Source organism: Anguilla anguilla, chromosome 13 (assembly GCF_013347855.1).
Source record: "Anguilla anguilla isolate fAngAng1 chromosome 13, fAngAng1.pri, whole genome shotgun sequence".
Taxonomy (NCBI): Eukaryota; Metazoa; Chordata; class Actinopteri; order Anguilliformes; family Anguillidae; genus Anguilla; species Anguilla anguilla.
Window position 1 is genome coordinate 28657167 of NC_049213.1, and position 288358 is coordinate 28945524.

A 288358-nucleotide genomic window follows, 5' to 3' on the forward strand; every position below is an offset into this window, starting at 1 on the left:
AAACAAATACACTGATTATGACTAAAATAAAATGTCATGCATCTTTTAGAAGTGTATTCTTTCTCGAATGTCATGTTCTGAAATTAAAATACAATAATTATGGACAGATATTTTTCTTCCCAAAGTTGACCATATATCTGATGATATTCAGCAAATTTCTTCTTTTTCATACATTGATAAAGAAGGCTAGTTGGGTCTATTTATTGCATATAGAGACATAAAAAAACATGTTTTAAAGCAATTCCCAACACAGTGAATGGTGTGTTTATAATCAAGTGTCAGAAGCACCTTTGCACCTGCAAACTGCTGCTCACCTTTCCCCTCACTGACTCCCTCTTATTGTCAAGGCAACAACCCTCTTGGAGCTCATGGTTTGCCTTGTGTATGTCTAGTACTTTTCTTAGTTAATAGCTTTTAGTTTCTCTGCATGACTAAACCTACGGTTTGCAATGTTACACTGATGCGTCTTCCGACTATTTGATTGCTCCAAAAAGATCAGAGGTTAATGACTCTGATGTCAATATTGTATTGCTTTCCACTTTTAGTTACACTACATTTCCAAAAGTATGTGGACACCCATTCTAGTTAGTGGTTTTGGCTATTTTAGCCACATCCATCGCTAACAGGTACATAAAATCAATCATACAGCCATGCAGTTCTCCATCTCCATTGACATTGTCAGGAGAATGGGTCATACTGAAGAGCTCAGTGAATTCAAACATGACACTGTCATAAGATGCTGCATTTCCAACAAGTGTGTTAATTTCTGCCCTGCTAGAGCTGCCCCTAGCAACTGTGCTGTTATTGTGAAGTTGAAACGTATAAGAGCAACAACAGCTCAGCCGTGAAGCGGTAGGCCACACGAGCTCACAGAATGGGACCGCCGTGTGCTGAAGCATGTAGCATGTAAAAATCATCTGTCCTCGGTTGCCGGACTCACTACAGAGTTCCAAACTACCTCTGGAAACAATGTTGGCACAAGAACTGTTCATCAAGAGCTTCATGAAATGGGTTTCCATGGCCTAGCATCCATACACAAGATCACCATGGCACAATGCAAAATGTCGGCTGGAGTGGTGTCAGCATCGCCACTGGACTCTAGAGTAGTGTAAATGTAAGCACCAGCTTGCGAGCACCACCTCAGTATTGTTTTTTCTGACTGTTCGTAATGGGTTCAGGACATTAAATAGTTTATTGAGATTTGACACAGATACCTGCTCCCACAGCACCTGTGTCTGGTGTGGCTACAGCTTGTGCTTATTGCTAAGATGGTTTTAAAATGTAGCAGCACAGTAAATAATAGTGAGTCATTTACTTGGATCTATATCTATATATATACTTTCTGGATATAGATGCAAATACCGGCCATTTTGTTGGTTGAACGGATACAGATAGTGCTGAAATGTAATTATTACATTATAATATATTGCATCAGAATTAGAATGTAATTTCAATGCAACAGGTAAATTGGAGCGTAAAAATCATGAACATAGCAAGCATTAGTCCACGGTTTTTATCTGAACATAATTTTTTTTTAAAACAACAATATATAGAAGATATTTACTATTTTCAATAAGAGACTCGCTAAAATGCATACAGATATTTAATAATATGTAATGTAAGACAATGTCATGGACTGGGGATTAAGAAGACCAGAATTAATGTTTTTAATTGAAGGTAGTAGCCATCAATATTTTTTGGTTGGCAGCAAGTAAATTTTATACTGGAATTGTGTAAACAGTGTCTGCAGTAAGTGCTTTACAGAGACCTGGGGAGATGTTCATGTCATGACTAATTAAACAGCAGTAAATGGAGTTGCTGCACTTCCTGTGTCCAAGCACATTGCACAGAATATTTACTGGATAGGAGCAGAAGACATTTGTTCCATTTCTCACATAGCAAATGTGGCTACCTAATCATAACTTATTTTATCATTTTCATTGTATATTTTCATACTTTCCACTCTATAATGGTCTGTTTATCATTTTTGAATGAAAGAAGCCACCAACATTTAAACCAGCTAGGCCGTATTACATAATTTTCTGTACAATGTGACAATATTTACAGGATTACACGATTTTTGTTACAATGTGACAATTTTTATTATTTATTTAATATGCTCATCAATATAAGACAACAGTAAATGGATCATAAAAGTGAGAAAATGTCTGTATTTGGCTGACTTTTACATATTTTGTTGTTGTGTGTTTTATCTTCACAAACACAGTTTGGCAGTTCGATACTCAGCAAACACAAAACAACCTCACCAAACTTAGTGCTATTCTCTTAGAGAGTTACTTTGTGTATGCACTTCAATGTGGGAATTGGTTTTTTTAGTTCTTCATTACAATTATGGCAGTATACCATTTTGAAGAAAAAAAAAGAAACATATTACATAAAAATAAAACAAAGTTGCCTTGTGAAACAGGAGGTGACATATATGGGGAATGACAAAGCAATTTAATTCTGTCACAGAGCACATCACAGACTAAGTTTTAGAATAAAATGTAGTAATTTAAGTTCTGGCTATATCAAATTATTCATTCAAATGTGATGTGAATTCATAGAGAGCCAAAAAAGAAACTACTTTTGACCCCTGATAGTTGCATATGTAATGGACATTTGTGTCACTATGAATTTAAGACAGGTGTGAACATTTGTGTACTAAGGACTATTGTAAGTCAGTGGAATTTAAGTTGGTAGGATTCTGTTAGTAGCTTTACTAACAGAAGATTCTTGAAAAAAAAAAAAAAAAAAACAAGTTTAATTTGAAATTAATGTATAGTTTACCCAGCAGATGTTCCGAGGATCAATTAAGATTTATCTATGGAACATTTTTTTTAAACAGCTGTTACTTTTTTTAAAGTTCTTATCTTCCTGCAGCACAAGGACTGTTGACATTTGCTATGTTACACCCAGTGCTCTGTGAATCATACAGCTTATTTCTAAAGTGAAGTGAGGTCTTCCTGTGTATTACTCACTGTGTGTTTGTTCTGGTTTCTTTATGGACAGAAAATACCATATGCTGTGTGTTTGTGGGCAGAATGTTGCATCAGGTAAGCACAATGAAAGAACATTCTATATCTGTTTTTTTTTCACATTTCTATTTTATATCTTATCCAGCTTTTCAAACATTGTTTGAAGTTTAAAATCTACATGACTTTAATTCCAATGCATGCAATGGCCTTAGCAGTGACATTCTGTAATGAAAACCAGATGGATATCAACACCTAATCTCATGGCATACTTATAGTGTTGACAGTGTGTCTGCATCTGCTCATTTCTTTTGAATTGATCCACAAGAAATGCAACTAATAAACCATCAGCATATGAGCTATTCACATTTTGTCTCTGCCTCAGTGAGATGCTGCTGACTACTCAGTATTGGAGGTCATTGCCTTATTGAAACAAAGGGCACTGCATTATATAACTGGCTCTATGATTCATTAGGCCACTCAAAATAGGCAGATATTGTATCATATGATATCTCTAATGCTGTCATGAAATATGTGAAATTGTCTCATAGAATTCATCCATCCTGAAAATATTCATGTGTTTTTTACCTTAATTATCCAAATGCTTTTTTCTCTAGATACTGAGTGTATGGCATTAACTGAACACTTGTGGTATGTGTATTATTAATATATATTTCAGAATTTTTAAAAATATATTCTATCATGTGCAGATTGCAGAAAGTATCATTTAAGACAATGATTTGATTATTTGGACGCATCACCTCTTTTGAAGCGAATGCGTAGACCAAGCTTGAATTCTTTAAATCAGAACAAGTTGTATTTTTCTACCATGAGATCTATTGAGATTATTTTTTATACTACAATAAGCAGCCTTGCAATTGCAGGGCTTCTCTATTCATTATTTATTTCTCATCAAACACTGGTGGAAGCTGTGGGAGACTGCCAAGGCTAGAGTGTGAAATGATGAAGTCCACTCACGATACAAGATACAAGGGATATTCCAGTGACTGAGTACAGCATCTAGGAGCTGACAGATGACCAAGGTGGCACCAGCCTAATTTGACTAATATATCCAAGCCGTCACTTTTATTAAGAGACAACTGGGGATCTTAGAGATCACAAAAAGAAAGGGGGGTGGGGGCATGGGACAAATCCTGGCTCAGATGAACAATTTTTTTGGAAAAAGCCTGTCCAGCATGATAACATCATTGATTATATTAAGCGTGAAGGCAGTTATGATAGTTGTGAAATGTCACATGATGCCTTACCCCAGCCTTCTTTAAATGGCTGTGTTGTGTTTTGGATGTTATAAAGCATGTTACCATCAACACAATAAGCATAAATGTACTTTATTATTCACTTATTTAATCAATTCTAGTCAGTCCCCCTGGAAAATACACACAGTCCCAGGACGTTGTGTGTCTTTGTTTTTGGAGAATGAGACACTCTCCAAGAACAGGGAATAAATCAAGTGCAGAGGTAAAATTTTATTTTCAATTCCCTCAACACTATGATCATTTAAAAAAATTATGAATGATTCAAAGGTGTCTGCTCATCTTGAAAAAAACGTTGGCTGACAGTTTATCAAGAGCAGGTTTGAAATTAGTCAGAGGTTTTTGAAGACTGTACAGTTTTGAAGATTGTACAGTTACTTTTCTTCTCTGGTTTTTCACTTTTTCATGATAAGAATGACTTTACTGTGCCTTGGTGATCTTGTCTCCTGGCAACCTACATTATCAGTACATTTTCAAAATTTATGGGATTTTTAATGAGAAATAAACACTGTCATGTCCATAAAATGTAGCTTTCCAATTTGGTTTAAACCATTCAGTAGTGTATGCGACAAGTTTTCAGGTTTTTTTGGTGTCCTTGACATTAAGGGGGAAAAGTGTTTAAGAAGCAACTTAATTGTTTATGACTAGAATTTTATGGTTTCAATTTTCAGTCCCTACCGGACACAATTCAGCCCCACATACAGAGTGTACAGAAATCAATACTCCAAAAGTGGCAAGAAGGGCTTTATCTTGGATGCTGATGATTTTGTGGGATGAATTATTCATTGACAAACAGCCATGGACACTGACGGTGAGGAGTGAGAGGAAGAATAACAGCTTTACCTTATCATTCTTAATCTTAGAAGCTGCAGTAATGCAATTCCTAACATTTAGCACTTAATGGTGTGTCAGAGAGGGAACATGATCTAAGACCATTAAAACCAGCTGAAACAAGAGTACAAAAGGAACACTGTGCCTCCCTCTGTTCTTCAGTGAGCAATGTGTTGGATAAAACAGCAAGTGAGGTGACAAGAGCACAGCAGCATAGGAACTGTGGTAAGTTCAGGAGGTCTTTTGAATCAGTCAAATGTAATATGGCAGGTTACATAATATTTATTTATTTTGTATTTCATTAGTTTAATAGTCATATGTGTATATTATGCAAGATTTCAGATGTATCAATATTCTCACAAAAAAATAAGTTATTTGTGATTAATTCTACAATTCTTTTGTGGAATACCAAATGTCAGACACAGGAGAATGCAGTCTTTTCAGGGCTGGTTTCATTAAAGGAAATAAGTGTTTTCTGCATTGAGGCTTTTCAGTAACCTCTATTCAGTAATAACTTGGGTAATTTTCCAACTGGTAAAATTACTGGTGCAATACTGTTTGCACTGTGAACTCTGTAGGTAGTACAGAAATTCTCTATTCAGAATGGAATAGTGAATGGAGACATGCAAAAAAGGGTCAGCTGGACGGAGGAGCAGCAACAAAATAATCAGAACGCTCTTGCAAGGTTGCAGTCTTGTCTTTCGCCTTGTGTTAGCAAGAAGCCAACCGATACCGCCAGTGGTTTTCCACTGATGATCAAGCACTTCTCAAACAACAGATGGCTCCACTTTGAAGGTCTGACCTCAGCAATCATGAGGTCTTCATGAATCCAGTCAGCCTGTGGACACAGCGTAACAGCCTGTGTCAGAGGGGTTGACTTATGTATGATAATTCATATCCTGTTAGGCGGCTATAATTTTCACATTAGCAAATAAAGTAGAATGTGCATGCCTTTTGATAGAACCAGCACAGCCAGACAGGAAAAAAGTCATTGATGGCAGCACCATAGATCAAGTGAAGCTGATCCAATGGCTTTGGACAGGTCAAAGAAAAGACCATAGCTTGCAAAAAAAAACAAGTTAAAACAAAGGAAAAAACTGGTTTGCTTTGAACTCTACCCAAGAGAAGTTTTCTTTTTTTTCCATTTAAAAAGAGATCCTGGTGACAAGGTTATACTTTTATTTCTAATTTTCATGAGCTTCCAGCTAATGTTCTCTATCTTTTTGTTCATTATTTATTAATATACTCAAGTGAAGGCATTAATTCACTTTCAAAGTAACATAAAGTGTAAAGAAATGATTCATGCAAGAGGATTGTACAATCAGATATATGGACAAGGGGGCAATAAGGAATTAAATTATGACTGTCACTGAAATTAGCCAGCCTGTAGATCAGCGTAGTTCCCACTGACACATTCAAGATCACGGTTCATTTCTGCCAGAGAGAGGAGCTCTGATTCAGTTATGTCACTGGTAAACCAAAGCAATGCGTTACAATAAAATACACAGGAAATATGTATGTATGTATGTATGTATGTGTGCTTATATATATATATATATATATATATATATATATATATATATATGCATACATACATTTTAGCAACATGAATGATTAATGTGCAAGGACATCATATGGTCCACAGTGCAGCTATTTTGTGTGTTTCTTCATTCATTATTAATCTATTCTGGACATTTTGTTAGAACTAGGATGTAAACATGGAATTGTGCGTGGAATAAGTAACATTAGCAGGCCATAGGTACATTATTGCTAGCTAATACACTTGTAAAGTGAAAGACTTTTTCACGTGGTTATCCATATCCTATTCAAATATTAGCCTTTTTATTTTCTCAAAGACACTGAGGACGGCTTAGGCCGAAACATGTCTGTCTCTTTGTCCAAATAGGAATAAAATACAATGAAAATGATTTTGTTGCGTAGACAGTTATAATTTATATTTCATTCATTAAGAGTGCGGGCTCCCATTTTTCCTTTCTATTTTCTCAAAGACAACATAATATGTATATGTTCATGGGTATGGATAACTGGTACCTTGTGCAAAATGACTACCTTACCTGACCTATGTTCTGTAATTGTCCCAATGTCCTTCAGTATGCAGTTATTGTGCGTCGCTTCAGGTAAAGCCGCTGCCAAATAAAATGTAATGTTCCTGAGGTATAGAGTTAAATAAAATTGCAATATTTCAAGTTATGCTCTTTTATAATCAGTGAACCCTGATGAGAATGAGAGTCTTTGTTTGTAACTTTATTCACTTTGTTAGTGAAGTTGGCTACACGTAGCTAGATAGCATGCATGCTGTATCAAATTCAGTTCCCCTGATTGAAATAAATGCAAGTAAACTACCGATGCCAAGGCAGTTATGCTGCATTTTATCACCAGTGAACCAAAGTGTATTGAGATACCCTTAAAAGCCAGGAATGTGCTCTTTAACCACATGTGGAAATTAATAATTTGTTACAAATCTAAAATTGTGGAGTACAGAGCCAGATCAAGAAAAAAGCATGTCCCAAACCTTAAGCTCACTGTATATATCCTTAAAGTCTCTTCACACTGATAACTCAATACGCTTAAACAAAATCATTTAAAAAATGTAATGGCTGTTGGTATGAATGAGTGCCTGCATCTTTGGAGCACTTGGGTACAATAAAACAGTTAGTCTAAATATCCTCTGCTGCTTTTGCCCTAGTGTGCTGTGTGAGGGATGCGGTCTGCTCTGCAGGACAGAATGTCCTCTCTTCGCCAACTGCCTTTCAGCAGTAAAAGCAAGCAAATCCACTGTTATACCCCAGAGCTTGCCTTCCTGATTAATTCTTTTGGTTTGTTGGCATTGTCTTTCTTGACATTCGTGCTCCAACACACCGAGTCATAGAACATCACACTAGACATTAAGCTCTGGTAGACCATATATAACGTCTTAGTGCAGACATTAAAACACTCTCAGGGGAGGCACAGACTCATTTGCCCTTTCTTATTCAATGCCTTGTGGTTTCCAGTCCAGTCAAATGTTTTATTTAAACACACTATATGCCCAAAATATGTGTTACTCTGCAATGACACGTGCTTGTTAATTAATGCAGCAGAGGTAAGTGATTATTTCTTTGATTTGGTTGACATTCAGCTGATTGGATTCAATCAAGATTTTGTTCTTAGCTTTGAATTGCAAGCAAATTCAAGTGCTATGTGTAAATTGCACTGTAACAACTGCATTACTAAGACTGCATGTAATTATGAGCCAACATAAAGGATTGATATGTGCTTGTTTATATCACAACCTGGAGAGTAGAATTTGAGGCCAGCACTGTTTTAAAGACTTTAAAGGCTTCTGGCACATGGCATTAATCTTTTGTGCAGATTTACAAATTGAGGCATTTGTAATCCTATAAATATATCACTGTTCTAGCTCAGTACTGTGCTGGTATACTACTTCATGAGATATATTTTGACTTTATGAATCATGCAGATCTGTAATGCCAAAGATGCTGACATAAAGATGGTAAGCTGACTGAGAGGGATCCAGGTATTAAACGAACTGCCTCAAATCAAACACCTCTTGTACAAACATTTAACATATTGTCGGATGTCTCTAGTAATCGCATTTAATAACACACTGAAAATATTCTCCATTAAGGCCTCAGCAACAAGCAGCACATACAGTGGCCAGTAAGTCTCAAGCAGCACAAAACATACAAATAAACAAACTCTCTCTCTCTCTCACTCTCTTTCACACACACACACACACAAGCACACATACATGCATGCACACACGCATGGACGTAAGCACATGCGTACAGACTTATAGGCGCAACTTCGACAAGTACCATACCAATAGCTGTTCATATTTAGTCTAGAAGAAGCTAAAACAAGTATTCTTTCCTGAGGATGACACTGCAGTTAAGATCCTGTTGCATTACCACATTTCATATGCAACACAAGCTTCCAAATTTCAAGGCCTTGCTCAGTTCAGTATCCTTACATTACAAGTTACTGCCTAAATAAGGACATTATTCACTCAAGACACTACTTTATACATCATTACATTGGGACTTGTATCTACTGTGGTACCATTGTGAGTGATTTATAATGGCAGGGTAAAATTAATTAGATAACCTCTGAATACTTAATTGTTGTGCTGTGTATGATGTGGATGATAAGACTTAATAAAGACCAGTCGAACATGGGGCAATCTTTACGGAAGGCAGTAAAGCTGAGTTTCATGTTCGCTGGTGCCATTCATTTTAGTGGCAGTGGGATTTCAGCTCTGATGACCTCAATGAGGAATTTCCCTGAGGACCAATTACTAAGGTGCACAAGGTGGTTCCGCATATGCCCGATGACTTTTTAATGAAGCTTTGCAGTAAACAGCTGCAATAATGCTCTCTTGTTTTGCTGTCGTATGCCTGTTAGATAGTGTATAGCTGTCTCAACGGGGAAATGACTTACAAATTACTATTTTTCAGCTGTCATACACCTACTATATCGTATTAGTATTATCTTAATTTCCATTAATCATCAGAAGTGATGTTTCACACCAACTGGCAGAGCAGGAGTTGTGTACATTCATCATATTTTTTTTTGCACAGGTAACAGCAAAGGCTGCTCAGGGGTACATGGCTGAGTGCCAAGTTTTATTTTTTATAAACAAAAGCATGTCTTTCTTTTCCCCACATGTCTCTGTAGACCTGGTAAGATCCTGTTTTGCAGCACCAGGACTGAAGTGGCTCCTGTGTCTTTGCCTGGTCTCAAATAAAAGTACCCCTGTGTTTTCTGTGAGGGTTACTGCACCCTTGTTAGCACGTCTGCCCTGGTAGTGCCATCCCGACGCTGCCTGTGCTGTACCTAGTCTTGGTGATGTGAGCCGGAAAATGAGGATCAGGGCATCAGTCCAGGTGACATGGGTGTCACACTGTTCCACGGCCACCTGGCCTGCCTGCCTGCTTTCCTCCTCACCTGTAATGGATCCATGTATCCTTTCCTACGGCTCCTATGCATGAAGCTGCGTTGCTCATGCTTTGTCTTTTTTAATAGCTGTTAACCATTAATAGATATTATTTAATGGTAACTATTTAATAGTTAACTAGTCAGATTGGTAAAGACTGTTCATTACACTGACACATCAACTCTTCTATTTTTTGTGACATGACACATGCTATTAGTCAGTTCCAGCCTAGCCTAGCCCCCCAACACACCCAACATCCCTCAAACCCCCCTACATTTGGCTCATATGCTTATACTTAGGGGTGCACCGATCGATCAGCCATGGATTGGAACCGGCTGGTTTTTGGTCCGTAATACCCGATCGGTGACCAGCAGGTTTATTTTTATTTTGGCCAATCTGTATTCCGGTTTCATGTAATGGGAAACAATTACATCAATTTACCTGGCAATGTGTCTGAATTGTTCTGAAGAAGGGATTGATACCAATCTTATATATAGTAATTAAATTGTCTTAAAGGGTCAACTCGTTCTTGCATGGTGGTGTAAGCCAGCCGATGCGTCGTCCGCGTATCCCAAGGCAGAAAATAAGAGGACGCTACATTAAGTTCCCCACCATTTAACATTTAACTTCCCTGCTGATGTTTTTTAAATTTTTTATTTTTAATGTAGTTGAGTAAAATAGCCATCTATAACAGACATGTTCTGCACTAGCTTCTTCCTCGGTGAGCTAACATTAGCTAACTTGTTACCATATTCTACTTTTCTCATTGCTTGTTATTTAGCAAATCACGTGAAACTTTGTCCTGTAACTTCTTCTCTTCTTTGAGTCTCTTCCTCTTTCTCTTTTCAACCCCAGATATACAAGTTCTTTTTTGAGATGCAGTATAATTGAGCCAGTAACTTCATCTAATCACTACAAATGCTTGCTGTCGCAGCTGATCTCTAATGTCAGTACCACTGAGTGCCTGATCTCTGTCCATAGCATTAGCTTTTGACACTATCATGGTCTCCCATGCCAATCTTTAGAACTAGATGAGCAAGTCAATTTAAAAAAATCTATTTTTATCACATTATGTAATGTTATTGTTTTGATATACATTGCACTACAATAATTAGGGGACCCCCTGGTGGTTGTGGGGTCCTGTGCAGCCACTTATTGGGTCAGGTCAGCTATGCTAATAGTAGCATGTCATGAGTAACAATGATGGTACAGATCCATGTTACAGATTCACTGTACTGAAAAAGAACTGTTATGTATACAGCAGCATACATTTATTGGTGTGTATATCACAGGATACCCATATTTGGGATTTGCATTTCAAATGATGATACATGTTATGATAAGAAGTAGGGCTGTCAATCGATTAAAAATTGTAATCAAATAAATTACATGATATACTGATTAATTAATCAAATTAATCGCATATATCAATATTTGCTTGGAAAAGCCCCCCAAATGAAGATATTTAAACTCAAAAACATTACGTTATTGTGGCACATTTGTAAAGCATTGAATAGAAATATCAAAAGGGGGCGTCAGAAATCAATACATTGTTTTATTTCCATTAATGTTTCCAAATAAATGTCATTTTATTATTGAACATAAGCCTATCACTTAGCCTAAAATGTGGCCATAACAGTCTTTTTCCCACGGTGTGCAGGAACTGGATGTTTTGTGGGAAGCATGCGCAGGTGGTGCTTCATTTAGTAGGACGCATGCGCAGGTGCATCTCCCAAAATCACCACTTTGAACGGCACAAGATTTTTAAGCACAGCTTTGTCGCCTAACGTTACTTTAGCTAAACCTAACATGTTCATGTTTCGCCTACTTTAGTTAACCTAGTTAGCGCGTACCACCGTTACAGATGTATGGACACATGGAGGACAACAAATAACGTTACAGAGGTGAGGACATGCCATAGTTAGCTAGCTATATAGTTAGCCAAGTTTTACTCATGAGACTTTGTACAGGTGCGCTGTGGGTCTGCACCATAGACATATATGCGTTGTTTTTTATAATTAATTAATCAGAATTAATGTGTTAATTTGACAGCCCTAATAAGAAGATATAGCGACAAATAGTTATGCTTTTACAATGGAAACTATTTAAAACCAGGGAGGTTTATTAAACCTAAGTCTGTGTTTATACTGCATGGCAGACGATTGAACCTGTTCTTTGATTACTATGCATGTCAGTAATGGCTAACATGGGTTTTGCTGTTACAGTGAAGCAGCCCTCAGATTTAATTAGTTTTCATAAGTTTGTCATTAATGTCTTTGCTGGGAGTAATTGGTCTGATTCCTCAGCTGTCCATTATGTATTATAGAGAAACGATCACAGATAACTCCACCAGAGCTTCCCTGTCAGCCATTTCCTTTTCAAATGTGTTTATTAAGAACGGAGAGAGGAAATGATTGTGGGAGAGGACAGATAACAAAGCTTTCATCGAGATTTAATAACGAAGACTTTAAAGAACAAAGAATTTAAAGGGGAAAATACAGCCATCATAGCATTCATTTGGTGGACAAAATCTAGGTTATAATCATCTCTGTTCTTAAGATGAAATGTCACTAAAATACTTTCCGCATTGATATAATTCATGCCAAGAGATTGCCATGCCTAAATATATCTTTCACCCTAACCAGATACATTTATATTTTGTCTGCTAATATATCAGTTAAATAAGATTTTTAAAATGTATTTGCCACAAAGAACATCTATATTTTATAACGACTTTATGTCTTGATAAATTTCAGTTCAATGAAGTAATTAAGGGTTTTTAAATAGTGCCTTGTGTTTTTCTTTAGGTTGTTCTTTTTTGCAGATAAAATATGTATTTTCTTGTCAGTATTATTCCTCCAGGTTTTCTTCAATTAAGAACTTTTTTTGGAGCGCTTGCCATCAAATATTAAATTTTATGGTGTTGCCCTAAGGATAGCAGTTTCTGTACCGAGTACTGTCTCTGCTTGTCCCATGTGTATTAGCATTGTTATCTTGTCCTCTTTGGGTAAGTCAGGCTGGGAAATGGGTCAGTCTTAATACACTGTTGTCACTTCATATGTGAGTTCATGTGCACTGACCAGTGCACCAAATTAAATAAAGAAAGACTTAACCTCTAGATTACCTTGGAGATCTAGTCACTCCAAGGCAAATGTGCGCCGGGGGTGAGGTTAGCCTGCAGAGGGGGTCAGCCAGCTCTCTCTCTCACCCCGAGTACTGCTCACTGAGTGTTCAGCTGCTCCAGCAGGTGCACTGTGGTTTCCATAGATCAGAACTAAAGGGGAGTGAGATGCTGACTACTCTGCTGCTCTACTCTGGAAAGCGACTGGGGATGTGAATCTAGGACAGAAGAAAGGATTTCATCTCAGTCATCCTTATGTATTCTTCTACTCTTTGTTTGTAGTTTTATTGTTTGGAGGCCAAATAAGCCAAGCATCGGCACCCTTTGATATTGTCCAGATTTATTTTTTCTTCTTCTTCCACCACTTTTGAATTAAGGCTATAAACCCTGTCAGTTTTTGACAGGATAAGGCATTGTAAAGGGCAATGAGCTGCATCTAATGAGATAAGACATATACCCATAAGCATAGTGGTTGGACCACAAAATTCTTTATGGCAGCCAGGCTAGGTCATTACAAAAATTGCAGTAAATCAGCTATAAGGGGTGAAGGCCTTAAGATTTGTGCACATATGATTTTGACCATACAAAACATTTTTTACAAAAGTGCATAAAAATATAATAATAAATACATATAATAAAATTCTGGCATAGTCCAGCCTGCTGGACTATGACTTTCCACATAAATGAAATAAATTGCATATTACTGCTAATCATATCCAGCACCGTTTATTTGCCCAAAAACAGGCATACATATCAGGAAAGCAGGGGTGGAGACATACAGTAGGTGGGCAGGGTTGGCCGTTGCTCACACTGGCCTCTGTTTTGCCCATCCAAGTGGAGAATGGACATCGTACAACCTCTAAAAATCAAGCCATTAGTCTGTCGGTTCTTTGGTGTGTTTCATTTTCTGCTCACAACTATGCTGAAGTCAAAATAGAGACATGAAATGTTCTCATTACATTTGAAAAGAAGGCCCAACTGATATTTCAAAATGCCCAGCCAATGCATTTTAGATACACCCCTACAGGAATAGCTGCTGAGTTAAAAGGGAGGCCATGATAAGCCAATTAATTTGCAGCATTTGTGCATAAATCCAATCGTAGCCCAATAATGTAAATCTGAAACCAATCAGATTTATACACAGGTGAGCCAATATTTCAATATTTCTAAAGTAGGTGTCAATGCATGTTGCACACCCTCTCTAGGCCAGGCTCCACCCTGTATTCTAACCCCATTGTGTTGCACATTGACAGGTGCAAATACAAATCATAGCAAATATTTACACATGTAAGGTTTGCATCCTATATGCTATGATTGCATGATGTATACTTTATATATGCCAGTTTATTCTTTTTGCCACCAATGCAAGTCCTGGATGAGACTCATCTCAAAACAGGAATGTACACATTCTCTCTCTCTCTCTCTCTCTCTCTCTCTCACACACACACACGCACGCACACAGGTTTTACCTATTAGTCTCTATTTATAGTTTCTTTTGTATATGGTTTTCATTGGTAAGTTTTTATATTCCTCTGCATCTGAGGCAAGAGATTTTTTTGTACAGTGAACAAAATAAACCAGTTCCAATTGTCTTAGTGGGCTGATTTTAGATTACTAGGCCTCTATATTCTATTAGAAAGAATGAATGTTCATGTGCTTTCTGTGGAAGAAAGAGCAGCTGTTTCAGTTCTAATAAAGGTAGATTGTTTGGTTATTGAATCTCTAGGTTTAAACCCTTGAGGTTTATTGCAATTTCCTCCAATGTGTCTTGCCAGAGGTTGTATGCCATTATTTTGTACGGACTTCTGGTTCACACATGCTTGGCAGGAACTGCGGCATACCCCACCACTAACATTTGCACCAATAACATTTGCTTCTGCACGCCTCTCCATATATGTTTGGTGTAATGTAATGTGTATATGCCATGTACAGCATTTTTGTACAATTTGTGATTACAAGTGAGACCGAACAGATGCATACGAAGCAAGCTGGATCCTAGCAGCCCTAAAACACAAGCATATGGCAGATGAATGGTCTTTGATTTAAAGATGGCCAACAGTATCAAGGAGTGCAAGGTTTTCATCTATGCTTCTACAGTATTTCTATTTGGACATCTGCCAAGGAAAATCTTCTACTTGTCTTGAGGGAAGTCTGTAATATTGGTCACAGAAGGCCCTGTCACCCTATAAAGCAAGCAACTTGCTAATGACTTTTTCAAGAACTAATTTCCTACATTGAGACACTGCCCATAAAATGAGGTGATTTCTTCCATCCAGGGATAAATAGAGATTTAACTGCCTTTTCAGTTTATTGCCTCCAACAGCAGCCTTTATATGTTGCACACAGGAAGAGATTCAGAAGAGAATCTCTGTTGACTTCTTCTTCTTTTTCTTCTTCTTCTTCTTCTTTGCCCTCTTTTCATCTTTTATTCTCACAATTGGAGCTAATTATGAGATGTTGTTAAATATATATGTTTATAGCATGAGGATCCATGTTCTGTGTTCAGTAGTTATCGAGAAAAAAATGAAAGTAGACATACTAAAGATGTCAACACAAGGACCCAGTAGAGTACATAACAATTTGGTTGAAGAGCAATAAAAAAAATCTCAGTTTGAGAGCAAAGTGCTGCTCTCATTAAATCCGCTACACAGCTTCTCATACTTTCACCCAAACAAGGTGACAGCCAAGCCAAGACGGGAATAATTCACTGGAGCACTTGAACACAGCCTTCCCACTGAGCCCGTCCTCATTAGGCAGGTGCACCACCCTCTCTCTTCCATCCGATTCCAGTTGTTGAACAGAGCGAACCTGGTGTGGCATACACCTCATAAAAGTGCCTCAAATCTAAAACCAGTTTACCGAGGACTGCAGTGCTCTCAGGAGCTGCACCATGACACACATTTTGCCAATAATATTTTCCTGAATTAATACATTAATACAAAGAAAAGTATGGTGGCAAAAAAAATAAAATAAAATAACTGGTGTCTTGTAAGAAAGAGACTGGCATGAAAGGATTTGTCATATAAATATATATTTTTTTAAATTGTATAACGTGACAGGCTACAGCATTCGTTTTTTCAACAACAGACAGGATAATTGAAAGGCAATCATTTTCGTGTACAATTCTTTCAGGAGTTAAGGAAGGGGAAGAGGTCAGGCCAAAACATGGTGCTGGAGTGCGATTCGTAAGGCCTGAGTACAAATGAGACATTAAAGCCAGGAAGTCTATCAGTATTCAGGGGTTACATCCTTTGACAGATGCTTAACAACACAAAACAGCTGCTAGGAAATAAAAGTGAAGGACAGAGGAGGCATGTGGCTTTAATGTTTCACAATTATACCAGCAGCTTACCATTCTAATGTGGGGGGTAGTAAATTCAATGAATTTTTAAACAGAATATCCCATTGAAGAAAATTAATGCTATTTACTTATTCTGTTTATGTGCAGTTTAAAGCTATTTCTACCATGAACCCAAGAAAAAGAAATGAGCAAACTTAATGTACACTGGTTTGTAATTTTAGTGTAATCCGTAACAAGAAACATTTCAATAAATTCTGTTTTACCCAACAGGGTATTACTAGTGGGCATTGTTACAGCGAGGTATACCCTTCACGCCTGAATCAGGTTTCACTGGTCCTAGTGAAGAATCCAAATCAGTCATTTTCCCTGTGGGTTTTTTTTCCTACCCATGCATGTCCTTGTTTAATTAGCTTGGACACATGCGATTTTATAATTGACATCGCAAAACAGAATGTCATTAGGTTTATCAAGACATAATTCCCTCACACAGGAGCACATGACATGAGAAAATTAAATTCCCAGCAGATGAGTAAATGCACGGCATAATCCCTGTAAAACGTACAACTCAAAGGCATGCTTAGAGGTAGGCTGATACTTGACAGGAGTAACAGCTGGGTTTATTCGTATTAGATTTATGTACACATTTTCATATTTTCCCACACAAAATTTCAGTTTAATTTTCATGGGTATTTCCCCAGTTTAAGTACACTTACAGAATGATAATATGCTGCCTGTGCTTTGAGTGGGGGTGTGTATCAAAGATTACGACTAGACCCACCAACAGAGAACCTTCCCGATTGCTTTGTCAACAAGCAGTCAGTTAAACAGCAGTATATGAATAGAGTTTTTAACTTGATTATAACTCTAAAGGAAATTCCATCAGTTTCTAGAAACAATCCTGCTGCCATGGATGATAAGGTAATATAAGTGATAAACACAACAGGCTGAATTTGGAAGAGGCTTTAATGTGACTGATGAAACCTTGTTAGCTGATGTTAATAATCCTTTTCCAAATAAACTGCTGTACCGTACTTCTGGTTCATACAATAGCTTTACGCTTTACTTAAGGATTTGTCCTGTCTACATTTGTACATCACATGCAGTTTGACTTCATTCTTACAGAATAGTGAGCTTAAGACATCAGACTGACAGTGACTGAACAAGAGATGCCATATTTACAAACAGTCGACACTATCTACCAGATACCACCCAAGGCTGTCCTGGCAAAGGAGTTGAATGCATCTCACAGGACATGTCCCCTTCACACAAGGATCAAGGACCATGGTGGAAATAAATGCATTTACAAGCATGAACATCATTATAACTGTTTCTGATTTTCTGAGTTCAGAGTGGCGTTTGACAGGTGGTATTGACTGCTGTTGCCTCTGTGTAACACATTCAGGTTCAGACATTCTTTACTGCACCTGTGCAAGGAAGGGAAGAATCTGCACATTTGTACCATAAGCATTCTGCTCAGTGGTTCAGTTTTGTTACAAATGTACACCGTTTGTCTAGCACCCACGATGGACAGACAATTATGAACCGACTACCAAGCTAATGAGTAGGGAAGGAGGTTGGAAGTAAATGCAGAAATATTACTGCAGTCCTTTTATTTGTGTTTGAGTTATAGTGACAATTGCTTGGCATGTTAAATTGCTGTAATTGATTTATCCTGCTTTCTCTGACAGAATTCCACCTTTTGTGGGGTACAACTTGGCTCCATTTCACGGTTCAGAGGATCAGCTATCCTTAGTGAGAAGACAGATAGTCTGGAGGTTAAATGTCTTGGCAAGGCAGTCATTAGCAAGTGCAGAGTAAAAGCTGCCAGAAGCATCCCCCAGTATAATGGAGGAATACCGCATCATCTGATTGGCTTCAGAGAACACATTAGATTTATTTGAAGGCCAGAAATGTTTATTGTTTTTGGTATACATATTTTAAAATGTGACCACCTTTGAAGAGAAACTGACAAAATACAATATTAACTGAATATCTTAGAATTAACATTAGATACTTTTAAATCAATATTTATATCTGAATCCCCAATGTGTTGCAGAGTGCAGAGTTGAGTTAGTTTATAAATGGGACAGGTTTACATTATCTGATGTTGAATGATGCATGAATTCACTTTTCAGGAATTTGCTCTTAGATTGCATTTTACTTATGGATTCACTGTGTTCACTCCCAGAACACAAAAAAAAAACAAAGTTAAAAAAAAACATGTAATTGACATGTAAATTGTTCTTCAATTATTCATTTTTCAAATTCCACAACACATTAAGATACAGTCATTTGTGTGAAGACACTGGTCTTCTGAAGCTGCTTCATCTTTAAAATATTAAACATCTCATTAAATACATATATGTGTGTGTGTGTGTGTGTGTGTGTGTGTGTGTGTGTTTATATATATATATATATTTATTTTATTTTTTTTTGGGGGGGGGGGGGTTATTTATCTCCATTTAACATATCATCCAAAAGTATAATTACGACTGTGTGCTAGAAGACTTGTTTGAAGCTACAGCTTATTGACTCTGGGTCCTCGCGTTCTTCCTCCATGTTAGACTCTGCAGGGAATTACATTCTCTTTCAGTGTAATTATCACCTTTCTTCACATTGACTATTTTAAAAGGAGGTAGATTTTCTTAGATTCTACTTAGGCTACAATAATTAAGGCTTATGTGTGGATAAAGGAAAAAATAAGGTATCAAATGTTGAATTAATTAGTTGGAATAGTCATTTGTTTAATTCAATTTATTTAATAGTTTTGAAAATCTCAAGAAGTGTACTCTCATTATGTTGGGGCAGGGGGTGGGCACTACTAATTGTTCATTGCTTATCTAAGATGTTTTAAGCAATGATTCTAAAGAAGTGATCTTGCATGACTTGGCATTTTACTTGTAAGCTTGATGCCATCTAGTGGATTTACATTCCTGAAAGAACTTGACCTTTGTTTCTTTGGGAATACTTTTACACAAGACACAACTGTTTTCATTTTTCACTAGGATTTGATACCAAAATCATGTTCACCTCCCAGGTTTGACAAAACTGTTGCACCACTGCGCATGGTATTTAACCTTATAGCAATCATCTTAAAAAGGAGGCTGCATATTATTGACTAATACTTAATTGATAACCTGGATATGATGAAATTAATGAAAAGATATGTGGCCATTTTGTTGCATGAATGATGCTGGGAAGGGGGAAAAAATTCCAACATGAAATGCTATGGCTTTTCTTCCAAAGGCTCCCATTTGCACACACTGAACGATCTGCAACATATGCCGTCACAACAATGCGCACTTTGCCAAGTGCTGAAAGTACAAACACTTGACTGCATTTTAAAATCAGGGAGGTCTTGAATATGATTTCTTAGACCTTGTCAGACACGAGATGAGACGTTCCAGCTGGTGTCACATGTAGGCTACTATCCTATACTGTGTGTACAGTATGAGCATATTACTAAAAGGCACTTATCGAATTGAACACATGCAGCTTCACTCGTAGGTCCCTGGACGCATCATCACTACCCTACATTTCATTTCAACAGCTAAATCAAATCCTTAATGCAAATGTACAATATTGATAGCATCAACCGATTTTGTTTAATTAAGAATTTCTCACAGTGTTGCATTAAAGTCAATTGCTAGACGCAAAGTCGTGTGGTCGTTAAGAGTAAATAAATATTTGATCGGGTAATGATTTCATCTCTGTTCACAAACGTCACTGGCTGTGTATGTACTATTGTTTCACAGGGTGTATTGCAGGAACCAAGTTCTGGAAATGCATAGCTCTTTGCCTAATATATAGTAGCCTATAGCCTATGAATGACTCGTGAACAATAAGCAAATTTACAACATCCCTTTTCCCCGTCCTATGAGAAAGCTCCGACAACAAAACCGTTTCTGGTAAAGTTTTTTTTTTTTTATTTGATTGTAATTATGCGTTAATGAGCAAACGCATTAGAGTTTTCGAAGCATTTATCTGAAAGTAACCGCGAATTGTGTTAGGCGCCCACCAGTGCCAAATCGGAAGGCACGGATGATTTACGGCACGCGCTAATTGTAAACCTGTATTAGGATGTGGGAGAGGCATAGCACTTCCTGGTTAATGTCAGCGAGGACACCGCCGTTTAGCGGTTAGTAGTTCAGTATCAAGTCCCAGCTGAGAAAATAGTTCCACTATATCCCGACTGCACAGACAAACCAGAAGGGCCTGTTACGCTTGGATGGTCGGTACAGTGAAATCAGCGACTCGCCGAGAGATTGCTAGTACGACTGCTTTGCTCTGAATTGTAGAGGGAACTAATGCATCATTGTAAGTAGCTACGTCTTTACCTACTACTAAAAACACCATGTGAAGAAACCTGACAAAACTGTGCGTGCCTTTATCTTCGTTGTTTACAGCGAATGAGACTTGCCGTTATTGTGAGTAACCAGCAGAGCGATTTTGGATGTTTTCGTTGCTGACTGTTAACTGCAGTCATAACTGATCTCTAGTTACAATAGCCTACAGAAAGTGGGAGATATTCTTATACCGCTCGTTCAACTGCCGGCACCTACACAGTTACGAACCTTGTACTCACAATAGCCTAAACGCATGCATTAAAACACCCTACGATACCCTTCAGTCTCCGTCTCGCAACGTTTTACACAGAAATTAGTAAACTACGCTGGAGAAGATCCTGCCATTAAGGTAAGAATAGTAAATTGTGTGATTGTTGTTTTTCAGTTATAATAACAACAACAAATGTAATGCTTGTACTACTACTACTACTACTACTACTACTACTACTAATAATAATAATAATAATAATAATTACTATTATTATTATTATTAGTTGTAATAGCAGTCCACAGCTGTAGTAGGCTGTAGGCTACTATGCCTTTATTTTTTTATTGATCTGATTTCTGATATCCATCTTTCTTATTTTTCTAATTAATTTAATAAAAAGTCGCTACACGCAGATAATATAGGGATACCATTTGGCACGGACAAATAGGCTACTTGTTAGAGTTTATTAATTGCAATCATTTGAAAATAAAGTTATTCAACTTGTTTTTCATCCAAGATAAACATAATATGATGCTGTTAGCACTTGTTATTCTAAAGGACTGTCACGAATGACAACAAAACCAGTCATATTTGTTTGGCAATTGTAATATACAAGCCTCGTGAGTCTAAAACGACTAGGTTAGGCTATAATTTATTCTACGAATTTACCAGACTAAGTGTGTGCGTGCAGGAAATTGCAACCGTAGCCTACTGGAATATGTTTCGAACACAGTAGGCTACTATGGGAATGTTGCGTTTGTATTGGGAGTTATCTTGCTAGATCGGTGCCCATATTCAGCTGTACCGACCGAGATCATAGCAGATGTTTGGTAATCCTGTCTCACTGTCCCAATCGAATAATCCGAGTGGATTTGGTAATGAAATAGCCGAGCACTAATACACGGCCATATCTGTTAGATCCTTCCAATAGCCAGATTATCGTGGTTTTAAAATGTTTCTTATGTAGAGTCTTCAACGTCATCCGTTTCCTGATCATGCAGTACTTTTACTGATTTCTATATTTGCTTGAAGATTATCCTGTTTTGTGGAACGACTACAGCGCCATCAATTGCAGGCAATTTACATCAAACCCTACACATTTGAACTGCCCGTAGTCTACACTACATTTGCTTGCAGGAAAGGGGATTGAAATAATCTGAGTATCTGCCCTTCCGTCTCAGATTGCATTGTGACTCAGTTTTCAGCATGGTCGGTGACAGCAGGAGCATTTATAAACTCAAGCGGTTGCATGAACGGAATTAAACCCAAACCGATGCTTCCACGAGACGAATTTCTGCCATATCTGTATTAGCCTATGGAAATCGGTGTTTGATTGGCGTGTGCGTTTAAGTAATTGCTTTATTGTAATTAATTATATAATGCTTGTATGTATAAAGTTGCTCTTTGCAATTTCTGTAGTATTTAACTACAGGCCTATCGTTAATTTCCCTTCTACTGTCGTATTGCTCACTTTGAAATATGCGAATGTATATACAAACTAAATAATCTTAATTAATCCGATATGATGAGGCCTATTGAAAATTTAAATCTAACAGATAAAAACGTTTGCTTATTGATATAGAAACAATTAGTAATTGAATGATTGCAGTAGTCGCAGCTCTACCTTTGCCGGGAATTGCTGAACTGTGATGTGCATCTGTAAGCTTATTGAAACATTAACACGATTCAGGACATTTTGGCGTGTCAAAAAAAACCAGCGTGCCTATTTAATTCATTGAAAAGCAGAGGATACGTCTGTTACAGTTGGTACTGGATGTGGGCGTTTTTGCCTTTTGTTGGTTTTAAAGTTGAGTCTGCTATGCGTTAACTACCAACTATAATACAATATGTACTGTGCAAATAATAAAAAAAAGAAAAAAGAAAAGGAGAGTATAGGTGGAACTCTTTGTTTGTTTCAGCCCTACCTGTTTGTATTTTACATAGAGACAATTATTTTCTCAGTTATTAATACATTAGTTAATTGGCCTTAGATTTTAATCTTCAGAATCATCCTTTTTTTTTTTTACGTGCAGAAAGTGTGTTTCTCTTCCTCTGTTGTTGTGGCTATTCAGCATCAATGGGGAAGCAGAAAAAGAGTCCAGGAAGCGTGCTGCAACCCATCCGCCTGTCAAAGATGATGTAGTGTAGAAGTGACATTAAAAAGATTCTGGGGTAGTTACATTTAGAGACATGTCATAAAAATTTCATTGGATGGTTTCTGCTGGTAAAAGTATCGGGAAAATGTGTCATCTGGGAGATTTTTTATTTTATGTATACATTTTTTCACCCTCCGAGAAATGTGTTAAAGAATATTTGAAAGGGACAATACTGTATATGCCCTTGCAGAAAAAAAATGTATTGATGAAAATTGAGAGGTGGCTGAAACGGGATTATTCCTTCACAGTGTTAAAGCCAGTGGCATTTCACCTTTCAGGGGGAATGACAAGGTCTTTTTCTTATAAAACTGGTTTACTCCAAGGTGCACATCTATAGGTGCACAAATAAGCTTCCTAAATTTCCAAATGAATCAATATGGTGGCTGTGACGCTCACCCCAGTGTTCTGGTATCATATCACATAACTTTGAATCAGTCTTTGTAGTCTCATTGACTGCCAGGAGAGTTAGTAGATACTGCTTAAGTGGTTTTTGTCCATTATCCAAATTATAAGAGATCTTGACATTTTACTTGAATTCAGAAACAAAATTTGCAGTGTTGCCCATGACTTTGTGTATTTGCTTGGCAAACTCGGTTTACAAGGCTTATAGTTGTACATATCATGCATTTATTCATCCATATATTTATTGAACCAATGCAGCCTGAGCACCATACTAACGGTTCAGAAAACAGTCCCTCATCTGGGATTCAGTCTCATAGCCCTTGTAATAAAGGATAAGTGCACCACACTGGGGCCCAGTAAACAAGTACTCCTACAAGCCCCTTTTCCACTACCATGCCATACTGTGTCGTGAAACTGTGGGCATGGGTTCTGGATCCGTTTCCATTGCCAGCAGACGCGTGCCGTGAATAGTTCTCAGAAATAAAATTGCAATTGTAAATGACAGTCTGGAGAAAAAAACACTACTACTGCTGCTTGCAATCACTGTTTTGGCAGGTAGGCTAGTACAAGAATGGACACTGTGTACAGAGATGTATTTGCAGTCACCTAACGTTAATGCATTTGGCACATATTTAAGTGGTGCGTTAGATACAGACAAGTGAGAAATTAAAGGAAAAACCTGAATAAATGAATGGAGAAACATAATGAATGAAGATGCTTCCATACAGGTGTACTGCATGATACAATTAAGCAATTAACATCCTATCATGCTCTGTGGAATGTATAAAAATGCTGAGCAGGCCCAGTTGACCTCGATTTTGACTCAAGATGGAAAGTGGAGAAGATCTACTGTAAGGGACTTTAAACGAGGATTAATTATTGGGGGCACTGATGGGAGGAGCTCATAAAGTCACAAAGACTGCTCAAATGGCTAGTGTTTCAATAGAAACAGTGACTAAAGTGACATCTGCATTTACATCTATGGGAGTGACATCAGTAAATAGGGTCAGAAATTGTGGTTGAAAGCGCACATTCGATAACCGTGATGCTCGTGCATTAGTGTGATATGTAAGGAAAAACAGAAGAGCATCTGTTCCTCAGGTGACTGAGAATGTCAGTGCAGGATGTGATCAAACTGTGTCATCAAGAACTGTTCATGGACAACTGCATAGAGAGGGATATTATAATGGGGTTGCAGTGCATAAAATCATCATTACAAAGCCAAATGTGAGAGAGAGTTCAGTGGTGGTGCAAAAACCATAGGCACTGGTCTACAGAGATGTGAAAAAAAGTGATGTGCTCAGATGAGTCATCCTTCACCATGTTCTCGACAAGTGGGTTAGTGCATGTGTGGCCTACACCAAGAGAATGGTACAGGCCTGAATGCTTGACTCCATCAGTGAGGTGGTCCGGTGGCTCTGTTATGCTGTAGGGGGCAATTTCCTGGTATGGTCTGGGTCCACTTGTCCCCTCAGAGGGACGTGTCCCTGCAAATCAATACAAAGTTATTCTGAGTGATCGCCATTATCCTATGATGAAACATTTCTATCCTGATGGGAGTGGTCTCTTACAGGATGACAATGCCCCCATCCACAGGGCACGAGGGGTCACTGAATGGTGTGATGAATATGAAAATGATCTGAATCATATGCTATGGCCTTTTCAGTCATCAGATCTCAACCCAGTTGAACACCTATGGGAGATTTTGGACCGACATGTTAGACAGCACTCTTCACCACCATCGTCAAAACACCAAATGACGGAATATCTTTTGGAAGAATGGTGTTCCATCCCTCCTGTAAAGTTCTAGAAACTTATAGAATCTATGCCAAGGCGCATTGAAGCTGTTGTGGCGGCCCAACACCTTACTAAGACACTTCATGTTGGTTTTTCCTTTTATTTTTTTATTTGTCACCCATCTGTATGTCAGTAATAACCACAGCTGTACAACTGCAGGACATAAAATGTAAACCCATAGCTTTATGTAATTGTAATTTATGTAAAATCTGTGATATTTGTGCTTGCAAATCAATGTTGCTGTGAAATTATTTTTTTAAATCTGGTCATCAAAGCCAGATTTCACACTCCCAAGGCCTCCACACTCCTTATATGGAATGTTGCCATGCATTCTTGTTCTCACTACACCTTCTGTTTAACTTAGAAAATTTTACGAAGTGATTCACAGTCGAGAGAGAATTTCTCAGTATCCCGTTTATTCAGGAATGTTTTGACTATAACATGTATTTTCTTTTTTCATCACTTCCGCCCAAATTATCATTGTCAAAGTACTTGAATTTCAGTGGAATTGGAAAACGGAATGCATTCTGGGAACTATTGAGGTTCCAGATTGTTCTGGGTACGGACGGTTTCTGAACTGTTTTGTGCAATGGAAAATAGGTGGCACCACTGTTTATAAACCATGAGTGTGAAACTCAAGTCTTTGAGGGCTGCAGAAACTTTAGATTTTTGTGATTTTTTGTTATTCATAGCAGATTTAGGCAAAACAGTAACTTAAAATAAGAGACACTTCAGCGCAGAGCAGGAGTGTGACCCCTGTGTTATAAGCAGATAGCATTTGAGGCCTTGTCTTCAGCAAACATAGTTACCCTGGCTATACAACTACTTTAAAATTATAATGTGAGATACACTATGATGATTAAGTTGTGTTTCAACTTGAAAATGTGTGCTATTCTTTGTACTACACATGCTACACATGTGAGCCTTAAAGTGATGTTTAGTATGTTTATTGTACGAGTATGGAGAATGACAGAGCCTTTCGTAATTTGAAGTAAGACAACTTCTTAATAAAACTTTTTTTTAGCTGGATACACTTTTTTTTAAGTTCCAAGCGTACTTATTGGAATTACATATTAAGTTCTTATTAAGTTAGTGCAGCGTGCGGACTGACCTGTAAGTCATAGGTTGTTGGTTTGATTCCCAGTTGGGGCACCGCTGTTGTACCCTTGAGCAAGGTGCTAAACCTGAATTGCTTCAGTAAAATACCCAGCAGTAGAAATGGACTGCAAGTAAAATTTAATCTGTAAATCACTCTGAATAAGATAGGATTCAATCAATAAATGCCAATGTAACTGCATGATCAATTGAAACATTAGATCTTGTGCAGTTGTGAACGGTCTTATATTTATTTATAAAATTTATAGTTTGTTTATATTAGACTTGAAGAGGTTAGCAAATTTATTTTATTGTTTTCCATGCTATGTCATTCCAAGAACAAGGCATAATAGTAATTGCAGTGATATTTATGCGCATTACTGTCATTTTAGAAGAAACAATAATTTAGCTTTTGTTCCTTGTAGACAGATTAATTGAAATATGATATAGGCTACTTTTGTAGTTAGAGGCTAGGTTGCAGCTCTATTTGATGTCCTGTCAATCATTTTTACATAACATTCTTCTTAAAGGGAATGTGTTTCTTGATTGGATGGCAGATAGCCACCTTCCTTGCTGTGATTGGTTTGATACTCATGTCCCGCCTTGCCTCTTTTTGCCATACTTATAATCCATTTCATGAAAATGTTCTTTTGGCCTCTTCCTCTCCTTGAGCATTAGCATAGAACATAAAACCAACCATCTGCCAGGTGTGTTCAGGCATCAGGCCCTCCACTCCAGTCAGTGTTCATAAATCTCCCAGAAAATGTCAGGGCCATGTTTTTAAATGCATTGTTGATTGCGCCCACTTCTGTTGTGAACAGCCATAAAGAGAGGTGAAGTGTGCATGGCACTGCCAATTGTAACTCTCTTATCTCCCAAAAATTGGGCTCTGGTGTGAGCTTTGAACAGTCGGTGTTGCTGTGTTCAGACCCATATGTTCAGTGGCACCCCTTGGAGTTCCCATGGCCACAGACTCCCCGGTTCCTGACAGAATTCCTGAGAGTGTGATCCCAGCGGGGCTGCAGAGTGACAGGGTGAATGCCGGGCGGGGATATCCTGTTAAACATCAGGCAGGTCCCAATGACGATGTCGAAGATGTGATATTACTGGGGAGGGAACCTTTTCTAATGGAGCTGTGAAGAATTGTTTGGCTTTGCTGCAGAGATCCTCTCTACACAGAGTGCTCCAAAGAAAACAGACTGAAGAGCTGCAAATAAAGACAAATGCTTAGTGTCAGTTTTTCAGCACCTCTGGAATGGTGTCTGGCTTTTTTTTGCTGCACTCTGCTGGTTTTTAGAAGTAAACAGCTCTGTGATTTTTCAAAACATCATTATGGGTGGGGAGACTGGGAACCCCACACACTGTGAGGCAGTGCTCAAGCAGGAACATCAAAGACCTGTGTGACATATTAAGATGATTCTTTTCTATGCTGAGCAGTCATAAACTGTGTTTTCTCATTCAGTGGTAGAGCCAGGCAACATGCTGGAGGAAGCCTGTTATGTTATGGCTTGGCGACGGGTGCGTAGACACCAGCATAGTGTCTTATTTTGAAAAGCCACTGGGGCTGCTCTACATACAGTAAGCCTAACATGGACCCATGGATATGTATGTATGCCTTACCTTTAAATTAAAATGGACTGTGCTGATATACATTAAATGTCAAATGCCATGCTTGATAAGGGCTAAGTTTCTCATCCATCTATTTGAGGTAATTCCTAGTTTTCTATTGGTCTTTATCTATAAAGATTATTTATTTTGGCACGCTCCAACTACTGTAGGCATCTTCTGAATATCAGTGTTCAACCCACCTCTATTACACTAGAGACTTTTTATTTTATTTTACCTTTTTTCCATTGCTGTACATACATTTGAGAAAAAATATAATGCATTTACACACCATGAAAGTGTAGTAATGATGTTCTTGTCAGATGGGATTTGTATTATGTTATATGTGTGTAATTTAGGAGCAGACTACTTGAAGGAATCGTGTGTTCATTGAGAGGTGTAACACACGCCCTGCCATCTTGGTTTTGGCTGACCCTCTCATTTGATGTTTTCCACACTGCTCATTGGTATAGCATTGCGTTTTACAGTGTGAATTCAAATAAAGAAAAATGGACAAAACATGTCATATTGCAGGGTTACTCTCCTCCAAAACCCCCACTACATAAAGACATTTAAGCGATCAGCAAAGCCGCTGCCAGTCAGCATCACGGCGGCGATGTTGAGCCTGGATGTCTGTGGGATCAAGTGAAGTCGAGATAGATGGATGATAAAGCACGGACCCCTTTTTTTAACACGCTTTTCCTTTCGATTTGCAATATTTTCCTGATCTTTGTTGGACAGGACAGCAGAGTCTATCATATTTATGATTCAGAATTAGGAGTGGTCAAGCATAACATGTCGATGTCATCGAATAACCTCCTCAGCAGCATGAAGTGCTGTTCTATTAATACAATGCTCTTAAAAGATTGATATTGGGGATAGGGAAAGGTCATACTAGAAACTGATGTACTCAGCCCTCAGGACCTTTCTTTACTACTGAAAGAAAATGTACAGCATTTGTTCAAGCTACACACGGTAATTAATGGAAATGCTGTGATAATGTTATTTATTAACAACAGTATAGTTGATTATTTATTACTCATCAATGTCTGCAGATGTGTTACTATATATATATAGCATGTTAAAGAATATTTTTATACTGAAATAGCACCGTATGTGTACAGATTAATGAGTAGTAAATAAGTAACTTTTTTTTTTTAATGTACTAAATCATATATAATCTAATCATTTTGGCTGAAGCTTAGTAAAGAAATAAGGTCACTATTTTATTTAGTGTATCAACTGACTAATATGTCAGTGCAGACTTAATGGAGATAAATGATACTCTATATTCAAAATGAAAGTGATTTTTGCAGCTACACTATCTTAGAAGTCCCATTACACATTTTCAGCTTTTCTTTCAAAAAGGCCAAAATGCAGAAAAAAAAGCAATTAGGTTTTCAGAGGCTTTTCATTTACTTAAAAAGCCTTGGGCACTTGGTCAGTTCCAAGCGATCAGTCCTCAGCCTGTGATATTGTGTTGCCGTGGCTGCAGGACTGATTGGATTTCAATAAAACAAATCTCTTGTCTCTCATGATAGTAAATCATGACGAACACCTTCAATGCTGCTCTGTGGTGCCGTTTGATTTTACAGATTCATCTTCAAGCTGTGCGACTGCAGCTGTTGACTACTGCATTGTGCATGATGTGCAGCAGTGAGTAGTCATCATTTATAAGCACACACTGCTGTTAAAAGATTAAAGCACATAATCCAATGATGTGCTTTCATATTAAGGAGCTACAGCTGAAGTACACACCACATTGGAAAAAAATATTTATTATCAGCTTTTGTCTTTGGGGATGGGACCTCTTCAGGTAACACACCCTACAGATTCTGTAGTTCAGGAAATGTTAAAGGCACTCTGTAGACTCTTGTATTATCTTAGTACTTACTTGAGTCCCAGGTGCCTTTTTTCGTTCTTGGTTCAGTCTTTTGTGCTGTGCATTAAAGATGTAAAGATTTAAAAGACCTGGGTTATACCGTGTTTAACATGATGGATTATCAAGGGGTACCTACAGCCACAAGGGTTGACTTGACAGACTAAACTATGGGTGCAGTGTACATGAGTACCTTCCTTATTGCTACAAGTATATGTGCCAATAGAATTCATTTTAGGAAGTCAAGCAGTGTTTGTGCAGCTGCACTGCAAATTAAACACTACCGGTGTATGCAGTATTTCAGTGACGCATTTTTTATATATGGACATTAATGGATGTTTAATGAAAAAAAAACATCATGTATTAAAGGAAAAATGTGTGTGATTATGGTGTCATATACTGTCTCATGAAGCAATTATGTGCGCTTGTGCAATATAAAAGCAAGCTTTAGTGGCAGAGCAGTAGTGTCATCCAGTGCAGAATATGAACATTAAGAAGATATATTTTAGCCACTTGAATAATGGTATTTTGGTGATAATTGCAGATATGCTGTATTCTTTACATCCATTGCTTGTCTGCATTACTGCCACTTCCTGATTTTACTATAGTACTGTGTGGTCCCACCACTGGGAATACTTTTAATTGAAGGCTTAATAAGAGCAGCACAGCCGAACAGCCAGTTTGTGAATATCTCGGAGCATGGGGGCTGTTGAATTATTAACAATGTTTTATGTTAGGGCTGGTAAACAACCATTGGTTCTGTGCAGTTATTGTAAGGGTCAGGTTTGAGCTCCTTCATCAGAAAGCGCTGAAACAGACAGCGCGGTAAGGGAGTGCTTTCATCCTCAGAACACTTTGTAACGGCAGTACCACAAGGGGAACGTCTCGCATTTACAAGTGTTTTTGAAAGCAATACACTGCTCCGTTGGGTAAAATATTCACTGGGAGCTGGTCTTTTTATTTTCCTTCATTTGTTAAAATATACAGATTCTCAAAAAAAATTACGTGCCCCAAGAGCCGTTGTTATTTTACAGACTTGAGATTAAAGTAAAGTTTGGAGAAAGGACACAATGATTCAGCAATCACAACATTTTGTGGGTTTTTTATTATTATTGTGTTTAGATGGTAAAACTGCACTGATGGCGAAAATAATCAATCAGGTTTCATATAGTATAGATAGCTTATTTTGAACTGATATTACCCCCCAAAGTGCTGGGGAAAGGGATGTTATTTATACCAAAATAATCAGTAACATTTTACAATACATAAACTGAACTAAAATAACAATATACAATGTAACTTTGTGTCAAGATAGACACATTAGAATTTCATTAAATTTTATTTATAAGTGCAGTAGCGCCATTAACGACACGGAACCTTTCAGAAACTGAAAAAAGGCTTTAATTGGTCAAATTTTCTTATATAGTAACAACCAGGTAGATTGACTCGGCAGCTAATGTCTAATGATATTTATTGGTGTTTCATGTGCAGAGGAATGGGAGGGAGGCTTTTTGCTCTAATTGTGTTCATTAAAGTCAGACTATTCAGAATGAGTCAGCCAGGTTGTGTTCCTCAAGAGAGACAGAGAGAGACATTTTAAATTGGGAGGAATTGCACAGAAGTGTTTTTTGTGCAAAAGGATCCAAGAGCACCATTTTAATTCATATTGAGTCTAAAATCTACCCCCTGCTCTGAATATGGAAATGTATTTATAAATGTTTTCATGGAAGTGTTATGTTCAATATGCAAATAATGAAGTAATGCTTTTTCCTCTCCCTTCATTATGAAGTGAGGGAACTAGAGCTTTTGTTATGAAAGTGTATAACTTCTGGCAAATTGATGGATATTCACTGAAATGGACAATTAATAAATGGACTATCATGAATATTTAGAGAATGCCCAGTGTACATAATAATTGTGTTTGTGCATGTGTGATTGTTTGTATTTAATGATGTAATACATTTTAAAAAATGAATGAAATGTATGTGGGACATTTGCACATTATCTAATTTGTTCTGTTTATATATTTGCTTTTGCCTTATATTTTGCGGTCCTTGTGTTTAGGGACGTGGGTAAATCAGAGTAATTGGCCTTTTCATAGGCACCCGCCCCTCATGGTCACTGCTACTACTCCTGTGTAGTTTCTCTGGAAAGCTGTGATAACGAATAGGAAAATTACTGGAGTGAAGGCACTCTCTAGGAAGCACTCTCACTATCTCTACTTTTGTTTTTCATTACCTGTCTTTTTCTTTTCCTTACAGTTCACTAAAATGTGTGTTGTTTCATTAACAGAAATTGATAAAATTGCATAAGATATTTCTCTCCAAACGACAATGAAACAAACTTAACATGAATGAAAAATATATATGAGTTAATCTTAACAAATGGGCATTTTAACTAGACAGCTACAGTGATAACCTGCCTAAGAAATATTTTATATCTTAAATTTCTTTCTTATATTTAACTTTGTTCCTAGTAACAAAGTTTTTATTATGAAATTTCCATGACTGTTTTACTGTACATGTTTTACTGCTGTGGCACTAATTATTATTAATTTTATCTAGGAAAAAGTATGCATGCTATAAAACATGATTATGTTTTGTGAGTAGCTAAAGTAACTGTAAGCAGCAAACATGACTTTGAATTAATTTTATGTTTTAAATTTCCATAATTTAATTAAAAGGAGCCACAGATGTCCAAACAACACCTCTTAGTCACAATAAAAAAGTGAATTTGGCATTCTGTCTTGCTGGAAATCAGTGGCTGTCATCCAAAATAAGGAGGCTTATTTCTGGTAGACCTTAGGCCACTCATTACCCTGTATATCAGTGAAGTACCAAACCTATCTCTATTTATTTGGGTCTATTTTTTACTATTTCAAAATTTGACTAGCCTCAGCAACTACATCCAAAGGTTGTACCAATATGAAGAGCCATTTCAGGCCTAAAAACAACAGAATTAGGGCATATTCCTCTCCTTGTCTCTTTCCTTCTCCCTCACTTGCAATATCAATACCAGAAAACATTGTTTGATCCAATAAACCTGGTAATATTTACCAGGTTACCTTTAGAATCAGCTCTAAAAATAACATAATTTGAATTCTGCTCACGCATTAATTACATTGGGTCTATAGTAATTGCTTGGTAAATTGGATTTTTGGCTTTAATTTGATTTCTTCTGTTTGACTGGGTCCTTGAATTTGAAATGTATGAGCGTTTAGTTATTTACTACAATATACCTCTGGCAGTAAATACATTAGTAGTAGGTATAAGGAAATGAAACATTAGTGTGTCCCAAACCTTTGATAATTTCTATTTGGACTATTTTGACAGATGAAATACTAGAAGCACTATATTTTACTCCTAGCTGAGTGACTGGTTTTCTCCAGTGTTCTTCTAGATGCATCTTACACCCAATTCTTCTAATTTACATTCAAAATGATTAAACTACCTACATCTACCTATCTTTTTTTTTTTGACGACACCACAGTGCTACACGTATTCGAACAGGCATTTATAATTTGATGTAATCTTGTTAGTTGTGTTGAAATTAAAAATATGATTAATGTTTGCCTATATTTAGTATGTGGGTTACTTGCATTCAGAACTTTGGGTTTCAGAGTGCAACCTGCCCTACATATGAACAAGTACACAAATTTCACAAAGAGGGCATTGACATGGCAATTGAATGAGGTGTCATGTTGGGCAAAGTTGGAGTTCTAGCTGATTGTTTCCTTGCGGAGCTCCTCATAGCACTTTCCACACCACAGATGTCACCTCAAAGTTCATTTTAAGGCAACAAAAGTGTCCTCGATCAGCCGTGATTCTAATGTGAATTACAGATGAGAAATGTACATCATTATATGGCTCATATGGGAAATCAATACATGAATGAATGAATTAATGCATAAATTAATCAATAAATAAAATTATTTTAGGTTTTTTTTGACATTGTTTCAGATATTAAATTTTATTTGGAAGGAGTTAAATAATGCAAGGCGATGCTGAAGTGGATCATATTTGATAGAACTATTATACACCTTGTGTGCTTGCAAAGGAGGGTTGAGTGGGGTGTTGGCATTTCTGCTGTGACATTAACAAATGATCTAGTTTTAAAAATTAATTGATTCTAAACCTCTTTAACCTTATATTGATGTTGATGCTGTAGTTTGACCTCAGAAAAAGGGCATTGCTGGTTTTGTACCCTCATTATTTGGAGCTGAATTAATTCACATGAGTCCTGTTGTGCTGCGGGTATTGGATTCTGTAATGAAGGAACCACTGTGTTCTTCTTTCTTATGCCCATGACATCAATGTGTGAACAAGAATCTGGTTGTCCTGCTGACCAAACAGCAATATCACTCCCCATACTGCGAGTGGCAGACTGGCAGGCAAAAGGTTTCAAGCGTAAATGTTCAGACAGCAGTGATACAGGTTGTTCGCATCATTGATATAGCCAATGCTGATTATTGCCAGGGCACGGTCAGAGGGAAGTACATGTTTTAAGGCTTTGACAAGGGCCTAAGATAAATCTTTTCTGACTTGGAAAGTGCTTGGTCATTACACCTTATTGCAAATCATGAGTGCCGAGAGTATCCCTTAGAAACCAGTGACTCTAATTAGCTTGCAATATGCGGCCTGGCACTTTGTAGCTTTCATGCTAAATAAATAGGTTTTTTTTTTCTTTTCTTTTTTTTTGTTTGTTTGTTTTCACTTCGATTTTTGTAATTCATTATTCACTGAACGACGAAAGTAAATGTGAAAAGGCAGTCCTGTTGTGCAGAGGGCTATCGGAAAAGAACAGACAAATAGTATATGATGGTGCACTACTCACCTTGGGACAGTGAAATTGGCAGCTGGGAGTTATAGGTGCTGAATTATACATTATTAAGCGCCGCTGTAATCGATATACGTACGCATCATTTGTGTACTGCTAACATTTAGTTTGTCTGACAGCATTTCCTTCTGTACTCTGGACAATGCAATGTTTTACAGAATGGATTTAATCACATGGATTTAATCAATAGTTTGCCTGAAATTGACTTAATACTGTGCAACCTGCTTGAAAACATAGTGGATGTAGAAAATGCCTGGTTTTTCCTACTTCCAGTATGCTTATGCAATGATGAAAAATTAGGATGGAATAGTTCTTGTCTGCAATAATCAAACACACTAATTATTTTAAACTCTGTTAAAACATGAAATATTCATAGAGTGCAAAGTCTGTTAATGCCAAATCATTTTTTTATTATCAGTATAATAAACGAGCTATTAAAATGCATTTTACTTTGAAAGCCAAATAACTTTGCTGTGTGATTGCTATTCATCTATGTTTTAAACATTCAGTTGGCAGCAGCAGAATTTTTTGGTCATACATTTAGAGTAAGTTGACAGTGTAATAGTGCAACTTTCAGACTTAAAACAACACAGTGAAGTAAGACAGGTGGCTTATAAATTTGGCTTAAGTTTTGGTGCAGTATTGCATTGCAGTTCTCCGTGCACTGTTGAGTGAAAAACAGGTATGGTTTTGTTCAGTAATATTATGTTAATGATTCATGGCTTTAACAGATCATTTTATTCTTTCTATCCTTCTGTTCTTCATATCTATTTGTGTTAAAATATCTATTCTGTGTAACTAGAACAACTAGAAAACTAGATCTTTTTGCACTGCAAAAACCATGGTGAAGGAAGGAATTAGCAAACTACAGTACAGCAAAAAAATGTAATAATGCTTAACTATGACATTTGTGCGCAACTTTAAAAGTGCATTTGAAACAGAAGAGATGAGTTAGCTAACTCCTCAGTTTTACAGTCTACGCATTAATTGTGGCTAAACATCCGTGCATTAAAGTTGCTAATGATTTTATATGTAGCAGAATTGAGGTCCTGGCTTTCAATACAAATAATTCTGTTTGCATGGTGTTCTGCTAGTATTTAGCTGTTAAATGACTCATCGCTGTGCAGTTTTGCTGTAAGCATCATTGCACAAGTTTCTTCGGAGTTACTTTAAGTGTACTTTCTTGCTTTAGTATTTGAACCCTTGAATCCCTATACCTGTAATTACATTACTAAATCCGCCATTGTAAAGCCAGCAGGTTGACAGAAATGTCTGTAAATATTTATAATATCATCATACACAAAAGCTGTCTTGGCCAATAGAAAACATACTCTAAAACTAAAGTTAAAACCCAGAAAGTGAACTATCCTTTAAGCGCACATTAGACAATGTCTTATTTGTGGTAGACATGTATTAAGGCAAGGTTATTATCTATTCATGAGTTTAAACCCAAGGAATTTAAAATTATCGTATACAATACATTTGTTAGACCACACTTGGAGTATTGTGTGCAGTTCTGGGATTGTACTACAAGAAAGATGTAGAGACTGGGAGAGGTTCAAAGAGGGGCAACCAAATTGATTCCTGATTGAAGATAGAATCTGGTAGGAAAAACTTAAGATGCTTAATCTCTTCAAGCTTAATAAAAGAAGACTCATGGGTGATTTGATTGAGGCTTTTTCATAAAGGGGATCAGCAAAGTGAAATACAATAGATTATGCAGAGTTATGTTAGTAGAACGAGGAGACATAAATGGAAATTAGCAAAGGGTAAATTTTGCACAGACTTTAGGAACCAATTTTTTCCACAGAGTGTAGTCGATGTGTGGAATAGCCTGCCAGGTCATGTAGTAGAGGTGGAAACTTTCAAGACTTGATACAGTGTTAGATACTATCTAGCCTGTTGGTGATCATAGCACTAGGTACAATGTTGTTGTAAATGGAGAGCATTGTTGGGCTGAATGGCCAGTTCTCGTCAATATGTTATGTTATGTCATGTTATATGTGATTTACTTAGTCAGAATGTGCGGTAGTTTCTTACTAGGTTATATTTTCACTGTGCTTTGTTTCAGCCAGTTTACAACCCAGTCCAAAATATAGCTTGGCTATAAATCAGGTTCCACAGCACTTATGATCTGACATCCAACCTGCATTTGATTTACAGATTTTATGCAAATTGTGGAAGTTACTCTAGTCTGTTCTCAAAGCTCCTGCTGCAGACAGGAAAAGGCAGCACAGTTTTAGAACTGTTCTCTAGGGCTTTCTCCACAAATGTCAGGAGCATTGTTCTTTTTAATTGATCTAGAACACGCTTCTCAATTATTCCGTCACACTGTACAGAAGCAGCAGCTTATTACTGAGGTGCAGAACGAGTCGTGCATTCTGTATTTTACTTTTAAATCTCTAACCTGTCTCCCACTCTGTTCTGATATTCATTATTGAGGTTATAATGTGTAATGAGGACCTGAAGCTGCATACTGTGTCTTGACAAAGTAATGGGATTTACAAAGAAAGGGAGTTTCATCCATGAAGGTTATATCAAATCCAAAGAGCAAGCCTGCAGAAAAGGACAATCTCTCTCTCTCTCTGTCTCTCTGTCTCTCTGTCTCTCTCTCTCTCTCTCTCTCTCTCTCTCTCTCTCTCTCTCTCTCTCGCAGCTCAAGGCCTTGCTAAGTCAGAGAAGCGGAAGAAATTCTTTAGCCATCCTTCCATCCTTTCTGATGCATTCATTGTGCATGACCCTCTGAGCACTTGGAAATCCCTTTGTTCCTGTATATGGTTGTGTTCTTCCCTTGGCAAAGCCTGGCTCTTACTGCCCTGTGCCCTCGGCCACAAACCCATGGACTTGGCAAGCCTCCAGTCAGGGCCAAAAGAGCAAACAGAGAGACTGCTGGTACTTTGCCATGTGCCACTCTGGCTCCACTCTAATACACAACACACCTTACACGCTGTGCTACCACTGGAAGTACCAGGTCAAGCTAATACAATGCAAGTCTTGCACTTACATTCCAGTTGGGGTACTGGGTAACCATGGGGTATTTTCTGTGCCATGCTTGTGATTTATCCACTGTTGTCTGCATTGAAATACATTTTTTGGGTGGCTTCAATGGACCATGGTGCATTGGCTTTAATCCCCCTGCTCCAGTTAATAATCATAGTTTTTTTGGGGAAGGCAGGGAATCACAGTTACTGTTACTACCTTTATTGCTGAAAATTGCATGCCACATACGAACACACCAGAAAATGCTTGCCTAAACGGACTGCAGTAATGTGGGGCATGCTGGTCAATAGGAAATCTGACTTGAGTTGTATGTCAGCAAGTAAAAATATTCCATTATGCCATTTTACAGGTTTAACTTGTCATTAATGCAAATTTAAAACAACTAAACGCCTTTGATATAAGTATATAAGTTCCCTGGCGCAATCTTCATAGTGCAGGTGCCTTGTGAACCTTGCAGAAGATTGCCCATTTCTGCATGGGTATAACTCATTTCCACCTGCAGTGAATTGTTCTGTATTTTCTTAATTTTGTCAATTTCATTGGAGTATTTTACCCCAAGGGTCTTTCCATTATTTGTTTTATTCATAATTACTTACTGCAAATGAAAATGTGTTCAATAAATTATAAATATATTTTTATATTATGTTTCAATTTGAATGGGTTCAAGGCAATAGTGTCCTCAGTGTACTTTTTAAAGATTTAAAAATACAGTTCTTTCAAATTCACAAGCATTACAGTTTGGCACAACAACAAAAAATATATATAACTACGACAAAACATAAATCTGTTCATATTTCACCAATCACAGAAATGTTTCTGTATAATGAGCATATCCTTACTCTAGAACCTGTATACATGTATGTAAAGTAGTGGTATATCTGCAAAGTATTCTGGCCAAAATTTGATAATGGGTGAAATATATTTTTGCTGTATTGCTATAAGCAATAATACAGCAATAGGCCTATTTGATGCAAAAGATAATGCTACCTTTGCTGTTTTTAACATTTTATATGAAGGTCCTTGGTCTCAGCTGTATGTATAATATGTATAATTATGATTCTAGGTTATATTAAACACATAATATTTATAATATTTTATGAGGAACTACAGATTGAAGTAGAACCAATGGCATTCTTTCAAAGAAATAATAATTTTTTAAAAAATGCATTCCCCCCCTCTGAATGTATTATTACTTATTAGCATTGTCATTGTGCCGTGGGGTCTTTGTTCAACCTAATTGCAGCCTCAGTGATAAAGAGAGTGTAGTCATTTTTTAATGATTCAGTATAAAGCCTTGCAACAGGATCTTTGAATAATAGCACTTTTTCAATTTATTTTGCTGTGAATTTGCTGGAAAAAGCACATGAAACGAGTTTTGAGTTTGAGAATACATTTTTAAATACTTCAAAGACTTCATTGAAATTCTGCTGGTAGCTTCAAAATACTTTCCAAATACTATTTAAAATATGTCAAATACTGTGCTCAAGATTGTTGGCCACAGGGAGGGGAAAAAAAGGCTTATGAATGTCCAGAGATAAATTATATAAAATAAGCAATATGTGTACCAATTTATTAGACTTAGGATGTGACCTATTTTCTTTTAAGAGCTTGTATTTTTAAGTTTTTTGGAAATATAAATTGTTCTGCTCATGTCTGCTTATTTGCTCATATTGAATGAACCAATTGAATGGGGTGGCTCCTGTTGTTGGTTTACTTAGTTCCACACCTAACTTGTGCTCACTACAATTAGTACATGGTATAATTAAAACATAGTATAAAATCGATTACACATTGATTTTTATTCTATATAAAAGCACTGTGTGTACTTTATGTAAGTATTTACATCCATTAAGTGAGGTACTTGTAATAATTGTAAATAATTACTGCATTTTTGATATTTGAAATGTAGGTGAATGCTTCACTAGATTGAGTGTGGAAAAATGTAGGCTATTTAAAATGTACACAAAAATAACAAAACAAAATAAAAAAAGCACAATTATTTGAAATACATAGTTGACCCATATGCATTTGTGCATTATTACAGTACATGTACAAATGATCATCTTCATGTGACAGTCATGGGCAGGAGCAGCCCCCAACCCCCCCAAGGTATATCTGCTTGCATTAGAAAATACAGTGGCAAGTGTCAAGTGCAGTGTCAGTCCAGAGCCTGGTGTCACTAATGATAACTCTGACAACTTACAGTAAAGTAGGCAGTATACTCCAAATGATGTGCGAACTTTTCGAACATTAACCACTGGTGAACACGTCCGCAAACACCATGGTCAGTATACTCAAAATGAACTCCGTGTACTTTGTTTTATGTCACTCCATGCTGCTTAATTCCTTGGATTACAGCATCGCTTTCTGCACCCACAGTGATCTAATTTCAGAAATGTTATTAAACCATATGTTTCAAAACTGTTCTGTTGAAATAAAGGACTCGACTAAATCAATTCCAACAGTAGTATTTCTACATTATATCGGTTTTGTTATATAGGGAAAAAAATGTATCAAGGCACAATGAGAAAAAATTTGCTAAACAAGACAAAACACAAAATGGAAAAAGTAATTAAGAAATACAAAGTGCAGTGTTTTTCTTTTCTTTTTTTAATTTCTTCAGTCATGGACCGCACACAAATCAGTTACATTTCACGCTGATGTCATGTAGTCTATTCAGCTTATTCAAAGTCTCAATTTCAGTGAAAAACTGAAATCATTTATGTAACTACAATGCCAACAATTATTCATTCCCACCCTAAAGTCGTCATCAGCTTCATCACACGATTGCAAATCCCATCCAGGATTTACCCACAAAAACCCCGAGCAAGGACACCACTTAAGAGAGTTGATCTGGATTCACTAACCACAAACAAATTTAAATTAAATGTCTAATAGAAATGTGCTGTCTTGTGTTTCTCCTTTTTAACAGTAAGATAAGGGTGAATATCCCATTCACCTGTGTGTTTTTAAAAGACACGTCAACAGGACATCCAGGACCTGCTTGACATTGTTTTAGTGGTGGAAGGACAGAAGTAAGATACTCTAGGTGTGGGTCTGAGAAATCAAATTTTTGGTACTACCAGATCTACTGCCAGTTAAAAATGAAATGTTTGAAATTCAGGGCTTTGAATTAGTTCATTTAGTTGCAATTAATGTTGTATGATTTATCTGTATAATGTTTTGGTGAATTGCGTAAGTTTGGATTGTAATTCTGTTGCAAGTGTGAACAATGTTTTCAGTAAAATATGCATTTTTTGTTATTAAAGTCTCTCTGTTGATTTTACCTGACCTATAAATTCCCAGACTACCATCTTGTACATTTAGGCTGCCAATAAATTGTGGTGATGTCATACATGCCTATGTGTGTGGGAGCAAGACTTTTCCGATATAGGAGAATAAAGAGCTCCATGTTTTATTAGCTGCAACCGGTTGGTCGGTCGGTTAGTCCACAAAAAGTGTCCCACCCCATAGCGGCCACAGTTTTCGCCCCTGGAGGCTGAAATTTGGCATGGACGTTGGTCATGACCAAAGGTAGAGCTGAGTAACTTTCAAGGGCAATTGACCAAGAGGGGGCGTGGTGATAGGCGTGGCCTATCACAAAAAGGCACATAACTCCTGAATGGATTCACAGATTTGCACAAGAATTTGTGGAAAGGTTGGTCATGAGCCAAGGAAGAGGTCGTGTTTGTGTGAGGGTGTGTGCGTGGATGCACGCACACATGGATGCATGCGCGTGTGTGGTCGCAACTATTGCGGATTCGCACTTGTTTGATTATTTCTCCTAGCCTGGTTTGTGAGTCTCTTCTACTTTAATAGAACTGAATAGTGGTAGCTCTGTAGGGCAACAGCTTTTCAAAATAAGCATCGGTACCTGGCGTCTCCCTTTTGTATAAAAAAATAAGCTCTTCACACGTATGTCATCAAGTGTACTTTCTGTAAATTTTAGATATCTATTTTGCCAAGCAGGGTATTCCACTTATTATGCTCTGGGTGTTTGCGTTACAATCTGCAGATATTTTTAGTGAAGTTTTCCTTTAAAGCATTTGAGTAAATCTTGCATTCTTCCAACATTGCCTGTTTGAACCAGTATTTACTCATAGGCCAAGCAACTTAACCACCCTTTCGAATTTTGTATTTCACATTGAATTTTAGTCATAGACATTGAATTGTCTAACTGAAACAAAAGATCTTTGCTTGACTTCAAGCTAGTTTTGTTGTAAGTATATGCTGTGTGTATACATGTATGTGTCCTGCTTTTTTGTGTATTTCGTACAAGCCAAATGTGGACACTCAACACAGAACTATTTGCTTGTTCATTTGGTACTGTGGCATGCATGTCGTTTGGCGCATTTGATTGTTTTTGCTGGCATCATTTCCTCATCAGTTATTCTTTGTTCCTTGCTCTTATTCCATGGCAAACTGTGTAAATCTCACTGCCTACTCAAACTGTGTTTCATTTACATCTCCCTGTTTCTTGACTAGAAGCCTGAACTAAATATGCATCATGCTTAAGTAGGTTCTGAAAAAAATAGGATCAGAACAGAATCAGGATAATTTATGAACAAGAACACAACATCATTTTTATCTTTATTAATCCAGGTAGATCAACTGGGAACTTGGGAAGTCAATTCTCATTTGCAGCGTTGAGCTGGGGGATCAATGTGAGCAGAGGACTCTGGGGAGTTTATAGCGCATTAGGTGGAAGGGATGATTATGTGTCCAAATGTGAAGACGGTTTGAGAGAACTTGACCAGAACACCAGGATTAAGACCTATACTCCTTTTAAAAGTGCCATGGAATCCTTAATGACCACAGTGAGTCAGGACCTGTAAAGGACAGCATCTTCTACAGTTCTACAGTACTACAGCACCGTGCCCAATTACTGTTCTGGGGAATGTGCTTTCTATTTTGGTCTAGAGGAAAGAGTGCCCCCCCATTATGTACTTTCTGCCACCAAAGCACATCATGATTTGTTTCCTACATCTAAGCTTATTGCTGAGTGACTTCACACAGACTCAGGAGAGGAAACCCACACTTGTTCTGACTTGTTTGGTGAGTCATTCTCACTGGAGGACCCCTACTTCTGGTCCTTGGTTTATTTATTTATTTATTTATTTATTTATTTATTCATATTCTGTGACACTTTTTAAAGGCTTACATTAGGAAAGACCAAATTCTGCATTCAATTTCAGATATTTGAATTTGCGCTGTGAGGGTTTTCAAGGCATTGAGTGAAATCGCACTTTGATCATGCACTGTAACATCCCTGGGGGAAACAAAAAAATTACGTTGTTCATTTTACGTTTCTGTTTAGGGGCATTTTAATTTTCTTTGCAAGCTCATTGGATGCCTTCTCTAGTCAGACATTCATGTTACTTGATATATCTTCCTAGACTAAAATTGTATTGACTTCTAAACCACTCGAAACAACTTATAGATTAGGTGTGATTTGCAGATGCATATTTACAGTAGGTGTTTTTGTTGTACTTCATTGGTGAATTTGAACAATCAATAATAGGAATATAGGAATGCTATCTTATGCACAGGAAGAATGAACATGCTATGACATATTTTCTAAATTTATTTGAAACAACATATGCAAATGGCTTGATATATACAAAAATGGCATTATGAATAGAGAATGAAATTTGTTTCAAATTCGTTCACACACACAGGAAATCCAAAAAACATCACATTCCCTGCCATGTTAATAAAGTTGTTTTTTTTTTTGTTTTTTTAACACAACCTAGACCTTGATTCATACCTTGTGAAAACAGGTCACAAACTGAGAAATTTGAGAAAGTTACAAGGCGGAAGTTCAGATCTGTTCATGCTGCTCGAATCTCAAAATTCAAAGTTCTTGTTAGTTCATCTCTTGCAGTTGTATAATTAATTTGGCTACAGAGGTTTAGTGCATTGCAAAATGTTACATTTTTACTAAAATGTTACATGAAGATGTTTTCATTCTTATATTAGATACAGAGGTACGAAATTTGGGTATCCTTTGTGGGTTTTCTGTCATATATGCTTTTCTTTAACAATGATAAAGTGTTTTTTTTGTGCATCAAACATGGTTTCTTCTCCCAGAATAACCAACATATAGAGTTTGATTACACCATTGCTGTTACATATAGAAAATAACTAATTTATTTAGTGTGATTAGCCATAGCCTACATAACACCTAAGGCATGACTCACGTAGGCTTAAGTACTGTAGCCAAAAATTCAAAGCAGGTATCTTAAAAATAGCACTAATTATTAATAAAGTCTAATGCGTTCTGTTTTTCCAATGCACAATGTGTGCTGAAAGTTTGGAAGTCCAGTGTTTACAGATAGACCCATGTGTAGTTGTGATGACAGGAGCTTGCATACTTATTACACATCTCCTATTTAAGCCCCACAGCAAAAAAGCAATAAAGTTTCCAAGTTTGAGCTCCACAGTGTGATGTACTCTTTGGGTCACCTACAATACATGGAATGTACTTATTGGTATTAATAAGCGTCGACTGTTGTGGGAGGCCGGGGGGGAGGGGGTTGGTTGGTGGCATGCAATAAGGAGCTGTTTTAAAAGCATTGCTGAGGGACTCTGTCCCAAGATAGATTTTTTTATCTGCTTTTGTGCCTTTTTCTTTCTACGGCCTGGAGCACAGAGAGAATTACTGTCCCTCTGACACTATTCCGGCTTTTGAGTTTGGGCACTTGATTCCTCAGTGATACCCTTGGGGCATGTGCTGGGGAATAAAAACCTGACACAAGCAGAATCACTGCTGTTTTCACAGGGCTGGCCTTCTGTTTTGAGTAGTGTCACAACCCTAAAAAACAATACATAACTAATATAGTATATAATATTGTATATTAGTACTGTGTGTGTATTGAGGTTATCCAGTAGAGTTTAGTGCTACACTGTCGGGTGTGTGGAGAATCCTGATAGCTGAGAGGCCTTCAGCTTGTTTCTAATGAAGACCAAGTGATGTAGTGCAGCTATGGCATTTATCACTGAATGTCAGGGAAGGTGCTTTCCAACATCACAACTGCAGTCCTTGCCTGAACCCCTTTTTGTATTCTCCTGTAGTCTGTGATCGGCAGGCCTTGTCCATAATCAGTGTACCCACGCTTAAACTCCCACTGCTGTTAAATATGTGGTTTCTCAGCTACACACTTGATTTCTTTGTGTGAATTTCTTTTTCTTATTGACAATTTAATTATAGTCGGATTTCCAGTTGTCTGATGTTTCTTGGTCTGAATATTCTAGAAGAGGACATTCTCTGCAATAACAAAAATCACCAATGATTTATATAAACATTTAAATAAAAAAGTTGAGGTATTGGAAAGGCATTGCCACTAATATGTAGTGAAGAATGCTTCACTGAATATGAGGAATGTTCAACTGAAGAATGCTCAATTAAGCACATGGGCAGTTTGAAAAGGAAAAAGAGCCTTAGGATCGATTAGAGCTTAAAGTGCGTATTTGCTCCAGGTACGTGAATACTGCGCCTTGCACATTAGTGCTCAAAGGTTAGGTGGCAAATCAAGGCAAATGGCCAAAGATTTGTGTTGAGTATTTCTGAGGTTAACCTTAGCGTGTGGATTCAGGCATCCCTATGCGTTATAAAGCAATGTTGATTTGTAGGATTTAGACGGTAACTAGAATTTCAATTGCTTCTTTGAAATAGTCCGGTATGAAATGGTACAGTAAACTTGTGCAAAAGTGTATATCCCCTAGAATTTATGATTGAAGATGGCTTTCACCATGTCAGCATCTCTGCCTTGTTAGAAGCATTTAAATTGCACATTTTCATTCTTCCTGCAGTTCATATTGACATACTCTGCCCATATAATTTCAAGCAGCATTTTCTTGGTGTTGAAAATTACATTTTGGTATTATGTTCAAATTACTTTGATTTACTGGCCCATAAAAGTGAATGCTTGACACCTGGAAAATGCAATGCTGACTTAGTCTCACATTCAGTCTAACATAAAGCACTTGGTTCGTATCTTTGAATAATGAAGTTAAGTGTTGTCATGTTAATTGATGAAGCAAATGCAGATACAAAAAATGGCAGTTGCTGTTTTCATGCCTGTTTTTTTTTTAATTAAGTGTGTTTAACGAATACTGGCCAACAGTTTGAATGTGAGTTGGTGGACATGCTTCTGCATATTATTTTATTACATTAATGTGCTGCAGTTTCTTGTTTATAGTTTATTGTTTTTATATTGTTTTTATATCAGGTGTGTGTGTGAGAGAGTGCATGTTTGTGTGTATGTGTACGTGCCTGCATCTGTGTGTGTGTGTGACATTGTATAACTTAATGGTGATTGTGTATAGGAGTCAGCAATTAGTTGTAGAGATATAGTGCTTAGGATGCATTCTAGAGGTAGAATGTGCAAAGCTGGCTGTCCATACATTTTTAAGTGGGAAAAACTCCATGACAAAGTTTGTGGAACTGCTTACTCATGACATCATCGAAAGCCCTGGCACCAACTTCTGACTCATAAGTTACTTTACACATGTATTTATCCTTCAAGTATTCCATATCCTTTTTTGGATAACTGGGTATTAAGGTCATTATTTTCCACAGCATGGTGCAAGTACCTGTACCACATCTGTTTGCATTATTAAAATACCTTGATAATAATTCCGGCTATGGCCGGAAGACTCATGGGGCACCTACGGCCTTAGCATCACACTCACCCTGCAGACGTCAGGGTTTCCATTTCCACATGACCCAGTCGCCAACCACTTCAGGTGCATCACATGTGCCTACGTCCTCTGCGTTAGTTATGCAGGCTTCTGGTCCAATACCTGGGCAGTTCAGCTGATAGAGGTGTGAAAAGAAGTCATGGCCGCCTGCCCAGGAATTGGAAAGTGGTGCCAGTGTACACTGTCTTGAATTTACGTAGGATGCAAGTCCAATGGTGGAACGTATCACGATTGGTCATTCTGATAAAAAAAATTTAAATTTCTGAGATTAAAAAATTTTATGTGGGAGAAACAATTTAAAACTTGTAATAAATCTGAAACAAAAAACGTATTTTAAATGACCACAAACCTTTGCAGCACACACATTTCAGAAGGACTGCTCAGGCTGTTCTTTATTATTTGAAGGGCTTTTGGCGGATGATGTTAAGTAACAGTTGATTTTTTTGTGCAGACTGCCTATATCAAGTCAGATTAACTGAAATGGAAAAACACAAGGGCTGTCATTTCTAATTTTTCAGCCACACCACAATACTCATTCATCACAGCTTTTAGATGCTGTTGTCTCCTTAAATACCTTTTCGTGCTCCACTACATTCTGTCAGAAAATGTGATTTTTATGATGTTATAATTAATTTGTCATTATCGTTTGTGATATCTCTATTAGCAGACACAAGAACGTTTATTATGTTTGATAGTAAGGTTGATTTTATGGAAGATAAACACACTTAGGAGTACGTAGGAACTTAAGATCAGCGCTCAGCAATATCCAGTCATCTGTTTAGAATGACTTACTGGCTAGTGTTGTGTCTTATGACAGTCTACCCTTTCTTTCTCTCTCTGTTCAGAGAAAAGGCCAAGGAAGGTGCAGAAAAGGACTCCGTACACCTGTGATTGCATGTGCGCCTATTTTGACCCCAGAAACTGAAGATGATGTTGCTATGGAAACTGCTGGTGCTGCAGTCATCTATTGGCTGCCTTGCAGGTAGGACACCTTATTAAGAACGTCTGATGTGGCATCCCAACACCTTCTTTGTGAAGTTTTTTTGTCCTTGTTCATATGTATTTAGGGCAGTTTGCACTCTGAAAGACAGAGTTATGCATGTAAGTAACCCACAAACTAAACATAGGCAAACATTAATCGTATTTTTCATTTCACTGCAACTAACAAGATTGGAGCATTGAATTATAAATCCATGTTTGCATAGTGATACCTGTGTGCCATTGCCCAGAAAAGGTATCGTGTAGGTAGGTTAATCATTTTGAAAGATAAAGGCATAAAGGGGGGCATAAAATATTTATTTAAATGCATTGATTGTAAATGGTTGTGTGATGTAATCAAACATTTTATTGTGTCCCTAGAAGAGAGCCTTTGTCATATATAGAAATGTAAAAAACATGCCTTTTTGACAGTTAGAAGAACACTGGAGATAACCACTCACTCACCCAGAATGAGACATAAAAGACATTGCTTCTAGGACTGTTTTTTACTGTATTGTCAATGTTCAGGACAGAATAATGTTTTATGTGCTTGTACCTATTGCTCATGTAATTACTGTGGGACATGTCCTTAATTTACCGTACAGCTCAAAGATGCCACTACGTGATACTTTTACCTGGGAGCTCATGTTATGTCGTTTGTTGAAGGGATTATATTTTTCTTACAATGTGCTGGGATGAATTTAACAGTAGTCAGGCAGTTAGATGTGTAGTAAAGATACGTATGCGTACTGTGATTAAGTAGGGCTTGTCAATACTATATCACCATCATCACCCTTAAAACATGGCGAACCATTTTCTCACTCCTATGGTCAGAGACTGGCGTTTCACTCTTTGTTACCACTATTTATATTATTTTTCTTGATACACTTTTCATAGGTCAGTGAGTAGATGTGGTTAAGTCACCTGTTATGTGGGGGTTTCAAAGCAGAAACCTTTGTAGCCGAGTGCGTTTAGTATAAACAAACAAATACATAATTTCAACATTTTGCAAACAAATTATTTGTGTCTGTTTGAGGGGATCTGTGTTTCATGTTGGGGGATGTTCTGACAGGACCAATGAAGTCTACAGTGGATAAACTGTTGACAGGTATCGGAGATAGTTAGCTCTAGTTTGGATGAAGTGAATTCATTTTGTTGGCGAATCAGCTACAGTGTACAGTGTTTCAATTGCATTGTCTCCTGGGTGTCTTGAAACCCAGGCTTTAGACAATCTACAGACAAAGAGCATATGCGTCATGCCAATTAGACTGTTTGACCAGCAACTAAAAGCAAATTACAGAGTGGGTCAGCAACTGCTCTACTTTGGAGAATCATAGCTTTGCTGGGTGAGTAACTAGACAATAAGTGGTGAAGCAGTGTGCGGAGCTGATGCTGCTTTGCACATCAGTTCTGACATATGAAAGGAGTGAGTGATCCCGCACTCTCCCTCCATTAAATCCTGTTGCGAAGTGCGAAGCTCACATCTTGCGAGATGTCATAGGGCTAATGCAGAATGCACAACTGACAGTAAAGGTCAAGCTGTCTGGCAGCCAAAAAGCAGGTAACCCACCCCACAAATGCGAGGATTCACTGGCAGACCATGGTGAATGTCGAAAGGGGACCGTAATGATCCCTGTCCCCTGCTAGCGTGCTTCCTTTGTTCTCTTGTCAGTGGCGGCAGGCCAGCCTCCTGTTCCTCTCACTCTTCACTCACACCTCACTGTTACCATCTGATTACCTCAGTTCCCTGCGCTGCCTGGGACTCACGGAGAATTCTAATTTCTCCCTTGCTCCTCTTCTTCACTTTGTAGCCGGCATTCCTTTTTTTCCATTTATCTTTTATACCATCGCACAAAGCAGCGCTAATGGCAGCCTACCACTGATCCAGTTAGTCCCGTCGACTAATGGCTCTTTTCCCACTCAAATGGTTTTGATTTGCACACCTGAGACACTCTTCCCATGGACAGGGAGGGTAGAATAGCCTCTACTGCCTGACATGCACAAAAAAGCGCCCAGAATTTATGAACAGCGTTACAGAGGTGCCCACACGTACACAAACGCGCACCCGAACACACTCTCATGCACAAGCATACGGACACAGGACACTCACGCATGCATGCAACACCACCCGCACACAACACAAACATGCACACATGCATGTGCACTAGTGGTCTGCTAGAAATGAGAGCGGTGCTCGCCTAAGCCCAGTGTGTTTATGGCTCAGCCTGAACCAGCTTGAGCCCTCACCAAGTTTTAAGCCCACACCTAGCCTGATTGCTGAAATAACAAACCAACACTGCACAGCACAATAGAATAAAATGAAGTGTTTTCCACAGGAATTCTGCTAATGAAGGTGCTTGTGATCGCGGAATGGGAAACAACCCTTCCACCAGCTGTTAACAACAATGGCACAAACCCCAGCTTCTAGTTTTTGTAGTGCACTGTTCTATGGGGCACATTTAATTGACAATACATGCTGTTTTCATTCATTTAGAATTGTGGGATTTTTTTAAAACGCTATTTTCCCTCTGTGTGTTATCTGTGTTTGTTTCTTATAATCTATAAATCTCAATAGAATTTATCTTCTATTTGCAGCAATTCACCTGAAAAGTGACATTGCATGCATGTTTGGATACCTGTACCTGTCCTTAATACAAAAGAAAGTAAATGCAGAATATCATGTACTAGGTACTAGATACTATCTAGTTTGTCCTTTTTTGTAGTAGGAATATGACGAGCAATGTTGGGCCGAATTGCCTTTTCTCATCATTGTATTGTGTTGTGTTATGTTATGTTACGTACAGCTTGTATTGCAAAACCCCATGCATTGTCCACTAACCAAGAGAATCTTCAGATGTGAGTTTTAGAAATATAGTATGACAAAACCAATGCTAGATTCATGTTCTGCCACTTGTGCTTCAGGAAATATATGATTTGCCAGGGAAAAAATTCCCCTAGGGGACGAGGAGAGGGATTCTCCTATTTGAAACCCTTTTCTATCTTTCTGTCTAATATGAAAAACATGAAGAAGTTAACTAAATTAAATTTACAAAAATTGGCAGTGCTTTTTGGTATTTTGGCTTAGTACATGCTTATTCATGTGTAATCTGAAAATGTATTGAATTTGTAATATGAGCTGTTCCTTTTTCTTTTTTGTAACCTTAATCTTCCTTTCATTGATGCTTTCATACAGCTTAGGTTTCGTAAATCTTATCACATTTCACAGCCCTGTAATGACTATAATATAAATATAGTAATAGAAATAAATAAAGAAATTCAGTTTTGCTACCTTCATCATCACCTTATTTAATGATCCTCACATGCATGCAATTCTAGTTGTATTACTAGTAAGTCTGCAATACGTAATTTACAGCCATTATGATATGTTTGATATTCATGACAAAATATATATTTTTATCAATGAAACTTAAATATCTTTTTGTTGACCATGCCATAATTGGTGCTCTGTATGAGAAGTTTGTTCTGGGTGAGAAATGAATTCACTCAATGAAGGGCTACATTAAATTACATTAAATTACATTACAGTTGTGGTGGGTCTTAGGTGTCTCAGGCGTCTTCAAGCTCTGATAAACAAGGTAAACAGGTGTGTGATTAGGTGCTGTCAAATAGAGATACATGTAAGAAATTCAGTGCTGTGAACAGTGAGCAGGCTCATTCCATCACAGAGAGGCCCTAGAGGAGAACAAGAGTGTTTATTATGTATGGAGGAGCTGCCAGATGACCAGAGGCACAGAGCTGAGAGCTTTTTTGCCTCTGGCCCCTTGACTTGATCAGACTGTTAATTGAATCTAAATGAGGTCAGTTGAGATTAAATCATTTCTGAGTAGTAAACAGCTGCAACAAGCATATGATTTGTGTCGGTAATGTAATTTGGCACTGGTTATGGGGGATAGAAAGTTGTGATTTGAGTGTGTCTCTGTGCGAAAGGCAAGCAGACCTTGAGCCTTTCCCCCTTTGATCGGCTGAAGCTTGTGCGTACGTGCACATGTGGCAGCAATGAGTCTGCAGCTCACTGAGAGTGAAACATTTTGCTATGGAAACTTTTCTCAGCGGTGTCCTCAGTAAAATACATTGCATAGTTCATAGTTTGGGGTTTTGTATCATTTTAAAGCCTTGATGTCAGTCCTGTAGAAAACTCTTTAGCATTACACAGCTGAAGCCAACACAGCACAAGCTGAGCCAAAGCCAACTGACCCAGCATAGTGTGATTGCTTTTCCAACACATTACCAACAGCCAGAGGTTATAAGTAGGCCAACACCTGCTGAGCTGTCTTGGGCACACTTGGCGGGGAAACCACCCAGAACTTGAACTTAGCATGGCCTGGTTCTTGCTCAACAATAACAGGGTATGTTTCAAATGTGTTCTGTTGCACCATTTATTCTAAAATCTAATGCCTGATTTTGAGACAATGCCACAGGTAATGAGGCTAGAAATGAGAACAAATTAGCCGCTGAAAAAAACATTAACTGCTTTTCTTTTTGGTTCTGTGTCCATTGTGTCACTAAACTAGCACTAAGGGGTCATATCTGCAATAATGCATTTTGTACATTTATATATATGTGTCTCATCTGCTCAGGATTAATATATCCTGTCTCTCTCAGCTACGTTAATGCATGAGAACACTATTCATTCTAATAGCCCCTCTGAAGCATGAAAGATATGAGCAACGTTTCTCAATTCCTTGACCTTGAAGCAATTTATATAGTATTTTACATTGGCTTTTCCAGAGATGCACACTTAGACATCCACTGAGCTCCTCCGAGCATGGAGAAACACATTTTCTCTTAAGTTCACATGTGCAGTCAATGTATCCGATTGTGCTCTGCTTGTAGGCCTTGCTTGCATCCTACATTTTCTTCCCCAAAGAATGAGGGGGATGGCAATACCTCAAAAAAAAAAAAAAAAAAAAACCTGCAGGAGACCAGGAACAAAAGACACTTGAAACACTTGGGCTTCCACTGGACGTGCCTTATCTGAGGGAGGAAGAAGGGGAGAGATGTCTAGGACCAAACCAGGGAAGCTTTGTTATTCAAGGCTTAAAATATGAATCGGAATTGAAAGGATTCCAGAACTGGCAAAGTCGAATCTCCTCAGCGCTAGGCGCCTTCTTGGGCATATTATTCATGCTGAGGTAAGCTCAGCAATTTCATTTGCTGTCAGCTGGTATTGAATTTGAGATTAGGTATTTATTTTGGCTCCAAAGCATATTTTTTCCCTCTTCAGTTTTGGCACCAGTCTTGGGCAGCCTTGTGCATTGCAAAACATTGTCCTGCAGGTGAGAATGAGACTGGAAGGACTTTAAAATCACTTCTGCATAATTACTTCTGTGTGCCAGAAGGCATGGTTCTCCAGGCATAGGATTTGTGGCTCACAAATTGATCATATTTCAGTTCCTAATTAAGCTTTGACACTGCAGGCTGGACAGTGGTGGCTGTGACTCACTGATTTAGTAAAACACGGGACTGGATTCAGTCAACATTTTCACTGTATTTCAGCCTACATTTTTCTACCTCATGGTGTGTATTTACTTAGGCTTGACTTACAAATAAATAGGAGTGAATGTACTGAAAAATATCACTTGGATGTATTTGTAGGTCAAAATTATTTGAAAAATAATTGAATTCATATTTTGATTGGTTAGTCTTGTGAAAGCTTGGCTCCTGTGGAATTCTCTCCAGTGAATCTTATGGACAATACTTTGGGTACTATTATGGGCATGTATGGGTAAGATGGATGTGAGTCCCTGATCTTAATCACAAGAAGCATATGTTCTACTATGCTGAAACCTACACTGAAATGGTCAGTCAAATAAAATAATTAATAAAATAATTGAAATTTTCACTACAACTTGTTTTTGTCATCCACGTTACTTGTATTGTGGCAAGAAAAATTGAAAATAGTTTTTTTCTGCCAGGTCTCAGAAGTATGTGTCATATATTGCTTTTGTATATTAATGTTTCCCAACTGCTAGTTTTAATTTTATTCTTTCAGATAAAAGCTTTTTATTTTTATAGAGGCTTAGGAATTAGTCATGGCTATATTATATTCGCTCTGATCAAATTCTGACCATTAATGTGTAATGTTTCTACCTGATAAAATGTTTGATCCCTTAAAGATTCATCAGTTTTAATAGTCATAAAATGCAAACATTCAAGATAGTTAAAAATGTTCATTTGCACTTAGTGTACCATAAACATTGACAAGGTAATCAGAGAATTTCATAGGTTTGCATCATGTTGGACTGACCCTCAGGCACAGCCAGAAGGACTCAATCTTAATTTAATATCCTGTTGAGTTGCTCATTACTAACTGGCTTCTGGGGGCTGTTTCAATTGAATCGCACATGCCAAGCAGGAAGAAGAATACAATAATTAACTGTATTAATGTAATGTGATAAAATGTGTTAAATCCAGGTTTAAAGTTTTAAGATCATCAGCATTGTTAATATCGACTATTGGATGTTGTCTTTAATATTGAATATTGTCTTTTGACAGCTGTTTGTAGTCAGCAGGCAAATATGAGCAAAGGCATGGAATCTGACATACTGTAATACGAATCATGTTTTTAAAAGGTTTGTGTATGATTTATTTCAGGGAGGTATTTTGGAGACATTGTATGTTTTCTAAAGGTGTAATTTTTCATTGTATTTAAGTATAGATGTGAGGAAAGCTGCTTTCCCTTTGGAATTGTTTATTTATTATTTATTCATACTCGTTGGTACAGAAATATAAGCAACAATCAATGAAGCAGGAGCCCTGCAGGAGAATCAAAGTGCCATTACCTGGGAGCCATCTTTGAGTATAATGTTACCTTCTTCGTAACCCTGAGACTATTCTCATAGCTCATTTACAGGGCTCTTCTGATTGGAACTGTGTGCACAAAACTTCGGATGCTTGAAAGGAGATTTATATTTTTACTTGGAACCTTTTCTGACTTTGTTTAGCCTGTTAAAGCCATTTATGACTCATGAACAAGCAAGGGCTACATAATATGTCACAGCCCATAATGTAGGGTTCTACATGAGTAAATATACACAGTGACAGGGAAATGAAGAGAGAGAATGAGGCACAAATATGTGCAGCAATCATGTCTGAATGTGAAAGGTATGACAGATTAGCATTTATGCAATGGTTTCAGATAGTCAAAGCAGCAATGGTCTCACTTGCTCAAAGAGTTGAATCCCAAAATATTTAACCTCTGCCCTCTTAAAAAAAATGCACTCTCTGTTTTGATTGTGACCTTCAATCCAATAATAAAGGTCATTCATTGTATGAATTTAGTGTCTGACTGGTACAATGTCACAACGTAAGCCAAGCCTAAACAATCTGAACAATGCACATTTGTATGTATGTGGTTTAAGTTGACATGACTGCATGCTCTGTATACAAAAACAAGGCATGTGTGTGTCATTTTTTGAAGTATTGAAAACACTGTATGCACACCTTGCCACAGAGTGTTAAGCTAATTTTTGTTAACATTTTGGATTCAAAGCCACCATTGCCTTATTTCCATCATACACAAATATTGCAGTGGTAGAAAGCAAATGAAGTGGAACAGATTTGTTTTTTCTAGGCCATTACGGGGCATGTGATTGGACAGATTAAATGTGTACTATTCCGTACCCACAACCACACAGCTCCCATTTATTCAGTTCTGCAGGTGCTTATCTCAGGTCAGAATGTTTCACAGAACTCAAAGCCCATGGAAATGTGCAGAACCATTGTTCAGCAAATTATAATTGCCCTTTTGTATTTCTAGCTACCTATGATAAGATGTCAACATAACTACAAACAAGTACACAAAAAATGCATGGTGGGTTTAATGATGTGTTGCAACATAGTTTTCCATCCTCCATCTACTCAGTTTCATATTATGAGCTACTTTAATTGTGATTTAAAACTAGATGTCATATGTATAATTCTGTGTGTTGTCTGTGGTCCATATGTGGAGTTTTTCAACTGTCAAACGTATCTTAAGAAGTAAGCAAAAGCAGTTCTGAAGTCCTGTAAGTTTTAACCTTCTCCAGAAAATCCATATTCAGTTTCAAAATACTGCATGGCATAAAAAAAAAATGTTTGTTTAAAGATAATCTAAAATTCTAAATAATATTCCATGACTGTGGTGGAAGGTGCATTCATCGAATGAATAAAATTTCGGAGAAACGAGAGAGCCTTTGGCCACATTTGAAAAGACCAGAGACAATGGAGTAATGTTAGCTATACACAATACACTATCCGGCCTCTCTTGCTTGGTGGAGTTGCTGTCAGAAGCCGAGTGACAGGAGTAAAACCAACAACATCAATCCCTGTAGTACCTGTCAGTGCTGGACTGAGAATTGAAATAAGAGGAGATGAGTACTACAACATTGTCTTACACAGTTTGTCTGTTTGCACATTCTAGTGCAGGCAGGTTTGTCCTTTGTGCTGTAAACTTCATTTTAACTAGGATGTATCTGTGAAAATGTTGATGAAGCAAAATGTGCATGTGGGTGGCAGCATTGGTTGAGAACTGGGCTCGCAACCAGAAGGCTGTAGGTCCAGTTCTCAGGCCCAACATTGTAATTGTGCTCCTGAGAAAAGCAGTTAGCTTCACAAAGTACCCAATGGTCTGAAGCAGCTATCATATGAATTAGATCTGTGAACTTCAATATCAAATATGCTATACTATATAATATGGAACATATTATAGGAATCTTTCTGTCATATGCTCATCAGATCAATGTGAACAGTTTCATATGCATGGTCTCATTAGTCTGTGACTAATATACAGTTAAATGCAAAAGTATTGGGACAGTGACAATTTTTTTGTTGTTTTGGCTGTGTACTCCAGCATTTTAGATTTTAAATAAAACAATGAATATGAGGTTAAACTGCAGATGGCATTTAGCAGAGGGTATTTACATCCATATTGGATGAACTGTGAAGGAATTACTATTTGATTTACTATTTAATTATTTATTTATTATTTAAATAAAGTAAATATTTAGTACTTGGTTGCAAATAGTTTGCATTCAATGACTGCCTGAAGTCTGCAACCCATAGACCAGATGGGTTCCCTGTTGGTGCTCTGCCAGGCCTGTACTGCAGCCATCTTCAGTTCCTGTTTGTTTCTGGGGCATTTTGCATTCAGCTTTGTCTTCAGCAAGTGAAATGCATGTTCAGTTGGATTCAGGACAGGTGATTGACTTGGCCAGTCAAGAACATTCCACTTTTTGGCCCTGAAAAATCCCCGGTTGCTTTAGCAGTATGTTTGCGGTCATTGTCCAGCTGCAAGGTGAAGCGCCATCCAAGAGTTTTGAGGCATTTGGTTGGAGATGTTTCTGTACACTTCAGAATACATCCTCCTGCTACTTCCAGCAGTCATATCTTCAGTGAAGACAGTGAGCCAGTTCCAGTGGCAGCCACACATGCCCAAGCTGTAATGCTACTTCTGACATTATTCACAGATGAAGGTGAGCATTTTTGATCTTGGGTGGTTCCTTTCTTTCTAAACAAATCCTTATTTCCTTTCCACTTTGATGCAGGTTAGTACTTGTCTTATCTGTCCATAAGACATTCCATAACTCCACAGTTTTTTAATGTACCTTATTGCAAACTGTAACCTGGCTGTTCTGTTCTTGAGGCTCACTAGTGGTGTACATCTAGCAGTGAACCCTCTGAGGTTATGCTGGTGTAGTCTCTTTGTGGCAGTCTTCTATGCCTACATGCTGGATAGTGTTTTTGATCTGTTTGCCAGTTGAAAAAGGGCTTTTTCTTCATAATTGAAATTATTTTTCTGTCATCCACTACAGTGGTATTCCTTGGTCAAGCAGGCCGTTTGGTATTGCTGAGCTCACCAGTGCATTCTTGCTTCCTAACAATGGATCAAACAGTTGATTTTGACTCACCCAGTGTTTTGGCTATGGCTCTGTTCAATTTATTCTGATGGCAATTCATTTTTTCAGCATTATGATGGCCTGCTTTGCTGGCATTGCGACTTATTTGGTCTTCATGTTGACAGACAATAGCAACAGACTCCAAATGCAAATGTCACACATAGAATCAACTCTAGACCTTTTGTTAGCTTTCTTGCGTGTGAACTAATGATGCAAAAACATACAGCTGACCGAGAAACAGGGATCCTTCTATCCCCTTTCTTTCTGTCATGATATTAATTCCAGTTAACTGCGATTTGGTCAGTGTTTTTTTCAAATGTTTTTATTTATTATTTGCATAGGTCGTTTATATTTGCAGGACAGTATTTAACTAGTTTGGGTGATTCTAAATATTTTCCTTGAACACAGAATTTCAGAAAATGTGATTATTGTTAATTACATCAGAAAAAAGTTTATTATATATTTACAATTGCACTTTGCAATTTAGTCCTTTAGCAAATTGATACAGAAGTACATTTCACATGCTAAGAAAACACCATAAGAGCTCAAGATTGGTACACTTACAGTTATACGTGTCACCGTCAAGGTGCTTGCCTCAAGACATGTGGGATAAATAGAGAGGGGGTTCTTTCATTGTTTTTGTTTGTTTTTTAATGAATCTTATTTTATATTGCAGAGAAACCATCCATCAATATTTTAATTGGATATCAAAGCTACTTTGCTTTTTTGTACTGTTGAAAATATATGGCTACTGTCCGTATTATATTGTCGGGGCTGTGCTCTGCACAGTACATGTGAGCTAGCATCATGAAACACAGAGCTCTATACTGCTCTGTTGACTAGCTGGTGCTGTGCACTCTTTCATATAATGTGTTCGCACCAAATCACTGACAGGCCATTTTTCTTGCTGCTCCTCACCACCCTTGTACTGCCTGTTAGCCTGACCCTGACCAGACTGTTGTGCATGTCAGGCAGTCCAGTGAGACTTTGAACAGGTCAGAGGCTGGTCATTACCGGTTAACCAAAGCTCTCCCTCTCCAGGCATTGTATCCTTTGTAAGGTGGTGGGTAGAGGAGGAGGTGAAGAGAGGTAGGGGGCTGGCGTGGGGTGGGGTGAGGTGGGGTGGGGAAGGGGCTTAGACTAGCCTTTCTCTGCCACGGGGTGAATGGCCACCATGCCACCTTATCCTCAGGCATGCTGCCAGCGAATCTGCCCTGCTGCTAGGCAGACGGCGAGGCGCCCCACGCTTGTGGCCCCCCATTTGTCAGTGTCTCCTAAACCGTCACAGTCATCCTCACTTCATTACAACGTGTTGATTGGGAATGCATTAGATTATGAGGTGTATTAGATTTCATCACTGTACTATGAAGGAAAGTGAGAGTGGGAAGAGAAAAAGAAAATACACTTCTGCATAAATGAACATCATAACATGCCTTGGTATGAATCTCTGCTTTCCTGCTGAGTTATTTCCTATCTGGTTACAGTGCATGAGTGAACCCAGCAATCAATTTGATAAAACACTCAAGCTTATTTAATATTTTTAGACTCCCTGATTGAGCGAAAAATTATATCCCCCCAAACCCATTTACTTCCTAATGTTGTTCTTCAAACACTGATGGGTGCTCCATTAAAGGTTTCATTAGCCCAGATATCTTGTTGATGATGGTATTAGAGAGAGCCCGGACCTTGTTGATAAAAGCCCACACTGTATCACAGTAACCGCCGACCCGCTTCTCCAGGTGGACTCACCTGCTCCTCCTCTGGAGAAGCAATTATTTGGCAGGATGAAGCGTGGCGGTGCCTCCCCTGGCGACCACTCAGGCAAGCCCCTGCTAATTGATGATGTCAGCACTTAAGACCAGGTGCAGGGGCTGTTTTCATTTCTTTTGTTTACCAGTTTTTTTTGCATTTATTCATCAGCACCCATTCAGATATGCACATCAATGAATATTTTATTTGTGTAATCTGTAAAAAAAAAAAAAAAAAAGGTACGAGTCTGGTTATTCTCCCTCCCATGTTTATTCACATCTGATGATTTACCGAAGTGTGTTATGTTTCAAAGGTTTTTTTGTGTGCGTTGTTTTTTTAAAGGTGGTCGCCATTAAGCGGCCTGGAAGAGGGTATGGTAAATAATGAGGTTGTCTCACTGTGAAACAGAATAGGTGAAACCCACTGTATTCGAGCTTTTTAATGACTGTGATGGTAATTGATAGGCAGAGAAGGTGCATTGCTCAACATGTGCTGCCTGTGGAGGCTTAGTAAGAGAGAACAGAACTGTGTTGATGTACACTTCCTCACTCCTAAAAGGGCTTTGCACCTGTTCTGGAGAATTTGAGCGGGGTCCACAGAGTATCATTGCACTAAAGATGGGCTGTTTAGTTAAAATTTCACTTTGCCATCATCTCATCATCTCATCAACACTGGATAGATCTCAAAAGAATTAGCTATTACTGTAAACCCATGAATTACTTAATTGCACATAAGTGCTCATGCCTTTTGCTTTCTCGTTCTGCTTCCTTTCCTGTCTATCTGCTCTGCAAATTTTTTGAATGATCTCAGCCTACCCATATATTTTTTTTTCCCAATGCAGCGATGTGTGCAGGCACGCGCGTGCACATGCACAGTTGCGCATCTTAATAGCAAGTGGTGGAAATTTCAGCGGTGGCAAATGATGCCGGTTATTTGATGAACACTTGCTAGGCAGAGTAGAGCGAACTGCCTTTCACTTTGTACTGTGAAGACGGGTCAGAGCAGCATCTGATTTCCCCAGCGCGGTGCTGCGCGGTTTCATCAGTATTCAGTATTCCCTATCTCCTGGGCTTCCTGAGCTGGGAACACGGAAAGCGTCTGCCACATCACTGGGGGAATTAGGCAAACCAGCTGAGACTCCGATGACGTGTCTGTCTGAGTGGAAACAAAACAGCGCCGTTAGGGCGGTACTTGAATGGGGTGCTGGGACTGCGTTAGGATACCAGAGGAATATGCAGGGCTGTTTGCCGCGGCCTTCCCCGTGTGCAGATAACACACTTTCGACATTATTAAAATTTAATCGTGTTGTCAGATGTGAAGGGGAAAAAAAATTTGAATGTGTTTTTCTTCTTCCGCGCATACATTCACACAGGTGCAGACGAGTGCACGGCATGAAAATTTTATTTGAGGACACAGGTAAACTTAATGACGAAGGGTCTCCAATGTTTTTGATGTTGGAAATGCCATAACCTTGCAAATACTCAATATCAGGGTTATTGTGACAGACAGGCAGCCCTTTGTGGAAACCAATATATAATAATAATAATAATAATAATAATAACCCACTGTAACAGATTATATGTAAGTCAAATAAGGACCATATGTACTCTGTAACAGCTGATTTAACACTGAACATTTTCTGTGCATCTTAGCTCAACTTTCTTACTTGGCCTCAGTAAAATGCAACATTGAAAAGTCAGCACCAGAAGTAGTTTCACAGGAATTAAATATATAATTAAGATGTGGCTGTGTAAGTCTTCATGTATGCTTGTATTTGTCTGCACAATCCTGTAACAAACCATGTTATTCCCTTTGTCATGTCTAATGCACTAAATTGCATTTCTTGCTTCATAGCAAAAACGTAATTGATGCTTTTTTTTCCACTAATGAAAATAAAGTGTGAAAACCCTGAAGGGGATTCAGTCTAACCACCATGATTCTTTGTCCTTGAAGTTACGCAACCCTTTTAAGAAAGCAATAATATTTTGTTTTTTTTATTCTCATGCAATGATATTATTAATATCCCTCACCACCCATTTTGCAATAATTATGAATCAATTAAATGTATAGCCTGCTTTAAGAACTTTAGTGGTAAAATTGAATTAAACATTAGTGTTAATGATGTTAAGGATGTTAATCCTTTGACCATTGCTGGTAGATGACATGGGTAGATGTACTACATCAAGTATATTTGAAAAAAAAAACAATCGCTATAGATTACACCAAAGCAAAAGGAACACAGTGTTCATAAGAGTAAATAGCTTGTTAATATGAAAAAAATAGCTAGCATTAGTTTGGTTTAGTTTAAATCCCATCCATGCTTTGTGATACATGTAAAGTTAGGTGCAGCTATTGCAGTTGTAGCTGTCTTTCACTTTCTGTATAGCTAGGTATTGTTTTCTGAGAATAAAAAAATGTCATAGGGTGCTATGGATGCGAGAAATTGCTTCGCCTGAGATTATGTAAAATGTGGGCTGGATTTAATCCACCTAAAATGTGATCTACATCCTGTATAAATTCAAGTGTTATTGCCAACAAAAGTATTGTTTGTTACTTAAGTCATATGTTTGAAGGTTTAACTGTGTTTGTGAAAAATACTCAACACTTAGATTTCAATAAAAGTAAGAAAAAATGTTAACGTTCATTTTTGGCTAGTCTCTCCGAGCTCTTTATATCTCTTTTCTAACTCTTTCTTTTGATATTTACCTGTACAATAAAAGCGTGTGAATGTGGTATCTGACCTCTTCAACTGTGATGATCTTTAATGAACTGAGAGCAATGTATGAGGCTTTCTCCACAGAATCTGATGCTCTAAAACACTGTTTAATTATAGCTACAACTAAAGAGCTAAGTTTATATCTGAGTATAGGATTTGTTTACACACATGGAGTATATTCTAAATATCACTCAGAGGAGGTAGCAGATGAAAGCTGGGATTTCAAGTGGCTCAGTCTGGAAAGGTGCTCACCATGTGAGCAGATTTGCCAGACTGAGATGCACCTCCTGATCTCTTATCAACACTATCTCTCTTCTGCAGCACAGTGTGGCCTGTAAAGTGTAAAAGAGCTCACTGGCTCATGTTTGGAGAAATCTGTGAAGAGCACAGGCTTCTGCTGCAATGTACCTTGCATATGTGCAGATGGCATAATAGTAACTCCTGAGGCACAATGGGCTGTTCCAAATTAGGCACAAAAGAGATGGTAGAAAAATGTTTTGTTTTGTTTTGTTTTGTATAAGTTGGGGGACAGAAAAAGCCCTCCTGTCCTCACAGAAAGGAATGAGAAAATGTGTGAGAAAGGCACGATGATGAATGCAGTCCCCAGTTAGAGACTTGAGGGGGTTTGTTGTATTGCAGGCCCTGCACACCTGTCAGCTCCCAGGAGTGTTTCCTGCCTCTGCCTCTCTGTGTTACTCATGTCACATTCAATGCAGATGAATTCTGGAATAAGCCAATTAAGCTGGTGAGTGGAAGAAGAGGGGCTTTTTAGCCATGCAGAGATTGTCAAGGCCGAGCTGGAGAGTGCACCCCTCGGGGAGGCTGTCTTGTGTGTGTAAAATGGGGGAGGAGGTGTGACCCACATAAACCTTAACTGCACAAAATTGTCATTTTGGCTGGTTTTGAAAACCATGTCGCACATCTAAAGTGTTGCTATTCCAGATCAATTCCATTGGCAATCAGCAGAGCAGCGTATCTATGGGGGCTAACCTTCAGCCGCAAATTGATTGGTAAGAGTAGAGGAATGCAGGGATGTGACATATTTAGAATGAAACAAACCTGTCTTGAGTATATATGCTCTGAAATGTAGACAAAGTAACAAGGGACTCTGGTGCATTTTATTTTTTATCATAAACAGATTTTGGACAAAACCATTTATTCCTGTAACAATGACGTCTGAATGACTAATATAATTGTACAAAGGCAGCAATGGGATTTTTGGACAAAGAACTAAAACACAGCGGCTGGAATGTGAGCAACCATTTCAGTGATTTGTCAGGTATTTTATTTATTTCTTTACTCTTTGTTTACGTTTCGCTGGAATGTAATGATGCATTGAGTAGTGCATATTGTTCTCTATTCCTGAACGATTATGTTATTTGTTGAATAAGGTTGCATTAAACCCCCTGCTGCTAAAAAGCCTTTGCTCTTTTGTAAGGAGAGGAAATAAGTGGGTTGGATCTCAACTGTATTGAAAGTGTGAATGCTTGCTGTCAGTGAATAAAAACCTGACCTTTTATGCTGTAAACAGTTTCAAATTCATTCTATCGTTATTTTGAGCTGTCTGCGACAAAGCAGTCTTTATAGTGTTTAGCAAATGGCAGTACACAACTAAAGGTAATTCATACATCTATCATTTGATAAAATGTTTAAAAATACTATATTGCCCCCTATAGAAGGTTATCCTATGCTCCCAGAAGATTCCTCACTCTCTAAAGAAACATTTCCCAACGCCTTTGTTCACTTAATGCAGCTTGTAGAGGTTGACTGTAAACCTATAATACTTTGCAGTCATTGGTTTCAATCTACAAAAGTCTATTATATAAAGTTACCACACATTTCCTCCACCACTGGGTCCATCCCCATGGTGACAATCAACAACTGCTCTGACAACTCCATTGGGGTATTGTCACATAAAGTGAAATTGAAATTATTCAAACTGTGGTGCACTAAAGCTAAATATTTGAAATGTAGGTTTACTTCCTTTCAGACTAGGAAAATGAATCAAATTCAACAAAACATTTAATTCATTTGCAGAACAAATTATACTTGCTTGGATAGTTCACTAGCTGTGTATTGCACACACTGCATTATATATATAATGCAATATGTATGTATGTATGTATGTATTTATGTATGTATATATAAGTGTGTGTGTGTGTGTGTGTGTGTGTGTGTGAATCTGAATTCATTATACATCTGTTAAAAGATGTTAAGAGACTTTGGAATGCATGGACCATGTGATGGAGGGATCAGACCTCAACATTATGATGTAATAACTTCATGCACATTCATATTTTATTGTGAATCTGTTGATTTTCATTCCGGTGTACTCACATACGTATATAATCACAAACATTTGTTATTATCTGACTTTGAGGTAACCAGGTGGTGAGGTGCTCTTACAATATATGAAGCAAAAATAGTTCTCTCATCATGGTTAGTTCATGTGGCTAAAGAAGTATCATTCTCAGTCAGTTTCCTGGATGCCAAGTTTTTTGAGGAAATATTCCATTGTGGAATTACCATGAAAGCAAAATTAGAAATAGTCATTTCAAATAAATTTATCAATAATCATACTTTCACAAAAAAAAAAAAACGACCATTAAGTGAGAAAAATTGCTTTGGCTGACTCTCAGTTTTGCATCTTCGGAAGTTATGGCATAATCATTCATGGAATTCATGGAAGTACAAACGGAATAACAGCAGCTGTGGCAACCCATTTTTTAAATTTATTCATCGCTGTTTTTTTTGTTAGGGTAAATATAAAAAGGTAATTATTCATTAAAGTCAGTTATAATTGTTTCTTTACGTTAGATTAATGTTATTTTTCAGCTTAGAATGGCCTGGAAAACGCATAAGGCTTACATCATACTGTTAGTTACAGAAGTAATGGAACCCTGCCATTTTCAGTCCACTCACCACTTTGTCATAATATTTCATGATCTACCTAGTGATGCATTTATGTTCTTAGCATTTCTTGTCGCTTTAACTGAATTAAGAAACCTATCAGGGAAAAATAATGGATAAAAATCTGCAATATACAAATGTTCAGTGTGTGTGTGTGTATGTGTGTCTTGGTGTGCCTGAAAATCACTACAGATATCAAACTAACAGTAGATGAGCTGTTATGATAGATCTGGTTTGGGGATATTAGTCTGATATATGGACAGAAATTGGTTAGATAATTTGGTGTATATACTCTGAGGCAAGTGTGGTCAGGTCTCAGGCCACTTAAAAAATGATTACAAATGCTGTCATTTAACCTTTAACCAAGGGCGTGCTTATTCTGCGCCATTTGACAAGTCGAACAGAGAGTGCCTCCAAGCTACCACAAGATAGCGTGGCCCACGGCTGACTGAGAATCAATGGAGACAACGGTGTCATTCTGTGTGTTTTTTGCGCAGAGACAAAACCACAACTGGGGAATGCTTTCTGCACTGCTAATTGCCCACATATCCCTTTCACGTTTGAATCTTCCAGCAGCATTCTGGGAAAATGAGAGATACATCAGAAGTGGCAAAGAGAAAATGCATCCTGCACTGTTTGGTATAAATCAGGAGTGATCCCATTATGGCTTAAATAGAGTTTGAAGACACGCCACACTGGAAATAATTCTTTTTCTCAGCTGTGGAGTGGAGGCAGGCAGGATAAATTGATATGTTTTGCCTGGTTGTGGTTTGGCCCTTTAATGGCAGCACGAAGGCTGGCCTGTTTGCTGCCTTTGACTAATTGTTCTGTTTGCAAGCAGATTTCACACACCGTGTAAGTGGAGATTGGGTTCTTTCTCACCCACGCAGAAAGCATTGGCCTGCAGAGTCCTGCCTTCACCAAGCAGCCTGGCAGCATTGTGTTTCCTGTGGACTCCATGGAGAAGAGCAGGGAAGTGGTCTTCAGCTGTGAGGCCCAGGGAAACCCATCTCCTTTTTACAGGTGAGCCTCTTCCATTTCATCCTTTACAGGACAGCTTGTAACAGGGGAGGAGACAAACAATGGTTGGGTTATTTCCACCCAGAAGCCAGTCTGTATGTAATGTTGACGTGGATATGGATGTTTGTGTGTGTGTGTGTGTGCGCGTGCATGTGCGTGTGCGTGTGCGTGTGTGTGTGTGTGTGTGTGTGTACGTGTGCGTGTGTGCCTGTGTGTATGCATATTTATAGTAGATTCAAAATTTATAGTAGCTGACAAAGACAAGTCTTGATAATGGGCCTGTGTTTCTCTGCATTCCGCACTTTGTTACAATTTGATTTCCTGTCTTTGTTCATCTACCTGGGTGCATTGTGATTGCTACTAAAAATGTAAATATTAATGTGTAGATATTATTGTATTCATTGCAAAGTTTTTCCTTAATTCTGTTTTAGTTCCCTTGCTCAAGAGCCTTTTTCGGTGTTTGTGCAATGAATAATGCCCCGATTATCAAATCGAAATGCCTCTATATTCACAGGATGTACTGCAACAAAATGCTTTGTGATGTAGGTTAATAATGATTTTACTGTCATTGTGGTTCATATTTTTGAGCTTCAGTTATGAGACTGCTTGTGTCCATGTGCACGGATGAATCAGTTGGCTGTAGGTATATTTTTAATTTTCTGGAATTACTTTGCTACAAGGTAAATTGGGTAAAGCTTGTGACAACAGCACTAGGGGACTGTTAAAAACATATCTGGTGTTATTTCTCTCTATCAAAAAGGCTGGAGAATATAGCAAGATTTTGTTACATTTTGTGTTGTAGTAGAGGTAATAATATTTTCTGGTATTGAACAGGACATTCTGACACTAGCTAATGAGCAGGCAGTCATTTTAAATATTGTACTACCACATACCTCATCATAATTGCAGAGAGATGCTGCTGTTATGTAAATGCTAAAGCATTCTTTTCTCCCATTAGAGAAATTACAGAAAGTAGCTGTGAAGTACAAAGCATGTCTGAATGTAGAGATCATTGTTCTTGCTCTTCCTCATCGGCGTGGCTCATTAGCCTATCGATATGTTAGCATGTCGTATCTCTGGTAACAACAAGGTCCAAATCAATCATGTCTGTACACGGGAATTGCTGAAGCAAGATTTAGAAGGATTGGCGCATTTAATACTTGGGATTCAGCCAGCTTAAAGGATGACCTAATCAGCTGTTCCCTGCCAGCGATTCGGCGCTGTTTTGTCGGAGTATGCACTGCCTCACAGAAGCCGAAAAGCCTTCTCTCCCGTAACTACCTTAGAGTAAATTGTGTTCAGAGTTCATTTACAGCACATTTCCTGGCCATATATAGCATGGCGTGTTGACCTCGGAGGTTTAAACACTGCTCATCCTTAGTTCTGTTCAAAGGGCTTCTCTCCAACTGAACACCTCTGCACCAACCCACAAAGCCACCTCTTTGTAGTAGCGTGTTTTGCAATTTGAGCCCTGATTTGGCTTATTGCCAGAGCTTTTGGGCTTTAGGATGTCAAGGGAAGGGAACAAACCTTACTGCATGCCACAAGAGGATAAGCCAGGTGGCATGCTCCATCTCTGAACATGAGAGTGGAAAGCAAATACTGTATTTAGCAAATGAAGCAGAGTCTTGTATAATAGTCACTTTCGGCTGGGCAGTGGTTTGTTAGCAGCATTATGTTACCTTCTGCAGCATGTGTGCATGCTTTATTGAACAGTAATGTTAGCTTTAAATATTTCATAGCCATTGTCAACCCTTGCCTGAATGAGTTGCATATCATGTAGCATGACAAAGCCACTAGGCAGAGATGGATAATCCGTGGTATTTATTGTGCATGCTTTCTTTAGATAAGACTTGCACAGATGTTGTATAATTTCATTGATTTACTGCTGCAGAATGTGGTAATTGTTTCTATTTCAGTATTATAGTGGATGACTTGGGCTTAGGGAAAATAACATTATTATTTCAGATGTATTTTAGTCCTTCATCGTCAATCGGTCAGACACAGAAAACAAAGTACAAAAGTGTTCTTAGAAGAGTACAGGTGCTTGTCGCTGGGGCTGTACCATATTAAGGTACGAAATAGCACCTCAGAAGTGACTTGGTACCTTTTTAAGGTATACATCTGGTCTCACAAAGCCCAGTATTGTACCTTTGAGGGTACATTTGTTAAAAGTGTACCTGTAAGTATAAAACATACTTATATCATATCTCAGTTGTTGAGTGTGCATTTTAAACCAAGAGGCAAACAAACCTTCAGTGAATTGTGGCAGTTCAGTAGAATATTTGATTGACCAATATAAGAATACATTGACCGACTCCTCTGTTAAATCAGAATTTCAATCATGCCACCCCACACTTTGTGTGTGTGTGTGTGCGCGCGTGTGTCCATGTGCGTGTGTTCTCAGCATCAGTCATGCTAATTTATTTATTCAGTTGCAGTGTTCAGTAATAGAGTAAATGCAAGGTACTCATTTGCCCTGGTCTTCCTCAGTCCCTTGTGTCTAATCACAGAGGCATTTACTCCATCCCCATCCCAAGCATTGCTGGATTAAGCATTATTTGTATTAGATGTCACCAAGGAAGCATCTGTCTTTCCAGAAAGATTCAGTTCTATCTTTGTCAGCCAAAGACCAATTAACTTAATCAAGACTCTTCAGACCCACCATTACTGAGAGCCGTTCTGAGTTTGCCATGGTGACACTTGATTAGTATGATCTGAAACTCCCTGATTCATTCAATCACTAAGTAAGTCAAACCAGACAGCCTGGCAGTGATTATCACACTGTCTCTCTCAATCTGCATGCTTATATCCTTTCAGACGCAAAGAAAAAAATAGATACCTACAGTTTCCGAAATGCAGAAAAATTCCAATAACAATACACAATTTCTGCAATAATGCAAGACAAAGAAATATTGAATGTGATATTGAAGTTTTACAGGATCTGCATAAGACAACACCGCACCTTGGCCCTTGTCTCAGAAAGGGCCTCTGACTCATCACCTCCTTGAGCTTATTTTATTTTTATTCTCTGCCCTTTTTATCTGCTGTTTCTTTCACCCTTTTTTCAGTTATGCATCTCTTACACAAATAGAAACCAATTTGAACTCTGTTTTGAAAGGTTGAGTGTTGCAGTAAAATAGACCTTTGCAGAAGTGTGATTTAGGATATTTCCATAGTAATCTCAACTGGAGGGATGTGATGGTTGCTATTGTGTGGGAAAAGCAATGAAGTGCATTGCAACTCAGCTCAGCTATGTTAACCCCCCCCCACACACACACACACACACACACACAAAGACACACAGCTGAGCGTCCAAACACCTAATCGTTCATGGTGCATTATTACTAATTATGTTGCATTTACTACAGAATATGAAAATCATCATAATATTAGGAGTTTTCATGGTGTTGTGAGTAAAAATTCATAATGCATTTCCGAGGTGCCATTTTAAAACATTGAATATTGTACCTGATCTTAAGAAACCATATTTGTGGAGACAATTGTGTATTTTGGATAATGACTATGCAGTGCATGTGTGTAAGGTATCATTTATTGCAATCCCTAACAGTTTAGTGGCAGTGCTTTGACTATAACTATGAACTTTCATCTCACCAAGATTTCAGTTTACAGTGCTGAAAAAAAATATATTTGTTTTTGAATATTATTTGCTCACATCACAGTTGAAACATTTCCATTTCAAGATACTGCCCTCCTTAGTTGGAGTTCAGACATCCTCTTTTCCCCATATTTATAAGATGGTCATACTTCTGAGGTACGCAACTTTCATTCCTTCTCCTCCCAGCCTCAATTTTTTTTGGCTTCCACAGTCAAACAAAACATAAGCACACATTTTCTCAGCTTGTGCTATGTTTCAAACTCAACCATCTGTAATCATATCCTGGGACCTCCTGGACAGCAGCCAACGGAGCACATCCATTTAGATGACAAGCCAGTCATTTTCTTTTCTGTGGATTTGATTATACCTTTTTGCATTTCATTCCATTCCTGAACATTTCTCGTTTTACGTGCAGTCCAGTTAATATATGTGTTTAACAGCACTCACGCTGTTCTTGTGAACTAGGCATGGGTACTAAATGAAACCAACACAGCCAGTTTGTTCAGTACAGTGTCTTTCACATAGAACAAGGTCATGCCCAGGTATGCAATGATCTAGAAATAGAATTGGTCCATATACTGTAGCTCGACATCAAATCTCACATTCAGCCATTCTGTTCCACACATTGACGCACTGTGTGCAAAATTAAAGTTAAGACTGAAATCATGGGAATGTTCACATAAATCACTTCTTTTTCCAGTGAAGCACAACATGATTCAGAAGTCAGTCAACTGCAACTCATAGTCACTTGGTGCAGCACACGGTTGGCTATAAGAGAGGAAGGAAGGGTTTCAGTTGCCAGACCTTCCCCCACCTCATCATGCACTAGCAACTCCTCTGTTCAGCTGAACGCCTGCGGTCTTACACAGAGCATACAGGATGCTGCTCTAACACAATGACGATGGAGCTTAGGCTGTGGTCAGCTGGGGAGAACTTAGTAGTATTGGGAGAAAACTAAAATTATATACCTGATGAAAAAAGAAAGAAAAACTAAGAATGAGATTTGTGATGTTCATTGTGCTTATATAAATACTGAGCATAATTAAATTGTACTGCACATAATTGTGCAGTAACATAATTGCCAAAATATTAGATTTTTGATTTTAATTTGATTTTTGGCTCTAAGAAATAAACTGTTGTGCCCTCTCACCATCAGACGTGCTGGCTCCTTGCATATTTAATGGATTCAATTGCTTTGAGCTAAAACCCTTCAACAGAAGCATCTTGCCTTATAGTTTTAAATGGTTTAGCTGATGAGCAGCATTTCCCCCATCATTTATAACATTTAGAAGCTCTTCACATCCTATCAGTAACAAGGACTATGATAGTCTAAGTAATATTGTTCATTGCGCAGTTAAATATTTAATGTTATTGTAGTTCTTGCTCGAAAGTAAAGCCTGTGAACTGCTGCTGGTGCACTTATGTGAGTGTATAGACCTTTCTCCTTCCTGCTATTCAATTTTAATAAGGCTAGAAATGCATGGATGGGGGTCTGTGGAGAGCTGGGGGTGGAAGTGAGGTCAGGATGAAATGAGGCGATTTGTGGGGTAACGTCCCTCTAATTGTACGGACCTGTAGTGTGGGCCGAGCGGTGGTTTGTACGTGATTGACAACAGGATACTGGAGGGGTTCTCCCTATGAATCACCGATATGCACTTCAGAACTTGTTTTAGAGGAAAATAAGCTGTAATGAAAAGTATGCTAGGGCTCAAATGGAGCTCAAAGCAAGTTTGGAGTATGCTTTATAAGTCTGCTTCTGTTATTAGGCCTGGAGGTGGAACTCACTACTGCAATCTGCATAAAGCAGGTTTTAGTCTCATATACTTTCCTGTAACATTTGAAAAAAAAAATATATATACAGTATATAACCAGCACCAGGAATTCCAAATGTGTTTGCCCTTTGCTTTGAGGCTGAAAGCTGATAACAGTTACCAAAGCATTCTTTTTCACTTAGATTCTCAGTTAAATTGCTGCAGGGTAAATTAAAAGCAATAGAAAATTAGATATCCACATTGTTGTTGCTGTGATTACACCCGCAAGTTTTGACTAACCATGCTCGGAAATTAAGTGTACTCGTATGAAATATGAAGCATTTCATCTTTAATTTGAATACTTCCTGGAAAGAAAAATGTTATACATTAAAGTAATTAAACCAAGGGGGATTTTAAAATCTATGTTGGTCTACAGCTTAAATATTTTTATTTATTTATTTATTCATTTATTTTTAGATTTGGACACGAATCACACTCAAATCACTAAAAAATGACCTGAATTTGCACTTGGCTCAATTGACTGGAGGCTTATTTGTGTCTTCTGGAATACGGAATATACTTCAATATTTTTGTGATGTTCCAAGTTGATGTATAACTACTAGGTTAAAAAAGCTGTGAAAGCAGTATTTCACTTTAAATGTTAAAATGTCATCATGGTACGCATGTGTGTGACAGTGCTATCATCATTTTGAGCGTGTATCATGTCAGAGTGATCGCGTTCGGCGATTTTGTATCTGTGGCGGGCAAGTTAAAAAGAGGAGTAGCATGGGTGAGAAGGGGTATGGAGATGGTTGTTTAATTTCTTGTAACATTAGGCCTATATTATAATCAAATGTTATACTATTTGGATTAACTATGTCTTTAAATGTTGATAGATTAGTGCATTTAATTAGTGTACCTCACTGATTTAAAGCCCCATTATATTCTATTCCGCATTAATCACAATTACTTTACGAAAGGTAAAAGGTCCTTATAATATTAAAATCAAACTGTAACGAAGCGAACCCTCCGTTCCTGCTAGGACACTAGTTTTTAAAACAATTGGGTTTTAACTAGTGATGGGCAAAGCAGTTCTTTTCAGTGTACTGAATCATTAGAATCAGTTCATTAAAAAGATTTGTTCAAAAGATTCGTTCACCGAATCGTTCAGTGCTTGACCGGAGCTCCGACTGCGTAGTCCCACTCACTGAACTGAAACAAGCCAAACGTTCAGTTCAGCTTGCTAACTAGTGAACTGAGAACGGTCGTTCGTGAAGGATAAGCCAGTGAGCTGAGAATTTAGTTGGATAAAGACACCGTTTGCAAACTGAAAGCTGCTATAACAAAGTCCTACCCTATTATGGACAGCACATATTTTCGCGACACCTAATTATTAAATAAAATAATCGGTACTACTTCCTACTTCGAGACTTCAAGACATGCGAGGGAGGGAGAGGGAGAGGGGCGGGCTTGAGTGACTCAGCGACTGTCTGTCACTCAGGGCTCATGTTCACTGTGTACGTTCAGTGAACAAATCACTGAACGTGCACTGTATAAATGTATCTCCTTCAATAACCCAGCACACTTACCCAAACCTGGGAAAAAAATAATTTTTTAGATGAATTAAGCAGTGAATATCACAAGACGTGTTTACCGAATGGAAACATTGATTAATTAGAGGCAAATACAAACTAAATAAATCATTTTTACTATCAATGTCTACAACATTTTTGTATTCTATAGTGCTAATGTCAGCTGAACAGTGACTATTTTTTATCCTGGTTTTATTGGACAGAATTGACGGATTCTGCAGTATATTTTAATCAGATGTTGTTGAAAAGTGTCTCTTGGTATATATTGGATGTAATGGCTTAATTAATGGCTGACAACCCACACAGAGCACAAAGGGGTTACAAACAAAAGAAACCATGGAGAATGTGAGAAAACTGCCCTCTAAATTACAAGTTAGATGACATTTGCAGCACAGAAGGCAGAAACCTGTAATTTTTGGAGCCCATTACAAGTAGTTACTGCCTGAGAGGCAATGTCATGAATCAGGTGCTATGTTCTCCGCAAACAGAGTGGCAGCATTGTATAATGATCAGGGACCAGGGCTTGTAACTTTGAGGTTGTTGGTTTGAACCCCCAGTGAAGTACTCTCTTTATATGTTGAGCAAGGTATTCATTACTGCTTCTGTAAATATCCTGCCATATAAATGGATTGTATGCAAAGCTATATAAGTTTCTCTGGGTAAGAGCATCTGCTAAATGTCTCAAATATAAATGTAACTGAAGTCATCCCATTGTCATTTGTAATTTGCCTATTCAGTGCATCTTAATGAGTGAACATAATTTTCAGGAAGATCCAGTCCATATTACAGCACTATCTCATTTCCTCCATTATGTGTCTTTGTAGTGGGTATTTGCCTGTATTTGTCTGGTTTTTGACAAGCAGTATCTCCACTCAGTTAATAATGATGAAGCCATTCATGTATAAAGCAGGGGCTGATAGGTGAGACGGTGTTCTTATGTTAGGTCTAATTGTGTTTTCTTGATCTTGTTTCCTTTTTGTGTTTCTTTAAATGAACTTTCTTTACTTTCACAAGAAGACCTTGATCTTTCAGAGGAAGATGTTTTGAAGAAACTTTTGACAGATTACTTATTTGTGTAGCAGTCTACAGCCCAATAATGACAATCAATTATTCCACTCACTCTAAGGAAATAATCAGGGCCTAATCAGCCGAGCCCTAATCATGATTTGCAATGGCCATTTCCCAATAAAATGATTAAAACTCCCCAATAATGCTTACTCATCTGTTTAAAGCCTTCTCCTTGGGTTCATCTTAATGGGGTTGGACATTATTGATAAAAAAATGTAAATGCTTTGTGCTTTCACATGCTGTACATTACATAAATTATGCGTTTGCAGTTCCACAAAGCCATAGCAGAATTTACCATTATTGATTTTTTTTCTTTCACATGATTATAACAAAGGCTGTAGATGTGGTAGGGTTGAAGGGTCTGCTCTTTTGATAAATGAATAATCCCCTTCACTGATCACCTCTAACATCAATGATAACCATGCTTTCTAGTGTAGAATATAAAGGTTAAGAACACGAGATTTGGTCTAATAGCTGCTCTATAATGATTAAGACACACCATTATGCTGCTTGACGAGGTGGATTGCAAGATGGATGGCCTCAAACTAGGCAGCATTTTGTGGTAGGTAGTGTCACAGACATCATGGCAGCTTTTGCCAAGATGCCAGACTCAATTCTAGATGATTAGACTGTGTCCCAAGTTGCAGCACTCACCGGCTCATAGACTGACATTGAACAGTGAGACTGTCAGCCTTTTCAAATTAAGGAGTAGCCCATTTTCTTTAGGAGACAAATTTGAGCTGTGGAGGAGGCCCACTGTATTATGTCCTCAGCTGCCCCCTTCAGGTGAGTGGGCTGACAATCAATTACAGATCTTTCTTTCGCTAACATTGTGAATTTGATGCAATATGTGTTTTAAAACCATAGTAATTAAATTAATTATCATGCTCCAATGAATCCAACTGAATCCATTGTTAAGTACAGATCTCCCTATATAATTGCATTGCTTTTGTCACAATGGTAAAGAATCGCGTACTAAAGGGAGTCCCATACCTGTGTGACCCTTCTTACTTCCTCACACCCAGACACCTTGATTGGTGCAGTTTACTCCATGCAATATAACAACCAAATGTCACCTGCATAAAAATGTATACCCCATGAAGACGACCGGGAAAAGAAGTAGGGCGGAGTGTAGCACAGTGGGTAAGGAACTGGGCTTGTAACCGAAAGGTCGCAGGTTCGATTCCCGGGTAAGGACACTGCCGTTGTACCCTTGAGCAAGGTACTTAACCTTCTTTGCTTCAGTATATATCCAGCTGTATAAATGGATACAATGTAAAATGCTATGTAAAAAGTTGTGTAAGTCGCTCTGGATAAGAGCGTCTGCTAAATGCCTGTAATGTAATGTAAAGTAGTTTGAACAGAAATTCCATCACCAGAACTCCTCGGCATGGGTCCAATCATAATTTTCTCTTAAAGCTGACTCAGACTTGTTCGTTTTTCACCCTTACAAATAATTTGGCTATTTCACCTGGTGCCAAAATGAACTCGCCAGTCTATTTTTATGTTGAAAAAAGACGTGCATTTGTGTATATTTGTCTTTGGGCACTTATTTCGACAATTTAAAGTTTAGATGGAATTACTTGGTATGGATTAAATAATCAGATTTATGTGTTTTATTTTGGTGATCATTGAACATACAAATTGCCATTATAAGGGATAATCCTAACAGTTAATACAGTTTTTTTATCATGCCATTTATGAAAATGTGATCAGATAGTGATTTTACAATGAACAATTTCATATAGCAGAGGAAATAAAGCAGGAAAATTTGGGAAAATCTGGAAAATTATGTATTACCCTGTTGATGCTTGACTCCGGTAAAACGATAGAATACTAAAAAGAAAAGCTCAATAAAAAAAAATAAGACAGTAATGGAGAGAGGACAAGTCGGGGTCAGCTCTATGCTTTGTTTGCATGAAGGATGCTTACGATGGCTATGAATGAACTTCTTTAAGGCTTTACCTGGTTGTAAATAAAATATTTGTATTTAACATTTATTAATAAGATTACCATTTACTGCATTGGAATACCCTACAATTTTAAATGGTAAAGAGATCTTGTTTTCAGCTGTGTCTATGTTCATATTCTGATTTGAGTTGTGAGTGGGTGTTGACATTTGAGGGTAGCAAAATGCAAATAGCTGCATGACTAATTTCACAGACTTCAGTATTTAGTTTCTCTCTCTCTCTCTGTCTGTGTGTGTGCATGTGTGATCATTTCAGAATTATATATATATATATATATATATATATATATATATATATATATATATAATTAGTTTAGAACTGTTCAGAATTTCATATTAAAAAAGAAAAGGAGGGTAAGTAGTCAAAATAGTCAGCAGGGCTACAGTGCAGGTACCCAACTGATTAGACACACCTGTTTGTTTACTTTTATTTTCAAATAATTGAGTCTCCACAGCATCCATCAGACCCAGTTTGTATGGTTTCCCTGACAACCAAATTTCTGTCTGGCAGCAACCTGTGGCTTCACCCAGTTGAAGCATTGCTTTAAAAATCTGTTTGCTTGTTGTAAATACATTTTGTGGTTTTGCCGCTCTGTTTGATAGGTGGAAGTTGAATGGCACAGTGATTGCCCCCAAATCAGGTGCTCGCTACAGTCTATCAGGAGGAAACCTGCGAATCAGCCGTCTAAATAAAGACGAAGATGCTGGAACGTACCAGTGCCTGGCTTCAAATTCATTTGGGACCATTGTCAGCCGAGAGGCCAGTCTAACCTTTGCATGTAAGTCCTGAACTTTCTGTTTTGTTTTGTTTTTGTTTTTTTTGGTTTATATTTGAAGGTTCATGCTGGTAGTTAGAAAAAAGGAAATCTCAGTGGGGTAAGTGCAGAGTATTATCAAATAGCATGAACCTCAGAGCTCTGATGGCCTTTCTGTTATAGCTAATGCTTAACACCATCTCCAACTTGCTAATAGAGATGGTGGGATTGTGTGGAAGTGGTCTGGCGCAGTAAAAACTGTATGAAGCTGGGGTTGGGGAGTGTCTTACCCTCAATTGGATAATTGTTTGAAATTATGGCATCGACAGCAAATGAACAATGGGCCCCTTGCAGGTTGAATTCTGATTGGCACTTTCAACACAAGGCCGTCCTTTCTCTCCACGCATGTTTGTTTTGTCCCCGAGGCCTGGCAATGCAGGGTAGGAATGATCCAGTTCCATTGGGAAACCACCGTGCCTGTATGAGGATGCATTGACAGTTCCATCAATTGCTGGTGTCTGACCTTACCAGCTTTTCACCATTGTCACATGGCGAGGGCACGCTCCAGTGACCGTCTGCCATCCATCTTCTTTATTACTCTTGGTATTGCTTAATTAACTTCAGAAGATGATTGAATGGCATAGGTTCAAGAGAATAATTTAAAGGGCATCGGATATTATTGGAGTGTGTATCCTCTAATTTGATATATAAACTGAAGACTTGTGTGGCATTTTCAACAGCATGCAAAGAGATCAATTCATTTTCTGCTAATAGACAATGGTTAAGCGTATTTCATCAAGCTTTGAAAAAGCAAGAAGGGCAATGTTGCCAGTATGTAAGAGTAAATTGTCTTATTTGTTTCTTACATGGGTGAACCGTGCATTTGTAGGCATTTCTGATTTTAGTCTTTATTGCAAATACCAATTTCTTTGAATTCATTGACAAAGATGGTAGGTGTTACCTTGGCTACAATGCCTTTCGGCGGCTGGAATCTTTGGTCTTGGAGTTGTGTGTCCTACAGGACCAAATAAAACAAAAAAAACTGGTTGTAATATAGCTTTGTACCGCTCATCAAAATTATTTGTTTGGGTCAGTAGGCTATTCTCTGAACCATTTACTAAATGCCCAGATTATGTATTGTTACAGGGTTGAATAAAATACGTGCAAACTGTGGAGTTGGTATGCGCAGTCAATAGATGGTCAATAAAATAGCTCCAAGAGTCCAAGAATTAAGGCACGGTGATTGGGTGTAGATGTATGTGCACGCCACAGGCCACATTTCAATTTGATTATTTATCTGACTTTTAGCAGTGATAGAAAATCTTTTATGGCTGTAGAATTTTTTTCCCTTCTGTAAGTAGTGAAACTTTCAGTGAAACTGGTGTTGTATAACTTTATATAACTTTATAACCTTGCTCTCCAGACATACAAGACATTTTAGCCAAATCAATAACATATTCACAATATCTGAAGGTTGAATGGATTTTGAAATATGTTATTTCACCATAAATACTCCTTATTTATAACTATTGATCAGTGCCACCTATTCTAAGTGATGCATATTAAAACTAATAATTTCATTTATGAACTGTTTTATGAGCTGTTTAGTGATAATTATTTTGGAGTTTTACCTTCGCATTTTTGGTTAATGAAAAATATGAGTAAAAATTTAAGAGACAGAAATTTGACTGTGTTTTATTTATTTATTTATTTATTTCATGTATTGGGTTGACTTAATTGCACTGCCTTTGAAAACCCTGTCATTCATTGCCTAGGAAATAACTCTCACATCGAATATATTGTGGTGTAAAGAACATTAAATTTCTGTCTTTTCTTTTATATGTAGTTCTGAATATTGAGAAGTATAACTAGGAGTGGCAGTGGCTGTGAAAATCTGATTTGCTAGAATCTGTGTATATTGTGTTTATATTCTATTACAAATAAAATGAATGAGATTATTTTCTATAATATTAATGCTGTTTAAGATATCCGTTAATGCTGATGTGATTTAATGTTATGAAAGTATTATTTTAGTACTTAAGCAATGCTTAAAATGAAATACCTTTGAGAAAAAAAACTCAACTGTAAATATAGATGATAGACTCTGAGTAAGACCTTGTAGATGTCAAAACAGATTGTCTTTTCTGTTTGTTACATGTGCTAATAGTTGTAAAGCTGTGTAAGCTACAGCTTTGCTTGCTCATTTTTTTTAAGTGTGCCAGGTAACGATTCCTTATTTTGTATATGCTAGTTCTGTCTGCAAAAAAGGGCAGACCACCATCTATTATTTTTCAAAATAGCTAGACTGAAACATGTCACTATTTCTTCTTGCAATGTGGCTACTTTTAGTGCTGTTCTATTTTTTTCACAAATTAGTTGAATATTTCATGTCTAATTTCTGAAATATGAAAAATGTTCAGAATAATTTTTTGTAGCAGCTATTAAATGTGATATAGATACAATTTTATGAATACCTTATATAATTGATTAATTTTAGACATGCCCAACAATCTGTCAAAAGTGTATTTCAGTGAACATGCTGAGGTAATCACTGGTTCCTAGTTAACTCTTATTTAGTATTGTTGCAAGGTTAAATAGTAGCCTACTTCTTTCCACCCTCTTTCTGTCACATGTGACTGTCAGCTGACTCTGACAAAAGAGTGATGAAACATCATATGTCTTCCAAACAGCATATTAAATGTAGGCTAATGCTGATAGAGGTTGACCACTGATGCAGGTGTTTGTGAGCGTGAACGATGCATCTGGGATAAACATTAGAGGAGTCTAAATGGGAAGGGGAACCCTCAGGGTTAGCCTATATCCTGGATGATGGCTGATGCCCAGATTATCTCATAACACTGCTCTTAGTGTACATTTAATGCAGGCCACAGATGATGCCCTTGTGAACAAGGGTTTGTGTCTGACTACAGTCTGAGGCATGAACTGCAGCTGAGTTATAGGAGCCTGCACGTCTTCTGTTGAATCATGACTACTCTCTTTTCTGTTGCATAGACACCATAATGTACAATGGCATATAGATGCACCTGCTCATAAAAAAGAGGGGTGGTGAATCCCCTCAAGTCCTATAGCCTGCAAATTGGCATCTATGTGTGGCTACATCTGTTTTTGGCTGGACCGCCCTACAAACACGAATGTCTGTGACTGAGTGAGTGACTGAGTGAGTGATGAAGTTACACCATTGGTCGGACGAGTTATGAAGTTACACCATTGGTTGACCGGATGAAGTGTGTTAGGTTCAGCCATATACTAGGCTTTGACCTGGTCTTGTTTTCTTGTTTTGTTTTGTTTTGTTTTGGCATGGGTTTTCATGGGTATGTAGTCTGCAGTCTATGGCCAAGATTGGCTCTTTTTAACTGACCCTGAACTGAAGTCAAGCATTAGTCACTTTCAAGTTTCATGACTGCAAAAATGAATTTAAATTATGAAAAATATTTAGTTTACATTGATTTTTTTTTTTTTTAAGTAACATGAATTTTTTGGAAACAAACATTAACAATGATGCGTGCATTGGATCCAGGCCTATTTTCTGTTTCACCATGTATAAAATGCTTTGCAGCTTTTTAACATGTATATATTTTTATACTGAAGAGTTTGAGTTTGATCATCTAAATTCTCACGCCTGTGTGTGTTTATATTTGTATGTGTATGTGTGCGTGTGCGTGTGCATGTGCGCGTGTGCGTGTGTGTGTTTGTGAGTGTGTGTGTGTGTGTATGTTTTGCCTGGTTCAGTTCTGCTGCTTTACTGTACCAGAGATTGTTTGTTCATTAATTTAATTGTTGTGTACATCCATTTAGTGCATGTTAAGAACAGAGCCGTGTGTGCTACCTCCACCAAATAACTCCTTCACAAAATATCTTATAATGCCATTTTGTTAACTAAATAATACATTTGCATTTTCCTTTGATATCCATAACCAGTGCACAAAATTCTTATTACAATCAATTGCATATAACAGACAACCCCCCCCCCCCCCTCCCCCCAGGATGTCTGAGGCATCTCTTAAAATGTTATTAAAGTAGTTTGTCACCTTGGATATGAGGTAATATTGACACATAACTCGACAAGGTAATTTTCATTGGATCTACACAGAGCACACTGGCTTCCAGAGGGCTTATAGGACAATTCAAGATGAAATCATTCCTTATCTACTATAATATTTGCTCAGTATGGCTGTTTATCTCTGATACACATTCATATTTTATTTCACATACCTATATTTTTCTTCATATTCATGATGTTATCTAACAGCAATATTTAAAAGAAGGTTTACCAACAAATTATGAACAGTCATCTTGATTCCTTTGAGTATATGTGATATATTAATACTGTATCTAACTTGTGCACCAATTCAGTTTTTTGCTCTCTACAGATGTATGTGGTAAATTAATTTTCACAATTTATTTTGATTGATACTGCAACATATTTGTAGTTGTGTTGTGCGTTTTTACTTATACACGCATTCATAGAGTCCCACGTTCCCTTTGTTTTATATACTGATGTGCTTTGAACTGATCCATAATACAATTATTTCACTGCTTCATGTCCCAGAGGAAATAATTTCACCAGTTTTGATACAAATTAAGTGTAACTCCTGTAACCACACTGTTCAGTCTCAAAGTATTTGGTATTTATTCTCTCTCTCTCTCTCTCTCTCTCTCTCTCTCTCTCTCTCTCTCTCACTCTCGTTCCCTCTCTCTCTCTCTCTCTCTCTCTCTCTCACTCAAACACACGCACACACGCATGCACACGCACACTCACACACACATGCTTTTATTACTCACTAGCCCATAAAATCACCACTCCACGTATGGGTTTTTGTAGCTTCTGTGCAGTTCAGTGACTGCCTTCTGTTCTTTGAAACTGAAAGAATTGCTGCTGTTGCAGTTTCTGTCGCCAGGTGGACGCTTTTTAACTGGTGGGATATCTAAACTTGCAGGACAGAGGAGTTACGGTAGTCCCACATTCCATCCAAAATAAAACGGGAACATAATTCTTCAGCTGTTGTGTAGCTCTCAGGAAAGCCACCGGTGTACAGTGCGCATCCATGCCTAATGAAGTGCAAATAGCTGCTAGGTATATTTGCTGAGACATATTTCATGGTGAAGGACATTAATGTTTTTATGATTGATTTTCTCATCCATTGTATTCTGTCTACGTTAATCTTTTTATGAGCTGTGATTAGGTTATCTAAGGTTTCCTACATTCCATGTTCTTTAATGACTTTACCAACAGGGCTTTATCCTTGCATTTTCCTGTTTATATTAGTTAGAAGTATACTATTGACATACAGTATAATATTGCATTGGTGGTCCCATTGTTTGGTTTTCTCAGTTCCTAGAAGGGTGTGGAAGAATTGAAGGGACATTGATATCCGGAACTGGGCATATTGTACCCGTCATTTTGCTAATGTCCACTTTTTTTTAACTTATTTTTATTTTTTTTAACCATTTTTATAGTTCTTTTATTTCCATAGTTAAGGACCAGTTTGTGGGAAATAGGGGTTATTTCTTGGAATATACAAAAGTGTGGAATACAATCAAGGTACACACAATTCAGTCAGATCACAAGGGTGCGGTGTCTAGCAAGCCACTATCTCCTGCAGTTTAGAAAAAAAGATAGAGAAATAACTAGTGCAGCCAGCAGCCAGGAAGTTGACACATCGGAAGACACTGTCAGAATTTCCTTTGCAGAAACGAATACAAACTAATAAAACAGGTGCTGGTGCAGTATATACATTATCATCTTTAACATGCAGATAGAATTGTAGATAAAACAGTAGTTTAAGCTCAGAGCCTCTAGAATCTTCCATCTCCAGGGAACCTCTTCAGAAAAACAGAAGCCAAGAAGGGTGTCTCCTAGTTTTAAAAAACAAATCACCACGCTTTTACACAGCCCAACAAATTTCCAAACTCCAATGGAGCCTTGTACAGAGAGCTGTTTAGCACAGGCAAAGGTTGAGTTTTCCCACGCTGACCTTTAAACTCAGCTAGAATGAATGCCAAACCAAAGCATATCACCTTATCAAATATATTTCTATATCATGTTAATTCACTTATTCACTTACAATTAAATGATTTTTATGAAACCCCATTATTTTAAGAAATAAGAAACCAAAGTAAATGCATTGTACACTGGAAATCCAACCACTATATAGCCCATGTTGGTAGTTAATCACATATTCACATGGGCTACATAGCTAGCTATTATTAGAGTGCCATCTTGTAATTTGAGTGGCATTACACAGTCTTTGTGGAGCTTTCTCATGCTGATTAATCTTGTAGGGTTCTAAGAAAAAAATCACCTTTGGCCCTATCATTCCATGTAGTCTTTCAGATCTTTGGTTGAATATTGATATACACTACTTCTTCTGCACGATCCTGAAGTTCAGTAGCTTTCCTTTGAAATATTATTTATTGGATCTCATAAACTGAAAGCTGCTCCCTTGGCTCCACTCCAGAATAATATACCAACCATTAATGCATTGTAATATATGTTATTTATTTAGGCTGTCGATCATTAATAGCAACAGACTTAAGATTTCATTTTCAGCAGTCCTATGTCTAACAAAAACCATGCGATTATATATGTCTGCATCATTTCCAGGGACTTTGAACATCCAGTTACAGTGCTTACTTTTAAAACAGAAGGCATGTCAAAGCAATGGCTGTTTCCAAAAAGTGAAAAACAAGTGAATTTTTCTTTTCATTTTTACTATTACTTCTAGTCATGAAATCCTGTAATTGCAAGTGCACTGAACTAAGCTACATTTTTATTTATTCTCCCGTTGTTGGATTTTTCCATTGTTTCTCAATATACTACTGTCTATGTCACTGTATTTATGCATAGATAACTGTTGTGAGTGGCTGAAAAGAGCAATGGGCTGTATTTTCTGGGGTTTTTTTTAGTATTTTTGATAATTTACTCTTGAAAGGGTAATAATGTGGAATCTTCCACCAAATCATCCTTTTAGAGAGTAACATAACCCGAAGAACATAATCATGATTAAGTCCAGTGGGCAGATCTAATGAATGACTTGTCTTTGTATTCAGACACTTTATATGAGTTATGATAATGTGCAGTGACATTTAAAGTGCTCATATTGCAGGGCTGATGGTGTGCTGAGGTGAACATGGATCACTATAAGTATAGAAATATCGTGTTTACCATAATGGATGTTAATGGGTACAATATCACATTAAATCATCTCTTACTAAAATTAGTGGGATTCTATGGGACTCTGTGAAAATGCATATATAAAATATATATTTCCATTGGGGGGAGGAGTGTTTTTTTCAGTGTCAATATTAACTAGCATCTATATTAAGCACTTATCTCAACTTCAACATATTGTGTCCTTAACATTGAGTGACATTTATTTATATCCTGGGCGTCATTATGAAGCAGTCCTCAAGAGCATACTTTTATATAGTCAAAACAAGTCTATATGTACATAGAGACAATACTTTATATAGAAAAAAGTAAATATATTTCTAATCTAAAATGCATTGCTGTAACATCAAGAATAATGAACAGTTGAGAGACACAAAATTAACAGGCACCTGTTGCGTATATGGATGTGTGCAGTCTGTATGGTCATTCTCTGCATCAAAATAATAGCGTATTTTATTGCTTACGGAACTTAATGAATGGAAATGATTCAAGATAAAGCACAATTATTGTTTATTCTGAAATGATTTCCTTGATTTAGATATTCACTGGCAGGAAAAAAACATTATTTTTGACATCTAGCTTCATTTGTTAGTCGTTTTATTGATCTTAGTTTTCCTTTTATATGCTGTCTCCATCAAGATGTATCCTTGTCTTTATTAAAACATTGGCTATCAAAAAGGGGTTGCCATTGAGATTGTGCTACTCTCCAAGTAAAGTGAGCCTGGTGTGCTTACTTGAAGTTCCAGCTGCTTTTATCTGTAGCACAGAAACCCAAAATGATTCTAAAATACCTTCTTGTTTTTAATTAATTCAGCACCTTAGATGTCCGATGCTTTTGTCCACTTTGTTCTCCAGGCTCTGGCTTCGTTCAGGCTTTTATCTGATATCCCGTCCCCCGTTTTGATGAAAGTGGGTTCGATGCCACTCAAAAACTCTTTGTTGCCATTCCTCCGTCACAAGATTGGACCCTCTAGACTAAGAACCACACTCGCCTGAGAGCCCGCATGCTCAGGACATTTGCAAGTCATTGATTCAAACCATATTGCAGTCAAAATGACTTGCAGGGCGCTCCAGACCACTCCACTGGAAAACCCAGTCTGAGAGCAGCACAGGGGTACAAAAGAGCCACAGTCCTCAGATGCTCTGTTATTTCCAGCTACAGGCACCCATTTATTTTGTTTGTAATGGTGGTGACTGAAAAGTTGTTTTGCATTTTTTTAAGGTGTAAAATAAAATATATTACCAACTACCAGTTGGTACGCTATCAAAAATATTGAGAAAACGCCATTAAAATTAAGGGCCTCTTAAATGAATTATAGCACTTTTATTAAAATATTAAGAACATTAAATGAATCCAATAAATACAGACCATTAATCAGATTAGCATTGTGTGTGAGGGGTTTGTGAGCGGTTACTATTATCCTATTATGGCATATTTCTTGATGGAGGTAGCAGAAAAAAAACTATATAAAACTGAATTATCCACAATGGCAGTAGTATAAGTCCCACTTGTTCTACTATTTTGTTTTAGAGATCCCTGAAGAAAAGGTTTCATTGCTGAGGTATATGCACATCAATTGCTGAATCGCATTTTTTTTCCTAATAGGGCTAAAGAGTTTAAAATTGCTATTAGCAAAAGCGTGTTGCAGGGTTAAAAGGAGATTTATGTTTTAAGAAATAATTAAAGCCAGCCTCTTAATAGACTTGTCCCATAGCCAATATGACATTTATTAGCTGACCTTATAGTACTCTTCATAAATCAGTGAGCCTAGTAATTTTCCATTTAAATCCATTCCTGAAGCAGAACTAATCAGCAATCTTGTTTCAAAGGGAGATGGCTGTAGTGCTGCAGATTTACCATTGATTTGCCCTGAAAGCAAAGCTTTATACTGCCTGCTATACTGCTTGAGGTGACATAACGGTATGGAGTATATTATAGAGCAAGGTTAATTATGGTTAATTAACCCGATTGGTATAACGTGCATTTCAAATGCATGATCTCATCGTATATGTGGTTCACAATCTTTTCTGAAAAGGGACGATGTGGGTGCAGGTTTTTGTATTATCTGAGCACTAAGACACCTGATTCTACTTATGGAGATCTTTATTGAAGACCATGATTGCTTTTTTAGTTGCATCAGGTGTTATAGTGGTGGGCTAAAACAAAAACCTGCACCCACATCGGCCCTTTTCAGATTTGATTGGGGATCCCTGCTCTTTACAGATGTCATTGGCTATTTCCGTTTCTTTTTATTCTGCAAAAGATGCTCATCCCTCACCAAAAATCAGTGCTGTCCTTTATTTCTGTCGTGCCATCCTGTCATGTTCCTACTGCATATCTAGCCTGCAAGACATCATTTTTTACTGATGAGGACGGAACAAAAGAGTACTGTACCTGTACACTAAAAAATGTAATCTCGGTGGCTTTACGACAACCATCATCCCTAACAGTAATATTGCAAAACAAAGAAATGGAATTCTCTTTGAAGAAATATCAAGAAAGACGAGAGAATGAAGCGTCACTCCACTTTGCTGTTATTTTGTTTTTCCTTTTCATTTTTCAAAATGTTACATATGAGCTGCAGATTCGACTCAAAACTAATTTATCTGTTTGCAATCCGTTCTCTTTTCATCTCAAAGGTCTGCTATTATTTCTCATTCAAACACAAGTTTCTTTGCTGTAGAGGGGCTTTGAGAACTTCCTGATTGGAATGTATTTATTCCACTCCCATTCTTCTGAGACTCTTTTGAAAGCTCATCTATGAAGTGTATTGCATATTCAAAATTACCTCTACAGGAATGCACAGCTCAAATGTAGCTGGGGGAATATGGGAAACTGTACCATCTTGTTATTGTTTCCCATCAATGGTCAAACATAAATTAGTTTCAATAAAAAGGTAATTTTGGTTTCTAAACCATTTTGGAATTGCTTTGTAATGCTTTTGCAGGTGATAGTGATGAAAAAAAGCACAAAGGAGGCCTGATAACTGCTGGAGCCATTAAAGTCATTCATGTGTGACTTACACTTAAAAAACGTTTTTTTCCTGCATATTGGAAGGGCTATAGACTGAAAAAAAGGCTCACGGTTTCTTTCTCAGTGCTTTTTACCAACAGTATGTTTAGTCCAATATGGCATCGCCATCGCAACTGCACCAAATTGTGTCACTTAAAAAAATTTTTAGATTTTCATTGCAGCCAGACAGTGCTTAATCAAAGACTTGAGAGTGGATTCTTATTTAAGCTGAAGTGGACTTCGGAATAAAGCTAGTAATTACCAGAGCTATTTATATTCTGTCACAGTAAAAAAGATTTTCCTTTCTTCAGTTGGTGCATTTAAATATGTCAGAAATCATCTCTGATTCAGAGAATCTTTGAAGAGTGTGATGACACTCAGATATTATGTAAATCATTTCACCACACATAAGTCTTGATTAAAAAAAAAATCTGAAAAATAACAACAGCAATAAATCAATTAATTAATAAATTTAATCTTCAAAATAGTGCGCTTTGACAGTGATTAGCATAATACCAATTTGTTGCCATGGGGACATGTGATTAGTCATTATATTATATTAACTAATAGAATTATCTCTACATAAGATAGTGTATAATGAACCTGTTCCATGCAAAGACAGGCCGAGAGAGAGAGAGGGAGGGAGAGAGAGAGCGAGAGAGAGAGAGAGAGAGAGAAAGAGAGTGCTCAGAGAAAGTGTATTGATCGAGGGATCATTAAAATGAATGCGTATAGCATGATCCAACATTGCATCTTACTTAGAGATTTTTAAACCACATCCTTGAAGGCTGCTGCACGAGACTGTGTGGCGACAGCAATTCATTTGTGATGTTTGAAGTGCTTAGATCATAGAAATGTGTGTTCATCTGTGGTCAGGATGAATCCATTTTTTGGTATTTATTTAAGTAGACATGCCAAGCATTTGCTGTACTTAAATATTTTTTTACAGAAAATTGTACCATGAAAATGTAATAATAGCAAAAATGTAAAAAGAATTGAAAATGTGCTGAAGTCCAAAAACTAACAAAACGTGCTGTACGGTAGCTATTCAAATAAAATTAATAACTTTTGCCATGTGCTAGTGTCAGTCTGCACCCCCTGATCTTGTCCCTGATCCACCAACCCGGCAGAAAAACAGGGATAAAATAGTAATATTGGGGCAAGAACATGTGCTTTTGCTGGCCTTTTTATGTTAACAAATAGACTCCCCCAATCCCCCCTGGCCCCACTTTCTTCAAAATGAAAATTATGAATGATCATAGTCAGGGAAAAAGTTGATTGAATCCAGGCATATATATTGTTTACAAGGCAGCTTATCTAGAAATGCCACAGGTCTCAAAAGAATGTTTTTGTGTTTAGTACTGAGTTAATATGGTACTGCTTTCTTTTTTGTTTGCCTTTTCCCACCAGTCCTGGAAAACTTCAAAACACACAGAAGAAGCTCTGTGTTGGTCCGTGAAGGACAGGGAGTGGTGCTGTTGTGTGGACCCCCATCCCACTCTGGAGGTGAGACAGTGATTTAAGCTGTTTTTTGTACTCCTTTATATTTGCTTGACTCTGCAAAACAGCGTGGAATATGTCTGCATGACAGAACCACCAGTGTCAAATATGAAGTAGGTGCATAGACAGAACATTTGTTTTCCCCCTGAATTCATATGAAAGCATGTCTAGCAGGGAAGTTTGTTTTCAGCTCAACGGATGCAGTGACAGATAGCTGGTGAACATTCTGCTGACTCTCCATACATACAGATTTATAAGGCGTTTTCTCAGGTTGCATGTTGTCTTGTCTGTTCTCCCTTCTACATCCCTGGGTCATTTCACACCTCCTTCCCAAAGGCCTGCCCACAAGTCTGGGCTTGTCTAGCTCCTGAGACACTGGTGTTTGTCTGCACTCATCTGCTTGTCATTCACCATAGATGTTACCAATAGCAACCACCCTCATTTACTAGCTCCTTTGAGGCCAAGTTAGTTTTGTGGCCCATCTTATCCAGGTTTAAGCCATTCATCTTCACTGACAACACAGGGCTTGTGAGTGAGGGAGCCCTCAGCTGTTCTCCACATCCGGTGGTAGTTACCAGCTGCTTTTTCCGGGTTCATACATTCTTCTCTACCAACTGATTTTGGGGGATTGATTTGTTCTTCTTTACCAGCTACTTTTAGGGTGTCAATGTATTCTTCTCTTCCCGCTTCTTTTGGGGGTTGATGATTTTCTATACCATTTTGACTACCTTTTTGGTGCTGCTGCATTCTTGGACATCAGCTTCTCTAGGGGTGCATCAATGCTCTCTCACCTACTATTTCAGTTTTGGAATGCACAGTCTTATACAGCCACTCTCATGCTGCAATCTCCACAGCCAATGCGTGATAGTGGAGTTCTCATTTTCCTTTGGAGTGTGTGAAGTCGCCAGCTGCTTCTTTACACACTAAGCACACAAACCAAGCTTGCACAGACATGAGTCGGAGGAAGATACTTGTGTAGCTTTAGAAAGAAGACTGAGGGCATGCAGTCAATCAGAGGGGGTCAGTAGAGAGTGTTGTGATGCAAATCCCTCATAACTGAACTCTCCCTAACCCTGGGTAATTTTGTGTCACCCTGAAGAGTTACCAGCTACAGTCGGTACTGGTATAGTTGGGAGTCGATCCCGGACCGCGTGGCCCCTCCATGCATTAGAACAGTGTTTTAAAAAGGAGGATCCACCAAGCAGCCCCCACCTGCTGTTTTTGGGTCAATTCATTCTCCTCCATCTGCTCATTTTGGGAGCTGTTCTTCTCCATCCCGCAATTTAAGCCACTCTCCTCTGTCTCTTTCTCTAATTGAAGCCATCATCCACCCCCAGCTTTTATTGGTAGCTTCAGCCATTGGCCTACCAGATGCCAGCTCCTTTGGGGGTTCCTTCCTCATTCTCATCCAGCTCCTGTAGGGGGTCATGCCATTCCAGTTCCATCCTGCTAGTTCCTGAACTATTGAGCTAATAATAGCCGCGTTTCCACCGCAGGAACTATACCCCGGAACTAGGAACCTTTTGAGGAACTCAGTGCGTTTCCACCGCAGGAACTAGGGTCTAAATTTAGTTCTGGGGGCTTTGTTTTACCCCCCAAAACGTTCCTGCTCGGGGGGTAGTACTTTCCGAAAGTACAGGAACCTTTTGGGTGGAGCTTGCAGCGCTGAACATTTCTGATTGGTCGAGTACTCGCAGCATTTGTGTTGTATTTATTTTCCGCCATTACCCGCCATGTTTGAAAATATGCAGCGGCAAACCAATTTATTTTCATAATAACTTCAAATCAAACTTGTACGTTATGCGGCGCAGTAGCCTAGTTTTGGTTATAGCCTGTCAACGTCTTGGAATTATAACGTGTGCTCTTCTGTTCTTTTCTTGCTTTAGTATTCGTTTTATAAAATGCTAAGCATTCGTGCTGGGACAGCATATTACGTAGGCTACCAAAACATTCAAACGGATTAATTCGGTTGCTGAATATTTTCTTCCGGATTTTCTTTGTTAGCCCGTTGTAATTGACTCAAAACGTTTGATACAGTTATGTGAGGTATGCGGTAGTTCTGCATAATTAACATTGGTGACACAGTACAAGCAAACTGGAAATCACCATCTGCACTTTTTATCCGGGTAAAATAACAGGTTAATTCTAGTAATCTTCCCTTTAGCTTTTTCAGACTGCCGTAATTTTACTCAATTTTACTGCCATTTTTCAATCCCACGAAAAGACCAGGAAGACTATGGACTAATTTATGGTGCATGGTTCGCATCTGGAGGGCACACTTCGCTGCTCGGCTAGCAGTAACTTCGAAGGAAAGCAAACGGTGGCTGTGCCACTACTAATTTACATTTTCACGCGAGTTTTCGTTCTATTCTTGTCATTTTGCCATTAGCCTATCTGGAATTGACGACGAGAAAGTAATCAAACAGCAAATTGTTTACAACGTGTGCATGTTTTCTGCTGTTGTTGCCAGTTATACATATAAATGTGAATGCATTCTGTCGCTTCGGATGTCAAGACATGAAAGCGAATGTTCGCATAAAAACATAATGAATGTGTTTGAGAGGATATATGAAAATCAATAAATACAAAAGTAACCATATATAGTCATTGTTGGTAACCCGTTGTATAAGTGGAATAAACCCCTCCGGGCTGTCCCGATTATTAGAAAATAATGTAGGCTACTTCGGTGGTAGTATGGGGTTACGGAAGAAATCATATGACAGACGGACCGACGACAACGTTGCTTTTTCATACGTCAGTGGGCTAATTTGCCTAATCTTCGCGGTACTTTAGACCCCGGTGGAAACGCAGACAACCATTGGCTGAAGGAACCTTTTAGTTCCTGGTAAAGTAGTTCCTGGGACTGAAAGTTCCGGGTAATTTTGGTGGAAACGCGGCTATAGTCTACACACTCTTGGAGGGGGTTGACTAATTGACTAATTACCCTGCACCAGGTCCTGTGGTTGAGATTTTTTTCCCACTAGCTAGATTGAGTGATTGATTATTCTTCTCCACTATTGAGGGAAGGGCCGTTCTCGTCCATCAGCTCCTGCAGTGGGTTGAGACTTTTTCCTCCAGCTTCTTTTATGGGGGGTTGTTCATTACTTGTCACCGTCTGGTGGAAGCTGCTTATTATAATGTGCTAATGTGATTGCATATAATTAACTTTTAAACATGTGCTGCAGCAGCCTTTTGTGGTGTTGACGGTCTTAGCCTTAACAGCACAATGTGTTGTTAATATTGTTTTGGATCATTCAAAAGTGCTTCAAATGTGTTTATAACCTCGCACAGTGAAACTGTCAGCTCCAGGAGATGTGTATCCTTGCACTTTTTAGAGTGAAAAGTGAACCTTAATCACTGACAGCCTTAAAATGCAATGTGGGCTGTCTTCTTTTAAAACTTATATTAGTTAATTTCTAACTGTTTTTTTTGTTTTGTTTTTTCAGTCCATTTTTATTTTATTGTTTTGTAAACTGTGATCCCTTTGGCTGTATGTGGAGGCTGTTGTAAATTTCAACAAACAAATTCACTGGAGAAGAGCAAAAGACAAAATGAGAAGTCAGATTTTATATGAGGGAGTATTCAAACGGCTCTCAGATGGGAAGTTGAGCAGTATTACTTTGTCGAAAAGGCGTTTCAGTTTTTAATCGTGGCTGTGTACTAAAGGGTATTACATTTTGAATCGCCTCTTTTTTATTAGTTGTCCCGTCGCTCCATCTGAATTATACATTCTCTCATAGGCACTGTAGGCCTTTTGATTCCTAAGAGATTTGACTAATGTTTGCATTGGGAATTTACATTTTGAATTAAGATGGTTGAATTTCCCTGTCCATTGAATCAACCAAAATAAGATGTGAAGAAATTAAAGCCTCACAAAGACAGAATTTTTTCTTTCCTCTTGGGTATTCATATTCATATATATATATATATATATAGACGAGTGACAAATTAAAGGAAAAACCAACATAAAGTGTCTTCGTAAGATACACCACGAGCCACCAGAACAGCTAGTGCCTTGGCATAGATTCTGCAAGTCTCTGGAACTTTACTGGAGGGATGGAACACCATTCTTCCAAAAGACATTCCCTCATTTGGTGTTTTGACGATGGTGGTGGAAAGCACTGCCTAACACATCGGTCCAAAATCTCCCATAAGTGTTAATTTCGGTTTAGATCTGGAGACTGCAAAGGCAATAGCATATGATTCACATAATTTTCATACGTATCAAACTATTCAGTGACCTCTCGTTTTCTGTGGATGGGGGCATTTTCATCCTGAAAGAGGCCACTCCCATCAGGATGGAAATGTTTCATCATAGGATAAAGGTGATCACTCAATAACTTTATATTGATTTGCAGTGACCCTTCCCTCTAAGGGGACAAGTGGACCCAAACGATGCCATAAAAATGCCCCCCACAGCATAGGAGAGCCACTGGACCCCCTCACTGTCGGGGTCAAGCATTCAGGCCTGCACTCTTAGTGTAGGCCACACATGCACTCACTCGACAACCACTTGACGAGAATATGGTGAAGGATGACTCATCTGACCATATCACTTTTTTCCGCATCTCTGTAGACTAGTGCCTATGGTTTTTCTACCATTGAACTCTCGAACGTGCATTTGTTTTTGTAATGAGGGGTTTAGGCACTGCAAGCCTACTGTAATATCTCTCTTGCTGACACAGTGTGATCACATCCTGCATTGATATTCTCGGTCACCTGAGGATGAGTTGCCCTTCAGTTTTTCTTTACATATAGCGCTAATGCACGTGCATCACAGTCATCAAATGTGCACTTTCGACCACAATTTTTGGCTCTATTTACTGATGTCTTTCCCATAGATCTAAATGCAGATGTGACTTTAGTCACTGTTGCTATTAAACACTAGCCAGTTGAGCAGTCTTTGTGACTGAAGCTCCTGCCATCCGTGCCCCAGTAATGAACCATCTTTCGAAGTCACTTAAATCTTTTCCTCTTGCCGTCTTTATCCAGAATTTAGGTCAACTGAGCATTGTTATACATACTACAGAGCATGATAGGATGTTAATTGCTTAATTGTATCATGCAGTACACCTGTATGGAAGAATCTGCATTCGTTATGTTCCTTATTCAGGTTTTTCCTTTAATTTGTCACCCATCTGTTTGTATATACTGTATACTGTATATATATATATATATATATATATATATATATACAGTATATATGTGTTTGATCATTTAAAATAAAATCTCTAAAACTAAGTAAAATTGTCACTCATAGTGCCAGCACTTCGTACTTACTAGCAGCTTTATGTGGGAAAAGAGAAGCTTATCACACAGCGCAAGGAACTGACACACTGTCAGTCAAACCTGGCTGCTTCCTTCCAAAATCAACCCGCTCAGCTTCCAGCTTACTACTGCTCCCCAGAAGCACAGAAAAGCTTCTATAAAAGCAAGTTTGGAAAGTGATGACTGTCCTGGGATGTTGTGTGTGGTGTTACATTTCTTCCTCGTTTTGCCACCATATAAGTACATATAATGTCATATAAAATGTATTTTACACTTACTGCAAAGCTTAGCTCCTATTGTTTTCCTAGATGACCTTCAGAGTTAAGTGACTCTATTTTGGAAAATATTTTCTTCGGCTAACATCCGGAGAGCAATTCATCAAGTTTTTACCTGAGTGGCTATGTAATTTAACTAATCCAAGACATTTAAAAATATATGTATATATATATATATATTTTTTTTTTTTGTACATGTACATCTCCTATCAACAGGATTTATCTATTTCCTTATGACTGAGTTAAGTGAAGACTGTGATGCGGTCATTAATGAAATGTATATTTTCATAAGTCAAATGTCATATCCATTAGGATCTTGATTTGAATGAAATCAAGACCGTAATAGATCCTCGTGGTTTGAAAGAATTGTAAATTAGGATATTTTAGCAGTGGGTTTTTAATTAGAAGATGATCCTCTTAGTTAACATGTCAAATCCGAATGAACAGGAGTTATGCTAAATTGATCTATTTTTGTCAATGCTGTGATCCCTCTGGGCTGCCTGTGCTAGCAGCCACTTGTGTCTCAGTAGGTGGTGTCTTATTTTTGTACGTAATCACACGTAATGACTGTTTATTTACAAACACTTGTTTTGCTATATTCAGCTTTGTTGCAGTTGTTGTTTTTTTTTCTTATGCTTCTTTTATCTTTTCTGCTAGGAACAGTAAAGCAGGGTAGGCTTAACAGAGGGAAATTACTGATCAACATGGTTTGGAACAATATGTGGTGTGTAGTCTATCCCCAAAGATTTTTCATGAAAGCTTGGCAGGCTGCTGGCATGCCCAATGCAGATGTCACATTTGCACATTTGTTACGATTTACGTATCACAGTGGTGAATTGAAAATAGTTTAAATTATTGCAGATGTCTTGCTGAATCTGAAGAGGCCTCTGAAAATGTATTCCTCTTCACTTTAAGAGTGTGATGTCTCAAAATTGATGGAATTTCTTTTGAAAGGAGTTGCCTGATCTGCAAAGAGATGGGCTTATTCTGAGCTCAGTGAATTTAGTAATGTTCAAAGCTAACACCCGTCAAAGTGCAAAGGAGACAATCCCTCTTTGTTCTGTTCGATTTATATGCATGCATTGCCCAGAACTCCGGGTGCAGAGAAAAGCACCATTTTGTATTGCTATCATCTGTCCTGTTCTCTAGGTCTGTTTATGTTAATAAAGCAAATAACTGCAGGACACAGGGTCAGGATGCATCTGGCTAATATGTGGGAATAAGTAATGACCAGAGCATTTTAAACATTCATATGATATCCACACTGTCTATTATTCATCAAACAAAAAAAATTAAAAAAACTATTTTCATGTTTTTTTCCTGCATTTTTACTTAATATTTTTAGTCAGTGAAGTGCATAATTTAAAAGTGTTATTATATATACTCAGTAGCCACTAACTATATATAATGACACATTATACAGTAAATCATGTGACATCAACTCAATATATAAAGCATGCAGACATATTGTTGTTTGACCAAACATTAGAAATGGGCAAGATGCATGATCTAAGCGACTTTGACCGTGGTATGATTGTTGGTGCAAGAGAGGATGCTTCCAGCATCTAAGAAGCAACTACTCTCCTGAGATTTTCACGTGCTACGGTCTCTAAAGAGATTGTAGAGTATGGTGCGATAAACAGAACGCATCCAGTTCTGTTTATCCAGCAAGTTCTGTGAGTGAAAACACCTTGTTAATGAGAGAGGTCAGAGGAGAATGGGCAGACTCTTTCAAACTAACAGAAAGGCCACAGATGCTCAAATAACAGCTGTTTACAACAGTAGTCTATAGAAGGGCATCTCTGAATGCACAACACATCAAAGCTTGAAGCAGATGGTCTACAGTAGCAGAAGACCATGCAGGGTTTGACTCCTGTCAACTAAGAACAGGACGTTAAGGCTACAGTGAACACATGATCACCAAAACTGGACAATTGAAGTTTGGAGAAAAATTTCCAGGTCTGACGAATCTCGATTTCTGATGCCAGAATTTAGCATAAACAGTATGAATCCATGGCTCCATCCTGCCTTGTGTCAACAGTGCAGGGTGATGGTGGTGGTGTAATGGAGTGGGGAATGTTTCTTGGCACACATTAGACCCAATTGAGCATCATTGGAATGCCACAGCATACCTAAGGATTTTTGCTGACCATGTGCATCCCTTTATGGCCGCAGTCGACCCTTTTTAAAATGGATACTTCTAGCAGGATAATGCACCATATCATAAGGCATGCACATTCTCAAGCTGGTTCCATGAACATCACAGTGCCTTCACTGCTCCAGTGGCCTGAACACTTCTCAGTTCTCAAGCCAACAGAGCACCTTTGGGATGAGATGCAATGGGACATTTGCAGCATGAATGTGTGGCTGAAAAATCTGAAATAATTGCATGATGCTATTGAGTCAGTATTGACCAAAATCCATCAGGAATTTTTCCAACACCTAGTTCAGTCCGTGCTGCAAAGAATGTTCTTGGAACAAAAGTATATATATATATATTTATATATATATATATATATATATATATAGAGCGAGAGAGAGAGAGAGAGAGAGAGAGCTCACCAGGGCTCTCTTTCTTCTTAATGATGTTCCAAACAGTTGGTTTTGGTTAGCCTATGGTTCGGAATATGTCTCTATTTCTTTTTTTTTTATTTCTCAGACTCATAATGGCTTCCTTGACTTTTATTGCAACAACTCTGGTCCTTATGTTGGCAAAAGTCAATAACAGAGTTCAACGGCAATCAAAAGGCTCGAATCCATACTGAAAATGCCTCTCTTATACCTGCACTAAGGAAGCACTTGAACACACCTATACGTGTGCAATTATGACACTCTTATACTTCTTGTTCATGAATTATTTCTTAATAATGCAAGTAAAAAAGTATGTATGTATTTATTTAAAGTCAGAAATTGTTAGTAGTTTGTGTTTCTGCCTTTTTCCTCGATTGCCACCTTCACTCTGCTTGGCATTGATTCCACCAGCCTATGCAACACCTCATCTTCCATTTCATCCCAGCACTTTCTGAACACTTCCCATAGATGATCTGTTGATGCTAATTGATGCTTTGCCTTTTCCCTCTTCAGCTGCTCCCACTGATGTTCCATTGGGTTCATGTCTTATTTTCAATTATGTATTCTTAAGTAAGAAGTGTAACTGCAGTATCACAATTCCATTATTTCTTGGATTTCTTGTTGAAACTTGTTGCATAGGACAATATACTGTACCATGTATAGGAAGTTGTTTGAAACAGCTCTTCTAGCTTAATGGCAGCTATTTTTGACAGATATACTTGTGTCAAAGGTATTTAATTCAAATGAGCCTCTTTTCCTTTTATTTCAAAGCTTTGTGACTGAAATGTGCTGGCTGAATTTCTTGATTATATAGACAATAACCACCTGTCCTCATTTCAATAATATAGCATCATTTAAATGTGATGATTCATTTGCAAGCTTTTTTTGGAAGCTAGGATTTGAATTTTTTTGTTGCATGTTTGCATTAAAATTCATATGTAAATATTTTGAGGAAATATATATAATTTTTATTTCAGGAAAATATATATTACTGGTGACCGGTTCTCATTGTCCATGTGTACCGTATTTAATCATGTGACGTGCATATGCGCGTGCACATGTGTGTATGAGAGAGACACAGAGAGAGAGAAATGTTAGGAGGAGAGGGGAGTAATGTTATTGTGAAGTAACAGATGCTGTTAATGATCCAACACACATATGTGTACATGACTGTACAGACATTACACAGTTAAACAGTTCTGTTGCAGTACTGGTGAGAGATGTAAGGGTATGGGGCCCTTAGCACCAGAGTTTGTCAACATGTCATATTTTGAGCTACACAAAGCACTTGTTTGTACCATCATGTTTATCATGTTGCCAGCTTTCTGGCATTAAAGCAAGAAAATCAGCTCTTCCTTTCAACTGAAAGAATTAGAAGGAAAAAAACGTGGTAAAAAACACATAGTCAGGTAACACCTCAGAAATGTGTTGAATTGAGAATTGTGTTCTCAAATATATAATTAATGCATTGTAACTGAGGTACCGCACGCACACACACACACATTCCACTGGTCAGTATACTAAGTGAGTTGTGCGAACGGGAAATGTTCAGTACTAATTAGCACACAGTCGTGTGTTGGGCTGGAACTGCGCAAATTCCTCGGTCTCCCGCCTCCCGGAGCACGCCTCATACTAGATGATGACCGCTGGTGACAAGCGATGATGATGATCTGCCATGCCACACTAGTCACTGACTTCATGGGGCCCCGCTTGATTAAATAGCACAGCCGCTCATGGGAAGCACCTCATCAAATGAAGTTGCTGCATATGTGTATTCATTACCTTATGTTTGCAGCCTTAACCGATGGGCTGCAGCCGCGGGGACCCTTACTCTTTGTATATCCCCCAGCCTCTGCCTGGCTCAGCCTTGCCAGAGTGCCCGTCTGGGGACACATAATGCATAGCAGACAGCTGGCAGAGGCCTTCCTTTGCCGCATGGAGCACTCCAACATGCAGATTGAGCTGTACATAATCTACGGACTGCAGGAGGAGAGAAAACAGCCATTGGTTTTGCTTAGCTTGTTGAACTGAGAAAGAGATCACCATAGGTACAGGGAGACAGCAGTGGAAAGACAACTGTATCAGCAGGGTTTTTTCATTGCGCCTTGCACCGGTAGTGCATGACTTGGAATTACAAAAACAATAGTGCTTGCATGTAGGGGGTGGGCTCCTGTTTTTGCTCCTGTTTTCTGCAGAATTCCATGTATAATTAGACACTTCACACTTATATATATATATATCTTTTACAGCTGTATAAGCTTTGTGGGAAACTAATTTATTATTATTAATAATAATAATAATAATAATAATAATAATAATAATAACTTTATTTGTATAGCACCTTTCATACAGACTGCAGCTCAAAGTGCTTAACAGGGAAAATAAAAACAAAAGGCAAAAACAGGGAAAAGCACAGCAATCATAATCAGTTATGTTTATATTTCTGAAATCCTTTCTCTATCATTTCATATAATGTACAAACCCCATATAATATTGTTTCATGATTAGGGATGGGAATCATTCACATTTCGACAATACCCCTGCTAAAACAACACTTTTCAAACCTGAACCAGTAGTCTGCCTTCTTTAAAGAAGGAGCAAACGACAACATTAAATGTTTTTTTTTTATTTTTTTATTGCAAAGGCCCCATTACTTGAATCCTTCTCAGTAAAATACAGCCACACTTTAGATACTTTAGCTTTCGTCATTTTGTACAAGTTTAATGTTAGCTAGCTTGCTAACAAGTGGACTAGTGAGTGTATGACGTTAGTAGACAGCACCAAAATCTGCATCGCAATTTGGTCCAGTAGGTGACGTTTCCAGTCATATGGGAACTGGTGCCTGCTGCATTCCAAAAAACCTACTCTTCAAAGGGTTAAAAATCAATTGTTACTGCATGGGTTAGTGGCACTGGATTGTGCTAGATACATCACCCTAGCCTCACAAGGCGAAAAATAAAGGCTTACAAAACACTAGCACTTCTTGTAAGTTTTATCACCACTGCAGTGCAGTAAAAAGCCAGCAAACTGTTTTTGTGATAAATGTGGCCTATTGTTCAGATCTCAATTGAAAACACTGAAGTGAACTGAAATGCTTCAGATAGTGAACTTGGCCTTTAATAGTTGAAACAGTTAGTTAGAAAGGTAGACCTGAATGGCTTCCATTCAATGTGAGAGACTATCAACACTTAAAGGAAACATGTTAAAGTTATTGCAGCTAAAGGAGTTGCCAAAGTTAGTGGACTATATTCTTTTTTCTGTTGGGATATTAAGTGTCTGCTGGCGTTTTGTTGAGTATGAAATGTTAAAACTTTTGCGTTATTTGCTAGGTCACATTATGATTTTTTTTCTCCCATGGATATATGGTATGTCTTTTTTTTTTTTTGAATGTTTAGATGAAACACAGCTGTCTGCACTTGCATTTTAAATGTATAACATAATATTATAATTATAATATTTTAACAATAAAACATTTGTATTGTGATGCAAGTTAGCCCATGCCTCTTTTCTTTATCTCTTACCTAGACTCGGCTTTAGACGTTCCTGTGTAAAGCAAACTTTTATACAGTTTTATTTGTACAATTCATTTTCATTTTCCAAAAAGCATCCATGTAATTCAGTAATCAATAAAAATGAATGCACATTCAGGACCGGGGAACTGGACTGATACATTTGAACTTTTAACAACAATCAACAGTTGGTGGTGAAGCAGTTGAAATGTACAAGTATAAGTCAGCAATTTAATTTCTATGATCATCAATATCTGCAACGTCACGTGAGCAGTGTACTCTAGGGTACCCTAGTGTCTGAGGGCTTCACAGCGCTGTGTTACAAAGGAAAAGCATCCTGGTCAGAGAAAGTGCAACACCTGGTGCTGTTTCTCCCTCTGTATTCCACCCACCCACCCCCCCACCCCCCCTTTATCTCTTTTTGTGTCGCTGGGGGTTTGCATTCCTCTCTGTTGGACACAAGCCACACGTCATATCCCTAGGCTCCCTGCACCGCCACACAAACACTCCCTGTGATGACAGTGGGATTTCAGTCCTCAAGGAATAACATGTCAGCTGCACAGGAAGGAAAAATAAGGACAGAAAAAAACAACAGGACCCAGTATTCAAAGCCAAGCTCCAGCAGCTCAGGCCCCCAATTTTTCTCAGTGCACTGAAAGATAACAGCCAAGAAATTTCTGAACAGCATCCCTGTACTGATTTTCTTTTTTTTCTTTTTTTGTATTTTATCCAGTACCATTTATAAGTCATTGTTCTTACTTAACAGGAGTGTGTTTACCTTTCGGGGTTCCCCACTAAACAGCCTGTGATCCCCAGTCTGATGTAGTTTGGGTGTAGCAAGCTCAAACTATGTATTTAGATAATACCATTACTTTTATTTTAATTGCTTTCTGTAGTGAGTAATGATATTTAATAAGCGTGACTCATAGACACACTGTCTGGTGCTCTGTAGCTCTAACCAAGCAATATAGCAAATAATACTTTTTCATATACTGACAATTCTTACTCCTTGTCTCTCTTGTTATGTAAATAATGATTTCATTGGTTTCAATATGTCATATTCACATGTGGTCAAGGGTGCTATTTGACCACCTGCGGCAAATTATATTGTTGGGGTGACTCATATGTCCAGTTATTGGTAAGACTTATTTATTTTTTTCAGGTGAGGGATTGTGTTTTATGTTGATTTCTGCCTGCTTGTATATAGCATTCCACATAGTAGTCTAGTTTACCTACATTTACATTGAGGTAGGTGCTCACACAATTTGAATTCAGCACTAGGTGAGCCCAGGCTATGATACTCCTGAGCATTAGTGAGTTTCCTGTTTTGTAATTGCACTGTGATGTTTAGGTGTTGTTTACATTTGTATTGAATGAGTGGGAATGAGGGATCTCTGCAATTACACGGTGCCAAGAGTGCTGGCAGGGGTGTTGAAAGGACCTGTGATACCTAATCCAAATTTTTGAATAGTTATTCATAAAGAACAAATATGATATTATATTAAGCCTATTTTATTGAGCAGAGATTTTAAATGAGTTTTCAGAACAAAACAAAAAAAACAAAGTGACTATAATGCCCACTCTACATAGCCTTTCTATTTTAACCGATGGTGTGAGCATTTAATATGTTAGCCATCAAAAGTGAACCTCAAATGATTACAGAATGGATACAGCATTCCGGACATTTTAACTACAATAAACAATGGTCATCACACAGTGTCTTGAAGAATGGTATTTTGGCACTAAAATCAATTAGTAGTGATATAAAAAGATCAAAAGGAACAGCAGAACTGGTCAATAGCCATGTTTACTAATGATTTGAATGAGGCCTCAGCGCCAGATATAGACTGTTTAAATCTTGAATTAGAATTTTCCTGGCATTATCTTATCTACAACAGATGGATGATTGATCCACACCTTTAAATACATAGAATCTAGGATGAGAAGATTTCCCAGGTCACATTGAGATTGGTATCGAACAGGTAAATGGACTGGAGCCTGCATGATTTGTTTAGGCTAATTCATTAAGAATTAAAGCTGAGAAGCAATTACTACCATCATTCAATCCCTTAAAAGGAGAACATGTATCTGTTATTTTTCTGGAAGGTCATGAATCAGATTTTACTATTGTCTATATTTACAATAAATTGCAGAGATTAGAATGTTATGTAAAACAGGTATTTAAAGATGACATGCAGCATGCCAAATAGGTTTATTCTCTGTAAAGATGACGGTTCATTCTTATAGCCTGGATCATTTTTTCCCATTCAGAGAAAGGTTTTCCATGGCCACGTGCTCTGCAATTGATATGGGCATCAATCAGCGTTCCTTAGATAGAGATTGAATTCAGCTTGCGAATTTGACAAGGACTCAATGGCATTTATTGGCACACAGTGGCAATTATTACCAGATTTGTTTTATATTCATCTCTTGTTTAACATTCAAGGGAGAGAATTGGTGTCATTTCAAACATAACAATGTTGCATCAGCTTCACTTTTTAATATTACTTTATTTGAAACTTTTTTTTGCCAGGGCATCCCATTGAGGTTAGGAATATCTTTTCCTGGTAGGACCCTGCCAAGAGGGCAGCAAAGCATGTTACATCTCAGCGATAATAAGATGTATTGTCCTTATTGTTCTGCTGTCAGAACAGCTTCTTTTGAAAAAGCATCGCAGCTTCACATGGCTCCTCTTTAAGCACCCAAGACCTGCATTTGTCAAAAATCCCACTCGTTCCATGCCGATACGTCCTGAAGTAACTTCTGTGTGTTGACGAGAAACAGTAGAACTCAGAAAAATGAGCCAGATCTGGTTATTTTCTTTCATCATTTTATGATTAATAGGCCATTGTTGCAGAAACAATGAGAGGGGATGAAAGGGGAGAGGGTGTAGAGTAATTAGAGCCTTAATGAAGCGATCCTCAGCTTTGCTGAGAAGCTTTAATCACACTGAGCTCCTCTGCTCTGCAGCAGAGGCCCCAGTGTGGTACCTGCTCCGCTCAGCCGACTAAAGAGCCGGGTCAATGCATTTCGCCATTTCAGATTCCGCCACGTCATCTCCATCCCTGCAACCTGCTCTGACGTCTGTCCATTCTCACTGTTTTGACATACAGCTGTTCTATCTGGAAGAACATGTCACTTCGAGTACGTTTTAACATCAGTGGTTGTAATTGTTTTTGCTTGGTTGTGGTAAAATAGTTCCGTAGAACGAGAATGCCTTTTTTTTCTGGGGAGGGGCAGTAGTGCTTTTGTAATGAGGTCATAATTCTGAATGTGCCTGTAATGTGAGTGTGTATACGTGCGTGTGTATGTGTGTCGCTCCCTGAGAGTTGCAGTAGAGAATAAAATTGTTATGTCCCTCTAGGTCCTTTAGTCACTTCAGATCAGAGATGCATCTGAAGTTGAAAAGCTGTCACTTCCACTCTTGCTCAGAGTACACTGCATTAATGGGCTGTCTGTGTGTCCCCATGTTGGTCTTTCTATTGCTCAATTACTGTGTTTAGTTCAGGACCTAATGCGACTGACCTACACTCTCTAATGGAACGAGGCCTTTTAGGTGTACTCAAGACTGAAATCACTTCTTCTGCTGTGCATTCACCCAGAACAGAAACACATACAGTACATTTTTCATTTTTTTCTTTCTTTGTCTTTTTTTGCCCAAGCACCGTGGGCTTTAAGAATGCAGAGCATGTGCATCACGTCTAGTCTTGTAAAGAGAGCTCTCAAAGCCAAATATAGACTTCCTTCTTGAGAGGGTACAGTAACAACATAAAATGTACTGTCCAACACAATTCCAGTGTCAGTGCCTGTCTTCAGGGTTTGTCCAGAGACATAGACCCAGGGGGACATCTGATCAAAGGCTGCTGTTGACAGGATTAGGCCCACCTGCTGATAGAGGCTGGACTAAAGGAAACATTTTTACATTGCTTACTGCATTGATGGAGGCTGGACTGTACCATTTTGCTTTCAGCAACGGAGGCTGAACTCTATCATCATGCTCTCAACGATAGAGGGTGGACTGTACCATCCAGCATTCAGTGAGACTGGACTCTAGGGCCACTTTCTGTATACAACACAAGGCATTTTTGATAATGCACACACTATGAAGCGATATGAATATGCACACAATAAAAACTGAACTTTGAATGTGCACATTTATTGGATGAAAAGTAGACTTGCTTTGGAGTCCAGGCTGACTGAGATGACATAATTTGCTCCAGGGGGATGCTGTGATGTCTGATTACAAATTGTACTTAAAAATATTTGAAGGATCCATATCTGGAGAATCACATTGCACTGAGGTTGACAGTACATCAAATGCTGTGACCTCTTCTGGCATGAATGGCCGTAGTCTCTCATTTAGTGATTCATGTCCAGATAATGAATACTTCGTACTTCCCTCTGCTTTAACATGACTTTCCAAACCCGAATTAATCCAATGTTTCATTTTATGTAATAATTTGCCACACTGCTTTTTATAGTGTAGGTTTTGTATGTAGTGAACTTTGCATTACCTTGAGCAAGCCATCACAATCAATCTTTCATTTATCTAACTCTTCAGGGCATTTTATTGCCTTCTGCTTCACCTCCTCCAGGAAGCAAGATGTATAATGGTACTTCCACTGCTTTTGTCTGGGGATGATCATACTTTGAACAAAACAATTAGTAACCTTTTTGTTCTTGTTTTTGTTTATCATTCTCAGCATGCTCAGATGATCCTGTTTTGAACGCAGTAATTAAAAATGCATACTGTTGTCAGAGTAAGCTTTACATGTATTATTAATGCCAGATGATCAGGCAGCTGTGTCAATATTAATATTCATAGAAAGCAATGACATTGATAATATGAGATAAAGATATACAGACTTGCCTCATGAAGATACGAAAGTGCATCAGTTTAACTTATCTGAATGTAGGCCAACTTGTAGTTCCATTTGCATTGACTGATTGTTGTTTTGTTTTCTCCGTCTGATTATTATTCATATACATTTGAATATGTATGGGCCTTAAAACACTGACTCAACCATTACATATTTAGAGGCTTTGCCTGTGGGTTTCACGCAGGAGAAGGCAGTGCTATCCCACTGAGTGTAGATATTAATCACATTAGGAACCATGAACATAGCCAAGATGCTTGTTTTAATTGTTGGCTGAGAACACTGACAGTAATAGGCACATTAGGAATGCTTGTGTAAGCGGTTTAAATAATTTGTCATTAAGCTCTGCATATACACTCGTATTAATTTCAGAACCATTGGAGAAATAATTACAATGCAGGGAGACTGACAGCAAACTGGTCTCAACACACATTTTCAGAGACTGACCATAAACCAAATGATGAAAGACATGCATAGATTATACACATATATACATAACATGCCATACATACTCACAGCACAGGCCGAAAGTTTTAGGCCACCTGGGGTTTTTTTTTTTTGGTTTTTTTTTTTACTTCAGATTGAGAATTTGATTCATTTATGTGGATTTATTGAATAACAAAGCAAAGTACAAACATATATTTCAGTTTCTACCTGCAATAACACAGCAAGAAGGAAACCATTGTACAAATGCACCACATATACAGGAAGAACAACAGAGAGAGAGTGAGGGAGAGAGAGATGGTGAATGCATTCTATTTGTTTAGCCTGACTGGAAAAGATTTTCAGGCAAGCATTTGAAATTTGAAAAGTCCTTTGTGTGGAAGCTTATTTTCACTGTTCTTTTTATCTCTGTTTATCTAATTTTGCCTGCTGGGCTGATATTAACATTCTTGTAATCCACTGTTTGTCACTTTGCCACAGAAGTACTGAGAATCAGCCTTGCTTTTGTCAAGCTAATAGCTTACTGTAGCACTGTGCAGTGTAACCTGCTAATTGCAGTGCCGTAACAAGTTTCCCCCATTCCTGATTCCCTCTATTATTGCATGTTTGTCACACTGAATGGTTTCAGATTTTTTAGACAAGTGTAATATTAGACAAAAAGGGAACCTGAGTAAACACCAAACACATTTTTTAAATTATTATTTCATTTAATGTAAAAGGTTATATCAAACATCCATATTTCCCACATGAAAAAGTAATTGCCCCCTTAAACTTAATAACTGGTTGCACCACCTTTGGAAGCAATAACTGCAACCAAACCCTTTCTATAATTTGATATGTCTTTCACATTGCTGTGGAGGAACTTTAGTTTGCTTCTCTTTGTAGAACTGCTTCAATTCCAACAAATTGGCAAGTTTATGAGCATTAACGTTTCATGTCCTGCCACAGCATATCTATTGGTTTCAAGTCAGGACTTTTACTACTCCGAAATGTTTTTGTTTTTTTCCAGCCATTCAGATGTGGATGGTATGTGTTTTGGTTCATTGTCTTGCTGCAAAACTCAATTACGCTTCAGCTACTGTTCACAGACAGATGACCAGACATTCTCCTTAAGAATGTTCTAGTACCGAGCATAATTCATGTATCATATCAAATAACCCTTGTAAATAAAGTAGTAGTTTTACTTATGAATTTCCATTATGCAGTCTAAATCAGTTTAAAATCACAGTGAAAAATTAGAAAATGTCTGGACTCACTCAATCGTTTGTCTCAAATTTGACTCACACGTCAAAATCAAAATGTAAAGTTTCTGCAGAAAAAAATGTGAAAACACCTGGTCTGAATAGAACTGGTACTGGTAGTGTGGAATTTGGTTAGGCCATTTATATTGTACATATTATGCTGAATTATTATTGAACAGAGACCAAAATCATATCCCTGATCTCATTACAGCTGGAAAAGGGAAATACCCACTCAACTGTGTCAGTTACATGCCAGTCTCTGTTAAAGTTCTGATGTAAAACTGCATTCAGGTTTTCATCTTTAAGCTACAGCCATATGTAGATTCTCTCATTAATCATGAGAAACATGGTTTATGAGAGGACGATTGGCAGCTTATAATATGCACCATCTGATTCTCATAATGGATACATGTAATGTTAGCAATGATGGATGTAATATTGAACCGTTAGATGTTGAGTAGGCCTTAGGCCTCATTTTATTTCAGCTCTTGAGCACTACACTTTAAGATTCAGTGAAAATTACTTGTTTATTAGATTGCTCCTATTTTTTTAGTGAAATGTATAAGCAAATCATATTCAAATTTAAGAAAATCAGTTTTTGTGCCTTTAAATAATAATTCATAGAAAGTCTTTCTACCTCAGTGCCTACAAATTCCATTTAATTAAGTTTGGCTTCATTTATTTTGGCATACATATTTGTCTGTCCGTTCAAGTTTGTGGAGGTCATGTTTAGATGCCTTACAAGTCAAAGAATCTGTCCCCGAGGCACCTACTCTGAGCGCAGTCTGAGCCCTATATCCAAGAAATGGTTCTTTTGTGGTGAAACACAATTCGTTTCATCCTGTGGGATTAAGGTGGTCTTGAATTCAATAGGTTCCTTGAAGTCATCTATATTTTAAAACTGTTTAGTGAGTCACCAAGAACCTACAGGTCACTGTTTAGAGTGTCATTCGGTCTCTTTAAGTATACTTTTTAAAAACTAGACATTGGTGTAACAGGTGAGTGTATCACTGGGCTGTACGGGCCTTGTCTAGTGTTTCTTACATAAGTGACATTGAGATGAGACAAGGCAGCCATGTACTTGGAATTTCTCAGTTTTGGAGTGAAAATTATTATCCAAAAGTTTTTTTAATGGTAAAAATGCTAAAGAATACCATGGTATCAGGTTGGTGCAGTACTACCTCTCAAGTGGGACAGAGAATTCCTGAAGCACAATAGATCATAGCACATCCATTTACAATTGTTACCTGAAGCTTTCATTGAAATGCTCTGGAAGTATTACATTACTACTGATATTTGGGAAAAAATATTTAAAGAATATCATATATTTGAGATAACTGAGAAAGGTGTCCACCGCACCCCTGTTTTGTCCTTGCTAAGTAACACTGTTTCTGTTTTCATATATTGTAGATTTTGGCTGACAGCCTTTTACTGCACTGAAATAAACTTTCCTACTAATTGGTTTAATCCCATGTTGTATTGATGTGTGCTTGTCTATTGCACTGCTGTCCATAGATAATGTAAAAGTATAACGTCATGGTCTACATTTTAGAATGACTACATACACTACATGGCCAAAAGTATGTGGACACCAGACATCCAATATCTCATCAAAAATTATGGGCATTAATTTGGAGTTGGTCCACCCTTTGCTGCTATAACAACCTCCACTCTTCTAGGAAGGCTTTGTAGCAAATGTGGGAGCATTGCTGCAGGGATTTGCTTCCATTCAGCCAGAAGAGCATTAGTGGTGAGCACTGATTGGCCGATTTGGCCTGGCTCGCAGTTGGCTTTCCAACTGATCCCAAAGATGTTGGATGGGGATTCAGTCAGGGCTATATGCAACCCAGTCAAGTTCTTTCACTCCATTCTCAACAAAACCATATCTATATGGACCTTGCTGTAGTGCCTGCTGTGTGACATTTCCATGCTGAAACGATGAAGTGTCTACCCCAAACTGTTGGGGAAGCACAGAATTGTGTAGAATGTCTTTGAATGCTGTAGCATTAAGATTTGCCTTCACTGGAACTAAGGGGCCTAGCCCAAACCATGAAAAACAGCCCCAGACCAAGGGGTGTACAAATACTTTTGATCATGTTGAACAGTCAACCTGTACAGACTTAGTTGGATGGCTATTTCTTATTTATATAGAAGTATATAATCAATAACTTTCTTGATAAAAAAAATCAAGAAAAGTCTGTATGTTATGTAAGAAGCATTTACAATCATATTCAGAGTGACTTACAAACCCTAAAATAACTACAATTAGTTAACAACGTACAGCTGAAGTTATCACTAATGTATTACTCATACAGTGCATGCTAAATTGGAATCACAGTTAATGAGTGAGACATTCAACAGTTGAATAATATTAATTTGCATTTAACACTTACAGATTGTACAATACATGTTCTGCCACTAGTGTCCACCTGTCATTGCTGCACTCTCTGAACCCTTGTCAAAATCCTAGTGCCAAAGTTACACTGTCCAAATCGAAGTGCATTTACTTGTGGTTCAAATGCAATATAAACCCAGTAGGACCCATATAAGCCAAAGACCTGAATTTAAATCTAATATATGTCACACCGATGAGGCTTTCATGATGGACTTTAGGGACATAAGTATTACATTTAAGAGGAGTAAACATGTCTGTAGTTTACAGTTCTCCCTTTTGTAAACTAAACTGCTTTTGTGTCTGTCGTGGGAGTCTGCTGTTATTTTGTTTGTGAATTATTCTGAAAAGCAAGAAAAAAGTAAAATGAAAGCAAAAGTAATAGAGGAAAGATTTGGAAAAAGAGCATATTTTTTCATATTCCGTGAAAATAATGTGTTTTCATGTTGTGCTGTGTCCTTAAATATGTTCAACTGCACAGTAAGGAGCTAGCAAAAGGCAGACCTATACACTGTGTGGTTATCCTCTCCTGCACGTGATAATTGCAGAACTGCAGCAAGGGTAGAATCACACAGTGATAAATGGACAAGCAGACAGAAAGAGTCAGGGAGGAATCCTCCAAGACTGTTTTGTTTAATTACCAGCCTGTTAACGAGCGAATGGGTTTGATAAGGCTCAGCAGGGAAATGGTACATGCCTGTTCATTAGCGGGGCTTCAGAACTCAGCAGCTCTTGATTAGCATAATTCCGAACATTGCATTTAGAAAATATGTAGCCAACTGAGCACTTCTGTCTACAAATTTTAAAAATGGATTTTCTCGAAAGGTGGAAAGAAAGGTTTAATTTGTGTAGAATTATCCCACCTCCAGCAGGCGTACCCTGCTAGGAGAAACTTGTGGCTAACTGGGACGTGATGATCTCAGCCTGGGTGCCAGTGTGGAGGACAGTGTGAGAGGAACAGAGATTAAGGACCAGTGAATGGTGTGTGTGCTGCTACTAGATTAAAGCACAACCATGCCTGGCAGCCCAAGACAGTCTGCAGTCCTAGAATCTCTGAAGGGAAGAAGCTGTAGAGAGGCTTGCGGGTGTTCACCTCATTAAAAACCGCTCCAGCATTCTTCAAATAAAATAACACCTATTGGCAAGTACTACAGCACGATGGATTCTTGATGGATTCCATAGACATTTTCCTCCCTATTGCCAGATCGTCAGAATTCACCATTAAAGGGGAAATGAAGGAAATGCGTTCTTGTAAAATGTCTCAAGGCCTTTGCCATCATGATGTATCATGAAAAAAATGCAGAATTTGTTTTGCGATTTGGAAGCCAAATACTTTGCTTGTGCTTAATTCTTTATGGGCATCTAACAGAAAGGGGGAAGTTATTTACACAGCAGCTTTTCTAGTGATTTTGCATGGATTGGCTCTATTGCATTTTCTATATACACAATATACAAACGATATACGTATAATAACCACACACATAATCACACTACATATGGCCAAATTACTGCTCCTTTTTATTTGATGTCACATTGCCTTTTAGACTTAATCAGACAAGAGCTACTGTATGATGGTAGTCATTTTATCCGCCCTTTAGTGCGTATAGCAAAAAATAAATATTTATTGTAGCAGGGATATACAGATTTTGACAGTACATATTTCACAACCACCTGACCCGTGGGTGGCTTCTCTCTTCCGTCATTTTGGCCTGATGAACTTATGAGTTAAGGGCATTGAACCAACAAAGAGCAAAATTCCTTTTCCCAAAGGTCACTATTCAAAATTATGTTATGTTCTTTACGTTTCTGTTATGTCTGGACTCACTGATAGGACATGAAAGTCCTGTTGACATTTATAGTTTTAGAATGGCCACTGTACCTGCCAACAAAAACTACCGCTGGTTGACTTTATTCTTTGACTGTGGCTCAGTATTTTCTGCCTTGTGTTGTGAACCTGATAGAGATTTTTGTAAAGCCAACTGCTATATTTGGGCGTGTTTTTTTTGTTGTTGTTTTTTTTTGCCATTTTTTGAACCACTTTGAACTCCTTGCTCCATTCAATGGGTTTATAAAATTCCTGAAAAGCCTCCCATTGCCTTAATAACATCCTTGGTTATTGTGTGCCGTACATTGCATGGTTCAATTTTGGATTAGAGCCCTGCAGTGGGTTAGCATAGCCAAGGTGATGCTATTGTCCACATGATCCCCATACAGATTTGTGATGGCAAAGTAATTATAGGATTGTGCGTCAGCTTCATCTTTTGGAGTCCACTTTCTAAAATAGATAGCCTTGTGTAAGTAATTAATACTAAGTCTCCACCCAACTGAGTTCACAAGAATGTAGATCTCTACAAACTTAAGCCTAATTTTATTCTAGCCTCTAGCTCTTGTTTTTCAGATGATGTTATGACCGAGATCATTGGCATATTACACATGAACTCTCTATGACTCTTATTATATAAGAAATATAATTTTTCTTTGGTTTGCTTGAATTGTACTTCCTTAAGATGCTTGGTGGGTTTGCCTGAATCAAGCCCTATATATGAATCTATTTGACATGAAGCCAGATAATCACAGAGCTCTGGGTTATCTTCTAGTCATTAATGACTTAGAATAGCAGTCAGTCACACCATTTTATATTGCCCTGTCATAGCCTTGATACTCTGTACAGGCCAAGGAGTTAGCATAGCTCATCATCCACGTCAGCTGCGGAAGAAAGTTGTGCCAAGCAAATGTCATCAGGCATTCTTCTCTCTTCTTCCTAGAGCTGTCATATGCGTGGATCTTCAATGAATACCCATCATTTGTGAAGCAAGACACCCGCCGCTTCGTGTCTCAGGAAAATGGGAATCTTTACATCGCAAAGGTGGAGCCATCGGACGTGGGCAACTACACCTGTGTGGTGACCAACACTGTCACGAAAACCCGGGTACAGGGCCCTCGCACTCCGCTGGTTCTACGCACTGATGGTGAGAACACTGCTTACAGTACATATCACTTTCAAAAACACGCCTTTTCCTCTTTCCCTGAATGTTACCATATCTTCCGAGATACTGTGAATAGTCCTGTCATATCACAAGCTCTTAAAATAGCCTGAACCGTTTACTATGTGAAATGCACTGCATGCTAATGGATAGGACTGATATAATTGGTAGCATTTCATGTGGATGGAAACGCTGCAGATGCCTTAATGGAGATCTAGAATAACAGAGGCAGATTCAGCAAAGCCTGAGCAATCAGGAGGCAAACTGGGCTGAAAAGAACATCATCAGCCTTAAAATAAAAGCCAGGCTTCACAAAAGCAAAGTAGGACACAGTATTTTTGCAGAATACAAATTACATTCAAAGGTTAATTAGCTGTTGTTTCAGTGAGGTACAAAAATTAAGATAACCTAGTTCCATGTGTTATAGAGTTTCAAAGATGGCCTTATCAATAGCCTGTGAATATAAAGGTCATCTATCCAACATTGATCTAATTATTTGCTCCTCTTGTATGGCAGGTGTATGTGTGTGTGTGTGTGTGTGTGTGTATATATACACACACACACATAGTGAGCATCATAATGTTTGGGACTAGGACATATTTTTTATTGATTTAGTTCTGTACTCCACAATTCACATGTGGTTAAAGTGCAAATTCTCTACTTTTATTTAAAGGGTATTTTAATACAGTTTGGTTTCACCATGTCATGTATAAATTACAGCATTACTTATGCATAGCCGCCCATTTCAGTGCACCATAATGTTTGGGACATATTTATGTTACGTAAATGAAAGTAGTCATGTTTAGTACTTTGTTGCATATCATTTGCATGCAATGGCTGTTTGAAGTGTGTGGCCAATAGATATAACCAGGTGCTAAGTATCTCCACTTGTTTCAGTGGCTAATTGCCTCAAGTTTTATCTTCAGCATAGGTAATACATGCTTAATTGGATTCAGGTGGGCTAACTTAGCCAGTCAAGAGTTTCTCCCATTTTTCGCATTGAAAAACATCTTTGTTGTTTTTGTGGTAGGTTTGGAATCATTGTCTTGCTGTAGGATAACGCAACGTCCAATGAGTCTGGAGGCATTTGTTTTAACTTGAGCCGATAATATGCTTCTGTACACTTCAGAATTCATTTTGCTGCGGCAGTCAGCAATTACATCAACAATGAAGACAAGTGAGCCAGTACCTGTGGCACCCATGCATGTCCAATCCATAACACCATTGCCTTCACTCTGATAAACGTGATTCTTGGTTTTGTCTGTCTACGAGACCTTTTTCCAGAACTCTCTGAGGTATATCTTACCTAAACTGTAACCTGGTCATCTTTTTTGTCTAATTATGGTTGGCATCTTGCAGTGTAGCCTTTAAAGTCCTGTTTGAAGTCTGCGGACATTAGTCACTGACACATCCACGCCTATCCCCTGTTGGACAGATGTTTGGGAGTTTTTCTTCATTATGTTGAGAATTATTTGGGCATCAATTTTAAAGTGTTCATTGGCCTACCAGGCCCTTTGTGATTATTTGGTTTTCATTGACACATCTCTGGTCCTCATGTTGCCCAACACCAATAACAAACTACAAAGGCAATCAAAAGCCTAGAATCAAGACTAGATACTAGAAGCTCTTATAACTGCATTATTCAGAAACACTATGATTTAAAAAGCTGAAACCAAAATGTATAAAAATAGCCTTTAAAAAAAAGCTGTGAATCAGATTTTCATTGCAAATTAAAAATTGTGGAACTAAAAAAGGAAAATATTTGGCTTTGTCCCAAACATTATGGAGCTCACTGTATATAAACCAATAATAAACCAATAAGAGAAATATGAGAAATCTGTTTCTCCTGTGCTCATTTTTTAAAATATTGCTTTGAGCAATTTTTCCATTTAGTAAACAGCCATGAGCAGATTTCTGTTGTGTGATGTATGCTGACGCCATGGGGGGTCAATTCAATCCCACAGCTTTGCAGGCACTGACACATAAATGACATCCTGTAATTAGATTTCATCCGTATGCAATCTTTAAAGAGAATTATTTTAAGGAACCACAGAGCAGTAAAATGGCATTGACATGCGCATCATTTATTTAAGGAAAATAGCTGGTTAAAGGGACAATTATATCTTCTTCATTTTCATAGTTGAAGAAAAGTAGCTAACTGGTTAAAAACCTACATTTATTGAATACATTCTGCCTACTTTAGACCTTAAATGAACAGTGACAGGATGATGATGATTTACTATTTTTTCTAACAGTTATTTTTGTGTAAATAATGTCAAGGTCCTCGGAGCAGTGGAGATTTTCTTTTTTGGTATATCTACCTGTTTATTGAGAACCTCTGGGCCAATTAAACTGACCAGCATAGAGGGCACAGTCAGCTTGTCTTCTGCCAAGCAGTCATTACGTGGGATGCTAATGCGCCCCTCTGCCTGTCTTGTTCACCATTACATGGTGGATTTTAGCTTCCTCATCGTTTTAGGCAATCAAGATAAGAATCTGAATTAGCTCTCTGCAGCAGAAGGGCTGTCAGGATAATGCCAGCTGCACAATATGGGGAGTGGGGGGGTTGATTGTTTCCACTATCTCACGTTGAATGTAAAGACCTACATAAAGGCGAAAGGTAAGATCATAAAATCTCTCATCAGTAAAAACCGTCATAAGAACTTTTAGTCCCAGGAACTACTTTTAAAGGAACTAAAAGGTTCCTTCAGCCCATTGTTGTCTGCGTTTCCACCGCGGTCTAAAGTCCCACAAAGATTAGGCAAATTAGCCCACTGACGTATGAAAAAGCAACGTTGTCTTCGGTCCATCTGTCCTATGATTTCTTCTGTAACCCCATGCTACCACCGAAGTAGCCTACATTATTTTCTAATAACCGGGACAACCCGGAGGGGTTTATTCCACTTATATACAACGGGTTACCAACAATGACTATATATGGTTACTTTCGTATTTATTGATTTTTATCGATTTAATCACCTGAAATTGAAATATTCTTCCGCGGCCGTTTGGGCATATTTTACCGTTGTCAATCAAAACTGTAGTTGGACTTGGACCGTTGTTATGCAACAAATAGGATATAACAGGCAAATAGTCAGATTGTAACTGTTTTATATATCCTCTCAAACACGTTCATTATGTTTTTATGCGAACATTCACTTTCATGTCTTGACATCCGAGGCGACAGAATGCATTCACATTCCACAAATAACTGGCAACAACAGCAGAAAACATGCACATGTCGTAAACAATTTGCTGTTGAATTGATGACTTTCTCATCGTCAATTCCATATAGGCTAATCGCCAAATGACAAGAATAGAACAAAAAATTTAAATTAGCAGTGGTAGAGCCAACGTTTGCTTTCCTTCAAAGTTACTGCTAGCCGAGCAGCGAAGTGTGCCCTCCAGATGCGAACCATGCACCATAAATTAGTCCATAGTCTTCCTGGTCTTTTTGTGGAATTGAAGAATGGCAGAGTAAAATTATGGCAGTCTGAAAAAGCAAAAGGGACGATTACTAGAATTAACCTGTTATTTTACCCTGACAAAAAGTGCGGAAGGTGATTTCCAGTTTGCTTTTACTGTATCGCCAATGTAAATTACGCAGAACTACCGCATACCTCACATAACTGCATCAAACGTTTTGAGTCAATCACAACAGGCTAACAAAGAAAATCCTGAAGAAAATATTCAGCAACCAAATTAAACCGTTTGAATGTTTTGGTACGTAATATGCTGTCCCAGCACGAATGCTTAACATTTTATAAAACGAATACTAAAGCAAGAAAAGAACAGAAGAGCACACATGTTATAATTCCAAGACGTTGGCAGGCTATAACCAAAAGTAGGCTACTGCGCCGCATAACATACAAGTTTGATTTCAAGTTATTATGAAAATAAATCGGTTTGCGGCTGCAGATTTTAAAGAGTGGCGGTTGAAATAAAACACTGCGAGTAGTCGACCAATCAGAAATTTTCAGCGCTTGCGCCCCACCCCCCGAGCGGGGACTTTTTTTGGGGTAAAATAAAGTCCCCGGAACTTAATTTAGACCCTAGTTCCTGCGGTCGAAACGCACTGAGTTCCTCAAAAGGTTCCTAGTTCCGGGGTAAAGTTCCTGCAGTGGAAACGCGGCTTTAGTAGACAGTTCCTAAAGAGCACCTGCACTATGGATGGATTGCACGAGAACTGAAACATGATATGTTTGCATTTAGGTACTCACCTGGGCTGCTAGTGAGCTTGATTGAGTGCTGCTTTTCATTCTCCAGGTGTGATGGGTGAATATGAGCCAAAGATTGAAGTTCAGTTTCCTGAGATTGTACCTGTGGCAAAAGGCTCCACAGTAAAACTGGAGTGTTTTGCACTCGGAAAGTAAGTGTTTCATGTTTTTTCACTCAAATGTACTTTGGTAAACAATTAAATGAATTTCAACCTGTGCGGTTAACCATTGAATTCTACTGGTGTATGTTCAGTCTTACAAAATATTCACCAGCAATTGCACTTACATAAAGTTTTGATTTGATTCATTAGACAAACACGTACAGAATCTATACACATAAATTCTATGGTCATAGGTGTATATGACCAATCCAGGTGTAGCAGGATTTGGGTTTAGAAGCGGATGCAAACACCACTCCTATAACCCTGGTTTTCTGTACATTCTTTTCCATTCAATAGCCCTGTCCCAACTATTAACTGGAGACGGGTGGATGGCATTCCATTCTCCAGGAAGGTGGATCTGAGTAAAGCCAGTGGAGTACTGGAAATTCCCTACTTCCAGCAGGAGGATGCTGGCTTGTACGAGTGTATGGCAGAGAACTCCAGGGGGAGGAACAGTGTAAAAGGAAAGCTGTCTTTCTACGGTAGGTGATCTCAAAACGCATTAATATTTGAGCATGAAAAGCTGGATGTGTAAGATCTTCTCCCACCGAGAGAGGTTACAGCTGAGCAGAACTGGGGTTAGTGTGCAGTGGCAATCATCGCCTTTGCACGGGTGCTGTATTCTAACTGAAGTTTCAAACGATTAAAGCTAAGGTGTTATAATATTTTTATCCAGCTTGAAGAAGCAATGCATACTCGGAAAAGGCCTTGTTCATGACCTTGTGCATGTGCTTTGTGCCTGAGTTCTTCCAGATGGCTCAATGATTGACATCCAACTTTGATTTGGATGAAAGCCGTTAAATGTGCAGTACTTAGAGTAGGCCACATATGCCACACAAATAATCTGTAATGCACAATGCATAAATTTTATTAGCAAAGCACTTCAGGTTTCAGGTGAAACATTCATTTGATGTGGTTTTCCCACTCAATTCCAGGCTAATCCCTTTTAAAAGCATATACATTTACCCACCCTTTCGTAGCAGATCTTTACACTTACAGTTACATGTTTGCTTTCATCCATGCATGTCTGGCATGTGGCCTTTTTTCTTCATTATTAATCAAACTGGGGTTTTACGCCCATCTCAGCAGTTTTCATTAGCTAAAGCAATCTGCCAAATGGCGAGATAAAACAAGCTGGGATGCCTCCTGACCTGATTTCTACACAGTGAGCGTGGCTTTATTATTTTATTGCTTAAACCGAGCTAATTTTGACGCAGACAAGCTGATTATTGTGTCTATATTTGTTTATATTTGTAGAAGGATTACAGTGTGGGAATTTTGAAGATGGAAAGCATTGTAAATAGTGAAATATATATGCATGGAATTTACTAGGAATTTTTTAAAATGCATAATATTAATGTATATTTGAAAATGCAATTATTTAAAACAGTTATTTTAGTAATGACTTATAGCACACAATTTACTGTGAGAAGCTCTCTCAAATTGAAAAATCCTTCTCATGGAGAAGAATTCTATTTCATGGAGTTGGTCTTATTTATTCTGAAATGGACATACCAGTGAGAGGTCGTGACCTTTCCCTCTGATGTGGTATTTACGCAGGCTCATTGTTCATACAAGACAGCTTCCTATTAGCTAAGTACCTGTAGGTAGCTGACCACGGAGATTTATTATTTTCCTTCAGGAGGAGTTTTTTTTCCCTCCTCTGAGCCTAATGGCCCATTTACCAGAATGGCTTGGAATGGGTTTGCCGAATGTTTCATCACCCTTGTTTTATTGTCTATATCCTGAACATTGAAGCATCCTGTGACAGCTTCTTTGAGAGGAAACCATAGAAATAAAGTACTGGCAGATTAACAAAGTGAAGAAGATGTACAACCGTATTTCATATTTTAAAAATGTAATATTGTAACCAAAATTCATAAATGAGTGAGGTGTGCCCTTTCATGGTGCAACATCCTCCATCTGTTTGTGTCATTTATATTTATGATCCACCTCTTGATTTTCCTCCACCTCAGCTGTACAGTACTCTCTTCAATTGGTTTCCCCCTAGAGTTCGATAAGTCACAGTCTTGCTCTGGCATCTGTCAGGAATAACTCACTCTGTGCATTAAACTATTTGCTATTATTTATTTCCCACTCAAAGGTCCTTGTGACGATAAACAAAGTTCTCCAACAGAGATCCTCCTGCGTGCTTGTTCAAGAGAAAAGGGGGGGCCTTGTTTGTTGTGATTTGCTTGTGACAGAGCTTCTTTGAAGCTGTTGCGAGTTGCTCTTTGCCTGGTGATAAAATCTGCAATTTTGAAGTTCCATAGAATTAAGCTTGTGAGACACCCATCAGCACTGTGCAGGAATGAGAGAATCAATACAGGTATCTGGTGTTTATCACTGTAACCTGCAGTCACAATGACGCAGACACTGGAAACTGCGCTTTCAATTTTAAGGGAATTTAAAACAGCAAGGTCAGTAGTTTTCTGTATCGTTTTGCAGGCCAGCATTAGTGGCTATTCCATTGTAGCATTTAAATTATATTCCCCTTATTTTTTCTTTGTCATCATTTTGTGTGCTCTTTATTTTGGATATAATGTCATTACACATACTTTTTTATTATGCATTTCCCTGTCTGAAACATCCAAGTGAATTTATGATACATTTTTTGAATAATGGTATAGGAAAAGTTGGTTAATGAAAAGTGCATTACTGTCACTTTCCATTACGGTATTGTACAGTACTTTTTATGGCCCAATACTGTGTATGGGTTTGTGATTAAAGATAAGTGTAATTTAAGCATATGGCTGCCCAGTGTTCCCCTTTGAACAAATGGATGGATTTTTTTGGAGTGGATTTCCAGTATTATTTTCAAACTGCTTTTTGAAGCTGAAACAGATGAGACAGGGGTGCCCAGTCTTCTCTGAAAAGGACTGATGTGGGTGCAGGTTTTTGTTGTATCCCAGCACTAAGATGCCCCATTCTACATATCAAGGTTATTATCATTTGTCAATTAGTTGAATCTAGTGTCATCTTGCTGTGCTAAATCAAAAACCTACACCCGCATAGCCCCTTTTCAGAAAAGATTGGACACCTCTGAGATAACGTATATTGATACGGTGTAGTGGTATGAAAACTATCATATTCTGCCACCTAGGCCCTCCGTCTTGCATTTTGCCTTCATATAATTCAAGGGTTTGATTGATTGAGCTTAGACCATCATTCACTCAGGAGTTAACTGGCTGGTTTTATTTTTGGCTGGTTTTATTTTTGGTTGGTTTTTTATTTATTTGGGAAACTGTGCCTGAATGTCAGTAGGTACATGGTGGGGTAGAGATAGAGTAGGTGGCTAATACAACAAAGGAACAACTCAGGTGCTGAGAGGTGGAAGGACACCAGCAATCTTAACAGTGTTTCTGCTCTACTAAAATGGGACAAGGTACGAATGGCTTTAAAATAATAATTCCTGGGGGCTGCTGGGTAGCTCATTCAGTTAAGGCACCATGCTGTGGTACAAGGATGAGCCCCACGGTCTCGGATCGAATCCAGGTTGGGAGGGCTCAGTCGTTAGGGGTCCAAGTTTCATTGGTCTCAAGTGACCCCCGCTGGTCAATTCGGGCGCCTGTGGACTGCATGTCAAAGCCACAAGTGAAATGTCTTCCTCCAACTCCACTTTGTGAGCTCACCACTACTCTTTCTTCTTAACAGCATTCCAAGCATTTGATTTTGGTTTGCCTAAGGCAGTGGTTCCCAAACTCAGTCCTGGGGCCTCCTTGTGTATGCTGGTTTTCATTCCAACCATAGTTGCAAGCCCAGAATTTTAACAAGCTGTTATTTTTTCTTAATTAGGTGCTTTTCGTGTTTAGAGAGATTATTTACCCTCTTAAGTACATTATGTCCAAAATAGCTATGCATGCCATGAAGAATAAAATCCCCATGTTCATATTGAGCTTGTTAAAGTTATGCGATTGCAATTGTGGTTGGAGTGAAAACCAGTAGGCTATACACAGGGTGTCCCCAGGACTGAGTTTGGGAGCCACTGGCCTAAGGTTTGACGTACATTTCTGAAAGTTTTTTAAATTTATTTTTTACTTCTCAGCCTCATAATGGCATCTCATCTTTGACTTTCATTGGCACAACTCTGGTCCTCATATTGGCAAACGCCAATAACGGACTCCAAAAGCAATCAAAAGGCTATAATCAAGATTAGATACTAAAATCTCTCTTATAACTGCACTAAGTCAGCAATCGAACTCACCTGACTAATTAGAAACACCTGTGATGCCTTTTATCCTAAACATTATGACAATTTATACTACTGTCCCAAACATTATGACTGAAAAGTGCTGTAATTTCTATGTGGTGAAATCAAAATGCATAAAATTATAATATATAGATAGATATAGAAAGATAGATAGATAGATAGATAGATAGATAGATAGATAGATAGATAGTGTAAATACACACATTGTTACACCATTGTTGATTTTCTTCAGAGCCACATTTAAATGTCCTGCTCTCTGGGACAGAATCGTCCTTTCCTACAAAGTGTTTAAAAACATGAACAGTGAAGTTCTTTCACCTTGACTCATGGCATGCATTTGTATGGTTAAAGGAAACAGTTTGAAAGGAAAGGAAAGTGCCAAGAATGTTGTCTTGATAATACAGAAATCAAGTCTGCAGTGATAGGGGATTATGGAGGATTGACCTTCAACTCAGAAAATAGAACATAAATCCTGAATTGAGATCTTTGTAGTTTGAATTGTTTTAACACTTTTATTTATTTCTTTATTTATTAACAAAGACCACATAGATCACTCCTTTGCTTTAGCAGTGGTGGCATTTTAGCTGAACACATCCCTTATGTCTCAGTGACATGCACTTAACTGATAGGAATCAATGCAACCAATGTATTTAATTAAACCATAAGTTATTTAAATGGGACAGAGTCAGGAACAGTATGATATTGCACATGGACACACAAAAACATTTAGGCATAATGGGTTCCAATAGGACTTCACACCATCAGCCACAGTTACACAGTAGCCTGAGTGTTGTGTTGTGTCACCTCTGTAGAAAATTAAGCACTGAAATGAAATAAGTTTGCCGTGATGGCCATATTTGTTATGCATTTTAAATTTGAGGACTTAATACATGGAAGAACAAACAAACTGATCAGGAGTTGAATTGAGATTCAGCAGTCTTTACTACTGTTTAGTAGACACTTATCCAGTGTTTTTATAGCAACCACTGAAAGAAGCTGATAATTGATTGATTGATTGATTGATTGATTGATTGATTGATTTTGCATACTCAACATTTCAACACTGTGACAAGGTATTGGTTGTAACACTGAATAATTGCAGGGATGAAACTATAGGCTTTCAGTTTCTCCTGCCTATAAATATGTGACATTTAAAACAAGATAATTCAATATAACAAATATGTGTGTAGTTCAGTACGAAAACAGTCCCTGTGCTTTCATAACACTAGATGCACATAAAGGACTGAAGAATGATTCAGCCAGTCACCTCCTTAACTCTTCTTAGTATAATTTAAATAAAATTTAAGTCAACACCTTCAAAATTATCAGTAGCGTGCAGTAATTTTCTTTGAAATTGCCACAGTGATTTTCCATAATAATCTGACATCTGCTGTAGTATTTTTAATTGAAATATGCCTGCCTGTTTAATGTCTTGAGGGGATTGTACTTATAAGCTTTATGAACATGTATGATGAATTATGAATTTGGTGTTATGAATAGGCAATGAATATAGGGATTTGTATCAATTTGCCATTTAGAATGCATTGCTTAAAATGAAAATGATAGGGCATAATCAGATTTTCAGGACATTTATTTGCAAGTAAATCTGCTTTTATAGACAAAATTATTTTTTTAAATGCTCAGATAAATGTGCTGAGATAATTATAACCTATTGCATCCATAATTTTCCTTCAACAATGTCTACAGAAGAATGAAAAATGCTATAGATAAACCCTAACCTCAAAAGGAATAATCTATAATTATCACATAATCACTGTATACCTTTTACATTTAATACACTTGATAAGTTCACCATGCAAACAGTCGTCTAGTCTTTTTCATGATGCTAGGAAAAAATATAGATTTAATAAAGCAGAGATTCTTAAAAATCATTCTCCATTTAAACAGGAATATTCGCAAATTCATAGTAAAAGAAATACTGTGTTGTATTAGTTCCATTTTAGAGCAGTTGGAGTGGTTTTAGACTATTTAATTTATTGAGGGCCGGTGTGTATGGAGGTTTTTGTTTTATTGCAGTAACTCTGGCTCAAATGTATAATGAACTCTAAACACCAATGCTGGCTCGTAGATTAGACCACAGTAAAGTGCATCATATAGTCATGCAAAAAATTGTATATCAGCTGTCTTTCAAGAACTTATCAATAAGTTCAACTAAAAGGGCAGATTATGCATATAACTGGGGCTAATTAAATAATTAAGCAGGAAGATTTTTGTGAAATCCCAACATAGATATGACCCTAATTAATTAGTGAGTGATCTTGATAACCATTGCACATTACATTTATTTAGCAAGATGTTCTCATCCATAATAGCTTACAAAGCAAGGACAAGTGCATACAATTGTATTTAAGAATCACTAAGAATTTGTTATCAATATTAGTAGCTATAGAATGGTACTCAGTGGATGGTCAGGAAATAAATAATGTCTATATGCCCATGGTAAGGTCCCATGTCTACGTGTATGTGTGTGTCTGTGAGCGTGTGTGCATGCGTGCGTGCGCGTGTCTGTTTGTGTTTATATTTGTGTGTTTGTGTGTGTGTGTGTGTGTGTGTGTGTCTGTGTGCGTATGTGCATGCGTGCGTGCATGTGCGTGTCTGTTTGTGTTTATATTTGTGTGTGTGTGTGTGTATGTGTGTGTTTGTGTGTGTGTGTGTGTGTGTGTGTATAGGTGTGTGTGTGTGTGTATGCATGCACATGTGTAGAAACTGTGAAAAACCTATGGCTGGCAAGAACTGCAATTCAAACTCAAATAACGGATGCATTTCTCAGAGGTCAGCACGTTGAATTTTAAGTACATGGATCTGCATTTAGCAGTCTCAGTTTACTCAACCACTGGGTTTTGCTTCACTGACAGTGTATTCTGTTTGACTCTTTAATTGAAGCGCCTCCTCACCTGATTGAGAAACCCCAGGACATGCAAAAGCCAATCGACGACACGCTGCTTTGGGAGTGTAAAGCCAGTGGGAAACCAAAGCCTTCCTACAGATGGATGAAGAATGGAGAGCCTCTGGAGCCTTCGGAGGTAAGGATATCCTCAACAGATCAAAGCTAAAAATGAATTCAAATAAATTGATATAGGTTTAGCATAGCATACATATGCTTGGTTCGGGTGGGTTACCCAAAGAATTACTAGGAAAAGCTGTTTAAAGCATACTTTGACTCATTAGTTTACCATTTGCTCAGAACCAACACATCTCATTAAAGAATTTCATTAGGGAAACGACAGTGTGCATGCCTGAAAAGTCGATGCATGCTGGGTTCAGTTTATCCACCGTCAAATCCTGGATGTAGTTTTCAAGTTGCTGTGTTGCACACATATGGTGAATTAAAAATGGTCGTGTACCTGTTTTAGTGAATGTTTTTAATTTTCATTAAATGTTTTCCATTCTGTTATGACAGGCATTGTCATGATACAGAGCATGGAAAACAAGAGCCACACCATTTTAAAGTGTATAGTAAATTTAACCCTTCTTCTTCCCCACCCAGCATTAATATAAGCAAATTTGGCATTTGCAAATCCTACTTTGCACACCTGATTCTTTTAAATGTATTTTTCTTATGAAGAAGCCAAACCGCAAACAAACAAACCATTTTATGCTAGCCTTAAAACATGATGATGTAAGACCCTCAGTAATCTGCTGTTAAATCTCTCTCCTCAGAGTGCAGCCATTAATCCAGTTTATCCCTGAAATGCACATTGCATTTTAGATAACCAGTTTTTTTTTTTCCCAGATGGTGCTCAGTTTTAATGATTGCACTATGTTTTAAATAAAATAATGTGTTGTAATTTCTTGACCATAGAATTCCATTCCTCAAAACATAACCCACTGGTTCCCTGATGATACAGTAGGAGGCAAAGCAATTCCCCATCGATTGATTATGATTACCTGGTACAGCTTGGATATAATAACATGCAGACTTCATTTTGTTAATTAGTCAAAATGTTTAGAGACAAAACAGTGGGTATCAATCTCCAAATGTTATGTATATTGGAGGAATGAGTGGAGTCAGTTTTTTGTAAACAGAGGCAATCCTGCAAACAGCAGATTTTGTTGTCCCTAAACAGAAGGGCTCAGAAACAGACAATTAGCCGTCTGTCTGGTGTTATGCATAGTGAGAGGTTTCAATATGAAACTTTTTTTTTTTTTTTAATTCTGTTGGATTTTTCTCCTTTTAGTATAATCAATAAAAGGCTGAATTACATTGCAATGTTAACCCATCTGTTAATTTTGGAACTCACAGACCAAAAGAAACGATACAATCTGACAAGTAAGACAGCCTGTCCTTGTGCACAATCTGTCCTTTATGATTTGTAAATGGGTTAAAGTTTTGATTTCACCTCAGCCAAAGCCTGTAGTCTTTCATCACAGATGAGAAGAAGCATATGGCATCTCATATCAGTAAAGTAATCTTACTAGTGAGCCACATCATTGATGTCAGGCTATAGATCTGAAATTGCATTTGTCAATGCGGTGCTGAACACAGATCTAATAAGGAAGTTTTCATGCATTTGGGATAAATTAATCAAAGGAGGCATTAGAATTTTCCAAATGTCACCATCAACTACTTAAGCTTTTAATTAATTTGATAAGGAAAGGTCACTGATGTGGTGGAAGCAGGAAGGGGAGCACATGGCATATTTATTACAACGGATCAATTATCATGTTCCTTTTTTTCTGTGCTTGTTTGAATGTATCTGCTGAGTGGATTGGTGTGCAACAGAGCCATCTTTTAAAAAGCACTTCAGTGAAAAATGGACCACAGCCACCTATTTATTGTTTGATGTTGCATTTAATAGTCATCCCATTAGTGAATATGCCCGTGTGTTCATTATCAAGCATTCCCTCCAAAGTGCTGAAGGATCAATAAAAGAAATTGTGTATTTGTATTTGTACGATTATTCATTTGTACCTTAAAGTAACAAGCGGTCATTGGGCATCATTCACAAAACATGCGTACAATCAGATTTGATCATTAACTCTAATTATGAACATCTCCACAAACATTTCAGTATTTATAATTTTTTTCTTATCTGAATTGTTTCTTTGGTAAGATCAAAATGTGTGATTGGAAACGTTCATAAAGGCATACACATAAATTGTTTTTATTTAGATTGTTTTATTATTTATGCATTTTATATTATTTATGTCATTTTACAGACCACATGTTAAGAACAAATGTTTATCAATACAATTATTATATTAATATATTATATTAATAATAATATTAATATTAGTTAACTACATGAACTACATTAACCTGAATAACTGCTAGTTACGAATGCAACTGTAGCTCTATGAATCCTGGATGACTGCCAGAGGCGGTGCATATGCACTGGATTGTCATCGTGCTGCAGGTCGAGAATATGAATAACAATGAATGTCATCCCATGACGTATGATGTGGTATCTCCTGGTATAAGTACCGCTGTCATACAAACAATCTATTCTTCTTGCCGATTCTGAATGACAGACAGCTCTGGCGGTTACCTCAGATACATCCATGACTAGCATTCTGTTTCATCCCTCCTGACCACAAGAGGCAGTGCATAAGCACTGGATGACAAATACCAACACGGTCATGAGGAAGAGGACATACCTCACAAAGGTGCAGAGGACATCACTGGCAGAATCGCATGCAGGGAGGCGATGTTGATCTTGAAAAACCTTGAAAAAGTGCAAGAAAACAGGTTGAGTAGAACCCCACAAACTGTTCTTTAGGGTTTACATTTTATTGCTAATTTCTCCAAGAGAGAGAGGATCCCCTGAGAAAGGGCCTGAGCTCATTTGGGATCTGTAATGGTCATTGTTTTGATCCCAGTGAAAGGTGGAGGCCGGCACTAGAATTGAAGCTTGTAACCTTGAGTCAGCATTGCGAGGACACATGGGTCCTGTGTCACCACTCCCCATTGGGTAAGGTGCCGCTGTGGAAACGTTCGGTGGCCGTCCCATTGGTTCAGGGGTAGTGCAGTTGGTTCCCAGGAGCTGCAGCAGGACCGTGACTGCAGACCTCAGTGAGCAGGCCTCTAACTCTACGAGTCAGAGTATCAGAGCAGCGAGCTAGCTGTCCCGCTGCGGGGTGCCACTTCCGGATTCTGCTTTGGTGGCCCATTGGTTGGAATGTAGTGCTGACTTGATTCAACAGCCTGAGCCCATGTTTCGAGAGCCACTGCAGCTGCAGGGCTGAAGGTCTGACCAACAACCATCGGGAGGTTCCACAGGTTGGTTTTGCGTACTTCTGGCGAGCGAGATTAAGACAACCGAACCTGGCAGCGGGTCTGCCGCAGGTTAGCCATCAGTCTGTCTAGGTGTCTTATGTGACTGATAGCCAGCAACAATGCCTGGACTAGATTCATGACCAAGGGCGAGCATCAGGAGGCAGAGAAGGCGAAAGAAGGCACAGGTGTGTTAGGGCCATTTGCAGAATGGCTGAGAGGGCATGAGGGTTGCCTGCCCGAGCCATGATCTGTGGTGTCAGACCCCCCATCAGAATGACGAGACTGGCTTCTAGAGCTAGTCTTTGAGTCGGGGCGGGGGCAAGCACTTCCACATCTGTGCTACCATCCCTCTCATCATGAAAAAAGGTTCCTAATGCTGCACCCTTGCACCAACTCATGTGGTAAAGACTCATGTCATGTTCAACATTAGCTGATCAGATTGCAGCTGTGCCATTTCTGCAGGTAACCCCTCCACTTTTACTGAGAGGTGTTTAGTTCCTGGCTTAGCTATTTTAGCTAGACCGCATCAGCTGGTCTAGCGTCACACTTCAGGGCGTTAGGCTGGGGCATGGTGCCAGAAGCGGGGAGTGCATCTTCAGCATGTGTAGGATCCACATCAGCGAGGCGTGAATTTCTCAGTGACATAGGCATGAAACTGCAGTTTGCAGTGCCCTCCATGCCAACACCTAGGCATGGAGAGTTGGTCATGCCCATTCTGTGCTTGGAGGGGGGTTATACATTGAGAACGAAGGTGAACGGCCTTTGTATAATAGCTTCAGCTGAGTAGGCTGGTGAAGTTAGAGTTGACATTAACTTGAACAAGAAGAACAGACTTGTGAAAAACAAGTTCTAAAACTACTGCAAAAACTTGCGATGAATAATTCTAACTTTGTATGCTCCCTAGCAAGGCACTAGAGTCAGCGTTAACATAACTCAGTGAGGAAATGGTAGTTCTTAAGTATATAAACAAGCACGAAACCGTGCAGACCCACGGCGCATCTGTACAAAGTGTCATGAGTAAAACTTGGCTTACTATATAGCTAACTAGCTATGGCATGTCGTCACCTCTGTAATGTTAACGTTATTTGTTGTCCTCCATGTGTCCATACATCTGTACCGGTGGTACGCGCTAAGTAGGATAACTAAAGTAGGCGAAACGCTAACATGTTATGGTTAGCTAAAGTAACGTTAGGCGATAAAGCTGTGCTTAAAAATCTTGTGCGGTTCGAATTTGTGATTTTGGGAGATGCATCTGCGCATGCGTCCTACTAAACGAAGCACCACCTGCGCATACATCCCACAGGTCGTCCGTGAGTGAGTGAGTGAGTGACCACAATATGTCATCCATAGCCCACGGCAGCGGTTCCTGCGCGCCGTAGGAAAAAGAAAATAGGGGCGTAGGTCTCCACAGCAGTGCTGACTGGTGATAGCATTCATTGGTGAACAAGGCACACGAGCCAGATAAGAGTGAACTTAATTTGGTTTGAAATAAAAACTAGCAAAAACTGTATTGATGGTTTGAAACCAACAGTCAATTTTAGCTTCCTTTAAATGTAGGTGAGGCAATACGAAGCCAAATAAACCAAGTTAGAGAAAACATAACTTGGTGGCTGGGTTAAAAGAGGGAAACCTAACACGTATATTATTTTTTTTATTGGGAGATGAAGTTGAAAATCCAAGTCAGTGTAAATTTGACTGGCAGGGACTAAGGGAAATATCAGAAGAGTTAAAGTACACTTAGGTTGGTATAAACGCTTACCTTCAATAATGCTTCTCAGGGCAGAGTGTTGTCACAGCAGGCCTTGGAGGATGGAAACCGTGGCTCTGACAATTAAGTCACAGGGCTGCACGACAAGCTAGGAAGAAAATCCGGGAGATAATTATTTTTCTCTGACTGCTAGCTCTATCAGTTTTCTGCGATCTGCCTCTCAAAGTGAGAAGATGAAAAAAGTAGATTGTTGTATGATAGTGGTACTTATACTAGGACATACCACATCATACGTCATGGGATGACATTCATTGTTATTCATATTCTCAAGAGGGTATGCGCTAGATTTACAAATCTGCCTGTCATGGGTGTGCCATAGAAAAGAGATTAGTGAATGCCGGGGGGGGGGGGGGGTCATTTATAATCGCAGGTAGCAATAAAAAACAATGATTCTTGACTTGACCAGGTCCTGGTGTGCTGCTGAATTCAGTGTCTGTTTCCCCTGAAATATTATCCTGGTACTTGGCGCATGGGTTACTGATTTTGAACAAAATTGTGCTTCCATTTCCTTTGCTATGTCTTACTTCATGGTTCTGTGGTTTTAATATAATGTCAGTATTTCTATTAATTTTAATGATAAACAGACATGGTACAGTACAGAATGAAAATTGGTGAATTATGATGCAAGAATGACTACTATGAATAAGAACGATACATGTATTGTTCTCTGTCATTCTGAAGTTTTAAGTTGCAATGCCATTGGAATTCTCTGGAAACTTTGCCGAAATTTGTTAAGTACAGATAAAGTACCTTTGTCAAGGGTACAATGACAGCATCCTACCTGAACCTTTAACCTTTTTCAAAAAAACTTTTTTATTTATTTTATTTTTTTATTTTTTATTTCAGTTTACGATTTATTTATTTTTCCTCACACACTTTTGCTTTTAGCTTAACTTTATGATAATAACCTTGTTGGGAACATGTATAATTAATTTATTTTATTGATAAAAGTGATTTACAATTATAAAGACCCACAAATGTGCAGCCCAACCCAATGCTGGCATAGTTGTTTCTTTTGGATTACTTGGCTAGCCATGTCTTGGAAAGAGAGTGCATCTTTAGGGAGGTGCAGACAAGGTGCAGAGAGCAATGAATGGCTGATGTTTACACACAACCTTACAGGTGGCATGACTTTTATGGAATTGCTAGGGTGTGTCCTTATGCATATCAGCCTGAACAGGTACACGCATTCAATTTATGAACAATTACCATTCATCCTCCAATACCCCTGGGATACGAACAAAATCGAAGGTCTGCTCATGGATATCATGAATCCCACATTGGTTTTTCGCAGGAACTTTTATTTTGAACAAAAGTATGAAGAATCTAAGATTTATTTCTGCTGTATGCTGACTCATTCTTTAATGAAACAGGTGGCGAACAAGTGACAAGCATCTGTACTCTACAGCGGGCTCTCGAACGCTCGTTTATTCAGGCTTTGTTACATCAAACAAAGTGACCTGGTTGTTTTCAAGCTACGACATTGGCAGTCATTTTACTTCAGCATAAGGCTCGTAGATGGTTCCCCTAGGTCCTGGTGAGAAGTGCTGATTTCCATGGAACGTCATGCTTAATTAACGGCAAGCTGTAAAAAGCGGAGCATTTTCATGCGGGGGGACTGATATATGGCACCATTTGTCCCCTCTGCCAGGAGGCGTACTCGGCCTCTGCCTCTCTACAGCATGGGCCGCGTGGAAATCCAGACGGAACCTGTTCAAACGCAGGATTACCCACTGCCGTTTCAGCGAGGACAGCGCCCCTTTGTGCGACAGTACCTTAATCTTTTCAGACCAGAGACGCACTCATTCAGATGCCCCTCAGGAAACGTGCTCTAATGACATTACAGGGTGCAACCCAGGGGACGGGGAAGATCAAGGGCAAGCTGAATGGAAGTCCTCAGTGCAATCTGACGCAGTACAAAGCAAAGTTAAAAGCAGAATCTGTATCATGTAAATTAGAATAGGAAAAAATGAGGACCTGCCAGCCGTGTTTTGAATTTGCAAGTTCAAAGTTTGTTGGTTGCACTTTATATTTTAGCTCATGGTGAATTGCTTTTTATGCTAAAAGACTGCAGAAACATTGCCATTTTAAGTTCCAATTACCTGACCTCCCTCGGAAGTAGTGGCTTGGAAAATGCAAAAATGAAGCACAGTAAATCTGAAATTATATATTTTATTTAAATTTAATTTAAATGGAAAAACACGTACACGTATAAGGTTCTGTTTTCAATTTACATTTAAGATACCACTCTAAAAATTCCTGTGGGAAACGCCATTTTTAGTTTTCTGTTGTTCTTTAAATGCATGCATGATTTAATTCCATTGGTGCGATAAGCGCATGGAGATTCATGAGGCAATTTGGCTGAATGTGGAATTTCTCCCTGTACCAGCCTATAGACAAGTGTGGGGTTCATCAGTAAATGAAGCTTACAGGAAACCCATTTGTAAAAGTGTAACCCTGATGTGTAGATACCCTTTGCTGTGCTCCTCTCCAGTTCCTTCCGCAGGGGAATGTGGAAGCGCTGGAGGGCTTTGGAGGAATAAATAGGCCAAGTCAGTCTCATGAGTGTGCAGATTGATTAGGATAATTTTCTGCTTTTTTCTCATTAGTACCAAATACCTATTTATAGCCTCTTGTGTCCGTTTGGAAGGATAATTCAGGGGCCTACTGATGGACACATGGCTTGGACGCAGTGGAAACGAAGAGAGGGCTAACCTGTCTCTTTTCACAGGAAAGAATACAGGTCATCAACGGCGCCTTGTCAATCAGCCGATTGACGCTGTCTGACATCGGAATGTACCAGTGTGTGGCGGGCAACAAGCATGGGGAGATATACACCAATGCTGAGCTTCGAGTTATAGGTAAGGAGTGAAAAAATAGTGTTGCCATTTTCTGTGCAATTACTACCACGTTTAGCATTTGGCTACCATAACTGCTTCTCTCTCCAACTGACCTTTTATAAATAAAAATATTTATAAAATATCTTTTATAAATAAAAAGTTATGTAATTTAAATCAGATTTGTTTTAGCTGTAGGTAGTGCCAGAACTGAGAACGGCAGCAGTGTTGTACTGTAATGCTGCCACCCCTTGCACCATCCAGTCATTTCCACTCCGTGTGTCATAATCCTTCCTGCTGTCTCTCCCCCTCTCTTCCTCAAATCATGGCATTCTCCCACTGCCCTCCCCCAACCCCCCCCCCCCCCCCCCCTTTACCACAACCACCCAAATGACCAAGTCTAATCATCACTGGTTTATCATGGATTGGTGCAAAAATTCTACAACACTCCAGGAGTGTTTAATTGAACACAGACGTGGAAGTGAAAATGTCAGTGGTGTTTCTTGCAGATATATCGTAATTGAACTCCTTGTTAAAAAAAGAAAGGAAGATGGAGGAGCCACAGAAATTATAATGATAAAAGCAATTTGGGGCTAGAAAAATGAAAGGACGTGACATTTCCCTTTTGTTTTTCATGGCAGAAAAACGACTCTGTTAATTAAGAAGTGCATGGTGTGCTGTTCTCTGACGCTGCCATTTGGGCTCAGCTTCACGGGTGTGCGCCTCACTTTCAAGTGCACTCTGCAGAGTGATGATGTATTCAAAATAGACATAAATAAATATACAGAGTTCTGCAATTAAAACCTAAGGCGGAGGAGACAGACAGACAGACAGATAGACAGAGATGCTCTATTAATCCCCATGAGGAGAAATTTGGGTGTCTCCCAACAACAAAAAACAAATCAAAACATATAAAATAAACAAAACACTGGCAGATAGACAGTTCAGCACAGCAGGAGAATAGAGATAATACATAATATATATATATATATATATATATATATATATATATATATATATATGAAAGCATATCTAAAAGAAAAAAAAGAGTGGTGCTCGCGGCTGCGTTTGGTTGCAGCTCTACGGCAGACAGCCTAATTTATTTAGTATATCGAGGAATACAGCCAAGGATTTTAATCTTGTGTCTCAAACCTCTTGTCTAAATATTATATTCTTGATGTGTTCCTTGATGTCCGTCCACGCGTGCATCGAGAATTGATCTGTCGCTTGAAGCAGACGTGAGTGATTACATTGCAGATGTTCAACCACAGGCCTTGTAGGGTTGGCGGGTTACTCCATACGGTAGTGTTTCTGTAACACCTGTCCCTCTTTCAGCTGTTGCTCCAGATTTCTCCCAGAACCCGCTGAAGGTGCACACGCTGGTGCGGGAGGGCGGCGACGTGCTTATCGAGTGCCGGCCCAAGATGTCTCCATGGGGAATGATCTCCTGGAGGAAGGGGAACGAGGCCCTCCGAGAGAGCCACAGGTACACCGTCCCGACCCGCTGTATTCTTCCGCTTGAATCGGGCGAGGTGGTAAAAGAGACGGGGAGGGCTTGTTCTGTGTTAGTTGAGGTGATGAAAGACTCGTGTCAGAGTCGTCGTGCTGTAAGAATTACACCTCTGCGCTGAGGTCTAGTGCTGGTGAGGTATTGCATCCCTCTCTCATCATCTCTGGTTCTTGCTCTCACAAAGTACAAGGGATTTACGATACAACAATTTCATTTGCATTTTTCTTTTATCACTGACCCCCTTTTTTTTGGATTTCCCAATTGTGAATGTGAGCCATATCCTATTATGGTGATATGCCCCTTTAGTTCAGGAGGGTGCAGCAGCCAATTAGTTGTACCCTGTCATTCGACGGCTTAGCTGTGCAGCCATATGTCCAGATCGCTGCGCATCTCAGTCTTCTAGTGCATGCGGACTGCAGGTGCATGGATGATGCAGCCATTGTGTTAGGAGGTGGAATATACTCCACCAATGAAAGCTTTCCTCCCCAGGAACAAGACTGTGGCTCTTTGTGTGCCACTCTATCAGATTCCTTGGCCACGGTCATCGGCCATAATTTAATTCTGGACTGTCACATTAATGGGGACCCTGTGCAGTGGCTGGATAGACTAACTGCGAGCTTTTTACTTATTTATTTTTCCTTTGTTTAAAATGGTAGGTCAACAGGCATTTTGTAGTGGGAACCAGATGAATCATAGTGAGCAGGGGACACAAGAGATCATAAAGACCAATCAGATGTAATGTTAAGAAGCCAGCTTTTGTGTAAATTTAACCAGGACCCCAGGATTAACACTACTAAAAGTTCCAGGGGCTCTTAAAGACCACAGTGACCTTGACTTAACATCTCATCTGAAGTGTGGCACCTTTTACAGCAGTGTTCCCATTACTGTGCTAGGGCATTGGCATTGTAATTCAATTCAGGGAAAAGAATGCCCAATACCAGCCGACCAACATACTTGAGAACTTAGTTATACAGTAACTTAGTTTTCCCCATTTAAGCATGAAGCCTGCTTAGCCTCAGAGGGTTGCCAGGTTTTACATGCATTTATCAATAAAAAAAAATGTAAAAAATCATTTCCTCAATGAGCATAGTTTATATATAATTTATTTTAACAGTCATGTTTTCTCACCTAGCCAGCTGTGTATTATCGCGTCTACTGTGAAGAATATATATAAAAACCAGTGGGGTGTACTGGAAGGAATTCAGGAACTGCCATCCTTGCAGGGGTCAAAAATAGCGCCCCCACGTGCACAGCCGGGGTGTTAATCAAGCACTTAGCGCCCACCACAGGTGTCCTGAAGCAGTGATCCCACACCCTGCATCCAGACATATGTTCAGTTTTACTTATTTATTTATTTAATTTTTTGGGGGGTGGGGCGGGGTGCCTATGAGCACCCGGCCCATGAAGAGGGGGAGGCGGGGTGGAGGGTACTGTTACTGTGCGGCAGTGACAATAGCAAGATGTGATTATGGTGACTTTCCAGCATTTTCATATACACAAAGAATGTGTTGCAAAATGAGCTGATTGCAAATGAGGCTGCTCTGTGTTTGAATAATTGTTTGCTGTTGGTGCCCTTCAATTGACCGGTCAACTGCTAGTGCCAACTAGTAATTCCTGTTATAATGTCTGCTGAGGAACTTGAAAAAAATACATATAATAGTCGACGGAATATATGAAGTTTTATTTTAAAATAGTTATTTTAATGCATTTAAAAAAACATGCTCTAAAAGGTTCCTTCGTGAAGAATGTTTGTGGATATAATATATCAACATGTTTCTTTTTCGTGGAATTAAAGTTTCACATTACTGATTTAATAAGAGACCGAAGTGATAATGCTATAAGCGCTTCTCCAATGAAAAAATGAAAAAAGTCTTGTGTGATAGCAATGTACTACACTGGAAATAATTCTATTTCTACTTCTCACTACGTCCGTCTGTTTTCCATTGGGTAATGGGTTTCATGCAAGTTCTTGAAGTTTGAAATTAAATGATCGCTCTGGATCACCCTTGTGAAAAGGCAATTCCACACAGACCTTTCTTGCCTCTGACAAGTAGGTAATTAATAAGAAAAATGTGCACATTACAAGTAGGTGCAAACTGCACAGGTTGTATTATAGTGAATGAATTCCTGCCAGTCTGCTAGAAAGCATTGACAATATGTGGAATACTGCCAAGTAGCTCTTTCTTCTGAAACTGAATATATTTTTTCGTCAAGGAATATGATTATCTTTTTTCTCTCGCTTGCTCATTTATGCACATCAAACAAAAATAAATTACTATTTGTAGAGTGAAAGTGAGACCAAAGCTTGGAACATTAAATAATAGCACCAGCACTCTTGACTTTCCTGATGTTCTTTATGCCTTTGTTCGGCTGTTTGAGACTATGTTTCAAGGCTCCTGAACTCACTGATTTGAATGACCTGCTGACCAAAATGGACAAGCTAACAATCAGAATACGGTATGAAGTGAATCGCTATTTCAGGTAGCTGTACCTCACTCCAGTATTTACAATACGATGAATTAGGTACCCTAATAGGATGGTTGCATTTGTTTATGATTGAGTGTTAGCACAGTTCTGAGGTAGTTACCAAGATATTTTTGGGTAGCTAGAATGCAATTGTGAGCTAACATTAACGGTGGCCCGCATGGATGATCACGCTTCAAAAGCGAAAGCACAAACATAAAGGGAAATGCACTGCAAATCAAGAAACGATGCAACTTTCAAAACACACAAAAGACCAAAGCAAGTGCAGCAGCAGAAATGTGCAGAAAGAGAAGAAACATTCAGCAAAATGCTCAAGAAAATGCTGTAAAAAGGAAACCTCCTGCAAGTTCAGAAACTAATTTAATTAAAATGAATGCTATTGTGTGATTCCCCTAGTGGCACCGAGCACTTCTATTGTATCAACTGGTTTCGCGGCAATTCTCCTCTGGCGAATTTGTTTTTGTTTTTGTATGTGTTTTTCAATTTGCAGCACATTTCCTTTTTACTTTTGTTTGGGTATTTTGCGGTACGTTTCTTCTCTCCTTTCCGTTGTTGCAATTGCTTTAGATGATTGCATGTTTTGAAATTGGCATTGTTTCTTAATTTGTGTTTTCCTCTGTGTTTGTGCTTCTGCTTTTGAAGTCCTTGTGGGCGACTGTATACATAGTTAGCAATTTTCAAATTAACTTAATTACAGTATATATGTAGTTTCACTTATAAAAATATGATTTATGTGTATATTTAAATTAATTAATTAACCATTAAACAGGTAGATTTTAAGCATTCTTTGTGGGCAAAATGAGACTCCGTGTTAAAGCTATTTCTGAATCCAGCTCTGTGTTGCTGCACCGCAGTCTGTAGATGCAGTGACTGCCACTGTCTTTCACACAGCTCCACTGTGGGTTGAACTCATGACCTACCTGTGTCACAGCAGGCATTCAAACTGCAAGGCCAGCGATCCGGTGAATGTACAGGAAGAAGGTTCAACCATTGCCTCACCTGATGGCAGGGAACTCATTGATACTCCATTGATAGTTTTCCCTGAGGCCATGCACCGTCATGCAATTATCAGAGAATGGCCTTTAATCGCATTATTATTTCATGTAAATGGAATGTTCCAGGACACAGGTGCATGCTCGTGTGTGAGCACACATAAGCAGAGCCGAGCGGTTGAACTCCTGTCTTTCAAGATTAATTGCATTAATTGCTTTAGCGCTCTGCAGTGGCTTTTTGGAAGAGGGAGAGCCAGTGTCACCAGCCGAGTAATCCATCTTCATAGCGGCCGCCATTTCAGCAGGAAGCCGGGAGAAGGGATGTCTTATCGCACGCATGCAGCCCTGCAGGGACACAGTTTAGATGACATCAGCTGGAACAAAGCAGCTGAGATCGCAAGTCAGGACTTCAGAGCAGATCTGGCTGATGAGAGTGTAAGTGGGCCATGTCAGCCCTGGATCAATGCTTGAAACATGTCATTTTAATTATGTCACCATAAGGAAAACACTGGCTTCACGAAGGCAAACCCCCCCCATGCAGTAATGGTGCCAGTGCTTTTAGGCATGTCCTCACTGCTGCCTGTTTGCTTTGTGTGCCTTTTTCTTAGCGTACTCGGTCCGTATGTACTGCTATATTGCTGAAGTGCCTCTTCTTCTTGGCTTTGTTCATCTGTTGTGATAAGACTCCTCATCAAAACCACTGAGGCTTATGCACAGGGATGAGACCAGAGTAAATGGAACAGAAAGATTGAGATTAACTGCACCTGGACGGAAGGAAAAGTGCAAGGGCAACTCTCATCATCGGAGTGGTTTACAGTCCATTATGTGATGAATAATTAAACTGAAATTAAAGGGACGTCGGCATGTATTTCCACCATGCTGACTTGGATTTCAGTAGACTTGTTGATGGCTGCAGTATAATTTCCCTGGCCCTCCCAGCTATAATGAAGGTGTGCAGTTTGGTCGTGTGATGCTTTAAATAAGAAATTATTTTAATCGATACAGTGAATACTGTGTTGTGGGACCTGATGTGTGCACTGGTGTACGAGCTGTGTGCTGCTGAATACATTTTGAGCTTGCCATTCGCCATCTCTGTGGGAAAAAAAGTGCATCACTGAAAATGTGTTGATAAAATATATTTCATGAGTTGTTTCACTGCACAGTTAGATGTGCGTTGATTTATATAAACAAAACATGGATTGAGGAAAAATTTGTAAGGTTTGATATGGCTTGTTAAGTCAAACCTTTTTGTTTAATGGACGAGAATAGTCATAAATTCACAACATGCACCAGAGGCCTTAAAAGGAGACCGAAATGGCATTAAATTAGAATTGGACCCTTTGTCAGGTCTATATTTATCACATTGACCTTTTTGAAAAATTTGCCTGAAGCTTTGTGAATGAGATCACAGTGCGTGTGTGCGTGTGTGTGTGTGTGTGTGCGTACATGCGTACATGCATGCGTATGTGTGTATGCATGTATGTCTGAGTGGACAATGAGCAAACTGTAGGGAGAAGAGAAGGTTGAGTGTGGGAGGGATAGAGGGATTTGAGGAGGGAGAGAAGGCAAGTTTTATTATGGCTCCTGCTGTTTTCCAGTTATATTGCTTGTAATGGTTAACTATGAAGTTAGGATGAGTGTTTTGTTCTGAAATTATCTAAATATTACGTTACGCAGACACGCTCAAAACAATCTACTCCATTCAAGGCTGTGTTCTGTAGGTGGCAGAGTATTTAGTTTGGGAACTGGGCATGTAGCCCAAAGGTTGCAGGTTTGATTCTCTGCTGGGGCTCTGCCTTAAGCAAAGTGCTTAACCTGAATTGCTTAAGCTGTATAAATGGATGCTATGTAAAACTGTGTAAATTGCTGAGGATGAGAGCATTTGCTAAATGCCAGTAATGTAGACTTACCTTTTTCCCCCTTACATCAGCAAAATAGCTTTAGCAATGAAAAGCCTAATCTAGTGGATTAATCCAGATTAGTTCATTAAAGCCCTGACCTGTGACTGTTTCGAGAGAGTATTCACATTTTCAGATGTTACAGCTATGATGTTGCATACAGTACGTATATGTACAGTATAAAAACATTTATCATTTAAATCTGTCCCGGGGATTAATGATTTATAATATGTAGTAGTTTCCTCGGCTTTCACAGAAAAAGAGGTGACAGAACGAGGATATCTCACAGGAAAGTGCCCTTCATAGAAGCATCAGTCCAGGCCATCAGGGCTGAAGTAGGATGTGACTCAAGCCGTGAGCCTCACCAAAGTGGCTCTCTTGTACTGTGGCGGAGTCCAGTCTCCCCATGGCAGGCAAGTGGGCAGTGCAATCCATCTCTATTTCCTCTGTCGGGTCATTGACTGTCGATGGCATTCTTCTTAAGAGAAAGTGAAAAGTATTGTATTTATATTGCTTTAGTTCTGCCTTTTTGCCTGTGACCAATCCCCTTCCCTACAGAGGCAGGGGAAATGATGATGGTTGTGAAATGGCTGAAGAGATGCCTGGCAGCAGTGCGAGAGCGCATTTAAAAGCGCGTCAGCTGCGCAACAAGCATCCCCGGGCACATTACTGTCATGCACAAAACGCAGGATTCATTTAAGGAATAAAAACAGCGCAGTGAGCGGGTGACGCCCGCGACGCCGCGTTTGAATTAATGTTCATGCGGGGCGCTTGTTTTCAAGTGGCAATTTAATGCGCGGCCATAATTGTGATGCATCCGTTTTGCTCCAGGTTTTTTGCGAATGTGTGATTGAGGGTCCTGCACGCACCTTCTGTCTAATTATATTACATATCTAACTTTGATATTATTGAGAATAATTAGATTTTGATTGGGTTATGCCTGTCTATTTATTGTCTTGCGTATGAAAATCAACCCACCATCAAACTGATAAAAATGAAATGTTATGAAGCTGTAAAATTTTATTGTACTCAGTGGAAACAGGTCTATTAATAAAGCTAGCGATTAAATGTTAATTTTGAAAGTGAAGCCCAATACGCTGTTTTGGCATATCATTTTCAGAGGCCACATGCTGTTGTGCTTATTAAAAACTGTTGTTTATCAAGTTTAAATGTCACTTTTATTTTTTTGCCCCCATCCTCCCGCCATCGCGGCTAATTTCATCATTTGACGTTAAATGAACATCTGCTTGAAAAGCAGATTTTAAATCACCCCCAAACCAATGTAGCTGCAGTATGGCTTTATGGCACCAGAGCAGAATATTAAAAAGTTTTGCTGCCCAAAACATATTTGATCTTATTATTACCTTGTTGTTTGAGAGGGGTTTAGAGGGGGAGGCACTTGCTTGTGGCTAGCTAAAGTAATTTAGCCAGAGCCTTCATTAGTGTTAGTCTGGTGAAAGTCACTTGAAGGGGACAGTAAGATGATGAGTGAGACCTCCTCATTCAGCTCAAAGAAATCAAAGGATTATAGCTGTGTTTGCATTTCCCGGCAGCTCAGGACAAACCCTTAAACAGCTCCTGTAAAAATAACCGTGGTGTGGTCTTGCCTACACTTCCCACAAAAGACATTCTCTCTGAGAGTTTTGTGGATTATTAGTACTTTGTCAGAGGATACATCAATATGACATGCTAATACAATTAACTGAGAAGTGCAATGTTTAATTGATCTGTACCCCCTCCAATGCATCAATCAAGAGGATAGATACTATTGACTGATGTACTAATGTAAGCAGTTTGAAAAATGCTATGTTTAAAGCTGTCGAAATTCAAGAGAGATCATTACCCCAAGATATGTAATCAGTCAAGAATATTCTTAATGTTTACCCTGGAATATTTAACGTGAACTTTCTCATATGATCAGCAAAATGCATTTATTGAAGCCGTTATTGACCTTTGGGGCATTTGAAGCTACTTTAAAGTCTTTCCCTAGTCTTAACATGAGTATTAGTAAGTTATGTATCTTGCATTTTTAGTTTGTTTTGGTAACCCTTTTCTAACCTCTGTCTTGAACAGATTTTTTAAACCATAAAATAAACTGTTGAAGTAAGAATATCTGTATCCTTTTTACCCAATGCAAAAATGAACTTAAAGATGTTTGTTAAGATTAGGATTGTATCCTTTAACAGTCCACATCCTGTGTTCTGTTCTGTGGGATTATTTTTATCTAGGAGACCACTGCTGATATCATTTTTCAAAGTGAGAATTTGCCAGCACAGCACAAGTAATCCATCTTGGTTCCTCAGACAATGTCTCCAGAACACATGTCTGCTCTTTATTCCTTGAAGGATACCCCCAAGTATCAGGTAGAGATGAATATCAGCTGGAAGAAATAAACTGTGAGAGCAATTTGCGATTAAAGAAATCCTGTACCAGTACATCCATAAGGCCTTTGTGCCAGTGGCTGATAAACACTTTCTCGTCCCAGTTTAATTACAAACACAACTCTTGCCTATTCTGCAACAGGGAATTAAGTCAATCCAAACGGGCGTGCCACAGTTTGATTAAATTGTTAGCTACTGGAAATAAGCAGTAAGTGTGATGCACTGAATGAAATGCTCACCGTTGGTGAGCCGATATTGTGAACCGTAGGTGTAACGGAGCACCATTGGGAAGGGACACATCCCATTCAATACTGAGAAATTCCTAAATTGTCCCCTCCAACAATCTATTCATCTCTGAGTCAAATTTCTTCTTAATTGGATTGCAGCCAGTTTTGAGGTCTCAATGAACACGTGCCCTCCTTACAGTCACATCATATTTCCAAAACCAGTCAACTACTAGTAGTTATGATGGACCTGCTTGATCAGTGATATATAAATCATTTATTTGTCAATGGCATGTCATTTACAATAGCTATCCCACCGCTCACCCTTCTCTGATAGCATCGCTGCCACCTTTTGTGAGTGAGTAGTTTACAGCATCATGGGTGAGTTGAAAAGCTGATGACCCACTAGTTCATACTTTGTTGACGAGAAGCCAATTGCCTGGAAATCCAGACCACCTTAAAGCTTACAAACTGTAACTGAGTTACAGCAAGTCAGCTAATAGTTACTTAGTCTCTTGTGAATGATGTATATTAGCCTCACTTGTAAGCCAAACTGTGAAGCTATGTTAATTTCCAAAAAGCAGTTTGCCAGTAAGCAGCTATGATGTTAATCTCAGAACATATTCTTGTGGTTCAAAAGCTTTTCATAAACATGTGATCAAAGTGATCATTTACAGAGCAACAGAAACATTTAAAGATGTATGCAACAATTTACAAAATACAAAATTAGAGCTAATCTTGGATAACTTAATCTGGAATGTGTACCAATGTGCCTCCATACACATGTAGGCTCGGCATGTCGATTTTGATATTAAATTTTTGCTTTCTGGATTGGTACCCACTAGGGAAATCTCAGCTCTCATTTCTCGCTTGATGGCATTATAAGGAACGGCAAACATTTGGCACTCGATCGCAAATTAAAGAGTAATACCTCCATTGCAGGGTAGATGCCTCTCCCCTTTGCAGTGTGTGTGCGTGCTTTGTTTGTTATGAGTCCATAGATTACCATGACAACCTCAGTGCTTCTCAAACCTCTGAAGTGTTAGGGTCAGCCCGGGAAGGTCCTGAGGAGAAATGTCATTTCAGTGACAGCCTGCAACTCCAGCTTTTATCTCTAATTTTAAAATAACATTTTAAAAAATCGTCCTGTACCTCCCGGTGTTTGCAGTGTACAGGGCCATCTGTACTGTAGAAGAGAACAGGTCTGACACTTACTGTCAGTCATTCTTTATCACAGTCCGCTATCTCAGAACCATCCTCCTCAGGCATTCTGCATGGCTCTACTACAAACTCCACTTGGCATGCTATTAAACGTAATGCTCTGATTGGCGTTCAAGGGGCAAAAAGTATCACTTTTTTTCTACTGACTACTTCAAAAAGGATAACAGTTTAAATAGTATAAAAGTGTACCTTATAGAAGTTAGACTAACTGACTTAACATTGTTTTGAAAACATCCACGACAGGGGCTGTTTTTTTAAATTACTACCTGCCAGTGCCATTTAACAGGGAAGAAAAAATCAGCATGAAAGTGTAATAGTTTGTTTTATTTGAAACTTTTAATTATAGCTGTGTAGCTGTATGAATAGCAAGTTTCCAGGCAGAAGTGTGCATATTTTTAGGTATGCTAACAAATTGAATAACAATTTCAACAAGAAGTAGTTTTTATGATTCACCAGACCTTGTCCATTATACAATGATTTTTCTATGTGCATGTATTGAAGTATCCCCTCTAATGAATTTAATCTAATTAATTTATTAAATTTGGTCTAACTTTCAGCTCTAATGTACAAACAGGACTAAAACTGTGCATATTGTAGAGAGTTACATGTTTTTTGTTTTTCATACTTGCTCCTTTTCCTGTTTTACCCTTGCCTGGAGGACTGGTTCAGTAGTTATATTAAGTAGGGAATTAAACTGTTTGGTTTGAATGAAAATCAAAGAGGTTAATTAAAATTTCTATTCCAGTACCCATACATGTATGTTCTTTTAGTCTTTGTTATATAATACATAGACAGCAAACAAACATATGAGATGCTGAGATACCTGATGATGGTAAAAAAAAAAAAAAAAAAAGCTACACTTGGGGTTGAATAAAAGAAAATGATAATTTGCTTTTCAATCTGATAATAAAGAATTTTAGACATTGCAGTCCCATGGGATATTTCCTTAACAGATTGAAAGATGGGCCTCTTTCAGTACGCATACGCATTGCCTATGAATTCATATCACAGTCTATGTAATATTTGTAAATGGACTTGTCTTTGTTACCTAAATTTGCTTGTTTTTTTATCTCCAAGAAAATGTTGTTAATAGCTGTGATGTGATAATGGTGATATGATAAAGCAGTGATAATGGTGTGGGCAGCAATAACTACAACAAAAATTAAAAAATGTCAGATGGACCAGTGTTTAGGGATGGGCCGGTAAAGCAAACAGCATGCTGCCATAGAAGCTTGTTATAACTTTGTTATTACTTAGTAAGAGCCAAGGTTCTGTCCATTTGAATACAAATGAGATTATTATTTTTAGAAATATTAGATAGAGTTGATAAAGTATGATAATGTGACATCTGGCAGGAAGCAATAGGAAAGAGTCTCTTGTGCCAAAAATCGATATTAATTACCTGGATATTGGAGAGCTGTCAGATACAAATGTACTGCTTGGTCCCAGTGACACAGGCTCAATTCATAACCTCACTTACACAGACACAAAAACATATGTTTTTGCAGGGCCATAATGCTCATTTAATCTAGACAATGGCGGCATTACCAGCTTGCATGCCAGATTTCTTTCTGAGATGTAGTTAATTGGAACCAACTGCTCAGTTGAGCTTAGTTATTTGGGTGAACTTTGTGTTTGAAAAGGATGACCTTGGCACTTAAATCAAAACAAAGATCTGTGGGAAACATTCAGAGAAAGCGACATGCAATTTATCTTAAGACTCCAGACATTTTCCTTCATTCACTGCGGGGTTTGAAAGGCAGTCTGAAGCATACATCAACATCTGATGTAGGGTCCAACCCGAGAGAGAATAAGGTGACCTCGCCTTTCTCTCAACAGATACTGCATCTGAGCCTCTTTCAGAGTTTTCTTGTTGGGCATTGTATTTTCTCCAGACATGTTGATACAATCATGATTAGAAACACCACCTGCAGGTAGGTCAGAGATGGTCACCGTGTAGAAGGAATATCCCGATACTAAAACACTCTGCAATTCTGCACGTATGACACATGAAGCTGAATGCAGTCGGTGTGATTGATATCATTTGCATAATATATTGTCATTTCAAGAGCACTGGCACATGACTGGTACTTTATAGTCATTAAAACTGGCAAGGAGAAGTGAGCACTAAACAAGTGCATGCAGAGGCTGGATGTGCCAAGAATTTAACACGCCTTAGCAGAGGTTAATTATTTTGTGAAATCACCAGAAGCAGAAGATGCCCCCTTTTCACACAGCTGCATGGATGAATAATTTCAGCGATAGAATCTTAACCCCTATTTTCCACAGCATCATTTTGTTTACACTACTAATGAATATCAAGGAGAGAGAGAGAGACATCAAGCTGAAAAGTGTGCATATCCATTAGTCTTTGGCTCAACTGATTAAAACGAGTGTCGTCATGACTGTATGTTAAATAATGAATCCACGTAGGCTATCAGTAATAATCTGCATGCACACACATCTATGAATCATGGTACATACAACTTGAAATTGTTCAATGTACAACTAAAAGAACTGTATGATCCAAAATACAAACTGTGATACATATTTAAGAAAGCAAAGAGCATTAAAATGAAATTAATTGGTTGTATTCTGATGGTATGTATATAGCACATTTTACAAGTACTAATTGAAGAATAAGGCTTGCTTTGAGAATGTCAACTGGTTTAGAAACAAAAAAGGCATTTGGTTGAAGCTTATTGTGATAGAAGTCATTTTGTGGTCCGTTTTTACAGTGTTTACAAACACTCTACATTTTGATGATGTATTCATTGATTAGTTTCATTGAACACACTGGCACATTTGTGGCCTGAATTCTACCATAATTTTTCCTTAACATATATTCTGGTGAGTTAATCTGGTTGATCATTGACCAGGTTATGGACCAATGTTGATAAATTCTAGATCTGTATCTGCAGCCATCTAACCCATGTCTTAGTTAATTTTTTTGATAAATACCTTGTATGTGACTTTTTATGTGACAGATTGAGGGTATGATTTGCATCTCTTTGTCGATTAGCATCCTAGCTTTCCACGCCTCCATTTTTTTCTCCAGGAGCGGCAAAGAGTCACGGAGCCCTTGTCAAGGAGTGCAGTGACACCCCTGGCAGCAAGAGTAAAACAAATTCCAGAGAACCATCGTGAAAGATGATGAAATCTAACATTTAGTATGCAAAAACAGGGCCTTTTTCGCATATAGTAAAGCCGCATTCTAGACAGAGTGGGGGTGACTTCTCAAAAGTCAAAAGATAACGAGAGTGAATTTTACTTGAGACTGTGCAATTTTCTGCAATTTGCACTTCAGAGTGGGAGAGACGGCTGCATGACCACGCTGTTATTTGCACGTCTTTCATCTCTCCTCGGAATACAGAAGAACACTGCTTTTTATGCTGCCCTGCTCTTTTTGGTTGTGGCTTCATCCTCTCCATAAATTTCCTGCACTTTGAGGATGACACGAGTGTGTTTCGGGATCCCCCTTGTGTTATAAATAATCGTCTCCTCTTCGGAGGTTTATAGCTTTGGGCATTAGCTTGTGTGATTCTGCGATGAAAAGAGTGGCACTCTCTGTCATCTTACCTGTAAATTATTGATGCGTCTTCCCCTGTACTGTCTGATTCAAGGACTAAGGTGGGAAGCCTCTGCTGGGTGATTGAACAGACCTACTGGATAAGTTTTGTGTCAAGGAAACTGGAAAAACTCTGGATATATTTTTTTCTCTGCTGATGTATACACATCTCTATTTTCACACAGCAACAGAGAACCTTTTCGTGAAAACACGGGATTTGCTGTCGCACCCAAGAGCAGTGTGTTAACTGTTAAGCCTCAATGTCCTCAGTGAAAATAAGTACATGTATAAATAATAAGGTCACATGTCAAGCAAATAAACACCATACTAATCATTAAAATCGGCATCAGTCTGTCCCCTGCTGTAAATTGAAACGTAATCTAATATTATTTATTTGATTAGGAAACACCCTCATCTAGAGTGACTTTCAAAGGTTACATTTAACATATTCTCATTTTGTTGTGCTAGAAATGTACCCAAGCAGGTCAGACAGCTGTGCTTAACATGCCATTTTTTAACATAATTCCAGTTAAAACTCACGTCCTTGAACAACTACACTATTTTACAGCCTTAGTGTTGCTGTCATTTTTGAGAATATTTAATTTGACCAGATCAAACTTGCTTGGTTTCAGGGTTTTGCTTACTGTGCTATACTTGTCTCATTACAATAACATGCCATGTTTTGGAGCATATTTAATTGTAATTACAGTAAAATAATAATCATCCACACCTGCTTGTGGCCCTGCCCCAGTGCTTCTCAGTTCTGTGCTTCAATACATTAACAGGAAGACTGAGACAGTATAAAATTAAAGTCATGATTATTTGGAGCCTTTTCTAAATAGGCCTGTATATATTTGATACAGATTCCAGAAAATAGCCCCTCATTCCAGAGAATGGCCCTCTCATACCCCTTGGCCTTTCTCTGGGGATGAAGAGGTTTGTGAATATACCGAAATATTGCATTAATGTAATGCTTATTGCTGCATCGTTTCTTTGCAGGCTTCTGAAATTGTTTTGTTTATGAATCCAGTCCATGATTTGTTCTAGATGAAGCAAGGTACTGCAAAATTTGTCAGGTGTACATTTGCAAAAAGTAATCCCTGTTATGTTTGTATTTCTCATTTCGACCTGCAGCTTGTTTGTGCAGCAAGCGATAAACGATTGAACAAATCCCTTTATTGCTGAAACCTTTTTATTTTTTGCTGAATAAATGGGAAAAGATATGCTAAAGAAATTTATTGAAAAAATAACTTGCTGTTACAGGGTGAAAAGCATTGTGTCCTCACTGGGCTGGTCACCAAATAATTAGCTGACCTCATTCCGATGAATGATGTCTCATGGTAATGATGTGTTTTCATATCTTCCGAAACATATAACCTTGGTTGAAAAAAAAACAATTTAAAAATAATTAATCATGGGGTTATTTGCACTGAAATGAAGCGCTTTTAAGTACCAATGACACTGAACCTCTCAATGGCTGCTGGCTATCTAAACCTAAATTCTATTGCTAGCTTGAAATTTCTTGTTTTTTGTTATCCAAGTAATTCTGTCCACATACAGTATATAATTATGCAGCACAAAAAGTTTTAAAATGCCAAAAAGTTTCAAAGGTTAAATGAAAATTATTATGAAAAGGGATGTTTTTTTTTCATGTGATACTGGTCAAGGTTAATTTATTAGTTGAAATAGGTAGAATTTTTTAGTTGAATCTGTGAAATATATATTGAGTCATACAGTGACTTGCTAAATCCTTGTATACAGTAACTAGTCTGCTTGAACAGATGCAAATAGTACATTTTTTTCCCATTGCCTTGATCTTATATTCTTTAAAATTCATCCATTTGATGTGAAAGTGGGTTATTATTAATTGCTCATACTGTTAACACAAATAAGACAATTCGCGACCTTGTGCATTTAGTTCCTTTTAAAACAGAAGCGTCCCTGGCTGAAGATATTGAAGCCATGTTGCAAGCACACAGCAGATTACCTGCTATTAGACAGTTCTTTAAAATGAAAGGGTGTAATATTGCTTTTCATTTTGCCACTGTCTGAATGAAGTCCAGTTTTCTTCCTCTTTTCAGCTGGGTCAAAGGCCTTTCGGTATTTACAGCTTGCAGAGTCAATGGAGTGTTTCAAATAGTATGCCTCCTCTGCAGCTTAATGAACCTGCGGTCCCATCGCACATCCTTCTGTGCTTTCAAGGTCACATTTCCATTTCCCGCTCTTTATTTGGGCCGATGTAATGGGACGTTAAGGGTTATCGACCTTCATTCACAGGGCCCGGTGGCCACCGCGCCCGCGTGTTTGGGGTGCACTGACTGCAGTCGCCCTGGCGTCTGTGTATCCGGGCAAGGCATGAATCACTTTTGCAAAACAACCGTTTCATTCATCAGTCGTGTCACCTATCAGGGAAAAAACAGAGCCGTGAAGGATGAGCCTTCATCACTGTAGGCTTTCAGCCTGTGACAAGGGCATAATTGGAAACATTATTTCTTTAAAAAGAAAACGTTGATAACTGTAGCACCTGTGCCTCTGGACTGTTGCCTAGTGAGAACTGCACTGTGAGTACGTGACTGAATCCCGCACATATATACTCTTCCTATTAACCATCATGGCTTGATATATATGCCAGTTCGCATGTTGCTTATGCAAAGTTGTTCCTTAATAGATTCAAACAAAACTGAGATTTGCTGTTGCGGTGAATTTCAGGGGTAATGTGAGCCTATATACTGCAGATGTCAGTTGTTTTTCCTCTTGAGAAATAAAGACCTGTAGAAACTACTGTTTTGCGTAAGACCCTGTGTAGTCGTTCATTTCATTTCAATAGCACGTGCAAAGAATTTCAAATAACAAGACCAAGTTCCCTGTGTTTCACCTTGCTGAAATAAATTCCTTTCATTTTTATAAGAATAGCAAACTGGGTAATGCACTTAAATGGCAATACATTCTGCAAAACTGACAGCCTGTTTGTAGCCGAGTATGATTGTAGAGTTTTAAAAACCTTTGACGCCATTGCTTTTTCAGATCTTGCTATTCACTGTCACTATAATGAATGCGTAATTTGTGTTTTGCAGAGTTGCTATACTGGACAGTGGAAGTTTACGGATATCTAATGTGAGCAAATCTGATGCAGGCCACTACACTTGTGTGGCCAGGAACCAGTTTGGAGTTGCTAGCAGCGAGGGGAGTTTGGTTGTGAAAGGTAGGTGGTTTTGTTTATTTGTCCCTGTGATCTCTTGCTGTCCTGTATGTTGGCTTTCTCTGTGGGTGTTTGTTAATGAATATTTGTATTCCAATGAATACCTATTTCAGTTCAAATATACACGGTCAATATGATTTAATTCACAGTAAAATTAGTTTAATTCTCAGTGTAAAAATCAACACAGTTTATTTTTGTCAAGACAGTTTAGCTCTAATAGAGTATGTGGTTCACTGAACACATTTAAATTATGTTGCAGTTAATTTAAAACAGTTTTTTTTGGTGTATAGATTACTGCACAATGTGTAAACACGTAGTAAAGGACAGTATATGTCGGATGTGCTCATTTCTGGATTCCAAAGTGTAACCTTGATTTGTTGTGCATTAATTAGTGGCTGGATCTATGAACTCAAAGCTCTGTAAATATTGCTACCTACCTGACCACTTCGGTGTTAACAACCTCAGGAAGGAGGGATTGTTTTTACTAATTATGAAATTAAGCAATGTTTGTTTTTAAAATCACATAAATTTTGTCGTCCTGTAAAACCGAAAAGGATGAAGGAATTAATATTTCCAATATTTTTCCATAGCAAGTGCTTATTTGGTGAGGGGGGAAGGGAGTGAGAGGAGAGGGTTGCGGCCGCCTCCTCTCTGTCCTTCTGTCCCAGGACGAATCTGGGCAGCCAATGAGCGTGCTCAGAAGCCAGTCCAAATGAACCAGATCTTTTGGCAAAAAAAAAAAAGGGAAGCGTGCTGTAAGGGGAAATGTTGTGCAGATGAGATGAAAAGGAGCCTCGCTGCCAGATCCTCAGCAGGAGACAAACCCTGCGGGACGTGGGATCACCCCTCTCTTCTGTCACTGCGCTCGTGACTTATTACAGCCCATTAAAAATGAATAGGAGTGATGTAAAGCAGCTCACATAGGGCCACTTTGTTCTGCTCCCAGTCCCCCTTGCTTGAGAATGTGAAGTAAGACATGCGAGTGAGATCATTTCCACCCCCCTAACTTACCTTTTCAGTTTCATCCCATGCCTTCAATATCAAAGGTCACGAAGAACAGGATGTGAATCTGCTCTTTACTTAGCCTCTACTTCCTCTAAAAAATATTGTAAAAATCACTGAATCAAGCTACGCTAGTTTTTACAAAAACAAGCTCAATTGAGTGTTACTGTACTTTTAATCATACGCTGATTAGCTCTGCTCTCATTAAGAACTTTTAAGAATGTGCTCTTTATATCTACCTACAGTTTGGATGGGTTTAAGTAAACACTCCTCATTCTCCTGGGAAAAGCAGTACCATTTGCATTGTTAATGTCCATCTAATGATCTCCCAGCGATCTTCCCGCCTGTCATTCAAAATGTCCTCTGTCACCTCTATGGTCTAGGCAGTCCCATAGATGGAGGAATCAGTGTTATCAAATAGTCAGGAAGTGCTACAATATTCACGTTTCCACACCGTTCAGTAGGACCTTCCCTGTTTATTTTCGTCCTGACTGAGGTAAAGGTCAAGCCTTCCTGAAATTGCACACTTCAGTGAGAAGAATCTTCGGTGGGATGTGACCTGATTGAACAATGTTATTTTGTATTAGATTAAACCATTTTATTTTTAAAATTTTAATTAATTAACTCAGAATAAAGAAGAATTAATCTTTTTTTTTTTAATTCCTGAAATAATGGGATGAAATGTACACATTTAAAACACAGTGTTGCTGAAGGTAGTACAGTGCATGGTGGAATAAAACACCATAGAACAACAGATAAAAACACAGACATTGCAGTAAAATGGTGACAAAAGACAAGCCAAGCACAGCATATCTGATTAAAATACTATTCATACAGCACAAAATGGTTAAGGGCTCTCTTCGATTTAAAAGATGGGCAGTATAGTCTACAATCTGATGGCAGAAGTTCATAGTCTCTTTCAGTTCTTCATGCTGCACAGGACAGTGAAAGCATCCCTTTTCCCTTGCAAATTCAGAGCTATGTGTCCAAGCTGTAATCCGGAAGTTTGGCTGGCCTTTTGGGCCTGATTTATCTCAGTTCACTTGGCTGTTAAAACACGAAAGTTAAGCCAAGTAGTAGAAAACGTGGACTTGAAAAAATGTTAAAGATACATGTCGAAAAATGTGCTTTAGTGCACATGCATTTTAAAGAAAAGTGAACTAATTGTTTAACTAATTGGACTGTAATTCTACATAATACAAATGCAGATTAACAGAAAAATACAGGGATGTGGTTGCCCAGGCAAAGCGTTGCAAGGTGGATGGCTTCTGCTCTTTTTATTCCCTCTGAAAAATGCAAGATACAGTAAAGAATACAGAGAGTAAATCTCTCCATGCTGTATCACATTAATGAAGACCATAGACAGGTTAGATTCAATTAAAATGCACTGTGATTGGTAAACAATGTTGGGGTACAAAGTTTTAACTATGTAGTGAGGTCAAGTTGGGAAATGCGTATTTTTATCCTTTTAATGTTTAATGCATTATTTCATTGACAAGAAAGACAAAATGGTTGTTGATGAATATGCCGTCATGTTTGTTTAAAGGGCCAATCAATTTATCTGTCTTCCTACCGCAAGTCAGTGATTTCTAAAGCCCTTTGAAAAGCAGTGTCAACAATACCAGTGCTCTATTAAAATGCATTTTGAAGTTTCATCTCATTTCAGAATTGCAAATTGGTTGCTATAGAAACCTTTTTTATTTGTTTGCTTTTTAAGAGCCTCTTTGGCCTTTCACAATAATGGTGAAATATTAATATGTGCGGTTTTTAGCATTCACATTGTGTTAATGAAAAACAGCTGGTCCCTTTAGCAAGAATATAAATTCAGCCACTTTTCAAAGAGGCCTCTTGGATGAATAATACCATATTTTTAGCACTCTGTTATGCAAAATAAACTGAGAGGCATGAGTTTAGTATCTTTTATTTTTACGACTGCTGATGTCTGAAGTTGATTTGCACACAATTTTCTGGCAGCGTGTTCTTCATTCTGATTAATAATAAAAAAGCTGGTTTCATATATTATAGATTCTCTAAGGTCAGCAGTCAAGGTTGCCTTGAGAGCCTACAGTGTGTACAGTTTTCTGCTGATTCCTCACACCAGGCTATAGCGCCTCCTGATTTTTCTTTGATTCATTTTTTTAAATCATTCCCTATTTAAAAAAATACCCCTCATTTAGGTGTCTGGATGAAGTGCACTTCTGTTCTCGTTCAAATGGGAGTGTGATTTCTCATTCATGATAGCAAATATGCAGCCAAATTAAAGGTGGAGAAGACCATAACATATAGCTCCATTGAAAAAAATATATATTCTGGGAGAAAATTATTTGCTTGACAGTGGGGGGGGGGATTTTAGTTTTACTGGAGACAATAACATCAAAGCTGACCATCCCTCCTCATTTGTATGCACTTCAAGTTTGCCCAGTGATGGCAAATGGCTTTTACTGCCACAGGAAATACTCAGCTGCTAGCAGTTATAATGTAGCCTTGTCACTGGGGAAGTGGAGATTGGGGTTCTTATTTTGTTTTTGTTTTAATGATGTTTTCTTGTTTATGTTATGAATATGAATGGGCCGTGCATGGTTGTTTTATGGGTGTGATGTTATCCTGGGATAATTTTCAAAGGAAATAAATTATATTATTATAATGTGGAGTGGTGTTGACTATGATGTGGGTCACTGTGACACAAGGGTACAAAGACAGTATATGCTATGGAGTTTGGTGTAGTCAACCAGAACTAATGACGGCTGGTTTTACCTGACAAAGATCCCTAAGGATTAAAATCTTGTTTCTCTTTTCATGTTTCTTAAATAAATGTTTTTGGGAGCATTACGCTGTGTGCGGACATGATATTTAATTGGTTTAACCAAGCAATTAAACTTACTTGGACACTTCAATGTCAGTTTGCAATGTAGAGGTTTTCAGACCAGGCTCGCCAGCAGAGTGATTTGCCACAAGACTATATCTAAGGCTTTAATTCTTGTGCCTGTCTGGCTTCATTTTAGTGAAAGGAAAGTCTGGACTGCGAGTCATTTTTAATCCTGACCTCTGAAAAGAAAAATAAAACAAGATTTGACTGAGCAAGGATGATATTGGTGAATGTTAATGGTCCTGCCCACACATTCTGTTTGCTTTTAGAGTACTCTTTTTAGATTGGTGTAATTTTAAGGTAGGGCAGCATTTTTCCCCCTATGTTTGTTATCTTTATCCTGTTTTGTTTCTCGTGCATAAATGACAAGGTGATATTTCTCATTTTTTATACGAGCCCAATTTTCCTGCAGCAGAATTCAGCTGATAGATTTGTGTATGTACAGCCTTCATGCCACTAATGTTAACATTACTACTTAGTTATCACTGTCTTCATAATTAGATTATGCTTTCATTTAATTTCATGTTTCATGGTGCAGATTAAATCACGATGCAAGAACCATATATTTAAAGAGCTTCTTAATTAAGGCCTGTCTCCTATATTAGCACTTAAAATGCTGCACTCTTCATGCTAGTTTTAATTTAAACTGATCATTTTTTAATGCAATTATTATAGACACAATAAAATAGGGCCACATTTTTCATTATATAGAGCAGAGCATGAGAAACAGTGAGTTTATAAGACATTACATGGGGCCTGCTTTCATTTGTTTAAGAAATTTGTTCCTCTTTAGCCTCTGCCTTTTGTAAATATACATAAACATTTTTGGTAGGCTTGATAGCCTTGTTTTAATCCTCATGGTATTTCAACAACAGTGCTGACAATTTAGGCTTTATTTGACATTTTCCCCTAACTGTTTACTTTCCATCATTTTATTTCAGAACAGCATTCTTGAGCTGAAGAACAAATGCTCTCATGTAAGATCTTGCTATTCACTGTCACTATCAATAATGGTAAGAAAATGGGATCACGTAATTTGCATACACAATTTCATTGAGGGTTGAAAACTTGGTTGTTGGGTGAATATCTATGCTGAGAGCCTTTTTTATGAGAAATGACAGTAGTTTATTTAAACTGACTGGAGTGATATGAATACTGCAAAATAACTGTCAAAATGCATTCATTCACGGGAAATTTGAACAAACCCGTACGTATTCAACAGCTGTACCACTGTGGCTACAGATGAACCTTCTTAATTGTTTGGGAAAGTGGTGAAATTAATCAGATTAATCTGTAGATGATGAATGTATTCTGATTGGTGATTTAACTGGAAATGTTCATTAGTATATCCCTATGGTGTTACTAATAATTGCTCTTGTTGCCATGGCTGAGTTGTCATCTCACAAGTCATTGAAACCATTTGTGGACTGGTACATTTTTTTCAGTCTGGTTGATTTCATTCATTTCTACAGTCTTATGGGGGAGAGTGAAAAATTCAGTAGCCTCATTTGAGCTCTACAGCGAAATGTCTTGTTTTCCTCTTGTCTTCATATCAGAGAAATAACTCTCCTACAATGATGCATAAAATATGGATGAATGTAAGATGCCTGAAGCATGGTAAATGGTGTAACTGGTTTGGTAGTGTCAGTGGCTAATAGCAGTAGGGTAGTGCAATTAAAATACATGAGTATTAAATTTTAAACATTGGAGTCACGTCACTACGGTACTGTATGTCACCACATACCCAGTTTAAATGCAAATACATTTTAAATAGATTTCCTCTTTGAAATGGAATGTTGGCAACTTATCATGGCAACTGTCTTATTTCTGTCTTCTCTCTTTCTCTTTTTTTCTCTGTAATGCACAAACCATAGATCCGTTAAAACGGATTTCAGCAACATGAAGGTTATCACAGAAGTTTAAAACTCAATTCAGAACCTTGACAGTGGTCATTCCTTTTGTCACTTTGTGTTCTGTCACAGTGGTGCGATTTTTCATAGGTGCTGGACAGGGCATAAATTGTGGCAGCAATTTATGTGATGCCCTGTCAGAGATGGGGTTGGACTGATAAATATGTTTATTTCAGTACTCACTGTGGTAAATTTGTTTTTCTTTTGCTTTTTCTGAAAAAGCACTGAGCATGAACAATACACCTACAATAAAATAATGTGAATATTTTCATTAGACGTGATTTAACATTAATTGTCCACAGTATTGTTTCAAACAGCCATCATCAGGGTATATGCAACAGATGAAAGTGAAATTCAAAGCTATTGAAATAAATAGAATGAAGAATAAAGGCAATTACTTGTGAGGATTAGTGAAGAAAAGGTCTTTTGCTCCTGACTATGGAGTGTTCTGGGGTCTTTGTGGTGAGTTTTTCCAGGTTTCCAGAAAACAATTAAAGTATTCATGGTTAGTACTTCTGGTTTCATTGGTAACTACAAACCATGGTCAGCTGTAAGGGCCAACGATTGTGCAAGTTCAATGGCTCAAAGAAAAAAAAAAACCTGGAAATGTGCTTTAATTAGAAATGTCAAAAAATCCATGATGGTATTCTCAATGGTTAACAAATGGTGGGTCATTATTTTACATATATTTTTCACTATTACGTGTGTGTCATATTGTTTGCAGTATGTGTGATTTGAATGTAAGTTCCTGTCACTCTTAGCAATGACCTTAATATGGATAATTAACACAGCATAGGTTGGTGCTATAAATAATGAGAAAGAGTTTCTTAAAACAGAATCACACAAACCTGGAGCCCTTAAGTGTGAGAACTGGCTCATCAGGGGCAAGCTTTTGATTTTGGCAACGTTCACCTCGGGCGACCGTTTGTTTAGAAATGCACCGTGTTCTCTGAGTGAAACGTATCACCGTGCTACCGCGCACCCCGATAGTTCTGGTGCATTTTAATTTGTGGTGTAAACAGTCGGCTATCCTGGTCTCTGACCTTTCCTTTTAATGTGATTACTATGCAATTTCCTCGGTCTGGTTTCTGCTGCATAACCTCACGGCGGTCCCAGGAGTGCTTTGAATTTATCTGGGCGCTAACCTCTTCTCTATCGTGTCTGTGATTGACCTACTGAGTAAGAGGGCTGTCCTCCTCTTTTTATAATGACAGTAGGTAACAAGATATTTGACAAGATGGATATCAGTCAGATTTGCTCAAGATCACAGTACGGGTTGCATCCTGAAATGGCTCAGGTTATCCATATAATCTGACATAAATGATGATGGAGTGGAATAATAAGACACATTTTCCCAGGGTCCATTTCTTGAGCTCATCTTCAGGGTCATGCTCAGGAATTAATCTACAATGTATGTATATTACTGTGCTCATTCTGGACTGAGAAACTGCAAAATCCGGAGGAGCCTGTCGTGGCATTTTACGATTGTGGCTGGAGGTACAGTAGGTACTATAAGTGATAAATTGTCTGTCAGAAATCAAAGCTTTTCTAAGGCTTTAAAAACTGGATTACATTGCTTTCACTGACTAGTGTTAGCCTGCTCACATATGCAAGTGGTTCCTTAAGCTGCAGCATTTTCTGTGAGGAGCTGAAGCAACTGAGCAGGGAGCATGCAGGAGAATGGGGCTCCGTTAAGTCAGTGACAAAAGGAAAGGAGACCATTAGCACGATTGCCTAGGGACAGAAGGGACAGCAGGCAGTGTCAAAAGAAAAGTTCCCATCTTCCCCCAATCTCCCACAAGATAGCAAAACAGCCATCTCCGCTTCCCTTCCGATCTTCATCTTACGTCTGCTTTACTGTGCGACAAGTCTGAGTCCTGCGTCAGGTCCGAGAGACAGTTTTTCTGTGTAGTCAGTTGTGCATGTCCGTCCCTTTGGATGCCCCGAAGGCCTTTTCCTTTTTATCTTTACAATAAATGCACAGAGGCATGAGAGTCGTCCCTTCTATGTGCATGTCACTAGACCTGCTAGTGTACCTGATTAGTATTGCTATTTTTAAAGTAACCATTGATATGGTACAACCATTGGATGGCAGGGCGATATTGCAGGCCCATCACAATCAATGCCGACCAACCCATTGACGGATTTGGATATATGCTCAATGCAGTTTACACTGGCAAGCCCAAAGTGCACGGCATCTGTGCTTTCTCTTGAATCTGTGTTTGCTTAGGGATTATTTGCCACGGTTAATTTAACCTGCATCCAGAGCGTGCCTTTCAGTGGAAAGCTCACAGCACCACCAAGAGGGTGACAGAGGTAGTTTACAGTGTCGGGAACAAAGCCACTCTTATGTATTCCGCCCTCCTCACTCTGTACTTCACGCTAAGGTAAGGATGAAGGGGGAGGTTGTTATCTAGCAGAATGAAACAACAATAACAGCGAGCAGTTTTTGCATACGTGCTGCATCTTAAAGGGGGGGGGGGGAGGTGTGAAGTTGGAGCTGGCTTCTGTTCCAGGCGAATGGCGGTTAGCGGTTAACACCGAGCTGATGGTGACACCTAAAGGAGCTCTTAGTGCGGAAAGGAAAGGTGTTGCAAACACCACTCGCACTTCCCTCCTGAATCAGGACAAGCATGTTGTTCTCACATTTCTGCCATAGGTCACATGACCTTTTTTATTATCAATCAATCAAATGGATTATGTTGCTTTGGCTTCTTTATTGCTTTTTATATTTATTTATTATTTTTTAATCAGATAAGTGTGAATTGACTACACACATTCATAAAGAATACAGAATTTCCATTTGAAATAGAATTGGCTTTTTGTGCTCATTTGTAATTCTGCCTTGATGTGCAGTTCCTCTGTGTGGCCCTGTGTCTGCCGGCATTTCTTATGGAGAGCTATACAGCCCCTGACCTGCCGCTCCCGTTGTCATTCCAATTTCAGAGCCAACCATCATCACCACTCCACCGTCAACTCTGGACGTGACCGTGGGCGAGAGCATCGTCCTGCCATGCCAGGTGACGTACGACCGCTCCCTGGAACCGAAATTCACCTGGTTCTTCAACGAGCAGCTCATCCACTTTGGAAGCCAGGGCGGATACTTTGAGAAAGTCGGCGGTGTAAGTGCACAACATGCAGTACGTTTCCGTTATCATTAAGGAGGGACCGCAGCACTCCTAAACCCCTTTCCCTCCAAAATCTGCCACCTGCCCAGGAAATGTAATAGACTTCATGGTCTGCCATGGTTTTCCTCTGTGTTTGTCGGAGAACTGCAAGTAATGCATAATGAATAACCAAGCACGCCTCTTTACAGTGTTGGAAATTGCTTCTATTTTATTCATGATCCCAGCCTCTGATGAAAACATATCAGTAAAAAGAGACAGATAGACACATTGATTTTCGGCACACCTCACAAATTACAGTCGAAAATACCGAGAAATGAAGCAGTAGGTATACAGATTGGTACAACAATAGTCCTCTTCATGCATTATTTATTCCATAGAAATCCTTCCATGGAGCACACAGCATGGGGACTGCTTGGCTTTTTGAGGAAGAAAAAAAAATGTAATTCATGAGAAAGCTGGACAAATTTAGGTTACCCCACTCTGAGTCGGAAAGGTGATTGTGATTATTTTTGGAAGAAATATGCAGTTTAAATGATTGGTCAAGCCTTTTATATTAATTTTGTTAGGCGATCGCCCAGAATTTCAGGCAAGTTAATCATAATTACGCTTTGGGTCATTGCAATAAATTACCTCACTCTCTCACTAGCATGCTGTTATATAGTTTTTTCATTGAAACTTCATGAATCCTGTTAATTGTACAACAGCCTTTGCCATCTCCAATTTATTAATGCACTTGACTTCCCTCACCGTCAGACTGATTAAGTGCTGGAGAGGAACCTGTGGCCAATATTAGAAACAAAGGAAAAAATTCTCCCAAATAGCAGCCTTTAAGATTTGCCTGTACAAGACTACTTGATCATTAAAATAATGATACCACTCATCACTGTGTAATGGAGTGCAGATAAAAGCAGTCCCTTTTTATTCCGTGGGTCTTTGTCATTTAATGTGTTGGCCAGGTGATATTGGCAGTCTGTCATTTTCTTAACTGAAAATATAGCTATTAAAAACAGAGTTGAAAGAGAATCAGTACGGAAACCTACATGGGACATTACAGCTGCCTACAAGTTGACCCCGTTTGCCATTTCCTTTTCCCCTTTTCACTGTAGATTGGCGTAATTGTCATTGTTACCAGTAAGGGAGACTCGTTACAGATGTCTGCTACGTTTTCATCGTTGTGTGTTTGTCTAGCAGCATTCAGCTGGAGATATTATGATCAGAAATATTCAGCTGAGACATGCTGGGAAGTATACCTGTGCGGTGCAGACGAAGGTGGACAGCATCTCCATCGCCGCTGATCTGGTTGTTAGAGGTATGATTTTCAGTTGTTGCCACTAACATGTTTTTGTCACATCCTTCCATGTATTATCATGCTGTTCTACGTACATACATCTTCATGATTTAAAAGGAAAATTCCTGGTGGTATTTATTTTTAATGCTTGTTATTATTATTATTATTATTATTATTATTATTATTATTATTATTATTATTATTATTATTGTTGTTGTTTCCCATTGTTTATAAGGAAAATTCCTGCTCGTATTTATTTGACTTTTCATGCTTATTATTATTATTATTATTATTATTATTATTATTATCCAGAGTAATTTAACAAGGCCAATAATTGATATTGATGCGCAGCTTACATCTATAGATCAGAGGCAAGATATTCAAGCCAGGGCTGTGTCCTTCCCTGTTAGATAAACACATTTTTACAGTCTAATTAGACAGATCGGCTCTTGGATTGCCATGGAAGAATATTTACCGGAAGAGAAGGGGCCCTGATTAGCCATGCATTGAACGGGCTCCACCAGCTGTGCGTCGCCACTGGTGCTGTAGGCTGTGGTTGATAAAGAGGCCACTGTGTTTTTTTTTCTTCTTCTTCTTTTTCACCACGCCTTGCTCTCCCGCGCCATTTTCCCAGGTCCCCCAGGCCCGCCCACAAGCCTCCAAGTAGAAGAAATCACCGATACCACAGCCTCTCTGTCCTGGAGGCCCGGGCCTGATAATCACAGTCCAATTACCACGTACACCATCCAGGCAAGAACTCCATTCTCCCTGGGCTGGCAGGCTGTCACCACAGGTAGGGGCTATATTCAGTGTGCCCTCTAATCAGCCATCCGTAGATCAGCCCTTACACACGGGATCTTTTTCCTTTTTTTGTTTTTCTTGTGTGTGTGTGTTTTTTAAAAATATGTGGAATAGCATCCTCCGGCCCCCTGACTATGAGCTGCAGTTCTCTGTTTTTAAGGCTCTATTTTAAAGCAGGGTCTTTGTCCTTGACATGTCTCACAGTGGAGCTCCTCAGAGGGTATATTTTGAAGGCCTTGTGATAGCTGGGTAACTTGCGATGCGCTTTAGTTTGAATGTCATAGCTTCTTAAACGGAGTGGCACTGTGCTCTTAGTAGTTTCACAGATGTCACATTACATCAGGAGGATTTAACATTCACAGCAGAACAGTAAACTTTTTTGTCGTTGCGACAGCATTTCTGTTTCGTCGGATGTGTTATTAAATGCCTTTCATGCCTTGGCATGCCTGTAGTGTTGTCCCTCTGAGTCTATCCGGATGTAGGGCTGGCTCTCTTAAGTACAGAAGCACTCATTCTGAAGTTCAGTGTTTGTGTCTGTGCTTGCTGGCAGTGCCCGAGGTGGTGGGGGGTCGGCGTCTGACAGCTACAGTGGTCGACCTCAGCCCATGGGTGGAATACAACTTCCGAGTCTTGGCAAGTAATGCAGTTGGGACCGGAGAACCAAGCAAACCCTCCAAGCAAGCCAGGACAAAGGAGACACGTATGTGCATGTGAAACCGGCAGTGCATTTAAATGTGCTCTTACACGAGCACTCACACGAGCACTCAAGTTTTTGGGTCCTTATTTACTGCACATGCTCATGGTGTATTTACAGTATCCCTATATGAGGGTTTGCTCTGTTCAGTCTCCAACACAAATATCACCAAATGTTATAGAATGTATTGGAATTCAATCGCTTTTTAAGTGCCCTAGCCATGGGTTGACATTTCATTTGTATCTTAAACAAATTCTGCTATGGCTTAAATAGTTTGAGTTTTCCCTTTCAAATCCTGTGATTAACATACGTTAACAACTCAGCAGCAGTGTTGAATAAAAAAGTTGAACCACAACCCAGCCATTTGCCCACATGAGCACTGCAGTTGCAGGAAACTCCTGAATCCTATGAATGCACAATACCAGATTATTCTGATGAATGCAGTGATTTTACAGAATTATGTCATCACAGCCCTTGGAAATCATTGAATATGCATTTGTCAGTGGGTTGAGAATTCTACCGTCTCTCTGTCTGCAGGTTCACTTTCAATTCACCAAATGACAGATTTTGTAATTGTGAGAGAGAGGGGAAGTGGGATTAAAAGAAACTGTTGGAAAGCTGAGAGGGATAAAAAATGTCTTTCCGTCTCCCAGTTCCAAAGGTCACCCCTGCCAATGTGAGTGGAGGTGGTGGCAGCCGCTCAGAATTAGTCATCACTTGGGAGGTAAGCAGACACCGTACAAACAACCCCGCCAATAAGGGACATGACCCATTATTTCCTTTAAAGGGATTAATAACAACAGGCCACCTTAATATGTAGGGCCTCATTTCAAAAACAGAGAAGCAAAAACTGGTACTATCACCCAGGGGAAGAGGAAAATGCCTTTGAGGTTTTAATAAGCTAATTAGACAGAATAATCATTCCAAAGTTACAAGCAATTTTTGAAACACTGTCATTACTCTACGCCCACCCCCCCTTCCTCCCTCATATGGAACATAATTTTTTACAAAAAATACTATTGTATCTTTTTTTTGTACAAATATTCCCTTTACATTAGAAAACTCACTGTCACAAAGTTCTTATTTGCATAGGTATGTACTGTATGTACGTTCATACATTATGTATGAACATAACTATTATTTTGTGAGTTCTCTGTGCACTTGCACTTGAATTTGCATGTGTACGTGCACGCGTGTTTGTGAAAGAGATGCGCTTGAAGTTTTAGCAGTGGGACGCGATGTGATGCTCAACATGACATCATTTTTTGTATATTGTGTGTGTGTGTGTGTGTGTGTGTGTGTGTGCATACATGTGTGTATGTGTGTGTGTGCGTATGCGTGATGTGCTCCAGCCTGTTCCAGAGGAGCTGCAGAACGGGGGAGGGTTTGGCTACGTTGTGGCCTTCCGACCGCAGGGCAGCACCGGGTGGATGCAGGCAGCAGTGCCTTCAGCGGAGGCTTCTAGATACGTCTTCAAGAACGAGAGCACCCCTCCATTTTCCCCATTCCAAGTGAAAGTGGGAGTGTACAACAACAGAGGGGAGGGGCCTTTTGGTCCCATAACCACCATCTACTCAGCAGAGGAAGGTAACATTATAAATCCACACAGATTAATAATTTTTCCAACAATTACAATGTGTTTTGTGAAGTCATAACATCATCGGGTCATAGCATTGACTCTATGTCAGGTACTGGATCACCACTCAGCACTGTGGTGTGCAGGACATGTGTAGCAGCAAGTCTTCAGGGAGCCTTAGATTTCATCAGCACATGGATTTATACATCATCACAGTCTGCTCCTAGCTTCCTGTTGTTCCCCTCCTGGTTGTTCCTCCATATCTGGGGAGACGGAGGCAGACTCACTTAGAGGGTTGGTTGAGTGTGCCGAGTTGTTTAACATCATTTTGCATTCATCTCAGAGCCCGGGCGAGCTCCTACCAGGATCAGAGCCAAAAGCCTGTCAGCATCCGAGATCGAGGTGTCCTGGAGAGCTCTGCCCTGGAACACCAGCAAGAGAAGGATTCTGGGATATGAGGTAAGAGGAAGCAAAAAAAGGATATGTTCAGTGTTTACGTGTGTTCGTGTGCGTGTGTGTGTGTGTGTGTGTGTTTGTGTAAGTGGGTCTATATGTGTGTCTGTGCACACATGTGCTCCGTTGTTTGCTCCTGGTTGCAAGACTGAACAGTGTGTGTGTGTCTGTGTTAGTATGCTTGTGCTGTTGGTGGATACAGCCATATACAATTTTTTTCTGCTATGATTCCATAAACCTTCATTCTGATTAGGTTGCCTGGTTGACTATTTTAGAACTCCTCTCATCTTGATCCATTCTATTATTGATCAACCTTCGCGGTTTATTTGCCTTACGCAAAATACATTTTAATGGCTGTTGTGTTTGTACAGTAATCATCCAAATTGGCCCTGTTTAATTAGCTTAAGTGCACCCGTCCTGCTTTTGTACCAGAAAAGCCAGTGACGTAATGCACTAGGGAAGGACTATGGTGTGCTCAATCCACACAGTACCCTAAATGCACTGTGACTCTGCTCAGTCTGTTCATTATTATTTAATTGACTATTGAAATTCAATATTTGAACTAAGATGCTGTTTTGTCGTACTTATCCACAGGCCGCAATGAATACTTTGTTCATATGAAACAACATTTTTATCAGATAAATTAAAAGCTAGTGAATATGAATAGAAAAACTATATTTGGGCTTAACTGTTTTGATCAATGCAATTATTTAGACAAAGGAGTATTTTGTCAGACAGCAGTACAATTTGGGACTTTGTTCCTTTGTATTTTTGATTGAATTGCCAATTTATACCCTATGATTTATTTCCATGTTGTTGTTTTTTTTTTTCAACTGCTTTTGCATAAACCCATGCAATCCCAAAGTGGCAAAGCCTTTGCGGAAAGCCACTGACCACAGCTGAGACCGCTGTTGCACCCTCAGTAGTCACTGCATCTAGACGTATGAACTGGCTTTTCAACGGATGTGTGTTGGCTGCTGTCCTATGTGCTGTGTTAGCTGAGGTACTGGGAGAAGAAGGAGAAAGAGGAGACGGCAAGCGTGCTGAGGACCGTGGGGAACAAGACGTCAGCCATAATCCGGGGTCTGAGGGGAAACAGCATGTATTACATCCAGATCAGGGCCTACAACACCGCGGGGACGGGGCCGGCCAGTGCCACCGTCAACGTCACCACCAAAAAACCCCGTGAGCATTTTTTAAAGCTTACTGCCAGCATGCTGGAGTCACCGCGTGTAGCTGCGCCATGCAGGTTGTGTCATTGGCCGGGATTCAGTAACATCTGTCCTCAACTTTGGATTGGATTCATTTAACGTTGGCCTTAACGTAAAAATAGCCTAAACATAAATGCAGTTTTGAGTGTCTGTTTTGGTAATTGCTGATGACTGCTGCAAAAATGAGAACTTGCTTTATTTTTATGTCAAAGTTAAAGCCAAATGTTTATTGAGTCCAGGTCAATGTTATTGCATTACATTACATTTATTTGGCAGACACTTTTATCCAAAGCGACGTACAAAAAGTGAATTTCATGGTCATAGACAACTACTAAACACAGGTTCAGTAAGATACAATACTTATTTTGTACAGCTATTTCTAGCCAAGAATAATTTAGTTCACACAGTGAACACTATTCAAACCTAACCTCTGCAAAGCCAACTAGGCAGAAGAATAAGCTACAGTATTAGGACAAATACAAATTACCAAAAAGTGCTGGGATGGGGCAACATGTAACAAGTGTCATGAAAAAAAAGGGGGGGGGGGATTTAGAGTGAAATATACAGCGTGGTGGTGGTTAGTCTAGGTATAGTCTGAAGAGATGAGTCTTCAGGCCACGGCGGAAGATGGGTAGTGAGGGGGAGGTTCGGAGAGGGATGGGGAGTTCGTTCCACCAATGGGGAGCTAGGGTGGAGAAGCTCTGTGATCCCTTTGGTCGGGTGGGTGGGGTTACAAGGCACCCTGCTGCCGCAGAGCGGAGTGGTCGAGCAGGCAAATAGGATCTAATCATGTCCTGCAAGTAGATGGGGGCTGTCCTGTTGGCTGCAGTGTAGGCAAGGGTCAGGGCTTTGAACCGGATCCTGGCAGCGACCGGTAGCCAGTGGAGTGATTGCAGCAGAGGAGTGACTTGGGAGAATTTGGGAAGGTTGTAGATGAGTCAGGCAGCGGCATTCTGAATCATCTGTAATGGCTGTATGGCACAAGCTGGCAGGCTTGCAAGGAGAGAGTTGCAGTAATCAAGGTTTTGACTCCATATTATCTGCCAACAATATGAAGCCAATGCTATTAAGCCCTTAGCAATGGTGTTGTAATAGTTTATTCATTGTTTTTTTTTGCACTTCTTTACCTATGATTTATGTTCCAGCTCCAAGCCAGCCACCCAATAAAGTGGTGTGGAACACACTGAACTCTAAGATCATCCTGAACTGGGAGCACGTCAAAGCCCTGGACAATGAGTCAGAGGTCACCGGATACAAAGTAAGTGAGACCAGCGAGAGCTCGCGTCTGAACTCTCATCTCCAACGGTCACCTGTCAGGGCTTTAACCACGGCCTGTCTCCCGTCTCCCCAGGTGCTCTACAAGCGCAACAGGCACAGCCGCCCCAGCGTGATGGAGACAAACACCACCTCCGTGGAGCTCTCTCTGCCTATCGACGAGGAGTACATCATTCAGATCAGACCATTTGGGGAGGGAGGGGAGGGGAGCAGCAGCAGACAGATCACCATCCCCAGAATAGCAGGTCAGTAGCATCATTTCCCCTCCGCATGTGGTACAGCCCTGAGGATTAGGCAAGCGTCAACTGGCATATCATAATATTTGTAGATTTATTTTTTGTTTTTTGTAAGCCAAACTCATTGTGACGAGCACTAATTTAAGCTTGTGAATAATGTAAATAACTCGCAAGAGTTTCATCATTCCTTGAAATGTGTGCTCAATTTTCATTGTTACACTGCATGATTTTGATTGGCATTCTTGGTTTTCTCACAAAATGGTTGGCACAAATGAACAGATTTCACAGTCTTGTAGAAGCATTTCATTTTCTATCAAAATTATTCACGTGTATAAAATGGATTTGGGTTATTTTTATCATCCTTTTGAAAACATTTCTCAGTCTCACTGGTTGTTTTTTCAGGTCCAAATGCCATTGGTTCAGCTTCCAAGGTGTCCACCATCTCTGCCCTCAGTACAATAGCACTGTCATTCACAGCACGGACATCTTTATGACAAAAAGTACCCTGAGAACTTTACTTTCCATGAGGAGAAGACATCACAGAGACTCAGAAGAGAGGTACACACTATCAACCAACCTCGCTGGTATGAATAGATCCATTAGTTTAGACTTTAGAACATTGAGGACAAGCCTGAAAATATCCTTTCAGATAAGAAGGAAGCAAATGGCACCCTCTTCAAATCGTTCTTGCAGACGCAGGAAATCCTCTGAAGTCTTGAATATGTTGTTACCAAAGCAGCTTTCATAAAAAAAGAAGAAAAAAAGTTCTTGTATGCATATTTTGTATGACATATCTAGCTTTTTATAGATTTCTTTAAAACTACCGATGGATTGTGTGGTCCGTTCCATTCCAGTATGGTGAGGGTGCAAGATTTAAATGCATGACAAAATCTGATGAAGCATTTCTTTAGAATGAAAAATGCAGGTCATTGCGTTTATTTCAAACAGCCATTTCAACATGTAAAGCTAAAGACATTTGATGGTGAAATTACCATATTTATAGCCTTCCTTATGGTAGTTGAAGTCAAAATGTAAAAAAGTTCAGTTAAGGTACCTGACCTAACTTGTACCCTTCAGCTATCTAACACAGTCTCACGCAGGAGGCCTGCGAGCTATTTTTAGACTGAAGTGTGAATTGTGTGACATCCTCACGACTGCGCGTATCTACTGTTTGTGGCATAATTGCCTTCATTTCGGGCATCGAAGCTTACGTCCCTCCTCATCGTAACGTGATGCACTGCAGCCGTTCTCATCAGAATAAGTGAAAAGGGAAACGTCTCTTGCTTTTTCTCAAACTTTTTTGTGAGATAAGTGGTACAGTATCTTCCATTTTAAAAGGCGACGACCGTCTCTCCTTGTCACTCTCTGCACTGTCTCTCTCTTTCCCGGCACTGGTTTGCCATTCCAGTACGTCTTCTGGAAGCTTCCAGATCAGAGCGCCACAGCGGCAACTTGATTGTACTTGTGAGTGAAGTGCCGTACGGCCAATCAAGACTTCTTATCTGTACTGTTAGTGACATATATCTAGAGCTATGCTTTGCCTAGTGTGTGCCTCATTGCTGTATGTGTTTGAAATCCTCAGGTCCTTAAAGAGCCTTAACTTATCATTAACTTATCAAATATATGTATACTACTATTAGTTCCACACATCAACAGTACTCAACGGGTTTAGAGGGAGTGTGAATATGTGAATACGCACACAGCATTAATGAAGATGTATTGGGATCTAGGCAATTATCCTACGTACTTTACAAACACCACATGTACAGAAGCGTTCGAAATGTTATTTGCTGTTTAGCATGGGAACTGGCAATACTCGCGGTCTGGAATATTTGAATGGGTTTGCTGACTGCTGTTTAACAAAAAAAAAAATATTGAATGCTGCTCATATTCTCTTTCTTTACTGTAGTGTTCTAATGCCATGTGAGACTGGTACAGTTCAGTACTGTATGTAGCGTGTAATCCAGTGAAATGTGGGTACAGTAGTGAGTAGTACTTAAAGGGACACTTGGGTTACTTGGTCTGTTTAAAACCAGACTTTGAAAAATGCATAGAATACTTTTTTTTGTATTCCTCAGATACTTTATATTAAAAAGAAAACTTTACGAAGATCTGTTGATTTACTTGATTTTTTGTTATACAAACAAACATTTGGTAAATGTTTCACACTGTAGCTAAATGTTGTTTCCGCATGACGGTCTTGGTCTGGCCATTTGCTTCCTGACTGAATGGCTAGTGACAACGTGTTTCCATGCCAGTGAAGGGACAGTGAAGATGCAGGGGTTTCTGGGTTGTGTATGTGTACTTAGCCAGACCAAAATCATACCATATATACAATTGTGTTTCAATCTGAACCTGGTGCTCTCCTCTGAAGTCTTTTCTTTGAGATTGACCAGTTTCCTCAATGTTCAGTCATGATTTAATCTTTGCTGTTGTTGTTTGTTTATACTACATTAATGAATAAATTTTATTAATTTATAATCCTGTGTGCTACACTTATTGAAATGAAACGAGTCAATCTTTTGGTTTTTCTATCAACAATACATAAACTCAATTGGATTCATTCACATACATAATCTCATAGTATGAATGACTCTAATTGTGTTTTAAGACTAATCCACCATAATCTTCTTTTTCTCTTCCATTTCTCTTGCCTTCTGCTGTTTATTTCACTTTCCTTAAGATAAATAATGATTATTGCTATAAATCAAAAGCAGGAGTGAAATGCTAAATTTTCCTTCATGTAATCAATATTCATTAGGCATTTCGGTGCTGAGCATGAATTGAAATGAGATTTCAGGGAGCAGGCAAGACTCCCCAAGTACTTCTTAATAGTGTGAAATCATGCTGATGTGAAATGTTATCAAAGGGACTGTGTTGGTCCTGTCATGGCCATAATTACATTTTAAAAATTTGGAGAACCCGGAGACTCAAAACGGTTAGGGACTATATAGGCCAATATGAGTTCTCAAAAATCAAGTATTTTAATGACTGCTTTGCGACGAAAATAAAATAAACGGCAAGGAATCATTTTGGGACATGTTATACAAAGTGTGCTCACACACAAGAGCAAGAATACCTCTCTTGATGTCCAGATAACCTCCTGAAATTGATTAAAGAACACAATCGCATTCTTCAAGGGTGCTGCCTTTTTAAAAGAAGACAAAGATAAATCCAGTAGGTGGCGATAAAGCAAAGCTTTGCAATGCATGACCTCCATTTTCATTCTAGCAGTCATCCCTGTCTCTGGACACCAAATATGCTATGATGTGACATACCAGATCTTCGAAACTGAATCCTTCTGTGGTCTGAAAGCTGATTTTCATTTTTAATTTGTTTCATAACAGTGTAGCAGACGTGCCTGTCAGGTATCTCAGAATGAACCTTTGTGACAGGTACATTGTCGCATCAGATTAACCAGTCTTTTGGTCATGTGATCACTGCAATGTGGTGCAGGATCCTGATATTCATTCTAACATGTGTAAAGTATTCTCTCTGTATGTATGTCCTCTGAACTCTGTGACTTGCCTGTTTATAGTGTCATATGAAGTCCATTCCATATATTACTTGCAATTGTAAGAATGAATATAAAAAATGAAATGTTAATAGGTGCACCCTTATGTTTCCTTTGTATTGCATTCGCACATGGTACTAGTTGTACTTTTAATGTGATTAGCTGAACATTTAAGAAACATACTAAATCAATATTAAAGTACTGAATACTTAATGGCAAATTCCTTTGCATCACTATATGTATAGTTTGAATTTCCATTAGACAGGAGACATAATTAGGGACAGTATGGTTGAGTTTCTAAACTAATTAATTTAATTATTATTGTTTTTTTACTTTTGAATTATTCTTTTTCTACCCTTCTTGTGCTTCATAGTCCTCTCAATCAATTATGGGCTTTTATGGTTTATAGTTTAACTGTTTATTGTTTATCAACAGTATGTGCTGCTTGCTATTTCATGATACACCACATGATGGTAGTAAAGGACAAATAGTCAATTACATTGTTACATTAAATGAACTAAATATCACATTTTTCTGCAATTACTTTTTTCTGGCACTTTGCCACATCATTAATAATTGGTTACCAAATGCTTACTGATTTTGAGCTCAATCCTTAGGTTGAGTGTAGCTTTGTTTATATTCTGTGCTGACAATGTTGACTTTTAAATTTGTACCACATACGGCTATTTCAAATGCAAGCCAAATTATAAAAAGACACAAAGGCCAACCAAATCCATTAATGTATGTATGTTTTTATTTATTCCACTTAGACTGAATGCAAATACAGCAAACACACACCACCAAGCACTAGGGGGCAATGTAGAGCAAAAGTGAGGCATGAAACGGCAAGGAGAACGAAGGAAATGTAGGGGAGGTCAGTGTTTCTACTAGCCGTGCACAGAGCAGTAGGTGTCATGTTGGGATTCTTTTTCATCCGGTGCATTGCTTTCCGTTAAACTGCCCTCACAAATCTTTTGTTGGCGCTAAAAATGGACCTAACGCATCACAAATCTGGCCACATAGGACCTCTGTAACTGTCAGCAATGATACCCTTTCCACTCAAGCCACAATCTCTCCTGTGTCACTGGATGTGGTTGGGGTACTTGCCTTCCTATATGGGCGGAGCTCAAACCCAAGGCTGTATTTTTCCTGCTCCTGTGAGCTTGTTGCGTCCACTCAGCAGAGCCCTTGCAACACGTCAACAGCTACTTGGACTCAGCAGGCCTCAACTGCCAATAAATACAAGGCACTTGGCCTGTAAATAAGAAGCCACTGGAAAACCTCCAAATGCTTGTTTCACAAAATGACAGTGACTCAGGCGGTAAGGCACCCATTATTAATTTGACAGCACCATGACATAGTGCTGTAACAGTCCTTACGATACATTTGGAGCCTTTGCACTGACTGTAGATATGAAAGATGAGAACCCCTTTCCCACCCACTGTTTGTACCCAACTCACTTACTGTACTAGTACTTAGTTACCATTTAAATTTAGTTACAAGTAAATACATTTACACTTGGATGCAAAATAGGGCCCTCCCTATTTTTTTTTTCACCTACCATACCAAAAATGTTTCTGAAGAATGTGAAAGGAACACAGGGAGAGCTGGAGAGTTCTGTGGAGTATCATTGCTGACGGCAACACTATACTCACTGCAAACAAAGTACCTTTTGACAGTAACAAAGGACTCCAGTGTCGTCCGACTTTAAAACATAGAAAGGAATCAATACAGTCAGATTTAGGGTGTTTCACAGATACAACTCAACAGCAGTTAAGACGAGTGCAGAGGGTCTTCCCATACCCTTTTTCAGAGGGAGAGAGGAGGAAGAGCAGACAAAGCCGTGGACGCCTGTGTAGAGCAGGTGTGGACCGCATACCCTGTACTGACCAACCTCAGCTTCACCAGAACTGTCTCTGTCTCTCTTAGCTGTCATTTTAAGCAGAACTAAGTTCGCAGATCATGACAACAACTGTGAGGTCGGCACAAGGACAATGTGGTCTGCAATTTTGCATTTACCTCACAGAAGGTACCCTGCCCCTCCGAACTACTGATCCAATGCTTTGCTTACACACATTAAAGTATGAATCTGCATGTACAGCAGGGCCAGTTTGTTGTCGCTTCACACATTTGATACTAGTCTGCTTAAAGTGCATGTAGCTTTCCTATTTTGTTTTTTTTTTGCTAAAGCACTGTGATTCATGCGTATAGGTATCTGAGTGGAGAACTCTCTCCAGGAAAGGCCAGTGAGCTCACACATGAAGCCTGGCTGGGTTACTACACGTCGCACACTAGCCCTCGGTGTCACCCACGTTACCCCACAGGCGAGGGCAGGACTCAGGCCCCCGTTCAGTCAGCCCAGGCTTTGTCTGAAAAGGGAACCAGAAAACAGGCAGCACTCTCATTCAGGGAGGGAGAACCTCACATCTCACATTCACCATTCTTATAAATACAACTGTCAAATTCATACACCATAACTTAAAAATATCTGGAAGAAAATTCAAATAGAAAAAAAAAATAAGATAAAATCATATCACATTTCAAAATAAATGAATAAAACGCTTATAGAAGAACCATTTGCTTTAGTGATCCAATTGTACCAATCACTACATGACTACGGTATTGATTGAACATGGCAGCAAAAGGGTGAAAGGGTTGATTCTGGGAAAAAATATGACAAGTTGCCACTTGTGGGCTTGGAGGAGTGGTGGGCGGGGGGACTTAGAAAGAGGAACCCAGATCTGTTTTTAGTTTCTTTTTTTTTTTGCTTTTCTTTTTGGAATAAAGCCTGTAATGTGAAGGTAGTAAAACCACGTCAATGTTTTCATTAGCTGATGAGCCAGAGAGCGCAGTGTGCAGTCGGAGCTGCTGAAGGGGTTCAGCTCCATGGCTGCTTCATCGTAAGTGCCGTCCATTTCCTCTTCCATGCATGGCGTTTCTCCCTCTGACACTGTCCCCTCTGCTCCGTTTGACACAGAGTTCAGCCTTCCAACGCAGCCTTGCAGGCAGGGGCGCGTCCTCCAAGCGCACCTCGTGGATTTCTAGGACGTGCCGCGTTTAGTTTCAGTTTCGTCCTCTCCACTATTTTAGATTTGCTATCACACATGCATGCACGTTTGCGAATCTAAATCGATACATATGTTTATTTTCATGAACAAGCAAAAACACTGGACATAAGTCTGATCTTCTATTATTAAAAATGTTTAAAAAGCTAATAAGACTGCTGTGGATCCTGTGTCCCGCCGGCAACAGCAAGCAGTAAGGGCTGGCCATCGCTGCAGATCCCAAACTCCACCCCCTCCCCTCCCCTCCCCCAATGAAATCTCACACTTCATCTGTGTAGTCAGCAAGGGCTGAGCAGATGGGGGAAACCACCACTGTAAATTTATTTTGAGGGCTAAGGAATTCTGAAACATATGCCATGCAATGGTCTGGATTCTTAAAAATAAAAATAAAACTGGTTTGAGTGGCATCTGGACCAATTATATATCTCAGGGATCCAACCAATGAATCACATCAGGATGATGTCATCCAGTTTAACTGTGCAAGGCTGATGAAGAAGAGTGGCCACTCTTTGACATGGGACACTTGGCTGCACTGATCTATTAGGAGTCGTACAAGAAGAGCATTGTGGGTCTTTGAACCCAGAGCCATCCCAATCTAGGGGTAACCTCAATACTAAACATAGTGCAATTAAACAGAATGCCATTCACCACATCTACGTAAAATACATACAGGTGAGTTATTTTAGGGGGGGGGGGGGGGGGGGCTGGGGTCAGGTGGAACCAAAAACATTTGTGACTTCTGTCTCAGCAGGACAAGGGTAGGACATGTCTGTGACAGGTCTGTGTCCTCTGGACAAGGGTAGGACATGCTGGAGAGAATGGAGGTGGGGTACGGGAATGGGGGGGGGGGGTTAACGCCCTCTCACAGTCAGTTTTAGAGGGAAGGGCAGGAGAGGAAGTGTGTTTGGTGTGTGAGAGACAGATGTAGGCCTGGTGGTCCTGTTGTATGAGCAGCAGAGGGTGGGGGTGGGCTGGTGGGGGTGGATTTTGGGATGAGTGTGTGGGTGGTGTTGGGGGACCGGCGGCAGTGGTCAGGCAGTTGCAGGCCAGGCTCTTCCCCTGTCCCCATTCCCAGGGACCGTCTTGGGGGCAGAGGCAAGAGAGATCAGGACTGCAATAGAGAAATAAACACATGCGCACGCACACACACGTGCGCACACACATACACACACACACACGCATATGCACACACACACACACGCATACACACACACGCGCGCGCGCACATGCACATACACACACACATGCACACACGCACGCACATGCACGCACACACACATGCATGCACACACACACACACGCACACACACACACGTGCATGACTTTTCATGAGGAAGAAACCTTTACAGAATTTGCCATGATAAATTGCATCAAACCAACAACATTATGGCTACTATGAAGCTTATAATTAGTGATCAGTAAAGGGGAAGTTTTAATTTAATCCAGCCCTTGGGCTAAGTAAATGAATTAACACTGGGTTGTCCAGTACATTCTAATATCTTGGAACTCATGATTAAATAATTAATTTCCATGCATCCATGATATTACCGCATATGATATATTATGTGTCCCCCAGTTTTACCCTGACCGCTTTTAGCATCATACAGGTTTACATGATGGTAAATCTCAATGCATATTTTCATGGGTAATGTGTAGCACATAGAAAGTCACATAAATACAATGAATTAGAAATAATAGAAACAGTCCAATGGTTTATATTGCAGAGATCTGAGTTTTTAAATATTATTATTATTATTATTATTATTATTATTATTTTGTGACTTTCAGAGTGCATGGAATTATATGTTATTGCTCTTTATCAATATATTCACCAATTTTATTTTGATATGAAGTTTCCTATTTAAACTGCACTCTTCCATATTCATCTACTGCCCTCTACTGTCCATAGCGAGACATGGAACTCACTCACTCTCTCCCTTACCTCAGATTTCCTGTATTTCTCTTCAGAGGAAGATTCTGTTTCCCTGACAACCACTGCCTTAGTAACCAGCATGTCAGGGTGCTGTTGCTTGGCCTCCTGTATTGCCATGGCGAGAGCCTGAGGGAAAAGCAGACATTTCTGAAAATTGGATCTCCTTAGCCTTCATCGATAACACTTGTCTGGGTGTGTGCCTGCCCTTTTGTATTACAAAAATGACCACTGTGCCCATTATAGATTTGAACAAACCAATTAGAATTTTCAAGGTTTATCCTAATTCCGCCATCTTTAATTCCTTTGTTTTCCTTTGATTCATTCGATGCCGACCTGCTTTTTCAGCTGATTTCTGCTGAAGGATGTGAAACACAAATTTCCCTCCCCTCCTGATACACCGTAAGCGGGATTCAGGAGCGTCTAACCTGGTCCTGGTCCACGTCGTCATCCCCCGTGATGATGATCCTCTTCTCAATCCTTGTCTCCGAGTACCCTCCTTTCACTGTCTGTGACAAGCCAACACAAAAGACAGCCCCATCAGAGCAGGGCCCACTGGCAGCACGGTAACAGCACGGCTTCACTTTGCCACAGCAGAGACACTGCACCAGCCCCACACAGGGAACCCACACAGGCACAGCGCCCCAGTCTATTAGGCCAAGCAGAGGCAGGCATTTCAAAGCATGGGGTCTAACTGCAGCCAAAGGAATCACTTTGTCTTTTGCCAATAAATCCAGGGGCCTTATCAGCTCAGAAAATAATGACAAGTCACCCAGCCCCGGAGCCCCCAGCGGCTTCAGACAGAAACGGAGGAGACAGTTACCTTGGTAACATGCGTTGTGGTTGCTGAGGTAACGTTTTCCGTGGTGACAGTCAGCGGGGACACCGCAGCCTCCCTCCCCAGAGCGCTCATCTTTCCCTGCAGAGAAGCCATTAGGCCGGGTGAGTCAAATGATTAACCGCGCAGCTGCTACAGCACGAACACACACACGCACACATACACACACACGCACACACACACACACACACACACACACACACGCAAACACACACACACACATACACACACACACACGCACGCACATACACACACACACACATACACACACACGCACACACACACACACATACACACACACACACACACGCACGCACACACACACACACACACACACACACACACACACACACACACACACGCACATGCACACACACACACACACATACACACACACACACACACACACACACATGCACACACATACATGCACACAACTGATCTTAATACAGACAAATTTTCTTCACAACACAAAATTCATTAACTGCACACACACTGCTGTCCATCAGCAGTACACAAGCAACAAGTATGCATGCAAAACAACAACCTACTCTCTTACACTGCTGCTCCTACAACTGACCCAATCCAGCTGGCCACACACTTACACCACCCATGTGACACAAATGGACACACACAAACATGCAACCTACCTGGCCCTCTTGAGTTTACAAATGGCAGCTATTCATAATATAATATTTCCACACATCTCATCACAGTCTTCTAGCAGATGGGTGGGACTACCCTTATGAAAAAATCATGTGATCAAAGACCACATGTGAACACCCAACATGGGACTATAAAAAGAATCCCACACATACGACTAGAGTGCGAAAAGGTAACCTACTGTATGCTATTTAAAGTTACATGTTTTGGTTTCACATGTGAAAACTGTAGTTCACGTTTGAAAAAGTCAGTCATGTGAAAATGTGGAATTTCACATGATTTCATGTCACACGTTTTGTTTTTGCATGTGGAAATTTTCATTCACATCTACAAAAAAGCCAATCACATTCTAAAATGTCCAAGTCACTTGTGATATTTTCTTTGGACATGTATATATAATAATTATATGTTAAATTCACACGTGAAAAGGCAGAGTGAGTGTGTGTGTGTATTTGTGTGTGTGTGTGTGTGTGTGTGGTACTGATGACCTGTTGAGATGTATGGACTTAGTGTTAACTAGAGTTTTCGGGAGCCTCAAATCCATTGCTTCTCCAGCCACTCATTACATCTTTGACCCAGAATTATTTTGGTACACAAGAACAAGAACAATTTTTTAAGGGATAAACATCAAACAGGGTAATTCATGTCAGCCTTCTAGCAAAGATTAAAGATTAATTTCCATTAATAGGAACAAAAGGATGAACGTCATAAAAACTAAAAGCAGAAAACTATGAAAATAACTAGCAGATGTGTTTATCATACAAAATTAGAGGTAAGCCTTGGGCATTTCTTCACTCTGACTGTAGTGCTGAAACCTCCTTTGAGTGTGAAAGTTTAAGAAATTCCCTCACCGGCGAGCCACTTTCAGAACTGGGGGGATGGGCCTCCTTCCCACTGCTCACACGTGGGCTCTGAAACACAGAAAGAGATCATCTCACCCCTGGGGCCACACACCACCACCACCAGACGGCACAAGCATGGACTCCACACAGAGACAAGCAGCATCATCCCAATTCACAGTGCATTAGTGTGGCGCCCACGGGGAGTGCAGTAGTGCAGTCTCAAAGCACAGAACATTAGCCTGGTCCTCTCAGAGAGTGTAGTATCTCTGTCTCCGCACACAGAGCAGCAGTGCTGTCTCCACACAGAGACCAGCAGCACAGTCCCCACAGTGAGAGCAGCGGTGAGGTCTCCACACAGAGACCAGCAGCACAGTCCCCACAGTGAGAGCAGCGGTGAGGTCTCCACACAGAGACCAGCAGCACAGTCCCCACAGTGAGAGCAGCGGTGAGGTCTCCACACAGAGACCAGCAGCATAGTCCCCACAGAGAGAGCAGCGGTGTGGTCTCCACACAGAGACCAGCAGCACAGTCCCCACAGTGAGAGCAGCGGTGAGGTCTCCACACAGAGACCAGCAGCACAGTCCCCACAGAGAGAGCAGCGGTGTGGTCTCCACACAGAAACCAGCAGCACAGTCCCCACAGAGAGAGCAGCGGTGTGGTCTCCACACAGAGACCAGCAGCACAGTCCCCACAGTGAGAGCAGCGATGTGGTCTCCACACAGAGACCAGCAGCACAGTCCCCACAGTGAGAGCAGCGCTGTGGTCTCCACACAGAGACCAGCAGCACAGTCCCCACAGTGAGAGCAGCGGTGTGGTCTCCACACAGAGACCAGCAGCACAGTCCCCACAGTGAGAGCAGCGGTGTGGTTTCCTGGAGCAGCAGCATGGTCTCATGGAGGGTTCAACATGCAGCTACAAGGTAAAGCTTACAGTGCAGTGGTGCAGTACATACCACATTGTTCCACAACAGCTTCATGATATGAACAACTCTTTACTATTATTGCAGATTTTCAAAAGATTTTTAGCTGATGGACCTGTTTTGCCATTGTTCTTACTTACTGTATGTAACAATGTGAATATGACATGAATTAAAACCTTAAAGCACTGCTCTGTGGCAAACCAACCATGCAGACAATCATTTCTGCCTTGAGAAATGGTGTGATCAACCCATGAGTGGACAATAAATAAAATACTCACTATTAATCATATGGTCAGCATATTCATGCTTGTAAAATAGTTGCACTCACTGAGTGAGGGTACATAAATTCCATTATGGATGGAGCTATAACAATTAGTTAGTTACTTGTTTAAACAATCAACATATTTATTTCTCCATAGAAAAAAATAATAACTGGTTCAAAACTGTGAATTACTAACAGCATCCGTCCCCATGTTTTGTTTCACGAAACCCCATTCTCCCATCAGGGGGGAAAATCACACAGCATATAAGAAAACATACCAGGTCGCCCTCTGCTGGTTGTATGACATCAGTGCAGGGGACTTGGGGGTCCTGACAGTTGAAATCACTCTGAATCTGTCACACAGAGACAGACTCATTCACGGTGCAATCTGAATTAATAATACATTTGCCTATAGACCCCAAGTGACTGCTGTCATTGATTTTGGAAACTTTCAAGTAAACTCTTCTTCATAAGACAACTGCTGAAAATCTTTAGCATGGCTTATCTTCATCATTACATGGAGATCGACAGAAGGGGCAGGAAGGCTTAATTCAGTTTTAATAAGACACCTGTGGGGAAGCTTAAGCATTGTGTATGATTTCTTAAGATGAATCAAATGACTGTTTTTCACCCTTGTTAATTCTGTCGATATTTTGTTACTTGGCACCCGTTTCATTATTTTATGCCGGCACAAAAAACGTCAATTTTTCTTGTAAGTGAAGTCATTAAGTGCTCTCGGTTTGAGGAAACAAAAACTGCTCTGAATGTGTTCCTTTTTTACCAAATTGGTATTTCAGTTTTCTTTGTGTCTGGTTCAAGCAAAATAAATACATGTTATTATGCTTATTTCGAAGCAAAAAAGATACCTTTGTATCAATGACCAATTATTTCACTCTGTTGCCACAAACTGCCAAATTTCATTTCAGTTGTTTAGGATTTCTGTTTGGTGTGTTTTTTAAGCCGTTCCTCATGCTGGAACAGTTAGTGAGCCTGGTACAGGTGAGAGATCAAGCACCTGTTCTGAGAGCTCCATGATGGTGGTGGTGACCTCTGACCCGTTGGGTTGCGTCTCCGTCTTGGAGTCGGTCTTCTTCAGCTGCTGGGCAGCACTCACAGCACTGGCTTCTTTCTTGGCGACAGGGGGCTGGGGGCAAACGGGGCAAACGCACACGATGAATGAGAAGCACAAAAACCCAAAAACCCTCACCCTAAACAGGACAGCAACCTTAAAGCAGGATCCCAACATCTGAGCCACACTATTCTCATTCCCCTCAATTCACTGCTTTCTTTTTTTTCTTGATTAACATACAAACCAGACACTTTAATCACTTAAACCTTGGAGCCTCAGGGTGTATAGTTTATATGCATGCACAACATTGTCAGAGGGAAAAAAAATAATACATAAAACCATGATGAGTGACATTGATTGAAAAAAAAAAAAAAAACATTTTACAGAATTGAAGCTGGCCACAGAGATCAAAATAAAAATAGGGATGACAAAGAAAAAATGCATGAAAACACAGGCAGAAAATAAATGAATAAATAAATGCATAAATAAATAATAAAATAATAATATAATGAATACAATATAAATAATAAATGAATAAAAGTACATTGATAAAGTAAAAGCGAGGTGAGAGCTGATTGGTCCAGCAGAAGGGGAGGCGGGGTCGAAGCATGCTGATGCAGTTCTGTTGATGAGTGGCAGGATGTCCCCTAGGCCGAGGGGGAGGGGGAATGGGTGGGGTCTATCTACCTCATAGGGCACACGCTCTTCGGGGGGCCTGTCTTCCACAGGGGATTTGTCCTGCATGGCCATAAGTCGGGCGGAGTAGAAGCGGGAGGTCTCCTCGAAGTCGTCGCGCCCCACCTCGGGCAGGCGGTCCCTCTCCCCGAGCTCGGTCATGCCCCTGGAGAACTCCTCCATGCCCGTGTGCAGGTCCATGATGACGGTGAAGTCCACCTCGGCCTCCAGGCTGGAGGTGGAGCTGACGGTGATGCTGGAGCACTTGCGCTCGATGCCCAGGTGGGTCTCCTTCATGTAGAGCGTCTCGCGGTCCTGGTCATCCTCACAGGCGGAGCCCGGTCGCCTCTCCCAGGGCTCTCTCTGGATGGGACACAGGGAGACAGAGAGCAACCACGCCCCCAGATCAGAGGTCTGCCGGGGCGACCCCTCCAGAGATGGGATGGCAATGACCAATGGTGCGGAGGGCGGGGGGACTCCTTCCAGCTCCTGAGTTTTCACATCAGTGTGGGAGCTTTCACACCACATGATGGTTTCTTTCTGTCAAGGTAATGATCCATGAAAGAGACAGAGGAGTCGTCCCCGACAGCATGCAATCTGTGGCATGTCCACGGAGGAGAGGACAAATGAGTTCCTACTGAAGACAGTGATGATACAGCACAGGAGAGGGATGGAACAGCATGTCACAGAGAAACACGGGTCCCCACCGCATGAACGACAGCTGTGTCCAGATGGCTTCTCAAATATGCAAAATACATCATTAAAACATTCAGGAATTTTCTTACAATGTAACACAATTATGAAGTTAACAAAATCACAACTTCTTTATTGCTTCAGAGGGGGTTAAATTGTAACAGAAAATGAGCCTTGGGAGCAGGTGATGGGGGCACATGCAGCATGCACACAGCGAACATGAGGGGCGCATGCAGGGGGGAGTGGACTGCTCGGGGTGGCATGTGTTCCAGAGTGATGAAACATGAGGCAACGGGCAAAAAAAAAACCAGCCAGCCGCGCGCGGGGAGGGGGGGACCGGGGGTGTCAGTCATGAATTATGGATGGCGGGTGGAGAATTTTTTTTTGTTTTTAATTCAAGGTAAAAATGAGAAACCTGAGCTTCATCTAGCGGCTCTTCGTGAATTGCAGGAGTGGAGAGGGGCTCCTGAAAAAGTCAAAAGGAGAAGGGAGAAGGAGAACGGTCCTGAGTTAGGCCCGTGCTGCTTTGACTGACACTGTTTGCCAGAGGCCCACGCCGGCTGGGCCAAGACCGTCACTTTCCCTCAGTCAGATAAACAGCACAGGGTACAACCTGTCTGAAAACAGAGCCGCGGGCTCTTTTATATCCCCATTGCAATGTGGCTACACACAGACAGCTCAACTTCCTGTCTCCATCCATACAATACAAGAGATAGAATCCCACATAACCAAGACTCTGCCTTTGTTTGTAATGGCACATTATGTTAAACCCAGTGTTATTTGTTGGTTTGTATGCATAACAAAAAAAAACACCCAAAATGCAATGCGGTTAGCTTAATGCATCTAAAATGGTGCCATACAGATTGTTAGAGGATGCTTTATGAGAAATATCCAACCACTCATCCCATGGAAATTGCACATGTTGAAAGATCTTCACGTTAACAGAATAGCATAAACGGAAAAGCACTGCCTTCATACAAGGTTTAAGATTGCACTGAAATACACAGAGAAAAAAGATTTTGAGTTTGCTCTGCAGAAGTGGGAACACACCTTTGAATAGCTGAGACAAGCGTCTGGCAAAAGCCATTTTAACGCAAGGTAGAATTTGTAAATACTGCAGAGCCACGCTGACCGAAAAAACTTGCATGACAGTGACATACAAATGGTCCCTACCTTTATCACAACGTCCTGTTATGGCATAACTGGACAATATACTCATGTGAGAAACTTTCAAAAGGTAAAACTGAAGACTCATTTACCACCAGACTCAGCTTTTGCAGCATACCAAAAACAGTGCTCTCACACATACATCACGTACATCAAACTTGTTTGTGCCAATGCGTCCAGGACCTTAGCTCAGATGAAAGTCACGCAATTATTTAAGCTGTCAGATCCGAGCCTTATTTAAAATTCTCTTCATTCCACTGCCAAAAATGTGCCAACTCCTAATTAATGCAACTATGAAACTACTGTGCGGCGCTATGCCCCAGCTTCTGTCCACGAGGGTATAAACTGTGAGCTCTATAGTTGCGTGCACAGGTCTACTTTGCACTGTGAGGGGACCTTTTAAAAGAGGATAAGCATCTTAATAAATTATGCAATGTTTCGCCATGTTTCTTACAAAAATGTAATGGATATTACATCATGCTCTGAGAACTGCAATTCCTTCCATTCATTTATCTCTGTGTATCATGGATGTTCTATACTGTATGTAACATATAAAGATTTTGTAAATCATTATCACAAAATATTTATAGCATTAATTTTATTGTTATTCAACACAATACATACTGTAGAAATACACAGACACTGAACTATTCCATTAAGTATGTCATGTCAGGCACGGATATTGAATACAGTAATTATGTGAAGCATACCCAGATGGGCGATGAAAGAACCTCATTCAGGTATTAAATATTGTGTAACAAGACACTCACATTTAGCCAACTCAAACCCAAACTAAATATTTACTCCATGTTTGAAAGTCTTGACTTTTTCTGTTCATACATTCTGTTAAACAAATGACCACACAGAGAAGTCAAAATAATCTCAGAGCCATGACAAGATGCAGAAGCCTTTGTTTCCTTGCAACCCTCCAACATACAGCAGACCAAAATGAGAGCTGATAGAAGGGGTGTTGGAAGGAAAGCCAAGGTCCAGGGGTTGGGAGGGGGGATCAAAGCCAAGAGCCAAAGCATGGAAGCTGATCTGCTGATTTGGAGACACAGCTTTCTATTTGTTTCTACTGATTCGCAAGCAGTCGTGACACAGAGTGCGCTGTGAAGTGAGGGAAAGATAGAGAGAAAGAGGGGAGGCAGGGGCTAGAATGGGGGGCGACCCGGGTAAGTTCCGGAAGTCATGGAGGAGATTATGCACTGATGGCTGCACTACGGCATCAGCCCAATGAGACAAAGCCAAACAAGTGTGGCAAACACTTTTCCCCCCTTCCTCAAATACAAGCACACAAGTCTTATGTATGTATATTTAAGTCACTGAAAACAAATAAGGGCATGGATGGGCACTTTTGTCTGAAGCTCATGCGATGCTTTGCTCCCAATGACTGAAAAGCAGATGCCAAGCAGAGTTACCGCATTTCTCTTCTTGGCTGCATCCAGGGTAGGGTCCTTGCTGGCAACGCGGCTGTTCCGTAGTATGAGTCCGGACTCTCTGGCTTTCTGGGTTTTAACAGGAGGCGTCGGAGGTGCGTTTCTATGGGAAGCCGAAGGCTTTGAACCAAAGGGTTGGGATGACCGGTTTGTCTGAGAGAGATCCTGCTTGTCTTGCCTGAGCACCACGTCTTCTACAGGACTCACACCTTTTGCCAGGTTCCATGTAGCCTGTAGCTCTTGTTCCCCTAAGCGCTGGAGAGACTCATCATATTCATCAGCTTGCCAACAGGTTGATTCCTGAGTTTCAGTGGAAGTGGGAGCTGGATGCATGCATGGTAGAGGAGGAGCAGGATATATTTCGTCAATCTTCTTGTAAGATAGTCTGTCTCCTGATTCCTCCATCTGGATGTCATCGATTCTAGCCCCAGTGCTCACAGAATTAGTGTCTTTTTGTTGAGTAAACATGGCCTTGTCTTCTTTGCTTAAGCTTTTTGAGCGTTCAGGTTTGAGGGGCACAATTCTGGTTATTTCTGAATGATTAATCCCAGTTCCTTTGTGATTGGGCTTTCTTTCGGCCTTGTTAAGCTTAGCCACTTCCACTGTGCCAATTCTTTGTCCATCACGGTCAGGCATCTTTTGATTGGCTGTGTCTGGCAGCATCCCATCACTTGCTTCTGTCTCTATAGTCTCTTCTCTTATTCTTTCTGCATATTCAGACAATGTTTCAGGTGGTGAACCCCCCCAGCTTTCATGTACTACAGGCTTTGCTGACCTGTGGTTTGGTTCAGCTTGCTCCTCTTCCATTTCCATGGCCACCAGCAGCACTTCCTGCTTCTTTTCTACTTCTAGAGGACCATTTGCAGAGCCCCCAACTTCAGCCGCTGGTTTGTCTTCCACACCTTTGCACTCTGTGAGCTTCTCTGTGCTAATGGAGACAAGCTTTCCCTGAGAAGAAGCCTTTCTCTCTTCTTCTACACTGAGATCAAGCTTCCTCTTGTCTTCTCCCACATTGCCATCAGTGTACTTATCCTGCAAATTGGCAGAGATTGCTGGCATCTCGTCTCTAGGACTAGCTTCTTCAGGTCTCTGCTCTTCAGTTTGGACCTCAGACCTCACTTGCTCTGACTCTGTTCTTGAAGAAGAGTGTCCTCCATCACTGTCTGACTCATCATCGCCATCAGACCCCTCTCCCTCTATCTCGTACACAAATTCTGTAGACATTCCAAGGTTCAAGCTTTGAGGTCTCCTCTCCTTGTTAACTCTGTATGGCTGTTGCTCCTTTGTCTCCATAGTCGTGGCTGTAGAGTCTTCCACTGGATGAGTGGTACTTTGTGATTTTTGTGCGACTGGTGATGGAAAGTTGTCCATCTGTACTCTTGTTTCCTGGCCATCCTCTCTGGTCACCTCAATGTGAATCATTTTGATAACTTCTCGCTCTCTTTCCGTCTCTCTCCTTCTTTCCCACATTGAATCAGCCATTACAGCCTGTGGGGAGGTAACAGCTTTGCCCTTCTCCTCATTTGATTCATGGTCCTTTTGACAAGTATCTTGTTTCTCAATCAAAACCCACTCCTCAGAGCCCTATGTTGATATGGATTAAAAACAGTTAGAATGGACTATTCTTGTGATATGCTACCTACCATGTATCTGTTTATTTTACACAACAAAAGGCAGCATATACTGTATATAATATAATACATTTCCTCATTGAGTTAAGGCATTGACTCAATTACTGTCTCTTCGCAATATATTCAGCGACTGTATTTGTTTAATTTCCCAATATGCCTTATCAATGCTGTGCACATGTGGTATAGTGATCTTGGTTCTGATGTATGGTTAGAGCTTAAAAGATTGTATTCTGTGAAAACTGCACTGCTCATAATCCTTTTTTGTATATAAGAAAAAATGCATTGCTAATTTATGCAATGTATTATTAGCTCTCACTATTTCAAACGGTATTTTCAAGTTTTATACCACTCTACCCTGAGGAACATATTTTACTGACAAACAGTGAAATGAGTGTATTCCATGACATATTCTACAGTGTATTTTAAGTTAAATTATCCTTTAGATGGATTGCATCTGAGAACATTGAAATAATTTTTAACCTAAAAAAGAAAAAAAGGCATTGTGCTGACAGGCCAGCAGGTCACTACAATATACATCTATATAACTACTCAGCAGAGAAAGATAGAAGAGAGAAGAGAAACCTCTGGAGATGCCACCACAGTCTTCTGGATGAAGCCCTCTAGAGAGTGGCCGTTCACAGGGTCCTTATCCCCTGCTGTTCCCGACACCTGACGGGAGGGCGAACCAAACCCACCAGTAGAGGGTGAAAAAGAGAGCGGAGAGCAATAGTTAGAGGTTCTCCCTGTCCCCTGATTCCGCCTGTCATGCACCTCTTACTGCAGCTGGGTCGAATCTACACGTGACCACAAAAAAACGCGGTTGTGACATCAGCTCAGTGCTTTAGAGATGCAGCACATAATCACGGGGCCCGCTGAAGCATCTCCGCGTCATTTGCTATCAAGAAAGAAAGTGAAAAAAATCCAATCCCGCTAATTCTGGCAATAGATGTGTAAAACAATTACAATGCCTCTGTAGCTGCATTTAACAGAGAATGCCTAATGACTTTTCTCTCATTTTGCTTCATAAACCACAGTATGAAAATCATACGTAACTCTTCAAAAAGCCAGTTCACCTTTCAATTTGAGGTTGTCAGTTCTGCCCTGAAATGCAATCTGAATGAATAAAGTGGCCAGTACAGAAAGATATTTAAGATAACACAAATGTCAAATCAAGTCACAGTACACCCACAACCCTAAAATTCCGACTGTCAAATATGTCTGCAAGAGAAAGAAAAGGTGTGCATGCAATTGCAAAACTATTTTTCAGCAGCATCAAAAGCAAAATGTCTGTTTAATTTGCCTCTACAGTAAGTCAGGATGAGAAAAAGCCTACATTACTTAGAGGCTGACTACATAGCTACATCTAGTCATTATTCCATTAGGAAGATCAAATCTGATCCTCTGAACCAGGCATGCAACAGATAGCGTTCACTACCCTGCAAGATTCCTAATAAGCCATGGATACCATTTCACTGTTCTCAGACAGCTCGGAAACAGTCCCCAGCCTGTCCCAGAAAAGCCAAACACATGGAACGTGAAATCAACAGGGATATCTCGAGAATTGCAGCTTGTCATCTCAAACACCTTTGTCACAATAATAACCATGGGAATAACCAAAGCTCCAGAGTTTTGTTTTTGTTTTGAAAAAATAGCATTTCTCTGCTTGTAGGTCCAGGTTGGAAAACAAATAACTTTTCTATTTTCTTTAGTCTTACATAAATTCAGTATTGCTAATGTTGGTAATGCTTGAACTGAAAAAATGGCATTCCGTTGAATTTTGCAAACATGGAAACTTCACATTTTCATGTCTTCGAAAGGTTCAGAAAGACACATCAGCTTAAGAGATCATTTTTCACCGAAAGATCCTTTTCTTATGTGAAAGGTCTTCCCCTGAGTTTGCTATATGCAAGCTTAGCTGTACTCTGAAATGAGAAAATAAGCAGTTGGTGGCACCAAGTGTTTTGGAGCAGAACCATGGATGTCTACGCCCTCCTGAATCAGCAGTGGGGTTTGCACCATGTACACAGCTGATTGTACGCGGTTGCAGATGTTCATTCCAAATTGGGGTGGGAATTGTATATGCTCAGCCCTGTGCTGGGTGCTAAATTTATAATATATAAAAAGAGATCTTTCTTTTTACACATTGTTCCAAAAAAAAAAAAAAACTTGCCAATTCCTTTTAGAAATTCCACCAATTGAGCAGTTATGCAAGCATTCATGCGATTAAAAGTACAGAAGACATTTTTGAATGAAATCCTCAGAATTAATTTAACTGTGCCACTGGCTATTCGTGACATTTTCACTCATCTCCATTGATTATTCCCCATTGAAAATAAGGACAGTACAGTGCATTTACAAAATAAATTAATTATCAGTTACAGTTTGGTACAATTTAATCACTGTGCATGTAATCACATCAGGATTATTGATCTAAACTGAAGTGCTGTTTTTGGCTCTTCAGAGGTTATACAGTATGTAATTGACTAATATTTCAGATCATTTGGGACTGATTATTCCAAACCAAATCAACATACATGACAAGGAAATAACAAAGGTGTCTCCTTAGGGATGATGGGAACATATGTGTCCTATCGCTTGTGCTATTTGTCAGCACCACACATGGAACAGTGATATTATCAATCTTATAAAGAAGTTTAAAATGATTAATGTAACACAAGTGCCCTGCATCTAGTTTCTGATTTGTACCATATAATATGAGAGAGAGACCCTGTTGGCCAATCACAACACATGGAGTCAACTCATTGCAGCCATATGTAGCCAAAAGCATGTTTCAAACTGGAAAATGCACAGACAGGGCACACGTGTGTGTAGACAAAACCAAATCCTTCCCAGCAGTCACTGGGAAAATTAGACCCGAAAAGTGCATGTGGAGTCAGCACTTGTAAGGGTGCTGCATGTGTCAATGCCTCCCGCCCCCTCCCCCCACCAAAGACCCCACTCCCTCAAACCCTGTGCCCAGACTCACAGCCTTCTTCTCAGGCGTGCCCCCTGGGGAGGAGCCCGACAAGCGCTTCTCGGGGGAGGAGCTGGACAGACGCTTTTCCCTGTGCATTAGCTTGCTGTTGGGTTCCCTTAGGGCTCTCTTCAGCTCGTTGATACTGGCCTGGTGCTTCAGTAGGACATCCTCAGACTTATCGAGGAACTGCAGAAGAAAGAAAATGAGATCAGATCAGAGAAAGTAGGGAAGTCAGAGAGGAGACTGCTTTGTGTGAAAGGGAGAACAACAGATATTGCACATCCCTGTGAACTTCTATGCTTCAACATGCTGTTGACCACATTGAAATGATTTTGATTCACACAAAGGAATGGCTGAATGATAATAAGTATATTATCATTACAGACAATAAACACAAGACATTTTTTTTTCAGTCCCTGACACTAATGTCTTTTAAATTTCAGGAACTTCCCCAAGGAAGTAAACATACGTTGTTTGTGATTGCATCGTAATTGTCTAATCTATGTCCTCATCGAGTGTCTTGATGTGTGGTGTAACACAAAAAGTCCACATGATTCTCTACTACTTGTTTGGTCTTCATGAAAGGTGGAACCTAGTGCTAAAACATTTAATTATGCTTGTCACCCCAATGAAATCTGTGTAGGATATATATTTCATAATCGATTGTTTTATAATTCAATTGCTATTTCATAATTTTATACATTTTATCTCTATCTCATTTAATATTACTTCCACTCACTCAACTTATTGCAAATCAAGTGGCTGGTAAACAAGTACAGTATTACCAAGATTGGTAACATGTTTCATTAAGGCAGCCACCACAATTTAACAGCTAATGTCATTAGAGGATCAAAAATCTGTTTGTGGTTTTTATTTTTTCCTTTTCCATTTGGAGCCTGGTATCAGTGCCAGTGCTGAGTCACATGACACATGTCACAACAGAGAGAAGCACAGCGCATGTCTGTGGTGAGCCTCTCCCTCATAGCTGTGAGGCTTTGCGCTCCTCACAGGCAAGTGCTACGGATGAGTGTCACAGGCAGCAGGCGCAGAGCCGAAAGAGCAGTACCTCCTTGTGTCGAGGGGTGGAATCCTGGTCCAACTGAGGGGGCAGGGCGGGTTAAGGCGGGGCAAGGCGGGGCAGGGAAGGGGGCGGGGAAAAGGCAGGATTAAGGGGGTGTGGGAGTGGGTGCAGAGACAAAGAGGGAGAGCGCAGCCAGTAAGTCAAGGAGGGAGGGAGGCAGACAGAAAGACAGATTTACTGACCCCAGGGACAGAGGGCTGGACAAGTCCATGGGAAAATATCACATACACACACCGCTTACAGAAACAATAAAACCAGGAATCAATCGTGCAAGCACACACAGACATCACACATACACACCTGGCACATCAACACAGGCATGCAGGTTGATGGTCCACAGAAAACTATGCAACCTGAAATAGCTCTAATATGTAGGGCCACCAGTTTGTCTCCACCATGTGACCTGCTGAGATTTAAACTTGTATTACAATGGTCATCCTCCATGGGTCCCCATAGGCACTCCAAAGGCACAGTCAAGTGACTAATTGTACAATCGAGTTTCAAATTGAGGCATTTATAAAAACAATCAGTTTATCTAATATGGGGACAGCCAGGAAGGAAAGTGAACATGGAGAGCCGCAGGGTCTGCTGGCTTTCGTTGTTATTCAAAACTTGAATAGCACAGCAATTGATCAGTTAAAACAGTTGATTACACAGTTAACACAGATCACCTGGTTTCCTGGGTTTGAATCAATCAGTGATCTTAAGGAAAAATCAAAAACCAGTAAACTTTCTGTTAAATGTTCTATTACTGCTCTCATTTTTAAGGCAGGGATTTCTCACTGCTTCTCACAAAACCTGTACAACATTTAAAAATACTGCAGGATGTCCAGGGTACTAAGTAATAAAACTGAATTTAATTTGTAAACGTCACTGTCAATCATCATCTGTGCTCAATTATTTTATCAGTTTAAGATTATTGAGGTGGTGCAAATGAGATAACTGTTTGAGAAGGGGCTTGACAAAGAGGCAATCCCAACCTCAATCTGGCGGAGGACTGAAGCACAATGCAAGAAAACAAGTAGAGATAAACTGGTGGCCCTACTAATAAGCTATAAGTATGTAAGTGGCTCCCGCTGAAGGTAGATGGAGCGGGTGTTTCCTAGATAAGACGTAGATCCCTTTAAATCAACCAGCAAATAGCTTGCATGGCCTGCATCACAAAATGATGCAATTTACAGTCTGCATTTCAAACCCCTCAACAGCATGTGCAAAAATAGAAGGAAAAGCAGATGATGAATGGATCATTTCCTAGTAAGAGATGCCACACTGTGAACGCAGAAGCCAATGGATTTGACTGCCAGACAGACAGGTGGGAGCTTAAAGAAACACTGATCACTCAGACACCCCTATACTGCTGCTACTATAAATGATCTTATCTCAACAGATTTGCCACATTGCTAAGGCATCTTTCTTTAATATTAGTTTTCAATCTGTAATATACTCAAAATTAAGCAAATAACCAAATCTGTTTTGTTTTTGTTTTTTTGTACTGAGCTTAACTGCTTTTTAGCATACCATATACAAATAACTATCATGGCATCATCATGAGAATTCCTTAATGGTCAGTTACAGTTATCTACACTACTGGTAAGCTAGATGATTAAATAAATCAATTACTTCAAAAGAGTAAAACAGAAAGAGGCCTATCAATAACACTGACAGAAATACACTGTAGACAGACAAACAAGCACTGGCCACTAAGTACAAGATACCTCCTGTTTAGAGTCAACAGGTGACTCTGCATCCTCCTTCTGCCAGCAAGGGGTTAAAGAGAAAAGGCGGGTTAGTAGAAATCCATGCACATTAGCAGCTAGTTTGGGCTCGGTGATGAACAGGAGAGAGGGGGTCAGTGGATTAGTCTGGGTTAGATTCGGAGCAGGTACAGGAAAGTGAAGGAGACAGGGAGTAGATAAATCCGGGTGATCACAAGATGCCTTTACACGGCTACAGCGAAGAGCTTCAATGACAGCCAAACTCTTCCCCTCAGGAGAATCAATTCCTTACTGTCACCTCTATCAGACTGGGAACAGTGCACCTGTTCCTCATTTCATCCCGAAAAAGAGAAACAAAACAGCATTTCACAGGCAGCTCAATCTCTCACCCTGCGGTAATATTGTGCTGGATGTCATGTTTTCCACGAAAACATCCAGCAGGTTTGTCAAGCAAACTTAAGAATATTTCTTTGGAATTGTGTGGCTTTCTCAGCGTTGACCGATACCCATGTTATTCTTCCTTTAATAGAACAGGACAAAGCTCCTGATCATGGTCACTGAATAATATTCAGTGAATGTCCATATTAACACACTTTCTGAGAGTGTAAAGCAGGGATGTCTAATGCTGTCCAATGGAGTAAGAAAATCATCAAGCAAATAGTAACTTAAAAGCAGGTAAATATTTGCTACTTGTGAGAAGAAGAAAAAAAGATTTTAAGTCTAATTACAAGAGTAAAACACTTCTTTGCAGTGTAGTTTTTTGTTTTAGCCCAGCACTACAACACCTGATTCAACTGATTAACTAATCAGAGTCTTCAATCAAGACCTTGGTAAGTAGAATCAGGAGACGTAATGCTGGGCTAAAACAAAAACCGGCACCGACACCAGTCCTTTCTGGATAAGACTGGATACCCCTGGTATGAAAAAACTGTCAATACTGAGTGGTCTTGAGCAGGACCACCCACTTTAAATACCTATATTTACCACAGCATGTATCTAGCTTTTGTAATGCCAAAGCTTCTTTGGCATCAATCCAAACTTTTTTCATTTTATAGTCCAAAATGCGAGATTAGTTTATTTAGAACATTAATTAATGGATCAGATTTGGTCCTGCAGCATGAATTTTACACAAGTGACTGAATTCATTTTTTGGATGACAGACAATCCTTGTTATTAATTATATCAAATGTGATTAATTGTATTTGAGAAATTTGTACATCAGAAGGGACAGGGGATTTTACTTTTAAACTTTTAAAAAACAATTTCTTACTTCAAAAATTAAACATTAATAATTATTTTTGTGTCACACTGAAATGTAAACCAACAAAGACTGTCACTGGTATTTCAGACAGGAAGAGTGTGGTTTTTTAACCAAGGAGAAGATCTGTTACATCACATCTTGTTAACCTGCCCAGCACCTGACTTATACTGAGCAGACACTCTTACCCACAGCTTACATATGTTTAAAATAACTGCTCCTTTATACATCTGGATGTGTCCTGAAGCAATCTAAGTATCTTGCTCATGGCTACAACAGCAGTGATCCAACCAGCAATGGAACCTCTGAGATACAAGCCCAACTCCCAAAACACTGCACTACACTGTCACTGTTTTGTTACAAAAAATGTAAAGGCAAGCTAGCTGTGCAGGGAACCAGCAGTATTTGCAACTGGAATCCATCATCAGTAAGGGATTACTGTTCTATAGATGAAGTATGACATTGTCATTGGCTGCTTCATCCGAAAGTACTGCAAACATTTCATTAGACAACGAAAAGCAATGTAATTATCTCAATGGATATGACTAAGAATTTGGTTTGGAAGAAAACTGAGTTGTTTATTTCTTCCAAAAACCATGAAAATAACAAAAAAGCACAGTACCTGTACTGTAAAAATACAAATACAGTATAAGGGCAACAATTTGGGATGTTTTGAGTGATTTCTGAAGGATATCAAGGGATATCAAGGGACGAGGAGTTGGTACAGAGGACAAACAGTGGTCCACAGAAACTGGGGCAGGCACAGACAGGAAATAGTATTTTCTAAGACAGGAAGTACCTCCTGTTTGACACCATCAGTTGGCAGCTCTTCGCTCTGACATCCCGTTAAAAGTAAGGAGAAAGAAGGAAAAAACGCAGGTGTGAAGACCATGTCAATTTGGCGAGTGTTTCCGCTCATCAGATCGATCTCAATGGGAAACATCTCCACAGTGAAGTGAAAGAGCTGCTCAAGTGAGCAGTATTCACAGCAGGACAAAAAGCAGACAAAGACTGATTCCTCTTACAAGCCGAAGCAAGAGGAGCTGTATAACGGTGGCACTCAGAAAAAGGCACATTCTTTACAAAAATGGCTTCTGTAAAGAACGGGCCGAGCAGAGACCTGATATAAGTACTTCCAAAAGGCCTTGTATGCACCCTACCTTCAGTTCCCTCTTTTTTGTGGGCGTGATGAGGCCCTCCTCGTTCTCATCCTGGATCTTGTCCTGGTCTTGGACCAGGGTCTGGTCCAGGGCGTCACCCTCCTCATCCCCAGATGGGTGGGGCTGGCGCTCGCTGATGCTGCGCTGGGATAGGCCGTCCTGGTTCTCTCCGAGGACAGAGGCTGAGCGGGACAATTCTGCTGGTCAGAAATGTGAGAGGAAGAGCAGGGGATAGGACAGAGCAGGACAGGGGCGGGCGAGGGAAGCAGGGCACCACACACAAAGGGGACACGCTATAGGGCAGCAGGAGCAGATGGGGGAAAAAAACCCATGTCTTCAGACAAAAACATCTGAGCTCAAGATGCTCACTGTTTACTCTCTAGCTGTTTAGGATATATTAATATTTTAAGCTCCTTTTATAATTTCAGTTAAAAGAAAATCTATCCATCCATCCATTATCTATACCCGCTTATCCTGGTCAGGGTCACGGTGGGTGCTGGAGCCTATCCTGGCGCGCATTGAATACGCCCTGAACAGGCCCCCAGTATATCACAGAGCACACCATTCACTCACCATTCACTCACACACTCATACCTATGGGCAATACAGAGTCTCCAATTAGCCCACGTACATGTCTTGGACTGTGGGAGGACACCGGAATACCCGGAGGAAACCCACACAAACACGAGGTCTCTTGCTGTGAGGTGACTGTGCTGCCCACTACACCACCGTCCCACCCAAAATGACACCAAACTACACAAACTATGTGTAGTTTGGTGTTATTTAGCTACACAAACTATGTGTAGTGCACTGTTTATCAAATGTATATTAACGTTAATATAACGTTAATATTAATGTAACTGTACTTTTTTTTAGAAGTCAGCTGCATCAAATTAAATCTGATTGATTCATGTATTGACTGAATATTACTGGATGACAAACTGATGCATCCCAGCAGAAACATGTATGCCTGAAACAGCTCCCACTAATGACCCATAGCTAAAAGGGGTAGATGTTAGTGGGGTTTAGTGCAGTATTAGTGGGGAGACAGAGACAGGGAAGGGGGGGGGGGGGGGGGTGTGGGGATTGCTTCAGTGGTACCCACCTCCATCCAGGCTGCGGGACAGCAGGTACCTCTTGCTGGCAGAGCGCTCGAAATGTGGTGCAGGGCGATCGATCAAAGCACTGGCTTGGCGTGTCTGGGCTTGCGTACGCCCGCTGTAGCGGAACTTGGAGCCCATCACCAGAAAGCCTTTAGGCGGAGGTTCTGGAGACACCAGCCTGAGGGAGGTGGTTAGGTGTGCGGAGGGGGGGAGGGGGGGTGACTGGTCAAACCCTGGGAAACATACTACAATTTGTTTTCCAGTATCAATATTTTTTTCTCCTTTTTTAACCAGGAACTCCTTTAAGAATCTTGGCCAAGTTGGCAGCAACAAAACACAACTCCAAGTTAAAAAGAAATAGCACAACAACACACAGTATTATCATGTACTAACTGCCTTTCTCCACCAGAAATCGAGTCAAAACTTGCATTGAAGTGTTATAAGCCATACCAAAATATGAGCATACACTAACTGACTCAAAGCAGGTGGCAATCTGGAAACAAAATACGGATAACAGAGACATAAGCCTTTTTTAAGCCAGTGCAAAACCCTGATCAAAGACACTCAGTTTTCCCATAATATTCCCCAAGCTTTTCCAACAGCCACTGGGTGAAGAGTGCTGTGTGCAGTGCTATGTACAGGAGTGTCCATTCATAGGAGAGCAGCCACAGTGGTGCGCTGTGCTGTGTCAGACACAAGAGACCTTCAGGTTGAGGGGTGTGCTCTGTTGAAGGGAGGGGGTAGTGAGGATCTGTATGCTAACAGTGATAGCCTACCTGAAGAAGGTGTGGTGTTCAATGCAGACCTTCCACAGCCTCTTGGCAGCTCGGTGGTTGGGTAGTTTGAAGCCAATGGTGCTCTCAAACTGTTCATACTGCAGGGAGGTGTGGGGGGGAAGGTGAGATGGGAGAGGAAGGGTTAACTCAGATAGTTTAATTTGTACAGTGCTGTGAAAAATTATTTTCCCCCTTTCTGATTTCCTCTATTATTGCATATTTGTCACACTGAATGGTTTCAGATCTTTCGACAAAATGTAATATTAAACAAAGGGAAACTGAGTAAACTGAATTTATTTAATAAAAAAGTATCACCAATGTGAAAAATTTCCCCCTTAAACTTAATAATTGGTTGCACCACCTTTAGCAGCAATAACTGCAACCAAATGCTACCTATAATTTGACATCAGTCATTCACATTAGGATGATCACAGATCACAGACTAGGCTGATCAATATGTGTTAATACTAAACTATGCATAAAATCTCTGGCACAATAGTCAACTGTTCTACTGTATGACTTGTGATGTGTGATTTTAAAGATGAAGACAACAGCGCACTTATCAGTCCAACAAGTGAGAATGAACCACTATTTTTAATTGCAATATTCTCTTAATTAAAATAACAAGAAAACTGCAATATACAATAAAATGCTAAACAGGGCCCATCCAAAAAAATGACCCCACCCCACCACACTCATGATGTGAAGTTGATCACCATTCATTTGTTTACATGCATTATACATCAGTAGTTCAAGTGGCCAAATTCATGCCCTCAGACGTATTGTGTAGATATTCTTACAAATCAGCATGCAAGTGGTTTCAGTTTAAGCACAAATCCAGAAAATAAAAAAAGCATCGACTCCTCTACAGTCAATAATAAAACATCCTGCTCGCAGTGAGACCTAATTTCTGGTGATGTGTTTTACAGTCACATATATCCCAGTGATATGATGGCCAGACAGACTCCAGGGCTGTGGACGGCTGCGAGAAAAATCTCATTTTAAAGCTCAGAAAACAAACAAAAGCTAGGCATTTCTGTGCGTCTATATTTATACTTTTATACTTGTTTATGCTTGTGTGCTCTGACAGCTGCGCTGTGCTAAAGCCCCTCTTTATTCTCTCTTTCACAGGCGCACTGTGAGTTCCTGTGTCTCGCTGAGGCAGAATAACGGGGCCAGTAGCACAGGAACTGAGCACGCTGTGCTGACCAGCGGCTCTGCGGAACTGAAAAGGTGGCTCGATTCCCAGCTCCAGGCACCCCACATCCCCCACCTAGCCAGCTTCATCCAGCGCCAGCCTCCAGCTTTCCACCCCGACAGTCTCAGCTCTCAAAAGCTCCAGACCTCAACCTACTTCCTGCCTTTACATCCTAAGCACCAGCATCAAACTCTGGACCTCCAGTTCCCATTCAAGCCCCTATAAGCATTTCAGCTCTGTACATCCCTTCTCCACTCCACTACCACAACTCAATCTCTCTTGGCTAACTGACATGTACTTGTACCACTGTCAGTTCATAGTTCTGACAGAGGGTCTATACATGCTCTTCACCCTAGAAGTACAGAAATAGTGTCTGAGATTTTTTTCTGATGGATATCACACAGTAAAGAGGACATAGCCTTCCTGTGGCACAGCCCTGCAATCAGACGCTCTTCCAGCGCTCACCTCTCCTGGACGGATCTTGATGTAGAAGTTGCTCCTCTTGTAGGAGATTTTGAGGATTTTGGGCCAGGCGAAGCGGTTGATCCGCAGGCGATCCCGGTATATCAGCAGCCCGTTGGCACACACTCCCAGCATGATGTCAATCCCTTCAGAGTCCTGTCTCAGACAAGCCCCATCAGGGGAATTAAGCAAAGAGGAGCAGAGGAAGCACAACTCCACATTAGCAGGCCTCAACTGTCATATAACACACACACACACACGCATATGCTCACACATGAATATCACATGCATACACACCAACACAAACACACACACACACAAGCTCACACATATGAATACCACATGCATACACACCAACACAAACACACACACACACATACGAATACCACATCCATACACATAAACACAGACACACACACACACATGCTCACACATATGAATACCACATGCATACACACCAACACAAACACACACACACACAAGCTCACACATATGAATACCACATGCATACACACCAACACAAACACACACACACACACACGCTCACACACATACGAATACCACATCCATACACATAAACACAGACACACACACACACACATGCTCACACATATGCATAACACATGCATACACACACACCAATGCCTTCAAACACACACACAGGTTATGAACATGTCCTTGAATATACCTTGGCGTGGTGGAGGTCTACCCCATACATGGACAGCTTCTTGGCATTCTCCAGGAAGTTAATTTCTGCCTCTGCAGGAGTCATTCCCCTGGGCAGGGACAAAAAAGAACCGCCATTATAAACACAGGAATTCTCCACTGCCTAATAATGCTGCTGGCTACTGTATTACACAGCAGGTGTCACATGCTCCTCTGAGAGAACTGGGCCGTGTGCCTGTCGAGTGAACCCAGCCCGGCCCCAGCTCCACCCTGCTGGGGTAAACACACCACGGCCAACGCAGCCTCTGACTGAAACAGAGTCAACACTGAGTTCAGCGCTCGCTTTGTGTGTGCAGCCATGACAGACTCCGGAACAGTGCGGCGCCATTTGTGAGCATATGCGTCCCGCGTCACGTGACACCTCACAGCAGCGGGTTCCCCGCTGCTTCTGTCTGAGCGTCTTGGTTTTCCACAGTCAGGGGCTGTCTCACTGAATCACATGTTACAGCCAAAAGGAGCCATTAAGAATGAGAATCCAGTAACAGCCCCATTCCCATCCCACTGGTAGTAACAACTTGCTGAGGTTGTGGGCGGGGGGGGGAGTTGGGCTTACCTGTAGTTACGGTGCAGCTCCATCACCCTCTCCTCCAGCTCGCGCGTCTGGTTGGGAGCGAAGCGGAAGTCGCTGACGTAGTCGGCGCCGTGCTCGTCGTGGTCGTAGTCGCCCAGCTCGGCCTGCACGGCGTAGGAGCCCAGGAGGGCGTGCGTGACGAAGGAGCAGGGCAGGCGGCCTGACAGTATGTCGTCCCTCAGCTGCAGACACAAGTAGTACCTGCCACAGGGAAAGGGGGGGGGGGAGAGAGCTCACACACGGAACTCACCGGAGACGCGCTCCAGCTTGCCAGCAACCTGACCTAACCAAGCAACACGCAGCTCCTCACTTTAATGCAATAAGGCGGAGGAGGGACTGAGCCCTCAAAAGAGAAGCCTTGTGACCTGTAGCCTACAGACCGCTTTGCATTTGTTTTTCTTGCACGTCTCTATTGATATTGTTTTCATTGTTTTGTACCCTATTCTGTCTGTGGCCAGAGGTAAAAGTAATTCCCCACAGGGGATCAATAAAGTATTTTTTATTCTGACTGAGAGGCCAGAACTGCCAGAAGCAGCCAGTAGACAGGCTTGTGTGCAGGGAGGGTGACAGTAGAGAGCAGCCAACATTATATTTGAAGACACGAGGGAAACAGAGTGGGCTGGGGGGGCTGAGGAGGGGGGGGGGGGGGGGGTGAGGTGTTTCTTGGAAAGCTACAGGAAACAGCAGGGGTTCCCAAAATGGAGCCTGGACACCCCAGGGGTCCATGATGGTGTTCCAGGGAACTTTGGCTAAATGTAATGTTTCCTTTTTAATAATACATTTTGTTATGTTTCTACTGTACATTTCATAAATGGTAGATTTTAGATGTTCTTATTTTTAAAAAACCTCTTATCTGCCCATGGTAATATTATGATCATTTTATGAAATATTCATATTGCACTAGATTCAGTATGTGCCTGATATCGATCCTTATGATGCCCAGCTTTAGACATGCTTCCCGTGTATCAAGGGCACTGCAGCCTGAAGTGGGTGTCAGATAAAGGTAAAAACAGTCTGCAGCACTGCAGGCGCTCTCAGACAGAAGGTGATCATTCTCGGGGTCCTTCAGATGAACAGATTTGGGCGCCCTCTGCTCTACCTGGTGATGTCCTCTGTGAGCTGGGAGGGGTCGGGCGGGTAGAACTTGACGGCGAAGGCGAAGTGCCATGCGGCAGCTGGGAAGAGAAGGAGAGATGAGATCTGACAGGATGCGTCTGACACGCCGGGTCTGCAGCCTGCTGACCAAAGGTCCAGTAAAAGTGCCTTCTTTTGGATTCATCCGTCCCTACGGATTTCGTCAGTGTCAATATAGAGACTGAAGGTCGGTGAGAGTGAAAGGCTTCACCGTGAGCGTCTGACACCTTCGTTTATCCTCTCTTCTCACAGGGGACCACTTATGAAACACTGTACAATTACAGAATAAAACACCAAAAAACAGCCATATCCCCAGGAAAAGAGAAAAAGTGACTTTTGCTTCCGCTGGTCAAGATAGAGATTTATAAGATATTATTAATATTGTATTTCTGCCAAGAGGAATCTACACAAAACCAGCTTATTGGGCCATATATATTTTCCTTTTCAACAAATGCAACAATATCATGTAACATCCAATCCTGTATTTGACAGTCCATTCTCTTTCCTTTGCGTGTGTGCGTGCGTGCGTGCGTGCGTGCGTGTGTGTGTGTGTGTGTGTGCGTGCATGTGCTTGTGTGTGTTTTCTTTGTTTTTTTGTTGTTGTTTTTTTTTTTGGGGGGGGGGGGGTGTGTGCATACTCACTGCGCATCTGTTTTTTGATCTCCTTGGAGGGGTCCAGCCAATTCTGAAAGACAAGAGTGAGAATTCACAACGGAGCTGAATCAAATGTCACATTTCACACTCCGCATCAAACTCACAGAGTGTCTCTAATTGCTGAAAGTATTTTCCAGTGAAGGAGTTTACCATCTGGCTGAGAGGAAAGAAAAGGCATAACTGAGTCTTCTGAGATAGTCAGCTTTAGGGAACGAGTGCAGAGGTAGGCATATGCTCTTCTACTGTGATTATAAACTGTAAAAGCAGGGACGTCACCATCCACTGTTTTCAGGGTCCAGACCTCCAGGACACAGACCACAGGGTCACATCCCTCCCTCACCCCTTGGCTATATATTATCAATGAAAGATCATAACCTATTATTTGCCTATTATTTGACAGTGAACAACAGCAAAACAAAGAAGAAAAAAAAACACCCACACTCAAAAATTGTACCATATCACCCTTCGTAGCATTACACTGACTCACAGTAACTTCCCTTCACTTAATCTAATTGGCATGACCCAACTGCTCATTTGTGCTAAAAGTCTTTTTGGCAGCCTGGATCATGGCCACTGGTGTGTAATCAGGGGTGTGAAAACTGTAGAGATATTAGAGGCGCGTCAGCAGAAGGCAGTATGCTTGAAACGGTCCAGATCCACCTGAGCACGTCTGTCCATTTATGCTAAATCACCCAAAACCTGAACAAGGGGTTAGGTTCCTCCGTCGCTTAATCAGCCCACTCAAGAAATTAATGAGCTGTGACCATTCATTATCTGACCGGATTCATTTGATATCCAGCTAGGTCAAAGAGCACCTCGTTACCGGAATGATCTTTCTCCGTGGATTCGGGGCACCGTGAAACCCCAAGTCCCTTGCTGGAGACGCGACATAACGAGGTCCATTCCCCTTTAAGGAGCAGCTTCCAGTCCAGTGGCCCATGAAGAATGGCACATACGGACCTCCCCTCCGCCAACGGCAGCAGCTCCGTCATCGCTCAGAAGGCTATAATGGAATAAACGCTTCCCCCAAATGGGCTGGAAATAATGTCTTCAGTACGATACAGGAAGGAGAACCTGAAATAATAATGTTTCAATTACGTCCACTTTGCTTAAGGTCAGGGAGAGCCCCAGAGGGTACTCTCCACAGTGATGACCAGGACCTTTACCTTTCAATGGGGACATTTCACCAGATCACAGTGAGACCCGGCTCTCCAGCGTCACCCTGTGTGCTCCTAGAGACCGCTGCACTACGCACCCTTTCAAGCACTCCATATGTCTCAAACCTATTTCAGACTCACAAGCTCACTATTTATACCAGCACCTCAGCCCCTCTCTGTAGGTAATCACCACGTGTTTAGTGGCATGTTGGAGAAACACAGTGACGTGGGTTGTAATGAAAGAACAGCACACCTAGCTGATGGCACAGTAGCGCAATTTCTGTTTAGGAGATCACAACATGCGCACCACTGCTCCTCGGCCACATGAGGACACAATAAAGGCTGAGGGAGGTGGGCAGGAGAGCAAAGACCACCCAGATGGCTTACCCACCCATGTGATGAGGTGGGTAAGCCACTGGTTTCTTTAGAGTCTCCAATTAGCCTACCTGCATGTCTGCACGCACAGTGGGAGGAAACTATTGTACCTGGAGGAAACCCACGAGAACATGCAAACTCCACACAGAAAGGCCCAGGATTCAAACCCAGGACCTTCTTTCTGGGAGGCTACAGTCCTCCCCACTGCACCACCTTGCTGCTCCGAACCAGTGCTTCCGCACAGTAAAATTCCATTCAGCCTTATAATTAACCATAAGCATTCCTCCCCCAAAACCAAATAATCCTGCAATAAAGTAAGGGTTAAGGAGACAGAAGAGAACATCTCCAATGAATTTTTTTAAAAAAGGAATTGACTAATAAAAAAACCTTTGTGTTGGTGTCAATTTATTTTCCAATTTCATTGCCCACAGAGCCATGTCACATGCAAATAATTTGCAAGCAAGCAGTTCCTTGACTGACAAAATTTAATTCATAACAAATTAGCTAGAAAATTAAAAAGCTGATTCTACCAAAAGCCCACCAAGGAACAGACTGTAATGACTGGAATCTGAACTCTAATCTCTGTCTCAGAGGGAGAGGGAGAGAGAGAGAGACAGAGAGAGAGAGAGAGAGAGACAGACAGACAGACAGACAGACAGAGAGAGAGAGAGAGAGAGAGAGAGAGAGAATGTGAGGCTTGTTGTATTAAGTCCTGACCTTCTGGTTGTCAGCATCACAGAATGTCAGGCCAAAGTAGTCCTTCTCCAGCAGGTTGAGGTGTTCGCACACCATGTCCAGAAGGGTCTGCCCTCGAGAGTGTTTCTGTGGAGATACACAGGTAGACACAGGGGACTAATGAATTCCACCATTTAGCAATTTATCACATACATTTCACATATTAAAATATAGCAGTATCGTGACTGTCTGTAAGAGATGAGTTGGACATTTTACCATAATTTGAGCATCTTTTTTAATAATGTGTGAATATGTGATATCCATTAAAATGGCATTAAAACTGAAGGGAGACTAGCTGGACAGAAGGTTTTCAGACCTTCACATGAAACAGAAGAATCAAAGCACCTCTAAATTACAAGTGTCAGGATCACTTCCTATTCTTCACATGGTAAGGTAGAAAAAAGCTTCAGCGGCAAGGTCAGAACTAGTTATTAGCCTAGAAATACAAGCTAACATTGAATAATTTCTGTATAATAAGTCTGAGATGTAGACAGACGAAAGCAAATCTTAAGTGCATTAAAAAATTGGAATTTGTCCTTCCCATGCTATAATTAATGACCAAGAAAGCTTTTAGTCTGCATACAAATGGGAGTGAAAGGAATCCATTATGTTAGAGTGTCTACTCAATCCTCTTCACATGGCATCAAATATCAGTATTACTGTAACTGCACATAGTTAGGCAAAAAAGATTGCAGATTCACACATTCAGTTTTATTTGCATATGTTAGTGAAACATTCAATCTAATGAATTCTTATAAAATGTCATTAAGAAACATGAACAGAGGACATGCCCAGAATAGGAAAATAGGGGTGTGGCTCTCAGCAAGGCACAAAAGCCAGGTATAGTCAATGACTTGGGTCTACACCCCTCTGAGCAGACAGTGTCTAAGCAGCGAAACGCCTGTCTTCCAGGGAGGCTGGTTTCCGCGGCGACAAGGGAGACGGAGCAGCCGTTGCCAGGGAAACAGAAGTAGTGTGCTTCATCTCCATTCTTTGCTCCTCAATTTCTCAAGGCCAGTTCAGAGGGAAGCGAGCGTAGCTCCTTCTCTCCCATTCCGGGAGCCGAAATGGTGCCGTACGTTCCTCAGATACATCACAGCAACAGTAAAAAGCAGCCTTGATCTGTGACAGTTCTATAAAAATTGCTCTCCCGGACAGGGATGGAGGGAGAACAGAATTAATCCCTTATTGTGGAATTAGGTTCATGTTCCTCAAAAAAAGAAAATGGACGCCCTCTGCAGCGATGTGACAGCTTAGGGTACGGAGACCCTGACATGTACCATTTCCACATCTCTTCTCCCTGTCTCACGGCAGTTGCTTCAATTGCACTTGCAGTCTGACTGCCACAAATCGCATTCTTTACACACTTCTCACCCGGGAGGAATGAAATCTAGCTAATAGATTTGGGTCTTTGAGAAATTGCGTGGGCGTCTTGAGGCCCATGGAAGCACTAACAATTTGTGTCCCTGGGTAACCACTATCCTGACTGACACGGAGACATCTGGCTGAGCCATGCGCCGCCCGTATGGCCGCATGATGGACAGGGACTACGCTGCTCCAAGCACGAGCACAAACATGCAGGCTCATTCTTCCCGGAACTGGGCCAGTTCGATTGGGCAACAACAGAGAGGAAAGAAATAAGATCAGAAAGCATTCCTTTCCTGGAAGAGACCTGGGGGGGAGTGGTGACACCCAACAGTGTCAGAAGCAGGCTAATTAACCCCTGGTATGTGACACTTACTGACATGGAAGGTGTCACATAGTTCCGTTCTCTTTCTCCTTGGGCTGTTATTACATGCACCTACTGTGTGTGCGTGTGGGGGAGCTGAGCTGATAGGCTAGGCTTTTTATAACCACACAGCAATCGCAGTGAGCCCATTTGGTTGAGCCCATTAAAAAATGAGCTTGTGTTTTCTCCAAATGATTTGTAGACAAATTTTTTGAATGATGCTAATGGATTGTTTGACAGGACTCAAGCTTAATAAGTGACTTGTAGTAGCTAAGGAAAACAATGAGTGTACATGTACATGCATAAAGCACAGGAGATTTAGCTAACGGTTCCATCCCAAAAATTCTTACATCCGAACAACACTTCAATCCTGATAACATTGACAAACAGGGATGACTGAATAGGTTTTCTTAAGTATGCTGCAATGTCATGACATCGGCTTCACAGACTATTTCTGTACAGTAGCGTTAAGACATATAATGAGGACTGCACGCAGCCATTTGCAATACAAAGACAGTACATATGCAAAAATATGCACACAGGCACACATGACAGCGTCCATGGCAGACAGGATCCTGCAGGCTATTCACCATTACATCGCCATTCTGTTTTCTCTGAGACAGGGCATATTCTGCTTCATATTAGGAGTATGGATTTCCTATCCCACTGTTTTTACCAAGGGATATTTCACAGAGGTGTGGGGGTGTCCCCTGACCTCACAGAAGGTATTTCACCTTCACTTTGTAGTATATCTCTGAGATGAGCGCTGGATGCACGAGGGTGTAGCCAGCCATGGCAGAACTCACAGTTTTTTGAGCAAGAGAGAGGGAACCTGAATACATCATCTCTGCCATGTGCAGGGCCAGGGGGCGGGGCATAGTAGGGCAGTATGGGCCAGAGCAGGGAAGGTGCATGGTAGTGCAGAACAGGTCAGAGGGAAGCACAAGTCAGAGGGGGGCAGGGTGCAGCACAGCAAGGTAGGGTAAGGTAAATAAAGGCAGTGTGACAGGCATTTGTATGGGTGAACACTAAAGGGACTTGGAACAGATCAACAACTGTCTCTGCACTGTGATGAGTGATCTGCCTGAGGGGAGCTGGTTTTCCTCCTCAGCTCTCAGACCTCTTCCCATGTCATGTGACAGCAGGAAAAGGCCAATCACAAAGGTTTCTCTGTAAAGCTGTCATCTGAGGCTGCGAGGTTGTGAACAGCGGCTGCCAAGCGCATAATCACCACAGCAGAATCCAGTGACATCACTCCCAGCAGAACGCTAGACTCATTTTAACACGTGTACCACCTCCTCACTGCATGGTTGTAACAGGAGTCAGCTTGAAATCGCTGTTGGCCTCGATATGCAATGCTACATTCTTTAGAAATGCAATAAATCTTACTACGGGAAGAAATTTTTTTTTTAAATCTGATTCATCTTGATCGTAGTTTGCATAAAGATAATGTATTGTTCTGGCACAGATGCATAGGCAAGATGCAAGTCTCAAAGTGTGCACACAGCAGGAAACCCACACTACCTAAACCCCTTAACCCACTCCCTTTCTATCGGCGTGATCTGCACTCCACAGCTCAACACCAATGAACAACAAAGACATAAAAAGTTTACAGTGGAAACCTGCCAGCCACAACTGCAGCACCACAGCAAAACATACTGCAAGAAAAGAAATGCAAAGACACTGAAAGGCTATTAGGTCGATATCCTAGACTAACTTAGCACAAGTCAACTTCCTGCCTGTATCACCTACACTGGCAAAATGCACTGCTGTTCATGAAGAAGTATCCACATGACGTACCTCAATGCCACCTTCATACTCCGAGGTGTCCAGCAGTGTCACCTTGAAAGGGACGGTCTTTGGCCGTTTGGACGTTTTTTGGGGGGATTTGGGGATCTTGCTGGGCGTGGTCTTGTCTGAAACGTCGTCCATGTTTCCGTGGTCGTCCAGCAGTTTTGCATCCTGATCCTTTCACCAGATAAGAGAAGCCGAGACATTTCAAATTCATTGATGAATTTTGCTCATCAAATATGTACAATTTTCACTGGATGAATGTGGAAATGCTAATTACAGGTGCACAATGAAATTATCTACGCAAACTCTGATTTACACCCAGAAACATCTGCTAAGAAACAGACATGAATAGAGTGACATCTGGTCAGCAGATGGAGGGACAAACATTGGAAATGTTAGAAATTGCCTGTCTGGCTTTTAAATTTATAAATTAACGCAGACTGATTCATGTAAATCCTTCTTTTGGCACAATAATCCCTCTTTTGGCACATAAATCCTTCTTCTGCCACATGAATCTCTCTTTTGGTGGCATACATAACACAAAATAAATTCAGATTCAGCAGGGCCCAGGAAAGGTGCAGATTAAAATGTATAGTTTCCTTTCTGTCAATAAAAAGATATGATGGCCTTTAGATCATATGTATGAATGTCAAGAGTTGCTATGAAAAATCCGTCTTTCTTTGAAGTTTCAAAATTTCATAAAATGGATCTTCTGTCTAATCTACTGTAATTCTTGTATTTTCACTCTGACAACATGTTATCTGATAGGATACAGGATATGGAACAATGCATCAATTTAATACCATAAAATAGAATTAGATAAATTGAAATGATCCACAAAAATTCATCACATTGAAATATGTATGTATATAATGTCATTTGGTGGAGAGAAAGTGTTGTTGTAACCCCTAAAACAAGAAATTACCCTATGATGCATTATAATGCATTAAGACACATTGCGATGAAGAAAGAGTCATCATCCAGTCCCACCTGTTTGGCCATCTTGCCGTCAGCCGCAGAGTCCTGCACACCGGTGGCAGCCCCCCTCTGCTGGGGGGGCTCTTCAGCTGTGTTTTTAACCTCTGACTCTGGGCCAGTCTCTGTTGTCATGGTAACTGCTCACTAACCCAAAGAGAACAAGAAAAGAAGCATTTTAAGAAAAAAGAAGAAACAGGCAAACAAACAAAAAAAAAACAATCAGGCCCATTCTCAAAGCATCATTTGTTGTTTTGTTTCAGGCAAAAGCAATCAACCGTTTTTGGTGATAGGTGCCTGTGCCTTCTAAAGAATGTTTCTTCTATTATACATTTGGCACTCCTAAACATGCTGTGACGCTTTTACAAATCAAGTTTCCATGCAGCCAAGGTGACAAGGCATAAAGTCAACCTCCAGACTGGAAGCAACTCATTACAACACTGCAGACCCAGCAGATGTGTCAAAGGGTAACTAGTGCCCTTAAACAGCATTGTACCTTCTCCCAGATTCCCAGTAATCACGGTCACTTTAAGTATACTTTTTTAATTGGCTGAAAGGTGTAAAAAATGCAAGACTTTGTTTGTGTGTGTGTGCGTGTGTGCATATGTGTGTGTTTTAAGAAGCATCACTTTTATTGACAGTATCAGAAGAGCAGTAGTGTTTCACAGAAGACTTCTTTTCTGATATGTGATAATGGGAACACCAGAGAAAGGTCACAGTCATCAGACCATATGTCACATGGCATCTGTTGCACTCAGCCCCAGTAGCAGGTCCTGTGGGGGTCTCTGGGTGCCAGTGAGAGTGCCACTTTAAACCAATTTATCCACATGTACAATAATTAGCCTTCCATATTTGTTGACAATTTGACCCACTCCACAATCAATAAAGTCACAGCATGTTCAAATGAATACAAACAATTTTGTCTTTTTAAATGTCGAAAGATTCACTTGTATAAACAGAATAGATTATAAGCACAAACTGTTTAACTTCTTACTTTTTGCGCATTTGTAAATTTTCCCACTGATGCCTTGATGTTGAAATGCATTTCATCTTATGTACATATGACTCATGGAGTTTCTCACATCTATGAAGCAAAGCAAATGTCTGTGCGCAACAGACAATAAAATGTTATCTAATCCGATCTAATCTAATCTAGACAATTACAGACACCTACGGTCATTGGCCATTGTGTAATGTCTGACTCCCGTAGGCCAACACACCCCTGAGTGTTTGTACATTTTGTAAGCAAGTTTAACTGTTCATATCAATATGAGCTAAAGCAAAACAAATGAAGGTGATTAATATTAATTAATAATTTATTTAGCCTATTGCGATTCTCTTGGTTTTAGAGTTGTTACCCAGAGCTCTATTTGTGGGGTTGATTGACAATGCAATATGTGTTTTTTGACATTAATTAGGTACATACCTGTCACTTTTCATACCCTAGGTTTTATTTTTGATTGTACCACTGCGTATATCGCTCATCATAACAAATGTAGTCAAATAGCTACTTAGCAAGGTTTGATGGTGTTAATCAAGCCCACAGGGTATTTTTAGCCAGCTAGCTAACTGGGTAGGGGAAGGAGAAAATAAAATAATGAGTATATTTACTTTGGCTTCAAATTTGTCTGGTAAATTTGTTAATAAGAATTTTACTGCAGCTGTATGTATGTGTGTGTGTGTGTGTGTGTGTGTGTGTGCATGCGTGCATGCATGCGTGCGTGCGTGCGTGCGTGCGTGTGTGTGTGTGCATGTGCGTGTATTTGGGGAGGAGGAATACTTTGAATAAACATCCCTAAGCTGGCCTCTCAGTGTGCTTATATTCATTTATTTATTTATTTATTGAAATATTTTTTCTTCTTCATGGAAGGTTTAAGTGAAAGAGCACGATCATATGACATGCAGCCTGCCTCCCTCTCAGTGACATACCCATATCTCGTTGGTGGGAGGGTAGTTTCAGAACTTTAGCACGGCAGCCCATATGGTCACATGCAAATCATCCCATTTGCTCATTCAGTTCCCTGAAGGCAGCATTCCATGTTCATTTTTTTAGTTCTATTTGCCTTTTCTGCTAGATTCTGCAACAGTAAAGATTAGCATTGATGTGTTTTCAATGATATCATAACACCCAAAAACAGAAAAAAAGATTTTCAGCGTGGTATATTGTTTATGGTAAAAATCTGCATGGACAATGGGGAGGAATTATCCTCTAATCGTGGAATGAGAGCCTAGATTCCCCAAGCCTATAATAATACAGTGGCTGTAGAAAGAGGTGGTGCAGCAGAGGCAGATTCTAATCTTGGGGAACATATATTAGCTGATGGAGGCGTGCACGCAGACGTCATTACTCATTGCACCTGCAATCATTTAAGCCGTCGATCCACTCACACACATCAATGAGCACAGGCGCAATTCACAGCACCGGCATTCAGAAGGCCGTTCTGACCCACAGCAAAGAGACTCACAGTATCAAGACTGTATGGCCCTCGGTGGATTTTATACCCCTTAAGCTACACAGAGAACGGTGGCTGCCTCGATTGCTTCTGCACCACTTTCAAATGCGGCTGCACGCCTTCCGTTTTGTACAGGGACTACCGGCAAACGCTGCATTCCCCGGTACTCTTCCCGAGTGCCATGTAGCTCAGGAGCGTGTTCCATTAAAAGAATCCAATCTGGCCCTGACCTCAGGGACCCAGCGGCCCCTATGGCACAAATCACATCAACGTGCGTCGTGGGCCAGGGCCTGTCAGCACAGTGGGTGGAGGAAGAAACATGAGAACTATCCCCCGGATCAGAAGGAAAGTAAGCGCTCATCAATTTGAAGGTTATGACTTCTGAGACGTGCTTAAAGTGGCATGAAAACAGGTCTCTTTCCTTTGCTGGCAAAAATAAATAAATATATTGCTCCCTTATTACTTACAATCACACCAAATTGACAGAAATGAATTCCTTTCCTCTGGGATAAAGGGCAGTTTGAGCAGCCGACCTGCTTCGAGGCTAATTTTCTCTGGCTGTCTGATTCAGCTGAGCTTTGAGGTTGTGCTGCTAAATCAATTCTCCCTCTGAAATGCAGAAACTACCAAACAACAACTGTCCATTGTAGTTCAAACCCTCTTTGGGGCCACTGTTCAAGTGGTACATTAAATAAAAAAACACTGCTGCCACAAGCTATGCCTATGCACGTGCAGAGTGTGGGCAGAGGAAACCCAATCATACACGTGCCCAGAGAGCAAGCCACGGGTGCCTGGGGTTGCTCGAGCATCTAACTGCACGGCTCAGCTGAATCCCTCCCATATATTCCTTAGAAGTCAACAGGGCTGCCGGCTACAGTCGGTATTGGCATGGGTCAGATTCGATATGAGACAGTGATGGTCACTCAAACGACACTTTTACCAAGTCAGCTACCCAGCAGCCCCAAAATCCATATCTTTGATACCATCTCACATATCAAAGCTTAGCTGCAGTACACAGCATGTGATGCAGGGGGTCATAGCATAATAGCTTTCTTGCTTAAGTTGCCTATGTTCGAACACAGATTGAAATATTTTGGGCAGTTCTATCACTAGAACATCACCAGAGCATTCGCATTAAGCAAAATGCGACACGCAGACACAATATATTCAACACTGCAGGTTTCAGCAATGAGTAATTTAAGCTGTTAGCATACACACAGCCTATGAGTTGTTCACAGGCACTTGACACCAAAGATAATCTGCTGAAAACCTTCCCAGTGATGCACCTCTCTCGCCATCCACTGGCACTCCTACATTCTTTCAGTACTCTCTTATTCCATTTCACACAAAGCACTATGTATTTACTGACATCATTTCAAAAGCAATCTCAGCCCCCAGGACTGAACTGATCCAGGCCTAGGCACCGGCTCCACATGATTTACAGTGCTGCAAGGAGCAGTGTTCTAATGGGGTAAACCCATTCCTCCACGCACACCCCACGTCGCCAACAAGGGTAATCCCTCAGGGTTTCACAGGGTCTCCTGTCCAGGGAACCTTAATAGATTCAGATTAATTGACAAATTAATGAGCACAACTGTCAACGGCTGAAAAAGGGGGGTGTGCAGAATACATTTGTGGACATCCTGTCATGCACCAGTATCCCCCATGTGTGCATATCTGTGCATCTCAGTGACTGAGGCAGAGACCATAGGTATCTACCCCTACCTGTCCCTTTTAGACACAGAAGAGAAGCATCATGTTCCTCGGACCATATTGCCTGCCCCTCCAGCAAGGCAGCCGGTGGTACTACAAGCCTAACTGTGAGGCTAAAGCCTCACAGGATGAAGACCAGCAGGGTTCAGCTGTAATGGTCTGCTGTCTTATGATCTTTTTTACTGTTACCATGGAAAAGCACTGCCATTTTCACCTTTCACCTTGTTCTATGGTCCCCCCCACCCCTACACCCCTACCCCTGTACATCCCAACCCCAACCCCCCTCTCTCTCTGCTGTGAGCCTCTCTCTCTCTCTCTCTCCATACACAGAACGCCTGCTTTCATCTGTGTGAAGAGGCCAGAGAGAAAGAGAGAGAGGCTCACAGCAGATTCAGTTTCCATGGTAACAGCTCTGAACACTTTTTCTCCAATGCCACGAGAGTGACAGGGTTGTCAGAAGAGAGAGAGAGAGAGAGATAATGAGAGAGGGGTGGGGCAGGGGGAAAAAAGGAAGTAGCAGAGAAGACATAGAAAAACACAGAGGAAAGATAAAAAGGTACACAAGAGGAAATAAAGGGAGGATAACATGGAAAGGAAGAGGGCGTGACAGGGTAAGGAAAGACAGTGAAGACAGTGTCAGTGTTGCCCTACAGTGTAGAATACTCATTTGTATACCGTAGCTTCCCATTCTGTGAGCTGCAAGCCTTTGTTTTACCCTGCCTGCATTGGGACCTGCACCTAGCCACTAAGGTCACCTTTGCCATCTCAGACTAGCAGGGGCCATCAGCTGGCTTTGGCCACCTGTCACCTGTCCCACACTTTCATCTTGGCCTGTGCTGAGAATTAATATGCAAGGGCACAGCATCCTGCAGAGAGACACCATATATATGATATTCCCACTGTTAATCCATGCTACTTCGCAGTTGCCCCCAATTTTTTTTTTTTGTGGATCTTGTTATCATTACTTGAACTTTGATCAGCACTGTAGATATGCCACTTGCAGTGCATTTGCTTTATGCTGCTGTAAAGCAGGGTTGTAGATGCAGTACAATCTGCCTAAAATGAGAACATTGGTCTCTAACATACCCATATTACTAAGCACTGAAGCTATCAACCCAAATGCAGATCCCAAATAACTGATGCCATACAGTAAGAGGCCATTGGCCCAACAGCAGAACTGCTGAAGCAACTTTCTGAAACAAGTGATTGAACAGCAGACCAAGCACAGATTCTCCAAAGGGTGGAAGGGCGGGGATGGAGGAGAGGAGCCAAGGGGAGGTGTGGCAGTCTGAGGAGTATAGCAGAGGGAAACAGGAGGCACAGTCCGAAGGAAAAGGGCTGGAGGCAGACGGACAGGAAGAGGAAGCGGGAGGAACAAAAGGTTGGAACCGTGGGGGAGACGAGTTAGAGAGCCAGCGAGAGAAGAGATACTCCTTTGCTGTCAGGTCCTTTCAGAGCATACTCCACAGAGAGACAGAGGAGCAGCCTGACAGCCTCTGGTGCCACCACCAAGAACAATAGCCAGGCCCGTCGCATGTCACCCGGAGCCCGCTTACTCTGACAGATTATGACATCACTGGGAAAGGGGAAAAAAAAAGCTACACTATGATTCATTTTCTTCCACCAGCCCTCACTGTGTGTTCCATTTCCCCCAGCCTGCCACCTTTGATCCCGCTGCCGTCAGGTTCTCAGACTCGCCGGCGTGAGCTCACGCCAAACCGGGCAAATGAAGTGACAATCTCAGGTGAGTTCAGCCACATTCAGGTATAATTAAGTGACATCCTCAGACGAGTTCAGGCACATATAGGTGTAATTAAGTGGCAATCTCAGGTGAGTTCAGTCACGTGTAATAATTTGCATTCCTGGTGGGGTGCAGTCACACTTGGATGAAGCGTGTGACATTCCCAGGTGAGTTCAGTCAAACTCAAAGGAAACAAGATGTTTACAGATGAATTCAGTGGCATTCTAAGTTGAGATGAGTGACATCCAGGTGTCAGTTTAGTCCCTCTCGGGAGGATAATGTGACATTCTCAGGAAGGATCAGTCACAGATGAATAAACAACATTCTCAGGTGAGGTCACTCACACAGGTGAACTGAATGGCATTTTCAGCAGACTTCAATGACAACCTCAGGGCACACTCCAGTGAAATACGTAACATACGCAGGCAGGTTCAGGCTCACTCACCAAATAAAGTGATATTCTCGGATCACACAGGTGCAATCAGCAACAATCTTAAGTCAGTTCCTTGACATTCTCAGGTAAGTTTAGTTACACACAGGTAAAATAAGTTCAGAGATAAGCTGAGTGACATTTTGTCACAGTGTTGCAGTTGGGAGAGATTAGCCACACAAACCACCATATTCCCATCTCTCCCTCCAGCCACATGCCACAGACATGCAGGTAAACACACACTGACTGAACTAATCACAGCTTTACTTGCATAGGAAGCCCAGGCTGGTGCCCCCCCCCCCCCCCCCCCCCCCCACCACCACCCCTCCAGGGTAAGTCATCATATTCTGACAGGAGGACCCCTCCAGCGACTCAACTGTACGGGGTCTTCAGTTCCTTACTGTTGACAGGGTTTCTAGAAGAATGTCACCCTGCATGCCTGTGACACAATAGAAGCACTGGGAGAAGCTACTGAGTTTGAATAACTCAGTGACTCAGGATGAGGCCTTATAACTTACATGGAGAGCACAGCCACTGTACCCCAGAGCAAAGCTATTTAACCAGAATCGCTTCGGTACGTACCTATCTGTATAAATGAATTGGAAAAATGTAAGCAAAGTGAGTCACCCTGGATATTGTTCATTCGCCTGGTGAATGAACAATTTTATCACAGTGCCCAGCTTAACCAGCCTTTATACCACGCTCTGCGCACTTTCAGCAAACAACACCGTCAGCGAACACAGAAATGCCTCCTTCCGTTATGCTCTGATGGTGTTACAGGACACACCAATAAAACAGCCACCAAGCAAAATTACAGTCGGATCTGACAACGCGAACAAACGTGTTAACTAACCGGCATTTTTTTCAGTGAAAATTTTTTTATAGCATTATGTCTAAACACACAATCCTGTTTAACAGCCAGGTTCTGGCTGGGGGACACTGTCCAAAAACTCAACTGTTAAGCTACCTATATGCTATTTGCCCCAAACAGAAAAGAGTGAACAGGGGTGACGGGAAACTGCATCGAAATGTTGCACTTGAATGACTATGCGCCACATATAAAATAATCACAACCATTGCCACCTGGAGGAGGTAATCGTATTAAAGAATGTTCCCCCCTGGTTCAAGACATGACATAGATAAAAAAGAATAAAAAATAAAAATACAAGAACTGGGAAAAAAAACTCTCCTAGTGCCTATTTAACCCACTGAATGGTATGACTCAAATGCACTCATTGCTCAGCCAACCAAAAGACTTAGGAGTTTCTGTGAATGGGCTGCCTTGCTGATCAGTCACCTTCAGTCACTGCTCTGTTCTGGGTGCTGAAGCACACAACATGATGGGCTGCTGTGAGGAGGCCAGGGGTGAGAATGGAACAGGCAGCTCCCAGCTGGAGACTACTACAGACTTTACTTTACTACAGATGTGCCAAATATGCTGCCACAGGAGAGGGCATGCCACATAATTTGATGCCACACAACACATTTTATTTGTGGTGACCAACTGGATACTCACTTAATACTTTCATCTGTATGAAGTAAAATGTTTTAGCCCAATATTTATTATACACTTCATTCAAATTTTCAACATTCCAGACATTTGTAAATATAGCTAAATTTAGGATCGCATACTACCATAATGCTGATTGAGTCTGACACGCCCATCCTGGTGTTGCCCAACACCAGTTACCACAATTGTTATAAGTTTTGTTTTCACTATAAATACTGCAGAACAGTATTTAGTTCCCTCCCTCTCTCCCTCCCCTCTGAGCCAGGAAAAAGCTGCGCCCTCTCTCTCTCTCTCTCACTGCCAGCAAAGTCAGACAGCAGGATTCCACAAATCCTGCTGCGAGAATCTCCACAACTGGCTCCGCCCACCCGGAGCAACCCTGGGACAGTACATTCAGTGAAACAACATGCCTGGTTAAACCAAGGTAGGAGCTGAGAATTTATGGAATGATTGGCAGGTTACAGATTACACTGTGTCCTTGCCCTCACCTTGTGATCCTTGGCAGTATCCCCAAATACAAAATTGGGATATGTATAGCCTGTAACTGTGATGTGTTCGTAAAGTTAATCTGTTTTTAGTACCTGGCCAAGATTCACCTGTCCACTTCCTGGCTACCTCCCAAGTCTCCACTTCCTATTTGTCCACTTCCTGCAGTAACTCTCCTGGACATTACCTGGTCATTTCACTTGTAAAATGCCTGCAGTAAAATGTCAACGGACTCAAATCCACGTCTGAAAGTGCAATGGTTGGTGCTGCGCATGACTTTCCACATATCAATCCAATCCGCAGCGGTGTGGCCAAAATCCGTGGGAGTCACAAATTACCAGCTCTGTCATGCAGCTGAGTCGAGCTCGGCTAATTCCAGAACTCACAGAGAGGGATCATTTTCACGTATGGGAATTTCAAAAGATGTTGAGCACATCAATGCACAGCCCTCATTAGACTAATCTGACATTAGACTGCTTTTCCAAGTTTCCACATAACCACAGGATAGAGCATAAAGAGCAAGGTAAGGGAGGATCAAGTGTGTCTGTCAGTAATGCTTTACGTCTACTTGTTTACAGTAAGAGCACTGAAGCCAAAAAGTTTATCATTTTGGAGCAGACTCGCTCGTACGTGGTGGGTTGCCAAGTGCTTTTTGAGACTCAATTTTGCATTTTTGTCATTTTTATGAGCCTGAAACAACTTAGCCGCTGTCATACACATTATTTTCACATTGTGCAACACGCATTCTTCTTCAAACAGTCTGTAATTTTCTCTTGCTGAAGCCTTTATCCTGGTTAAGTTAACAGCTGGTGCTAAGGATTATCAAAGAGGTGAAGCTAAAAAAAGGGAAGCAGTCTGCCCTGACTTCCCTCCTAAATGACACTGCACCACCCTGCAGTGTGACTGATACACATTCAGTGTTGCCATGGACACAGCTGGGGTGCAGTGAGGTCACTGGATGGGGCTGTGTTTGCCATGTTAGCTATGTCGCTGTGTGGTTAATGACCGAGCCACACCTCTCAGACAGCAGCCACATGTTGTAAACATTTATAAGAGCAGGTTTTTCAGAGTCTCGTGTCGCGTCAGCTAATAGAAACAGGCTAAATTCTATCATTAAAAACTGTAATATAAGGGGTAGTTAAAGAACAGAGAGCGGTAGCAAATATTCTACAAGAAATCACAGATTAACACCTTGAGTCTGAGACAATTTTCAGGATATCAGGCCACATCCTGTAAAAGACTTAGCAACAGGAAACATTTTGGTTCATAACATTCAGTGGCATGAATGTAAGAATATAAAAAAGGCTGGCGACAGGCTGGAAACACATACCTTGGTTTCGAAGTGCCGATACAGGAAAGCGCAGTTAAGATGGCAGAGTTATCGAGCCTGCATTCATGACCCGCTGTGAGTAGTGTAACAATGCCACCTTTGTTCAAAGCACGGTGCTGTTAAGAACAGAGATTATTTCCTCCAAAGTAAAGTTAGCACCAAAAGAATAAAATGAAACTTTCCCAAACATATCGGCACAGAGGAACAGAGGAAAAGGACACACATAGACGCTGAACACAGTCTTTTTTCTTTCAATTTTTTGCAAAAAGAAGGTGCACTATTAGAAGATGTCTGATTTCTGCATGGAGCAGCAAACGTGGTCTGGGAAATGAAAGGGATCATTTTAAAGTCCTTCAAGCAGCCTTTGCTACAGCCGTATGTCACTCGAATGATGAATTACCACTGCACCAAGTGTTGTTGTTTCTTCTGGGGGCAGTGCACTGTGTGTGTGCAGCAGCTGCCGCCATTTCAGCCTGCAGCTAGAGAGGGACAAGGATATGTAGCATCTCCTGTAGCCTTTTCATCACACACACGCACACTCACACACAGAGAGACACACGTACAGACACACACACACACATACACACACACTCACACACAAACACACCACTCTGAGCCTGCCTCACACGCACACACACGCGTGCGCGCACAGCACATCTTGCAATATTCCCCTTGCACATACCCCTGGGACTCCCTCTACTCATCTGACACAATGCTCACTTGCATCATGGAGCCTAATGCTGGAAAATGGAAAATCAGTGGATTCAAATCATTCACCGTCCCTCAGCATGGCTGCACCAGATCCTTGTGGCTCAAAACTGTGGCCTGTCCGTTCGATGGGGCGGCTGCTAGTTATTCATACACTTAGGGATACTACGGGAGTGTGCCTGGGCTTACTTAGGCACGGTAACCACCAGGGCAGGTTGGGTCTCCATTTCTTTTCTCCTTCAGATAACAAAGGAAGTGACATAATTTAAAAGCTTTAAGAAGACGGATGGTGTGAGGATTCTTCACGACGCATCTGATCCCATTGCCGGGCAGTCAGAGTTATAGCGTCATGTTTCCCCTGTATTTATCTTGCAGGATCAAGATGGATCGCTGGGGGATGCTGAGGAGTTATGGTTAAATCTCTCTGAAAAACCGGCACGGTTCAGCACAAGCAACAGAGGGCCCCACCAATTTAGTGAAGTAATCCACTTGGAATTCATGTCATCACTACCTACCACATAACTCAGAGCAGCCGGACAGTAACAACAGCAATGTGCATCGGAATGTTATAGTGAATGCTATATTGTTGCTTCTCCTTATCTCTGTCCAACCAGGGCATCACTGTTTACCACTGTAGAGGCGTATGGCTGTCAGTGGAAAATCACAGTACATTTCAAGATCCAAACTGCATTTAGAAGAAAAACACATGTCAAACAAGTGACAATAAAGGCACAGACAAATGGAGTTATTTCATTTGGAAATCTTTACCTTTGACAGCAAGGAAAACATTTTGTACCGACTCTGTGTACATGCAGCAACATTTAGTCATTTTGCCTCTCTCAGTTCTCTCCTAAGGTGTATCTAATCAGATAACAGGGTCCCATAGCCTCTGGTTTATATTCCTAACTATCCTTATCGTTTCAAATATACAAAATCAGATCACATATTACACTGTGCATTGAGCTTTCATACTACATCATGCAGCTATATCCCCTTCCTGTTACCTGCATACCAGAATTTATTTTTTATTTAAGCTATGAGCTTTTGAGGCTTTGATCAGAGAAAGTAAAGCTGGTGATATGAGCAGACTAAAAGAATGATTGGGCTGGCTTTACAGGCAAAAAATCGCATTTCCCCTTCTTTAGCACACTTCACTGTTTTATTTCTGTAGTGTACAATAGTAACCCAGGTAGGTACCTTAAGCTTGGGTGCCACTACTAAACTGTGGTCTGCTTTATGTTCGCATATTTGCTCCTTTTGCTTTTAGGCACACCCCGTATTGACTTTTTAGTGTGTTCTAAAGCCTCAGTGGTTATCTGTTGTTCTAACTAAGCAGGCTGAATACACCCATGGACTACAGATCTGCAAACAGAATTTAACGGTCACGCTTCAGGGCACTGTTCACCACTTGCCCTTCCAGAAATGTGCCGGATACCAGATTTGAGCTGATCCTCTCTGATTATGAAAATGAAGTTTGCAGGACTGGCAGGAGATTTTCTCTTTGGAAGTATAGTCAGTTCAGTCTTTGGATTCTTGGGTGACTGTGTGGCCACTGTCTGCAAGAGCACAGATCAGGCACCAACTGGTACCCTCGGGCACCCCAGTGGGGGTCCGGCCAGCCTGCCAGCAGCACGACCCACTGCCACGGCAGAGCTTTAGGAAACGGGGCACTGTTTCCTGGGCTTAGCCGACAGACCTGTTTTCATAGGGAGAGGAGAGACGGTTAGGCCCAATTTAAGCTCTCGCGCTAGCTCCAGCCCACAGCTGCTGCACAGAGCGCTGACTCACTGCTGAGCTGTCAGCCACTCAGACAAAGCAACAGCACGGCAGCGCGGTACGTTTTGTTCCCCGTGCCGCCTGAGCTGAAAACGCCACACGCCACAGCATTTTCGCACAGAGGGAGAGCCACAAGGTATTTTGGCACAGTTTTCGATGTTCTCAGCGTCCGGCTATACAGTCTTTATGCAGCCCATTTAAGGAAAGGGCACCGGCACCGGCCACAGGCAAAATACTGCAGAGCGCTGCAGAGGGAGAGGCCTCCCCGGACACAAAATGTCTCTGAGCCAGGGAGAGGAAGGAGAGCACTCCACTGTCCCTGTGACATATCATAAGATTTAACCAGGCCCTTTAGCAAGCTCAGCCATAGCCAAGGGATAATCCCTGGAGCACAATTTAAATCAGAACCACAGTGGATCCCACAGAAGCAGCTTGCCCACCCAGCTCCATGTAAATATTCAGAGCACGTTCTCTGGGGTGGAGGTGGGGTTAGGGGCATTATGCCAGGCCATATGTGCCACATTTTGCACAGGACCACGATGCCCGGCAGGCACAAGGAGTGAGGTTGAGGGAGTCTGTCGATTTGGACTGATTCTTTGTCGCAAGGCAGCACACGCGGTGGGGACGGGGCCAAGGCTGCCAATGCCCCAGCCCTCCTGAAATTTCTAAATCACCAAGCACAGAAGACAGACTGAAGGGGCAGAGCATGAGTCAAGCGTCACTGGAGTCACTTAAGTTCAAGGACGCCATCGTTCGTGAAACTTTCTCCGTAGCCCACTGACGCAAGCAGGAGGTGAGGCACAGTGCATTAAAAGGGCCTCGTCTGGTTGGCTGTGCCAAGGTCATCTGATACATATGGTCTAATAAGCACTTATCTGCTATCAGCTCCATTACAGAAAATAGATAGAAACCAGAGCTTCTTTGCAGCTGTGCTGAACTATAGATAATAACAGTGTACCTCTTTGGGATGACATTGTAATTACCATGCTCTGACGTGGCAGCTTTACACGCGTGGCTACTAAACAATGAAAAATGGTTGTTGTTGGCCGATCCAGCAGCTAAAGATGGCCCCTTCATGCATCGCATTTATTTTATTATTGGATTTTTATATTTATTGTCCAGGGAAGGATGGCAGCCCCAGCATACAACAAGGTCTACAGTCACTCTCTATCAGACAAACACATACACATACACACAGTCACACACAGTCTCTCTCTCTCTCTCACACACACCCACACACACACAGTCTCTCTCTCTCTCTCTCTCTCTCTCTCTCTCTCTCTCACACACACACACACACACATACACAGTCCTCTGTTTATCTCCTGTGATTCATTCCAGTATCTTCCCTGTCCCCATTTTTGAACTGAAAACCCTAATCAATGCATCACATCACTCACAGACTCGAGAGAGGACCATCCATCCTTCTCAAGCATCATTGGTGCTGACAGACTTGGAAGGCAATATCCTGAAGACATCATTCTTAATGCTGGGCTTTAATTCAATAAGGTACAAAGTTTTATTAATGGAAGGTTCTCATTTCTGGAAACAGATTAATTTGGGTTGCAGGCAGCATAAACCTGGCCAAACCACACATGTTATCATCAATTTATTTTACAAGTGAGTTTATGCTCCCCCCACCTTCCAGCTGAGAAAGAAAAACATTTTACATGTCTTTTACCGGATTTAAACCATTTTGACACAAGGCTGTGCCCCTGAGAAAAGACAAAATCACCCCATTCTCAACTTGATATCATTGAAGCAGAGTACATATCACTCCCAGTGTAAACAAGCTGCCAATCCTCTAGTAGCAAAACAGACAATATTTCAATGTAATATTCAATTGCAATTTTTTTGGACTTATCTATTGCAGTCCACAAAGGACACAAGAGGCCATGCAAATCCCAGTCTAAATCCATGGGTATGTAATTCTTCTGTTCGGGAATTGCTGGGACATTGCTTTATTCAACAACATATGGCATCCCCAGGAGTTGCTCTTGCTAATAACCAGGGTTCCACTAGACATGACTGCTGTTGCACTTAAACAATACACATTGTCATAAGCAGCCAAGAGAACCAACATGGTATTGCTAATCTCATTACACTGCTTAGCATTTAGTTCCTGTTTTTCATCAGCAATGAAGCAAAATTCCCAGGACTTCAAGTTCCATGAGGCCTATACCCTTGTCTGAGGAAGTTACCCATATACACAGTGTTGTAGCCAAACATTTCTTTTGGGTTTTTTGTATGTTAATCACATACTGTATTGCTGTGCCTTTGAAGAGACAGAACAGCTGCTCTGTTTGCTCATCACAGTCATCAGCTGTGTGCGAGACGTCCCCTTTCCTGGATCTGGGGCCAGTGCTAAGAGAGAGCTGTAAAGTATGGAGACCAGTTTTCACCTCACGCAAGTGTCACCATACATTCTGTATGGGCACGGGTCCTCTCCGTGTGGAGTAGCATGCTCATAGCGCCACATGTCGTCACCATTCAATGATAGGGCGCGTCAAAAGTACCAGTTAGCTGGCAGCGGAGAGGGGTAATATTTACTGGGAGTGTGTGAAATGTATGTGTAAGTGGTAAAGTGTGGCTGGTAGGAGATAATTGGGTTGAGAGAGAGGACACATCTGTGACGTCGGTGGTGAAACACTGGGGATCCTAGAACAGTAAATAAGTCCTTGTAGTCCTCATGTTCACTCAGGGAAAAAAGTACTTCCCAGCACATTATGCACCTGTATGCTTGTAGTCCTGCACTCCTGCTGGTGCCATGGAGGTAAAGACAGATGTAATCAAAGTCAGTACCTCTCTACTCCGTCAATCCATTACAATCCGTTGGAGAGGTCCTTTAGTGTTTCATATTTAAACTGATACTATGGTAAATCTGCGTAGCACAGGATACTGAAAAAAAAAACTGAAAATGATACGAGGAAAACATCAATGTTTTAGATTTTTGACAACCCTCGTATAAAAGCTTTCTGAAACTGGATGCTGACAGTCAGTTTTTTACAATTTCATAAATGCTACAGTTTTGAACATTTCTTATTGATTACAAGCTACTTCATGTCATCATCTGGCCTCATTTGGAAGCAACCAGAATATATTTCATAAATGGAAGGAATTTTGTGAGGTGAACAGGCGCAAAATACAGGGGAAGAAGTATCGGAAAAACAACTGAAATCTGTCTACCAATACTTAATGTAATTAGTATGCGGATTTTGCATGAATGAGTATGAATTAAATCAATTACATTATTGAAAACTGGAACTGAGGATGAAAGAAACAGACCATTGTTACTACAGAGCTACATTTGCCTTTAGAAAAAATATCTGATACAGTAAATGCGCAAGATGACAGTCCTGACTAAACTTTAATTTGCCATCTCCTTGGAACAAATGAATGAAAGGGAACTGAGGTTTGGTATAATACACTGCCTTTAGTCCCCCTACCCACATGATCAGAATGATTTCATGGAGTCCTTGCACATCACAAAGACAGCTCATTTGGACATGGGCTTGAGAAAAGTATTGCTTTTTACTGACATTCACATGGTGGAGACTAAATGGCCTCTGCTATTTTAGTTAGCCATGTGTTAAGGAAGTCCAGGAACTATTCCCAGGGCCCTCTGCCTAGACTGCTGGATGGGACTGTGTGTCCATCTTAACTCCCCTCCCTGGTTTCACAGCAGTGCCCTGCGATGGAAACTTTCACATATTTTGTCCAAGCAGCAGATCTCCGTTCTGAATCATGTGCCTCTTAAGCAGATCTCTCTGCACAAACACACACACACACACACACACACACACACACACACACACACACTTAACAGTTTAAGAGAAACAGAGGCCTTTACTTTGCCTTAGTAGTATTTTTTCACATTGGCATTGGTTGAAGTAATGGCAGCCTTAAGACTTCAAAACAGGCAGAACATACTACAGTATATTCCAACAAAAGAGTGTTCTCGGGGGCTCTTCTGTGTGTACCCACCTTAGAACAGAGCAACAGCCCAATGGCTGAACTTTCACTGAGCAAATGACGAAATAAGCTATTTTTAGCCTTCGTTTTAATACAACTCTTTTTAACTTATGATGGGTGTCCCCTGGATGCCTTTGAGCCTGGGTGGGGTTGAAAAGCCCTGCAATAAAGCTTCTCCTCAGAATAAAATTTAAAAGATGATGCAATTGTGTCCACACCAGAAGACAGATGCACATCGCCCAGAGACTACGCTTCCAGAGACAAGCAAATGTTTGTCAAACAAGCAGCACAAATGGCCCAGGAAATCAAACAATGTTTGAGAATCTGCAGGCTATGGCACGGGGGACGGATCTGCGTTTCATAATACCCATGGGCCCAGTGCTTAAAACTGGCTGAAAGGACCCGGCGCTACAATGTGACAAGTCCCCTGTTCTACAGTAAGCTGCTTGAGAGATCAAAACAGAATGCCTGAGAGTGAGTCAGTCGCACTGCTGGGGGAGGGTGATCGGTGGACCCTGTTATTGTGCACACGTGACAGTCAGTAGAACTTTCAGCGAAGAGTCTCTTCTCGGAACACAACCTGAAATGAACCCGTACATTCTAAGATGAATGCTCGAGCAGTGGTGCGGAGCGACCACCATGTGACCCAGAGTGAGCCAATGAGGTGCATGGGCTACTTGCGAACAAAGATTCATATATTCAAAACCTTAGCACCATTTTGTAACATATTCAGATTGCCTGCCATAATATTATTCTGATTGGCTGTCTTGTCTTCTAAAAGGGTGAAAGATATTCAAATGAAGCACTTCTGGGATGATTTCATTTAATTTCTCAGCACCTCTGTTCCATACTGAATAATATGAGAATATTGATCTTAGGCATTTTTGACATAACCTGGCGCAACATAACTTTTATTTATAATCTCATGTATACAAGTCAACCAGTATATAACCAGTACATGAGCAGTAGTATAGTGTATATCATTTATAGACAGGACCAAATACACCAAAGTTATACACACAAAAAACCTGATAGACATATCCACAGTATCTCAGAGAATAAAACATAAATGTGTGTGTGTGTGTATGTGTGTGCGGGAGTGTACATGTGTGTGACCTAAATATTACATTACATTACATTACAGGCATTTAGCAGACGCTCTTATCCAGAGCGACTTACACAACTTTTTTTACATAGCATTTTACATTGTATCCATTTATACAGCTGGATATATATACTGAAGCAATGCAGGTTAAGTACCTTGCTCAAGGGTACAACGGCAGTGTCCTACCCGGGAATCGAACCTGCGACCTTTCGGTTACAAGTCCAGTTCCTTAACCACTGTGCTACACTCCGTCCTTATTATAAATAAGCTGTAGTCCACACTACTAGTGTGAATATGCTAAGTCTCCAACATTTTAAAAAATACTATTCCTAGCTAAGGGTGGCATGGGGGTGCAGTGTGTTGCATTGTTACTTCACAGCAAGAAGGTCTGAATAGCAGTCTGGGCCTTTCTATGTGGAGTCTGCATGTTCTCCCCATGTCTGCGTGCTGTGTATAGCTATAGAATAACTAGCATTCATCACATCAGTGTTTTAATTAGTGATTAGCAACTGTGTTTTGGTTACTAATAATATCAACACTGGGATTTTGAAGTATCATTCATTATCTACAGCAGAGAGAAAAAAAACAAAAAAATTATTAGTTGGCTCAGCCCTGAGCAAGAACCGGCATTCTAGATAACATGTTTATTAGATAAATAACATGAGATAATGAATGGCTTGTCTACCACACACATATTGTGTAACAGTTGTTGAAAGGTATGTCACCTGGGCTTTAGTATGCTGTGAAACATATTGCGAAATATAGTCTTTGTAAAATCGGCTGTGTAGTAATATTTTGAATGGGTTTGATATGAAAGGGTGTGAGGCTGGGTGCTTTACAGTTAGGAGTGCATTCCAGGCGTGTCCTCTCTGACCCTGAACATTTAACCCACTTTAATTAGGTGCAACTGTCATTACTCTGGGCTCCTCGGGCACTGAAAACGACACATGGACACATGGTATGTTCCGACCACTCCTGATCTGAGCAGCACGTCTGTTGGCACTCTTTCTGACTCTCCTTTATTTCATCCTTTCTGAAAACCCCCAGGGTTTGTGGGGAGTGAGAGAGCCCGAATGTGCTGAGCCGGCACATCAGGTGAAAAACCATTTGTCCCCCTGGCCCTGCCTATGAGTCAGACAGGGAATACTCTGGACTCTGAACACAGCACACTGAAAATTAGAATGAGCCACACAAAACCAACACCCCTCCCCACCACACAGGCTCACACGCATAAGCATGCGCATGCACGCTTGCGCACACACACTGATGTCACAGCCAATCAGGATCTGGGGAGGAGCTCCCAACAAGAAAAAGGTTGTTTACATTAGCGATGAAATGGTGAGCCACAAAACGGGTGGAGCTAGCATGCACTATCAATAATGCGTTTCACGCTACAGCCATTTGTTATCAGGTTCAAACAGACTGCAGTGAAAGCAGTCATAAAGAAAGAAATGGTTCCGCTAGCATTAACAACTAATTTTACAAACCGAGGAGAAGGAGAGTTGCTTGCATGTATGCAATATGTAATCATTGATCCATTAATAGAAGTGTAACATTTATAGTATACAAAGCATTATTGAGTTGAAACACTGAGTAAGAGCTTATTTCCAAGTACCATAAAAGCCAATCTCAGCCACAGTGACTTATAAACATTTTAAAAATGCACAGAAATGACCTAAATATTTCAGTCTGTTTAAACGGTGACAATTTATTTATGAGCTAATATCGTATCCATTAGAAAACATGGTTGCACATAGCTAGTTCAATAAATAATATATCCACCAAGTCTAATGAAAATTATTTGTGTAAACAAACATAGCCAGTCATGAAAATCTCTGAAATCTCTCAAACAAATCCAAGTGTGGAGTGGTATGACCTCCATGCCCATCACCGCCACCCAGCCCCACCCATCACCTGAGCCACATCACATATCTTATAAAACTGTCTGACATGCTGGTCACCAGTCGGCACCCTGAGCCTGGGTGCCGACTGGTGGGTTTCCCCCTTGAGCCTGGTTCCTTCCCAGGTTTCTTCCCATCTGCCACAGGGAGTTTTTCCTTGCCACTGTTGCCTTAGGCTTGCTCCTGTGGGGGTTTAGGCCAGGGTTGTCTGTAAAGCGTATTGTGACAACTGCTGTAAAATACGCTATACAAATAAAATTTGATTTGATTTGATTTGATTTGATTTGATTTGATTTGATGCAAGCAGTCCTCACAAACCCTGTGTCCAGGTGACAATCCTTGCTGGGACTTTCAGAAAGTTGCCAGAGGACCACAAAATATAAGCCGCTTATTAAGGAAAGTCTTGAGAGTGTATGACTGAGTGACCCCGCGGAAGGTCAGCATGATCAACACTCAAGAGTGTTCGGATGTTATCATTCTTATAGCATCTTTGCCACTCTAAGTTATAGAGAGCAAGGCTTCCAATCTTTGATAAAGCGAACCAAACCCAAACTGCCTGTATTTTCTGCAACTGAAAACACAGGAATACCCAAGCATCCATCAATACATGTTGGTGATACTCACTACCAAACATACAGAACTATCTTTGTTATTTAGCAGAGACCTCCTACATCCAAAAGTTACCAGCACTAAGGGACAGCTAAGCGAAGCTTCTGGGCTAAAATTACAAACATGACAACGAAAGGTCAGCACAACCCCCTCTCCCCTCTGCTTTTCAGGAAGACTCTGTTGCCCAGCAACATCAGGCCTCTGTCCAAGTGGAGGTGTGAGTATGGGTGGATCGTAGGCTTCCTGCCATCCCCCTGCAGAAGGGCTGATCGCCCATTCTGTCTCATTACCACTGGAAATCTCCCGCCACCGCCATAGTGCCAACAAGGCTTAAAACTAAGGCAGCAGCCAGCTAGATAAGAACATTTCCCCAACTGACAGCTGAAAACCATGTCTCTCTGGATGAATTCACATTCAAAAGGGACACCTGGGTACTGGATGCTAAAAATAAAATCCACAACATCTACCCGATGCAAAGAGATACTGAGAGACCCTGAGGCATTATTGAATTGCAGCATTGTAAAAACAACCAGGAAGCAAATTACAGAGAACAACAAAGGCTGTTTCACCCATGGTATGGTATCTACACAGTATATAATTCTGTGTTCTGTGGTAATCCAGCTGATTGCCATGCCTGTTCTTCTCAACGCTCACAAGAGACACATTGGTCGATATGAGTCTATTATCTTCAGCAATCAAGCGCCCCCTGACTACCATCATATTTAATGAGATTTCACACAAACATGCTATATTCCCCACACATACATTTTTCTCATATATTTCTGTTTGTCTCATCTTTGTATGCAGTAAATGTATCCTCTAAAAGGTGTCTAGGCACCATATGTCATCCACAGAAAGGATTGTGTTTAACTTCTTCTCCCGGCAGGTTAATTAGAGGCTTTGCTTTTTGAATACTTTTGCCTGGGCTGAGCAGCACAGGGTTATGACAGTGCAGCATTCATGAACATAAAGAAGAAACCGCACAATTTCAGCATTGATCTCAGCGTCACAGCTCTCGGCGGGGTGAACATAAAGAAAGCGCATGGGCTGTCACCGCCGTAATCAATGCTCTCCACCTCCGCCAGCACGACAGCCATGTCAATACCGGCCTGCGACGGGCGGTCGCGTGACAGGGGAGGCACGGGGAAGGATGCCGCAGAGCTGCCAACTGCAGAGTGAACAAGAAAGCATGAGAACGCCTCTCTCAGGGCAAATGTCACTTTCATTCTCCATCCCCAGCCCCTCGGAAGCACCTCCCCTCGTGCATCTCCATGGAGGCGAGCCAGCAAACAAAGATAAGTTGAGGTCTGCTGAACTCATCCCTCTTTCACATTAAGAATTAAATGGTAACAGTAGTTACTGTGCTTGTGGAGCCGTGTTGCATTGCATCGATCTTTCACAAAAATATCTTGAGGATTCACATTAAAAACAAGTCAACAAGGGATGTATAACACACTAAACCACTTTTGATTGTGTTTAGAACTTAACTTATGGAACTGCACTTCCCAGTACAGCACAACTTTTTAAATATTTTCAGTAAAGGACCTTGCTCAAGGGTAATGCTGCAGTGTCTTATTGTATTAGGTATTTAAAATACCTCATTCCAGGTCTCTAAGAACTGCACACACAGTGCATCCTTAAAACACTTCACAAATCTCCAGGTAGCTTATTCAATTTTCACCTGGTAGTCAGAATAATACTTTCCGGTTGCCAGTTGATTTAACATTCTGTGATCATAGGGCTGAAGCTATAAATAAACACAGGCACAGGCATAGGCTATACAAAAGCCATTCTGGGATCCCACCGGAGAGGTTGTCATCAACTCACTGTGTGCCTGCAAATAGCATTCCACTGACCATAAGCTGTAAATTGTTTTGGTTGCTGTGGAAACTACCACAGACACAATGCAGGGCTCTACAGAAATATTTCCCTTCTTAGAGCAGAGATAAGGTTTATTCAATTTAACACTGATAGTGAGAACACAAAATGTCCCTGAAGTCAGCATGGCTTTCAAAGCCAAACTGCAATTTAGAAAGAAAGCAGCATCCAGAGCAAGGCAACGCACGGCTAATTTTGAACATGCATATGCACATAGACGCACACACACACACTCACATGCACACATGCACACGCACACACATCAAAGCACGCACACATACACACACAGCCAATCAGGACCTGGGGAGGAGCTCCTAACAAGGAAGTGCACAATTGGCCATAGCCTCTCCCAGGGAAAGAGGGTATGAGTCAGCAGGGTCTTCCCCGCCTCACTGCATAACAGCAAATCCTCTGCCAAATCAGGCTTGTAGTCTGACCTGCACCAGTCGCTGGTCTGGGAATCTTGTTATCCAGGCCGGATACTATTACTCATACAAATCAAGTGAGTGCATTCATTTTCTCCTACATTGAAAGTTGCTATGGAAAAGATTGTTTGCTAAATGAGTAAAATGTGATGTAAAGTCATGAAGTCCTCCAGAGGAATGATATCATAGCTGAGTTTATTGGCAGCAGAGTCATAAGAAGTGGAAGCGGGCTACATGCATTGCAGAGGATCAGCCTCAATCAATGACTTACAAATGTGATTGGGCTTTCCAAGATGAGAATGGAAAAAGCACAATAGGGCAGTAGTTATTAAAAATGCACACACACACACACACACACATAAACACACACCCTCACACACACACACATACGATGACAGCATTTATCCATTGCGTTGAAAATAAGGTATGCAAATCTGAGTGTTCTCCACTGACTTACATAAAATTAATTTCAGATTCAACTGTTTTGAAAGGACATAAATGAGAGATATAATCAAGCAGGAAGCCCCCTGTTGAAACAGGACCGCTTATACGCTTGCATAAGAGAAACTGCACGTATTGATTCAGGAATCTGCATACCCACGGGCTGTTTAAGCTCTGCGCTCTGAGTAATGAGCTTTCTTTTTTTAAGCAAACAGCATCTGGCATCACAATTTGTGTCACGCTTAGTGTAGGGTTTAATACGCAATGGTTCACCTTCAATAATAATGTAACGGTGTGAGGCTGTTTCCACGCTCTAGGAAGTACCACCTACCCAACAGTATCACACTGACTGTGTGAGTTGCCTGGGCAACCATCCATCCTCCCAGAATCCTCCAGGAGTCCCATCCATGCAAACAGGGATAATGGGTCACAAAGATGGACCATAGTCTACAGAGTGTTGGCTGCACACTTCTTTTAACACAGCACTCTTCAGACTCTTTGACCCTGTTCACACTGGCAATTTGTGTTGTAAACAGCCTAAGACAGAAAGCAGGGCCAAGCAAGACCAATTAGCATACAACTTCTCCGAGTCTCTAGTGGCTTCTTTTGAGACAGCATGAATAGCGTGGTCTCTAGTGGCCTGTCCTTGCTTCTTGAAATGCATCATGGGATTGCAACACTAACAAGGGAGTACCTACTTTACCTGTCATTTTGGTATTTGTTTATGACTTCTTGCAGAGAATTTTGCCTTATCTTTACCCTGATCCCATTTGCCAGCAATCAGTAGGCAAAGTCATGCTAACAATGCTGCGGCATCAGCTCACTCTTTAGTCTTATTCTTATTATGCTGGTTTCCAGGTTAGTGAATTTTTACTCACGGGTAATATACTTCACGTACAGAAAAAGTTGCTTCAGTTCAGACCCTTGTTTTTAACACCTAATTCCTAGTGGTCTTCATGCTTTAACCAATGGTAAAGTGCGTAATAAGTGTGAGGGCTTTGCGGCTTCATGCAGCCCCTGTTTTGTTTATGGATTTTACAGATCTCCAGTAAACCTGAACTGGAACACCCTCCTTCGAGCCGCACACTGCTACCCGAGCATGTACAGTACTGTGACCTGCGGCCATTCTCGGCCCTCAAATTCTAATTTTTGTTCCTCCTAAACTCATTAAAAGGTAAATACATGGAAACACTCCAAATGAACGTGTTGTTAATTATCTTACAGCCTAGTACGTATGCACCATAAACTGAAACTGGTTTCTCGGCAGTGTAGAATTTTCCTTTTCCTTCCTTCATTTAAAATTTTCAGCCAGTGGCATCCCCCCTCTAATGCATGAATAATGAACAGATGTTTTTTTTTTAACCATTGAATCACCATAGCCTTCTAATAGGTAAAGGTGACTGTCCTGACCCATTAAAGCTATTTCCTTCGAGGGTTTGGTGGAACAGACTTTTCTTTGAATTGTTCTAAAACATGCAAAAAAAAAAGTTAAACAAAGAAAACAGCACCCGTTTTTGAAAGACAGTTGCCATGGTAGCATAACTATGAAATAGGCAGCAACAATGGCCTTGGGACATCTTGTCACTGACTGACACATGCTCCATTGCAAGAAATGATACAGTCACATAGAACTTTTCTTTCACCTTTTAAAACAAGAAAACAATGACTTCATACACTTCATACATCATAGATTGTCATCCACTGACATCCACTTAGGAGGCAATTCAGCAGAAAGAGTCTCTGCTTTCTGTGATAACTGACACCCATTTAGCATATGCACAAGCATGTGTGTACTGTATGAGTGTGTGTGTGGGGGAGTGGGGGGGCATCAGTGTGAGGTGAGGATTAACATAAAACAAATCAAACAATCCCCTCTCCTTAATCCAACACCCATTTTTAATGTTTGTCTCGCAATGAGTTTTTAAAACTTTTTGTTTTCTCTCAAGCAAATCATTATAGCTTGTCTGAAGTTACTTCTTGTTACTTCTTGCTTGACAAGTGATATTGTCTTATCTCCTTGGCAAATCTTGAAATGAGTCAAACTTTCTCACCCTTACTGGAAATTGTTTTGTCTTATCTAGCAAAAAAAAAAGTAACAGAAATTACATTTTAAGTCTAAATGTAAGTCTAAAATGCCTGTGAAGACTGACTTATTTTTGGGTTCTTGCAGTGTGGGGAGTGGTCAGATCACCAGTTGTGAGGGAAAGATAGAGATACAGAGAGAGAGAAGGGTCCTTTGAGAGCAGAAAGAGTGGGCATGGATCCAGTCCTGGTTCAGCTCACTCTCCTGTTTGCAAAGAGCCATTCATTGGTCTTAATAGGATCACTGCACGATTGAGAGGAGGGAAAAGAGCTGAGTGTGTTATTGGTGTCTGTGAGCTGTAAAGTAGAATTGGGGCTCAAAACTGTTGGCATCAGTATACAATTGACAGGCTGCTTTAGAGCTACTGTATAGTATTACCAATATACACAACACTCACAGGGGCATCTGAGATGTTCCTCTACATAGTATAATATGGTTAGTATGATCTCTGTCCTACTGTATATGGATCTACTGTAGATCTATGAGTCAATACTGTGTGCTATGTTGTTAGTATCGCTCCAATACTGACTCTCTGCAGTTTCATTTTACTAAACTATCCTGTTCATTTATCTAATATAGATCCTCTATGAGCCTGCAATTTGTACATGTTGAAATCATATCTAGCATCCCTACTGTTCTACTGGTAACAAAGTAGCAGGCTGCATTAGCATCAGTGATCTATCACAGGTAAGGGCATCAGCACAGTGGCACTGTCCGCTGAAGCAGAGTTTTTATTATTTGATAGTATTGGCGCGCTACAGACAGGCAGCGGAGTGGCAGCGAAAAGATTGCAGGGAAACAGCTCTTTCTGTATCAGCTCACCCTTGAAAGGAGGGGAGGGAGCTGCAGGTCTCCAGGCCCCTGTGCGTGATTGAGGTACTGTAGACTGAGAAGTGAACTGCACAGCGAGTCTGGCATGAAGAGTTGCTCCACCAGTCTCTCTGTCAGAGCACTGAGGCAGGAGAGGAGAAACAGCATAGAGCTGTTTGCATCACATGCCCCTTTTCCACCAAGGCATTTTCGGGGGGCCGGTTCGGAGCCGGTGCCTAATCGCGAACCAGTTCTTCGCTTTTCGACAGCAAAAGAACCGGCTCTCGGCCAGGAAAACTGGTTCCAAAGCGGCACCAACACTTGGCTGGTCTAGAACCAAGAACCGCTTACGTCAGGGGCTGGGGGCGGGATTACCGTGACCAACCAAGACCAACTAAAACTTTGTGACCGCCAGGTAGAGTGAGAGCACCTATTATCGACCACCTTTGTTCGACAGACAGGAAAACGTAAACTGATTTGCAACTATATATGAAATAAGCGAAATATCGGTAACAACCTGTACCTATGTTATGTAGGAAAAAATGTCTTTGTTATCCTCCAGTGGTTATTTTTTCAGCACTTTCGTGATTTTTTCTGTGCCGGAAAATAAGTCAGAGGTGGTCCAGCGCTAGCTTTTGGTTGCTAAGGGGACGTGTATCAGCCACCCCATATAAATGCATGGAACTTGACCTAAATTTGCTAATATGCTAGTATACAGTGACGTAATGACGTGGCTCTCTAGCCCGTGGAAAGCAAACCAGTTCTTAGAAGGTTTGCAAGCTGAACCAACTGTGAACCAACACTAGCACCAGCCCAGAACCAGAACTAGGTTCGCGTTGGTAGAAAAGGGGTAACAGAAGTGAGGTCTCGTGCAGGTAATAGTTTCACACTGCTAAAAATACTAGCATGCATAGAGTTAGCAGTCATGAACTTAGGTCATTCACTGTAATTGTTCATTTTATCTATAAAATAGGCATAAACAGCTACATAACAGCATGATGCTATCACTAATAATATCAATGCAATGTATGAATATAGTATAAACTTGATATGACACTTAAGAGAATTTGTGTGTGTGTGTGTGTGTGTGTGTGTGTGCACGTGTATGAGAAGATAAACGTACATGGGTACATTTGTATAAGCTATTATTTTAGCATTTAAATTTTAGTATCGGGTGAGTAACCAAGCATGCTAGGTTATATGCGTACTGTGGTATGTTGCATTTCCATACAGAGCACAAATTCGTGTAAGGTTCTCCAGTGAGTGTGAGGAGTACAGCACTCAGATGCAGAGCAGGAGCACTGGGCCGATATTAGCTGCACTGCACAGGAGCAGCAGTACTGTGCAAGCCTCAGTTTGCCTCTCTCTCATTAACATGGTGGATCAGGAAAAATAGGAACGCCATAATGGGAGCCTGGGGCAGAACGACTAGCAGCCCTGTGCCTGGGGCTATGAGCGCACAGGAGGCCCTTTTCACACAAGAACCAGTTTTGTCATCATCTACACAGCTACCAAGTGTGAGCGCTTTCAGAATCATTTTAACGACTAGAACATACATATACATACAGTACATACATACTATATGTGCGTGCGTACATACATTACTTTCAAAATTTTATCGTCATATTATAGACATATACATAGTTTAAACATTGTTGTAGTGTGTTTGACATTAAATGGCAGGATATATTTGAAAGAATGATATTTGAAAACAGACAGGAAGGAGGGAAGATCTCTGCAGCTAGGATCACTGATCATACCCGTCTGACCAGTTTGAGAGCCATGGGATAGGTGGATAGGGATCGGGAGGGGGAAAGACAGAGCACCTGGCACTTTAAACCACACCCATTTAATACGGCTGCTGAACAGCTTCTATAGTACCTTGGCCATCAACATGTCATCTTGACCAGTGCTGAAAACACAGGGAATGCTGGTATGGAGAAAATCCATTTAATGAATCACAACACAAAACTCCAGCAGCTCCAGCTTCTAGCCACATCCAATAGACTCTTCACTAAGGTACAACTCTAGCCCTGTGGGACTCCTCAGACAATTTAAATAAGGACAAATGTGACCATAATCAAATGTCCCAGTTCACAGTAAGTGCTGATTAAGGCTTGCTCTTCTTCTTTCATCTTCTGATAGGGTAATTAAGTCTTGGCTGTTTGGTAACACTGATTTGCCTCTCTGCAGCGTGAGCTTGCATGTGTGTGTGCATGTGTGACTCTGTGAATGCATGTACATCTGTAAAGATCTTATTCTGCATTTATCAAGGAGTGAAACCACACAACAATGTGTTCAGAAAGCAGTGTCCCCATCAGAAGGTGAAAAGGTAAAACAATGAAACCCTGTGAGCATTAAAAAAATATGACTGAGGCATTGTAACATTTGCCCTCGCAGTGGTGGCTTTGCAAATGTAATGAAAAGAGTCGGGCATAACCTGAATACAGAGCCTTGTTGGTAAAGGTAAGAAAACCATGTGAGGCACAAAAACATGTAGAGAAAATGGCATTTGGAAGTACAAAATGGGTTCAATCTAATCCCTAAGTAAGGAGAGGCATTCAGCAAGGTGCGGGGGGGGAGGGGTGGTAGGGGTGGGGGGGGAGAGGTGGGTTGGGGCGGGTATTGGCGGGGAGGGAAGCTGAGGAGACAGAGTGAGAGACAGAAGAGAGGGAGACAGAAGAGAAAAAAAACACAATTTAAGATTGTGCTGACTCACTGCAATCAAAATGAGCGGGGCTGCAGTGACATTAAAGTGTTCTGTGCCTCTCCTTCTGAAGGACAATGTGCCACTTATCAGCATGAGCAAGGAGGCAAACTGTTCTCAAAAACTAATATACACATCCCACCAACATCATCTGGATGAAGCGCAGAGTGGTTCAGTTACTTGGTTACAAAGTACACAATTCAATTTTATACTGATATCAGGCAGTATTTTTTCACAGAGTTGTTAATATGTGTAATGGCTTACCAGGTCACACAGTAGAGGCAGACAGTCACGGGGCGTTCAACTCCAGGTGCAGTCCTGGATACCCTCTAGTCCAAAGCATAAGCCAAGATCAGCTGAATGACTGAATCTAATTTATTTTGTTCATATTCGCACAAGGTCCGTGGATTAATGGCGCAAATTATCTTGCAATAATAACATTTGTATTCTTTCAGCTCTACCAAAATGCTTCGCTTGTACATCTTCTCAGAGTTAATGACAATTATGCCCTTTCCACTGCATTTGGATGCGCTGCTCACACGCTGTCCAATACAGCCAATGCACCAGCACTCTCCTGCACTGTGGCCCACTGGCTGCGGCTTCTCCCCAATGCCAATATCAAATCGAATCAATTTTATTTGCATGGTGCCTTTTCCAGAGAACTGTCACAAAGACACTGTATAGATTAAAAGAATGAGAACTGAGCAAAAACTAAGCCTGAACCCCCAAAAAGCAAGCAGTGAGGTGAACAAACCATCCTAAAAAATTATTTACATGGTTTGATTGTAATGTCTGAAACCAGGTTGTTATTTCACCTCCGATCAGACCTGAGCACAGTCAGCTGCGCTAGAAGAGAGTGAAACAATTAACCTTGGAAGAAGAGACCTTTGCCAGAAGCATTCAAAGACCCTCTCCTACTAGTGTGTGATTGATTGTTTGTACTACCACACTCTAACAGACTACTACTAACAGACAGTACTGTACACAGGGCAGGGTGAAAATATTTTCAAAATGAACTGTATTTAATTACTTTATTTACATTCAATATAAACACAGAGTAAGGTTCCTCTGCAGTCCAGAAAAGGATGCACCAGGAGGATGCATCACGGCATTACATTTCATGACAGCCAAAATATGGAAGCCTTCCAAAATTAAAAATAAACATGTCAGCCATTAATTTCAAAATCATTTTAACACATATTCTGGCATGGCATTCAACCTCATGCCATCTTCTTAAAATGGAAATCCTGCCAGGCCAGTCCCCTACTAGGGAAGAAACAGAGCTCTGTTTATCTCAAGCTGTTTCAAATCAACATATTAGGACTGCAGCAATTAAGAGAGCTGCACAAATCTGCCATTTTAATATTTCAGTAGATCACCTGTAAACTCACCCAGAACTACAAATAGTCCATGCATTCCTACTATTACATGCAAACTAGCCATGAACCATTAGCCAAGCACCACCTAGAGTTGATGCACTCATCCCATTCATGCATATGTCTTGCAGAGAAGTATATACCCACAATGTGGCAACAGCACAGGAGAAATGTTGCACTTGTTTTATATTCTTTTTTATATGAAAGGGAACTCGATAAAGAATGTAGCAGACATGAAACTGGGAGAGATTTTCTTCGAATACAGCTGGATATTTCGCTCACACATCGACCCACTCCTACCCCTAGAAGCCCCACAGCTGCTGTGGAACTAACAGGCTCGGTAATCATGGAGACAAAAGGAACAGCCTCGTTTGGCTTCAGAGGAATGCCTCTGTCGTAGGCCGCAAACAAGTTTCTTTGCACAAAGAACTAGCGCTGAGACAGTGCTTCGGGTGTGCACAAGTGACGCCCTAACCTTACAGTTAATGAGAGAGCTCCAAGCAGAGGGAGCAGGTTATGACAAGCAGCACTTGCCTGGGGCTCCAGAGGAAAGACAGTAGGGAGGGGAGGAGTTAAAGCAGACTGACAGTGGGGAAGGGTGGAGTTAAAGCAGACTGGCAGGGGAAAGGGGAGGAGGAACAAAACAGACAGGCAGCTGAGAGGGGAGGAATCAAAGAGTGCAGACAATGGGGAAGGCAGGGGTCAAAACAGATACTTCTCACATGAACTGTGATTTTACCAGCGTATAAGAGCGATCTCTCTCTGTTTTTCTCTCCCCCCCAACTTAGATGCCATGAAGATGGCATTAGCCCTCCCTCCCCCTGTCTACAGGAGCCCTGTAACAGATGTGCCACTTCAGTTTTCAAAGGACAAGGAGCAGCTTTGAAGTTCAGATTGAAAGGAATCCAGAGGTGGGCAGCTTGGTGTCGCTATGCTCCCCCATGTCCCCCATTCCCACACCACACTGCTCCGACCCTTCTGCCAGTGAATTTTCTGGAGCCCACTGAGGAGGCAGATGTGAGTTGCAGCTGTAGTAGAAGCAGCATTATCAGGTCATATCATGGTGTATAAACACATTGTACACGTATGGTACTGGATTACCTACTTCAGAGTCAGTGCCATGACAACATCTCCCTATGCATCCCAACACATTCCAAGAGCATAAATCCACCAAAAGGACATACCATTTAAGCAGGTGTCAGGTGTTTTGCATCTGTATAATTCTGCAACTAACGTTGTTTAATCTTAAATCAAAGGGACTGCAGATGAAAATAGGCTCATTAGCTAACTCGGGCACGTATACATTGATGTGGAAAGTGAAATGTTGATTAATATTTATTGTCCCCATCAAATAAAAATTAAAATAAATGAATAAATGCAGGCCAGCAAGTACAGAGAAGAAGAAAGAAATGTTGAAATGTTGATGAAAAAGAGAGAAGCTGTCATGGCGCCATTTCATTTGAGTTTACCCTTCTGGTGACATAGGACACAAGCACAAAAGAATAAACAGCTAAAAACAGTCATAATCTAGCAGAAAATAGGTTGTTTTGCTCTGGTATTAAGTGGGAACGACAATAGATAGCAGCAGACTATTTTGTAAAGCAAATTATATGGTGGAGCAGCAAGTTAGACATAAGCTTCAATAAAAACTTTCAATCATGGATGCCATGTGGATGATTTAAGACCGTGTGACATGCAATTATGAGCCTCAATTCCAGAAAACCAACTGGACAACTTTAATGTGGAAAATAGGTCCATCAACTAGTAAGAGGCTTACCTGACACAGTGCCATAGGCCATCTAATGCTTTTCAGGACACAGGGTTATCAGCAGTAACCATGGCGGACAGGGCTTTGTAAGAGGTGATTATTCACTGCAGCAAAAGCAGCCTGAGCTCACTGACCCTGACCACAGAATACTTTCCATTGTGCCAAGTGTACGGCACATATTCTTGCAGCACGTTCATAAACATGCGAAATAGCTCTCAGTCTTTTGTGGAGTGTGTCATTGTGACACCGGCAGAGTGTTTGCAAAAAGCGTTACACGTTGTCATTGGCAGTACAAAAGAACACGGGTTTCCAGAAGTATGTAAGGGCAGAGTTTAGACTGCTTCTATGCACAAACCTGCCTGAACAAGCTGACAAGGTGTAAAATGCATTCTGACCATTCTACAGGAAGTTTATGTTCTTTCGGCACGACCAAAATGCTTCCCTCCTCCGTCTTCACCCTGCACACTTCAGCCGCAGTTGTTTCTTTAAAATCGCAGTTTGGATCAAAGCCACACTAGGGCTGAATACCTGAACCTTCCTGTCAGTCTGCTCCACCTTCCATCCACACACAATCCTTTCAGCAACATTAAACATACTGTTGCCCTGCTTGTTTTTCTACAAAACAAGCAGGGCCACAGTGAATACTTGACTAAACATGCCACACTTGAGTGGCGTGTATGTGTGTGTGTTTGTGTTTGTGCACACACACATGAGTATGTGTGTGTGTGTGTGCCTGTCCGTCTATGGGTCTGTCTATCTGTATGATCTGTATGTATAGCTGACTACATATCTGCAGGGCTCAGTCAAAGTGGAAAGCTGACGGAGATTCTGCACTGTTGTCATCCCCCCGGAATTGGACTGGAGAATCCAATTTGCCTCAAGAGCAAGATGGAGACAAATTCCACTCTTGGAGATAAATTTAATCCAACCTTTGCTTTCATGAAATGTTGCACACAATTACATTGGTGGCCAGTTTATGGCTTGTTAAATCTTTTGTTGTACAGGCTTGTCATTGCATATGTCTATCATAGCTACAAAAACAGTGACAAACACTAACTGCAAACACAAAAAGTGGGCAGAAACAGTGGAAATTCCATCTACAAGTGCAAGCACATGCAGAGTGCAGTAAACACAGAAGATGCTTGAGGGTCTAGTGAACGGAATGTCATGGGCAAGACCACGCCCCGTCGTTGCCATTGGCCTTAAACTGTGCCGCAACTAAAAGATGTATATTAATGTGTATATTTACTATGCAGCGCTGTGTATGCACATGAAAATCACACTTGTTTTCATAACTAAGCTCTGGCTGGTTTGAAATTCCTTTGTGATTTCTGAACAAACTATGCTATGTAACCTGCATGTGAAGTCTAACATCTGTTGCAATATCTCTGCTTGCAAACTACACTTTTAAAACATACTTCTCTAACTCACGCTTGAGCATTAGCGATGCCCGAAAAGCTTAAATAAAAACATGTCCTTAACTTATATGAAAGTACACTGTAACCTTTAAAACACAAACAAGTTGTAAATGCATACATTTTGTCACCACTGACCTCAGGTCAAATGTTTGCATTCATTGAAACCAGTTCAATAAAAAAAAGTGAAACTGAAAAAGTCATAAGAATCTGGACAGCCATCTGTAAATTCTTTAAAGGGTACATTACAGAAGCTGTACTGTTGGTCTACCTGTGGTAAGGTAAGGTAGCCAGAAACCCCCTGAAACATGGCTCAGTAAGATTTTGTTTGACATGATATGAGTACATTGTCAGGGTCCTTGGAAAGCCTGCTTTCTCTCTGCAGTCCCAAGCTATGATTTCCTGCTTTCTCATTGCAGGATACATGTTATTGGCTATGAAGGGAATACTTAGTGCATGAGGTGTTTTGACATTTGCAGGAGACACATGAGAAATATGTCTTATTTTTTACACAGATGCATTATTGATGTAGTATTCATCTCAACACATATTCTTCAACATCACTGTGAAACTATTGGCTACAGTAAAAGGCCCTTGTGGTCTAGTACTGTAAATTGCTTGGTTTATTAAGCTCTCTTAAAAGAGCAACAGGTATAGATGTGTAGATGTTCTATACCATTAATGCATACTGTCAGTACACCATAGCTACATTATCACAAGCCAGGCCTTCTGAGGGCTGCCCCTGGAGACCCACAATTCAACAGGCTCCTCAGCTCTCTTAACACTCTCAGATCCAAAGGAGGTGCAGTGCTCAATCTAATCAATAATTAGTGGAATCGGGTAGTTTAAGTGCCAGGTCTAAACGAAACCCAAAAGGCACTGCAGTATTGTCGTATCTGAATGTAGTATACCAGACTAAAGCAATTAATGGCTGACACTATCAAAATATTGAAAACTGTCTTAAAGTTAAAGCAAGGGCAATTGTCAGAGAGCCTAGCTGAGAGCCTATCCCTGCTACAGGTCTGCATAGGCTAGAAAGAAGGCCCAAGCCAGCCTAAGCCTGACGTTTTTATGGCATGACCCAAATCAACCCGAGAAGCTCTATCCAAATTTTTAGCCTGAACCCGTTAGAGCCTGATTGCTGAAGCCAACAACACCATACAGCACAATAGAAAATAAGCAGTGTTACTGCAGGAAAGCAGCTAGGTGCCCTGCGATCCAGGAGTGGGGGAAATAACATTTCTGCCAGCTGTTAAAAATGATTGACAACAAACGCCAATTTTTAAACACATTTTTCCTTCTTTTAAACGTTAAGTTTGTTAAGCTTGCACCTCTGCAGCAAACAGCTCAGGAGCGATGTCCTCTATCTTTCAGTATGTGTTTGCATAAAGCAGGCTATGTTTATAAAATGGAGGAATAATTTATCGCCTATTTAATGTCTGAAAGTCTAATGATCAGAACAGGCTAGCCAGCTAGTTTTACTTTCATTTGTCCTTCTGTTAATCGTAACAGTAATAGCCTACACTCAGCACTGTTCATATTAATCAGAACAGGCTAGCCAGCTAGCTTTACTGCAGTCACATATGGCCATTTAAATTTGCAATTTGAGCATAACAGTACAAAAACTGGAAGCTTTGCATTACATATATTTGTGTCATTGTTCATTGCTGATCATTGTTATCAGTTGGCAGAAGCGTTGCTATGCCACTATTTGTAAACTTCCAGGCTGGCAGTGGCTCGTACCCGATCTGACCCGACGTCACAGGGCTAAAAATAGGCTCGATACCCAGCCCAATCACAGCAAGCCTTCAGGCCATGTCAGGTTCGGGTCAGGATGCAGACCCCTAATCCCTGCTATAATGAAAATGATTAACCACTAAAAAAGCATAACAGTATTTCTTTTGAGAAAGACACTCTTATTAGAAGTAAATAAACAATGATGCTGCTCCACTGGCAGTAGGCATTGGCACACACATGCAGTGGGGAGTGAGATATAACTGCAAGTTTCACCTTTTCAGAAGTATGTTGTAGGACAAGTCAGTATTTAGTCTGACATTTTAAGGAAATTAAATAAATGGATTTTACAGGAGAATATGTACAACCTTCCATAATAATCTCCAATTGTTTCCTGTCACTATCTTTACTATCCTAGAGGTGAAAATTACAATGGATTATGATTCTGCCGACAGCTTCACTGTCATAATGTGTCACCACATCTAGAAAATTCTCCCCCAGTCGACCATCCACTACACATGAAAAACAATGGCTCAACAGCCTGCCTATAAGGCGTAGTAACACTTTGCAATCATTGAGACACTCTTTAAACATAGTGAGACACTCTGGTCACTGCTGCTGTATGAGCATGGCCAGTCTGGGCATTAATACCAGCTCATTCACTCATATCAAAAAACTGAATGTTTGAATGTTGTTCATGCCATATTCTAAAAGCCAATATCCCTCCTTGGACCTGCTCCTTCCAAGCCATAGAGACAGCATCTCACCAAAACAAGCCGAGACTCATTGCGGGGAAAGACCAGACTTCTGGGCTAAAGGTGTCCTGACACACTCTACTTTATGTCACTAGGTGCAGCATTCAAAGCCTCAAGCAACAGCAAAGGTTATGTTCACATCCCAGTGAGCAAAAACCCAGAATCTAGATGTATAGAAGGGTGAAAGTCTAGGTTGAGAGACATTTTGACATAAACAGGCTAGAATAACTCAGGTATTAGCCTGGCTACATCCTAGTCGGCAAGAAAACTTTCACTTTTCAAACATAGCCGGGTTTTCACCTGAACACCAAGATGGTGTTTCACCAAAATTTCACTGACTTTTCACTACAAAAAGTGATACTGGGATCTGACTGCTTCAATTCACACAGCTATGTGTACAAGCAACAGAACCAAAAATCAGGCATCTGTAAAAATCTTTCACATCAGCAGTGTTCAAATTAAACAAAACTATGATTTAAAAAAATCCCTTTAGTATTCAGTGGAAAATAAAATCATTGCAATGACACATTAAGATATTAAGAACCATGATAATCAGATGTGAGAATACGCTGACAAAAAACAAATACATAGAAACTATTTCTAAAATATGTATTTACACATTATAACACTAAAACCTCTACAACTCCTCCTAACAGGAAATACAAGTCAAAACCACAAGGCTGTATGCAATAAACATTGAGTATTTCACTCTCATGGTGTTCGCTTACCATGTAAAATGTATGTTTGTAAGTCATTTTGGCTAAAGCCACCTGCCAAATAACTAGAAATTAAAATAGTCTACTTAGTGCAGTCAACTCACAGTTGGGTAGTAAATATTACATATATAGCTGTATTTAATACTTTTCTGAAAAGATTACATAAGTAATGTTTACTCTGTGTTTGCATAAACAAGTAAACGAGGAAGCAAACCAGTTCACATCAAAAACATAAAGTGGCAAGTGTGGAAGAAGGTCAGCAAGCTTGATGATGATTGCTTAGTCATGATTATCAACCTCTCCTAACCTGCCAAAATCAATTGCTGTTCTTGCCCCCATCCCCACCCCCAAACCATGAGCTTCCCTGTCTCAACTATGATATTTCTCATATTCCCTTAGTGGTCACCCTACTCACAAACCCCCAACATCCATCTATCTATCTATATATCTATCTGTCACACCGACACACACATACACACACACACTTTGGGAGCATCCATTCTTCAGCAGCTATTAGGCGATTTTTACCCAGACTCCGGCTTCGCAGCCTTATAATTGGCTATAGCCGCCTCACCGCCTATGTGTTTGTATGGGAGCTCTCGTTCGCGCAGGAATAGGGAAAGACCGAAGCTGTCAAAAATAAAAGCACGTCCTGAGCAAAAGGTCCGAGAAGGACTTTTAAAAATTGCCCTTATTCAGCCGCTGTACCTTACTTTGTGATCTTGCCTCGTAACAGAGGTTGGCTCCCAGCAATGGTGTAGCAGGAAATCAGTAGCCTATATGAGGCTCGAGGTTTCGATGTGCTCAAAGCAAGCGCATACCTATCCAACAGAAACACCTCACCTCACTACCACTGTCAATTTGTCGATACCAAAACGTTTCACATTAACGCATTATGTACCTACATGCTTATAATATAACAACACAGCGACACACACACATTATATATATATATATATATATATATATATATATATATATATACATATAATTCCACAATTCCTTTAATAGAAGGCGTAACAGGCAAGGCTACCCTTCCGCTCCAGGCGAATGCAACACGCCCCTGCTGACACAGTAGTCCACCGTGTATTTCATGTCCACTCAAGAGAACATATTACTAATACATCCACGACAGAGCAGAAAGGGAAATGATCGCAAACATCTGAAGATGAACGAAGACAGAACAATGCAATTGCAGCGGTGTCGTGCCTTACCAGTGCCCTGTAGCAGAGGTGCAGCGTCATTTACAGAGAATAGTGGTTCGTTGAGAAATTAGGGATGTATCGTATCATTGGAAACAATGCGACGCACGAATAAAATCGCGAACACACTCCATGGTCGGCTATATTGGCACGTACCTTGCCAGATCTGACAGTCAATCACTCGTCCAGATGTGGACCATTGAGGTTACAGGGGGCACAACCAGCAAATGAATCCAACACCGCCACCGCCCCGTTGCTTCTTTTCCCTGACAAGGGAGATGGTGCTCGAGAATGTAAGAACTGCGAAAGCGAGTGTGAGCAATAGAAGCAGAGCAAAAGAGGGAGGGACAGGATGAATTAGAGAGGCAGGGTGGGAAAGAGGCGTATTCGCAAGTCTCGATATTCTTCGGAACGTCGGCGTGTGCCCGAGCGCATTAAAATGCAGTTGACAGCCTCCGCCTCAACACAGCAAACAGCTACGATTTTGACACCTCTCCGAGTGCGCACTTAGGGCTGTTTTATCCATGATGATTGCCATTGGTTTGCCCGAAACGAACAGCCTTTTTTCTTTATACTGCAGTGGGCAGTGTACACTCGAGCGTAGGCTTCCAGAGCATAATAGTCTGCTGCTCATCGCTTTGTGGGCTATAGTACCCTAATGTTTTGCTGCTATTAGTCGAATCCACGTGAGTCTCTCATACATTATTTAAAACCTTGAAAATACAGTATCTGCAATACAAAGATACAGGAGTTCAGGATGGAGAGACTGTCGTGTAAGCACATGATCTACTTAGAAATTATTGTAATATTTCCACAGAGTAGAGAGGGAGGCCTATAAACATTACAGATAATGCCTGCTTCAAAACATTGGGTTTACAGGTTTATGTGGGGTATTTGCAGACCTGCACCATATGCAGTTATACCCAATCACAACTTAAAGTGTACAAGTTAGAGGCAGATGAGCATTAAGTGGGAATAGAATAGCATACGTCTATACAATCTAATTGTGTTTCAGAAGAATAGTGTATATTCTACTTTGAATCAGAGGAGGGAGATTTTATACCGACGATTCAAAATGTCCTAAGTATAAAAATAAGCAGTCACCACTGTGTGTGTTTACCTTCAAACTCTGTGGAAAAGTACAACTTACAGTTAAGAGAGTCAACAACAGCAAAAAGAGATACACTAGGATCTGGCAGACACTGTCAAATCAATGGGAAGGGTACATATGAATTCAGAATCCGATGCTAATTTGTGGGATTAAAGTATCAACCTATTTATTGCAATAAAATCGGTGCATACGATGCAGAGTGCCACTTGTCCCTCAGTTAAGACAAAAGACCCCTCTGGGTAGGTCCTTTGGAGATAGAGATGGTTCTGATGAAATATTTTTAGATACTTTTTTTTATAGGTGTCTAATCTGAAGGCAGTACTCCTAGGTTTATGCTTATGTAATGAATGTTATGAATGTTTAAGGGTGTATATATATTATGCATGCAGCTAAGAGGATTTCTGCTGCTCTGAAGAGGCACGCGCGCACAAACACACACACACACACACACACACACACACAGTGCCAGCAGTTGGGCTCCAGAGGCTGTCAGCTCTATGCTGTCCATCAGTGTTTACCTGGCTAGCGCGCTGCATGCCAGGCCTGGAGCAGGTAGTGAGCTCACCTTCAGTGCCATCCCCTGTCAGCTGTAAGTGAATGGAGACGGGGGTGGGGTCGATGAGAGCCCCGCATTAGACTTGCATGAGCTCACCTCCTCCATCCAGAGGACGGAGAGGAGGGCTGACGGTTCACTGAATAAGAAAACAAGTGGGGCTGAGGAAGTGGCACGGCACGAGGCATACTCTGGAAACGCAAACACCAGACTGTAGTAGTGTATTATGTTGCTGTTTAGATGTCAATCACGGTTTATTAAGACATGGTATAAAAAAAGGGAGGCTTATACCTCAGCCAAACTGGTCATACTCAGGAAAGCCAAGATTCCGGTTTGAAGGGTAGATAACATGTAGCGTCTTCAATCCTTTACCGAACATAATGAATAATCATGACATTTTCTCCAGCACAGTAACACGCAATTATATCTGAAATTGTCTGTGAATGAAAGATCAAGGACGAGTTTTAAGGGGCTACGTCTGACAGTGAATATGTATGGGGAGTCTAAGCATTTTTAGTGTTTTTTTTTCATCTGAGATTTTAATGGATTGAATGTTTAGAAATTTTTCAAGCTGAAAGACATCAGAAATTCTTGTGCACCATTACATGCTTTTTCCACCCAAAGAATATTTACACGCTGCAACATAAAGAAATTCACCTTGAAATGATTGAAACCAGTAAGAATGAAAAACTCAAGTATTTGATTGTAGGGTGACAACGCAGCTTATTCAAACACATTAGGAATATAAAAAGAAACCAGACCAGCACAAGCTTAAGTCATGCTAATATAGAGAGGAATTTAATTAAGTTATAGCAGTTCCTTTGTGTCGGTCTAACATTCTCTACCCCAGCAAATCTGCAATTTTAAATTACGCTAGAGGTTAGCACAAGTAAGTTAGCAGTTAATGAAGTAAAAATATAATGGTATACTATATGTCCCCACCTCTTGGGCAATATCTACTTTTGTATGCCTGTGTGTGTGGGAGGTTTGAGGGTGCTTAGAGGGATTGGAAGAATCTCTTCCTCACCTCTGTTCGGCATGTGACAGCACCCGATTTTCACAGCTGCAGTCAAATAGCTCAAATCACACGGGGCCTGTGTCACTCAGTGTTACACCCACCCATACAAACGTGCCTTTTATTTTTAATCACCGACAACTGTAACGATTCCACCGCTCACATGAAAAACTTAGTGGTCAAGGTCACGAGGGGCACAGATCATTATTCGACATGGATTGTTAAGCTATCTTTTGCCAACTCTTTTCAATACCTAATGTATTGCACACTGTTTTAACTGTCATTAAAAATCTTGGTCATTTAACCCAAGCCATCTATAGTAAACAACTGCAAAGGCTGTTATTTCCTGTTTTTCCTTTAACATCTTCTGCGGCAACAAGCTGATGCTGCTTATGCACTTTTAAAATCAGCCACTTCAGCACCTTTCCTGCCATTTGTCTCTTGGCACTTAGCGAACCTTAAAATGCACTTTTTTCTGGTGGTTGTTCCTGCTCTTTGACCTTTGTTTAATAACTGAGTGCCCCACAGCTCTTGAAAACTTTCAATTGCACATTGAAGTATTGTGTATTTTCAAAGTTTTCCCTTTTTTCATTTCTCTATTTTGATGTGCCCCTCAATGCCAGATGGTCTCTTTCGTTAAGTAATAGAATGAGTAGGGAATGGTATAATTCAGCAATAAGAACGGAGTGCTGTTTGACTATGCTGAGCATTACTCTGCTACATGTTGGGAATGTACAGTCACACAGTCCTGCAGAAGCACCTCAAGAGCAAGTGAAGAGCAATGCATTCTCACAGAATGCCTCAGTGGTCCTCACAACACAACACCGGCTAAAAATAAAACATCAAAGAGGAGGACATCAAGCTCACCGCCCAGAGAAACATGCTTCCTCAGCTGAAGGGGACAGGTCCACCTCTCTCTCCCTCCTCCTCCACCTCTTTATCTGTTACCCTCTCCCTGTCATTCCTCCTTCATCTTGATATTTGACAGATTGGGGACCAGTGCAGTATACAGAACTCCTGAAACAGATTATTTGAATTAGACACTGATCTCGTTGTTATTAGTAGTTAATTGAGTTTTTGAGAGATCAAGGTAGAGACTGAAAATAAATGGATCACATAACGAGTCAGAAGCAGATGAATAAGTAGAAATCATTCAAGCAATGAAAATGAAGTTCACTTTGACCCTACTTTCAGCATCCCTTCTTTGGCTGCCCATCAAACTGTTTATTGACTGAAAATGCATCTCATTCTACCTTTCTGACCTTGATTTCCCTTACCTCAGAGTTTTTGCGCTGTACTCTTGATTCTTGACTTCTGTCTATAACACTAAGTTTCTGAACTCCGCGATAAGCATCTTTGTGGTTTTATTTTAGAATTATATTATTTAGAATGGATAGAGGTAATTGCTCATTAGAAACACTTGTGTAATGTATTTGTTCATGACTGTTTCCTTATGTTAATCACATGAACAGAACTACGCATAAAATTTACAAGCTGTCAGCATTCATCATCTCATGCACCTGGGATATGCACAAAAACAAAGGTCAGCACATGTGTCATGAAAAAAAATAGGTTACTTGTAGGAACATTTTTAAGAACAAATTGAAGAAAAGTTTTGCAAATGAGGCCCAATGTGTTTAAAAATACCATACATCTCAGAAAGAACCTTCATCAATAAACTCACAATTTGATTTTCAACCTACAAAGAAATGAAACAAATTTTATCATAATTTGATAGACAAGACATCTCTCCAATTAAAGTATTAATCAGAGGTAAATAAATATATAAATTATAACATTTTTTATTGACAGAGAGGTAGACAATGCCAGGGAAATATAATAATTATAATGACTGATTATTGCAGAGTGGCAGCTTCTTAATAAACATCAAAAACAAGCATTACTTATAAGACTCTTGATACTGGTTATGAAAAATTTTGTATTGAGCCTCCAAAAGTTGCAGCTAGCTGCCCACCCACTGGAAAGAAAGCTGATGCAAGCTTTTTACAGGAAAATGTCCAGCTTCTCATTCATCCAATGAGGTTTATAAAATACAAGCCAGAAATGTTTCCAATTGCCATATTTTTAAGGGTTCCCTCTGTTTCCCACTTCGGTTTCAAATGTTAAGTGCTGATGTTCTTAAGGCACGGCTGCCCAACCCTGTTCCTAGAGATCTGCCGTCCTGTAGGTTTGCATTTCAACGTTAATTTGCCACACCCAAGTCTACTAATTACCAGCTCAAGGAGATCTTTAGCTATTGAGTGAGGTGTTCTTGTTAGGGCTGGAGTGAAAACCACAGGACGGTAGATTCCCAGAAATAGGGTTGGGCAGCCCTGAATTGAGTGATTGTATCATTTAAATCTCTGCTTTATGTCTCATATCATCTTATGTGTGTTTATGCATTGGTTTTACAATTTTGAATGCTTTTTGAACGTATTTCTGTCATATGGATTAAAACAGCAAATCAACCCCCTTTCGGATCAGATTAAATAATGTGGAGTTTGACCCTGCTAAATCGACCAGGCAAAGGAATGAATGAACTGTGCTTGACCAAGAAGTAGAACCTTACAGAAATCATAGCCTTGACAGTGGTAGCAAATCTAAGGTAGGGGCCATATTGTCTGAGGTGCTTCACAGTGATCAGCATTCAGTACCGTGCTGCTTGTGATTTGAGACCTTCTTAAAGTGAAGGATGATGGATAATGGAAGAACAGAGGCTATAGGTGGATTGGCACACAGTAGATTTCAGTGTTTACTTACATTGAATTTTAATGAATGACCTCGCGTAGTATAAGTCAGAAACAGCTCAAGGAGCAAAACAAAATTAAACTGTTTCTCATGAGCAATTATCACTGGCTGAGCACCGAATGTCTTATCTTCATGACGGCTTATTTATGAATTATCCCTGCAACAGGATGGTGAAAGGCTGAAATGCTTCTACCTGCCTTGTGTCCCTGTGGAAAATCGGAAAAAAAGCAGGGAGATTTGATATGCTATTTGTAATAGCATAGACTTGATTTATTTTTTATGGTACTTGAAGCCTAGACTAGGATTTTCTTTTTCTTTTCTTTCAAAACAATGAACAGACTTCAACTTGCCATTTTTATCATGTATTTCTAAACACAATTGTTTTTGGGGTTTTTTCTAGGATCAGACTTTTCTATTTTTGTTCAACTATATTAACACAAATACCTTGGTTATACCATACATTTAATGTATTATTATTCCTAGGCAATGTAACATTGTATCTACCTTTTTGTGCACAGAATTGTTTTAATAGAAATTACTATTTCAAAATGTTGATTTATTATAATTTACAAAACTTCAAATTTCTGTAAAAACCTCAGAATGCTTTAACTCCATCCACAAAAAGTATACTCTGTGTACTCACATCTTTAAACATTGTAGCCATAGAATGCAGTAGATAAGCATATAAGAAAAAAATGTTTCAGCGGATAAACCTAAAAATGTATTTCAATTAGTTACCCCTATATTTTTTTAGGTTTTCTCAGTTGTCATTCAAATAAACTTATAGTTTTCAATTGAGAAAACTAGAAAAATATGTTTAGCAAACTGAAGTAAAAATTTTAGGTTTATCCAATGAAACTGTTTTTTCAGTGTAGAAAGCACAATTGAGCTTGCAACAAAGAGGCTGAAATCAGTGCATGATAACGTCTCCACAGAGGCAATGTCTTTTGCAGCTGTGGAATTTTGTTCACTTTTTGTAAACTGATGTTACACAATGGGTATGGCAATGACTGATGACTTTCTGGGTGTTGAAAAGCCTCAGGGAAGATGGCTCCCATATCCTGTCTCTGCTCTGTCTGGATTTTCTCCGATCCCTGTATGAGCCTCTATCAGATATCTCGAACCTCGAGGACCTGTGTTTCCCTGTCTTCATTAGTTTTCTGGCACCTCCTCACATCCTTTATGAAAACCAAAGAAAGAGAGGAAATGGAAACCTCACATTTCCACCCCACCAATTCCAATACACAGTTCACATCATGCACTTTAATCATCCCTTCTGACGACGCCCTGGCAAATACTTTCTCTGTGAGAATGCTTTCCATGACTGGGACCAAAACAGTCAGGGCCTGAAAATATGCCAAAATATCGCCCGTTATTCAAGTGAGGCAGCCCCGGGACACACCCTGTCACGTTCCACCGCTCGTGTGTGTCCTGCCCGGGCGGTGTTTCCACATGGCATCTCGCACAGCTGCACAGGAAGTTAGGCCCACACATCCAGGACTCCGCGCACCACAGAGTGGCAGTCCCCCGTCTGACCAAAAACAAATACAACCAATGCGTCTCACTGCTCTGTGGAACTGACTTCTCTATTTCTAGAACAACAAACACGTTTCAGTATGTTCTAGGCTACTGTGAAATATGACACAGGCTAAAAAATGTGTTTGCTGGTGAAAAATACAGGTACACTATTTAAATACTGATCTGTTTGAAATGGTTTGAAAACTGATGGTTTGTTATGTTGATGTAAAATTGTCCTTCTACTAGCAGATTTAACCATTTTAGTGTAAATTAATGACAAATTATTAAGGCCAAATAAAAGCAAAGCTATACAATTTGTACAATAGGTAAATAATACTTATAAATACATGCTTAGCAAAAACAAAAGCAGGTACAGTAGGTAGGTGGATTAATAAAAAATCATAACAGCTCAGTGACACATAAGCCAATCAGTGATTACCAGTTATGAAGAAATCTTTCAGTTGTCTTCGAACAATCTGTTACTACAAATAAATCTATAAATGTATTCAAATACTGTGTAACATGCAGTCCAGTACAGAATTCAGATTCATTAGGCACTGTTCATGTGGAGAGGTCAACTATGTAATTTAATACATAAAATAGGCTTTACCTGGAGATAATACCTGCCTTCACTGCCTCTCCATGGGAGGGTATAAATAATGGCAGGTTAACTGCCAGGTTTTCCTGTCTTCAACTTTGCAGGAGATACACATCACCAGCCTTTCATGCAAAAGTAATTTAACGTGTGCTAAGCTGATAGCAGTGGAAAAGCATCATTCCAGTATACCCCCTAAATGTTCTACTGAGTTTAGATCTGGTGATTGAGAAGGCCACGATACATGAATAATGTCAATATCATGCTCTTTAAACCATAATGTGACATTCCATGCTCTGCTCTGGTGACAGGAGCATTGTCTTCTTGAAAGACAAAGATGTTGTAACTGGTACACGGTTCCGCACCTTTTATTCAAAAGGAATCCAACAAACTTTGATCTCCTTGGGGTTGGTTGGGTGCAGAACATGAGGGAGTTGAAAAGATAGCTGCAGAAACAAAGGAATAAAAACAAAAACAACCAAAAAGGTGAAAAAAGTATTTTCCTTAAATAGGTCATTGCTTCCTGCTTGTATTTGCAAAGCAAATGAGGCCTAGTTGAATGGCACCTGCACCCCTGCTCCTGGCAGTTGGGTTATCTGCTCCACTGCACCACAGAGGGGTCAGTGCACTGGGAATACTGCAACAGCTCCCCCAGCCACATCACACATACCACACACACACACCATTACATCCACCATAGAGAAAACTCACACACACACCATTACAGCCACCATAGAGAAAACTCACACACACCATTACAGCCACAATAGAGAAAGCTCACGCACACCATTACAGACACCATAGAGAAAACTCACACACACCATTACAGCCGCCATAGAGAAAACTCACATACACCATTACAGACACCATAGAGAAAACTCACACACACCATTACAGCCACCATAGAGAAAACACATGCACACCATTACAGCCACCATAGAGAAAACTCACGCACATCATTACAGCCACCATAGAGAAAACGCATGCACACCATTACAGCCATCATAGAGAAAACACACACACACCATTACAGCCACCATAGAGAAAACGCATGCACACCATTACAGCCATCATAGAGAAAACACACACACACCATTACAACCACCACAGAGAAAACTCACACACACCATTACAGCCACCATAGAGAAAACTCACACACATCATTACAGCCACCATAGAGAAAACGCATGCACACCATTACAGCCATCATAGAGAAAACACACACACACCATTACAACCACCACAGAGAAAACTCACACACCATTACTGCCACCACTGAGAAAACTCACACAGACAATACTATAGCCAGCACAGATAGAATTCACACTTACACCCTGTATTCTAGATTGTTTGTGGTGATATTGGTAAGCCTGATTCACCAGATTCCACGGATTCAACCTTATCTTACACATTTGTACTTGTCATACATCACATGATCTCACAAACAAATGTACCAGCATGAGGAAGGGAGAACGTGCATGTTCCTAGAGAGAGAGTGCACGTTCTGTCTATAGACCAGTATCCACAATAATCTGTATCTGAGCTTGGAGCACTGCATGTTTGCATTTGTGTGGGGGTGTGTTTGCATCAGCGCAATGTGTGCAGCAGAGACGTATGTGCTAGCTTGTGTTTGTGAAGTAATGTGCGTTTGCATGTATTTAAGGGTGTGGTTGTGTCTCTGGATGTCACTGAAGCAGTGCTATATGTGTGCAGGCACGTTTTGGTGAGAACCTGTTTGTCTCAGTTTGCGGTACTGTGTCTTTGTGCGCTTATTTATTAGCCACATTATATTTCAGTCAATTGTTGGTCATCCAATGACTGATGTATATATATATATATATATATGCATACATATATATGTATATATACACACACGTGTATATATATATATATAATGTGCAGAGTAGAACAGTATGTCTGAAGGTCTGAGTATGACTGAAGGTATGTGTTAACCTGAGAGAGTAGCTGTGTGTGTGTGTGTGTGTTTATAAGAGTCTATTTTGACATTTTATCTATCTGGAATTATATATCTCTGGGACAAATCGTATGTGTGTTACACTTGTATCTGAGAGTGCGGCAATGTGTGCACATGCGTGTGTGCATGCATGCATGCATGTGTGCGTGCGTGTGCATGCATGTGTGCAGCCATTAACAGGCCTCATTGTGTGACAGGTGGGCTTGACTGGCCTTCTATATGCGCTGCAGTGAGTGAGCATGTCTCCGAACTCTCAGCAACCACTCCACCAGCGGCAGAAGCCAAGCCCTCCTGGGGATCTGGGGGTCCAGGGGGCCCGATAGGTGAGCGGAGAGAACGGAGAGAGCGGCCCAGAGCAGCGCTCTCACACCTGCTCCACTGGGACGAGCAGGACCGCGGGGGGATCCATATCAGACTCCCTCAGAATGTGCAATGTGCGGGCACATTCCGTGGAGCCCTGCCCAGCGTTGCCAGCTGCATGTGGCAGGGGCACAGACAAGCCTTCTCCAGGGCACATTGCTGTCTTTATGCCCTGCACACTGGAGCATTGATGCTGTGGGCATGTCCTGCCACAGCGCCACCACCGCTCAGGTCTGAATGGACCACGGCAGTGCTGCACTCACCAACCAAGCCAGCTTCTGATTTGAAGGCTGTTTTTCAAATAACATATTATACCATACTAGTCCTGTTTCTTTGCTGTCTAGAACAGTCTCAGAGCAATGCTCGACCTCACAAATCTCTATAATATCAATAATTACATGCAGTAATTTTTCGATGAGCATTTTTTCAAAGAAAATCTTACCGAAAACAGTGTTACACACACATGAATTTGTGCGAAGGTACAGGTAGGTTTAATGTTACAGACTGATTCTGTGAGTGATTAGTAAATGTGTTTTCAAACAGGTTGTATTTAGACTTGATGCTCATTAGAAGGGATTTTATATATATCTTATATTGAAACATCAGTCATTGGATAACCAACAATTGACTGAAATGTTAAGAAACATTAACCAGCTGAAAGGAGAGCATTTCAGAAATCTAGGAACATAGTGTGCTGCATCAAAATGGTTGCCATTTCTACAAAAATATACTCTCCAAGTGCTTTGAAGTTGAACATATGCTTAAGCTTTGAGACACACAGACATAATCCACACAGGCAGTAGAGTGGCAATGCTAGAGAATGCAAAGACGAAGAAAAGAGGACACTGGTGTGATCTTAAAATGAGGCAGTCATGCGAATAGGGAGATACATTGTGGTCTTTCCACTAAAGTATTACAACTAGCCTAATGTGCCAGACTCACGTCCAATACCATTTAAAACGATCAAGGACCAGTGGTTTTATGTTTTAAAGCACAGTATGTCCCAGCCAAATTGGGACAGCCCACAACACATTATTGTTAATTCTCCTCCTCTCGTCCACTGTGCCATCTCTTGACATAAGCTCGATTTTGTGCAGTGTAGCAGTGACAAGCACAGACAAAGCCAGACTATGGGGTGAGCTGGCTGCAAGTTCCAGCTCACCTTGTCTGGGGCACGCAGCAGCCCTTTCCTCCCTGTTCTTCGCTGTGTCATTCCTGAGCTTGAAGTGCTGCCCTATGGGCACTCTGACAGAGAGGGACGTCTGTGTGAAGCCATAGTTGTGAGCTCCATGCAGCCTTGGCTCTCCATCGTCCTCTGCTGGCCATCTATGATGCCTTGCTATGAGCTTCCTTATTGGTCGGCAGAAATATGGGTACAGGCTACTCAGTAGAGATGAATTAACTCTGCCCCACATATGACTACAGGGGAGCGAAGACCATCTGTGTCTTATAATTGCATCACTTTTGTATGTCACATTTTCAAAAAGTAAAGTAATTATAGTTTATTTGCGTAATATTATTCAAATAGTGATTTGATTAGGATTCCTTTCATTCTCATTCTTTTGGCAGATCCAAAAGTTGCCTGACTCAGTTTGTGAAAACCTCTATGTAATCAGAGGGTTTTTTTTATTGTTATTATGTTGCGAATAGTAAAAGATAATGATGTATTCATCTCATTTGTGACTACTTAGATTTGAATTTGTCAATGAGTTTTAGAGAATATTATTATAAACAGGCTTTCTGTTGTACATAATCTTTGGTGGCAGTGTCACGGTTGGTTCTGGATGTGTTGTTGTGTGGCTGGATGGTTTTCCCTTCCTGGCATGGATTGCACAGTATTTCTGAGTTTTGAGAGGGAAATACATTTAGGAAATGAATGATGTCTGAACTACTAGGTACATTAAATTTAACCCATACATGAACACAATTTTACGTAGAGGAAATCACTGATTGACGCAAATCAGATGCAAAATCATTTTGACAATGGGTCCCAAATGGGCCTCCTCTGGTGATTTGGGCACCTGCAAATTGCCTGTGGCAGCGCAATGGCTGTGAAGCTCAGCTGAAGTGTGTGTGTGCTCATCTACACTCTTGCAGATTGCTCAAAGATATCATAGGGAAGTGATGTGCCCCGGGAAATGATGGGGACACCAAGAAAAGGAAGAAAGATTTTTTTCTTTTATACTGTGTTATCGACTGAAATGATACTTATGATTTAATTAGTGAGTGGCTACATTAGTTAGAACCTATGAAGTTGGTAATGCGAACAGCTGCGCTCTTATATTTAGACATAAGCACACACAGGGAAGCAAAGAGGCTATGAAACTCTTAAAGCATTACGTGTTAGCTGATTTTAATAGCTACCAGACAGTATGCTAGTTAGTTACATGTAGCTTTGATGAAGTCAGCTATAAAGCTTTTTTTAGCTTTGCAAGCTTAGCTAACTAGCATGTTCATAATTTATTTGACTTTTCAGTGCTTTTTAGCATTTTAGCTTAGTTTTTTGTGTTTGTTTCAGTGCAGCTGTGTTATTCCATATCCAACCACTTCATCATTTTCATTGAACATGAAATAAAACCATGTGACCTTTTTACTTTTAAGAAAGAAAATGTACTCCTGCAATAAAAAGATATGATTATTGCTTTGATTCTGGACTTCAGCAATCAAATCAATGTGAAGGCTGGGTTCACGAGGTCAAAGCACTGCCTTTGCTCCAGTGCAGTTAATCAAAACAGCATGTCCTCTGTCTTGGCGCTACAGGTAATTACTTTAGTGCTGAATAAAGCTGTGGATTCTACTCACAGTGCATCATGCCATCCCCCACATTTAATAAAATATTCCTCATCCATGCATAAGTTGTCATGATAAATAATATCAGCCGTGTAGTGCGCTGCATAATGAAAATGACCCAGAGGGGATGGAGGAGTTGGGCACCCAGCTGCATGATTCATCAGAGTGCTTATATCGAGCACGCATTAAGCTGCTCTTCTGTAGGAACTGCTTCTAGTGACCGCACTTGTGCATGCGTACCATCAATAATCAATACCTGTCATGTCCTGCATGGGGCCTCTTGGGGTTCTATGGTCATGTGGTTTCTCCAACCCCCCTCTACAATATGTTACCAGGGGCAACATTAGTCATATTAATCCCTCCTGGTTCACAGAAGGCATCATTCGGCAATTAATTAAATGGCCACCGTGTCTCCCACGCAGGGGCTCTGATAACTGTCACTGAGATCTATATCTATGCACACTGAGAGCAGCATGCAATGCAATAGCCTGTACATCCTGTTCTAATAAATATATACTTTTTATAATTTTTACTTTTCTTACTTTTTTGGTATTGTATTTGGCTTGAGATTTTCAATCAATCTGATGGTCACCTGCGATACAGCAGGCACACAGCATTTCAGAGTTACTGGTACAGTAACAGCTGAACTTAATAACCGATACTGTCATCTGCAAGGAACCTTCCATCTGTCAGCAACTTTTCAAACTGCACTCCAAAAAGGTCAGTGGTGGAAAATCTAAAAGCCTAAAAGATGAATAACCAGATCCCCGCAAAAAACAACGTAGTTGACCAAATGTTATTTTACTGTTAGCCAAGCCCTGGCAAGCAAACAAGAAAGCTTCAACATTGGGAACCAGTAATGAACTAAAAAAAAGATTAACATACTGTATCAACATTTTTAAAAATCTAATTCTCAAGAAAGTTTTCTCATACAGATTTACTTTGCTTCACCATGGATAGTACTCAGAATAACAAGTACCTTAATATGAAATGTTATGGTAATCTGGTGCTTTGTGCAACAGAGGAACATTTCCCAGAATGTAAGACTGGCCAGTGTTTGCACCATTTCTAACGGTTGCAAGGAGTACATTGCAATCAATTGCCAAACCTTACTTAAATTATTCTAATCCAGAACAACACACAGAGACAGTTGGTACTCAATAAGTGAGGGCTTGGGCAATGCCAGTCACAGCCAGTTACAACTGCACCACTTCCTGGTCCAGGGGAGTGAATTAAGAACCATATGCCTCTCTTCTTCTTTCACTCTGTTAAGTTGCAAGCAAGAGTGTGACTCCACTGAACGCTGAGGACACGTTTACACAGGACTCAACCACTCAAGGTAACCTCAGACAGACACAATGCATGCCTGCAGGGACATGATCCGTCTGAATGCTGCAATATCTATACCTAGGTCTAATTAGGGAAGAAGGGCAAACACACAGTTCTGAAACTGTGCACTCAATCTCAAACTATTACACACTCTGCCACCATTTCTGATGATCTGTTCTTTTTGTACTGACAGCAAAAATATTGTTGTACACAGCATAGATTCCTATGTGAAAAGCAACGTAGGTCACAATGACCTGCTGATCACTTTAATATATTAAGTTGCTGTAAAATGCAATGGTAAATGGGCTAATTGGAGACTGATTTCTGTTTGATGCTGTGCATAATGTGGACTTGTATGATCAAGTACAGTGTCCAGTCATACGCTGAGCATAAATTTTGTCAGTGTAAATTTAGGATTAGTGTGGTAAAATACATGTGGATCAATAAGCATGATTTAGGACCTTCCTGCTACTTTCTCTCTGTTGTTGTGAAATTTAAAAGAGCAGAAACTGACAAGGACCTCCAGAGTCCTCAAATAGCCTTCTGCTCCATACAAAGATCCTCTGCACAAGTAAATTGGGTCACATTTCAGTTATTTTGAAGAGTCAGTTTTGATTCTTCCTGTCTCCCCTTTTTTTTTACTTTTGGCTCAGAATAATTAAATACAGGCTTGAGTTCAGTTTAGCATTAACTGCTCCTGTCATGTGACCTCAGCACCATCTCAGGAAGACACACGGCCCTTTCAGAAATAGAAACTGAATTAAGTGCGGATTGTGTATCTGTGGACTGTGTGATGGAGGGCACGCCCTCCTCCAGATCCCTTATTTTTCCAGCATGCATATTCTGTTTAAAGGTACTCAGTTTTGCTCCGGTAAATAATAATAATTAAAAAAAAGAAAAACAAAAAGCATTAAGTGAGATATTATTCCACACAAAAAAGCTTAATTGGTAACAGGACAGAATTACACATTTGTGTGTTCAATTCATTTGGACAGCTTGCTATGGTACTGCACTGTTCTCATATGTTAGGTTGCTTCAGTGTTATGAACAATGTAAGCATCAAGAAACAAGTAAAATCTATAATGCAGAAATTGACGTAATTGATTTAATGGTATTAATTTAGAAGGATTTCTTCATTCTTACTTGTTTGTTGTAAGGCAATGCCGTTGATGAAAACAAAGAGCAGCTAATTTGATTTAGCTAATAAGCTTTTGTCTTTAAATTATGTCCATGGTTACAACTAATGGGTGCATCACAGAGCAGAATCTGGTCATCGTGAGGAATTTGAAATTTGAGGAAGATGGATAAAAAAAGGAAGTCATAGTACAATAGATATGAAAGATTTGTGAAGCCTTTATCCACATGAAGTATGAATTGGTAAGGCTTTGCACTGATTTTTAATGTCTTTGCCAAAATGAAAATCATATCCACAAACTGAAGGTAGAAATCTTCACAGACATGCTGTGCTTGTTTGACTGGTTTATCTTACAACAGGTTCAATTATTATGAGGGATTCACTGTGTCTGACTCTCACTTGTGAAATAAATGAGAAATATGTCCAACATTTGCTTAGCTCAAAGTGTGAGGGAGAGGAACACTAAGGATTCTGCAGGTCCTGAGTGCAGTTCTCAGAAATGTGCAGACACCTTCCTAAGCAGTGCCCAAATGGCCCTTGAACTGCAAAAAAAAAGATAATAATAATAATAATAATGACAGATTCTATGAATGAGCAGTGTCTGATAAAAAGTTGCACAATCACATGCTGCTGGGAATGGACAGCTTATTCTTCATATCTGGATCCCCAAAGATCACATGGCCTAAAACTGAAACCATGCAGTATACATGATATTTAGCCCTGATGATGTGTAAAATGCTTATCACAGTAATGTAAGTATGGTGGTATGTGTCATCCCAGCAGGTATCTGTGGTCATGTTGACCGCGTGGTGTGTGGTGGCTCTGCTGGCTCTTCTACCCCCATCTCAGAGTGTCAACCCTGGTGTCAAGGTCAGACTTACACAAAAAGGGCTGGAATATGGTAGGTATTATTCCTAGAGAATGGTACAAGAGTTTAACAACAAGAATGTCCAGAGTAGAGTGATGTTGTAAAATGTCTGGAGTGTGGTACAGTCGATTAGCCTGAGAAATGTCTAAAGTATGGTAGAGTAGAGCAACAACAGGGAGGTCTGGAATATGGTGTAGGCAATTAAGTACAGAAAGATATTTAGCACAGTTCACTAGAGTAACAACAGGAGAAAGATATAGTACGGTGTTGAAATGTAGAAGAAAGTTCTGGAGTTGATATACCAACTGCTGTTGATAGCGAGTATCAACAGTAGTTGGTATTGGTATGTTTGAGGTTTGTGTAGTAAATTAACTGATCTTTGGCGATAGGTTCAACAGTACTAACAAAAATCATAATGTAGTAAGTCCAACAAAGCCTACTCTGTCTTGAATATAATGCTTAATAAAACATACGTTGAATGATTCAGACTATATACTCAGCTGTATAGGTAGAAAATATGATTTCCAATAATCACTCTGATGCAAGCAGAGGGGTATAAAAATAGACCATAGACCAGGTAAAACACAAAATTACAGAGAAAATGGTTATTGGGGTCACTGGAAATATGACTGAATGGAGCTGTTCTCTTTGCAGGCAGGCAGATAGGGATGGCTATTCTGCAGAGCAAGCTGAAGTCCATCAAGTTGCCTGACATGTCGGGAAAAGTGAAGGTGTCTCGCATTGGCAAAGTCAAATATAGCATAACAGGGTGAGGTCACATAACACAAAGTGCTAGCCACTTTGTCTTCCATTAATCGCCTGGTTTTATCCTGGAGATTTTTGACTGGTTTACTATACTTTGTATCCACTCCATTGCTCCATGGAAAGTACGTTTCCGTTTATAAATTATGCTCACTGCTTTAAACTTAAGTGACAGCAGTAATTCTAATAGTACCTGTAGTACTCTTGGTTGTTGAGTTTAATGTTTGTACTCAGGCTTTCTTACTTTGAGCTATAGTGCCCTGAGTGACGCATGCTTACCTTCTCCTGCAGGATGAAGATTACTTCCCTTGGGCTGCCCACGACCGCCGTGGGGCTGGTGCCAGAAACTGGGGTCAGTCTCTCCATTGCGAATGCCTTCATCAGTATCCATGGCAAATGGAAGGTCAGATACAAGTTCATGTGAGTGTCATTAGCGCATTTTACACATGGGCCCACAGTGACAGGAACACAGGACTCACCTGTCTGTGGAACAGCGGTGCACAGAGGACAGGAATGATGACATGCTTCTTCCCTCCTTCATTCGCTCTATTCAAATGCAGTAAGAACAGGGGCTCATTCGACCTGGCCGTGAGAGGACTGAGCATCACCTCTCGCATCACCCTGCGAAGCGACGAGACGGGGCGGCCAACCGTCAGCAATGCCAACTGCGTGGCCAGGGTGGGCAGCGTCAAAATCAAGTTCCACGGCGGGGCCAGGTACCGGTTAATGGGATGTTCTAGGACTCACTCACAACAGGGGCATGGAGAAACAACTTCTTCTACTTCCTGCTACCTCATAATCACAAGTTCGGTTTCAACACATTGCAAAACCTAGAAACGTGTGATCAGGAAATAAGAAATAAGCAGTGGTGTAAGCAGAAAACTGCAGCAGAAGGAATGCTTGCTCATACTTTGTGTTCCCTTTTTTTCAGCTGGCTGTACAACCTTTTCCGCTCCAAGATTGCCAAGGCCCTTCGTAAGGCTTTAGAAAAACAGGTGAGCACATCCTTCCTCAAGGTAAAACAAGTTTCTCTCCAGTGCTGGAAGACCAGTGAGGTGCCCAGAGAGCTGGCAAGTCAAAGTCAAACTTCAACTGAGTACAGGCCATTTTCAGTGCCATAGCTCCCAGCACTCATATGCCTAGTCCTATGCTGTTGTTCCAATGTACTATTTCAGATCTGCCCCCGGGTGGCTGATGCAGTATCCGAGATGAACCCCCGCCTGAAAACACTGAATGGTATGAGCTGCAGAATTTGCTGTACTGCTGACACAGTTGATCACAGCATGCTTCTGCTTAAGAAAAATTTGAATTTTAAAAAACGTAATCAAATTATAGGATCCACTCGTTTGTGGAATGAACAATAGAACCATGATGAAATGAGGGGGCAACAATAGATATGCACAATTTATTATTCATACAGAAGCCCTTCCTGAATTATGACTGTAATCACTTCACCTTGCACGCTTAATTGCTTGTCTGGCCGGGTGTAGCATCTCACCCTTCAAACTTTCTGCCATCTTTCAGTGCTTGCCCGAGTGGACAAGTATGCAGAGATTGAATATTCGATGGTCGCACCTCCCATCATCACAAAAGAGTTCATCAATTTTGACCTGAAGGTGAGCAATGATCAGCCTGTGTGCAATTCATCATGTGCAATGTATAATTTAATATTCCGCTTTCTCCCACCTTCTATAACAAATTCTCACATATCTCCCCTAATTATTATCAGTAATAATAATAATAATAATAATAATAATAATAGCAATACAAATTAAAAACCATCTCCTCACATGGCTTTCTGAAAGTCTCAGGTCCTTTTGCCACGGCACACTCTCTCCAGGAGCTGTATGTTTTTCTGTATTGAAAGTTAGAGAGCATCTCTGCATAATCCCACCAGCCGTGTGCAAGAGATATCAGATGTATAAGACCCTCTTTTTATCTCTCTGCAGGGGGAGTTCTACAACATTGGAAAACATCAGGAACCTCCGTTTGCTGCCACGCCCTTCTCCCTGCCTGCCCAGCACACCAGCATGCTGTACTTTGGACTGTCCTCCTTCACCATCAACTCAGCAGGTTTTGTCTACAACAAGGCTGGAATCCTCAGCCTCTACATCACAGACGACATGGTGAGAGCTTCTACCCTGGCCAGCTCTATCTAGAGAGAACTCTGCCAAAACCTCGGCCCTCAAAAGCTGCATTACACTGGTTTGCCCTCTCTCCTGACAGATCCCCCCGAAGTCACCCCTCCGACTCAGTACCAAGACATTCGGAGCCCTCATCCCCGAGGTTAAGAACTCACACCTACTCATATCTTTTTTCAGCATTTCAGGCATTGTCCTCTTGCGTCACAGACCTTGTGTGTGTGTAAGCACTCCACACAGTAAAATATTCCCTATTGGACTCGTATGTTGCCTACTCTGTTACAGTTGAAATAATGACTGATATATCACTGTGCACTACATTTATCTAGAGGATGCCCTTACCCAGCGCCGCTTCTGGGGTTAAAATACATTAGTAAATACAAAAGTTTGTGTGAAAAGGCCAAAGTCACAAGCAAGGGAAATATCACCCAAAAAGAAGTAACGGTGCAAGAATTGCTAAGCAAATTATTATTGTCTACAGGCATGAATAGACAAATAAATCTAGAATTATTTTAAAATATATAAATGCTAAATGTCCCAAAATACCTCTTCACATAGGTGCTGTTTAAAGGGGAATTTCACTTTATAACACTTCTGCTTCTCATGACTGATATTGTCCTTCTAATTAATGTCGCCCTTCATTTTTCGATCAGTTATTTCATTTTAAATGTCTAACGTTTCGCGGCAAAATCGAGAAGAAGCGAAGCAAAACATTCCGTTAAACTCTGCTAGCTTTTGTTTGATGCGATATCCGCGTAATAATGAGGTGCATTGTACCCAGTTGTTATAATTCCCCAATTAAACTTGACTTGAAAGCAAATTTTCATAGTTTTCCACGGGATGCAACTTTGTGCCAGACATAGCTAGATGTAATCAGACACCCCAACATAACAGCCGAAGAAGTTTGCAAACGAGGACTAAGGGTATTCAGCGACCACTTTGAAGGCACCTACTACCAAGTCGACCATCTGAAGCCTGGAGCTGTAACCACCGTTTTCCCATCGTTGGTCAAACCGCTCAAAGTAGGTACTACGTGGGCTGGCTAACGCTATCGCGTCTGTCTGTGATACATAGGATGTCTACCACCAGTTGCCGTTTGTCCTGGGAATAGCCTGTGGTTCCTCAATCTCGGCCCGCTCCTGACTCACTCTCGTTCTCGCACGATCAGCCTAAAAATTAGCCAGCTCTTCTTCTGTGTATTCCGGCTCGAAGTGATAGGGCACAACAATCCCATGATCAAAAACAAAATCTCCATCATCCTCAGACATTTTCAGTTTCGCTAGCTAGTAGTCGTACAACACTATTTCTACGACCAACCTAATGTTATTGTCTGCAGGTACGCCCACATCAGAAGTCATGCAATGATATGCATCCTCGAGTTCGACACTAAACTGCCTGGGTCTGCTTCCTGCATTTGTAAAGGAAAACAACAAAACAACGTAAAATATTAACATAATGAAATAACTAATCAAAAAACGAAGGCCGACACATTCGTTAGAAGGACAATATCAGTCATGAGAAGCAGAAGTGTTATAAAGTGAAATTCCCCTTTAACATAAGAGTAATACCTACAGTAGCATAAGCGCTAAACCTAAAACAATACCTAAAATGAGTGTTGTGAATTAGTTTAAGGATCTAGGTACAGTACATAAATGTTTCTTAAAGAGTAGGAAGTGAATCTAATGAGTCCTATTCCAAATGCTACAGATTGGCAAGCGTTTTCCCAACCTGATGATGAAGCTGCTGGTGAAAACGTCCAGCCCGCCCAACATCACCTTTGAGCGTGACAACATGACCCTGCGTGCGACAGGCACCGTGACCGCCTATGCCATCCAGACAAATGGCACCCTGGCGCCCCTCTTCATCCTCATCCTGGTCAGTCTGGCCATAAGGGACTTAGACCAGCAGCTCCCAAACTGGGTCCCAGGGACTCCAATGCATCCCTAGTCTGTATTTCAAAAATATGTACACATTACACTGTGCAGTAATACTGTGGTTGCTGCCCTTACTAAACATATATATTCTTCTAAATAGCTATAAGTCAAACAGGGTGACAATTTTGTGAATGGTTCTTATTAACAACTACATAACCATGCTTAAATGCTTACATCAATGACCGTAAATAAGCATATGGTGCGCTATGTCTCTACTGATGCAAAGGAACACACCATATACCTATTTTTGGTTATTAATTTAAGCATTTATGAATCCTTATTTCATGCTTATAGAGATGCTATGTAGTGAAGAGGTTCACAGAATGTTGTCTTAAACAGTAAACATATAGTTAAATTTAATATTAGATTTGACAAGGCTGAAGGACTCAGAGTGCCCCCTGCTGTCCACAGGACACCAGTGTCAGTGCTCGAGCTTACATCACTGGAGTTAAACTGGCTGGAACCGTGGCCCTCAACAGGTGAGTACACCTGTGTCTATCAGACCTGGGTCAAATACGTATTTGTTTTGGAATACTTTTCTATGCTTTACTGATCTTGACTGGTGTATTGGAACCAATGAAATACTCTCAAAAAGTGCAAACCCCGCCTCCTAGTCATATTGGCAGGCTCAGTTACACCAGGCAAGATGAATAGAGCACAGAAAAGTGTTTGAATCCAAAACAAATACATATTTGACCCAGGTATGGTGTCTATACAGGAGGAAGAGAACTCTTTTCAGTACACAGACAAGTCACAAAAAGATAAATAAATGAAATAAACACGTGCATACACAGCTTGCCCTGACAATGTCCGTTTTCCACAGGATTGGCCTGACTGTGGGCACAAGCTATGTGGGCCCATTCCAGGTAAGGCTAATCAGCCCTCCAGGGATGTCTGGAATATTGCATAGCTCCACATCCCTCCAGCCATTTTGCTGCCAATTGTTGCCATATGAGCACTGTAGCAATTGTGTGTTGTGTCATTTTCAGGTGAAATCGCTTGAAAATATCCTCCTGCTTGTTCTGAAAGTGGCTGTTATCCCCCAGGTCAATGGTAAGAGCATAACTCTCTGTAGGAAAGGTGTCATTATATCTAGAGAGCGAGCACAGGAGGCAGAAAAGATAAATCAATTAAATAATTCAGAAAGAAAGCAACAAGATGCAGTTGTGTCATCCAGATTGCAGCAACAGAGCTACAAGGCCAGGAAACACGCTGCCTTCTTGAACAAGCATCCGATTGTTATTGCAGTGTTGAATGCATCGAACGGTTGTCAATACGCTGCTGGCACCGGCCAATGTGTGTGTTCCCCGGTAAGTTAATGTGGTGACAAAGAGGAGCTCTGCTTCCCCACAGTTCGCCTGCAGCAGGGCTTTCCGCTCCCCACTCTCGGCAAGATGAACCTGGTCAACCCTCAGCTGCAGGTTCAGAAGGTAAGACCGCACACCCATACAACGGCTTTTCCACCGCTGCGCGCACGTTCAATCTTCATCTGAAGGCCTGGACATCCAGTTTAGGGTTTATAAAACACTGCCGCGCACGCACTGCATCCAAACACTCAATCATGCTCACGCTTCAGAGGCAAAAAGACTGCCTAAAATCAAACCTAAAATAGTTTTGACATGAATTTGCCTGACATTTCATGAAGATTAGAAGCAGGATGCAAGAGAAATGTTTAACTGGATCTGGATTTGTTTCATCCTCCTCCAGGACTACATGCTGATTGGAACAGATGTTCACTTTGAACCATGAGCATCAAGGGATGTCACCTCACATGACCACAAAGAATCCATTGCATTCGGTTATTAATGTGAGCACTGTACTCAACGCTGTTTTCCGTGACTGCATTTTGACTATTTTTGACACTTATGAGAATTCATAGGATGTATAAATGCTACAACATAGCCTCTCAGTATTATTCTGCTGAACCACAATGTTAAAATTTGATAATTAATGAGTACATCTGTATGAATAAAAACCTAAATATTAGGATCTCTTTTCAAAAGTGAGCTCTTGTGAAATACTCATGTTTCTACTTTGTTTTTACCTTCTACTTGGCACTCACAGAACTTTAATTCCTCTTAGTTTGGATCTTAATAAAAGCTCCTATGAAAACCCAACACAGGATTCATGAAATACGCATCTTCGATTTTGTGGATATCCCAGGTGTATCATATGATGAAGGCCATGTTGATTAGTATAAGGAGACACCATAGTGATCCCATAAAATGGATTCCAACTTTAGAATCATGTGCAAAGAACAGCAATTTGTCGCTCTTCGCAAACATATGTGTGCGATTCCGGAACACGCATTCTCTCCCATTCTGCTCACATTCTCCGTAAATGAATACATTGCAGGTTAAATCAAGACAAGAAGCCCATTTCAAAACAACTGCCTAGAATCCTCAGTTCATCAGTTCAATAGCTTTAATGTTTCCCATTGATTTTCACAAATGAGTAATAGTTGAAATGCCAATATATTCTACTTTCTTAATAACAGCAAACAAAAATGTCCTTTTCAATCATATTGTCCTCCTGCTGCAACATCGAGAAGCCAACTGTACAGGCTCATACAATGTTTAGCTGAAGACAGGTCTGCAATTTTGGAAGATATCCCTGATGCAAATATTTACCAGCAAGTACAACGTCCTGAAAGCCCAATAATATACTGAAATCAATGATACTAACATACTCAAATCGTAAAACGCCACATATTAAATACATTAAAGAAAAACAATATTTTCATGAGAGTAAACCCTGAATAGTAGGTTTTGGAGATAAAACAGTACTCCCTGATCTGCAACGACCAGTGTCTTTCAGCGACACCCCACCGTCTGCACAAAATGACTGCACAATGATTGTCCTGTGTGAAGTAAGGCAGACAGGAGAGGAGCAGGAGAGACGGGGGGTGGGGTCAGCAGACCTCCATCTGTTCATCTCAATAGTCTTGAGGAAGGACTTTTCCAAGGACTTTTAGAAGGGGATTTTAAAGAGGCAGGGCCAAGGGCGTGGCCTCTCAGGCTCTGAGAGCTGGCCGATGTGATCTGCATGAGAAACAGACAGCACGATTAGGATGCGACACAGAGCATGCCCACAGGCTCCACTGCAGGCACCTCAGTGCAGGGCAGGGACTGCAAGCAGATCATATAACGTGGTTACAAAACATTGGGATAATACAGTAAGACACGTTTTACACAGTCCTTAGCTCTATGCAACACAGATGTCAAGAACAGGGTAATGTAATGTGTCATTAAAGTATGCTGATTTTATTTATTTACTTTTGCCCAAAAGTGTTTAATATACACAAATATGGTCAGTGTGGCGACTTGCCCAGACAGTTTTAGAGAAGTTTCTGATGACCTGCTAGCATTACAAAGGCAGGCATCGGACATTTGTATAAATCACACAACAGAAAGCAAATTTTGAGAGTCCAGCGACACAAATCTACACTCAGCTGACATATGAGCCTAGCTAATGAACAGAGTCCGAATAAGCACGAGGCCTGTACCTTCACCAGCACATAGTCTCCAGACCTGATGGGGAAAGCCTGTGTGGCAGGAAAAATCACCTTCAGGTTCCCATAATTCTGTCCGCACAGCTCTTGTGCAGACCTCTTACTTTCCTTCAGGAGAGAAGCATTCAGAGTTTTGTTAGTCAGAGTATGCGTGTGGTGTTTACAAGAGTTCAAGCTACTACAGAGAAAAAAAAGCTGTTGTTTTAGCAAGACATGGGCAAGCCGTATTGCAGTACTCACTCCTTCCACTAGAAGGAGCTGTGTGCTCCCGATAAGGCTCGCATTGACCCTGGAAGCCTCCTCTCTGAACACGCTGATTAGCTCCTCCAGGCGGCGACGTTTTACTTCTGCAGAAACGTCATCCTGGAGACGGTGGAATGTGTGGGACTTCTGCAAGTGCAGATGGGACAGCGTGCTGTAACCACCACAATCATTTAAACAAAAAACAATTGCAATTTACACTCCACAAAAAAACATTTAAAAATTTTCTTTGCAATTATTGTTTGCTTTATATTTTGCAAAAGGGGAAAAAAGTACACCAACATTTTAGCCAACTGGAAAAGAAAGAGTGTTACAATCCAATAGAGGTGGTGATTTGGACAGAATGCAAGAATTTATTCCTTTGAAAAACTAGAGTCAAGGTCCTATGCACTGCTGTACTGACACTAATGCACTGCTAGCATCAGTATGCATGCTTACATACACCACCAGCATCGCCAACATGCATCTCCACACAGCCCTGCTGACAACAAGACCTATGATCATCACCAAGATGGACCCTTCAATCACACAAGCTAGTCACAACTTTATCAGCTGTATTACTACAGGCCCAAACATCGACATTAACACGTCAGAAAACATCACAAATACCACAGGGCCATTACGATACCTGGGATTTTCTTCCAAATATTGGCCACAAGTCCAGGTATGCCTCTCTAGTGTAGCTGGAATGAGAGCAAACATTCGAAGTACAATTCTATTTACCATGACACGATAAAGAATGCAGTAACAAAGGTGCAGAAAGTTGTTGAGAATTTTAAGGATTGAGAGGAGACAAAGTAAAAAAAAAAAAAAAAAGGAGAGTGAAAGAAAGAGGAGTGAAAGACAGGCGTGTGATGACAGCCATATCGCTCACCCACGCTGCATTCTCTGTTCCAATCTGTTCCATATGGTCTGCTCCGCTTTCTCCCTATGAATGCCAAACAGTACTGTATCACATATCAATACAAACACACCGAGTAATCCTCTTATGCTTCACCAACCACTACCACCCTCCCCCCCCCCCCCCCCCCCCCCCAAAAAAAAAAAATCCCCTGGGTACAAATGTTACCTGTGAAAGTTCACTAGCACGCAAGTATCCTTCCCTCTGTAGAATGGACCAGGCAATCTCAGTATCATTCACATTCATCTGACAGCCATAGGTTTCAAAGTATACTGAAAGATAACACGCAGTAATTATATAACTGTATAGCACAGTAATGCGCCAACACAATACACAATCAAAAACAACGTAGTCAACATAAGCACAACCATATCACTTCTTTTTTTAAGCTGAAAACTTATTCTGACATCTACAAAAATAAATACCTTTATTCATTCATTCAATCATTAAAATTCGAAATTAGTTGCAATTATTTGCTATGTACGCTTGCTAAACTTTTCGTGAATTTCCAATATGTGGGTCATCAGGAAGATAGTACTGTGTGTCCTTAACAGGTCGATCTTGAACATCAGGGGTCTTTTATCTGGAAGAAGCATCCTTAATAAAGTCCTTCAATCTTGGACCCGTAGCAAGTTTCTGAATTTGCTGGCGCTAGTCAAACTTTAACCGTCTCCGGTTGGAGGAATTGGAATTGGGCAACAATACCTGTCTTTAGAGGTGACCCTTACAAGCCAGTGCTGCAGTGTGTGCATTAAAAGTCTTAGGTTTCTCATGTTTTTATTCAAATAGCTAAGCGAATACACGCATTGCACCCAGCTACAGGTAACTACATAGATGATTGGCAGGCTGCATAGATGAAGAGGTTCAGAATGTGTTTGCAAGAGACATGATCATGTTTCTCGTTATGGTAATTTGTTTACCCACTATCACAAAATTCATACTGAATACTGAAAGACATACATGACATCACGACGTACACATGTTCATTTGACGAATTTAACTAGCAAGCTGACATTCAAAATGAAATATAGACCATAAAAAGCTGCGTTTGGCTAAATGATTACTAAACTGGGCACCTCTGCCTGTCATATCAGTGTCGTTTACCCATTGACGTAAGTGATTATGTCTGCCCAAAAATGCTTCAAATGGAAGGTAAAAAATAAAATAAAAAAATAAAAAAACATTTATTCTTAAAATATGCTCTGCAAACTTCCAAACGACTGCTCATTATCCTCACGTTATTGTGGTTCGGCGTGACTGTCCGTCCATATAAACTTTCCCCGTTTAAAGCGTCCTTCTACACACGTACTGCACGGATTCAGCTCGATCCAACGATGATTAAAACCTATTGACTGGCAAGCTCCATCCACAATTCCCACTAAGAAACCTACAAATATATTTAGAAATATCCGTGCATATTTCCAGTGTACGCACATGAAAAACCAGGGCAATATGATGCCCTAGAAGACTATATTCCGTCCAGTCGGCCGACTAGAAGATCTTCCCTTGAAAATCGTTCCACGTTGACATGACATTGTAATATGTTGCCTTCAGGAAGCATTCGTCCCAGGTTCTTTTTATGATTTTGTCTTGTTACTGACATATGATATAAAACTGATATATGTTTTCCCTTTTACTGACACAATTAATTAAATATGTTTATGATACACAAAATATTTTAATTAAACTTTGTTTATCTATTTGTTTTTTTCCAACTCTATTAAATTTCATGGAGAGCATCGGTGGACAGTGATTTTCAGGTCAAACCACACATTTCAGTGGGGTAAGTCTGGGCTTGAGCTGGGCCATTACAAAATACAGACATTCTTTTTTTTAAGATATTCCTTTGTGCCATTTTCTGTATGCTTTTGGGCCATTGTCCGGCTGGGAATTAATCCTTACCCTAAGAGCAGATCTCTTGTGGAGTGAAACAGGTTTCCCTCAAGGATTGGCCTCCATTCATTCCTGCCCTTGATGGTAACAGCTTCATGGCAAGCTATGGTGGTAGAACAAATTTTAGGACTACTAATTCTGCCTGATCAGTTGGCTCCCAGTGCAAAAGATCATCAAAGCCTATACACCAGCCCCGGTCCTCTTCATTCTTCATTCAGTCCCTGTACCCCCCTCCTCTGCATACCTACACAGTAAACTGATCAGTGTTAAATAAACTCTTACAGAGTACAAATGGTCTCTATTGGATTCATATGTACTCTGTTAGAGTTAAATCAACACTGTAAATTATAATGCGTACACTTCCCAGTATTGGCTTCTCTCCCCCCATAGACAGACGATCCATCTCTTCTGACTGCACCATAGCTCCTCTAACCCTCTTTAGCTATCTTCTCTACTTTCTTTTAAGATTTATTTTGGATAATGATTTATCTGTATAGCTGTATAAAGATTAGTTGTGTAGTGGCATGTGCATTTGTTACAATACAAACTCCTGTTTGCCTGCACTTATTGATTATGCATGAATGTGGTTTCTCTGTCTTCTTGGTGATATCACACTTTTATTTTTAATTCCTGAGACTAACACTATTTTTTATACTTTTGTTGACATAATTGCAATGTAATGCACTCCATGGCAATCAAGTGGCGTTATCCTGTGATAAGTCAATTTTCACACCTTTATCCAAGGCACCCCTCTTTTCCTTTCTCCCTGTGCGTTTACAGGAGCCCCATGGAAGTTCATGAGCCCTGTATCATCCTTTTGAATTCATTAAATATACCTGTAAAGGGGATGTTTCCAACATTGTGTTCACAGGAAGGACATATGGGAGAGCAGAGTGTCAAGTTCAATTACTGGGGCCCCTGGAAAGTGGGGAAGCATTTTTAATGGCTGTAAGCTCTGTTCTTAGATTTGAGTGGTACCTCACAAACGATAAGTCTTTCATCAAGGTAGGCCACATTTACAATGTCATTTCATTTTGAGGCATCTGCTTTTATGTCCTGGTTGCAATTTGATCACCTAATATCAATGTGAATTTGTGCAGGCAGCTATTGCCATAATTCTTGTATTCATTTTTCATGTTGGTGTATTTTTGTTTATAGTATGGAATTTTTGCTATTAGTTTATGTGCAGGTTAGAAATGTTATTTATGAAGTAACAATGGGTATACAATGGGTTCACAGACTATTGCGCGTATTTCAGGGTTGTTGGTTTTTTTTTTGGAAATATTTTTGTTGTAGCGACATCAAAGGCATACAAACTGAGACATGGGGATTTTTGTTTGTAACAATGACAACTGACATTGAACCAACAAGGTTCATTTGATTTTACATCCTGTTACATGTGATTTTCTTGCAGTCTGAACACAATCATTTGGAAGACTATTTTTCATCTCACCATATTTTCATTCCATCAAATCACAGCTTTTATCAAGTTTATTTTTATCCTCTAAAGGGTACCCTGATATGTCTCTAAGAGGTGAACTAGACCACTGCTACAAAAACATGAATAGTCTCTTCACTGCAATATGTGCTTGGGAGAAGCTGCATCAGAACTGTGAACTCAACGTTTTTGAAATATGATCTGAAATCTTTTTTCTTTTCTTTTTTTGCTGTCTGGTTTTCTGAACGGGCCACAGTGATGGAGAGAATGACACTGCTGGTGGTGTGCTGCCTGGTAATGCCTGTTTTGAGTTCCCCACTCTACCCAGCTCTTAGGTAAGTCTTGTGCACAAGCAAAAGTATAATACTAATGTATGAAAACAGAGGTCAAATATGCATAGTTGCTTTTTCAATTAAGTCTAATTTATTATTTTTGTTTATTAATAATAAAAAAATATTGTTGCATATGTGACACACACCTCTCTCCAATACTACACTCATACATAATTCAAAATATACCTTCATGAGGTTTCTAAATATTACAGTTAATGTTTTGGTGAAATTAGCTTTTGTTGGCTTTTTAAAAATGACATCAAAAATGCCTCCCTAAACTGGAACCCTGCTCTTTTTTTTAAAATTTACTTTAAAGGGTTATGCATGATTATTACAAATCTTTGCGCTTCACACCTACTTTCCTCCTGAAATAATAGAAAACTTCTCACATATGATTTGCACATGCAATAATGCAAAAGAAGACCACTGTGAAATTAGGAATTTAGCCAGACCTAAGTGTACTTGTACTTCAGTATATTGTAGATTATGTAGTATTGTGTAGTATCAGGGTTTTGTCCTGAATGGTGGAATTTTTATATAAGTCTGGTACCCAGATTGCATGTCCAGTAACTTTAAACGAAAGGCTTGATCCTAAAAGCCACTCCAGCAGAAGCAGAAGCCAAGCCCTCCTGGGGATCTGGGGGTCCAGGGGGCCCTATAGGTGAGCGGAGAGAACCGAGAGAGCGGCCCAGAGCAGCGCTCTCACACCTGCTCCACTGGGACGAGCAGGACCGCGGGGGGATCCATATCAGACTCCCTCAGAATGTGCAATGTGCGGGCACATTCCGTGGAGCCCTGCCCAGCGTTGCCAGCTGCATGTGGCAGGGGCACAGACAAGCCTTTTCCAGGGCACATTGCTGTCTTTATGCCCTGCACACTGGAGCATTGATGCTGTGGGCATGTCCTGCCACAGCGCCACCACCGCTCAGGTCTGAATGGACCACGGCAGTGCTGCACTCACCAACCAAGCCAGCTTCTGATTTGAAGGCTGTTTTTCAAATAACATATTATACCATACTAGTCCTGTTTCTTTGCTGTCTAGAATAGTCTCAGAGCACTGCTCGACCTCACAAATCTCTATAATATCAATAATTACATGCAGTAATTTTTCGATGAGCATTTTTTCAAAGAAAATCTTACCGAAAACAGTGTTACACACACATGTGCGAAGGTACAGGTAGGTTTAATGTTACAGACTGATTCTGTGAGTGATTTGTAAATGTGTTTTCAAACAGGTTGTATTTAGACTTGATGCTCATTAGAAGGGATTTTATATATATCTTATATTTAAACATCAGTCACTGGATAACCAATAACTGACTAAAATGTTAAGAAGCATTAACAAGATGAAAGGAAAATCTAGGAAAATTTCAGAAATCTAGGAAAAGAGTGTGCTGCATCAAAATGGATGCCATTATAGCTCTCTGCAAAAAAATATGCTCTCCAAGTGCTTTGAAATTGAACATATGCTTAAGCTTTGAGACACACAGACATAATCCACACAGGCAGTAGAGTGGCAATGCTAGAGAATGCAAAGACGAAGAAAAGAGGACACTGGTGTGATCTTAAAATGAGGCAGTCATGCAAAAATGACCCAGAGGGGATGGAGGAGTTGGGCACCCAGCTGTATGACTCATCAGAGTGCTTATGCTGAGCACGCATTAAGCTGCTCTTCTGTAGGAACTGCTTCTAGTGAACGCACTTGTGCATGCGTACCATCGATAATCAATATCTGTCATGTCCTGCATGGGGCCTCTTGGGGTTCTATGGTCATGTGGTTTCACCAACCCCCCTCTACAATATGTTACCAGGGGCAACATTAGTCATATTAATCCCTCCTGGTTCACAGAAGGCATCATTCGGCAATTAATTAAATGGCCACCGTGTCTCCCACGCAGGGGCTCTGATAACTGTCACTGAGATCTATATCTATGCACACTGAGAGCAGCATGCAATGCAATAGCCTGTACATCCTGTTCTAATATATATATATATATATATATATATATATATATATATATATATATACTTTTTTTAATTTTTACTTTTCTTACTTTTTTGGTATTGTATATGGCCTGAGATTTTCAATCATTCTGATAGTCACCTAGGATACAGCAGGCACACAGCATTTCAGAGTTACTGGTACAGTACCAGTTAAACTTAATAACCGATACTGTCATCTGCAAGGAACCTTCCATCTGTCAGCAACTTTTCAAACTGCACTCCAAAAAGGTCAGTGGTGGAAAATCTAAAATTCTAAAAGATGAATAACCAGATCCCCACTAAAAACAACGTAGTTGACCAAATGTTATTTTACCATTAGCCAAACCCTGGCAAGCAAACAAGCAAACAAGCAAACAAGAAAGCTTCAACATTGGGAACCAGAAATGAACTAAAAAAGATCATAATCATACTGTATCAACATTTTTAAAAATCAAATTCTCAAGAAAGTTTTCTCATACAGATTTACTTTGCTTCACCATGAATAGTACTCAAAATAACAAGTACCTTAATATGAAATGTGTCCTCTTTATGGTAACCTGATGCTTTGTGCAACAGAGGAACATTTCCCAGAATGTAAGACTGGCCAGTGTTTGCACCATTTCTAACTGCTGCAAGAAGACTTGTAGATTCTGTACTTTATCAATTACCACCCCTTACTTGAATTATTCTAATCCAGAACAACACACAGAGACAGTTGGTACTCAATAAGTGAGGGCTTGGGCAATGCCAGTCACAGCCAGTTACAACTGCACCACTTCCTGGTCCAGGGGAGTGAATTAAGAACCATGTGCCTCTCTTCTTCTTTCACTCTGTTAAGTTGCAAGCAAGAGTGTGACTCCACTGAACGCTGAGGACACGTTTACACAGGACTCAACCACTCAAGGTAACCGCAGACAGACACAATGCATGCCAGCAGGGACATGATCCGTCTGAATGCTGCAATATCTATACCTAGGTTTAATTAGGGAAGAAGGGCAAACACACAGTTCTGAAACTGTGCACTCGATCTCAAACTATTACACACTCTGCCACCATTTCTGATGATCTGTTCTTTTTGTTCTGACTGAAAACATATCATTGTACACAGCATAGTTTCCTATGTGGTATTCCACTGAAAAGCAAAGTAGGTAACAATGACCTGCTGACCACTTCAACATATTACATTGCTGTAAAATACAATGGTAAATGGGATAATTGGAGACTGATTTCTCTGGTTTATGCTGTGCATAATGTGGACTTGTATGATCAAGTACAGTGTACTCAATCATACAAGTGTAAATGTCCTGACCGAAGACATTTGTCAGTGTAAATTTAAGGTTAGTGTGGTAAAATACATGTAGATCGATAAGCATGATTTAAGACCTTCCTGCTACTTTCGCTCTGCTGTTGTGAAACTCAAGAGAGCAGAACCTGACAAGGACCTCCGGAGTCCTCAAACAGCCTTCTGCTCCATACGAAGTGCCTCTGCACAGGTGAATTGGGTCACATTTCAGTTATTTTGAAGGGCCAGTTTTGGTTCTTCCTGTCTTGTGCTTATTTTTTTTTCTTATTTTTACTTTTGGCTCAGAATAATTCAATACAGGCTTGAGTTCAGTTTAGCATTAACTGCTCCTGTCATGTGACCTCAGCACCATCTCAGGAAGACACACAGCCCTTTCAGAAATAGAAACTGAATTAAGTGCGGATTGTGTATCTGTGGTGTAGGGCACTCCCTCCCCCAGATCCCTTATTTTTCCAGCATGTTGATTCCATTTAAAAGTATGGTAAATCAGAAAAATAAAAAGCATTAAGTGAGATATTATTCCACACAAACAAGCTTAATTGGTAACAGGACAGAATTACACATTTGTGTGTTCAATTCATTTGGACAGTTTGCTATGATACTGCACTGTTCGCATATGTTAGGTCGCTTCAGTGTTATGAACAACTCAAGCATCAAGAAACAAGTAAAATTTTAAAACAGAATTAATGGTATTGATTTAAAAGGATTAAACAAAGGGCGGCTAATTTGATTTAGCTAATAAGCTTTTATCTTTAAATTGTGCCCCCAGTTACAACTAATGGGTGCATCAGAGAGCTGAATCTGGTCATTGTGAGGAATTTGAAATTTGAGGAAGATGGATCAAAAAAGGAAGTCATAGTACAATAAATAAGAAAGATTTGTGAAGCCTTTTTCCACATGAAGTGGTAAGGTTTCGTACTGATTTTTTCTCTTTGTCAAAATGAAAATCATATCCGCATATTGAAGGTAAAAATCTTCACAGACGTGCTGTGCTTGTTTGACTGGTTTATCTTACAACAGGTTCAATTATTAAGAGGAATTCACTGTGTCCGACTCTCACTTGTGAAGTAAATGTGAAATAAGTCCAATATCCGCTTGGCTCAAAGTGTGAGTGAGAGAGAAATGCGCAGATACCTTCCTAAGCAGTGCCCGAATGGCCCTTGAGCAGCAAAAAAAAAGAAATAATGACAGATTCTATGGGTTAACAGTGTCTGTCAAAAAGTTGCACAATCACATGCTGCTGTGAATGGACAGCTTATTCTTCATGTCTGGATCCCCTGAAATCACATGGCCTAAAGCTGAACCCATGCAGTATACATGATATTTAGCTGTGATGACGTGTAAAATGCTTATCGCTGTAATGTAAGTATGGTGGTATGTGTCATCCCAGCAGGTATCTGTGGTCATGTTGACCGCGTGGTGTGTGGTGGCTCTGCTGGCTCTTCTACCCCCGTCTCAGAGTGCCAACCCTGGTGTCAAGGTCAGACTTACACAAAAAGGGCTGGAATATGGTAGGTATTATTCCTAGAGAATGGTACAAGAGTTTAACAACAAGAATGTCCAGAGTAGAGTGATGTTGTAAAATGTCTGGAGTGTGGTACAGTCGATTAGCAAGGGAAATGTCTAAAGTATGGTAGAGTAGAGCAACAACAGGGAAGTCTGGAATATGGTGTAGGCAATTAAGTACAGAAAGATATTTAGCACAGTTCACTAGAGTAACAACAGGAGAAAGATATAGTACGGTGTTGAAATGTAGAAGAAAGTTCTTGAGTTGATATACCAACTGCTGTTGATAGCAAGTATCAACAGTAGTTGGTATTGGTATGTTTGAGGTTTGTGTAGTAAATTAACTGATCTTTGGCGATAGGTTCAACAGTACTAACAAAAATCATGATGTAGTAAGTCCAACAAAGCCTACTCTGTCTTGAATATAATGCTTAATAAAACACAGGTTGAATGATTCAGACTATTTACTCAGCTGTATAGGTAGAAAATATGATTTCCACTAATCACTCTGATGCAAGCAGAGGGGTATAAAAATAGACCATAGACCAAGTAAAACACAGAATTAGAGAGAAAAGGGTTATTGGGGTCACTAGAAACATGACTGAATGGAGCTGTTCTCTTTGCAGGCAGGCAGATAGGGGTGGCTACTCTGCAGAGCAAGCTCATGTCCATCAAGTTGCCTGACATGTCGGGAGAAGAGAAGGTGTCTCCCATTGGCAAAGTCAAATACAGCATAACAGGGTGAGGTCACATAACACAAAGTGCTAGCCACTTTGTCTTCCATTAATCACCTGGTTTTATCCTGGAGATTTTTGACTGGTTTACAATACTTTGCATCCAATCCATTGCTCCATGGAAAGCATGTTTCCATTTATAAATTATGCTCATTTCTTTAAACTTAACAAAGGTACTCATGAAATGAATTGACAATAATATATTGTCATATTTACTACTACTACTACTACTACTACTACTACTACTAACATTACTACTACTAATAATAATAATAATAATATATTTCATTTCCTTATTATCTTTCTCATGATCTCAAAACATTCAGAGCAATGATAGTAGTAATACTAATAGTACCTGTAGTACTGGTGCTTGCTGAGTCTAATGTTTTACTCAGGCTTTCTTACTTTGAGCTATAGTGCCCTGAGTGACGCATGCTTACCTCCTCCTGCAGGATGCAGATTACTTCCCTTGGGCTGCCCACAACCGTCGTGGGGCTGGTGCCAGAAACTGGGGTCAGTCTCTCCATTGAGAATGCCTTCATCAGTATCCATGGCAATTGGAAGGTCAGATACCTGTTCATGTGAGTGTCATTAGCGCATTTTACACGTGGGCCCACAGTGACAGGAACACAGGACTCACCTGTCTGTGGAACAGCGGTGCACAGAGGACAGGAATGATGACATGCTTCTTCCCTCCCTCACTCGCTCCATTCAAACGCAGAAAGGACAGCGGCTCATTCGACCTGGCCGTGAGCGGATTGACCATCACCTCTCGCATCACCCTGCAAAGCGACGAGACGGGGCGGCCAACCGTCAGCAATGCCAACTGCGTGGCCAGGGTGGGCAGCGTCAATATCAAGTTCCACGGCGGGGCCAGGTACCGGTTAATGGGATGTTCTAGGACTCACTCACAACAGGGGCATGGAAAAACAACAACTTCTCCTACTTTCTTCTACCTCACATTCACAAGTTCGGTTTCAACGCATTGCAAAACCTAGAAGTGTATCTTAAACATGTGATAAGGACATAAGCAGTGGTGTAAGCAGAAAACTGCAGCGGAAGGAATGCTTCCTCATACTTTGCGTTCCCTTTTTTTCAGCTGGCTGTACAACCTTTTCCATTCCTTCATTGACCAGGCCCTTCGTAAGGCTTTAGAAAATCAGGTGAGCACATCCTTCTTCAAGATCCAACAAGTTTCTCTCCAGTGATGAAAGAGCAGTGAGGTTTCCAGAGAGCTGGCAAGTCAAAATCAAATTTTAACTGAGTAGCTGTTTATTATTTTTGTATAGCTTTTTATATAACACTATGCCATAGCTCCCAGCACACCCAGTCCTTTTCTGTTGCTCCATTTCAGATCTGCCCCCGGGTGGATGATGCAGTATCCGAGATGAACCCCCACCTAAAAACACTGAATGGTATGAGCTGCACAATTTGCTGTACTGCTGACACAGTTGATCACAGCATGCTTCTGCTTAAGAAAAAACTGAATTTTAAAAAATGTAATCAAATTACAGGATCCATTCGTTTGTGGAATGAACAATACAACCATGATGAAATGAGGGGGCAACAATAGATATGCACAATTTGTTATTCATACAGAAGCCCTTCCTGAATTATGACTGTAATCACTTCACCCTGCACGCTTAATTGCTTGTCTGGCCGGGTGTCGCATCTCACGCTTCAAACTTTCTGCCATCTTTCAGTGCTTGCCCAAGTGGACAAGTATGCAGAGATTGAATATTCGATGGTCGCAACTCCTGTCATCACAAAAGAGTTCATCAATTTTGACCTGAAGGTGAGCAATGATCAGCCTGTGTGCAATTCATCAAATGTATGATTTAATATTCCGCTTTCTCCCACCTTCTATAACAAATTCTCACATATCTCCCCTAATTATTATCAGTAATAATAATAATAATAATAATAATAATAGCACCAATACAAATTAAAAACCACCTCCTCACGTGGATTTCTAAAAGTCTCAGGTCCTTTTGCCACGGCACACTCTCTCCAGGAGCTGTATGTTTTTCTCTATTGAAAGTTAGAGAGCATCTCTGCATAATCCCACCAGCCGTGTGCAAGAGATATCAGACGTATAAAACTGCCTTCTTATCTCTCTGCAGGGGGAGTTCTACAACATTGGAAAACATCAGGAACCTCCATTTGCTGCCATGCCCTTCTCCCTGCTTGCCCAGAACACCAGCATGCTGTACTTTGGACTATCTTCCTTCACCGTCAACTCAGCAGGTTTTGTCTACAACAAGGCTGGAATCCTCAGCCTCTACATCACAGACGACATGGTGAGAGCTTCTACCCTGGCCAGCTCTATCTAGAGAGAACTCTGCCAAAACCTCGGCCCTCAAAAGCTGCATTACACTTTGCCCTCTCTCCTGACAGATCCCCCCGAAGTCACCCCTCCGACTCAATACCAAGACATTCGGAGCCTTCATCCCCGAGGTTAAGAACTCACACCTACTCATATCTTTTTTCAGCATTTCAGGCATTGTCCTCTTGTGTCACAGACCTTGTGTGTGTGTGTGTGTGTGTGAGCACTCCACACAGTAAAATCTTCAGTGTTATATAAACTCTCACAGAGTACACATGGTCCCTACTGTACTCATACTGTATGTACTCTGTTACAGATGAATTAAAGGTTGATATCTTACTGTGCACTGTTTTTATCTAGAGGATGCACTTACCCAGGGCCGCTTCTGGGGTTAAAATACATTTGTGAAGACAGAAGTTTGTGTGAAAAGGCCAAAGTCACAAGCAAGGGAAATAGCACCCTAAAATAAGTAGTAGTGCAAGAATTGCTAAGCAAATGATTACTGTTTACAGGCATAAATAGACAAGTAAACCTAATTTTTTAAAAAATATATAAATGCTAAATGTCCCAAAATGCCTCTTCACATAGGTGTTGTTTAACATAAGAGTAATACCTACAGTAGCATAAGCGCCAAAACTAAAACAATGCCTAAAATGATTGTTGTGGATGAATTTAAGGATCTAGGTACAATACGGAAATGTTTCTTAAAGAGTAGGAAGTGAATCTAAAGAAGAGTTCCCTATTCTACAGATTGCCAAGCGTTTTCCCAACCTGATGATGAAGCTGCTGGTGAAAACGTCCAGCCCGCCCAACATCACCTTTGAGCGTGACAACATGACCCTGCGTGCGATGGGCACCGTGACCGCCTATGCCATCCAGACAAATGGCACCCTGGCGCCCCTCTTCATCCTCATCCTGGTCAGTCTGGTCATAGCGAGACTTAGACCAGCAGCTCCCAAACTGGGTCCCAGGGACTCCAATGCATCCCTAGTCTGTATTTCAAAAATATGTACACATTACACTGTGCAGTAATACTGTGGTTGCTGCCCTTACTAAACATATATATTCTTCTAAATAGCTATAAGTCAGACAGGGTAACACTTTCTTTGAATGGTTCTTCATAACAACTACATAACCATTCTTAAATGCTTATGACAATGATTGTAATTAGGCATATTCTGCATTGTGTCACTATTGATGCAAAGTGACACACAATATACCCATTTTTGGTTATTAATTTAAGCAGTTATGAATCAATATTTCATGCTTATAGAGAGGCTATGTAGTTCTTGTGAAGAGGTTCACAGAATGTTTCCGTATACAGTAAAGATATAGTTAAATTTAATATTAGATTTTACAAGGCTGAAGGACTCAGAGTGCCCCTTGCTCTCCACAGGACGCCAGTGTTAGTGCTCAAGCTGGCATCACCGGAGTTAAACTGGCTGGAACTGTGGCCCTCAACAAGTGAGTGTACCTATGTCTACACAGGAGGAAGAGAACACTTTTCAGTACACAGACAAGTCACAAAAAGATAAATAAATGAAATAAGGCAGTCAAGGGATCAGCCCCAGCATACCTCCACCAGATATTCAAACCCTACATGCCAGCCAGATCCCTCCGTTCTGCTACCTCAGGATGCCTAGCACCTCCCCCTCTTCGCACCTGCACTTCCAGAACACGTCTCCTGTCTGTTCTGGCCCCACAATGGTGGAATGACCTCCCTGTGGAGGTCAGAACAGCTGAGACACTGACCCATTTCAAACGACGACTGAAGACTCACCTCTTCAGGCTGCACCTCTCCCCATCCCTCCCTACCCCCCTGTAAATGACTGTAAGCTTAGGGTTGTAACTAGGCAGCTGTTTCGTATGTGACTTAGGTGCATTAACTGTCTTAACTACTGCTTGTATTTTTTCCATAGATTGCGTTGTTGCTGTTCTCGTTGTTTAGTGTTAATCAGTTTAACCTTCAGGGTCCAAGTTGAACTATGCGGTTGTTCCCTGCACTTGGACCGGTACTTCTCTCTAGGGGTTTCGTCATACTTGTTCCTGGTTATGGTTATACACTTTGTTGTACGTCGCTCTGGATAAGAGCGTCTGCCAAATGCCTGTAATGTAATGTAATGTAATGTAATAAACACGTGCATACACAGCTTGCCCTGACAATGTCCGTTTTCCACAGGATTGGCCTGACTGTGGGCACAAGCTATGTGGGCCCATTCCAGGTAAGGCTAATCAGCCCTCCAGGGATGTCTGGAATATTGCATAGCTCCACATCCCTCCAGCCATTTTGCTGCCAATTGTTGCCATATGTGCACTGTAGCAATTGTGTGTTGTGTCATTTTCAGGTGAAATCGCTTGAAAATATCCTCCTGCTTGTTCTGAAAGTGGCTGTTATCCCCCAGGTCAATGGTAAGAGCATAACTCTGTAGGAAAGGTGTCATTATACTCTAGAGAGCGAGCACAGGAGGCAGAAAAGATAAATCAATTAAATAATTCAGAAAGAAAGCAACAAGATGCACACAGTCGTGTCATCCAGATTGCAGCTACAGAGCTACAAGGCCAGGAAACACGCTGCCTTTTTGAATGAGCATCCGATTGTTATTGCATTGTCACGTACATCGAATGGCAGTTGTCAATACGCTGCTGGCACCGGCCAATGAGTGTGTTCCCCGGTAAGTTAATGTGGTGACAAAAAGGAGCTCTGCTTCCCCACAGTTCGCCTGCAGCAGGGCTTTCCGCTCCCCACTCTCGGCAAGATGAACCTGGTCAACGCTCAGCTGCAGGTTCAGAAGGTAAGACCGCACGCCCACACAATGGCTCTTCCACCGCTGCGCGACGTTCAATCTTCATCTGAAGGCCTGGACATCCAGTTTAGGGTTTATAAAACACTGCCGCGCACGCACTGCATCCAAACACTCAATCATGCTCACGCTTCAGAGGCAAAAAGACTGCCTAAAATCAAACCTAAAATAGTTTTGACATGAATTTGCCTGACATTTCATGAAGATTAGAAGCAGGATGCAAGAGAAATGTTTAACTGGATCTGGATTTGTTTCATCCTCCTCCAGGACTACATGCTGATTGGAACAGATGTTCACTTTGAACCATGAGCACCAAGGGATGTCACCTCACATGACCACAAACAATCCATTTCATTCGGTTATTAATGTGAGCGCTGTACTCAACACTATTTTCCGTGACTGCATTTTGACTATTTTTGACACTTGAGAATTCATAGGATGTATAAATGCAGCAACATAGCCTATCAGTATTATTCTGCTGTACCACGATGTTAAAATTTGATTATTAATGAGTACATCTGTATGAATAAAAACCTAAATATTAGGATCTTTTTTCAAGTGAGCTCTTGCGAAATACTCATGCTTCTACTTTGTGTTTACCTTCTACTTGGCACTCACAGAACTTAAATTCCTTTAAGTTTGGATCTTAATAAAAGCTCCTATGAAAACCCAACACAGGATTCATGAAATACGCATCTTCGATTTTTTTGGATATCCCAGGTGTATCATTTGATGAAGGCCATGTTTATTAGTATAAGGAGACACCACAGTGATCCCATAAAATGGATTCCAACTTCAGAATCATGTGCAAGCATCAGCAATTTGTCGCTCTCCGCAAACGTATCTGTGCGATTCCTGAACACGCATTCTCTCCCATTCTGCTCACGTTCTCCATAAATGAACACATTTTAGGTTAAATCAAGACAAGAAGCCCATTTCAAAACAACTGCCTAGAATCCTCAGTTCATCAGTTCAATACCTTTAATGTTTCCCATTGATCTTCACAAATGAGTAATAGTTGAAATGCCAATATACTTTCTTAATAACACCAAACAAAAATGTCCTTTGCAATCATATTTTCCTCCTGCTGCAACATCATGAAGCCAACCGTACAGGCTCATACAATATTTAGCTGAAGACAGGTCTGTAATTATGGAAAATTACCCTGATGCAAATATTTACCAGCAAATACAATGTCCTGAAAGCCCAATAATATACTGAAATCAATGATACTAACATACTCAAACCGTAAAACGCCACATATTAAATACATTAAAAAAAACAATATTTTCATCAGAGTAAACCCTGAATAGTAGGCTTTGGAGATGAAACAGTACTCCCTGATCTGCAACGACCAGTGTCTTTCAGTGATACTCCACCGTCTGCACAAAATGACTGCACAGTGATTGTCCTGTGTGAAGTAAGGCAGACAGGAGAGGAGCAGGAGAGAAGGGGGTGGGGTCAGCAGACCTCCATCTGTTCATCTCGATAGTCCTGAGGAAGGACTTTTCCAAGGACTTTTCCAGGGGATCTTAAAGAGGCGGGGCCAAGGGCGTGGCCTCTCAGGCTCTGAGAGCTGGCCGATGTGATCTGCATGAGAAACAGACAGCACGATTAGGATGCGACACAGAGTATGCCCACAGGCTCCACTGCAGGCACCTCAGTGCAGGGCAGGGACTGCAAGCAGATCATATACAATGGTTACAAAACATTGGGATAATACAGTAAGACACGTTTTACATAGTCCTTAGTTCCATGCGACACAGATGTCAAGAACAAGGTAATGTAATATGTCACTAAAGTATCCTGATTTTATTTATTTACTTTTGCCCATTATTACTTTTATTTGTTTACTTATTTACACAAATCTACACTCGGCTGACACATGAGCCTGGCTAATGGACGTGTTTGAATGAGCGCAAGGCCTGTACCTTGACCAGCACATAGTCTCCAGACCTGATGGGGAAAGCCTGAGAGGCAGGAAAGATCACCTTCAGGTTTCCATCGTTCCTCCCGCACAGCTCCTGTACAGACCTCTTACTTTCCTTCAGGAGAGAAGCATTCAGAGTTTTGCTAGTCAGAGTATGTGTGTGGTGTTTACAAGAGTTCAAGCTACTGCAGAGGGAAAAAAAAAGCTGTTGTTTTTGCAAGACACGGGCAAGCCGTATTGCAGTACTCACTCCTTCCACTAGAAGGAGCTGTGTGCTCCCGATAAGGCTCGCATTGACCCTGGAAGCCTCCTCTCTGAACACGCTGATTAGCTCCTCCAGGCGGCGCCGTTTCACTTCTGCAGGAACGTCATCCTGGAGACGGTGGAATGCGTGGGTCTTCTGCAAGTGCAGATGGGACAGCGTGCTGTAACCACCACAATCATTTAAACAAAAAACAAGTGCAATTTACACTCCACGAAAAAAACATTTAAAAAATTTATTTGCAATTATTGTTTGTTTTTTATTTTGCAAAAGGGGAAAAAAGTACACCAACATCTTGGCCAACTGGAATAGAAAGAGTGTTACAATCCAATAGAGGTGGTGATTTGGACAGAATGCAAGAATGTATTCCTTTGAAAAACTAGCAGGAATAAATGCACTATAGGACCTATAGGAGTATGCACCTCATTTCGGAGAAAGAGGAGGAGAAAGAGGGAGCTGACCTTCCTCATGCTGTAGGCGAAGAGGAAGCCCACACTGTAGCGCACTTCCCTCAGCAGGGACAGGGTCTGCTGGTGGTCCTCCTCCGTCTCCCCACAGAACCCCGCGATGAAGTCACTGCTGAGACTCACCTCTGAGAGAGCAGAGCATCAGCCACATGTATCTGTCCTATGCACTGCTGTACTGACACTAATGCACTGCTAGCATCAGTAACATATCCTTACATACACCACAAGCATCACCAACAATCACCTCCATATAACCCTGCTGACAAGACCTATGATCTTCACCAAGACTGACACTTTAATCACACAAGCTTGTCACAACAAATTACCACAGACCCAAACATCTACATTAACACGTCAGAAAACATCACTAATACCACAGGGCCATTACGATACCTGGGATGATCTTCCGAATATTGGCCACAAGCTCCAGGTATGCCTCTCGAGTGTAGCTGCAATGAGAGCAAAGGTTCAAAGGACAATTTCATTTATCATGACACGATAAAGTCTGCAGTCACAAACATATGACCAATTAAAAAACAATCAGGTGCCGAAAGTGGCTGAGAATGAGAGGAGACAAAATGAAAGAAAGGAGAGTGAAAGAGTGAAAGAAAGGAAACGGAAAGAAAGGATTGTGAAAAAAAGGAGTGTGAAAGAAAGGAGAGTGAAAGGCGGGCATGTGATGAGAGCGGCTTCGCTCACCCACGCCGCATGGCCTGCAGAACCCTGTTGCTCCCACTCTGGGCTGGGAGGTGGATCTGCTTACAGATGTTCCCTCTCTCCTGAATCAGATGCAGCACCTCAAACAGACACACTAGGGTCATGACCACTACCGCTAGACACCATCGGGTGTCACTCTTATCATTTCAACATGATAAACGGTTCACAAATGGAATAAAATCAGATAAAATTATTAGGGTTGCATGAACTGGCTTTTGTGGATTTTTTTTTCCAAAAACTCAAGAGAACAAACACAGCCAATTGAAAACTATTTTCATGAGGCCCACGCAATCTGAACCAAATGATAATCGGCTATAAATGCAAATGAACACAAACCAATTCAAGCTTGTGCTTGCTTGCGCTTGTAAATAGCAAAATGAAAATCATTCCACTAATTCACAGTACTGATTAGTACATGCTAAAAATGTACACAATCTTGAGCGCTATGCTGAGAGATGCTGCTGTAACAGCTCAATGGGTAAATACAGCAGAACCTGTCATGCCAGGGATGAGAAGGTCCAAACAGAGCAGAGCAGGGTGAGACTGAAGAAAGGTTGTGGACTGTGATGGAGTACCTCATCAGGAAAGTCCTTCGGGTGTGGGGAAGTAAAGCGCACCCTCATCTCTGGGTTGATCTGGGACACCCTGTCCAGCAGGTCCACAAAGCGCAGGCCCCCTTTGCGGCCCCGGTACACGGTGCTGAAACCGCGGCTGAGCTGGGTCGGCTCCGGCCCACTGAACTGCTCCTCTGACGTGTCCCTGTAGCTGTTCACATTCTGACCCAGCAGAGTAACCTCCTTCACTCCCTGAAACAAAGCCACATAGGCAATCAAACACTACATGCAAACACACATACACATATATATTTATAGATGCACATCCATACTATATGCATAGATCACACACAAACACATTGACACACACACATGCATATATACACACACACACACGTGCGTGAGTACACACACACACACAGCCAAAGAACATTGACCGTACACACCTGATCAGACAGGAGCCGCACTTCTTCTAGGATAGAAGAAACAGGTCGACTTCTCTCGCGCCCGCGGGTAAAGGGCACGATGCAGTAACTGCACATGTTATCACAGCCTCGCATGATGGATCTGCAGCAGACACATGCAGGCATCCTGAACTACACATACACACATTAACCTGACATTCACTATGGTGTTCTGGTGGTATTCAGTAAGTCTTATAAAGGTAAAAACCCAAAAAGGAAGGAAGATATATTAAAAAAGTAATCCAGGTTTATAAAAAATAAAAAATAAAAAAAACGTTTTTAAGAATAGACTTAAATGCTTAAATATCTATGGCCCAAAAAAACTAACAATACCTTAAGAATGACTTGAATATTGCACTTATTAATCCATCATTATATAACATGAATCTGACATCTATATGAATATGTTTCAAATCCATATTCAAAGATTTCAAGTGATGAAATTCTCTTTATGGTGGTTGACTGACGGAGCATATTTCTTGGCCTCAGTTTTAGACTTAGCACATACAGGGCTAAGGGAGCAACCCCATAGCGAGAAGGCACAGAATCTGAAACCAGCTGTGGCGATGTTGGCCAGGCTTGGTGGCGTGAGACTCACATAAAGGCACTGTGTCCCTGTGAGCTGTGGTGGACAGGCATGACATCAGCGTAGGTTTCTTCCAGAGACAGGAGGACATTGCTGGCCCGCTGGCCACCGTGGGCCAGGGCCAGGAGGCGAGGGAGGTCCCGGTACGCGTCTGGCCCAGCCAGAACATCCACCAGCTTCTCCCGCTCAAGGAGCTCTGTCTTAAGACGCTCTGCCATGCAGCCTACACGCACATACACACAAATGCATAAACACACACATGCACGCACGCATGCACCCACGCCACACACACACACACACACACACAAAAGTAAGCATCATAAACATCAACCTGTGGTCACAAAACATTTTGATGCGGATACATACAGATTTATTTGGGTAGATTAGCCAATCTGGCAGATTACTGACCTAAAACTCCTATTTTCAGTGGGCCATGGACCTTGGACCTTTTCTTTTTCAAACTTGTCAGTTGTTGCAATCTGTTCCATATGGTCTGCTCAGCTTTCTCCCTATGAATGCCAAACAGTACTGTATCAGTAAGGGTGCCAAGACCGTGGCATGAATAAGAATTTGCTCTCTTAAAAAATACTTTAATACATTTTTCACAAACCTTACTGAGCAAGTAACAAGGAGTATAACATCAGCCTGGAAAGAGAAGTTTTTGTTATTGTAGGCCTAAATCATACAAAAAAGATTGCAAATATCACATATCAATACAAACACACCAAGTAATCCTCTTATGGTGCACCACCCTCCCCCCCCAAAAAAATCCCCTGGGTACAAAAGTTACCCGTGAAAGTTCACTGGTACGCAAGTATCCTTTCCTTTGTAGAATGGACCAGGCAATCTCAGTATCATTCACATTCATCTGACAGCCATAGGTTTCAAAGTATACTGAAAGATAACGTGCAGTAATTATATAACTGTATAGCACAGTAATGAGACAACACACAATACACAATCAAAAACAACCTAGTCAACACAAGCACTTTTTTTAAGCTGAAAACTTCTTCTGATATCTATAAAAAATAAATACATTTATTAATAAATCCAATCATTAAAATTCTAAATTATTTGCAATTATTTGGTATGTACGCTTGC

General features: G+C 40.3%; 6 protein-coding genes across 31 annotated transcripts in view; 3 read left to right on the forward strand and 3 right to left on the reverse strand.

Annotated features, from left to right (window-relative positions):
• Positions 1–20416: 20416 nt before the first annotated feature.
• Positions 20417–167604, forward strand: cntn4 (contactin 4). 4 transcript variants are annotated; one of them, XM_035389277.1, is made up of 23 exons: positions 20417–21154; positions 47332–47468; positions 65626–65758; positions 76358–76533; positions 88125–88220; positions 111557–111760; positions 116042–116144; positions 116451–116635; positions 123268–123407; positions 131101–131230; positions 132542–132692; positions 148559–148686; positions 157408–157601; positions 158778–158898; positions 159512–159670; positions 160229–160378; positions 161026–161096; positions 161725–161959; positions 162292–162407; positions 163400–163586; positions 164758–164870; positions 164964–165132; positions 165526–167604. In XM_035389277.1, the coding sequence occupies exons 2-23, from the start codon at positions 47414–47416 to the stop codon at positions 165615–165617; spliced, it is 3108 nt and encodes a 1035-aa protein (XP_035245168.1). In that variant the 5' UTR covers positions 20417–21154; positions 47332–47413; the 3' UTR covers positions 165618–167604. The 4 variants fall into 4 exon arrangements, with proteins under 4 accessions (XP_035245168.1, XP_035245167.1, XP_035245169.1 ...); XM_035389276.1 differs by having other exon boundaries at positions 20417–20776; XM_035389278.1 differs by having other exon boundaries at positions 20418–20776; positions 157408–157583.
• Positions 167605–169369: 1765 nt separating this feature from the next.
• On the reverse strand, positions 169370–243048 carry LOC118211066 (band 4.1-like protein 1). Of its 15 annotated transcripts, none has more exons than XM_035387830.1 (27): positions 242611–243048; positions 205426–205557; positions 204442–204609; positions 200895–200999; positions 198634–198676; positions 197957–198032; positions 196840–197058; positions 196249–196336; positions 195564–195716; positions 193901–193998; positions 193127–193302; positions 192022–192221; positions 191661–191696; positions 189604–189642; positions 187874–187906; positions 186817–186993; positions 184413–184499; positions 182182–183783; positions 180009–180059; positions 178913–179263; positions 178172–178300; positions 177435–177503; positions 175985–176044; positions 174456–174551; positions 174061–174141; positions 173645–173761; positions 169370–172813 (listed from the first exon to the last, which is right to left on the reverse strand). In XM_035387830.1, the coding sequence occupies exons 2-27, from the start codon at positions 205543–205545 to the stop codon at positions 172808–172810; spliced, it is 4380 nt and encodes a 1459-aa protein (XP_035243721.1). In that variant the 5' UTR covers positions 205546–205557; positions 242611–243048; the 3' UTR covers positions 169370–172807. The 15 variants fall into 15 exon arrangements, with proteins under 15 accessions (XP_035243721.1, XP_035243720.1, XP_035243718.1 ...); XM_035387829.1 differs by having other exon boundaries at positions 177435–177509; positions 192022–192218; positions 242611–243046; XM_035387827.1 differs by having other exon boundaries at positions 177435–177509; positions 242611–243046.
• A 13273-nt stretch (positions 243049–256321) lies between these two features.
• Positions 256322–265421, forward strand: LOC118211059 (bactericidal permeability-increasing protein-like). 2 transcript variants are annotated; one of them, XM_035387810.1, is made up of 16 exons: positions 256322–256458; positions 258364–258484; positions 259106–259220; positions 259505–259633; positions 259774–259929; positions 260145–260208; positions 260389–260449; positions 260738–260829; positions 261163–261339; positions 261440–261499; positions 263062–263229; positions 263700–263767; positions 264112–264154; positions 264278–264341; positions 264642–264718; positions 264996–265421. In XM_035387810.1, the coding sequence occupies exons 2-16, from the start codon at positions 258379–258381 to the stop codon at positions 265035–265037; spliced, it is 1422 nt and encodes a 473-aa protein (XP_035243701.1). In that variant the 5' UTR covers positions 256322–256458; positions 258364–258378; the 3' UTR covers positions 265038–265421. The 2 variants fall into 2 exon arrangements, with proteins under 2 accessions (XP_035243701.1, XP_035243702.1); XM_035387811.1 differs by having other exon boundaries at positions 256325–256458; positions 258367–258484.
• A 245-nt stretch (positions 265422–265666) lies between these two features.
• On the reverse strand, positions 265667–269517 carry LOC118211063 (mitochondrial tRNA methylthiotransferase CDK5RAP1-like). 7 transcript variants are annotated; one of them, XR_004761950.1, is made up of 7 exons: positions 269199–269496; positions 268130–268233; positions 267935–267988; positions 267689–267743; positions 267040–267214; positions 266794–266907; positions 265667–266329 (listed from the first exon to the last, which is right to left on the reverse strand). XR_004761950.1 is itself a non-coding variant. In XM_035387820.1 (7 exons), the coding sequence occupies exons 2-7, from the start codon at positions 268195–268197 to the stop codon at positions 266219–266221; spliced, it is 492 nt and encodes a 163-aa protein (XP_035243711.1). In that variant the 5' UTR covers positions 268198–268233; positions 269199–269496; the 3' UTR covers positions 265667–266218. The 7 variants fall into 7 exon arrangements, 6 of the variants coding, with proteins under 6 accessions (XP_035243711.1, XP_035243709.1, XP_035243707.1 ...); XM_035387820.1 differs by having other exon boundaries at positions 266854–266907; positions 267040–267189; XM_035387818.1 differs by having other exon boundaries at positions 267040–267189; positions 269199–269494.
• Positions 269518–274375: 4858 nt separating this feature from the next.
• On the forward strand, positions 274376–282839 carry LOC118211060 (bactericidal permeability-increasing protein-like). 2 transcript variants are annotated; one of them, XM_035387813.1, is made up of 16 exons: positions 274376–274511; positions 276304–276421; positions 277043–277157; positions 277603–277731; positions 277872–278027; positions 278250–278313; positions 278505–278565; positions 278854–278945; positions 279274–279450; positions 279548–279607; positions 280227–280394; positions 280873–280940; positions 281656–281698; positions 281822–281885; positions 282192–282268; positions 282545–282839. In XM_035387813.1, the coding sequence occupies exons 2-16, from the start codon at positions 276316–276318 to the stop codon at positions 282584–282586; spliced, it is 1422 nt and encodes a 473-aa protein (XP_035243704.1). In that variant the 5' UTR covers positions 274376–274511; positions 276304–276315; the 3' UTR covers positions 282587–282839. The 2 variants fall into 2 exon arrangements, with proteins under 2 accessions (XP_035243704.1, XP_035243703.1); XM_035387812.1 differs by having other exon boundaries at positions 274403–274511; positions 276301–276421.
• A 373-nt stretch (positions 282840–283212) lies between these two features.
• The window catches only part of LOC118211058 (mitochondrial tRNA methylthiotransferase CDK5RAP1-like), a 6152-nt gene continuing 1006 nt past the window's right edge, over positions 283213–288358 (reverse strand). The window contains exons 2-13 of the mRNA XM_035387809.1: positions 288048–288151; positions 287868–287902; positions 287666–287766; positions 287270–287480; positions 286654–286774; positions 286229–286459; positions 285636–285733; positions 285330–285385; positions 284931–285061; positions 284458–284607; positions 284209–284322; positions 283213–283867 (exon numbers count right to left, since the gene is read on the reverse strand). Of these exons, the coding sequence (XP_035243700.1) occupies positions 283739–283867; positions 284209–284322; positions 284458–284607; positions 284931–285061; positions 285330–285385; positions 285636–285733; positions 286229–286459; positions 286654–286774; positions 287270–287480; positions 287666–287766; positions 287868–287902; positions 288048–288151 (1481 nt within the window). The 3' untranslated portion in view covers positions 283213–283738. The remainder of the gene's footprint in view (positions 283868–284208; positions 284323–284457; positions 284608–284930; positions 285062–285329; positions 285386–285635; positions 285734–286228; positions 286460–286653; positions 286775–287269; positions 287481–287665; positions 287767–287867; positions 287903–288047; positions 288152–288358) is intronic.

Bases quoted from the DNA above. Each gene is read 5' to 3' on its own strand.
- cntn4 (XM_035389277.1), top strand. From the start codon at position 47,414: ATGATGTTGCTATGGAAACTGCTGGTGCTGCAGTCATCTATTGGCTGC. The intron at 131,231-132,541 runs GTAAGGAGTGAA...TCCCTCTTTCAG, and splicing joins TGCTGAGCTTCGAGTTATAG to CTGTTGCTCCAGATTTCTCC. The intron at 161,097-161,724 runs GTAAGCAGACAC...GATGTGCTCCAG, and splicing joins AATTAGTCATCACTTGGGAG to CCTGTTCCAGAGGAGCTGCA.
- LOC118211063 (XM_035387816.1), bottom strand. From the start codon at position 268,197: ATGATACTGAGATTGCCTGGTCCATTCTACAGAGGGAAGGATACTTGC. The intron at 267,989-268,129 runs GTAACATTTGTA...TGGCATTCATAG, and splicing joins GTGCTAGTGAACTTTCACAG to GGAGAAAGCGGAGCAGACCA. The intron at 266,908-267,039 runs GTGAGTACTGCA...TCTCTCCTGAAG, and splicing joins AGCTCCTTCTAGTGGAAGGA to GAAAGTAAGAGGTCTGCACA.
- LOC118211066 (XM_035387827.1), bottom strand. From the start codon at position 205,545: ATGACAACAGAGACTGGCCCAGAGTCAGAGGTTAAAAACACAGCTGAA. The intron at 193,999-195,563 runs GTGAGCGCTGGA...ACCTCCCTGCAG, and splicing joins TCAAGATCCGTCCAGGAGAG to TATGAACAGTTTGAGAGCAC. The intron at 186,994-187,873 runs GTACTGCTCTTT...TTTCTTCTGCAG, and splicing joins CCACCCCTCGACACAAGGAG to TTCCTCGATAAGTCTGAGGA.
- LOC118211060 (XM_035387813.1), top strand. From the start codon at position 276,316: ATGTTGACCGCGTGGTGTGTGGTGGCTCTGCTGGCTCTTCTACCCCCG. The intron at 278,566-278,853 runs GTATGAGCTGCA...GCCATCTTTCAG, and splicing joins CCACCTAAAAACACTGAATG to TGCTTGCCCAAGTGGACAAG. The intron at 279,608-280,226 runs GTTAAGAACTCA...CCTATTCTACAG, and splicing joins TCGGAGCCTTCATCCCCGAG to ATTGCCAAGCGTTTTCCCAA.
- LOC118211059 (XM_035387810.1), top strand. From the start codon at position 258,379: ATGTTGACCGCGTGGTGTGTGGTGGCTCTGCTGGCTCTTCTACCCCCA. The intron at 259,634-259,773 runs GTGAGTGTCATT...ATTCAAATGCAG, and splicing joins AAGGTCAGATACAAGTTCAT to TAAGAACAGGGGCTCATTCG. The intron at 260,209-260,388 runs GTGAGCACATCC...GTACTATTTCAG, and splicing joins GTAAGGCTTTAGAAAAACAG to ATCTGCCCCCGGGTGGCTGA.